Here is a 288,358-nt window from a genome sequence, read left to right as displayed (position 1 = left end):
TAGACCTGTGATTCCAGTGGAAGACATGCCAACCAGCCTGTTCTGCATTCAGTCAGTGCTCTGGTCATCTGTCCTCCATACACACCAAACAGCTCCTTGTGGAAAGCTTTACACTGTCACCATCAGCACCACATATTACCACACAAGCACTTAGTAACTATGGAGTGTGTGCCTGTATAATAGTTGGTAATGAAACAATCATCTTCCAGAAAATGAGAATACATATACTTAAAAAATTAAGAATTGCCTTTCAGTAGGAAACTTTTTATGATAGGGAAAAGGGGAGGCAATAGGAATGGGAGACATTGGGACAATGATGGAGGGAGGCAGATACTCTGGTGTAGGGTGTGATGCTGAAATATTTCATGTGTGAAACTTTACTATTGTGCTATAAATCATGGTGCCTACAATTTTTAAAAGTCCTCTTTTGAGAAGTGACACTGTAAAATGATTGCAATTGGACAATATAATTTGTAAGTTCCCACTCATCAAGAGCTAGCCTTCAGCCTGATAGAACTTCTTCAGAGGAGTTTTCCCTTGTTAGTTCTCAATAACCAGGTTTGCTTGTCTTCTATAGTCTTCCCACAGGTGCAGTGATGAAGCATCAGTAAGCTCACTGATGATGAACAGATCCTCTGAAGTCCAATTGCCAGGGTTCTTGTGCTGGCTCTGCCACTCATTACCTCTACAGAGGCAAATTACCTCCATTTCCTCAACCATCTTCTGGATTTGAATAATATGTGTCAAGTATTTAAAACAGAAGCTGATGTGTAGTAAATACTATGCATATTAAGGTATTCCTTCAAGTAAGAAATGATCTTTTTGTTGTTTTTGGTCATATCCAGCGATGCTCAGGGGTTACTCCTGGCTCTACACTCAGCAATTACTCCTGAAAGTGCTTGAGGGACCATATGGGATGCTGGGGATCAAACCTGGGTCTGCCATGTGCAAGGTAAGTGCCCTACCCAATGCACTATAGCTCCAGCACCCAAAATTATTTTCCCTCATTGAGAGGGCAACTCAGAGAAGGGATCACCAAGTATAATGCGGTCGGAGGCCATGCGGGGGAAGGGTGATGCGGGCTGAATGTAGACTAGAGACTGAACACAGTGGCCATTCAACACCTTTATTGCAAACCACAACACCTAATTAGAGAGAGAGAACAGAAGGGAATGCCCTGCCACAGTGGCGGGGTGGGGTGGGGGGAGATGGGATTGGGGAGGGTAGGAGAGATGCTGGGTTTACTGGTGGTGGAGAATGGGCACTGGTGAAGGAATGGGTTCTCGAACTTTGTATGAGGGAAACAAGAGCACAAAGATGAGTAAATCTATAACTGCACCCTCACGGTGATTCACTAATTTAAAATAAATAAAGAAAAAAATAATTTCCCCCATTGTTTGATATTTATTTATTTGTTTATTTAAAGAGACATGATTAAAAATTTACTGATAGTTGAGTTTTAGGCATACTCTCTCCATGTGTCAACTTCCCTCCACCAGTGTTCCCAGATTCTCTCCCCACCCCAACCCCACACCACATCTGCTTGTCAATTTGACCAGCAAATCACAAAGTTCCAGTGGTTACCACTTAGATCTAATGTTTTCAATTATGTTGAATCTGTGTTTTGGATACATGTCTATACTCTTCACTGGTATAACTGAAGCACTGATGCCTGTTAACCCATTACTTCTCATTCTTTTATTCCTCCCTCCCTTGATTTCTTTCCTTCTCTGTCTGTCTCCTCTCTAAATACTGGGGTGAAGGGTGATGTAAGCATCTCCCTTTTACTACAATACATTTTCTCATCCAGTACTGATCTTTTAATGAAAAATGGGTCCATAGATAGTCCACTGCAGTCAGAGAAGAAGAAAGTGGAAGTTAAATCTGCCAGATAAAACTTCTGAGTACTGTTTCTCTTTACTCTTCCCACTGTAGCTAGATTGTGGCCCACCCAAAGCCACATTCTGTGACCACCAAAACACAGAATTGCCCACCTCTGTATTCTAATATCTTTGCAGAGCTGACTCAGAATGTACTTTCTAATTCTCCCATGGTCTTCTACACTCGAGGCCAACCTGAACCACAACATTGGGTCACAAGGGTAGTATGTATTGAGTGGCTTCTCTCACCCTTTCTTTCAGCCTCTTCCTCCTCCTCCATTTCTTGTAGGTAAACAGTGCCCTTCTGGGCTGGAGTGATAGTGATAGTGCAGCAGGTAGGGCGTTCACCTTGCACTCAGCCGACCAAGGTTCGATTCCTCTGCCCCTCTCAGAGAGCCTGGCAAGCTACGGAGAGTTTCTCGCCCGCACGGCAGAGCCCGGCAAGCTACCCGTGGCGTATTCGATATGCTAAAAACAGTAACAACAAGTCTCACACTGGAGATGTTACTGGTGCTCACTAGAGCAAATTGATGAACAACGGGACGACAGTGACAGTGACAATGAATCAGTGCCCTTCTAATGATCTGAATTGAACTGGGTTCCTCAGGTTACTGGTCAAAGACTCTGGACCTTCCGCAAGTGGTGTTCTTCTCTCCTTCTTTACCTCCTCCTTTTCCTTTTCCTACTCCAACCCACGCCTTCTATTTCATTCCTCCTACTTACCCTTCACCCCGCAATGCTCTAGAGGTTCTGGGGGACCAAATGCTGTTCTGGGATTTGAACGGGGGTCACTGACACAGCTGTTTGCTAGACAAGTACCTTAAACTTTGTGCTATCTCTTTAGCCCCAGGTGGAGTTCTGACCCAACAAAACCTACAGACTCAACTAGAGAGGTGGAGTCAAACAGACTAGTTTGTCATTCGCAAAATAAAAGCACTTAGTCCCAAGGAGCATACTAATCTTTTGCTAGTGATCTGAAAGGACACGTCCAAGATAGTGTCTTTATAGCCAGGCTGACTTTTAAAGGCCCTACTCCACACCATAATGCTCTTCCTCCTCTTGACAGGCCACCCTTGATAGCTCTGCTTTCTAGTTTCTCAAGTCAGTCATAGCAAACCACATCTTAGGAGCATCTGAATGGGAGGTCTCTAATACCTCTATATGCCTGCTGATAAAAATGTCAAATGACTTTCTATCTTTTTAAGTATTTCTGACAAGATCTGTTACTATATCTCCCTTAAAGCTAAGCAATTTGGCAACTTTATATTTGAAAACTCCAAAAATTTTTTTAATGCATGACTGCCTTTTTAATTCAGAAAAGCATATTTAATTGGCAAAATATTAATGCACATGGAGAGTTTTTAAGGAAACATTCATTTATCTTTATGAGGTATTGGTTTTTATGCAAATAAGTATATCTAGTGTATGATTTTTAGTATTAAGTTGAATGGAGTTTTCTCCTGGCTGTATGAGTTTTCTTACTTAACAAGCACTTCCACACATCACTGAGTAGTCCTTGGCTTAGGTTTGCTTCCACTCTTCTACTCCTCTCTATTCCTCCCCTTGCTCTTCCTTCATCATTCATTGTTATCATTATTGCTCATCCCTATTTATTGTAGAAATAAGTGGACAGAACATGCTATGAATTGAATTATATTCCTCAAAATTTATGTTAAGAGGCCTAACACTCAGTACCTCATTTGGATTTGGAGACAATAACTCTAAAGATGTAGTAAAGTTTTGACCAAAGAGTTAGTACAAGGGTTAAGGTGCTTGCCTTGCATGCAGGCATCTCTGATTCGATTCCCAGCACCACGCATGGTCCTATGAGCACAGAGCCAAAAATAGTTTCTGAACATCACCAGGTGTAACGAAAAAAAGAAGAGATAAGGACACAGATGTACACAGAAGGAAGACTGTGTGAGATCTAGAGAGAAGCTGATCATCTACAAGCCAAGAAGAGAAGCCTCCAAAGAAACAACCTCGCAGTCACCTTGATTTTGTACTTCTAGCCTCCAGAACTGTTAGACGATGCATCTCAGTTTTTTAAGCCACCCAGTTTGTGGTATTTAGTTATAGAGAGCTCAGTAAATAGTTAAACTAAATCTAAGGTCAATTGATAGTATTCTTTTTTTCATCTGGGGCCACACCTGGTGGTGTTCATGGCTTACTCCTGGACCTGTGCTCAGGAGTCACTCCTGGTGTTGCTTGGGGACCATATGGAGTACCGGGGATCAGTCCCAGGTCAGCTGCATGTAAGGCAAGTGTCCCACCTGATGTGCTCCAGCCTTCTTCTTTTGGAGTAAGTAAGGTAATCAATTATCCAAGTTTTTAGTAACCTTTGTATGACAAGGGGTCAGGTATCCTAGGCATAACTTTCACAAGACTGAGATATTCCAGGCTGTGGGTACCAAATATGAAATAGTTCACCACCTTTACCAATGGTGTGTACACCCATCTCTGTCCTTATCCTTATAGCCTGCTGCTCTGGCCGCAAGAAATTCTGCATTGCAGTTCACTCAATTTACAGAGAACCATGAAGTTCAGTAGGTTGTCCATTTGTGGGTGCCCCTCCTCTACAACATAGCCTCCCCATTCTGAAACATGAAGGAAAGGGATAACAATGCATATCAAACAAACAACAGATCTGATTCCCTTGAAAATTGGCACAGACATAGCTGGAGCGCCCAGAAGAAGAAACAGTGAGATTGCTCTAGGACCATAGCCAAGAGGGAGAGACTGTGGATTTCTACTCTGTTTCTCAAGAACGAAGAGCAAATTACCTAACCTCTCAGGGGTTCTCTTTATTTTTCTGGGACCTGAACCCCTTTCCTCTTCCTGCAGGGTTTCTCCAGGAGGAGTCAGGTTGGACCACCTGCAGAATAATCACCTGGGATTCTTGTTACCAAAAGAATGCTGGGCTCTATCCCAGACTCGCTGAGCCAGTGTCTCCTTTATTGGGGACTTAGACTATGCATTTGATATGCACTATTGCTTCAAGTTCTCTGTCAGTTAAATGGTGCATATCACAGCTCACAAGCTTCGAACTGTTTTCCATGCTATCCTATTCCCACCATCTGTTTAGAAATAGGATCACTTGCTTCACTATGCCCCTTGCTACTCTTAGATCGTGGGTTTAACAGTAGTGCAACTAATAATGTCCTTCCATGCTTTCTAACTATAAAAGTCCTATTTCTGGGCCCAGAAAAACATAAATAGTACAGAAGGTTGGATGCTTGCCTTGCATGTAGATGACCTGCCAAGAATAATCTCTGAGCACAGAGCCGGGAGTAAACCTTGAGCATCGTCAGGTGTGGCCAAAAAAAGCCCATTTCAGTTTTCAACAAAGGATGCCCTATAGCAGGAGAGAAGCAAAAATAAATGTGCGGGGGCGAATAATTTTGAAACTACACAAATAATTTAAACTTCTGATATTGCTTGGCTTTTAATTTTCCAGACATTGTTTATCCCTCATGAACACAAATAATTACAGGTAGCCTAACTAAAAATTTCCTTGACCTGGTTCCTTTGACTGAAAGAAAAGAAAAGAAAAAGAAAAAAACAACAGAGAGAAAGGTAGGTTCACTAATCATTTGAGTCCTACCAAACATCGCCTAATTGTTTTGCATATCAGTCTTCTGGCCTTTCCTGATAAAGGTCTTTCCTTAGGTTTGCAAACAGGAGTTTGAGAAGAGTCCTAGTACTGACTGCACTTTCTGAGTAATGTCACAAAATTTCCAACCACAAAGTCAATCACCATTTGAGTCAGAGTAATTAGAGGAAGACTAATGGCTGTGGACAAAACTACTGAACTATTTCATTGAGGAAGCCAAATTGGTTGTTTTAAAGGGGGGAAACATCTGTTTTGTGTTGGTGAGCTATAACCTATCACTTTTCAGCAGGAAAATGTGTGGAGTTTCCTCCTAAAGAAGAAGAGGAAACATGAATGAGTCTTGAAGATTCTGTATTGGGCAGGAGAAGCAATACAGGGATTAACGTGCTTCTCTTGCATGTGACCAACCTGAATTCAAATTCCCCATACCGCATATTGTTCCTCAAGCATGGCCAGGGTTCACCCATGAACACAGAGCCAGGAATAACCTCTGAACACCACCAGTGTGGCCCAGAGAAGGAGGATTTTGCTAGAACCTTCAGTAGCATCTGTTTTTCACTCTTTCCATAATCAAAGTTGACTCTTCTGTTTTCTAATGATTTTCTTTCTTTCCTTCCTTCCTTTCTTGGGGGGAAGGCACATCCAGAGGTGCTCAGGGGTAATTTCTAGCTCGGCACTCAAGAATTACTCCTGGAACCATATGGGGTGCTGGGCATAGAACCCATGTCAGCACATGTAAGGCAAAATCCTAGTCTCCTATGCTATCTCTCCAGCCCTTGAAAGAGGCTTATTTAAAATCAATCAGGACAGTATTGCTCAAAGGCAATAAAAAAAGTTCACAAACAGTCATCATCTTGGTTTCTGTATAAAATCACATAGTAGAGCCAACTTGGTAAGTGTGGAAAAGTCCTTTTCCTTTTATTTATTTTGGGAGGATTTGGGCACCACATCCAGTGGTACTCAAGTGCTGTTCCTGGCTCTGTCCTCAAGGAAGACTCTTGGTGGGGCTCAGGGCACCATCTGTGGTGCTGAAAATTCAAAATGAGTTTGGTGGGATGCAAGACATGCACCATAACCTCTGTGCTATCTCCCCAGCTCCTTTAGTAAAGCTGGTTGTTGGCTAAAGGAGTGGGTTCCTACTTAAAGGGCAGAAGAACTAAAACCATTTATATGGCTCTTTTTGCTTGCTAGAACACTGGAGCAACTCCTCAGGAAGGAGACTCACAATGCAAATAGTTTGTATTGTTAATGCTTATGCAAGCAACAAGCCCAAATTAGCAACTGCAAAAGTTTCTAAACCTTTATTGGTTTCTAGTTTTCCTTTTGTTTTTGGGCCATTCTTGATTGTTCAGGGCTTACTTCAACATTGCATTTGGGGATCACTTCTGAAGGGACTCAGGGGACCATATAAGGTACCAGGGTTCGAACCCAGGTTGACTGTGCTGTACTATCGTTTCAGCACCACTTTTACTTGTCACAAATCAAACTTAGGCCTGGAGTGTTTTAGCAATGTGACCAAATGTAAGTAGCCTTCAAGAGCATCTGCCTAACCCTTTCGTCAGCAGAGCCACTTATTTGGTTTCTCACCTTAGGATTTAACTCGGTGCTGGCAAGATGCTAAAATCTTCTCATGTGATTATCCCAGGGATGGGGGTATACCAATCAGGAAAGCTTTCCAACAAAGCAACCCACCCTATTGAAGGAGTGTGGGAGAGCCCTTCACACATACTAGCCCCACATCAAGGCTCCTGAAACACCTTCTTGCTAGTAGATTCTACAGGATCTGAGAAAGAATGAGTTTAAAGGTGGTAGACTTGGGCCACTAAAGGTGACTCACCCAGTTTTACCCTGAGATATTCCATTGCTCATTGAGAGGCACTTGTTTCAACAGTCCTGAGACTGTTGTTGTTCATGCTTTGGGGCTCTAACTTGGGGATCTTCAAGGAAATGACTATCACCACTAGAAATAATTCAGGCTCTTCCAGGGAGCAGTCATGCTTTATTATATCTATTGACAATAGTAGAAGAAAAGCTAGAACCTCACAGTGATGAGCTGTTGCTAAAAATATTTTATTGTGTAACATATTAAAATGTGGAGCAAATTAAGTAAAGTCTGTGACTATTGCCTTTACTTTTTTTTAATTGAGAGATTTATTTAAAGATTACTCAAGAGGAAAATGTATAGATGGGTGTTGGAACATTGTATGACTAAAGCCCAATCATGAACAAATCTATAACTGTTTATCTCATGGCCATTCCATAAGAAAGGAAAAATATTACTTAAATACATGTGTGCTACTTAGAAAACTTGACTGTTGTCAATGAAATATGCTAGTATTTGTGAAATCATTAATCCTATTCTTAAATATTTTATATCTCCTTGATTTTATAGAATAATAAAACATATCCAAAGTGCTTTTTAATGTAGGCTGGAGAGATAGTACAGTGGGTAGGATGCTTGCCTTGCATGTAGCTGACCCAGGCTCAATCTCCAGTGTCCCTATATGGTCCTCCGAGCCCGCCAAGAGTGATTCCTGAGTGCAGAACTAGGGGTAACCCCTGAGCACAGCTGGGTGTAGCCCAAACCCAAAATAATCCAACAAAAGCCCAAGATAAAAAATGTGGCGTAACAGAACATTTTTTCTGTTCCCCTTTCCTTTATTGCTTGTAGACGTGATGATGGAGCTCAAGCACCCTTGGTTGTGGTACTTACTGTGAATCAACCAACTTGCTGACATGCTGTTATACTCGGCTGTAGTGCTTGCAAGAGATTTGCCCTTCAGTTCTGCTTGCACACATGCTCGGCGCAGTTTGCACTCATTGATCTGGGTGCTCTTGTGCATTCTGCTTGTAATGGTCACTGCACTGCTCACACATGTGATCCTAGTCACAGTATTCAATATGTGGAGCTGTGTGCATATAAATGGCATTGGGAATCAAATTCATGGTTTAAAGTTTTTTGGTGTTTGGTTTTTTTGCTTTTTGGGTCACACCTGGCGATGCATAGGGGACCATACGGGATGCTGGGAATTGAACTTGGGTCGGCTGCATGCAAGGCAAAGGTTCTACCCGTTGTGATATTGCTCCAGCCCCCAATGGTTTCTAGTTTTGAAGGTGGGTACTTTTAGGCACTAAACTGTTCCCTGGTCCCAACATAGAAAAACTGTTTTTTGAAAAGTCTAAGTGAATAAAGATACACAGCAAGATAGCAGCAAAGGGCCAAAGTCAACACAACAGGAAAATTGATACACACAGTTGAGTTGGTGGAGAAGGGGAAGTTGAAACGAAGTGGGGACACTCGATTCTTTCTGGGTTCTTTGGGACAGGGAGCTAGGTACACTGGTGATGGCTGTGGCATTGTAATTATGTGCATGAAACCAGATTATGTACATTAGAACTATTATAAATCACAGACTCTCAATCAATAAAAAATAAAATGCAATTTACCATGTGCCAAAAAAGTCTAAGTAAAGATCAATAAGTGAGGAGACAGATAAAGTAGTGAATTATGGAGTTAACTGATGGCCTGAGACACCAATAGGTTGGGGAGAACCTTTTCATAATGTGTATATAATATATATATGTGTGTGTGTGTGCGCATATAAATCAAGTCATCACGAAAGATATTTGGATTATTTCAGCTCTGTTTTATCCATTATTCTTCAAAAAACCTGAAAATAACAGGAACTGAAAGAATAGGAGACAAATGCCATGTAGGTTCTATAAGTACAACCATGAAAAACTTTATATGACTAGAAGGGACTATGACAACACACATGATGGCAACATGATAGAAAGGTAGATTTATGATGACTCTTCTTTTCTTTTCTTTTGGTAATGCTATTAAATTTATACTTCTTGAGAATTTTATTTAAGCAGGAAAATCTGCTCAATGATCATAAAAGTAAGTTCCCAGGATGAAGGCATGAGTTGATCCACCCGCCCCTCCCCCAAGCCCTCACCCCGCAGTTTACCCCATCTTCCAGTAACTGAGAAGCTCAATCGAGCGAGCAATCCTTCACTCTAATCGGGCTGCCTAGGAGAGGTGGCAAATGAGGAAGGTTTCCTTCTCTTAAGATTGTGCTTTCTTGGGCCGGAGCGATAGCACAGCGGGTAGGGTGTTTGCCTTGCATGCGGCCGACCCGGGTTCGATCCCCGGCATCCCATATGGTCCCCCAAGCACCGCCAGGGGTAATTCCTGAGTGCATGAGCCAGGAGTAACCCCTGAGCATCGCTAGGTGTGACCCAAAAAAAAGCAAAAAAAAAAAAGATTGTGCTTTCTTCCTGGCATCCACTAGATTAAAGAGGGTAGATGCATCGGAAAGAGACTCACAATGCATTGTTAAATGCTTAAGCAAATCAACAAATCCAAATGAGCGGTTGCAAAAGTTTCTAAACCTTTATTGGTCTCTGTTTTTCTTTTTAGTTTGGGCTCACACTTGACAGGGCTCAGGGCTTACTCTGGCCCTGCACTTAGGGATCACTCCTGGCAGGCGTTCGAGGGATGGAACCCAGGTCAGCTGTGCTGTACTATCTATCGCTTTAGCACCACTTTCGCTGGTCACAAATCAAACTTAGGAGATGGGCTTAGCTGGGCTCTTGCCTCTCACTGACTAGGCTGGAGAAACTGAGTCATTTCCTAACAACAGCCTCATTCCCATTTGCTCCTCTTCAACTGGTCAAGGGCCTTAGGAGCAGACATTTACGTGAGGCTGGCTATGCACTTTCAGAGAGATGAGTCTCAGGCAGGGATAAGAGACAATCAGAAACAACCCTTCCATTACAATACTTTCCATTTAGAGAGTTTTCCCTAGACCCCATAGATTATCAAATAAACAAAGTAAGTCACGTGTTCACTAAGGTATTGGGGTTGGGAGCAGGGGCTGCTTACTACATTAATTCACAATACCTTTATCATCAAGTCAGCAATGTTTGTTTGTTTTTTGTACCACACTCTGCGGTGCTCAGGGCTGAGCCCTGGCTCTGTGCTCAGGAATCACTGCTGGCAGCACTCAAGGGATCCTATGTGGTACTCAACATGGAACTGGGTTGGCCACGTGCGAGGCAAGTTTTTTACCTGCTGTCTCAGGCCTCAGCAATTGTTGATTGAAAAGGGGGAGTTCAGAAGGGGGTAGCATAGGAGGTGAATACCAAGAGGTTGTGGGGACGGAGTCAAAGAGTGGAAGGCCAACAATGTGCCAATGTCTGGCACTGCCTAAGTGGAGGAGAACTCTGAGGGCAGCAGAAGCCTCTTTGTGATTCACCCTGCCCTGGTCCCAAGACCTTTGATAAAGACTGGAGCGATAGCACAACGGGTAGAGCGTTTGCCTTGCATGCGGCCAACCCGGGTTTGATTCCTCCGCCCCTCTCAGAGAGCCCGGCAAGCTACCGAGAGTATCTCGCCCGCATGGCAGAGCCTGGCAAGCTACCTGTGGAGTATTCGATATGCCAAAAACAGTAACAAGTCTCACAATGGAGATGTTACTGGTGCCCGCTCGAGCAAATCCATGAACAACGGGACAACAGTGTGACAGAACAGTGCTTTGTTAATTTGGTTTGGGTGGTTTTGGTCGTTGATAGGACTCAGAGAACCAGAGCTAACATTAATGCTTTTGTTTATAGAAGAGGTTCCTAAATAGGGACACCTTTGGAAACAATTTAGTGGAAAAATGCTCACCCCCACAGAGAGATCAGGGGAAAAGCGGTGTAAAGTTAGAGACTCAGTATGAACCAGTCCCATGATGTCTAAAAGTACGTGTATTTATTTCTTCATGGAGAGAGCGTATGCAGGCCGGTGAGTCTTGAAGGAAATACTCCAACATGTTATCAGTGGTTATCTTTGGGTTGTGGGTGCTTTTTGTTTCCTTCTTTATATTTTTCTGCATTTTAAAGTTTCCCACAATGAGCACTTATCACTCTTCTCATCAGAAAACCAGAGCTCCCTCAGGCATTGGCGGGTGAGGCATTCAAAAATGGAGATCTCACTGTGAAAATGAGAAAATGAGAAAATGGGTTTAAGAACAATTTTAAAGAAATCCCTGGCTAATTGGAAAAAATTCATTTGGGGTTTTTAGTTTTTCATTTTAAAGTTTTGTTACCTATTGTATCTTTATTGAGGTAGCAATAATTTGCAGGAGTGTTCATGTTTAAATGCATCATATCAAACCATGCCCACGACCAATAGCACCAGTAACTCTCCCACACTGTTTATAGGACCCCCATCATCACTCCCCCATCTCTTGGTAACTTCCGTTCTGACCTCAGTATCATAGGGTTTGTTTTCACTGGACATCCCCGTTTTGTTTTGTTATATGCTACCTCTGAGTAAGATCATCATCTGTCATTTGTCTTTCTCCTTCTGACTTACTTAGCTTAATGTGATGCCTCCTAGTTCCATTCATGTTGTAGCAAAATGCAAAATTTTATGTTATCTTTAGTGTGTACAAATACCACATCGTTTAAAAAGGCGGGGATGGGTAGAGGATAGGTGGTAGAGGGGGTTAAAGCATTTGCCTTGTACATTGCTGACCCTGTTTGATCTCCAGCACCTCATGTGGTTTCCTGAGCACTGCCAGGAGTGGTTCTTTTTTTAAAAAATTTTATTGGTGAATCACCGTGGGGTACAGTTACAAACTTATGAACTTTCATGTTTGTATTTAGTTTACATCCCTCCACCAGTGCCCAATCTCCTCCACCAATGATCCCAGTATCCCTCCCACCACCCCCATCCCAACCCCGCCCACCCCATCCTGCCTCTGCAGCAGGGCATTCAGGAGTGGTTCTTGAGTAAAAAACCAGGAGTAAGCTTGAGCACCTAAAGGGGTGACCCATCTCACCCCAATAGGGGCTACCTGAAAGGAATATACACGATATCTTCTCGGTACCTATTTTGCAAACCATAATACCCAGAAGAAAAGAGAGAGAAAGAGAGAGAAGAAAGGTGTCTGCCTCTGGGGTGGGGATGGGTGACAGGTGGGGATGATGGTGGGAGGGGACATTTGTGGTGGGAAATATACACTGGTGAAGGGATGGGTATTAGAACACTCTATGACTGGAATCTGGTCATGAATAATCTTGCAACTGTGTCTCTCACAGTGATTCAATTAAGAGAGACAGAGACACAGAGAGAGAGAGAAGAAAAAATGTAGAATCTTGACTGCCCAAAATATTCCTATGCCATTCTGCTAGGGATATAACTTGAACAAGAATTTTTCAAAACAATAGGATTTTACCTTGCAAATTGAATGCAAATACTCTGAAACTCAGTAAATTCAGTGCAACCCTAAAAATTAAGGGTTACCAGGTGGTGCTGGGGGTCACCACCTGGAATATACCTCTAGTGCATGCCCATGCCAGGGATCAAACTTAGGACATCACATATGCAGGCATGTGTTCTTACTAGTTGAGCTGTCTTCCTGGTCCCTATCACAACCTTTTTCTCTTTTCTTGGTGTAGGGGCCACACACAGTGGTGCTCCTAGGACCGGGTAATGACACAGATAGAATCTGAGGGTCCCTCAAACAAAACATGTATTCCAGCCCTTTAAATTATCTCCTAGGCATTACCATAATTTTTTGCCAGGCTGAAACCTTGGCCTTATGGCTCTAAAACCCAGTGATGAGGCACAAGATTGGGAGACCTTACGGGCGGGGTTACTAACTAGGTCAAAACTGAAAGGGGAGGGGTAGAGGATGGGGGTGACTGTGAGAGGGGTGGCATTTCCTCTGGGGTGATGAAAATGTAGAATTAGTGGTGATGGTTGTATAACTGAGCTCTATACGTTCCATCCAGTGAACTCTGCACTATAAACGGGGGATTTCTATGAGACAGGGAGAGGAATGGAGCAGCACGATGGTCCAGATATAGCTACGACCATTTAGCAAATGCAAAAGTTGAGACACACCAAGCGCTCAAGGATGAGAATGTTTGAGGTGCGATATTGAATTTATTCTCTGAAGTGTTTGGGCTTGGCCTTAGATGCCAGTTCTCCCCCTCCTCTGTCACCCAGGATGCCCTTGATCTCTTCATAAACAGTTGAGATCAGATGGTGGCCTTGTGTTGTTAGTAGTGCCAGGTGTTAGGTTGTGGGTGCTGGCAGGGAGTTAGCTGGGTGTGTGGGGTCTTTGTGGTTTGGGAACTTCTCAGGCCAGCAAAGGCCCCAGAAAGCTTCCCCCATTGTCTCTGGTAATTTGGTATGCACCGAAAAGGGGTTCGGTCATACTGCTCTCCTGAGTTCTAGGCTTTCATGAGGTTTTCAGGCTATCTAAGCTTCCCTAACATAGTTAAGGCTTTTACTGAATCAAAAACACAGGAATCTGTCAGAGCCAGTTGAACCCGGCAAACTGGAGTATGATCCCCCAAGCCACCGGACTTACTCCCTAGAGGAGAGGGAGTGGGAAGGGGAGAAGCCTGTCCCCAGCCCCTCTGCGCTCCCCACCACCACCGAGAAAGAACCACACAGAGGGGGGAAAGCTGGAGGTCAAGCAGCTCTCATTTTATTAGCTCTCACACAGGATATTTATACATGAACTTCAAGGCAGCCTACATGCATATCGTGCACACCTGGTTATCACCTCGTTGAGCTCATTACAGATGTTAGCTAATGATTTATATCCCCCCCCCCCCCGCTCTCAAGGCCGGGTGTGTTAGCTCAGGCAAGTGATGACTGTCAGGTCCCTCATCTCATTATCTCCTCAACCAGAGTGCCTTTCTGGATGGAGTGCTGGCACAGAGCCCTGGGCCCCTGTGAACAGAGCCTGCTCCTGTTTCTCGGGGCAGGGCATTTGGCCAGGATCTCAGGCTGGCTGCTGAGACCCCAACAGGAATCCACCATTTTTCCTTTGTACCTCTGTGATTTATTTTCTCCTTCCTTCATTCCATAAAACAGACATGGCCCCTGCCGTTGTGGTCTTTATGATTTACGGTGGACAACAAATCAAGCCATTTCTGGAGTTAGCTGAATTCTTTCTTAGGTTGTTTCCAACATTTCAACTCACCATATATAACATCTCCCATATATAATCTTCTCCCCTGGCCCATGTGTAGCTCTCTGTTCTGATAGGTTCTCAATCCAATGATTAGGTAAGGTTAGACTATCTGCCTTTATCAACTGGGGGTCATATGGTACCCAGTAGAACCCCAAGGCATTCTAAGGTGGCCCACAAATGAAAATCATGTACATGAAGAGCCAGGTCACAAGACTCTACAGGAAGGAAACAAGGTTGGAAGGGGGCCACCCAAAGTCAGAAAAATGGTTGAGAAACACTGCATTTTAGGCAAAGATGAAATTTTGCAGATGTGATTAAGTTTGATTTTGAGTTTAGTCCAAAGGGAGATTATCCCAAGTGAGTCTCAATCACCAAAAGAAGAACTTGTAAGAGATCAGCTATGACAAAGGCTAAAGAAGGGGTGTGTGTGAGAGAGAGTGTGCGTGCGTGAGTGTGTGTGTGTGTGTGTGATGGGAATATTTGGAAATAACACTAGCTATTCACAAAATCCTTATTATTTTCCAGCTGTTGTTCTTTAGGTGTTTGGTTAAGTCTCACAATAGCTTAGTTACAGAGACTATAGGTAACCCCATTTCACAGGTGATGAGATGAAGTCATAGAGCATTTCCTAGCTTGTTCAGTGTATGCTTGAGAACAGTAGTGATGGGATTTGAAGTCAGGCAGTGTGGTTCCAGTTCAGAGGGGTAGGGTAGGCTGATTAGCTCCCCAAATGCTTTCCTAAGGTGGTGTGGGATGGGAGGTACTTGAGGGAAAACAGGATTAAACTTAACCAATTCTGCATCTTTGCCGCCACACTTAGATTTCCATCAAACACCATCTAACTTCCTACCTGGATACCTATTTTTAAAATTGCTTTAAACACTGTGATTTACAAAGTTATTACAGATGTTTTAGGCATTTGTGTTGCAACACCACCAGTGTGATATTCTCCTCACCAATGTCCCCTGTTTCCATACCAACCCCAGCTAGTCCTCTTAGGCACATAACAAATTTACTTCATATTGCTTGCTCCAACAAAACTTAAAGAAATGACAAATAAAATGATCAGAAAATAAATCAACAAAAGCCAATTTGTGATTGCTATGTGATTTTAATCAGTGTAAATAAGAAAATTAAAACCATTTAATGCAATATAATAAAATGCCTATTCTCATTTAGATAAGTAATTTTTCAACTCTGGAATCTAAAATTGCATTAGATTTCATTTTGTACTTGGATATCATTATGGTAATAATTATGTCTTACCTGTCTTTAAATAGAAAATGAGGGACTGGAGAGATAGCACAGCGGGTAGGGTGTTTGTTTGCCTTGCATTCGGCCGACCCGAGGTCAATGCCCAGCATTCCATATGGTCCCCCAACCACCGCCAGGAGTAATTCCTGAGTGCAGAACCAGGAGTAACCCCTGAGCATTGCTGGGTGTGACCCAAAACGCAAAAAATTAGCATGAAAAAGTAAACTGCTTCATTACTCAAAATTACCTGAATAACTCTAATACTTTTTCCTTAGAGTCAATGCCCTCTCAGAAAGAGAACTTAAGAGTGTGGACAGTGCTCAGTGTGACCACAAAAGCAAAATAAATAAATAAACAAATAAATAAAGTAAATTAGTGAATTGACTTTCTATCACTATCTCATCACTCTATGATTACTTCAATGTATCCCTCATGACTAAATTAATGTGCTGCTGAATTCTACTAACTTTTTACCTTAGCTTGCTCTCTATAAATATTAATGACTGAGAATGATAGACAGTTTACTTTTTCATGCTCATTGTCAGATTTTACATCATATTTTATTCCCATGAGAACACAAAACAGAGCTGCAGAATAGTACAGGAGTTTAGGCACTTGCCTGTAGCCAGTCCCAGTTTGATTCTAAGCACCCCAATGGTCCCTTCTGAGCACAGAGCCAGGAATAGCACTGAAGGATGTGGCCCACCTCCCAACTTCCCCTCAAAGAACACAATCAAAGGTTTACTCTCTCAAAATTTTAAGTTACCAATATATTATTGTAAATATCGGGACAATGTTGCATTTTTTTTTATCACCGTGAGCTACAGTTACAAAGCTTTTATGTTTGAGTTTTAGTCATACACTGATCCAACACCTATCCCTCCACCACTGCATTTTCCTCTAATCAATGTCTGCAGTATTTCCTCTCCCCAGTCCCAACCCTCCCCCTGCCTCTATGGCAGACAATTTCCCCCATACTCTCTTTCTAATTTTGGGCATTATGGTTTGCAATATAGATACTGAGAAGCTATCATGTTTGATCATTTATCTACTTTCAGCACATATCTCCCATCTCTAACGATCCCTCCAACCATCATTGATTTAGTCACTCCTTCCCCTATCCAGCTGCCTTCTCCCCCAGCTCATGAGGCAGGATTCCAACTATGGAGAAATATTCTTGGCCCTTGTCTCTTGGGTGTCAGTCCCATATTATTTTATATTCCACAAATGGAGTTCTGGGGAATGAAGAACTTCACATTGGGACCCATGGCCTAGAATGGAAGGAACAGGGTGAGAGACTGTCTGAGTTCATCATGTCAACCAAGACCACCCATGATAACTCACAGTTCCAGAAGTCCAAATCTAAACGTTGGACATGGTAGTCTCCTGGTGGAAAGTTCCACAATAAAACTGACCATATCATATTCACTCGACAGTTTTGCCTAACCAATGTCGCTGTTGTCCCAAAATTCCAAATGGGAATGGACCACCATCTCCTTCATGCAAAATTCTACTTCACAGAGCAGGGAGAAAGGACTGCAAAGTTTACATTTAAGACGAGAACTCCCAGAATGACCACCAACTGGCAACTGGGAGCTCTTTGGCACTATTGTGGCAATGTGGGAAGATACCATCGTTGACAACATTGATGAAGAATACGATTGACAGGTTAAGGACCTCCATGACTGCACTAGGAATGCAGAGAGCGGGAAAGCCACAAACAGACGCCTGTCTTCAGAAACTCTTAAGATCATTCGCCAACTTGGTTTGCCATGAGCCTCAGGCTCACAAGGTAACGTCCAAGCTCGCAAAGCTGTGCATAGAAGTGATAAAGGAAGACCTCAAAGAGAGAAGAGCAACGGTGTTGGCCAGTGTGGCAGAAGCCGGGAAAAATATTCGCAATGCTCGCCTGTCCTTCACCAACTACAAGACCAAGATGACTGCCCCCTCCAACGTCCTGATGATCTATCACATCTTCCAGAATGGCAATAGAGAGGACTTTTCATAACTTTGACTCGAATCTCCTCGATAGCCACGTCCACTTGCCTACATACCAAATTCCGCAGGATGGATATGCTGTTCCCAATGTTCTCCGTTCTGAAATATGACATGCCATTTTATCGGTAAAGACACATACAGCACCCGGTCCAGACAACTTCAGACCCAAACACCTGAAGAATATGCCACCAGTACTCGTCAATACACTGGCTCGGCTCTTCACATGCTACCTGTCTGAATGCAAGAATGCAAGGTTTCGTCCCAATGGAAAACCAGCAGGACTGTTCTGTTGTATAAGACGGAAGACATCCACGACATTGCAACTAACACCCAATCTGTCTGTTGTTCGTCATCCACAAGTTGTTCTCTCCAGTCATCCTGAATAGAATAGGCAGAACACTAGATGAAGAACAACCATGTGAACAAGCCAGGTTCCGAAAAGGATTCAGCACAATCGACCATATCCACACGGTGACCAAGCTCATTGAAGTTTTGCAAGAGTTTAAGATGCTGCTCTGTCTAACATTCATTGATTTAAAGAAGGCCTTTGATTCTGTTGAAACTGAAATGGTCACGAAGCCCTAGCCAAAGAGGGCACCCAAACTCAGTACATCAGGATCCTCCACAAGCTGTATTATGGATTCACCACCAGGATCTCACCATTCTACAAGGAAGTAATCAACCACATAAAGAGGTTCAGCAGGGTGATACCATTTCACCGAAACTCTTCAGTGCCACTCTTGAGAACATCATGAGATGATTGGAATGGGAAGGAATGGGAGTGAAGATAGACGGTTGGCAATTACACCACCTCCGCTTCGCTGATGACATCGTTCTAATAACACCAAATGTCAGCCAAGCTGCACAAATGCTGGCTGATTTCGACCATGAGTGTGGAAAGGTCGGACTGCAGCTGAATCTCACCAAGACAATGTTCATGAAAAATGAACTAGTCCCTGATGTTCCATTTGCTCTCAACGGAACAAATATCTCTGAATGCAGCAGCTATGTGTACCTGGGTAGAGAACTCTGATACGACTTGGCACCAGAACTGCGCAGGAGGAAGAGGGCAACATGGAAAGCCTACAAGAGCGTTGAAGAAGTGGTTAAGAGGACGAAGAACCTCCGGCTCCAGGCACATGTTTTTGACTCCACCGTTCATCCTGTACTAACATACATCTCAGAGACCTGGGCCCTACGCAAATAGGATGAGAACGCTATTCAGGTATCCCAAAGAGGAATCGAAAGTGCTATGCTTGAAATACCACATTTCATTCAAGTGAGAGAAGGAATCTGGAGTTCTGACCTCCATCAATGATCAAGAATCAGGGACGCTGTCTCATTTGCATCGAAAATCAGATGGATCAGACATGTAATGCTATTTAGAGACGACCACTAGACTAGAGTTGTTACTGATTGGATTCCATTGGACGTCAAAAGACCGCGTGGCCGCCCACCTACAAGATGATCAGACTTCTTTGTCAAAACCCTGAATGAATGGTTTGAGACTCTTCGTGTTCCTGGAGCAAGCAGATACCATTGGGCTACACTAGCACACAACAGAGATAAATGGAGATGTTACTGGAGCCTGCTCGAGCAAATCGAAGATCAACGGGATGACAAGTGACAAGTGATTCCAAAAATGAGTGCAGTCCTTCTATGTTTGTCCCTCTCTTTCTAATTTCACTTAGCATGATACTCTCCATGACCATCCACTTATAAGCAAATTTCATGACTTCATGTTTCAATAGAATACCATTGTGTAGATGTACCAAAGTTTCTTTAATCTGTCTTCTGTTCTTGGGCACTTGGGTTGTTTCCAGATTCTGGCTATTGTGAACAGTGCTCAATGAACATACAGCTGCAGATGTCATTTCTACTGTGATTTTATGCACCCTTGGAATATATTTATAGGGACAATGTTATAAGAGAAAATCTTTAGAGCTTTTATTAATTTTTTTGCTTTTTGGGTCACACCTGGCTATGCAAAGGGGTTACTCCTGGCTCATGCATTCAGGAGTCACTCCTGAGGGTGCTCAGGGGACCATATGTGATGCTGGGAATCGAACCCGGGACGACCGCGTGCAAGGCAAACGCCCTACCCGCTGTACTATCGCTCCAGCCCCCCCATTTAGAGCTTTTCATCTGGTCTAACTTTGTGACCATTGATAGTGAGTCCCCATTTTCCCATCCCCCATCTCTGGCAAACAACATTCGACTGTTTGATTCTATGTGTTTGACTATTTAAAATACCTCATAAAAGTGGAATCACGCAGTATGTTTCTGACTTTCAGGGACTTAGTTATTTCATTTAGCATAATGTACTCATGTTTTATCAATGCCATCTCATACTGCAAAATTTCCTTTCTTTCAAACACTAACAGTATCCCAGTAAAGAGCAGAAGCCCCTTACCTCCAGGTGATACATATTCTCAGACTCCCAGTGGATGACTGAGATAATGCAAAACTCTTTTAGGTTTATATTTATAACCATATCTGTGTTTCTGTTAGATATAGAAACTCTACATATTATGCATACATATTTGTTATCAAACACTGCTTATAAATTGGCCAAAGATAGAGACTAATAATTAAAAAAAAAACTTTTCCTTTTAAAAAGTTGAACCACAGGCAGACGGTTCTAACTGCTGGGGGCTGTGGTGGACTCAAACTGAGGAGGAATTGATCCTGGTTTCCTAAGGACTGGAGGAGGGCCGTTCCCAGCACCAGCCATCAGGCGAGCACGTTTTCCCACCGACAGAGAACTTGGCCACCCGCTTGAAAATAATTAAACATGGGCAAAGGAGATCCTAAGAAGCTGAGAGGCAAAATGTTATCATATGCATTCTTTGTGCAAACTTGCCGGGAGGAGCACAAGAAGAAGCACCCAGATGCTTCCGTCAACTTTTCAGAGTTTTCTAAGAAGTGTTCAGAGAGGTGGAACACTATGTCTGCTAAAGAGAAAGGAAAATTTGAAGGCATGGCAAAGGCTGAAAAGGCCCATTATGAAAGAGAAATGAAAACTTATATCCCTCCTAAAGGGGAAACAAAAAAATTCAAGGATCCCAATGCACCCAAGATGCCTCCTTCGGCCTTTTTCTTGTTTTGTTCTGAGTATGGCCCCAAAATCAAAGGAGAACATCCTGGCCTGTCTATTGGTGATGTTGAAAAGAAACTGGGAGAGATGTGGGACAACACTGCTGCAGATGATAAGCAGCCTTACGAAAAGAAGGCTGCCAAGCTGAAGGAGAAATATGAAAAGGATATTGCTGCATACTGAGCTAAAGGAAAGCCTGATGTGGCCAAGAAGGGAGTTGTTAAAGCTGAAAAGAGCAAGAAAAAGAAGGAAGAGGAGGAAGATGAAGAAGATGAAGAGGATGAGGAAGAAGAGGAGGATGAAGAAGACGAAGATGAAGAAGAAGATGATGAATAAGTCAGTTCTAGCGCAGTTTTTTTCTTGTCTGTAAAGCATTTAACCCCCCATACACAACTCACTCCTTTTAAAAAAAATTGAAATGTAAGGCTGTGTAAGGTTTGTTTTCAAACTGTACAGTGTCTTTTTTTATTGTATAGTTAACACACTACCCAATGTGTCTTTAGATAGCCCTGTCCTGGTGGTATTTTCAATAGCCACTAATCTTGCCTGGTACAGTATGGGGGTTGTAAATTGGCATGGAAATTTAAAGTAGGATCTTGTTGGTGCACAACACAAATTAGTTATATATGGAGATGGTGGTTTTTTTCATCTTCAGTTGTCTCTGATACAGCTTATATGAAATAATAGTTGTTCTGTTAACTGAATACCACTCTGTAATTGCAAAAGAAAAAGAAAAAAGTTGCAGTTCTTTTGTCGACATTCTGAATGCTTCTAAGTAAATACAATTTTTTTTATTAAAAAAGAAGTTGAGGGGCAGGTAGGGCGTTTGCCTTGCACGCAGCTGACCTGGGTTCAATTTCCAGCATCCCATATGGTCCCCTGAGCACTGCCAGGAGTAATTCCTGAGTGCAGAGTCAGGAATAACCCCTGTGCATCGCCAGGTGTGACCCAAAGAGCAAAAAAAAAAAGTTGAACCACAGTGAGATACACAGTTACAAAGTTGTTCTGTTTGGATTTCATTCATATAATTTTCTAACACCCATCCTTTCACCAGAGTACATTTCCTATCACCAATGGCCCTACTCCCACCCCAACCCCGCTGCCTCTGTGGCAGGTACATTTTTCTACTATGGCAGGTACTTTTCTTCTACTTTTTTCTTTCTTTGTGTCTCTCTGTGTCTCCCTGTGTCTATCTGTCTCTCTCTATCTTTCTCTCTGTCTCTCTTTTCTTTTGGGCATTATGGTTTGCAATACAGATAGTGAAAGATTATCACGTATATCACTTTACATACTTCCAACACTTAGTTTTTATCCAGAGTGATCATTTCTATATATGATAATAACAATTGATAAAAAAAACAGAAATAACACAGGGGTTAAGGCACTCACCTTGACTGTGGCAAACACTGGTTCGATCCCAACACCACATAAGGTCACCTGCTCATCTAGGTATGATCCCTGCGCATACAGGCAGGAATTAGCCCGAAGCAATGCTGAGTATGGCAACCCCCCCCCCAAAATGGCACAATAACAGAAATATGTGGGTAGTGAAAGTTATGTGAATATAGTCTCCCTCTATATTTCTCTTATTGTAGAGAATAGGGGGTCCCAAGCGATCACAGGTAATGGAAACAGTGGAACTCTAAACCATGGCTAAAGGGAGCTTCTCTAATCACCTGCTGGTAGATTCTTAAGCTGTTTCTGAATCTTGGCTATTGTAAATGCCGTTATAACAAACATGGGAGAGGTAATAGCTCTTTAATATCCTGATTTCAACGTTTCTTTTTGGTGTTTGGGACACACACTAAGGTGCTCAGGCTTACTCCTGGCTTTGTCCTCAGGAATCACTGTTGGCAGTGTCCAGGGGAGCACATACAATGCCGGTGCTTGGAACAGTGCCAGACAAACTCCTTAATCCCTGTACTGTATTTCAGGCTCCTGATTTTTTTTCTGTTTGAAACTTTATTTACAAAGTTGTCCATAATACAGCCATTTCAGGTATTCAATATTCCAACACCGATCCCACTACCAATGTGACCTTCCCTTCACCAGTGTCCTAAGTTTCCCACCCACTCACCCCCACGTGCCCTATTAGCAGGCACGCAAGTATAATTCACTTTATATTGCTCATTACCACATATATCTCATAATGCTAAAGTTATCTTCCAGGGTTTGTTGAGCTGTTAAGTGCTAGTTGAACCATCTGTGCTATTGTTTTTTATCCTGATTTTAATTTTTTTTGATAAAAATTCTTCCAGAATACTCAGAATTGTTAAATTGAAGGAAAGTTTGAAATTGAAATATAGGTTTATATTTCTGTACTTATGGCAAGATCATACTGTTGTGATCATTGTAGTTTTGTAATATATTTTGAAAGGGTGAGGCCTCCAGCTTTAGTTTTCTTTTTTATTTACATTTAAGAAATTCCTCTGGATGGCCATAAATATAATTTATGGATCATAGGGTATTTCTAATTTAAAAAAGATTGGGGGGCCACACCCAGTGATGCTCAGGGGTTACTCAGGGATCTACACTCCTGGCAGTGCTGGGGGACCATATGGAGTGCTGGGCATAGAGTCCAGGTCAGCTACGTGCCATGCAAGCGCTCTACCCAAAAGTACTGTTGTACAAGCCCCTCTGTTTTGAATTGTTTGAAGGCCCTCCACAGTATTATTCATTATGGCCACATCATGGCATTCCTTTCAGTATGTGCATAGAATGCAATTGCTCCACACCTCATCAACACTCATTACCTTCCTGTCTAGTTTGTTTTTCCCACCCTTGCTATCTTGATAGGTTAGTGATGATGTTGCATTATAGTTTGGGTTTTCTTTTTCTGGATGATTATTGATATTGAGTAGTTAAAAATATACCTGCTGGCCATTTGCATAGACACACCATCTTAGGAGAGAATCTATTCAAGATTTTAGCCCCTTCTCTACTTCTCTTCCCTTGTTTGATATTGTTATAATGAGCAGGGCTTGTACATTTGGTACTTACACATTCGGTTGTCAGAAGTCAGGGTTCAACCTTGCCAGGGATTACACACTTTGGTTGCGGTTGTCATACACATGCTTTCTGGCATTTACACTCTTTTAGTTGTAGTGCTTGTGTACATTCTGGTTCTAGTGCTTATTGGAGATTGCTATGGTGTTCACATTCATGCTTGCTCACATGCACGTTGAACATTTTAGTTGTGACTGATACACACACACACTTAACTCTGCTCCAAAGATTGCACACTGTTGTGATGCCAGGGGTCCCAGACAGCAGACCTGCTGGGACTGCGCTTGATGCACATGGGTAGTTCCAGGATTCAAACTCATAGCCTTGTCCTCCCGAGGCATGTGCTTTTGGCCATGGAGCCATTCCTCTTGTCTGCCATCTTAAAATTGGGTTCTAAGATTTTGTTTTTTTGACTGCCCAATTGCAGGTATTATAGATAGAGATAGATCAACACTCTCAGATATAGTATTTGCAAATATTTTACCACATTCTGTAGATTTTCTTTTCACCCTGCTGAAGTTTTGGTTTGTGTAGAAACTTTTTAATTTGAAATAGTCCCTCTTGGTTATTTTTGGTTCTGCTGCCTGTGTTTTGGTGTTTTATATAGCTGAAATCATTGCCAAGATCAGTGTCAGAAAACTTTCCCCTTATGTGTATTCCTTCTAGTAATTTTAGTTTCAGGTGTCCTGTTTAAATCTTGCATCCATTTTGAATTTATAGATGTATAAGGCCAATTCTATTATTATTATTATTATTATTATTATTATTATTATTATTATTATTATTATTATTATGGCTTGAGGGACACATGCAGTACTGCTCTGTGCTTACTCCTGACTCTGCACTCAGGAATCAATTCTATCAGGGCTCTGGGTGCCGTATGGAGTACCAGGACTAGAACCTGCATCAGCCGCATGCAAAGCAAGCACTATGCCCCCTGTATTATCTCTCCAGTTCCATTATTTTATGTTGGTATGCAGCTTTCCGAGAATTGTTTGTTGAAAAGATGATCCTTTTTTCATTTTCATATTTTTGGCACCCTTACTGAAGATCAGTTAACAGTATGTGCATGAATTTATTTGTGGGTTCACTGTTCTGTTCCATAGGTTTATATTTCTGTACTTATGGCAAGATCATACTGTTGTGATCATTGTAGTTTTATAATATATTTTGAAAGGGTGAGGCCTCCAGCTTTAGTTTTCTTTTTCAATATTTCTTTTGTGATTTAGTGTACCTTAGTATTCAAAATAAATTTTAGGACATTTCCTATTTCTATAAATGGTTTCATTGAAGAGATGTATTGAATATAAATATGTAAATAATTTTGAGGCGTGGGATATTTTAATTTTGGAGGGGTAGCAACTGACTTTGCTCAGGGCTCACTCCTGGCTCTGTGCTCAGGAATCACTTCTGGTGGGGGCTCAGAGGAGCTTATGGGTGCCAGCTCACCCATAGGGAATGCAAGTACCTTAAATGTTGTACTATGTACTATCTTTTACCCCAATTTTGATATTTCAATATTCATGAACATTAATGTATTTTTATTTGTGTCTAGTTTAATTTTTCATACATGTTTTATAGTTTTAAATATACTATACTGAGGATTGATTTGTTTGGATGACATATCCAGTCAGAATCAGGAGTTACTCCTGGCTCTACACTTTCAAAGACCACTGGTGGTACTCAGGGGACCACATTGGATGCCCAGGATAGAATTCAGGTTTTCTGCATGCAATGAAAGCACCCTACCTGCTTCACTATCACTCCATTCCCATGAAGAAGACTGACTTTAAAGAAAGAAGAAATTTTAGACATTCACGTCTTCATATATATATATATATATATTGATATTGTGTGTAAGTGTGTGTGTTGTTGTTGTTGTTGTTTGGGGGCCACAGTGGTGTTCAGAGCTTACTCGTGGCTCTGAGTTTTGGGGTCATTCCTGGTAGAGCTCAAGGAACCATAGGAATGTCAGGGATTTAACCTGGGTCAGCCGTCTGGAAGGCAAGAGTCCTACTCACTGTACTACCTCTCCAGCCCAAATTTATTCTGCAATTTAAAAGTTCTTTTTAAAAACTGTTTTATTTAGGCAGTATTGTTTATGAACTTCTTTTTAATTGAGTTTAGGGGGCTGGAGTGATAGCACAGCGGGTAGGGCATTTGCCTTGCATGCAGCCGACCTGGGTTAAATTCCTCTGCCCCTCTCGGAGAGCCCAGCAAGCTACCGAGAGTATCTCGCCCGCACGATATGTCAAAAACAGTAACAACAAGTCTCACAATGGAGACGCTACTGGTACACGCTCGAGCAAATCGATGAGCAACGGGATGACAGAGATACAGTGATAATTGAATTTTAGGCATACAACTTTCCAACACCAATCCCATCAACAGAGCTACTTTCCCTCCACCAATATCCCCAGTTTCATTGTCAACCCCTTCCAGCCTCCTTGACATACATGTTTTTTTAGTTTGGATATTTTTGGTTAGAATTCACGCATTAATGTTCTTGTTTCTGGGATTCAAAAATATAGGATAGCTCTACACCAACATTTTTTTTTGCTTTTTGGGTCACACCTGGGGATGCACAGGGCTCATTCCTGGCTCTACACTCAGGAATTACCCCTGGCGGTGCTCAGGGGACCATATGGGATGCTGAGAATCGAACCCTGATCAGCCGCATGCAAGGCAAACACCCTACCCGCTGTGCTATCGCTCCAGCCCATACACCAACATATTTTTTGGCTTTTTGGGTCACACCCAGCAATGCTCAGGGTTTACTCCTGGCTCTGCACTCAGAAATTTCTCCTGGCAGTGTTCGGGGGACCATATGGGATGCCGGAAATCGAATCTAATTATTCTGGCTAGATCTTCCAGTTCTATGTAGATAGACTATGAGTGATAAAAGTGTGCATTCTTACCTTGTACTTTATCTTACAGGAAATTTTCAGTTTTCCACCACTAAGTACGTCAGTTGTGGTTTTTTTTTTTTTTTATTAAATCACCGTGTGGAAGATTACAATGCTTTCGGGCTTAGGTCTCAGTTATACAATGCTGAAACAACCATCCCTTCACCAGTGCCCATATACCACCACCAAAAAAAAAAAAAACCCACACAGTACACCTCCCATCCCGCCCCCCCACCCCCTACCTTGTAACTGATAAGTTTCATTTTACATTCTGTTTACTTTGGTTACATTCAATATTTCAACACAAACCTCACTATTGTTGTTAGGAGTACCCCACTAGATTCAGACCTACTGTGAAGACAAATAAAGTCGCGCGGTTTTGAATTTCTGTACTTTAACAAGAAGTCCAGGGAGATTTCTTCCAGATATTAGATAATTGCAGGCTTGAAAACCCAATCTGTGGTCGTCTTAATATGGCGGCCACCGCTCCCTTCATCCCCGGAGAGAAAGAGGCGAGAGAGAGAAATACCTTTCCCCTCCTGGGCGGGCACGGGGCCGAGGCTTAGTTCTCAGGCTGGAGACATTCTGCGAGGAGTTGCCCACACCGAAAGAGGTTTTGCTGGGTCTGGATTCACGCTTGCGCAGCTAGTTGTGGGTTTTCTTATATGGCCTCATTATACTGAGGTACTTCATCTGTTCCTACTTTAGAATTTTTAGAATAAAGTATGATGATTTCATCAGATGATTTCTTGTTTTTATCTTGGGGCCATACCTGGAAGTGCTCAGGGCTTACTCCTGGCTCTGTGCTCAGGGATCATTCCTGGCAGTATTTGGAGAGCCATCTGTACTGTTAGAATCTAACAGGGCTTGACAGCATGCAAGACAAATGCCTAAAATCCTATACTATATTTCTGTCCCATTGGTCTTTGTGTATACTCATACAATATATGATTTTAACCTTCCTTTTGGTCAATATTATGTTACATTAATTGATTTGCATATGTTGAAACATCTTTGCATTCCAGAGATAAGTTCCACTTGATCGTAGTGTGTGTACTCTTTTAACGTGCTACTTTATTTAATTTGATAGCATATTATATATTTTTTGCACTTATATTCATGAAGGATATTAAAGTACAGATGTCTTGTAGTGTCTTTGCCTGAATTTCATATTAGGATTATAAAAGCCACATAATAATAGTTTGGAAATGTTCATTTGTTTCTATTTCTTGAAAAACTTCGACAAGTAATGATATTAAATCTTCTTAAATATCTTTTAGAATTTATATGTGAAGTCATCAGGTTCTGAACCTCCGTTTGATTGAAGGATTTTGATTATTGATTCAATCTCCTTACTTGATCCATTCATCTGTTCAGTTTTTCCATTTCTTGATAATTCAGTCTTGGTAGGTTCTATCTTTCTAATAATTTATTCATTTCTTCAGGCTATCCAGTTTACTACTATAAAATTGTCCATATCTTAGATGCCTTTTATTTCTGTTTACACCTATTGTAATCGCTCCTCTCTCATTTCTGATATTACCTTCTTCCTTAGTCGAGCTAAGGTTTCATCAACCTTTTTTTTTTTTTACTTTTTGAGTCACACCCAGAGATGCTCATGGGTTACTCCTGGCTTTGCGCTCAGGAATTACTCCTAGCGGTGCACAGGGGACCTTATGGGATGCTGGGAATTGAACCCAGGTCGGCCGCGTGCAAGACAAATGCCCAGCCTTGTCAATCTTTTAAAAAAAATAAATTCAATTTTGCTGATTCTTTCCTACTTGATGGATTTATACTCCAATCTTTGTTTTTTCTTTCTGCTATCTTGAGTTATATATTTGGTTGTCTCATTTTCATATTTTCAATATGTATATGTTAACCTTGGTTAAAAATGTGTAGCTTCTCTTATTTTCTTTATTATAAAACATTTTTACCAGTACCAAACATATCTGTTGATTGAAAGAATTTTTTCAAGAATCTGTCTGAATATGATACAGTTTAAGATATTTTTATATTTTGTTTTGTTTTGTTTGGGAGCCACACTAGACAGTGCTTAGGGCTTACTCCTGGCTCTCTGCTCAGGGATTACTCTTTGCAGTACTTGGGGGACCCTGTGGGATTCTGGGGATTAAATCTGGATTGGCCACGTGCAAGACAAATGCCCTGCACACTGTATAATCTCTCTGGCCCCTAGGATATTTTCAAATATTTACTTAAAAACATATTCCATTTGAGGGCTGGAGAGAGTACAGAGGGTAAGATACTAGGCTTGTATGTGGCTAACTGGGCATCACATATGTTCTCCAGAGCACTGCCAGAAGTGATTCCTGAACACGGAGCCGAGCCATGAGCAAACCTGGAGCACATCCAGGTGTGTTCCAAACCCTCCCTAATAAAATAAAATAAAACAAGTATCTAAAACTGGCATTTCTTTTGCTTTTTGGGTCACACATGGCAATGCTCAGGGATTAGTCCTGGCTCTGCACTCAGGAATTATTCCTGGTGATGTTCAGGGAACCATATGGGATGCCATGGATAGAATCTGGGTATGTCACATGCAAGGCTAATGCCCTAATCACTGTAGTGTTGCTCTGGCTCTATAAAACTGACAAAATTCATAAAAGTCAAGTGAATAAAGAATGCATGATGGGAGCTGGAGCAGTAGCACAGCGGGTAGGGTGTTTGCCTTGCACCCAGCCGTCCTGGATTCGTTTCCCAGCATCCCATATGGTCCCCTGAGTACTGCCAGGAGTAATTCCTGAGTGCAGAGCCAGGAGCAAACCTGTGCATTGCCAGGTGTGACCCAAAAAGCAAAAAAAAATGCATGATGTTAAAAATACAACTGCTCCCTCCGGCCATCATTTTCTTAGTGATCCCTTCTCTATTCCATCTCAGTGACTATGTTGCAAGCCATAATGCCCAAAAGTAGAGAGAGAGTATGGGGAATATTGTCTGCCATGGAGGCATGGGGAGGGTGTGAAAGGGGGGTTTACCAGGGATATTGGTGGTTGGGAATTTGCACTGGTGGAGGAATGGGTGTTTGATCATTGTGTGGTTATACCCCAAACATGAAAGCTTGTAACTGTCTCACAGTGATTCAATAAAATTTAAAAAATATAAAATAGAAAAAATACAACTGAGAATTCTGAATAAATACAGTTATTTCAAGACTTTTTAAAAAATCCTCATTTGGTCCAGAGAGCTATAAACCAGACTTAGTGCATGTTTTCTATGAGAACACCCTGGTTCAATCCTGGGTACCCTGAACCTGGGGCAATCACTGAGCACAGAGTTCTAGAGCTCCTAAGCACTACCAGATGTGGCCCCCAAGCCAACAATACAGAAATAGATTAATAAGCACTATAGCACTGTCATCCCATTGTTCATCAATTTGCTCAAGTGGGCACCTGTAATGTCTCCATTGTGAGACTTGTTACTGGTTTTGGCATATCGAATATGCCATGGGTAGCTTGCCAGGCTCTGCCATGCGGGCGGGATACTCTTGGTAGCTTTCCAGGCTTTCTGAGAGGAAAGGAGGAATCAGACCCGGTTCAGCCTGGTGCAAGGTAAACACCCTACCTGTTGTGCTATTGCTCCAGTCCAAATAGATTCATAAATAATATAAAAATATTAATTTGTCTTATAGGGACTTAAACAAGCCCAGAGAACCTCATAAGGGACAGAAACTATTTAGTCCATCACAGTGTTTCTTTACTCTTCCTGTTTACTTTCTTCCTCCTTAGAGACATCCTTCTCGTGCTGGAGCAATAGCACAGCGGGTAGGGCGTTTGCCTTGCACGCAGCCGACGTGAGTTTGATTCCCAGCTTCTCATATGGTCCCCTGAGCACCGTCAGGAGTAAATCCTGAGTGCATGAGCCAGGAAAACCCCCTGTGTATCGCCGGTGTGCCCCCCTAAAAAAAAGAAAAACAAAGACATCCTTCTGTTGACCTACTGAACCTGTCTGTTCTGATCCAATTCTAGATTAGTTCTAAAGTAACATTTACTGTGAAAAGTTTTCCTTGGACTACATCTAGGTGCACTTCTCATACAATAGTTATGTGGTATAAATTCATTCATCATGCAAACAACTTTTGAATTTAAAATGATTTAGACTTCCTGAGATTGGCATTAAATTTTCTTCTGTTTCCTCTACTACTTTCCCCCTACATGCCTAATCAGATACCTTTATTCAAGAATGTGGCAGAGAAGAGCCACAGAATTAGATGAGGGAATGGAAAGAGAGAGATAGTGGAAAACTACCAGAAACCTCATTGGGAATTAGATTTCCCCTCTTTTCCCCTCCCACCCCAAAGGCCTACAATTCTTCCTGTTCATGGTTTGAGCATGCCATACTTGAATGTTCCACAATGCAACTATGACTTTCCTGCAGAGGTCATGAAACATTAAACATAGATTTTTTTTTGCTTTCCGGTCTTGCTCAAAGATCTTCTACATTAGTGAAATACCGGTCCAGAAGCTACTTTGAAAAGTGTCATACACAGTCCCCGGGCTCAGTTTAGGAATAACGTGCAAAAGCCACAATTGCACTTCTTCACAAAACCTCTGCTGTGGTTTTCGCACATTGGTGCTACCTTGAGCACAGTCTTTCCTCTTTCTTACAGGAGTAAGAGAAAGTATTAGCACTAAGTCAGCTCTGTACTCATTTCCGGTTTCAGAGGAGCTAACTAAAAACGCAGTCATTTTCAGTGTTCACCAGCTATGAAAGGCACTTCCAAAACTCACCACACTGCTGGAAAATTTGTATGTGTACTAAGTAGTAAGAGTACAATCTTCTTCCAGTTGGGAGGAGATTTTAAGATAGGCCTTTATTAAGAAGTATTAGGTATCTTTGGTAATTGATATAATACATTAATCCTTAGGCTCATCCACTGAGTGATGTTCTGGAATGGGATTTTATACCTTGTGGTCACTAAAGTTTTGCACCAGAGAATAGTAGGGGGAAAGTATACGATGTTGGGATAAGAAGAAAAACAATTCCCCTGCTGTATAGCTCCAAGACCTGGCAGACATCTTTTTCCCCAGAATGCATGTAGTGTGGCTCTATCTGGGCACAAAAATGCATGCTCCCGGACATCTTTTCTTATTAAAACTTTACCATTTCCTTGTCTCAAAGATTTTCTAGGCGTGCTCATAATTAACAGAGAGGTGTGAACAATATTTTAAAAGACAACTAACTGGAACCACCTCCAATGCCATGTAAGCTCATCTACTAGTCTTTCTCCAGAGATTTATAAACAAATCTCAAAACAGATCAGCTAGCCACAAAATTTTTTTGTACACCTGTACCCATCTGAGCCATCTAGGGCACTCTTGGAGGTGGGGGCAGTGCACACTCCTCAAAAAAAGTCCTGACATTCTCTCACTCCCATACTCCAAAGTCTTTGCCATGCTTCTGGCAAACTCCACCATCTCAGGACTGAGCTTCACAAATAAATAAACCTGCTGAAAATTTGTAATAATATCTTAGTAATCCCACATACAAGGATTTAGTGTCTCCATGTTGAGATACAACAACATTAATTTTCTTCTAAGGAAATATTTTTATCATTCCATTAGCAATTTATTGGTAACAATCAGTATAAAATGAATTACTGTGGCCTGCTAAGGGGGCAGGCTTGAGGGGAAGTTGGGAAAATTGGAGACAATGGTGGAGGGAAGGTGACAGTAGTGGTGGAGTTGATGTTGCAATATTGAATACCTGTAACTTCATCATGAGCAACTTTATAAACAGTAGTGTTTATATAAAGTCTAGGGAACTAAAAAACTTACTTATGTAGGCATTTCCTATTTCATGTAAACTCCAAAATATTTTTTAATTTTTTTCAAATTTAATAAACTTTGGCAGAATGTCCTGACCCAGTTTTCCAGTAGCTTGGCAGTCACACTCATAAACTGCTCCCAGTACCATGTAATCTCATCAAAGGCCAAGATCCAGAGACTATAAACCAAAGTTCCTGGAAGAGAAGTGATGCAGAATGTCCTGACCCCATGCCAGGCTGTCTTCACCAGGGCACCTCGAAGAGAGTGGGTTGAGTTTCCCTCCCTGCTCCAAGCAGAACTCCGGCAACCAAAAACCTCCAGAACCCAACTGCCACTGCCATGCTCAAGGCCACCCTCGACACACTAAGACGAGCCTCACCCAAGTGGGAAAAGGCAGAAAAAAAAAGGTATATGGGACCCGTGACTGAGATCTCCAGTCTGATCGGGACTGCGCCTCCTCCCCCCAGCTCCCCAGTTTTCCAGTAGCTTGGCAGTAACATCCACAAACTGCCCCTGGCGCCATGTAATCTCATCAGTGGCCAAGATACAGAGACTATAAACCAAAGTTCCCGGAAGAGAGCAATGCAGAATCTCCTGGAGCGGACAGTCCCATTTGCAGCTGTGCGACCTCTTATACTCTAGCCCACTTACGTACCAAAAGTAATACACATTTGTCTGGTTTGAACATACTTGCTTTTATTCCCTTATATATGGGCTTACATGGCTCCAAAATGAAATATAGCAACCTTCACACACTTCCCTCTTGTTGTGGTGGGAAGGTACTCGGTGGTGGGATTGCTATTTGAATATTATCTGCAATGAACTATTGTGAACTGTAGCACTGTCACATCACTGTAGCACTGTTATCCCATTGTTCATGGATTTGCTCGAGTGGACACCAGTAACGTCTCCATTGTGAGACTTGTTGTTACTGTTTTTGGCATATCAAGTACACCACAGGTAGCTTGCCAGGCTCTGCCGTGCAGGTGGGATACTCTTGGTAGCTTCCCGGGCTCTCCAAGAAGGACAAAAAAATTGAACCCAGGTCGGCAGCATGCAAGAAAAATGCCCTACCTGCTGTGCTATAGCTTCAGTCCATTGTGAACTACTTTATGAAAATTTAAAAAATATATATTTTTGAAGTAAACAGATTTTATTTGGAGGGATTTTTGGAGGGAAGGAGGAAGAGAAAAGTGGGAGAGAGTGAGAGTAAGAGAGACAAAGTAATGTGCTCAAGAGATAACACGGGGAGGCGGGGGGTTGGGGGGATTTACTGTGGTTCTTGGTGGTGGAATATGTGCACTGGTGAAGGGATGGGTGTTCGAGCATTATGTAACTGAGACTTAAGCCTGAAAGCTTTGTAAGTTTCCACATGGTGATTCAATAAAAAGAGAGAGAGAGAGAGAACACGGGCTTCTCCAAGAGTGGAGAGAGCCCCTACACACATCCCAGCGTTAGATAGGAAAGCATAAACGTATATATATCAAAGGGGAGATGCGGGCGACAAAAGTGCTCAGGCACCGCATGTGCTTGGCCACGGGGGCACAAGCAGCACACGGACTTGGGCAGCATATGCGCCGAAAATAAAATATATTTTAATTTTTTTTAAATCTTTATTTAAATTTTTTTATTGGTGAATCAGCGTGAGGTACAGTTACAAGCTTATGAACTTTCATGTTTGCATTTCAGTCATACAGTGATTGTTTACCCATCCCTTCACCAGTGCCATTCTTCTCCAATGTTCTCAGTATCCCTTCCACTACCCCCCCATCCCCCACCACCCCACCCTGCCTCTGTGGCAGGGCATTCCCTCTTTCTCTCTCCTTTTGGGTGTTGTAGTTTGTAATAGAGGTATTGAGTGGCCACCATGCTCAGTTTATAGTCTACTTTTGGCACGCACCTTTCAACCCGAATGGGTCCTCCCTAGATCCTCCACTTGGTGTTCCCTTCTCTATTTCAGCTGCCTTTCCCCCCAGCATGTGAGTCCAGTTTCCAAGCTGTGGAGCAAACCTCCTGGTCCTTATCTACTACTTTTGGGTGTTAGTCTCCCATTCTGTTACTTTATATTACACAGAATGAGTGCAATATTTCTATGTCTGTCTCTCTCTTTCTGAATCATTTCATTAAACATGATACTTTCCATGTTGATCCACTTACATGCAAATTTCATGACTTTATCTTTTCTAACAGCTGCATAGTATTCCATTGTGTAGATATAACAAAGTTTCTTTAACCAGTCATCAGTTTTTGGGCACTCCAATTTTTTCCAGATTTTGGCTATTGTAAACAGTGCTGCAATGAACATACAAATGCAGATGTCATTTCTACTTATACCTTTTTGCCTCTCTGGGATATATTTCCACGAGTGGTATTGCTGGGTCAAAAGAAAACTACAGGCCTATATCCCTGATGAACACAGATGCAAAGATCCTCAACAAAATATTAGCAAATAGAATCCAACAACTCATCAAAAAGATCATACACCATGACCAAGTGGAATTCATCCTGAGATGCAAGGATGGTTTAACATTCTGAAATCAATCAACATAATCCATCATATCAACAAAAGAAAAGATAAAATCTATGTAATCATATCAATAGATGCAGAGAAAGCATTTGACAAGATCCAGCACCTGTTTATTATGAAAACTCTTGCCAAAATGGGTGTAGAAGGGACTTTTCTCAATATAGTTAAAGCCATCTACCACAAGCATATGGCAAGTATCATCCTCAATGGGGAAAAACTAAGAGCCTTCCCTCTAAGATTAGGGATGAGACAAGGATGCCCACTCTCACCACTTCTGTTCAATGTAATATTAGAAGTACTTGCAATAGCAATTAGGCAAGGAAAAGATATTAAGGGAATTCAGTTAGGAAAGGAAGAAAACAAGCTCTCACTATTGCAGATGATATGATACTATATTTAGAGAACCATAAAACCTCTACCAAGAAACTCCTAGAAATAATAGACTTGTATAGCAAAGTTGCAGGCTATAAAATCAATACCCAAAAGTCTTTGGCCTTCTTATACGCAAATAATCAGAGAGAAGAAAGAGACATGAATAAAGCAATCCCCTTCACAATTATGCCTCAGAAAATCAAATACCTCAGAATCAGCTTAACTAACGAGGTAAAGGACCTGTACAAAGAAAACTACAAAATGCTACTTCAAGAAATAAAAGAAGACACAAGGAAATGGAAAGATGTCCCCTGCTCATGGATTGGGAGAATTAACATTGTCAAAATGGCAATACTCCCCAAAGCATTATACAAATTCAATAAAAATCTTTAAAGCACAGAAGTTTTAAAAAGTTTTATCAATGACAGGTAAGACATGATTATTACCATAGTGAGATTCAAGTACAAAATAAAGTTTAATGTAATATATTATAGGTTCCAGCATTGAAAACTTTCTTACCTAAATGAAAATAGGCATTTTATTATATTGCATTAAATGATCTTAATTTCTTTATTACCAAGAGTTTAAATCATATAGTAATCACAAATTGGCTATTGGCTTTTACTGATTTGTTTTCTGATCACTCTATTTGCCATTTCTTTAAGCTTTGTTGGAGCAAGCAATATAAAGTAAATTTGTTATGTGACTAAGGGAGCAGGCTGAGGTTGGGAGATAAGCTGGTGGTGTTGGAACCCTAAATGCCTGAAGCAATTGTATTATGAACAACTGTGTAAACAATGGTGTTTTAATAATTATGAATTTTTAAAGGCAACTACCATCTTTGCCTACAAATAATTGGTCCCCTAATCCTCTTAATTTTGGGATTTCGGGACCACACCCATCTGTGCTCAGTGATTTCTCCTGGCCCTACATGCAGGGATTGAGGGGCCTGGAGGACTTGGGGGGCCATATCGAATGCTAAGGAATGAGCCCAGACTGGGCCATGACCAAGCCTCTAACGTGCTGTCCTACCTCTCTTATCCCCACAATTCTCTTTAAACTTTCTCTTCTAGTCCTAGCATTTGTGGAATAGAACAGAGGAAGGAAAACCAGTGAAATCGTTCAGGTCCACAAAGCTCTCCTGCTTCCTGACCCAAGTGCTCCCAACGGTTTTGAAGAGTAGTTTCTAACCTTAGCCTACAAGAAATCAATTTGCCCTTGAGCCCTTCCACTTGGAGGGATTTTGTAAATGTATGAGCACACTGCTACTTAAAAATAGGTAGATGAATGGATAGATATAATTTTGCACAAATAATACACTTTCATTATAGGAAATTTAGAACATAAAAATTAAAGCAGAAAGATAAGCCTTCTTGCACACTCAAGATTAATTTCTTTTTTTTTTTTTTTTTTTTTTTGCTTTTTGGGTCACACCTGGCGATGCACAGGGGTTACTCCTGGCTCTGCACTCAGGAATTACTCCTGGCGGTGCTCAGGGGACCATATGGGATGCTGGGAATTGAACCCGGGTCGGCCGCGTGCAAGGCAAACGCCTTACCCGCTGTGCTATTGCTCCAGCCCCTCAAGATTAATTTCTATGTGCACAAATAGACCAAGTGTAGAGCATAATCAGAAGGACCGCATAGTCCCTGTTCTTGAAACTGTGTCCTCTGTTGATGAGCATCATTCTCCTAGAGTTAGAACTGGAGCAACGTTTTAGCAGATAGAGCCATTTCTCCCATAGAAATTATTAGTTTCCAGTGACTGGCACAAACGGAATGACTCAAGGCAGCAGAAATATTTTGACAGCCAGGATTTAGAGATCAAGGCATCAATGGGACCATACTCTCTCCAAAGGTTCTAGGGAAGAATCTTCCAGCTTCTAGAGGTTGCAAACAGTTCTTGATATTCGTTACTTTGTCATTACATACCTCCAAAGTCTACCTTCATCTTGCCATGGCCAGTTTTCTCTTAGTGTGTGTTTATGTCCAAATTTTAATCTTACATAATAACACCAATCACTGGACTAGGGATCATCTCAATTTTGTATAGCCTCATTTTAATTTAACTAATATCTGCAATTATTTTATTTCTAAGTAATGTCACATTTAGTTTCCAGGTGGATAAGAAGTGGGGAAGGCCTATATTCTTCGACCCAGTCCAAGTGATTTCAAGGCATATTTGAACACCAGGTGTGATTTCAAGCCATATTTCACAGCATTGATAATCAAGGATCAATAGAGAGTGTCAGGGCTTCCTTTTATTTCCTAGAATACATATATATGTATATTAGAGCACACAAAAGCACATTTATTCTTCGAACCAAGAAGGCACATTGGGACACAGGAACCTAGTGCATATCTAGGTAGAGGTTGTTGCCTTATCTAGGAAAATATTTTGATGTCAAATTCGCTGAGTGGATCAGCTATTTAATTATATGTGGATATACCCCATCAGGAGCTGTTCTAAGTACACACTGTATAAGATGGTACTATTCACTGTGGAATACTGGGAATGAGATACATTTCTGACTCTACAGAACTGCAGTTAGACGTGTGTGTGACATCATTTCTCATAGCCAGTGGCAAATGTTTCTGCCTGTTAAAATTGTGGGCAAAAATGGGGCCAGAGTGATGGTACAGTGGACAGGGCGCTTGCCTTGCATGTGAATAACCTGGGTCTGATCCTTGGCACCCCATATGATTCCCCGAGCCCCATAAGGAGTGATCCCTGAGTGGGGAGAGCCAGGCATAAGCCATGAACATAGCCAGATGTGGCCCCAAACAAAACACAACATAAATTTAGGTGCAGAGAATAGAAGGGATAGACAGTTTCAATCTATCACTTGCAGGCACTTTGGGGATACTCTCAGCTTATTTTATCAAATGATTGGAACATTAGTTTCTTCTTTTGCCCTGACATTTACTCTAACAATAAATCAAAGGGGTCCTTCTGATTAGCAAATATGCTACTGTGCCAAAGTTTATCAAACAAATAAGTCCTGAATCTTTTGACATGACTCTCTACTCCTCACTCCACCCTTATGGTCCCTGACATTTTACTATATAATTGAATCTCTCCACCTCCCTTTGCACACTCCCCAGAAAAAAAATGTGTTTCCTGCCACTGCCCTTTCCTTAATCATATGCAGACATGGCTGGATGTTCTTTGCGAGGCTGCTGAGTCAGAATCCTGGACCGACCAGCTTCAGTTTTAATGAACTCACGCGGGAAGGAAGTGCTAAGAGAGATGGTGCAGACAGTGGGTGGGGGCTGATGATGGTTCACAGACTTGAGCTGAGCCTTCCTAGAGGGAACCTGATTGCTGGAAAGGGGTTGTGGTTGGAAGTCTGCAGGCCTGGAGTAGGCTCTCCTCTGCCATAACCTCCTGCCTCACTCCGGTAAGTCATTTCCTTTCTTGGAGCCTCAGTTTCTCCTTTATATGAAACCAGGAGGTTGACCCCAGGAGGCACTGCAGGAGAACTAGAGGTCTTCTGATGCAGGTGCCCCATTATGAGAAACCACTGATGGGGATACCTAGGACACGAGTGTCCTAGGTACAGAGGCATTCATTGCAGAAATAGCCCCCTGATATTGTCAGGATCAAAGGGTTGTCAGCAGACCACAGGAAGGATGAGAGAGTGGGATTGCTTGAACCTGGGGTCAGAATTTAAGAGGGCAACCTGGATAGTAGTAGTCAGAAGAGGGAAATTTCTTAAGGCTCTGGTGTGATCTTTTCCAGAAGCATCCCTGACTTTTTCAGGCTTGCATGTTCCTACAAGTCTCTACACTTATTCTTTGGAGGTACACCCAGTACCCTGTTGTTAACCTTTTTCCTAACTCCTTCCCTCACAGTCCATTTTTGTCTTGGCCCTCTGGGGCAAGCATCAAATCCTTGCTAAGTGCTGGGCAAATACTTGCAGAATAAATATTGACTCATGATGGTGGTCACAGCATGCCGCAGGAGACATCCGTGGAAGAAATTCTAGGAATTATACAGAAAGATGCCACCCAGGGATTGTGATTTTTCTGCTCAAAATGGTTTGAAACTCAGATTTGGGTATTTACTGCTTGAAGGTCAGTGACTCAAGAGATAGAGATTTGGGGCCAGAGCAAAAGTACAGCAGATAAGGCACTTTCCTTAGTACAGTGGGTAGGGCTTGCATGCAGCTGACCCTGGTTTGGTCTCCAGCATCTCATGGTCCCCTGAGCATGGCTAGAAGTCATTCCTCTGAGTGCAGAGCCAGGAGCAACCCCTATGCATTACCAGGTGTGTTGTCCACCCCACCAACACCAAAGAGATGAGGATTGATATGAAGAGTTTTATTTAGGTTCTGGTAATCTGAGAAAATGGTGGACTTCTTGTCCTCATATACCCATCTCTGTTTGAGGTTGGGGCTAAGGATTTATATGCTGCTGTTGGGGAAAGTAAATTAGAAGAAATTTATAGTCATGAGTATAAGGGAATCCTGTCTCAAGGCAGTCTGGACTGGCATAAACCATTAAGGATGATGGCCTGTTTTTTTATAAAACTTAGACTGACTATGGTTAAACCATCCATCTCTGGGGTCTGCATGATAATCTCCAAGAGTCTTTCCAGAGGGCCTGGGGATTGCTCTTTGGTGCTACCCTACCCCTACATCCATAGCTGGACCTGCTTTCACATTAAACATACCATGCAGGAAAACATCCTTTATGATTTAGAGGCAGGTAGGTAAAATCCAATGGGAAGTTAGAAGTTAGAAGAGTAAGAAGAATTATACATATGAAGAGCAAGATAGAGTCTTTAAGGCTTGTTTCACTTACACCCACACAGCAGTGACTGCGAAAGTCATACTAGGAGTGAAGTAGCTTCCAAGAACCCTGCTATGACTAGATAGTTCTTCTAGAATTTCTTCAAAGCAGGCTGCTCCTGCTGTATTTAATGTGGCATGGGAGTGGGGGCTGGGATGGAATTTTGCTTTCAGGACACAACCAGTTTCCTCTGGCACCAAAGAGAGAGGAATCACAAACTCATTAATCCTGAGATAGGAAGTTTCTGGCTGTTCCAAGAATCACCCTCTCTCCCTTGCCTTCTCTCCATGCATTGTCAGAAAGGCAGAGAGGACACTGGTAAACAACTACCCTGTCAGATTTGGACCAGGGATCCTTTCAAAATTTATTATCTTATTCTCATAACAACCCTAATAATGGAGCTGTGAGGATAGCACAGTGGTTAAGGTTCTTGCCTTGCATGTGGCCAAAAGCTACTCTACCCCCAACATCTCATATAGTCCAGAGCCCTGTCAAAAGTGACCCTTGAGCATAGAGTCAAAAATAATCCCTGAATGCCACTGGGTGTGTCCAAGGCCCTCACTTCCCACCCCCAACCCCTTAGGAATTCTATTATCTCTGCTTTACAGACAAAGCTACTGAGGCACAAAGGTGAACTAGTTTACCCAAGCTCCCATGGCAAGTCCAGTAGTCCAGAATATCAGCTACCAAATCCTGGATCTTTACACAACCCTATTCTGCTTCTTGGAAGGCTTTGCACTCAACATATTTTCTGGTATTATTGTTTCCAATCAACTAAAGATTATCGGTCTGTAATTGTGGGATGATTTTAGTGCCAAAGAAGATATATGGATGGGAAAAAAAGAAGATATATGGATGGTAAATTAGTTCACACTAAGATGTTCATATGTATTAGTTAAGGAAATGCATACCAAAGCCAAGAGTACATGGATTTACATGCTGCTGACCCTGGTTCCATACGCAGCACCACATGGTTCCCTGAATACTGCCAAGTGCAGCCCCGAAGGGCCTGAAGCACCATCAGGGTGGGCCAGGTAATCTGTTATTGCAGGACCAAAGCAGCACGACATCTTTGGTGAACTGAAGGTCTGATTGGCCAAGAACCACCTGTGGGGCCCTGGGTTTCCTGGGCACCTCTTAGGTAGCTCAACAAGGCATAATAAAGTCCCACAAACCCAAATAAAACAAGACAAAGCACCATGAGCTAATTCTACACCCATTGAAATAGCTAAAGGAGTAGTAGTACCGATGATACTAAGTGCCAGTGGGCATAAGTAGTAACTGAAGCACTCAATCAAATGTACAGAACTAGCTTACCAAGGGAGGGAGGGATGGGGTAGCTGGGAAGGACCTTGAGATATTGGTGGAGGGAAGTAAAACTCTGGTGGAACATTGTATGCATGAAACCCTGTCATTGTAAACCGTGTTGCTTCAAATAAAGGGAAATTTAAAAAATGTAAAAGCAATATTTGGTGGTAGAAGGACTTTTGTTTTCTCTGTGAGAAGTGGTGATTGGAAGGAAGGGGAAGATTCAGAGATTAAATAAGATCTACTTTATGGGTTAGGGATTAATGTTTATGTTTATGAAAATCCATCAGGCTTCTGACTTGCATACTCTATATAAATGTTTGCTTCATTAAAAGGGTTATTGAAAATAAATCATTCAAATAGCAAAACATGCCCATTGTCAAGATAATGAAATAATGCAAGGAGCACAAAGCTAAGGCAGCAAAAATGAAAACTTGCCTCCTTCTTCAGTTCTCCTTCTTTTGTAAAAATTTTTTATTAGTGAATCACCATGAGGTAAAGTTACAGACTAACAAACTTTCATGCTTGCATTTCAGTTATACAGTGGTCGAGTGCCCATCCTTCTCCCAGTATCCATTTGCCCAACATCCCTCCCACCATCCCCACTCCACCCCCCCCGCCCCACCCCACCTCTGTGGCAGGGCATTCCGTTTTGCTCTCCCTCTCCTTTTGGGTGTTGTGGTTTGCAATAGAGGTATTAAGTGGACATCGTGTTAGGTTCATAGTCTACTTTCCAGTTCTCCTTCTTCATGGGAACCATTGTCACCAGCACTTCTTATCTGGCTAAGCACATAAACCCAGATTTTAACTTTTAATTTTGGATTTTGTTTTGGTACAGCAAGACAGTTTTTATTGAAACTTACTGAGAAAGATTAAGGTGGGGAGCTAGAGAGAGAGAGGGAGAAGTACATGTTCAAGAGAAAACACAGGCTTCTGCAGAGTGGAAGTAAGCAAAAATAAACACAGAGACAAGCAAGCGAGCTATGTGTTGAAGAGAGAACATGGACTTGAAGAGCCAGCCTTAACTTTTGTTCTCTTTCTGTGGGAGTGGACTCTCTCACTGCCATTGGGAACCTGGAGTCATTCCCAGTGATAAGTTTTCCTGTTTGTGGATCCTGGAGCCATGTACCTTGTACCTAGGGGCTGCCAAAGCTAGACAGAGCAGTGCTGGGGATGGGTGGTAATAGAGTGCAAGTGTCAAATTTGGAGCCATATACACTCTCCTGAGCACCTCTAGGAATGACCTTGAGCACAGAGCCAGGAGCAGCCAGGAGCTCAGCCAGATGTGGCACAGGTGTCTTGCCTCCAAATTAAGTAAAATGCAATATGAGACTTTGAAGGTGTGTATAGCACAAATAGTGTACAATGCATTGATCTGACTGATGGGAAAAAAGAATCATTTTGAAATTATGTTCCTTTGAGTGTGATGTGTTCAGATTGGCATGCTGATTGGTCAATGTTAATATATATATAGTTAATATATATGATTTTAATTCTTCCAGATTCCATGGAAATGTGTGAAAATAAAATTTTAAAAATACGTGAGTATAGAGACTGGAGTGAGGGTACAGTGAGTAAGGCATTTGCCTTGCATGTGGCCAATGCAGCTTTAATTTCCAGCACCTCATATGGTCTCCTGAGCACCGCCAGAAATGAACCCTGAGCACAAGGTTAGGAGTAATTCTTTAGTACTGCTGGTATGTTCCAGAAACAAACCAACATTAAAGGAATAAGTATAGGCTTATTTATTGCAACATTATTTAATATCTTATGACCAAAAGCAACCTAAATGTTCATTGGTTAAAGACAGAAGAAATACAATATAGTATGTCATTCATACAATGGAACACTATGCAGTAGTGAAAAAGAAACAACAGATGAAGAAGTACTTTGCAGGTGCGGAATGATCACCAAGGTATATTACTAAATAAAAAAATAAAGATAGAGAACAGTGTATTGTACACCACTATGTGTATTAAAGGGTGAAATGCATTTGCTTTGATGAGCACAGAAAAACCTCTGGAAGATACATAAGCAACTGACAATCTGGTTGTCAGTGGAGGGATGGCAGGAAGAACTGGAAAGCTTTATTGCGAATACCCCTTTGTGTAATTTCCATTTATAACCATGTGAATGTATTCCCTGTCAAAAGAAAATGTAAAAAAAGCTCAAACCACAACTACCATGGGAAACAAGATAAGGCGACAAAAACATGAAGTTTTGAGGGATTCCAGAAATTGAGAAAGCCAGTGTATTAGAAATGGACAGAAATCAGAGCAGAAACCAATGCCACTGAAGAAATCAGACATTAGCATGGGTTTTTCCAAGAGAATACCAGTCTTAGAGTCACTCCATCCAAAGATCTGGGGAGGCTAAGGAACAGTCACCATAGCAACTCATTAAAGCGCTGCAGCAAAAATAGCTCCCTCTCTCTTCACCCATGGACTCTTTGTCCACAGCAGCATTTGGCCTTTGCCCTGTAGCTAATGCTTCAACACAAAGTCTCTCAAGAGGATGTTTGTGGGGCATTTTTGGTAGAAACATTAGGCTTTTCCCCACACACTAAGCACAGTTATGACTTTGTCCTAAAGGTCTCTGTGAACCAGAGCATGTCTTGGGAACAAGAATGAGTATTAGTTTAGGCCAAACACTGGGGTGGTGAATATATAAGGTATTAGCCTGACCTTGGCATGGAGTTGGCTTTGTCTAGTATTTCTATGAGATAATTCCGGGCCTGAAATGAAAGTACTTCGGGCAAGATGCTGGCCTTGCACACATCTGGGTTCAATCCCTGGCGCCAAATATGGTCCCCTCCAGCCCCGCCAGGAGTGAGCCGTGAGAGAAGAGCTCATAATACTCCTTGTGAAGAGTCAGGAGTTTGCCCTGAGCACTGCCGGATTTGGCCCCCAAACCCAAAAATCAATGAGCAAAGGAGAGTTTCCCAAGACTTAGGCAGGGAATGTTGAGAATAAGCAAGCTAGAGGGAGGAGGACTCTTTGAGTGAGCTCGTGGGGGCCAGTTAGCTAAGCAGTGCTATGATGCTCTGGTGGCCGCTATGCCTGACCGGAATCAGCATGAGGTTGGAGAGGCTGGGAGGAAGGAGTGAGGAGTGAGGGGGCCATGCAGAGTGGTGTGGCGGGGGAGGGGACGTGGAAGGGGGGTAGCAGGGAGAGAACAAAAGCAGAGACTGCAGCGCAGAGCAGAACAGCTGCAACTATTCACAGCTAGGAGGAGAAATGGGGAAAGCAGCTATAGTAGTAGCAGCGGGAAACGGCTGACGGCTCTACCATCCTGAGAGCCTCAGGACAGCGCTAAAGAATGAGCAGGAGCAGAGAGAGAGAGCCCTGAGGTGGTTAGAGAACACAAGGATGGCTGTCGGGACACAGCTGGAACGTAAGTGGTCCCAATCAAGAATACCAGATTCCTGTTTCATGGTCTACTGCTCTCCTTTTGGTTGCTTTGATTCAGGACCCAGAGACCCCCAGGAAGGACCCGCAGGTCCCCAGTGGGAAAGAAGGCAGAATATGAGCCCAATGCTGCAGCCCCACCACCTCTGTTATAGGCTAAACACCCCAGAGGATTTTTTTAAAGGACCATGCTACTTCTGGGAATTTCACTAAGCAAGCAAGCAAATTCACAGAAGCCAAAAAGCAGTTAACTAAACAATTCATTGATTAACACGAAAACCAAAAATAAAGCAGCCAAACAAGAACCAAAATATAAGTAGTTAAGCAAAGAGTCAAATGGTTGAGTGGTTAATAAACAAAGAGTTAAGTGGTTTGACAAAGAATAGGATAGCTAAGCAAAGAATAAAGTTGCTAACAAACGGTAAGATAATCAATTGATTGGCGCGAGACAAAATGGAAAAGAAGGGGCTGGAGTGATAGCACAGTGGGTAGGGCATTTGCTTTGCATGCGGCCGACCCAGGTTTGATTCCCAGCATTCCATATGGTCCCCTGAGCACTGACAGGAGTAACTCTTGAGTGCAGAGCGAGGAGTAACCCCTGAGCATCACCGGGTGTGACCCAAAAAGCAAAAAACAGAAAGAAAAAGAAAAAAATGGTTAGCTACATACTTTAACATGGTGCTACATTCTTTATTTATTTCCTTGAGAGTTTCTTGTTTTGTCTTTTTGTCAAGTGAGTGTATACACTCTGGATACCAAGGTCAAAAATAAGCCGTTTGTTATTTTTCTCAGGAAAGGGCTCAGTCTTCTACAGATTCTATCCCAGGGCCTTCATGAGGGCCTGGGACAAGAGATGGGCAGCTCAATGCTCTAGGGAGGGAGGTCTCTGAGAGAGAGAGAGAGAGAGAGAAGAAAACAAAAATGAAAGCCAGAATTAGTCAAGAGTGAAACTCTCTCAAAGGCTCCACCCATGGAAAAGCCCTACTGACTTTATCAGTTGTGGGGGTCCTGACCGCCCTGCCTTTGCATCCACATAACCTGAAGAGAAGCCTGCATATTGATAGCGCCCCCTATTTAAAGAGAACCCACACAAGTCAGCCCTCTCCTTTAGGAGGAAGTAAGTGCGGGAAGTAGACTGATGCAATTGCAGAAGAAACACAGGTCATCTACCCCTAAAACGAACAGTTTTCTATTCATAAACATGATCAGACAACTAAGAAAGACATTTTAGGAAAACTATCAACAAGACTGAGAAGGCACAAAAATAAATAAGTGGAACTGACTCTAGAGGAAGGAGAGGTAATACAGGGATAGAGGGAAACTTAAACTACATGCATCATGATCTGTATCGGCCAAGGTAACCAGTGGTAGAATCTTTTACAATTTCCCTTTTGATTCCCTTAAAAGAAATTTAGTAATTTGGCAATGATCAAGTAATTCCTTACCACATATTAGGAAGCATGGATTTTGAGAAAGTTTTTTTCTGATATTGTTTGAAAAAAAGTTCCCCTGCCCTTTCTATTGTTCCTGTGATAACCCAAGTTGGGTATTTCGTTATGGTGCCGCTGTGGTGCTGTGGATTGCATGCTTCAGTTGAGATGCTCACACATGCACTGATGGAGGAGGACACCTTGGTTGCATGCAACAGAGATTCTGATTGCAGTGCTAATTGGCACCCACTGTGATGCTTACTCACACACATGCTTTCTGTGTGTCAAACCTCGGTTGCATGCAACAGAGACTGCACACTTGGAGATCACAAGTGGCAGTGAAGCTGAGATCTGGAGCAGTCTTTGGGGATAGTGCCAGGGATTGAACTCATGGTATTACATCTGCAAGATAGGTTCTCCACCACTGAGCCAGGTCTCTGGGCCCCTGAAGTGTTTTCCAATAGTCTCTTTCTTATAGAGACTGATGGTAGGGAAATTAAACAAGTTAATTATGATATAATATGGCAAAGGCTATGAGGAATTAAGCACAGAAGAGAGAATCTGGTCAATTAAGATAGGATGTTTCTCAAAGGGGGTATTTCTTCAACATTAATGGTGAAGAGGGAGTGATTTAGCACTACATAGGGAGCAGCTTGAACAAGCACATCACATTTAGGGAACTAAAACAAGCTCAAAATGGTTGATGCTCACGATTGTGTAGAATTGAGTAATGAGAGACGAAGGCAGAAATACAGGCAGAGGTTGGTCCTGTGCAGCGGTCAGTCCTAGCACTCCTTTAGACTTGGATTTTCCAGTATTGTTTGCGGAGAAGAGTCTTTGTGAGAGCCTTTGTAGAACAAATTAAATGCTGACAAATGCTGATAAATTTAACTCTTTCTTGTGTACCGGAAACTGTTTTCCTAGTAGAAACTCAGATTAGGTTACCAATACAAAATCATAACCACGAGTGTATTCACAGCAAAACAAACTGTTGAAGTAGGATTCATTGTTTTCCTTTTAATAGATTTGTCAAATTGATGTAACATTGGTTTACAAGAGAGTAAATGTTTGTTATAGGGGTATCATGTTACTACACTGTGTCCACCTTCAAAGTGCCAATACCTTCTCCATCACTGTCCCTTGAGTACTTTCAACCCATATCCCCAACTTGGATGTCATAAATTCTGTGATCAGAGTACAAGGGACCCTTTATATTGAACATTGTTTATTTACCTCCCTCCCTCTCTCCCTCCTTCCCTTCCTCCCTCCCTCCCTTTCTTCTGTCCTTTCTTCTTCCTTCCTTCCTTCCTTCCTTCCTTCCTTCCTTCCTTCCTTCCTTCCTTCCTTCCTTCCTTCCTTCCTTCCTTCCTTCCTTCCTTCCTTCATTCCATCCTCCCTCCTTCCCTCTCCCTCCTTCCTTCCCTCCCTCCTTCCTTCCTTCCTTCCTTCCTTCCTTCCTTCCTTCCTTCCTTCCTTCCTTCCTTCCTTCCTTCCTTCCTTCCTTCCTATCTTTCTTCCTTCCTTCCTTCCTTCCTTCCTTCCTTCCTTCCTTCCTTCCTTCCTTCCTTCCTTCCTTCCTTCCTTCCTTATTTCCTTCCTTTCTTCCTTCCTGCCATCCTCCCTCCTTCCCTCTCCCTTTTTCCTTCCCTCCCTCCTTTCTTCCTTTCTTTCCTTCTTCCTTCCTTCCTTCCTTCCTTCCTTCCTTCCTTCCTTCCTTCCTTCCTTCCTTCCTTCCTTCCTTCCTTCCTTCCTATTTCCTTTCTTCCTTTCTTTCTTGTTCTCTTTATTTCCCTGTGTTGATATTGTTGTAATGGCTAAAGGTCACTCAGACTTAGTTTTGGTGCTTAAACAATGGTCTCCAAGGGTCACGTTCATTTCATTGTGGTGGTCGCACACATTCTAATTTCAGTGCTAATTGAGACTCACTGTGATGCTTACACACATACTTGCTTTGTATTACACCTCTGGCTGCAGTGTTCACACATCTTTAGTTGTGTTGCTCTTTGGGGATCACACACTTTCATTGATGGGGTCTCATGCACCTGGCTGTGTATGAGAGATGGCACACTCTTTTATATTGTTGAGGATCTCAGGAAGCAGGGTCACCAATGCTGTACGTGGTACATGTGAGCAGCACTGAGGATGAATTCATAGCTTCATATATCTAAGGTTGGTGCTTTTTGTCACTGAACATGGGTCAGGTTTGGGCTTTTTTATATATCATATAGGAGTGAGATCATATAGAATTTGTTTGTCTTTTAATTTATTTCACTTAGCATGGCCACTTCCAGGTCATCCATGTAGCACTTGCAAAATTTCATCTTTTCTTTTAACTGTCTAGTATACCATTGTGGTTACCAACCACATCATCTATATATACTCATCTATCTTTGGGCACTTGAGTTGTTTCCACATCTTGGCTACTGTGACTAGTGCATCAATGAACATACATGTGAGTATAACTTTTCTATTATTGTTTATTTTCTTGGGATAGATACCAAGAAGTGGAATAATGGAACATATGGTAGTCTTATTTTTTTCTCTTTTTTTTTGGAAAAATCTCCATACAATTTTCCATAGAGACTAAACCAGACAACATTCTCACTAACAGTGAACAAGGGTAACTTTCCACTGCAACCCACTGCATTGGTTGTTTCTTCCTGACCCATTACTTTTTGATTTTACTTGTGATAATTATTTGCTGCAGATCAGCTATGAGGTAGCGAATATGCAAGAGTTGAAAAAGGTGAAAGTTAATATTTTACATAAGAAAAACAGTAATAAAACAATTCTATTTTCTTAATTTATATGTAAACCAAGAAAAAGATGGTCCACATTTCACTTTGGTTGTAGGCAGTTTCATATAAGCACTTTTATGTATCTCTAAAGAGCTATAAATTTTATACCATCAGTTTGGGATATATTAGACTGCAGATGATTTTAAAGTGGAAACAGCACCAGGACTAGGAAGAGAGAGAGAGACAAAGAGAGATGGAAGATACTGGAAAAAAAAGAAGATATCCAGTATAGAATCAGAAAATGGAGGTATGACTTAGAAACTGGAAAAGTAGCCATTTGTTGCATTAAAGTAGAGAACAAAGAAGAAGGGTGGAAGAAAAAAAAAATATTCCCTATTAACATACGGTCAAGCTCTTCTGGAACAAATGCCATTTTTGTTGAACATAGCATCACTCTGTCAATCTGATTCCCTGGGTTTGGTGCAGATTCTTAGGGTATCAAGTGAGATTGGATAGGACAACCAGATCTGAGTTTTAGAATGAACATTCTAATGATATATGGAGGATGGATGGACACGAAATAAAGCAAGGAGATAAATTAGAATGCTAGAATCCTGTAGCATAGGAGAGAGGGTATGTAGGCCTGCAGTAGGATGCTGGCAGAGGTCATGGATAAACATGATGGCATTTAGAAAATTCTGGAAAGAAGGAAGCCCCTGGAGTTGGAATGTTACCTGGGCAAGAAAGGGAAGAATCATAGTAGATTCCTATGTCTCTGACCTGGGAAATTATGTGGGTAGTAGCACAATTCATTGAAATAGGGAGAAAAGACCTGGGCTTGAAGCAGAGTGCCATGATGATAAAATTTGGAGCATGTCCAAATATGAATTATCTTTGAACTATTCATCGTCACTGTCACTGTCATTGTTACTGTCATCCCGTTGCTCATCGATTTGCTCAAGCAGGCACCAGTAATGTCCCCATTGAGACTTGTTACTGTTTTTGGCAAATAGAATACGCCACGGCTAGCTTGCCTTGCTCTGTTGTGTGGGCAAGATACTCTTGGTAGATTACCTGGCTCTCCAAAAGGGACGTAGTAATTGAACCCAGGCCGGCCGCATGCAAGGCAAACGCCCAACCTGTTGTGCTGTTGCTCCAGCCCAGCCCTGGAAATATTTGAATATTGAATTTGGTATATTGAATTTGAATATTGAATATTGAAATATTTGAATACCGGTTTGAAATATTCAAGTGGAAATATTAAGAATTAGCTGTATTTATAAGTCTGAAGACTGCATATAGACAGGAGATTCATGGCAATGGAAGTGATAGTAAAATTGATAAAGCTGAGTATAACTCACTTGAGGAAAACATGGGGAATAAAAAGAGAAGTGGGGAGAGGAAAGGAGGAAAGTGGGAGGAAGAAAAGGAGAGGATGTGCACTGGTGAAGGGACGGGTGTTTGAGCATTGTATAATTGAGACTTAAACCTGAAAGCTTTGTAACTTTCCACATGGTGAATTAATAAAAGAAAAAAAAAGAAAAGGAGAGGAAAAAAGAAAGGAAGGATTGTGGTTAGGAAAAGAGAGGACAATGATGATCGCTACTACAAAGATTTTAAGGGTTTTAGAGAAAACGCAATCACATAAAATATTATAAGAGGTGAAGAGGGAGAAATTTTCAGGAGGATGACAACAGAATAATGATAAGTCATCAGAATAATATGACAATCACTAAAAAGGAACTAAACATTCATTCAAAACAATTATTGAACTCATAACTCAGGCAGATGTCAGGCTCTTGAAAGCTGGAGATCAGAAAGTTGATGTACATTAACTTGTCTTAAAGTTGGTGTTGTGAACAAATCTTGGACATTCTCTACAGCTCTGTGGTTCCCTCGGGGTCCTTTATCCAAGGGCTTGGTTGAACTGATCCTCACAGAGACCTTGAAACTCTGACATTCTGTTACTACAGGAAATTGGTCTTGGAGAAGTACTTGAGCTCATTTGTGGCTCTTATGATAGAATTTTCCTTCAATGGAACGAAGACTAATTGTCTAAGCACTGAAGCCTATGACGACTGATCAAAGTGTATCACATGCACTCAAGCTACCAACTTGGCAGATGTAGTGAAAAGCTACACAGATCTTGTGCCCAAGACAGGATGCTGGGGCGTGGGAGGGGAAGATAACAGGTGCTAACTATACAGCTAGTATGGCAATTCGAACACTTTGCTGCATTTCCTATTTGTCTCTCAAAATATTTTACCAGGGATCACCAAAGAAATCTTAGCTAGTTTCTACACTATGTTTGGATATGAGGTAGGGATTTCCACAGCTACATTTATGTCAAAGGCAATCTGATAAGGTGATGCAAAAGCCATTCAGAAAATTCATAATCCTACACATCTCAGTGATTCAATTCATTATCAAAATATGAGTGTCTTTTTATATTTTTGTCTGCTTTTTCAGTCATATAGTTTTGTCAATTTGGAAAATTCATATCTTAGCATAAACAAATTGCAAAAAAAATCAGAATGGGAATTGTTTGTAAAATGTTTTACACACTTCAGAGAGCACTCATTCACACTTTCATTTGAGTTTCACAGGAACCTATAGTATAGTATAGGATCAGCAAGACAGTTGCAACCCCCATTAAGCATAAAAAAGTGAGATCTAGAAAGGTCTCTGATTTGCTTGAGGTGCATAGAAATTTATTTGTCAAGAAAGCACTAAAATTAACTATTAATTTTCTCTATTCCAAACAGTTATATTGGTATCAGCAATTATCTAAATAACTAACAGTAAAGATAGGAAATTTTGCTGAATCAATCGAATATTCATAATTCAACCTCAACCCAAGAATTTTGGTTTTATGTCTCTCAAGAACCTACTCTCGGGCTGGAGCGATAGCCCAGTGGCTAGGTCATTTGCCTTGCATGCAGCCGAGCCGGATTCGATTCCCAGCATCCCATATGGTCCCCTGAGCACCACCATGAGTAATTCCTGAGTGCAGATCCAGGAGTTAATCCCGTGGGTTGCCAGGTATGACCCAAAAAGAAAAAAAATCCTACCTCTCTTGACCTTTGATAAATTAATAATTTTAAATTATCCTTTAAGATAACTTATATTTAGTACTGACCAGTCTTTTTCTTATTATGTTTTTGCTTTATGCCCTAAAGACTAAATTTGAAAAGCTACAGAGATTTCTTTGAGTTTAAAGATTAAAGAAATTGTGAACAGCAATTAGCTAGTGATACTCCAGTCATGAAATCAATCCAAATTTTGTTAACATCCGTTTCTTTCCCATACTGGTTCCCACTTTATATTAGTAAGACTGAAATTGAAATAAGTCTACTGCTGGTGGATTAATTTGTCATTTTCCTTGAAACTGGTGAACCCAAAAAGTTAGACAGTGATAGGAAAATACTGCCATTGTGTGTTAAGAAGTCTATGACATTTCAAGGCAAGAATGAATATATGGAAGAAGAAACTGTTTCTTCTTTACTAACAAAAGGGAAAGCCTGGAAGTGAATGATATGGGTGTAATTTTTTTTTTAAAAAAACCCTTTACGTAACATTTTTGCTGGGAGAGAAGACTACGAAGCATATTTTCCAGGAAGTGTGGGCTGCAACGATTGTGCGCTCTTAACTAATCCTGAGTAAGGTGGCCACTTTGACAATGTTCTCATGCTGTCTCTGCCACCTTCTTGGTCAGAAGATTTCATTTTAACTTTAACACAGCATGATCGAAACGTACAGTCAACCTTCTCCTCGATCTGTGGCTACTGGACCACCGGCAACTATGAAAATTTTCATGTATTTACTTACTGTTTTTCTTATCACCCAAATGATTGGGTCAGCACTTTTTGCTGTGTATCTGCACAGAAGATTGGACAAGGTAAGATGAACTACACATTTTTATGATCTAAATTGGGGGCCATTATTAATGTACCAGTAGGTTGGTTTTAGGTTTCTCCAAATTATGAGCAATGAATGGTGAGGAAGCCATAGAGATTAATGGTTGCATGGTATAATGTATGTTGTCTAGCTGGCGAGGTCTCCTACTCTTGTTTGCTGGTCAAAAGGTTGGATTCTGAAGGCAGACAGCCTGAGGTCTTGACACTGTCCCCTACTAGTTCTGCAATCTTGGGCAAGTTATATTATATTTCTATACCCCCATTTCCACCACTGGCAAGTGGGGATGGTCAAGATACCCTCTTCATAGATTAAATGAGTTCATTTAGTTTGTTAAAGTATCAGAGTCTGGTACAAAGTAAGCCCTCATAGACAACAGCTGTAATTATTTGCTAATGTTTTGTTTAAAAACCAACCAAGTATGTTCTTATAAAGAAAACTCATTTTTTCTCTTAAATTTCCAAATAGAAAATGAAAGTGTTACTTTAATCTGAAATTTCATAGTGCTTCAGATGAACATAGACAAGGACGAAACCTAAAATGTTCAGTCTTGTAGTAAGAGTGGCAGTATCTGTCTAATTCTGCAAACGCTGATTTAGTTGCAAGATGCTCAGTTTCTCTCTGAAATGTCCCACGTTCTTAAATGTTTGTACTTACAGTAACAAAAGATGAGAATAAATTAGGAGATCGCTTTTGCATTTGTAGGAAAAGACAAGCATTAGAATTTATGGTATTTCAATGTGTCTACTCATTTCCACTGAGGGGTTATTATTGTCTATGTTGACTAACAAATACGGTGAACTGGACAAATGTTATCAATTATCTGGTTGTTTGTAAAAGTCTGGACATGGGGGGCTGGAGCAATAGCACAGCAGTTAGAGCATTTGCCTTGCACGCGGCCGACGCGGGTTCGATTCCCAGCATCCCATATGGTCCCCTGAGCACCTCCAGGAGTAATTCCTAAGTGGAGAGCCAGGAGTAACCCCTGTGCATGGCCGGGTGTGACCCAAAAAGCAAAAAGAAAAAAGTCTGGACATGGAAAGTGTGGGTATGTAGTATATAGAGATTGCATTTTCTCTGGTAATTTGAAGTGTCTTGCCGTTGAAATATCAACCAAGATTTCAGACCATGAGGCTTTGTTATCACCATATAGTAAAGCAATGATGATTTAAGTCATTTACTCGGTTACTCAAATTTCAGGTTTCAAAGTTAAAAAAAAGAGGTGGAGTCTGGGTCTGATTGTTTGCTTGTTTGTGTTTGACCTTGTAAGATAATCAAGTGCTCCATATCAGTACAACCTCTAAAAAGCAAGAATTGACCCAAGAAGCTGCAATTAACACCACCACCCTTCACACACATTTAGGTGAACTCTTAATGATAATGAAAGCCACCAGCTTTCTGAATTTTGTTTTGAAAGTAAAAATTTAATCCTAAAACAAGAGAATGACACACCATTGGTTGGTTCTGCAAGTGATTCCATATATTTAATTATTCTAAGACATTGGAAAATAAAATACCTCGTTAACTTGGGAATGACTGATGAGTTCTTTAAAAGTGCAACAATTTTCTACCAATAGTAAAATTTTAAAAAGAGAGATGCAATCAGAACTTTTAGTTAATTGACACACATGGCAAATTAACTTCTTTTTGTAAATCACTCCATCACAAACACTAAAATGAACGTGGGCAAATGAGCTCAACTGAAAATCATTTTATAGGCTGTGTTAATAATGTCCAGTCATTACTGGAGCAATGGGAAATAGGAAAATTTTGGAACATAGCTGTTATAAGATGTTAAAAAAGTATGTTCTTCAATGAAATTTTATTAGAATAGCTGTGATTTCAACCCAGAGTTTCAGATAATAGGGTATTTTAAATGCTGCTGTCTTTTCTTGATATTTTAACTGCAAAGACCCATAGATTGTGGAAGGGAGTGTGGATGCAGATATCATTAGCTGTTTTCTGCCTGAGAATTGTATTTTTCATATCTATGTTATTCCACAAATAGATAGAAGATGAAAGGAAGCTTCATGAAGATTTTGTCTTTATGAAAACAATACAGAAATGCAGCAAAGGTGAAGATGCCTTATCCTTACTGAACTGTGAGGAAATTAGAGGCCAGTTTGAAGCCTTCGTTAAGGTAAGTAGCTCAGTTGTTGGTAAAAGTCTCCTGAAAAGTTTTACTGACTTAATGAGGCTGGGAAACTGAGACCAAATGATGCGAAGCTAGAAACGTTTGTCATATCCATATGCGTGCATATCTAACATTATACTCACAGACAAGCACACACACATACAGACACACACTCACACATGTGTGTCTTCAAAACAAAGGGAAAAATGAATCCCAACTGCTGTGTCAAAAAGGAAAGGAAAGTTGTAAATATATGCACTATGCACTCTTAAGAATAAATCCAGTTCTGTCAGGAAACTGTACAAACATGTGCATTCATACTGGTGGCTGGCTCCAAGTAAAATTCTGAAGTACACCAAGATTAGTATTAATTTTTGTTTGTCTTCCCATCTCAACCTTGTGGATCCATGATCTGGTTCGCATCTCCTTGGGAAACCATGATCGTTGGGTCACTGCCATATTGGCCCGTCTCAGGCAGCGACACTGCATTTGCTGGGAAAGTAGGGACTTAGGAAGATTGAAACTCTCCCATAGGAAAGAATGATTCTCTGAAGATGGCATTTCAGTCACTGTGAAAGTGAAATCTTTTCCTTTTAAAAATTTTATTTTTATTTCTTTTTTAAAAAACAAATTTTTGTTGAATCACCATGAGATACACAGTTACAGAGCTGCTGTTCATGACTGAATTTTAGTCATACAATGTTCCAACATCCATCCCTCCACAAGTGTACATTTCCCAGCACCAGAGTCCCCACTTTCCCTCCTACCACTCCCCACCCTACCCTGCCTCTATGGCAGGCACTTTTATCTTCTCTCTCTGTCCTATTGAGAATATGGTTTACAAAACAAATACTGAGAGATTATCATGTTTGTTTCTTTACTTACCTTCAGCACGCAGTTTCTACCCAGAGAGATAATTTTCAAGTATCATTGTTACAGTGGTCCCTTCTCTATCCCAACTGCCTTCTCTACCAGCACGTGAGGCAGGCTTCCAACTGTGGACCAATCCTCCTGGTCCTTGTTCCTTCTGTCCATGAATATTCGTCTCATACTATGATTTTTTTATATCCCACAAATGAGTGCAATCATTCTACGTCAGTCCCTCTTCCTCTGATTCACTTCACTAAGCATGATACTCTCCATGTCCATCTGTTTGTAAGTGAATTTCATGACTTCAATTTTCCTGGTGGCTGCATAGTTTATTTTTATTTCTAAAATTTTATTTCCCTCACTGTGATTTACAGTACTGTTAATGATAGCGTTCTATGCATACTGCGATGAGTGTTTGGGGCAACAGGTGGCAGACTTTCTCAGGAATGTTTCTCAGACAAACCAGACCCCACCTAATACCACTTAATTATGGTGCCAGTCCACTCTAGGGACAAGCAAATCCTGAAGCAGAAAGGGTTTAAATTTTTTAGGTGAACAGGCTGCTACCTAGCATGAAGGTACTGCAATGACTATGACCTATAGTACCTAAAATAAGAATTTTTAAGACGTTGGCAAGGGACACACCTACATCATTCATTCTATTATCATAGACCAGTAGACTTAAGGTCCTAGAAGCAGAATGTCAAGAAGTCTTTAGGGACTAGAAAGATAGTACAGTGGGTACGACACTTGCTTTGCATGCAGCCAACTGTTTTCAATCCGTAGCACACCATGTGGTCCAAGCCTGCCAGGAGAGATCCCTGAGTGCAGGACCTGGAGTAAGTCCTGAGCACTGCTGGTTGTGTCCCCCAAACAAAACAAAATGAAAAGAAAGTCTTTCTACCAGTTTCCATCTCAGAACACTGAGTGAAATACTCTTGGCCCAGATAACTTTAGGAAAATAAATAGTAGGTAGTTTTCCCTTACCAGTTAGTTCAGCTATGCCAGGTAGGTATGTATCTATATAAATAAACAGGAGTTATTCTCACATATGATGTTGTCAGGGGTTTAGGATCTTTTCTCTAAGCTTGTTCCTATCATCCTACATTTTTCCCGGTATGAATTGAATTTAGTAGTGAAGACTCTAAGAATGATTTCTAAGTTCCCTAGATGAATGAAAAACCTCACTTGAATATGCTTGTGGCTTTTAGGTTTTTGCACTAATCTGCTAATGTAAATTTTAGATGAAAACTCGTACCTTTATTTGAAAGGCTTTGGAATGATTGTATTTCTTGGGTTCTTTGATAATTCTGCCCAGAATTACAGGGTGTTGGGCGGTGTGGCAAATTTTAAGATGAGTAAAGACCAGGTAGCAAAATGAGTTGTGTGACCCTGGGCTTCACCTCTCTGGGCTTCAGTTTTCCTGTCTATAAAATGATCAGAGGGCTGGGACTTGAGCAGGTAGAGCATTTGCCTTGCATGCAGCTGACCCAGATTCAATCCCTGGCATCCCACAAAGGTCCCATGGAACCTTGCCAGGAGGGTCCTGAGTACTACTGTGTGTGATCCAAAACCCAGGAAGGAGAGAAGAGAGAAGAAAGAAAGAAAGAAAGAAAGAAAGAAAGAAAGAAAGAAAGAAAGAAAGAAAGAAAGAAAGAAAAGAAAGAAAGAAAGAAGAAAGAGAAGAAAGAAGAAAGAAAGAAAGAAAGAAAGAAGAAAGAGAGAGAGAGAGAAGGAAAGAAAGAAAGAAAGAAAGAAAGAAAGAAAGAAGAAAGAAAGAAAAGAAAAGAAAGAAAGAAAGAAAGAAAGAAAGAAAGAGAAAGAAGAGAGAAGAAAAGAAAGAAAGAGAGAGAAGAGAAGAAAGAAAGAAAGAAAGAAAGAAAGAAAGAAAGAAAGAAAGAAAGAAAGAAAGAAAGAAAGAAAAAAAGAAGAAAGAAAGAAAGAAAGAAAGAAGAAAGAGAAAGAAAGAAAGAAGAAGAAAGAAAGAAAGAAGGAAAGAAGAAAGAAGAGAAAGAAGAGAGAGAGAAGAGAAAGAAAGAGAAGAAAGAAAGAGAAAGAGAAAGAAAGAAAGAGAAAGAGAGAGAAAGAAGAGAGAGAAAGAAAGAAAGAAAGAAAGAAAGAAAAGAAAGAAAGAAAGAAAGAAAGAGAGAAAGAAAGAAAGAAGAAAAGAAAGAAGAAAGAAAGAAAGAAAGAAAGAAAGAAGGAGGAGGAGGGAGGAGGGAAGGAAGAAGGAAGGAAGGAAGGAAGGAAGGAAGGAAGGAAGGAAGAAGGAGAAGGAAGGAAGGAAGGATAGGAAGGAAGGAAGGAAGGAAGGAAGAAGTGAGGGATGGATGGATGGATGGATGGAGGGAGGAAGGGAGGGAAGGAGGGAGGAGGAGGAGGGAGGGAGGGAGGGAGGGAGGGAGGGAGGGAGGAGGAGGGAGGGAGAGAGAATGGAAGAAAGAGAGAGTTCCGAATATCTATGAGGGCATCTAGATTTGTGATCAGTCTTTAGTTTCCTGCAGTGGTGATGGGACCAATTGAGTTCCCCTCCCATTTATTACTGCAACTTTTATAATCTGACTGCCAATTCCTTGTAGCTCTGTTTTAGGTCAGATAGATAAAGCTATCAAAATCAACTACCCAGGATAAATGCTGCTTTGGCTCCTCTGCTTATGTTTGCATGGAAAATAAAATGATGAAAGCTCCAGAGATTCATGTTCTTAAAAGGTGGACCTTCTCACGCACCTTACATGTGTGAGCAAGGTGGCCCCCTTGCTCAACTCCTAGCCAATGTAACGTGTACCTGTGAGACTCAGGATGGTTATACAAAGTCTTGCAGCTATACAATCCCCTGTTAGTGACCAGAGGTCTTTTCAATGCCTGTTATCCCAAGTTTCATATTCTAAGACCGAATTTTGAAATTTTTCAATCCAAAAGGCCAACTCTATCATCCAAACTCTGATTGGAATTTTGTATTCTTAGCTAATGTTCCAGGTTCCCTTTCTATGTTATAACATGGCTGCCAAAGCAACTTAATGTTTGAATTGATGGGCACGGGTGGTTCCAAGTTATAAGACCTAAAGGGGTCTTAGAAATTATCAGGTTTACTTCTCAATCTAGAACTTTCACCTTCCCTCCACTGACCCTCCCTGTCTTGTCACCCAATATCTCACCTACTCATGGGATTGCGTGAGTGAGACATTAGCCTATTTCTATTTGAGCACCTTTAGTGATAAGGGACTGACTTGGCTGTTCTTTAGGCAGTTATCACCAAGCTATCACCTTGGATGGAAAATGAGATTTAGGTCTTTTGTTAGGGTAAGCAAGCCAGCATTTTGAAGAATGCAATTACATATTAAAATGAACTACCTTTCCACCCCCACTGGAATGATTCTTCCCATGACTGCCTGAGATGCTTTCGATAGGCAAAAGACAACCTGTCCATCCGACCGCACAGAGTTCTCAGTAAGAAAGAACTAGTCCCAAGTCTTTTGGAGATCAACTCTGGAAAGCCTTTTTAGTTGAGGTGGGGAGTGAAGCAGTAGCAAAAAGACACGCAGAAGCATGAGATTGGGAGGAAGTTCACAGTCAGGCAAGGCCAGACACAGGAAAGACCAACTTTGCTGACTTTACATTCTCATCCTGGCCAAGCCCTGACACCAATGCAATCACCGAGCTGAAGAGCGTCTCCACCTCCATCACCACACTCCCTCTCTTGCAAAGACACTACATACTCACTTGTTTACTTGTTATCTTCACAAACATTTTCCTGTGGGCCTGCACTTTCACAGTGCCACATTCGAGTTCAAATGGAAAATTGAATTTGGGCGGCCCCTGTGAGCCTTTCAAGATGCAGCTTCCCCTTGAGGTGCTGTGACTTTCAGCCTCATCGCTAGCTGCAAAGCTGAGCCTTCCTCAAGGCCCTCAAGAGCCCCGATGCTCAAGCTGACTCGCAGACGAATGAAAAGGAAAGGCCCTGTGAAAAATTGATTCCTGTAAAGGGACAGCAATTTTGATGATCAGAGGCGAAAATGCTTTTCATCTTCCTCCCTTTTGAACATAGAGTGAAGGTGAGAGCTGAGCCCGGTTGATGAATATGATCTCACGGTTTCTACTCTTGGATTCTGTCTCAGATTCCTTGGGTGACTTCATGCTAGTTAGTTAAGTCCTACGGGCCTTTTATCATGCAGCATTAAAAATGATTGCAGCAGCCTTGATTATATTCCAACATGGGTATGCGGTGGGTTCTGTTTGTTTCTTTTTAAGTTTCTCTACCTTTCTTTCTTTTTTTTTTTGCAATGCTGGAGGACAAACCCAAGGTCTCATGCATGCAAGGCAAGTGCTCTACCACTGGGTTCTGTCCGCATCCCTCTTTATTCTTCCTTTAGTGGCTAGGTGAGAAGAAAACCCTTAAGAAGAGCTGTGTTGGTATTTTGGGTATAGCAACATTACAAGATTAACTGTGCTCCCCAAATACTGAATATCTAAATAAATCTAGACCAGACAGAACAAATGGAAACAAGAAAATCTTCTCAGTTAATTGAAAGGGGCGATTCAGTTAAAAATGCATGAGATTCTTTTTTGGTGAGGGGGGCACACCCAGCAGTGCACAGAGCTTTCCTCTGACTCTGCACTCAGGGATCACTACCGGCTGGGGTAGGGGGCCATGAGATGTTGGGAGATTGAACCTGGGTAAGCTGCATGTGAAGCAAGTGTCCTACCCACTGTCCTATCACTCTGGCCCCTGAATGAGATTCTTTTCATGGTCTGAAATGTTCTCCCAAGGTAAATCTTTACTATAACTGCATCCTAAAATACTTTAGACCTCTTCAATTGATCAATAACAAGTGGTTTCAAATGTTCTTTTTACCAGTTCTGGGTAAAAATCATCTCCCCATCCAGCATTGTTTGTCAATATTCGCCAGAGCCAGGGAGGTTGGGGTCATAGGAAAAGTCAGTATCATAGCCTCTGGTCTGGAGAGAGTACTGAAATGGAGATAATAAAGCCCAGATTTTGCTTCCAGATTCACCATTGGACTCTCTGGGATGTCAGATTGATTATCTGTCAGGGACAAGGGTTTCCAATCTGTATGATGGAATTAATGCCAGGATCTCAGCCTTTCTGATAATCCTCACCAGAAACAAGCAACAGAGTAATGACACCTGCCAAGTGAATGGCACCCCTCGGAGCTCACAGCAGGCCTCCTACTAAAATGACCTTTTGTAACAATTCTTATTTTAGGAAATCATGCTGAACAATGACCAGGGGAAGATAAAGGAGACAAATTTTGAAATGCAAAAAGGTAGGCTGCTATGTATCAATTTCATGAATATTTGAGAATTGAAAGAAACTTCAGGCTAATTATATTGAATAACATAGTTGGGTCCGGAACTTTTAACCCTGGAAATAAAATAGAAACACCATAGCCCAAGAGATATGTTCTCTGGTGCCTGTGACTTTAAATGTTATAGATGTGTATATTTATGGGGAAGGCTGTGTTACTATTATTTTCAATACCTTCGTGAAAGCAACTATACAACCTGGTATTATCTGCGGAGCATGAGATGGCAAGAAAGTCATTTGTCGGTGCTGGGACATTCATCACTCAATAATAAGTTTTTCATTGTGAACCATGCCTGGAGGAACCTCTGAGATAAAGAAGCGACAGAGCGTGATAGTGTTCTTGCCTTTGCCCTTCTTGACGGCAGCACATCTTGAACATACATCTCCAGCTTGAGAGGAACCTAGATGGTCCTTAAGTTATCTCCAGAGTACAAACCTCCTTCACAATGACAGTGACCATCTGGCTTCTGATTGAACAGGTGTAGGCACCTTCTACGTGCTAAAGCAGCCCGACCCATCTTGGAGTGGCTGTAATTAAAATCATCAGAATATCACTATTCTCCTTTTCTTTATTGGCTTTTCTCCTCTGGAGTTGAAATTTGTTTTAGCAATTTCCTCCAACTCACCCAGTTCTGCTCTTTCGGGTCAGATGAAACAAAATATAATTCCTTTTCTATAGCTGTCCTGGTGTTGAAGCCACCAATCCTGGTTCCTGAGCTTTTCTTCTCCAAGCTAAATTGCCTTAAGATGTTTCCCTGTTTATTTCAGTTTGCTCCCCTTTTGGACACACCACACTAATTTGCCTGGTTTTTCTTAGAATGTAACTCTCCAAACCAAACCCAAAATGCTTGAAGTGACCTAAACAACTGAGTATGGGGGAAATGGCGTGTTGAAGTGGAGATCTTAGGAAGAATAATACCACAGAATTAGTGAAAAACAATACTGTGATTTGTGTAAATTTACCCAAAGGAATGAGAGATAGAGATAAAATGTCGTGTGATGTAGAGTACTTAGCCTGCTTTAATCATTGGAGTAGGTGGGTGCAGGGACTGAAATATTCTGGATTTCCATTAAGATTCTATCTCCTGGTTCACTGAAAGATAATTTAAATGATACCAAATGGTTCATTAAATTAAAGTTTCAGGAAAAAACTCATATGGATGTTGCTTCCCAGGTTTCAGAGAAGTGACAAAAAAATTAGAAAACCAGTAATTTAGCTCATCCAATTTTATTCAAAATCTGTAGAACACCACCAATGTGTATGTGTTCAGGCTCATAACTAAAAAGAAACTTCTATATACTTAAGAGCTTAGCCTATGTAATTAAAATGAGTTTAAAAGGAGCCCTTTTATGTGTGAAACAATGAAAGATAGCTAAAATAGCTCTGTTGCTTGGCCAGTTCAGACACCTTAAGTGTCTGAAAACATAACCTTGCTAGTTATGTTTGCAGAACTGGCCTTGGGGCTCACTAAGGAGCCCTCTCACCCTCACAGTGTATGAAAATTATTCCCAAGAGCATCATTTTAGAAATCATTAATGGAGACCATTATTTTTAGTCTATGTCACTATGTAAAGTGGATTCTAGGACTGAACAATGATGAAAAGGTTTGTGTTAGTGAGCATGGCCAATTAGATTGTTCCGATTTCAGAAATCAACTTTGCCCTTCATGAATGAGCATTTTTCATGCCTATTCTGGAAGCCGTTTAAGTACATCTCTATTACACAGCTGTATAACTAGACCAAATTGTTCTATGGGCACCTTTCTATTTCTTTGACCTAACACCCTGCTTCTCATTTATTTTAGGTGATCAGGATCCTCAAATTGCTGCTCATATCATAAGTGAGGCCAGTAGCAAAACAGCATCTGGTAAGTCCAAACACATCTGTGCATGAGTGGAGGCAGGGATGCTAAAGCAAGGTAGCTTAATGATTTGGCTCCACTCTTCCTCTGGGGTCCATTTTACAACCCTACCGACACATCTCCCATGGTCTCTCTCTTGTCAAAGTGAGCTCACGTGCACAGTGGGAACTTGGAAGGATAAAAGGAGATGGGAGCATTCCTGACATTATCATTAGTTCTTAGGCAGTGGCTGGTTCTAAATGATGAATTACTGGGTGAAGGAGCTATTAGTCTAACAATAGAGAAGACATGGCAGGGAGTGACCTGGCTGGCAGTATTTCTCATTCGAATCCCTCTTCCCTGTGTGTAAATGGGCCTCAGGGAGGGCCTTTCCTGCCATCTGTCAATCCCTGTATGATTAACCTCAGCTTCACTGGGGTTAACCGTAGGGGAATTAAAGGTAAAATCACTCTGCAAAGATCAATAGGTTTCAGCACATTAGATTTTCCTATGAAGTAACAGCAGATGACACATTGTAACCTTTCCAACTTACTCTGAATGTTTTTATGTCCATATACGTACTACCATCTTTCTAGTACTTAGATATCCCCCCACCAAAAAAATGTATACTTTGTGATAACTCATACTGGAGAATGTATTGTATCTGCTAAATGGATGGAAACATATATGTCAGCATGATATCCCCCTCTCCATAGAAGGACTTGGAGAGCATCTGAACTGAGAAATTCAGCAGTGTTCTGTAATAGATGAAATTATAAGTTCTCTCTGTGTGTGAGAGGGAGGAGGGTGGAAAGAGAGAGAAATATGAGTATGTGACAGTGGGAAATCTATTTAACCTGTACAACAGTTTCCCACGTTGCCTACTTCAGGGTGACTCTGAGCACAAAACCAGTTAATCAGCAGAAGAAAATGATATAGTCAAGAGTTGTACAAAGGTCAGGTGTCACCATTTACTTAATCTCTCCAATAGCTTTGATATCAGTAGAGAGACATTAAGTTCTTCATGAATATGAGATATTTCTACAATATCCAATTATTCTGCCAAATACCACCGTCTCAGAAAACACTTATCAGAGAACTTCACTGACTAGGGTGATTACCCACATGGCACCTTCCTCTAGATTGTATGACAGCAGCAGACACATGTCCCAGAATACCTTCTCACTGATCTTTGTCCACGTGTATATAAATCCTTGTTCTTGGTATGTGATTTCATGGTGTTCCGAGTTAACTAAAATGCCCTTGCTTGATACTGGGACTTGCCCATTTTAAATCTATATCACAATATGTTTGCAGGAGATCCAATGGGAAGATGATAGATAACATTTCACCCCAGCCCAGCTCCAAAATTCTCATTTAATCTGTTTAAATTTGACTATATCCTCTTCCCCTCTTTCATAGGTAAGGGTTTAGTGAACTAAATGATAGGGCATCTGTTCTTGCTTTCTCAATCCAAAATGAAAAGATCACATTAGCTGTCATTTTTTAATTTAAAAAAATTTACTAATAACTGTCATTTACAAATGTATTAATAGTTGAGTTTAAGACATATAATGTTTCTTTTTATTGAATCACCATGAGATACAGTTACAAAGCTTTCATGTTGAGTTTCAATCATACAATTATTGAACACCCATCCCTCCACCAGTGCACATTTTCCACCACTAATATCCCTAGTATCCCCCCTCCCCAATCCCAACCCTCTCCCTGGCTCTATGGCATACAATTTCTCCCAAACTCTCTCTCTAATTTGGGGCATTATGATTTGCAATCTAGATACTGAGAGACTATCGAGATTGGTCCTTTATTTACTTTCTTAGCTGTCATTCTTTAGTTTCTCAGGTGGACCATAACTTCATGTGGAGGCTCTGGAATGATCCAGAGAGGCAGTGCTAATCTTGGGTGTAATGAATGGAGGGCATTTTCTATTTGTTCCAAGAAGGCAGATTTCTGGAAGCGGCAGAGTTGGGGAGACTGAATGATTCCTTTTTCTGCAAGCCAAATTAATTTGGAAACCTCTGGTTAAGAGGACCCCCAAATTGCCAGACATTTTGGGATGACTTTCCATGACTAAAGAAGAGTCTTTTTTGGTTTGGGGGCCACATCTGGCTGTGTTCAGGGCTTTACTCCTGGCTCTGCATGCAGGGATCACTCCCAGTGGGCTTAAGAGACCATATGGGGTGGCAGGAATTGAACCTGGGTTGACTGTAAGCAAGGTGAGTGCCCCAACTGACGAACTATCTCTAGCCCCTAAAGGATGAGTCTGAACATGTTGTGTCTTGCAACTTGATAAGCTCAAACCCACCAGATAGAAATTTCAAAAAAGTTTAAGGAAGGTTTTAAAAAATACATCATCAATACATCAATACTTTCACTTCTTCCCCCCACCTCCACCCCACACCAGCAGTCTACCTTTCTGTGGGAGCTGAGATTTGAAATTGGGTGCACACACTACTTTGAACCCACTCAACATCTCAGCTGAGAAAATGGCATACACTGTTGGTGGGTATTCCGGTTTAGCCACAAAAATACGGGTACTTTCAAGTTGGTGGCACCCCACTACAATAGGAGATCAAAACACACAGTGAAATGACAGGTTTATTTTCATACTTCCTTGCCTAATTTTAGTCCTTGCTGTGGGAGGCACTTCAGATTTGCAACAGTGGGGTCTTTTTCCTTTCTCAGTCAGTACTGTGACTGAGCGAGGTAGACTGGCAGTTCTTTGCAGAAGTCAAGGAAAGCCACCCATCAGTGTTAATATTAGCAAAGATCTTGTCTGAATATTTTGGCACATGTCACTCAGGGTGTGGAATTCTAAAATCATTCACACTTTCGGAAGTTCAAGGGCAAATTGGCTGGAAGAATTCTAAAGGGAACTCACTGTGCTGTTACAGCGTCGAATGTTCACAACTTGTCTCTGAAACATGCTGCAGTATTGGCAGATGAGTTTGTTACAGATGAGGAGGGATTTGGCTGAACTTGACTAAAACTTGGATTGGAATTCAGCTTCTCCTGGCCATAAAACTCATGCGACTTTGTCAATGGCCACGGCAGTTTGTTAGTCTGTGCTTTTGTAGACTCTTGGGGGCGGGTAGGGGTCTTAAAAGAATCCCTGCGTGGTAGGGGGGAGCTGGAGCGATAGCACAGCGGGTAGGGCATTTGCCTTGCACGCGGCCAACCTGGGTTCGAATCCCAGCATCCCATAAGGTCCCCTGAGCACGGCCAGGAGTAATTCCTAAGTGCAGAGCCAGGAGGAACCCCTGTGCATCGCTGGGTGTGACCCAAAAAGCAAAAAAAAAAAAAAAAAAAAAAAAAGAATCCCTGCCTGGGCGTGGAGAGAATGTACCAGGGGTAAGGATTTTGCATGCAGTTATCCATCTGATTTGAATCACCATCACCACCAGGGGTCACTCCTGAGCAAAGGTCCAACATAACTGAGTGTGGCTCACCCTTACTCCGCCCCTGCACACCACACCAATAAATCTATTACCCCAAACTTCCCTTCATTTGTTAAGCCAGTATTCAGCATTCAGTTGGATTGTCTGTTAGAATATGAGATGTTTCGGTAGCTATGTGGCCACTCACCATGAATTTTTCCCATCTCTGTTCCAGTTCTACAGTGGGCCCAAAAAGGATACTACACCATGAGCAGCAACTTGGTAACCCTGGAAAACGGGAAACATCTGGCCATTAAAAGACAAGGACTCTATTACATCTATACCCAAGTCACTTTCTGTTCCAATCGACAAGCTTCGAGTCAAGCTCCATTTATAGTCAGCCTCTGCCTGAGGTCCGCCAGTGGATTGGAGAGAATCTTACTTAGAGCAGCGAACACCCACAGTTCATCCAAACCTTGCGGGCAACAATCCGTTCACTTGGGAGGAGTATTTGAATTGCAACCAGGTGCTTCGGTATTTGTCAATGTCACTGATCCAAGCCAAGTGAGCCACGGAACCGGCTTCACATCCTTTGGCTTGCTCAAGCTCTGAACAGTGTAACCTCGCAGGCTGTGCTGGGCTGGTGCTGGTAGGCTTCAAAATACAGCCAAGCAGTTAAAACCACCCCCTGTTGAACTGCCTATTTATAACCCTAGAATTCTCCTCATGGAGAACTATTTATTATACATCCCAAGGCATGTAGGGCTGCAGTAAGAGAATTACGGGCCATGTGAAACCACGATAGGTCCTGTTCCATCAGCATATGTACTCTGAGGCATCGAGCCCACTGAGGCATACACCCAGAGCATGCTCTGGACTGACAAGGTCATTATGCATAGAATAATCCTGAGTTGATGACACATACCTAACCCAGGTTAGTTTTATTTCTCTGCATACAATGTCTTTCAGTGGCTGGTGTATGCATTTTTTTTCAGTGAAGATGCAGAAGGGAGAAGAACCTTTAGCTCACATTCTAGAAATGGTTGACTCCAGGACTCTGTGGAGGGGGCAGGCTCTAGGATGTCTAATGCAGTGGAGAGCTGAGAAACCCTGCCCCAACGTTCCACGCTGACACTCATTCATTCATTCATTCTCTCTCGTCTCTCTCTCGCAAACACAGTAAAGCTGGTACCAATCCGTGATTTCATTTGACCCCTCTCTCCATCACTGAAGCCAGGAGGACCTGAGTCTGTCCACTCCTCCCCCTCCTGAAATGACTGTATTTAAAGGAAGTTTATTGTATCTACCTGCACTCGCTGTTGTTTTTAGAGCGAACTTGTGATTATCTTATTTATTTTTGGAATAATAAATATCCCTTATTCTTACTGTTGTTACTAAGCACCTAACGCCCTAGGCTGGGTTGGGAGAGGAGGAACCACTTGGAGGGAATTATTGCCAATCTTTGTGAAGTTTCCATAATCTTGCTTCTCAAGCTTGTTACCCCACAAAATATCCTGGTGACAGCACACTCCCTGGAAGTATGTGATAAGCTTTGATGGGCGATGTGGAGGCTTAATCGGCGAAAAGCAATCTAGGTCTATATTTCCAGTTTGCTCCGGAAAGGTTGCAGCGAACTGAAAAAGAGACGAGGTTTCTCTTGCTTAATCACAGCTCTGTGAAGTTGCAGGTAGAGTCTGAGATGAGAAGCAGGTGCTTAGCCAGTTATTAGCTGTCTAGGTGGTTCGGCCTCAGGCAAGAGGAAATGGAACTGGGACAACATGAGGGAGTGGACTTGCCCTTTCAATCTTTCACTGAAGTCAACGTTGCGAGCTTATTCCTTGTCATACTTGTAATATGAGGTTCAGACTCAACTGTTCACTCCTACTGTTAGGGACAAAGGGTTCACTTAACAACTCAAACTAATTGCAGATCATCCCGTGAGATTTCCTTGGGGGAAATCTACATTACAAGAGAGTAAGCATACAAATCAATTAGCCTAAAAGGGAGACCAGAGGGTTATGGTCCACTTAAGATGGGCACTTCAGAGATAGGCTAGCTGCAAAACAGCAGTTGAGCATTGATTGGCAGCTGTCTGCTCACAGGGATCCTCCTCAGTGAGGGTCCCCCTGTGTCCCTCACTAAATCCTTAAGAAGGCTTCAGGATCACAAGCGTGGGGTCTAGAAGGCACCTCAAATCTGGGTCCAATTTGATGTGGAAATGTATACCCTTTTGTAGAGAGATATGTTATGAGGATCAGCTGGTAATTTAAATCTCAGTGGGGCCACTCACACAGCCAGGTGTGTATCTGATCCTGCCTTTGGCATGTCTCATGAGTGCCTTCCTAAACTGGTGATGACTTTTGGTTAATAACAAGTCACTCTCTATTGCCCCCACCTTTCCATCAGTAGGGGTGTTGGACACACCACCTCAATCCACCCGAATCATTTTAATATCATACCTATAACAACCTCTAGTTGAGGAAGTTTTAAAGGTAGGAACCCCAGAGTGATTTCTTTATCTTCACTAGTAGAATGCATTGTTTTAAGACAAACACCACAACTTATGCCAAAATATATTACCAGATAAATTAAAAAGAGAAGTAAGGGTGAGGCCAGCTTTTGGTCACTAGCCTGGATCTGCAGTCCCTTGGATGGCACTCGAAGCTGAGGAACTCCAAAGACCTTACAATTCATCTGTAACTCAATGTTAAAATCATGATTGACAAACTTGCTAGGCCATGGAATCTCTTCAAAAGAGATTTTTTTTATGAGCAGGGTGAGGATAGCTGACTCAGGAACTCCAAGGAATATGTCTTAATTGTATCTTGTGTTCTGTGGTCGAAATTCTATTATAATGTTGACTTCCATAAAGGAGACTTTAAGGACGAGAGGAGACATTGGTATTCGATATGCCAAAAACAGTAACAACCAGTCTCACAATGGAGACCTTACTGGCGCCCGCTCCAGCAAATACATGAGCAACGGGATGACAGTGACAGTGACAGTTTGCACAGGTAAGGACCAGGACTCTAGGTCTAGGTGAGGATTGGTTTTTATCCCAGTGCAAAAGATGGAGACAATACAAAGGCCATGACTCTCCTTCCCTAACAGTAGCAAAGCCTTATTTACCTAACTTGCTTGGGTGCAGGACAGGGTTTATACAAAAGGTATTGGCCCTTCTGTAGGATTCATCAGAATGGAATCCAGCCACAAGTCCTTTACAGTCGTCATATATACACACATTCTCTTTTGATTGACATATTGTTTTGCACTTTATCACCCTGTTCTTCAACTTTGAGACTCATTTTCTTATTTTTCCGTTTAAAATTTTATTTAGGTTTTTACTTCTCCACAAGAATATGCAAAATCTTTTTTAAGCTTTTTTATTTTCATTTTTTAAATTTTTTTATCATAATATATCTTTTTTTATTCTTTTCATAATTACTTTATTTTTTATCATTTTTATTAGTGAGTCATCGTGAGGTACAGTTACAAACATATGAACTTTCATGTTTGCGTTTCGTTTACATCCCTTCAGCCAGTGCCCATTCTCCTCCACGCATGTTCCCAGTATCCCTCCCACCACCCCAACCCAACCCCTACCACCCCACCCTGCCTCTGCGGCAGGGCATTCCCTCTTGTTCTCTTCCAGAATAGCTCTATCTCTAGTAAACAAATTTCTAACCATATTTGTTATTATAAATCATGTCACAGGTACAAAACAAATCTTCATGTTCTAGGTGACATCCTTTCTCGCTATTCTTTCTACCGCTATGTCACCTCCCACTGCTGCAGCCCACAATGTGCAGACATTCACCCTTCGCCTGTTAGAATGTCTTCCTCACGAAATCACCTTGTCCTCCCTAACAGCTCCCAACCCCATCCTCCACCCTTTTTTCTTCTGTGTGTTAACGGTGGGCTGGCTTCCAAGCTCATGGGTTTAACCATGACCTTCCTGCTACTGGCTTTAGTTCTAACCTGCTCCCTGGATTATGTCCCTGATTGCCTGACTTTTTAAATGGTAGGCCTAGGCCCTCAAACCCTAAGCACCCAAATGGAACTCTTGACCTTATCTCGCTTTCATCAGGATTCACTTTCAGTGCTCCCATTCCAGTGAATGGTTGCCCAGCACTATCTTACATGCTGGGTGTGACCCTGGCAACACTGTTGTTTGAGATCTCTGGCACCACAACAAAACGTGTGATTCATCTAGCCCTGAATGGTTGCCCATCACCTCCCCTGCCTTCTTGCTCTTCTTCCTTCTGTGTCCAGTTCCAATAGTCTATGACTATTTCTTAAATGATTTTTTAAAAAATCAATCTACTTTTTTCTATCTCTAGTGAAAACTACTGTTATCTTTCTTCCACAACAAAATTCTCCCACCACCCCCTTGCCCCACTGCCTCCACTTTCAGACCCTGTAACCCATTCACAGCACAGTGAATTCTTAAATATGATTCTGATGCTTCCCAATGCTTCTTGCTGACCTTAAAGATCGATATCATGAACTCATTTCTTCTGTTGATGCCTTTCTCAGTCTCTTCCTTCAGTTCTAACCCTCACTTTTTCTAAGTAAGGCTGCCTCAAATGCTGTCCTGCTTCTGCACCCTGACAAGCTGTTTTCTTTTCTTGCAACACTCATTTCCCTTCCTCCCCTGGAACTTGCACTTTAGCTGCGTATCGTGGTTGAGGTTTTTCCTACTACATTGTTGATCTTCTTGAGGCCCAAAACCATGTCCTGTTTCACGGTAAGCTCAGTGTCTGCTGCAGGATTGACATCGGCTCAGCCCTTTGTTTACTGCATGAAAGCTTAGATGATTGAGTCAACACAGCTGCACATGACTCAATAGTCCCTGAAATAATATTGCATTGGTTTAAACAAATGTTTACAGTGCCGTACAGATCTTCGTGGCAGGGGGGGCCTTGAGATAGCTCAGTGGTGGAGCACCTGCCTTGCAGAATGAGGCCTCAAGTTAGATTACTGGCACTATCCTACATGCTGGGTGTGATCCTGGCAGCACTGTTGTATGGGATGTCTGGTACCACCAAAAATAAGTGATCATGGTTGTAGTTCAATTCAGTATACAAGCTCTGCAACCTTGCCTACAACCAAATGTGCGACCTCCAGTGAGTACTACAACCCAAGTGCAAGTGAGCACTACAACCAAGTGTGTGAGTACTTCGGCAGATCTGTGGAACTCCCACTCACCACAACCAGTAACACAGTGGAAAGGGAAGGTTAAATAATTTTACATGATCTTTTCTGTGTCAAAAAATCTCTATGATAGAACTCATTCCTGTGGTGAATAACTGAGAATTATACAACTGATAAAATATGTAACATGGGGGGCTGGAGTGATAGCACAGAGGGTAGGGCTTTTGCCTTGCATGTGGCAGACCCAGGTTCGATTCCCAGCATCCCATATGGTCCCCTGAGCACCGCCAGGAGTAATTCCTGAGTGCAGAGACATGAGTAAACCCTGTGCATTACCAAGTGTGAACCAAAAGGCAAAAAAAAGGTAACATGGGGCTGGAGCGATAGTACAGTGGATAGGGCATTTGTTTGCCTTGCATGCAGCTGAACTGAGTTCGATTCCCAGCATCCCATAAGGTCACCTGAGCACCGTCAGGAGTAATTCCTGAGTACAGAGCCAGGAGCATCACTGGGTGTTACTCAAAAAGCAAAAACAAAAAGAAACATGTTTATTATATTTTCACAGTACTTTGCAAAAGTAGTACTTATTTGCTCCAAACTTCACTTGAACATTTTCAAAGTTCTCCAATGAATGATAAGAACTGGAGTATGTTTCTGATCTCCCTATAATGTTGTGATCACAAATGATCTAATCTAATTCTATTTTTATAATCATGTCACTTCTTTGGTTTTGTCTTGGGACTACACCCGGTGGTATTCAGGGCTTACTTCTTTTTTTAATTTAATTTTAGTTGTATAAAGTAGTTCAAAATATTTGATTATATTTGATCAATATTTGATAAATATTTGATCAAATAAATATTTGATTATATTTAATATTTGAACACTAATCCCAACAATTACAGCTTACCACCACCATATTTTGGATTTTCCCATCCTGAACCTCAACTCCTACCCCAAAGCAGAACCAAAATAATTTATTTTGTATTGTTTATTATGAATAAACCACTGAAAATTCTCCAAAAAATTTCTTTAGAGGAGAGTGCATGAAGATTGTTGTATTTCACCCAGAGGCCATAAGCCCTATAATAAAATAATACTAATATGTTGTTAAGGGTTGAGCCTTGTTGCTTTTACATATATTTATATGTATGTATATACATATATATGAATAGAAATATATTTCCCTCTAAGATTGGTTGCCTTCTACTTTAAACCCCATCAAATGTGATGTGCTACTCTTGGAATATGAGTGGTGTGAGGTATGAGATGTCGTGCAGATGCAAACGCATCCTTTCGGTCCAGGAATGAGTTTATGGTGGGTAAGGCTAGGCCTGAGCATGTGGAGAACAGCCATGAGCATGGTGGTGGTTGAGTTCTGGAGGTTTTGGCTGCTAGGGCTGGGTCTCTTGGAGCAGGGAGGGACCTCACCCACCTCTCTTCGTGGTACCCTGAATGGAACAGCCTGGCGCAGGGTCCGGCTGCATGACTATGGCAGTGTTGTTTTATGCTGTCTTCGGAGAGAGAAGGACAATGAGTCTCTAGATCATGCCCATTGATGAGATTATCTGGTTCCAGCCAGAGGTGGCTTATGGGTGACTGTCGAGTTGCTGGAAACATGGGGGACATGAGTGGAGGTCATTCCTGGTTCCGTTGAGTCAGGGTTTACTTCTGGCTCTGCACTCAGGGATCACTCGTAGTGAACTCCGGGGACCTATGTGGCACCATTGATTAAACGAGGGTTGACCATGTGCAAAGCTAAGTGTATTACGGATCTGAGAGGCATTTAGACCAGGGATTCAAATCCCAGCTCCACAACTGTCAGCATATTGTTCAACCTCCGTGTCCCTGTTTATCTATAAGATGGGCACAATAGCAGTATGTACTTAAGATTACTGTGAAGGTTACATGAGTTTTACCAAGAACCAATTATCTTGGCAGTGATCGAGGGGGTACCATAAGGGATGCTGGGGATCAAACCCAGGTTGAACGCATGCAAGGCAAGCACCCTACTCACTGAACTCTTATCTTCAACCCCGAAAAGCAAATATTTTCATCCAGACTATTGACACCAGCATTAAAACTGTGATCAAATATAAAATCCCAACAATTGACCACAATCCTGCAAAATATAAAGAGAAATAAGGGCACAACTGAAGATCAAGTGTTAAGACTGACCAGGAAATATGGCTACAACTGGAAGGAAAATGGTGAGAAGAGCTACCAACAATGTATAAGTGGGGTCAAACAGAAAGAGTTGAAGACAACATGAAGGAAGATTCTATCTAAAGGCATGTGTTATCTCCTACAGTAGAAACCAAATGTTATCGCGCCCCGAGTGGGAAAGGTCAGAAGCTGGCTAGGGGGCCTGATGAAGGGCACAGTGAATTCACCAAGGAGACGGTGAGTGAGGAAAGTGGCAGAGGATGCAGACGCAGCTCAGGATCTCATTGGGCACACTCACTGGCTAGGAAAGAAACACAGGACACGTTTTATAAAGCATTTATTTTTTTATTTATTGAAAATGTCCATTTTAAAAGTCTTCAAAATAAAAACAAGTTAGAAAATTTGAGCTCGTGTTAAGAAGGGACATGACAGAAGAAGAACTCACGGTCCGCTAAGGGCAGAGGAACCCACTGACAGAGGATTGTAAACAACACAACTATGGAGACGCTGCTCTTAGGTTAACATGGCTTCGTTTCCTTAATATTATTGTTTAGTGTGTGAGCGTGAATGCCACTTTGCACAAGCTTGTTTACCCAGAGAATCAGGGGGCCTCTCATCTGGTGGGTCAAGTTCCCAAAACATGCATATGTACACGCCATTTGAAAAGAAAAAGGCCTTTCAATATTATAAGCAATCCTATACCTTATCAACTAAAGTATTTTATCATCATAAAAATGATGTCTAGGAATATAGTCTGCACAGATAGCAAGCTACTGACTAACCACAGATAGGGCAGAGGCTACAATCTGTGTAGTTTATAAATTTGTAAGTGAAGGATGGCATATCTGAGGCTGTGCTTCTAAACAGCACAGCAGCCAATCCTCAACTCTTCACTCCCCAGCTTCCACACACCGCCGAAGGGGGTTGGGCTGCTGGTGAACTGCTCGAATAGTCCATTTCATGTGGATGGTGTCACTTCTGCCATGCATGAAGCAGTCAACAGCCCCGTACCATGTATCTACAGGAACTTAAGAACCCCAGAACTAGAAAGAAAAAAAGGGCTTCTCAGCAAGCTGGGAGTTTCAAACTCTAAGTTTGGTTTCTAAAACACCTGCAAAAAAATCTGTATTTACAGGCACTCAGCAAACGTATCTGAAGACAACTTCATGAAGTCCATTGGCCCTTTTCCTCTCTTTTGAGGGAAATGATCTGCCGGCCAAATCTTATCTGTTCTTCAGAAAGGGATGGCTTGCAATGCTTTGGGCTAACTTTCAACTTGCCAAATTTAGGTGTGTTACGCCCTTCAGGAACTCTCCTAAACCTACATTTTCACAGTTGTAATTTCTGAAATACAAAGGTGAGGGTTTGATTGGATGAGTGACTCGAGTAAGATCCATTCTGGTAGTCACCCTTAACTAGTAAAGGGCACACCGCTATCAGGGCACTCTTTCTATCTGGGTATACAAATTGGACAGCTCACTTCTGCATGGAATGCAGAAAGGCTGCTTACCACACGCAAGGGAGAGTGGCCAGGAGAATCAGGAGGCTGTGGACAGCCGTGCCTTCCCAATGCAGAGTGCTCTGAAGGAATAGTCACAATTTGAATAATCGGTATAAATAAAGTAACTGCTCAGTCTATATTTTTAAGAGTCAGCCAAGCACACGCTTACTAGTTTACACACTGCTTGGTATGGTTGGCTTAAAGCACTGGGGAAGCAGAACACTTACACGTGAGGGAGAAGGTGAGGGAAAGAGCTCATCATGCACTGAGAACATGTGGTCATCTCTGCTGCCCAAGACGGAGGTGTCAGTGCAATTTGCTCGTGGGTTTGGTGTCCATATGGAATGCCAGAGCTTCTGCCCCACGGAGTAAAATGGAAATTGACACAAAAGGAATGAGGGTGCTACTGCTTTCTTGGTCTTAAAGACAACACAAGGCAGTGATTTTGTAAAAGGTGTCACTGAGGGATGGCATGTGGTGGTCTAGGGAAGGGCAGCAGGAATATCGGGCAAAAGAATTTGCCTTTCATGCTACTCTAGTCATAGCTCAAAAAAAGATCGCCTTCAGTACATTAGGTACTGAGGGACTTCTAGGTACAGAAAAAGGTCGGGGAAAAGTCAAATTCACATTTAATCAGCCATGGCCAGCTGCTTTGGAAGAGCAGCCAGTCTAACAAGAGTGACCAGAGGAATGGCTGTGGCAAAGGCACTGTGAATTAAAGGCCCGTGGGAAGACCATCAAAGCCATTTGCCTGCATTCACTTTCCTTTCCTCATTGGACGAAATAGTCTGTTGGACAACTTCTACCAACACTGCTTGCTTTTACCCCTGGGGAAAACCAACCAATAACTAATCAACAATACTCAAGCAAACTGTGTGTGAGAGAGAGAGCACGCGCAAGAAGAGAAGAACCAAAGAAGTGAGCAAACTGAGTCAAATCAATCAGCTGGACATTTCATTATGACCTGAAGACACTCCGTCTCGGAGCACAGTGATGGTTATGGAATAATGGAGGTCTTGCCACCAGATTCAGAACGACCACACTCATCAGTTTGCTTCAACAGCCTCCGAACCAGTTTCTCTAGGTCCTTTCTTGATTTCAGTTCTTCTTCCAGGCACTGCTTCATTCTCTTATTCTCCTATGATGAGGAAATATACTGGATATTACAAAATGAGGAAAAATACTGGGGTACTATCATCTGATTGGCCTCACTGTGATTAGGGCTTACTCCTGGCTCTGCGCTCAGGTAGGTTTTGCCCATCCTCTTGCCACTATTATACATATATATATATATATATATATATATATATATATAAATTTGTTGTGTTTTGTTTTATTTTATTGGCTTTTGGGGTCACACCTGGTGATGCTCATTGATTACTCCTGGCTCTGCACTCAGAAATTAATCCTGGTGGTGCTCAGGGGACCATATGGAATGCTGCAGATCAAACCCGGGTCATACGCATGCAAGGTAAATGCCCTACCCTCTGTGCTATCTCTCAGGTTCCTTGACTATATTTTCTTTCCCCAAGTCTTTTCTCTCAGTTTCTAAGACTATGTCCAAACAAGATTCTTAGTTCTTCCTATAATCCTCTCTCTAGTCAACCCTTTGCTGCAAGCTTCTTCCCTTTTTTAAGTGTTTTTTAAGAAATTACTTTAATTGGTTAATGTGATGTACACAGTTATAAAATTGTTCATGACTGGGTTTCAGTCATACAATATACCAACACCTGTCCCTTCACCAGTGCATACTTCCCAGATGCTGAAAGGTTATCATGCATAGTCCTTTACCTACTTTTAGCACTCAGTTCTTGTCTATAGTGATAATTTCCAACTATTATTGTCATAGTGGTCCCTTCTCTACCCTAACTACCTTCTGCTCACTACATACTTGTGGCAAGCTTCTAACTGTAAGCCAGTCCTTCTCACCCCTGTTTTTTCTGTCCTTGGCTATTAGTCACATACTATGTTTTTATACATCTACACAATAGGACACTATACAGCCACCAGGAGAAATAAAGTCATAAAATGTGCTTATAAATGGATGGACATGGAGAGTATTATGCTGAGTGAAATGAGTCAGAAAGAGAGGGAGACATAGAATGACCACGCTCATTTGTGAAAAGTAAAAAAAAAATTGTATGACTGAAACATAAGCACAAGAGTTTGTAAGTCTGTAACTGAACCTCACAGTGACTAATGTAAGAATAAAAAAAATAAAAAAAACAAACAACAACAACAAAAAAATATAATATAGGTTTGGTTTTGTGCCACTCCTGCTTATGCTCAGGTAAAAGTCCTGACTCTGCGCACAGGGATCACTCCCGGTGTTTTCTGGGGGCCATTTGTGATGTCCAAGATCAAACCCAGGTCAACTATGTGTAAGACAACCACCCTACCCACTGTACTATCGCTCTGCTCCCAAGATTCATTCCTATAATTTTTCTCCAAGGTTCTTGCCATTTATAATTCAACACCCTTTTTCGTTAGTGTCTCTTCTCTTTCAACCCTAGGATATATCATGGATCACTTTATATTTTGATATTATGCCCATATTATGCTCATACCATAAAAATAGAATATTTGGATCAGGTCCTGACACTGCTTTATATTCTGAGGTTGCTCTGGCAGTTCTCAAGGGATCACACCATGTTGGAGGTTAAACCCGAGCCTCACACACACATATGCACATCCCATTGAACTACCTCTCTGACCACTTAAAAATATTTTTTGGAGAGAGGGCAGGGTCAGGATGGCCAAAAAGAGACTTCCCATGGCAGCAACACAAAGAATGTTAAAAAAAACTCAATTAAACACAGATGTCGTGAGGACCTCGCTGAGAAACCAGTTACTGCCTCTGGGGTTTGCCTCTGTGGAAAACAGGACTGTAGCTGATTTCAGAGCTAAGGATGCATCCCCAGGGATCAGGTATGAAAAAAGCACAAACAGAGCTTGGGACTATGCTTCAAGAAAAGTGACAGGTGAGCCAAAATTTGACAACAGTTGGAGACCACACAGCATGTTGGGCTGGAGTGCATTATTTGAGTGAGCATTATTTGAGTGAGCACCTGCTTTGGGGTTGACTAGCAGCACAATGTGATTCCCTGAACACCCCTCAGAGAAGCCTAAGCACTGAGAAAAGAGTAGTACTTGACCATTACTGGGTAATGTCCCCAACTTCCCATACTTAAAACTCTGCTCTAACCAAATCTGAGACAAGATGTAAAGCTGGCAAGACATTTATAGACCTCAGCAGTCTCCTACAAATTGGCACCAAACCCATTTGGAGCAGGAAGCAGGCCAAGGACAACTTCTACCCTTTTATGCTAAATGTAAAGGAAGCATCAGTAGGCAGAACAAGGAGAGGAAAGGAGAGGAAAGTAGAGGAAGGGAGGGAGGAGAGGGGAGGGATATGGAGGAGAGGAGAGGAGAAAAAAGGAAAGAAAGGAGAAGAGAGGAAAGGAAAGGAAAGGAAAGGAAAGGAAAGGAGAGGAGAGGAGAGGAGAGGAGAGGAGAGGAGAGGAGAGGAGAGGAGAGGAGAGGAGAGGAGAGGAGAGGAGAGGAGAGGAGAGGAGAGGAGAGGAGAGGAGAGGAGAGGAGAGGAGAGGAGAGGAGAGGAGAGGAGAGGAGAGGAGAGGAGAGGAGAGGAGGGGAGAGGAGGGGAGGGGAGAGGAGGGGAGGGGAGAGGAGGGGAGGGGAGGGGAGGGGAGAGGAGAGGAGGGGAGAGGAGGGGAGGGGAGGGGAGGGGAGGGGAGGGGAGGGGAGGGGAGAATAAGCAGCAGCTTCTGCATCTCAAAGAAAATGATAAACAGAACACAAAGACAACACACAGACTGGGAAAAATTATTTGCTCACCACTCATCCAATAAAGGGTATTCAAGATGCATAAAGCAATGGCAGAACTCTTAAAAAAACATCCAGGGGCCAGGGAGATAGTACAGCAAACAGGGTGTTTGCCATGTATGCAGCTGATCTGGGTTCAATCCCCAGCACCCCAGAGCACTACCTGGAGTGACCCCTGAGCACAGAGCCAGGAGTAAGTTCTGAGTACCACTGGATGTAACCCACACAAAGCAAAAGATAAAAAGGAAAAAATTCAACACAATAAAAAATGGGGAGAAGAGATGAACAGGAACTCCCTCAAGAAGAAATGAAAAAGGCATATGAAAGTATGCTCTATATCACCAATGATCAGGGAAATGCAAATCAAAACAACAGTGAGATATCACCTCATATTACAGAGACCAGCACTCATCAAAAGGACCAATAACAACCAGTGTTGGTGAGGATGTGGGGCAAAGGGGTCTCTCATTCACAGCTGGTGGGAAAGTTGTGCTCACTAGTCCAGCTTTTTGGGAAGATAATATGATTATCTCTCAAAGGGAATTGAGCTTCTATATGACCCAGTAATTCCACTCCTTGGAATATACTACAAGGGCCCAAAAAAATAATGCAGAGAAAAACCTCTGTACTCCTGTGTTTATTGCGCTGCACACACTAATCACAATGGTCAAAATCTGGAAACAACCCAAGTACCCAAGAACAGATGGCCAAGAACGAGTGTAGTTTAAAGAAACTATGGTAGATATACACAATGGAATCTAATTAGAGATAAGAAAGATGCAATTTGCTGCTACATGGATGAATCGAGAGCATGTCATGCTGAGTGACGTTAGAGGGAGAAAAAAAAGACATAGAATGATCTCTCTCATCTGTGTGATATAAAGTAACTCCATGGAGCAATAATAAATGCCCAAAGGCAATAGAAATGAAGAGCAGAAGAACTGGCCTTCAGTTGGAAACTTGCCATTGGTGTAGGGGGTAGGAGGGATAAACTAGGGAAGGGAACACTAGGGCAATGGTGGAGGAGGAAAGTGTCTGCCATACAGGCAGGCAAAGGGGCAGGGAATCTGGGGACATTGGTGGAGAAAAGTGGTGAAGGAATGGTGATGAAACACTGTATGCTTCAAACTTAATAATGAATAACTTTGTAACTATAATTCATGTTGATTACATTTAAAAAGAGAAAAAACTATGAAAATAAAGACAACACAAAATATTATGGGGTAGTATGTAGTATTAAGAGAATCAACATTCAGATCATAGGGGTTCCAGGATGAGAGTAAAAAGAGACAGGGAATGGAAAAAAATATTTACCCAATATGTATCTGACAAGGGGGTAAAATCCAAGATCTATGACACTGTTAGCACTTTACAAGAAAAAATTCAACCCCATAAGAAAATGGGGACAAGAGATGAACAGGAACCTCCTTAAAGAAGAAATACAAATGGCCAAAAGGCACATGAAAAGGTACTGTACGTCACTAATTATCAGGGAGATGCAAATCAAATCAACAATAAAATATCATCTCATGTCACAAAGACTGGCACACATCAAAAAGAACAGCCAGTGCTGGTGTGGATGTGGAGAGAAAGGAATTCTCATTCATGGCTGATGGGAATGCTATTTGGTCCAGCCTTTCTGGAAAACAAAATGGAAATTTCTCAAAAAACTAGAAATTGAATTTCTATATTACCCAGCAACATTGCTCCTGGGAATATACCTTACTGACCCAAATATACAATCCAGGAAAAACCATCTGCACTCCTATGTTCATTGTAGCACTATTCACAATAGCCAGAATCTGGAAACAACCCAAGTGCCCAAAAACAGATGAGTTAATAAAGGAACTATGATACATCTACACAATGGAATACTATGCAGCTGTTAGAAAAAAATGAGGTCATGAAATTTGATTATACATGGATGGACATGGAGAGTATGAAATGAGTCAGAGGGAAAGGGACAAAGAGAATGATTGCACTCATTTCTGAGATACAAACCCAGCCCCCAAAGTATGTGAATAATGCCCAAAGAAACTTAGAAACAAGGATCAGGAGGACTGGTCCATGGTAGGAACTTCACCACAAAAGGGAAGGGGTGGTGCAGTTAGGACAGAGAAGGGAGCACTATGATAATAATGGTTGGAAATGATCACTCTACAAAATCCCAGTGCTGAAAGAAGGTAAAGTGCTATGCGTGATACCCTTTCAGTAACAGTATTGCAAACCATGGAGCCTAAAAGGTAATTAAGAGAGAGAGAGAGAAAGACAGACAGACAGAGACAGAGAGAGAAGGAAAAGTGTCTGCCATAGAGGCAGGCTGCAGGGGTGGTGTGGGGGGTGTGAGTGGGAGGAAAACTGGAGACATTGGTGACGGGAAATGTGCACTGGTGTAGGAATGGGAGTTGGAACATTGTATGACTGAAAGTTGGTCATGAAAAACTATAACCGTATATCTCATGGTATTTAAATAAAAACAATTTAAATGAGAAAGGGGAAAAATCTGGTAAAAGAGGCTGGAGCAATCGTACAGCAAGGCAGCTTGCTTGTCTTGCATGCAGCTATCCCAGGTTTGATCCCCGGCATCCCATATGTTCCCCTAAGCACTGCCAGGCATAATTTCGGAGTGCACAGCTGGGAGTATCCCTTGAGTATCGCTGTGTGTGGCCCCCAAACAAAACAAACCAAAAACTAGCAGAAGAAATAATAGTTAAGGACTTTATTAATCTGAGGGAGAAATGTACCTTAACCAGGAATCCCACAGAGTCCCAAACAAAATAAACCCCAAAAGAAGACAAAACTTACTCTAATCAAAATGGCAGGAACCAAAGAGAGACAGATTTCTAAAAGCAGCATGAGAGAAGCAGATCTACACATATAAAACAACCCTCTTGTGACTCATATCGAATTTCTCAAATGAAACTGTAGGAAGGGATTGGTCTAATATATTCAAAATCTTAAATGAGTAAAACTTCAAACCAACAAATCCTTTCTCTTACCATGTAGTCACTCAGATTTGAAAGACCAAGTGAAATATTTTCAAGGGCTGAAGCAACTGTACAGTGTGTAGTATGTTTGCCTTGCAGCAATACCTTGCATATAGGTAACACTAGAGTATTCTTTGTTTCCCCACTAGTCTGAGTTTCCCGACAGTCTCTGTATTATTTGTTGCTATCTGTTTGGTAACCAACAATGATTAAAAAGTGGATATACAAGGACAGTAGAAACAAACACCAGGAGGATTGGTCCATTGTTGGAAGCCTGCCTCAAGTAAGGAAAGGCTGCTAATATCTCAGGGCTGAGTGTAATAGAGATGTTACTAGTGACTGCTTGAGTAAATCGATGAACAATGGATGACAGTGCTACAGTGGTACAATATGAGAATAATGCCTAAGGACAATAGAAATGAGGACAAGGAGGACTGGTCCATGGCAAGAAGATTGCCACAAAGGGAGAGGGGAAGGCAGTTAGGAGAGAGAAGGGAACACTATGCCAATGATAGTTGGAAATGATCACTATGGAAAAGAATTGATTGCTGAATGTAGGTAAAGGGATATGCATGATACCCTTTCAGTAACAGTACTGCAAACCACAGGTCTAAAAGGGAAAATAGGAAAGGGAGGGAGAGTGGAGGGAGGGATGGAGGGAGGGAGGGAGGGAGGGAGGGAAGGAGAGGGAGAGAGAAAGAGAGAGAGAGAGAGAAGTGTCTTCCATATAGGCAGGCTGGGGGATGGGGGTGGAGGGAAAATGGGGACATTGGTGGCAGAAAGCATACACTGGTGAAGGGACGGGTGTTAGAACATTGTGTGACAAAAACTCAATCATGATCAATTTGATAACTGTGTATCTCACAATGATTCAATAATTTTTTTAAAAAAATTGAATTCTGTTTATGTAAATAATTTATCTAAATGTCGATGGATTGAATTCAGATGTTGTAAGGCAAAGAGTGATTGGATGGATAGATAAGTAAACAAAAGCAACCTTTACTGCTTACAAGAGGCACATCTGAACTTTTTGTTCAGCACTTCACTCCTGGAAGTGCTTAGGAGACCATATGATTTGCTGGGGATTGGACCCTGGTCAGCTCTGCACAAGACAAACACCCTATCTGCTGTACTATTAATATGATCCCACAATTGAACTTTTATTATAAACTCATACAAAAAGTAAAGGGCTAAAAAGGCCATCATAAGGGCAAATAGTAACATAAAAACACAGAAACAGTCATACCTGATTCCGATAAAATAGAGCTTGAATAAAGTTATGAGAGATGAAGTTGGAAAGCATGCATTGGTGCTAAGAGGTGTATTAATAAATATCTTATCACTGTCATTGTATCACTGTCATCCTATTGCTCATCGATTTGCTCAAGTGGGCACCAGTAACAACTCCATTGTGAGACTTGTTTTTACTGTTTTTGGCATATAGAATACATCACAGGTAGCTTGCCAGGCTCTGCCATGCGGGCGAGATACACTTGGTAGCTTGCCAGGCTCTCCGAGAGGGGTGGAGGAATAGAACCTGGGTTGGCTGCCGAGAGTATCCAGCCCGTATGGCAGAGTCTGGCAAGCTCCCCGTGGTGTATTCGATATGCCAAAAACAGTAACAATAAGTCTCACCATGGAGACATTACTGGTGCCCGCTCGAGCAAATTGATGAGTGAATTTTCCAGTGAAAGCCACATGGCTTTAATGTTTAGAATTTAAATAATATGAATGGAGAGACACCACCAAAGCAACGCTCATTATTTATTAATGTATAATACACAGGAAGAGAGAGGAGAGATCACTGAGGTTACCAAGAATGAGGAAGGGAGCAAGGGTTGGAGTAGAGCAAGAAGGGCTGACAATATGGGCATTCTAAAAAATTAAAGAAGTAAATAAGCAATAAAAATGTGATCTCTGAAGCTGGAGCAATAGCACAGCATGTAGGGCATTTGCCTTGCATGCGGCTGACCCGGGTTCAATTCCCAGCACCCCATATGGTAACCCGAGCACTGCCAGGAGTAATTCCTGAGTGCAGAGCCAGGAGGAACCCCTGTGCATCGCCGGGTGTGACCCAAAAAGCAAAAAAAAAATAAAATGTGATCTCTTTGGGGCCAGAGAGATATTACAGTGGGTAGGGCCTTGTGAGTAGCTGACCTGGGTTTGATCCCTATCTGGTCCCCCTGAGACTGCCAGGAGTGATTCCTGAGTATAGCACCAGGAGTAACTCTTCACCATCAAGAGGTGTGGTCCAAAAACAACAAAAAACAGTTATTTTTGCAATTTGATGTAACAATACACTGTATTTTTTAAACTGATCCATCTCTAAAATGTCACAGTTGTTCTCAGAGAATACTTTCAAAAGTTAAAAACAATGCCTGTAGTCAAGGTGAAACTGTTTTTTTAAGGACACATTAAATGGCCATCCAATTCTCTCTGCTACTGACCTCACCTTCTCTCCTGACACTAGCATCACAGTCTCAAATGCCAACCTGCTATTTCTACCTAGACGTGCTGCTAGCACCTCAAACTCATTATGGCTTAAACTAACCCCAGTATACTTCAAGACACTCCCAAATCTCTCCCATGTCCTGATTTCCGCGAGGGACACCGTCATATCAAACTACAGCCATGTGCCACTTCATTTCAGTTGTGAAAATCATAGTGCCTGCATGGACCTAGACGTGAGAGTCTCCTACACATTACGGCTCTGTGATCTGTATTCAGTGTGTCACTAAGTGACGCAAGACTGTAGATACCCAGTTAAGAGCCTTTATCTTTCCCCCCGGCCTCCAATCGCAACGTCACATTATTTTCCATAGACTGTAAGTCTTCAGCGTGCCCCACTGGCATTTACTTTCCTCCTCTGAGGTTTCAGTGGCATGACCTCCATTCAGAACTTTAACACCTCTCACCCTAGGATGTGTAACAACATTCTAAGCAGTGTCCTGCTCTCTGTCCTCTCCCCTCTCCAACCCATCCCTTACCCCTCACCAGGTACAGTTTGACTCTTAAGTACAAGGATGGGAGGGCAAGATAAGCCCAGATGGGATCAGCAGGGGAGCCCACAAAGCCTGGCTTAGAGTTCTAGTTACAATTAGACTCAAAAATGAGTTATTATGTTGCTTCAGTTCCCTTGAGGATCTCCAGGCAAATCGAAACTAGCTTTGGGACCCTGTTCCAAACCTTTAGGTGGTACCTAAGATGACTTATGGCGAAGTCAACAAAAACCCACCTTAATGACAAGGAAACAAAAAATTCCCACTTCACTCCCTTGCTTCTGAAGATTTTCTGAGAACATCAATGAGTGTGTGACCAGAAAGGGATCACGGTGCTATTATGAACTAAGAAAATGACATATCATCACCTGTTTCAGTTCTTTGACCTCATCCTTCAAGGCGTAAACAGTATCAACAAGGCTCCTAGAACATAAAAAAGTCAGGTATTAATGGTAAACACAGAGGTATACGTTAGGTGAAACATCACCATAAGAGCATCTTTATAGAAATAGATCCTGAACAGTACAGGGCTTCCAAGCTAATTGGGAGAGATGCTGCTTAAAGTGGTTCTCATGCCTCTCTTGTTTACAGACTGCCACCACACAGGTTTGTTGAGATGCCCATTTACCCCAATTTGCCTTTGCCGCTTGCTTTCTGGCTTGGGTAAAGTCCAAAGTCTGAGACAAAGTCTTCTGCCCTCCGGGTTGGAGTGATAATACAGCGAAGAGGACATTTGCCTTGCATGCAACAGACCCGAATTCAATTCTTGGCATCCCATATGGTCCCCCAAGCAACACCAGGAGTGATTCCTGAGTGCAGAGCCAGAAGTAACTCCTGAGCATCACCGGGTATGACCCAAAAGGCCAAAACAAATAAACAAAAACCCAAAGTCTTCCGTACATATTTTTAATTGAGGAATTGTTGAATTGTATGGATGAGTTCTTTATGGATTTTGGAGGCTGACCCTTGTTGGATTAACATTTGCAAATGCATTTGACCATTCTCCCTTTCGATTCTCTGCCTTAACATTTTACTGATAGTTTCTTTCACTGCATAAACTTTTGCTTATTGCTGTCCTAATTGTTTACTTTTGCCTTTGTTTCTCTTACATTGGTGTTTCTCTTACATTGGTCTCTTACACCAAGACATCATCAAGGCCGATGTCAAGTTGATGAATGCCAGAAAGGAATGGTTTTGGGTTGGGATGATGATATGGGTAAAGAGGGTGAAATGTACAGTGGTGGAAGAAAACTAGACTTTTGTTAGGGATCATGATGTTGAATTAGAATGCTATAGATGTGAAACAGAACATTATAAACCAATGCTACCTCAATAAAAATACTGTCACCTCAATAAAAAACACTGAAGTTTTTTTTTTAATGTTTTGAAGCTTTCTCTGTCTTTGGGAGGGGGAATGAGCATCTAGTATATGATAAGTGGTGTCACAAAGTGTGCCTCTTCTATAAAACCTGTGTCTTGCAACTTTCATTTTCATCTATCTGACCCTACACAACCTACAGGACAGAAAATCAGGGACATTGTTCCTGGGAGATCCTCTACATTCTTCTTCCACCCCACCAAAGATTGACACACCAGCTAGCTTGTGGAAGCTCATTTTGTTCTGGTGTCACCCTTGAACAAAAAAATTGGAGATCAGGGTTCCATTTTTGTTCCCACCACTCACCCCCTCTAACCCTGAATATCCAGTTTCCTTCTCTTGATATTATTTTGTTTTGGGACCATACCCATCAATATTCAGGAGTTAGTCTTGGCTCTATATTCAAGGAATTCTTCCCGGCAGTGCTTTAGGGACCAGGTAGAATGTCAGGAATCGAACACAGCTCAGCCACTTGCCAGACAAATTGCCCCACCTGCTGTCCTTAGCCCTCTTGGCCCTCTCTCTCAGTATTACTGATTTCATACACCAAGTCGGGCTAAAATCACATTCCATAGGAACCTCACAGTCATGTTGGGATTCATGTAGCTAGAGAAATCATAAGGAGGTTCATCATCTTCAGGATGACCACCTGCTCCTCTTTGCACTCATTATGTCATTTAACCTCACCACAACCTTGAAAGTACTACCAGCATGCCCATTTTACAGAGAAGGAAACTGAGGCACAGAGAAGTGAAGGAATTTGTCAGGTGATCCACAGCTGAAGCCCACACTTATGAAACAGTGTGAACCGTGGCTATGCATCTCTTAAGCCCAAGCACTTAACCATGTGGCTGCATCGCTTCAGTTGCCAGATGGAAAAACACACAGAGGATGCCAAGTGCTTTGAAATGTGCTGCCCTGTGCACATTTAGACCTGACTTCGGAAATGACTCAAGTTTAGACAAATGAGCTAGTTGGCTGCTTTGTGATTATTTTAGAATCCATACGGTAATAAAGATGACTTTACTGCCGCTGCCCCTCTTCAATTTCCCTGTGCAAAAGGATCCCAGAAACATCACTTCCCTGGACCTCAGTTTCCACTTCAAGGAAAGTGGGGAGAATAACACTGATTTCACTGGACTGCTGGCTGAATGAAAATGAGGTCAAGGACGTAAAAGGCAAATGCCTATTTTTATTTGCACGAAAGGACTCTCTCTGGGCAGAGAAATTGGCGCCCAGAAGTTGGTCTTCCCATGGGCCCCCTAAAACCATCAAAAGCATGATTCTCACTTCCTGAAGCACCTTGTGGTATGAGGAAGGGGCAGGCACCGCACAGAGAGCTGGGCTCTGTGTGTCTCCTTCTCCCTTCTCTTGGTTGGGGAAGAGGGGAGACTCCCAAGACCCCAACTGCATCATCAGCAAACAGTTCCACATTCCTTCACGGCAGCTTTCTCAGCGTCCACTGCCTTGCCAGAATCTTCTTCCCAGACTGCAGGCAAATCAGAAAACGTTCAGCCCCCCCTCTACTCACTTTTCCTCAATGATGGTCTGGCCATTGCTTCTGGTTTCTTCGATGATGATTTTTTCTTCCTCAGGGAGTAAGACTTGTGGAATTGAATCTTTGCGGGTCGCTGCTGCAAAGGTGGCAAGAGAGAGGAGAGATGAAGGGTTACCTGTGCAAGTTGCTTATAGGTGTTAGTTCCTTTCGATGAATATGATTGAACAGTCTTTGTTGATAGTGCATGGTGTTACCCAGCTGTTGCTGATAAATGGTTTCTGATACAAGGAGTTCTAAATGGCCAAATCCATGGATTCAAACTTGGGGAGGTGGGGGATGGGTAGTAGCATTTTATATTCAGAGAACTAGTGTGAAAGACTACAATGAGATTCCTACTTATCCTTAACCATAAACCCATTTTTTTTCTGTTTTGCGCACCCCCCCAGTAAAGAACTGATGAGGGAATCTCACATGCCCACCCTAGGCTCAGTGTGAGGTAAAATCCCGCAAGCAGCAGCAATGCACTGGTTTCACCATTTCCTCCCATCTGTTCCCTATGGGAGTTTGCTGAAGCAGTTAGGTTCATTTGGGACACTGGCACAGTGAGGGGTTGAAGATGATCCCATTAGCAGCAGAGAACCAGGATCTCTCCTGCTCTCTGTTCAGATTATCTCCAGCCTCTCAGATAAAAGAGGCAACCAGACATGAAATGGCAATGACAGCCAAAAAAAAAAACCCCTCAAAACCAAAAAATCAGCTTTCCCAGGCCAGAGAGATAATACAGAGGGTATGGTGACCCTTGAACCTGGCCAACCCTGGTTGGATCCCCGGCACCCTACATGGTACCTGAGCCCACCAGGATTGATCCCTGAGTATAGAGCCAGGACTAAACCCTCAGCAATGCTGGGTATGACCAAACATCCTTCAACCCCCGCCAACATACACATAAAACAGTTTTCCTGCTCCAACTCTGCTTCCTCAAACTCTTCCACTACTGAATCTTTCCTTTCAGAGCCCAAATCCTTTATCTTCAGCCCCCTTGAGCCATTAGTTTCCTGTTTGGGGGTTTGGGTTTGGCAGTTCTCAGGAGCTACTCCTTGTTCTGTGCTCAGGGATAACTCTTAGTGTTGCTTGAGGTGACAGATCTAGTGCCAGAAATCAAACTAGAGTTGACCTCATGCAAAGCAAATGCCTTAACCCCTATTCAATCTCTCCAGCCCCTGGAATAATAATTTACTTTTCTTGGTAGTGCTAGGGATGGAACCCAGTACCTACCACTGAGCTACATCCCGGTGGAACGTAGCTTTTTAAAATGCACAGAGGCCGGAGCGATAGTACAGTGGGTAGGGCGTTTGCCTTGCACTCGGCCAACCTGGGTTCGATTTTCGACGTCCCATGTGGCCCCCCAAGCACCGCCAGGGGTAATTCCTGAGTACAGAACCAGGAGTAACCCCTGAGCATCACTAAGTGTGACCTCCCCCCAAAAATTTTTATAAAAACCACAAAGGCCAGAGAGAGTTCAACTTCCTGAGCGCATGTTTTGCATGCAGGAGGCCCAGATTTCATTCGTGACATGACATAGCCTCCCTTGAAGGCTAACAGGAGTAAGCCCCAAACACAGAGTGGAAGTTTTCCAGAAGCATCATTTACTGAGGCCCTAAAACAAAACAAAAAAGCAAAACAAAGAACAAGGATAGGGCTGGAGAGATATTATAGGGGGGTAGGGCACTTGCCTGGCATGCCATGGACACCACTTCCAGTGCCCAGCACTACATACGATTCTCCAAGTACCCCGGGGCTTACACCTCAGAACAGAGCTGGGAATTAATCCCTGAGCCCTGTTGGACATGTCTCCCCCTCAACAAATTTTTAATTACATTTAAAAATAAAAAGGGGGGCTGGAGCGATAGCACAGCGGGTAGGGCATTTTCCTTGCATGTGGTCAACCCGGGTTCGATTCCCAGCATCCCATATGGTCCCCTGAGCACCGCCAGAAGTAATTTCTGAGTGCATAGCCAGGAGTGACCCCTAAGCATCTCGGGGTGTGACCCAAAAAAGGGGGAAAAAGGGCAAGGATGAAGCAGAAAAGAAGCATTCAGTTTCTGTTTGGACCCTGAAAATTGTTGGGAAAATACCTGTACCTAAGAACTCCCCATTCCAGCTGCTACATTTCACACAGTCCCCTGCTTCAGCTGCTACATTTCCAGCTTTTCAAAGCCATTTTGAGACTTGGGCTGTGTGAAGACCTGTTTGCTTAAATATGCAGCTGATCAAAGATAGTATTGTGACTTCCTTTTCAGATCTGCCTATAAGAAGAGATTAGCATCAGCTCACAACACAGGAACTCTCCGCGCTCTTTAATTCCTAACTAGAGTTGCTGAAGGTATCTGTATACTTCAAAGCAGAGCTGAAAAAAATTTTTTTTTCATTTCTATCACATCTACTTAAAAAAAAATCTTGCATCTGTTTTTTTTCTCCCCTCACTGGACAAAAAGACACAGCTGGTAAACAAACCACCACGGGGTAGCTGAAAATACGTTATCTCAAGATGCAGCCCTGCATAAAGGCTCCGCTGCCCTGGCCACCTGCTTTTGTACACCCTGCGAGGCATCGGGGCTACTGGCAGTGAGCAGAGAGAGATACAGAGAGACAGAGACCTCTAGAGAGACAGAGACAGTCAGCTAGAGAGAGAAGTCATGTAGGAAAGAACAACCAAAATGTCATTCATTCAAGAAAACAGTTCCAGGCAACCTACTTGCGCCGTGGCCTGGCTGCAAATTTGTGCTGGTACAATAGGCTTCGATGACTTTCAGAATCTGAGCATCCTCCTCCAGAGCAGCAGTACCTGTCACATGGAAAGAATAATGACTGTGCATGCGCCAAGAGGCCTCTGGACCCACAAGCAAACCGAGTGCGCTCCAGTGTTGAAACTGCTCTATGACCAGAGGAGTTTCTGAAACTCAGGGCGAGCAGTCCCATACTTGGAAAAGCACAAGAGGGGCAAAGAAGATCCCTAAGGAGTTGGGGCGCAGGATGGGTGTCAGTATCAGTGAGTTCAGCACTGGAGGGCAGTTGCTCTGAGCTCGCCACTGAGAAGTCTTGTCAGTCTTTAGATCATGATCCATTAACGTCAGTTTTCTTCTGACACCACATCCTTCCTCTCCTGCAAAGTTTTTGGGCTCACTTCTCTAGGAAGCTTTCCCCCATGAGCCCTACCCATCTTTCCAACCAGCCAGCAGTCTCTGACTCTTGAAATGACTGGCCGGCAGCACCTCATGAATATGCTGATGTGCACAGCCAGTAGGGTTGCTAGAGAGAAGGTCAAGTGAAGATCTATCCAGACTAGATTTGGGAGGTGGATGGGGACATGCCCAGCAGTGCTCAGGGGGCTATTCCTGGCTCTGTGCTCAAGAAAGTCTGGGGGTCCCATACGATGCCAGGGATAGAACTGGGGGCAGCCACATGCACGGCAAGTGCCTTAACCCCCGTACTCTGTCTCTGGCACCAAAATAGATGATCAACGGAGATCCACAGTTCTGTACCCCTCTGTGAGATACAGCTTAGCCTTTTCTGTCAAGATCCTCCTCCCAACGAATCTTGTTCCCAGCCCTAGGAGACTAATAGGTACCCAACGATTGGCTGGCTTTGCTGTCTCTCTCAATGAGACTGTGTTTCTACGTGTTTCTCCAAGGCTGAGTCCTTCACTAGGTGAGATCACTGAGCACTGGATTTCCAGAAGACTCCTTAAGTCTATCTCAAGTAGAGGCAACTATCTCACACCTCAGAACCAAAGAGGTAAAAATATATAAGTATAGCAAATGGGTCCCTTTAGTGGCTGTAAGTTGGGCAGGGCAAACAGTCAACATGAAAATTCTACAGATCTTATCTGCTTACTATGACATGCATGCATTGCAACAGGAGGTGTCTTATTTGAAAATCTCAGGGTGACCAAACCTTTCCATGCATTTTTTTCCTATGCAACTATCAAAGTTAAGAACAAATTGCTCGAATCGTCTGCTTCATAGAAATATTTTTTCCTGTTAGTGCATTCTTAACCAATGTTCAGATGTACAAAGCTATACATACTTTTCCGAATCACATATTCCTCTTCGGATGGCTTTCTTTCGGTCTTTCTCTTGTGGAGAAACTTCTTCATTGTTTTGGGGCTTTTACTCGACTCCTGTAAAGATAGAGGATTCTTTATGAATTGAAATTCCTTCCTTACCCCCCCACCAAGCAAATCAAAGAGAGCAAACAATCAAACAGAATGCCTCTCTTTTATTTGGATAGTCTCAAAAGTGCATTAACGTTTAATTCTATACACAATAAAAATGGCTCCTGGAAGCTCGAATACGTAAAATAAAAGAGGCATAGCATTCTGCTGTCAATTGCCTTGGGAATGGGAATAAGAACATGCCTGCTAAAGGCACATTAGATTCTCCAAGAGGCCAAATGCCATTAGGGAACCATCTGCAGACATACCCATTGATACCAAAGACTGGACAGTAGCCCAAATTTGGATTCTAGTCCCCATGGACACCTTACCTTAGGGAATTAAATAACATGTCCCCAGATATATTTGCCTATTGCCCCCTTTCCAGAAAAAAAATTCACCAACTCCTCCATCCCCCATCAATCAAACTTCTTCAAGTGAACAAATAGAAAGTGTCCCACTGCTCCCAAATCACATATCCAAGTCATCAAATCATATCCAAAGCTACAATGGCTTCTCCCTGGATCAGTCCAGTGTCCCCAAGGTAACCTGCATTAGCCACTTTGGAAAACACTATCTAGTATAGACTGCTTTACAAAGAACTTCAAAATGACTTAAATAAATTTCTTTGGCCTCAATCCCACAAAGTGGAATATAGATTCCCAGTTCATGGGGAAAATGAAGGCAGAGAGCCTAAGACATTTTTCCACAGTTAGAGAGAAGGGCCAAATGAAGGTTGAGTTAGAAGTAACATGCCTACAGCCAAGCTTAAATCTATATCTGTGTGTACATAAAACTGTTTTTAATTAGTTGAGAAAAAGAGGTATAAATGACTGAGTTTGGCTTTGCCATATGTATAAGCAGCAGGTCTAAACAAGTGCTCATTATCAACATCCCAGTAAATGAAATTTGAATCTTAGATTTAGTCAAAATCCCTAATGATTAATTATCCCGGTTGCCCAAGCAATGCATAACGAGATGAATGGATAATAATTAGTGCCTTAAAATTATATGAAACAAAGAACTTAATTTCTTCCCATTTAGTCACAGCGATCCACTTAGATTTGAAAGCAGGCAGGACATGAAAAACTCACATGTGACACAAATAATAGGATAAAAGAGCATCAGTTGTCCAAAGCAGAAAGAAGGAGATTTCAAGCATTACAAGATGACATTTTTACGTGTACACCCACAAAAGCCTGCTTTTTGAAGAAAGTACTTACATGTCAGAATTGCAGCTTCATATTTTAGCCACCAATTATAATAAGGAACAAAATAAGCATAAAGGAAAGCTTCATTCATCAAAGGTTACAGCACAGCATCATGTCACTGTAAGCCAAAGATCTTGTTCTACCCTTACCTTTAAGATATAAGACATCCTCTAAAGTGAATATGTAAAGAAAGAGAGATGAGCGTGAGAGGTTGATGGTTATAATGACCAAATCCATTATCAATCATTCTAAAACAACATTTGAAATGTGAGTGTTATCATCAATTACACAGAGAGAATATCATCATGTTTCCCACATTAGTTTCAGATGCAATATCATCATGCAAAGCCCAAGAAATACAGTCCTGTGCAGAATAACAAATGCTGAAAATAACTGATATATACACTGCATAGTAAGGATATATTAATAACTCTCTTATCCCAGCAGGAATAAAGTGCTCATGCCTTAGTTTTAATGGATTAGTTCTGTGAAAGATTAAGTCAACGTCAGGTACCAAAGCTCACCTTAATTTAAATCTAATAACTGACAAATTCAAAATAGCCATCTTTAAAAGGGGGCCCCTAGAGTACTATGATGTGGTAACCCTGGTTTAGGAATTCAAAGAAGAAAATGGGATGATTATGAGTGTCAGAGGTCAATTTCCATAACAAATCTGTGGGACTCTTTTTGGACCAAAGTCTGAATAGAGGCACATAATAAAGACTCAGCTCAAGGATTATTTCTCCTATTATATCAGGTTGAAATGGTGCCCCCTCCAAAAAAAATACTCCAGTGTCCAAACAATGTTCATTTTTTACTGTCGTAAGTGGTGGAGGCAACAATTAACGGAAATGTTAGCACGTTTTAGATCAAAACAAACTTGAAATGATATAGGTCTACCTCATCCCTCATCAAAACACACACTTGACTTCAAAATGTCTGTTGCTTATGCAGAATTAAGATGCATCTCATAATTGTCACAAACATACCTTTCACTCGAGACCTATTTAAAGAACTGTTACTAATAAATGCATATGACTCTTTTCAGAAAGCTGAAGTAAGTACTGAGAAAGAAGTTAGGGACCAGAAAAAAAAATACCGGGCTGGGAAAGGTAACACTCCACATAGTTACCAAAGCCAGTGACTGACATTTACTGATTGCAAATGAGAGGGGGGAAAAGCCACTTAAAATCCCCACATAACCCAAGTGGCTAGTCTTCTAAGGCTGTCACTTAGAAACCTTTTAAAAATACATTGCTCTCATTAAAATATCTTCTAACTGTAGAGAATAATTCAGATATACATAATCCACACTCAAGCTTAGGTCCTACAAGATTTTAGTTATTTGCTGTAAAATATCAAACTGACCCCACCCAAGATGCAAAATTGGCTCTACTTAGTTGGAAATTTAGCTCTCATCAAACAGCTCCTGCTTAATCTTGGCTAATGATATGTGTACATTGTTATCAATTTATTAGAATTATCATATCATCATCAAGGGGAACCGGAGGTGCTCCCGGAAGAGACAGGGGAAACTCAGGTAGGGTACACCTACAAATTCGCAATAAATATTTGTAGATGACAATGTGGAAATGGAAAACTAAGCAATAAAAAATTACTAAGTCTAGCAAATCAAGATTGGCAAGTCTCCCCTACCACAGATTCTAGCATATTCTCACAGAACTATTTGTATTAAGCCACGACATTTGCCTGTCAGAAGCATTTTATACCATATGTAGCAAAATTACCTCTTTATAACCTAGTGCTGCTGATGGTCTAAGTGGTGGAGCAGGTCGCAGACAACTTAAACTCCATGGTTTTATAATTTGAGGAGGCTCCAAGGGTCCTCGGGGCTGTCCAGTGGAGCTAAAAGACTGGGAAAATGTCTGATGAGACATTGGCAAGTGGCCATCACAACCCAACCTGGTGCCACACAGTGAGAGAGCAACCATAGCTACATTGGAGCAGCAAAGCCAGCCACAGAAAAGGAAAAGATGGGAGAACAAATGCTTCCAGTTTGAGAACTGGCACTTTCCAGTCAAGATTGTGGGGTCTCGAAGGAACAGCACAAAACTGATTCAACATCCCATCACACTGTCCTCCCCCTCCTTTCTCTTCTGGTGTTTCACTTGGAGACACTGGCTTTTGATTTCCTCTACAAGGGAGCAAAGAGGAATAACAGTCAGCATGGAAGGAATTCAGCCATGTGTTGGTCACTGCATGAGGTGCTTACATAGGTTATTTCATCCAAATCACCTACATCAGAGACTCAGCAAAGTGCAGAACCAGCCAGCAGTTGCCAAAGCTAAGATCAGAAACCAGACCTGATGCCAAAGTCCATGTTATTCTCACCACGACATACCATGCGCAAAATTCGAACTTTGGCATCACATGTTTGAACGTTGATAGACAACAGAGCATATCTTTGATTTCACACAGCAAGTACAGTAAAATCTCTTCAATTCAAATTCCACAAAGATTCGGTTTGTGATAACTTGGAAGAAAGCAATGCTTAAAGTTTCCCCTTGAAGGTTACTGAGCAAATGTGATTACATGAGCATGAATGAGATTACATGAAGATGTTTAAGTACACATGAAGGTAAACTATTGCTTTTGACTTAGCATGTTAATAGGGAAATAATGGATACTAATTACTATAAATCATGCTTACCATTCAAACATCTTAGCAAGAACTTCTAGTTAAAAACACTTGGCTAGAAGGTAGTTAAAGAACCTGAATATTGTCAAACAAAACGACACACTTCTAAGTAGAATATAAACAAATTTGGAGGGGTCTCCCTTCACCGTAAGAAATCAGAATTAGTGAGGTTTAACTGTACTTGAACCTTACAAATCTATACTACCCAAAGACTAATGGCATGCTCAATGCTGTCTGTAAGTCTGCTGCAAGACGAATTTGATGTGGGCCCTAAGAATCCCTGGACGTTAACATGTGGACTACTTACGGAGTGGGTACTACAAGATGATGATGATGACTTAGTTAATGAAGTGTTAGAGGGTGGTCCTCTGATGAGTCTTTGGAGTTGCTCCAACCACTCCTGAAAATCCTGGTTGTTGTTGCAATGGACCACAATCCTCTCCACTACGTTACCTGTATAATCAATGACGGGCATTTGAAAACAGAAGACAAAAAGAATCATGAGCTTGACTTCCTCGTAAGCCTACTTTGTACAGCCAAGACATAACTATCTGTTTGGGGGAGTTTTCATCCCTATGGGATAGCCCTGTTGAAACTTCCACTTCAATGATCACAGATAAGGTAAGATAATGAAGAAAAGAAAGAGTCACCTCTGATTAATAAAACCATTGCAGCTGTTTGTGACTTTTGGAATCTTAGAGTTTATAACTGCACTTGAAACAAACTCACCATCCAAAAATGTATAAAGAGCATCCCTCTCATTTAAACTCAGTATATTGGGCTGGAGAGGTTATAGGGAGCAAAGTACTTACACCAGTTTAATTCCCCAGCACTCTGGAGGGTCCCCAAGCAGTGCCAGAAGGACCCTTGAGTACAACGTGGTGTGGCACCCAAACAAGCAAGCAAATAAATAAAGTGAGACTATTATACTGGTAGTGGTGCTTCAGGAACCACGTGCAACACCAAGAACTGAACCGCCAGCTACATACAAAGCAAGCACTTTAACCCCAGTACTATCTCTCCTGGACACTGGTTACAGTCTTTTAGGCCAGCACCAAATCTGGGGCTCTTTCTTGGGAAAAGTAAAGGCTTAAGGCTGTTATCCCAGTATTGGTGATTGTGCCATATCCATGCAAACAGGGAAACCATTACACGTTAATCACACATTGGGGTCTGACATCCAAAATGCCAGGGTCCACATGGAGGCTTGGCATTTAGCTCAGTTTATGAAGAAAGCTTCATAGCTTTTCGGTACTTTTTAGAAACACAACCAAATCTTGTTGATTCATGGGCTGATGATAAAATTGCTGATAAAAGTCCACATCTTTGGCTCCTATGCCACTACAAAATAGATGACAGAGGGAAGAGAAAATTGCATTTACATCAGTCCATTTTGTTATTAGTGAGCACTAGTAGCTCTTATGTAAGAGAAGATGAAAAATAATGGCAAAGTGGAGGCTTTTGAATGACTATGTGTCTTCTCTGTTCTATCGCCACTATACCCTAATTATCCCAGGAAATGGAATATAGTTTGCTGTGCCCATGTAAAACTTGTGCATGGACTCTACAACAGAAAATAAGAGCATTTATTTATTTAAAGTCCACTTCATTCCCAAAAAAGATTTGAAGTAGATTCATGAAAAAAGAGAAAATGACTGACCTGTGATTTCAAATGTGCAGTCATTCCCTTCAATTTCATCTAATCTGGTCACCGTCATTCCTGTGATTGGCATTTTTCCCTACAAGAAAAAAGAAGATTCCCATTAATTCTGTGATTGTACATATCTGTGCTTATTTCCATTTGCCATTCTGACCTTCTTATTGTAGAATTATGTCCAGATGTATTTCTCAGGTGTGTCAACAAATAATCTGTGTCCCTGATATAATTTTAATCAGACAAGAAATAGAGAGAGAAATGTATTTGTGTTGCTAAAGATCCTAAGTTCTCAGGTCAGGATTTACAAACAGCTTACTTTTCTAACACAATCTCATGAGCATTGGTGAACAAATCAAAGACTAATATTTTATGAAAATTGGTCATGGCAGGGCCAAGATACAATATTTCAATAAGCTATGTTATTATTACAATGAAGGGAAAGAATGTCCAGCTTTTTCATGGCTGGAGCTCTTTATGCTACAGTGGAATTATTTCATCTGAAAGGAAACCTCTCTTTCATTATAGGGCACACTATTTTTTTGTAGGAGGTTTACTAACCTGGTAGATAAAGCCGCTCATCCGAGGACTTGCAGATAACATTACCAAGAGAGTTGGAAATAACATAAGGTAGCGTTCCTCTTTCTCCTAAAGTGGAATGAAAAGTATTAAATGGAGAATAGAAATTGGACGTTTGGCTTCTTAAGGATTTTTGCCCACTCCTTTTTTTTGTGGGGGAGGGTGTTTGGGTCACACTGAGTGTTGCTCAGGGCTTACTTACTGACTCCTGGCTCTGCATGCAAGGAATCACTCTTGGGGTGACAGGATCGAACCCAGGTTGCTATGTGCAAGGCAAAGGCCCTACTCACTGTACTACTGCCCTTACCCCACCTTAAGGATTTGAGGACTTGTAAAAAACAAAGGCACGCAGAAGGGCGTGTGCACTCGCAGGCTCTCACGGCGGCTCTGTCTCAGCGCCCGCGTCAGTGCTCTGGAACCGCTGTGTATGGGCTGGATCGGGATGGCCGTTGGCCAAGGACAGGCGAAGGAAGAACGAGGACCAAGCTGGTTGCTGATTAGTTACCGTTTATTCAATCTTCCATCTTTCTCATCTCCCGCACTCCCAGCTCTGGCCTCTCTCTGCATCAACTGCCGCCCTCTCTCTAGTCTCTCCTCCTACTTGTCTCTCCCACATTGTCCCCTAGGCTACATCCAGCCAGGTAGCAAAATCAACATAAGAAAGCCCTTCCTGAGGGCAGGGCATTCCAAAGCCCTTCCTGACTGTTAAGGTTTGTTTTCCTTTCCTTAGTCCAAACACTTATTAACATCTTAATACTAGTTATTTTTGTATGGACATAGCAAGAGATACATTGAGGCTTGCAAGGCAGCTCTCCTGGCAACATCTTGCCACAGACTCAGACCACAACACTCAGGCCAGATTAATCATTCCTCACCCTAGCAGGGTCCGAATCTAGTTATCACTGTTTGGATAGTGACAGCATTTGTCCATGATCAAGCTCTTAATTTATAGTTAAGCATTAGGCACTTTGGCCAGGCCCATCTCGATGCCAGGGTAGCACACAACTCACCACTTGCCCTGGGTCCGTCTCCTCCCTCATCGGGACCCTGATTTTGGGGGTGCTAGGAAGTAAGAGCAGCTGAGGCTTAGGTTTACAGAACTGATGCCCAGGAGGAAAATATCATGTAGAGTCAAATGTTTCCCAAGTTATAAAAGCATAGCATTTGTAAGTCTTCCTGTGTCCATACAAAAAGGACATTGCTCTGAATAAACTATGCAAAGGACTCAAGGAGAAGAGAAAAACAATATTTGCAAGTCAACAGAACACTAAGAAAGAAGTTACATATAAACACAGAGGAGTGGGAGCACTGTAACGGGAGTAACCCAATAAACCTAAACTATCTGAAGCTATGTTATCCTACAAGGACCCACCCGTTTTTGTTTTGTTTTGTTTTAATTATTGAATCACCTAGAGAGTTACAAGCTTTCATGTTTGGGTTACAATCACACAATGATCAAACACCAATCCCTCCACCAGTGCACATTCCTCACCATCAATATCCCGGGTATACCCCCACTTTCCCACTCTCCCCCTGCCTCCATGGCAGACAATATTCCCCATACTCTGTCTCTACTTTTGGGCATTATGGCTTGCAACACAGACACTGAGAAAACCCACCAGTTTTATAAACAATCTTGCATAAGGCAATAAGGCAGGATAGCAATTTCTTAAAAAATAAAGAGGCCCAACTTCACAAGTACAAAGCTAGATGAATTTTCCTCTGAAATGGACACAAACGTATAGTTGATAGCTCTCCTGTATATATAACACCTAAATACAAATTCCCATGCTGTTTCAAAGTGTGTAATACTGAGAGGTTGCAGAGTTGATGCTTTTCTGTCCAAGCTGCAGTCCAAGCACAAAATAAATGTTTAGGTCCACAAACTAGAAATGACTTGACATTGAAAATTACCAAAATGAAGGTGGCTCCAGCGGGTGAGAAACTTAATATACACTGTAGTGCAATATGCTAAAATATTATTCATGTCTTTGATAAATATCAAAATGGTTTAGAATGAATTGAATACTAAACTAAATTTTTAACAACTAAAATATACTTTTTTAAAAAATTGAAACACTGTGAGATACAGTTACAAAGCTTTCATGATGGAGTTTCAGTCATACAATGATCGAACACCCATCCCTCCATCAGCGTACATTTTCCACCACCAATGTCCCCAGTATCCCTCTTTGCGATCCCACCCTTCCCACTGTTTCTATGGCAGACAATTTCCCTCTTACTCTCTCTACTTAAAAATACTTTAAATCAGCAGAATGTCCTGACCCCACGTCAGGCTGTCTTCACCAGGGCACCTCAAAGGGGGACAGATTGAGTTTCCATCCCTGCCCCAAGCAGAGCCCCGGAAGCTGAAAACCTCCAGAACCCAACCACCGCCATTCTCAAGGCCACCCTCCACACACTTGGTCGAGCTTCACTCAAGTGGGAACCGGCAGAAAAACCCAGGTATACGGGACTCAGAACTGGGCCTCCTCTCCCCAGCTCCCCAGTTTTTCAGTTGCTTGGCAGTCACACCCATAAACTGCCCCTGTCGATATGTAATCTCATCAATGGCCAAGATCCAGAGAATATAAACCAAAACTCCCGGAAGAGAGCAACACAGAATTTCCTGGAGCACTCGGCCACATTTGTGGCCATGTGACCTCTTATACTCTAGCCCACTTACATACCAAAAATAGCGCACATTTGTCTGGTTTTAATATAATTGCTTGCATTGTCTTATATACGGGCTTAAATGGCTCCAGAATGAAATACAGCAACCTTCACACACTTCACTCTTATTGTGGTGGGAAGGTGCTTGGTGGTGAGATTCGTGTTTGAATATATCTGCAATGAACTATTGTGAACTACTTTATGAAAATAAGATACATAAAAATTGTAAAAATATACCTTTAATCAGTAAAAAGAAGAGAACTACTTCCATGTAGAACAAAGAGAAAAAGCCACTTAAAATAACATTATTGTGAACATGTGATACAAACTACAATAATAATAAAATATTAAAAATTAAATAAAATACCACTAGAGCTAGAGAGAGTTCAACAGGCTGTTGTGCATGTTTTGCATATAGTAAGATTCTAGCCCCAGCAATGCATTATTTCATAGAGCTAGAAATAATCCCTGAGCAACACTGGATATGGCCTAAAACCAATTAATAAAAATTAAAAGGGGGCTGGAGAGATAGTACAATGGGTAGAGTGCGTGCCTTGTGAGTTGCAGAGCCGGGTTCAATCCCCAGACACCCCAAGACCGTCAAGAGTAATTCCTGAGCACAGAGTCAGAAGTAACCCCTGAGCATCACCATATCTGGCTCAACAAACAACCTCCCCAAACTTGCATTAAGGAACAGTCAAACATAAGGGTTTCCCTGATCCCATAAAATAAATATATAACTAGTAGATGCTCTCCAAAAGACATGTTCCACTTCTTCCTGTGGCTCCTTAAATGCAAAACCCAGTTTCTTGAAATTTTCTTGCCAGATACACTTGCTGCCTGCAATTTCTCCCCAGTGGTTCTTCCCAAAGCTTTTCAAAGTCCTCAGTAACCACGTTCAGGAGAAATTCTGCCTCGTGGCCTCCCTAGTCTTTGAATCTGTCCCTTCTGCAGCACTCAGCAGGCTGACTGCTTTCCAAGTACTCCCCCTGGAATGGCCATGTTCCACACTCCCCCAATTTTCCTGAATCAATTCCATGATTCTATATGGGATTTATTGTGGAGGCTGTGCAATTTGGGAATTGTTTCCTAGGGGCAGCTTATGTGTGAAACTGCTTTAAATGAGTTCTTAGAGAGCAAAGCTCGGCCCGGAGATATAGTACAGTGGGTAGGGTGCTTGCCTTACATGTAGCAGACCAGGTTTCAATCCCCAGCATCCCATATGGTCACCTGAGCACCACCAAGAGTGACTCCTGAATACAGAGCCAGAAGTAAGCCCTGGGCACAGCCGGGTGTGGCTCAAAATCAAGAAAGCAAAGCTCACTGTTTGCTCTTCTTTCCATCTCCCAGCAGAGTGCTGGACCCAGAATAGGAACTTGGTTTCTGATTCAAATGGTAGAGCATCTGACCCCAATGAAAGAGCAAATCAAGGATGGAAAACATGGTAGATGAAAGAGATGTCATCGAAATATGCAAACAACTTACCTCATTTGTTCCGAACTGCACCAATACTTGTGACATAAAGATGACATTTCCCAGGGTTTTAATATCCTCCCCTTCCCATGCCTGAATTGGTTCCGAAAGTATCTGCAACTCCAGCTGCTTTCTTTTTCTTAGATCTTGGCACTCTCCCTAAAAAAATCAAAGCAGACTATAATTGAACAGGAATTCTTATTAAAATAAACCTAAGGGGCTGGAGTGATAGCACAGCAGGTAGGGCGTTTGCCTTGCACGTGGCAGACCCGGGTTCGATTCCCAGCATCCCATATGGTCCCCTGAGCACCGCCAGGGGTAATTCCTGAGTACAGAGCCAGGAGTGACCCCTGTGCATCACCAGGTGTGACCCCAAAAAAAGAAAAAAAAACCTAAAACATGACCAAATAAGAAATGACATTTGACTTCTAGGTTTTTTATTGAGTCCCTCTTATTCACTATGAACCTCATCATCAGATTCATTCCTGACAAACAGAAAGTTCCACTAACCTACATCTCTAGATCCATTACATTCACGAACCTCAATGGTGAAAGAATGTATGTAATCCTGCGAAATAAGTATGTGTGGAGTCCCTTCTAGCACTGTCTGTAGCACTGTCTTCCTGTTGTTCATCGATTTGCTGGAGCGGGCACCAGTAACGTCTCCATTGTGAGACTTGTTGTTACTGCTTTTGGCATATCGAGCATGCCATGGGTAGCTTGCCAGGCTCTACCATGTGGGCAGAATACTCTGGGTAGCTTTCCGGGGTCTCCAAGAGGATGGAGGAATGGAACCCAGGCCGGCTGCGTGCAAGGAAAACGTCCTACTTGTGGTGCTCTGGCTCCAGTCAATAGAAGGAGTCCCTGCTAAAGGGACAGAAATGCATAGATTGAGATTTTTCAGATTCTAGTTTGGTGCTAGAGAGTATGCATCATGTATATGAGGTCCCAGGCTCAATCCCTGACTCCGGACAAACACATTCTGCTAGATGGTTCTGCTCTAGATACAAGTTAGCTTATATCTCTCTGCATAAATCCTGCTTCAGTTACAAGGCAATGTATTCTTCTAATATAAGATAAATTTGTAATCAAGTAACATCTTAATTCCAAAAAAACTGGGCCAGAAGATGACACAAAGAGCTGGAGCACATGCTTCTCATGCAGAAGTCCCGGGTTCGATTTCTGACACCACATGGCTCCCCAAGAACTGCTAGAAGTACTGTTAGGTATGATCCCAAAACTTATATGTGTGTGTCTACTAGTAGTTATAGGAAAAGAAGAAATTTTACTTCTTCATGCCACAGTGATCTTATAATGAGAGGAAACAACCTCAATTTTACTTGCAGACTAGTAGATTGCTATAAAAATATTTTATTATTATAGTAATTGGGAAGGGGCTGGAGCAATAGTATAACCAGTAGGGCACTTGCCTTGCATGCAGCCGACCTGTATTTGAACCCCGGAATTCCATATGGTCTCCTGTGCACAGCCAGGAGTAATTCCTGAGTGCAGAGCCAGGAGTAACCTCTAGCATCACCGGGTACGACTCCAAAAGCCAAAAAATAAACTCAAAAAGTAAAGTAATGAGAAAAAAGAGATATAACTACGTTTCATGCATACAATCAATAAACAATATGTGGAGTAGGAGAGACACACAACTAGCTAGATAACATATTTATAGATAGATTAGGCAACAAATAGCTAGATAAATGGTAAGGAGACAGATATAGAAACATAGATCAAATCATAGATTTGGAAAGTATTAGAGTAGTTTAACAGTACTCATTCCAAATCAAACATGAAAATACTCATATGGTTATTTGTTCTTCCTTCCAAATGAACATCAGTGTTTGGCAGGGTATAATCCCTATAAAATTCTCTCCTGTCGTGTTGGAACACTGTATGATTGAAACCCCATCATGAACAGCTATGTAACTGTGTATCTCGTGGTAATTCAATTAAGACAAAACAAAATAGAAACCTGTCCTCTCTCTTTACGAAACTAACTGGAAACTTACAAAAATCAATTTATTGTACACATATTTGAGGCATCTATAGCCTGACTAAATATACTATAATTTTATTCATAATTATATATTATAAAGCTTAAAATAAGTTTTAAAACATAGAAAACATCAGATAGAAATAAGGTTTGTCAAAAGGGGGATTGCCCAGAGTGATAGTACAGCATGATAGTACAGCTTTGCAAAAGGCCACCTTGGATTTGATTCCCAGTATCACATATGGTCTCCCAAGTACCTCCAGGAGTAATCCCTGAGCAGTGTTTAGTATGCTCCCAAGTCAAAAATAAATGCAAAAAAAATTAAAGGGCAATTTAAATTCAATTTACATGGGAAAAAATAAAAGGAGCACAAATGATATTCAACACCCTGGATTTCAGTGGGCTGTTAATTAGGTCAAACCATGTAAAACAGTTAATTTAACAGTCCACTTTTTAAAAAAATTATTTATTTATTTATTTATTATTGAATCACCATGTGGGGAGTTACAAAGTTTTCAGGCTTAAGTCTCAGTTACATAATGCTCGAACACCCATCCCTTCACCAGTGCACATATTCCACCACCAAGAACCTTAGTAAACCTCCCCCCATCCCCCAGCCCCCCACCCCACCTGTGTAGCTGATAAATTTCACTTTACTTTCTCTTTACTTTGATTATATACAAACAAAAAACTCACAATTTTGACTACAAAAACAACTATTTTAATATAACACATTAATCTCATCTTTGCTATGAACACAGTAGAGCTTCTATAGTATTCTATTGTGTTTTAAATTAGATGTTACATCTGAAACTTAGAGCAAGAATCAAAAACTAAACATCGATGCCTATAAGCTGGAATGCTATTGAAATGTCAAAAAAAAGTTGCACTTCGTCATTCCAAATAATCTTTATTCCCTCCCTAAATGCCACCACAAACTTCAACACCAAAGGGGTAAAGAAATCACATTAACCATCATACTTAAGCCAACGGGCACCTTTGGTAGCAATCTACATAAAGTAACTGTATTTTAGTCACTTATTTTTCTTTTAGATTTGATGGATTTCTCCATCATATATAAAGTATAAATTCACACCTTTGGAATTAAGTAGGTGATGAATCCAGTATTGATGCCAATCAGCCAACAATAAGTTGTATAGACATCAGGTGAGCAACATGGAGGGAAAGACAAAGACAAAAGGAAACCCCCCACCTACACAGCAATGCTTAATGTGGTAAAGACTTCAAATGCGAGTGCTTTATTCCCTCCGCCTGGCAACATTTCATAGGCGAGCATGATTTTGGGAAGACAAATTAAGTAACGCTATCACTTTTGATATCATCACCAAAGCTTATTGTTTCCATTCGAAAGACCTTTACATAAAGAAATGTTTCCCACAAAGCTCTTTTAAAAGGAACAAAGTGTACAAAGTGAAGAAAAGATTTAGAATATCACCTACCATGAGATTTTTGAATGCTACGATTGCTTTCAGAATATCTTGATGGTCTGGATGCATTTCCTATTAAGGGAATACATGTTGAAACAATATTAAAAACAGAGAAAGGATCAGTGCTTGTCAGGAAATAGGGATGGGAGGAGAGTGTGGCTGCCACAAGCTCTACTGAATGAGGCATTGGGAAAGGTGTCGTAGAACTGGGGATATTGATGATAGTGGTGGTACCAGAAATTTATGTACGTGTTGAAATTCATAGGCTGAAACAACAGTCATTTTTACTTCATGCTAATGTCAGGTTTTGAAAACCCTTGATTAAGATATGAAAAGTTCTGGTAACACATCCTAAGTTTCATAACAACATACTAGGCATGAGTCTTGATTCCTGGGTTCACATTTCCTGTTTGGATGTTAAACTTGAGATCACATTAACTACTGCTTGAGAGAGGGCAACCTTGGGTGATTTTACCTACTTACAAGAGGTAGCAAATCATGGAATCTAATGGTGATTAAAGGACAATCAACCTAATACCATTTTCTAAAATGCCTGCATTTCAAGCAAACTCAACGTAGCAGATGGGGAAGTAATGCCAAGTTTTCTACCACACATGCCTTCTTCAGCAAGGTTGTTACTGTACAAATAATGGAATTCCATGGTACTCAACTCTTGTAAGGGATCATGTCCCCAAAAGGCTTCACAACTGTTAATGAATGGAAAGTAGAAATTTGGAGGGGGGGTAGAACTGGAGAGTTATATAGGAGATAAGACACTTGCTTTGCATGGGTTTGATCCCCAGGACTGCATATGATCCCCTGAGCCCTGCCAGGATCACTCCTGAGCACAGAGACAGAAATAGATCATAAATTGGGGCAGGCTTGGGTGGTCGTTGGGAAAATTCGATAGAAAGGTGGTGGGTAAGGTATAATGGTGGTTGGATTGGTGTTGTAATATTGAATGCAATAAATTGTTTTGAACGGCATTATAAAAACAAAATAAAATTTAAAAAAACAAATAGCCCATGAGCACTGCTGGGTTTTGCCCATCCTTTCCTGGCCAAAAAAAAGAAAATGAAGTCAGCGGGAGGTTGTACACCTAATTTTGGGGTCCATGTGGTGTAGATATCTACCAATCTGAGGGGTGCATGTCTATATCTTTGGAATTCAATCTGAGTGATGGGCAAATAAAATCTGCTGCTCAACCAGCCAGTATAAATACAGAGCTGAACGGCTTAGGGTCTGACCCCAGCCAAGAATTTCTTAGGAAAAGCGAGAGGCTGGAGCGATAGCACAGCAGATAGGGCGTTTGCCTTGCACATGGCCGACCCGGGTTAATTCCTCTGCCCCTCTTGGAGAGCCCCCGGCAAGCTACCGAGAGTATCTCGCCCACACAGCAAAGCCTGGCAAGCTACCCGTGGCATATTCGATATGCAAAAAACAGAAACAAGTCTCACAATGCAGACATTACTCGTGCCCACTCAAGAAAATTGATGAGCAACGGGATGACAGTGATACAGTGATACAGGAAAAGCGAGCTTCTTTTCCTTAAGGGTTAAATGGATCCTTATGGAAATAAGCAAGAAGTACAGGGGCGACTCTCCCATTAGCCCACAGCCGTGCACAGGGGATCGGAAAGCTAGATAATGCGGCTTGAGCAGCTGGAAGCGTGTATCCACAAAGCTCAGGGCATGGATTCTATGATGGTGGCAAAGAGGAGGCCGACTATCTGCAGCACGAGACAGCAGGGAGCAGGGGCAGATGTAGGCTGGGACACAGGGAAAGCCACACTTGGGGTTCGAGGCAGGGCAAATGTGTGGGGATTTCCCTTCCCACCTTGTCTACCTGTTGCTCAGCACAGAGCAGGCAGAAAAGAGAAACTTGAGGCCATAAGCTGCTGCCGTTTTATTCTAAGCAAGGAGCGGCCACCTCCAGCCGTAGAGCAAATCACTAGGGTTGGGGGGAAAAGGCATCCAGAGGTCAATACCTTTCTGAACCCAGAATTGATCTCGCACGTGGGTTTGCTTTCTGCCAGGTCAAATGACCTGAGAATGTGCTTTCGCTCAGAGTCCAGGCTCTCAGTCCTGACAAACTCTGACCACACCGGGAGGCCGTGTGCAACCCAACTCTTTTTTTTTTTTACTGAATCACCGTGAGATGCAGTTACACAGCTTTCATATTTGAGTTTCAGTCGTATAATAATCGAACACCCATTCCTCCACCAGTGTACATTTCCCACCATCAATGTCCAGAGTATCCCCCACATCCCAACCCTCCCCATACTTCTACGGCAGACAGTTTTCTCCATAATTTCTCTCTCCTTTGGGGCATTATGGTTTGCAATACAGACACTGAGAAGCCATCAGGTTTGGTCCTTTATCTACTTTCAGTACACATCTCCCATCCTAAGCAATTCCTCCAACCATCATTGACTTCTCTATCCCAGCTGCCTTCTCCCCCAACTCATGAGGCAGGCTTCCAACCTGGCCCTTGTCTCTATTGTCCTTGGGTGTCAGTCTCATATTATGCAACCCGACTCTTTAAGGCGCACCAAACCCTCTCAAACCTCAAAAACCTCTCCGCCAGACACAGGAAGAGCATGTAGGGTAAAGGCAGCGTCCCCCAGCAGGCCCACTTCTCCACCTACACGGCAGTATCCTGGGTGTGATGGTGTGAGGGTACCTCAACTATCGCTGGGTCGGGAAGGCTTAATAGGCAGCCCACGTTCCTTCCTTGGCTCTACATGGTGAGCTGTGAGTACTGTTAGTTGCAGTCCTGCATGCAGAGCTGCAAGTAGACCTTGAGACTCACCCGTGTGGGGGCAAACTCTCCTCTCCTCCTCAACAACTTCCTCCTCACTGTTGCTTGGTTTTCAGTAACAGGATATGGACTCTTGCTAAAAAAACACTCAATTGTCAGGACTCCTTGCAAATCTTAATATTTAGGAAAAACTAAAGCTAGGCTGCCAATTTAGAGAAAAAATGTAAGGAGACTTTGATGTAACTGTATTTAGAGGCCTTGAGAGGTAATTGGTATGGGACCCATTCATTCATCTTGAAGGCAATACTAGAATCTGCCAGGATTATAGTCCAGAATCAAAAAGCTGAATGATGGCAGCCTAATTCTAAGGATGAATATTCATTCCTGCCTCTAGTGAAAATGTTCTTTATATTTGCTGCTGCTTTCTCTAGCTTTGTACACATCCCACAATAAGTTGGCTAATGTACTAAAGTAACAGAAGATTTCACTGTTATGTTTGACTGAACCACCACCTACAGACCAGAGAGCAGAAGAAAACCTAAGTCAACAAGGCAGCACAGACAGGAGGGAATCTAATGGCCTTAGGCTAGAAAAATGAAGAGGAAGAGTGATCAGGAGTAAAGGCTTGGATCTCCCACTCCTAAGATGAGTCAGTTCTGGGGATGTAACATGCAACTCTGAGATTACAATTCATCACATTGCTTGGAATACTTGAAACTTGTTTCGGAAAGTAGACTTTCTCACCATAAAAATATCATAATGAGATGAGGTGGTGGAGGTGCTGATTAATATGCAGTAACCATTTCACAATGCATGAGTGCATGACACCACCATGTTACACACCTTTTGAAAAGAATCACAGTTGTGCAACCTAATTTATGGCAGTTTTATTTGTCAATGAGGCTTCCAAAGTACTGGAAAATAAGAAACAAAAAAAATATCTTCCTGGAGTGTGGATAAAAATGTTCCCTTCATGGTTGGGTGTTGGAACATTGTATGACTGACACCCCATCATGAACAACTTGTAATGAACAACAATCAAGTAACTGTGTATCTCATGGTGATTCAACAAAAATTGAGGGGATAAATAAAAAATTCTTGGACAATGGTGGAGGGAAGAGGTCACTCTGGAGGATCCAGTGTTGGGGGGGAGGAGGTGCTGAAAAAAGTAAAATGATATGCATGATATCCTATCAGCAGCAGATTTGCAAACCACAGAGCCTAAAAGAAAAAGAAAGAAAAACACCTGCCACAGAGGCAAGAATGGAGGTGGGAAGGGAAACTGGGGACACTGGTATAGGGAAGTGGGCAGTAGTACAGGGACTGGTACTGTAATATTGTATGCCTTCATTTCCTCCAGAAATAAAATCAGGATAACTTTGCGATTCATGTTGACTCAATAAAAATTAAGGGCCAGCCATTCAGGTTGGAAGATGTGAACTAAAAGTAGACTATAGACCAAACATGAAGGCCACTCAATACCTCTATTGCAAACTACAACACCCAAAAGGAGAGAGAACAAAAGGGAATGCCCTGAAGCAGAGGCAGGGTGGGGTGGTGAGGGATGGGGTGGGGGTGGTGAGTGGGATACTGGGATCATTGGTGGAGGTGAATGGGCACTGGTGGAGGGATGGGTAAATGATCACTGTATGAGTGAAATGCAAACACAGAAGTTCATAAGTTTGTAACTGTACATCACAGTGATTCTCTAATATTTTTTTAATTAAGGGCCGGAGAGATAGTACAGTGGGTAGGGCACTTGCCTTTCACACGGCCAATCCAGGTTCCATCCCCAGCATTCCATTTCACCCCCTGAGCCCTGCCAGGAGTAATTCCTGAGAGCAGAACCAGGAATAACCCCTGAACATCGTAAAGTGTGGTCCCCCCAAATAAAAATAATTAAATTAAATTTTTTAAATCCCCTTCTTATTTGCAGTAGGAAAAAGGAAAACTAGGGAGAGGGGAGATTGGTTAAAAGAACTTTCTCAGCCCCAGCTTTCCGTGAATTCTGCAGCACGGTCACTTCGGGAGGAGGAGTGCATCTTCCTGAGTAAAGGCCCACAATTTGTAAGGAAGCTTTTACAGGTTCCCCTTCCCTTACCTCCATGTGTCTTTCCAACTCCTGTAAGAGTGTAACGTACTTTTCCAGTCGCATGAAAGGTTTGCTGAGGCTGGTGGTTAAGAGAAGAATGCTTGGACTGGCCGCACCTTGACCTTCCATAAACCGTTCCAGTTCGTCACTAGCAAAACACAGAATATGGTTTTGTTACTGCTTCTTCTTTCAGCCACAAATGATCAACCAAATTTATTTGGCTCAGTGTCACACAATACAAAGCAAATAAAAGGGCCGAAGAGCTGGCAGAGTTATATGTGTGTATGTGTGTGTGGGGGGGGGGTAATTAAGGCGCCTGCCTCGCACATGGCTGAACAGTTCAAATCCTTGGCATCATGTATGGTCTCCCAGGCACTGGCAGAGGTCACTCCTGAGTGCAGAGCCAGGAGTAGCTAGCCCTTGAGCACTGTCAGGTGTGATCCCCAACCCCTTGAAATAGGTAAAAGTACACCAAGTAAATGGTTTTCTTCATCCCAATGTTGTCCGATGCATTCCAACTTTACTTAGTAGCATTTACTTGAGCCCTCCAATGCAGTCAGTGGTCCATACATCCCTGGGACAACCATGGGGAGGGAGCCAGACATTCCAGATCCCTGGTTTTTATTTGTGTCCAACAGGGGCCGGAGCAATAGCACATCAGGGAGGGTGTTTGCTTTGCATGAGGCTGACCCAGATTCAATCCTCGGCATCCCATATGGTCCCCTGAGCACCGCCAGAAGTGATTCCTGAGTGCAAAGCCAGGAGTAACCCCTAAGCATAACTGGGTGTGGCCCCCAAACAACATTTTTATCCAACAGTTATCTGTTCACTTATTTTGGTTTGGAGGCCATAGCTAGCTGTGCTCAGCGCTTACTCCTGGATTTGTGCCCAGAGATCACTCCTAGCAGGGCTCAAGGGATAGTATGTGGTGCCAGAGTCCAAACCCAGGTTGCTTGTGCACAAAGGCAAATGCTTTACATGTGGCACTCTTTCTTTCCACTCAACAGTTTTTTTTTTATCGATCATATACTAAGTAAATGGGGATATAGCAGTGAAGAAAACCCGATCACTACCCTTAAGGAGTCTATCCCTGAAGGCATGGGGCCCACAGAGCCTAGGAGACGACTAAATGTAAGAGTTAAAAACAAGGCTTTCTTAAGTCAATCAAAACATTCGAGTTTTGGGCTGGTGTGACATGACAGGTGCCCTCTGTCACTGTGGCACCGCTTGCAATGTTCGCAATCAAGTCGTAAATTCAGAAAGCAGTATGTGTGTCACTAACCACAAAGTCACTTAGCCTAGGAAGGAAAACCAGCACGGCACTAAACAATTCTCCCTTACAGCAACAGTTTGGTTTAAGAAACAAGTAATTGGAGCTGGAGAGATAGGACAGCGGGTAGGGTGTTTACCTGGCACGTGGCCAACCCGGGTTTGATCCCCAGCATTCCTGAGCACTGCCAGGAGTAATTCCTGAGTGAAAAGTCAGGAGTAAGCCCTGAGCATCGCCCCACAAAGAAAAAAAAAGAAAAGAAATAAAAAATTGGGGTGGTGGTGGAGCTGGAGCAACAGAACAGTGGTAGGGCGTTTGCTTTGCACGTGGCTGACCTGGGTTCGATTCCCAGCATCCCATATGGTCCCCTGAGCACCGCCGGTGGTAATTCCTGAGTATAGAGCCAGGAGTAACCCTTGAGCATTGCCAGGAGTGACCCAAATAGCAAAAATAAAAATTGGGGTAGGGGAGATGGTTCAAAGGGCTGAATGCATGCTACATAGCCAGCAGGCCTGGTTTCATCCTTCGCAGTGCATGGTCCCCGAGTACTAAGCTGGGAATAACCCCTGAGAACCACCAAGTGTGCCCACCTGAAAAAAAAGAACAAAGAAAGCTGGGGGCTGGAGAGATAGTCCAGAAAGTAATGGCTCTTGTCTTGCATGTGGCTCACCTGGGTTTGATCCCTGGGATCCAATAAGGTCCCTCAGGCACTGCTAGAAACAATAGGGCCATTGTGTGGCCCCCCAAAAAACTTGGAAAAAAATAAAGGGGAAAAAAATCAAAATCACATCAAACCTTGTAGACTTCATGCCTGGTGTGTGCCAGGCCCTGGGTTCGATCTCTACCACCATTTAGTTGCCAAGTACCACCAGGAGTGGCCTCTAATAATAACATAAAGGAGTGTAACAACATCTTTTTTTAAAGCAGTGCTGGGGGAAACTCAGGTCTCCAGCATGCAAGGGCAGAATCTGCCTCTAGAGAGCCCCACCCCTGCCCTTGCATTAATAGTGCACAAACTCCACCCTGTAAATGTCTAATTCTAAACTGACATGGCCATTGTCCTTGAAAGAATGTTCTGGATTCTCTCCTTTTGCACAAGAGAATCCTGGACTGCAATATGAGCTGCCCCACTGTCTCTATCAGCATAATTAAAGACAGAAATCTACCACCTATCTAACGACATCTTTGATTTGTTTGATTTTTTTTCTTTTTGGGGTGTCACACCAAAAAGGAGTTACTCAGGGGTTACTCCTGGCTCTGCACTCGGGAATTACTCCTGGTCTTGCACAGAGGGACCCTATGGGATGCCGGGAATCAAATCTGTGTCAACCGTAGGCCAACGTCCTCCCGACTATATTATCTATCGCTCCAGCCCTAACAGCATCTTTTGAAAGTTTTGCTTGTCACACCCTTTTTCTGCCCATTTTCTTCCCTTTCTTGCTGCCACTGTGATGACGAAGTGGGTTGAACATGCACTTGCCGGCGATGGTTGCTCGTTTGGTTGTGGTGTCCGACAGCAGTTGTGCACATGAGGTAGTTGTGATGTTCGCACATGTGCTCACTGGGGTCACAACACCTGGCTGTGGTGCATGACAGACCACACACTCTACTCTGTCGCAGGGGTTCCAAGAATGAAATATGCGTGTAGGTGGAACCTGGCATCAAACTCATAGCCTCAAGCTTGGCACATCTAGCACTGCGCCATTCCCTCAGCCCCTTGCCTGCCTGTGTATCTCCAGTCATAAGCCTTTTTTCTTGTGTTTGTTCATTCCCATTCACCCCGCCTTTAATTCAGCACCTCATCACGACCCCATTGGATTCATTTCACTAACCCAACTTGTCTGGTTTCTAGATATTTTCTCCTCTGAGCCATTTTCCTCAAGAGTTTTTTTGTCCTGTTGTTTTCCTACTCAAGAATCTCTATTTGCCCGGGGGCTGGAGTGAGAGTACAGTGGGTAGGATGCTTGCTTAGCACACGGCCAATCTGGATTGGATCCCTGGCATCCCATATGGTCCCCCAAATACCACCAGAAGTGATCCTTGAGCGCAGAACTAGGAGTAAGTGGTGAGCAGTGCCGGGTGTGGCCCTCAAACAAAACAAAATAAACCCTCAGCCTACAAGCTTAAGTCTTTTTCTTTTTTTTCCTATTTTTGGTTTTGGGGCCACACCCAGCAATACTCAGAGGTTACACCTGGCTCTGTACTCAGAAATCACTCTTGACAGTGCTTGGGGGACCGTTTGGGACACCACAGATTGAATCCAGATTGGCCACATGAAAGGCAAATAAATGCCTTACCTGTTGTCCCATCTCTTGGGCCCCACGCAAGTCTTTTTCTAAGAGAAAGTCACATTTGGCAGTGCTCAAGACTCTCCCTGATTCTGTACTCAGATGTGACATTTGACAGTGTTTGGGGGAACCCTATGTGGTGCTGGGGTTGGAACGGTAGCTGCTATGTGCAAGACAAGCACCTCTTCTCCAGGACTATCTTCCTCTCGGTCCCACCAACTTCAACTGTTAGCTGTTTAGGCTCCAATAGGTCCCACCAATCTTCCATACCATTGTGGTGTGTTGCACAGTATGGAGTCAAAATGTGCTCCCAGGGCCGGAGTGACAGTACAGCAGGTAGAGTGTTTGCCTTGCATGGGGCCAACCTGGGTTCGATTCCCGGCATCCCATATAATCCTCCAAGCACAGCCAGGAGTAATTCCTGAGTGCAGAGTCAGTAGTAGCCCTTGAGCATCACTGGGTGTGCCCCCCCCAAAAAAAAAAAACAACAGAAGCCTTGAATGGCTCATCTGCCAGAGATAAAATCTGCTTACTAAAATGGTGACAATTTAATATTGGGGTTTGTAAGATCATGCTAAGATTCTTCTTAAGATTCACAATATTTGAATCAGAGCGATAGCTAGAAACAAGAAAGGTGGCTTGACTCCCAGCACCACATCCAGGAAGCCCCACCAAAGGTGATTCTTGAGCACAGAGCCAAAAATAAGCCCCGAACACTGCCAGGTGTGGCCCCCACCCGGAAAAGTAAATTAAAAGATTCCCAGGACAAGAAAGGCCTTTGTGAACTTGAATGTAGTCACTAGATGCATTCTTGTTGTTGTTGTAAGGCAAATGCCTTGCTAAAATCCCATCTTGAAAACTGAGCATTAAGCTGTGATTTTCAGTTTAATGAAAAATGTATTGATGTTTAATTTCCAATCAAGACCATGAAGTCCACAAAGGGGCTTAGAAAATTCATCACATTATCAGTGGGAAAATAACTCGATTTTGGAAAGCACATTTAAGTAGAAATAGAATTTATAGAAAATTGCCTCTAATTTTTTTCTAATTTATTTTTTCCATGACTAAATAACCCCTGGCATTTATAATATTCTAGACTAATTGATAGAAGGGTTACAATAGTGAAAAGCAAATGTTAATGTGCTGTTAGTTTCCATGCGCTATTCTAATTCATAGGCTTATCAAATATTATGAAAGAATTTAAATGTTAAAATATGTGACATGAATGTCTTAGAATAAAATTCCGCCTCCTGGGAAGGAAAGAAAAGACTGACTAGTGAAACAAGGGAATAAAAGCTTATAGAGTTATGGACCAGAGAGATAGTATAGCGGGTAGGGCCCTTGCCTTGCTTATGGCCGAGTTGGGTTCGATCCCCAGCATTCCATATGGTCCCCTGAGCACCATCAGGAGTTATCCCTAAGTGCAGAGCCAACAGTAAGCCCTGAGCATGACTGGGTGTGGCCCCCAAACAAACAAAACAAAAAATTCAGAATTCTGTCCATGTCTTTTGGCCAAATAAATTCAATGCAGAAATAAATATCATTCACAAATATAATACACTTGTACATATATAATTTTTTTTAATTGCGTTTAAAAGTCAGTTTTGGGAGCTGGAGCAATAGTACAGTGGGTAGGGTGTGTGTCTTGAACTACACCAACCCAAATTTGATTCCCGGTATCCTATGTAGTCCACCATTGACACCAGGAGTAATGCCTGAGCATTGCTGGGTATGACACAAAAACAAACAAACAAACAAAACCCCTCAGTTTTAAGTTTTATACAATCATTTGAAAAGTCAGCAGATTGGACCAGCTGATGTGATATAGTCAAAATAATTTTCACAGTATGAATATTATTTGATACCATGTGCACCTATTTCATAGCCTCTGACTCAGATATGTCTCATATTAGGCACAAAAGCTGAAGAAAAAAACTACGAGAGGGGTTGGAGCTATAGTATAGGAGGTAGGGCACTTCCCTTGCATGAGGCCAACATGGGTTTGATCCCCAGCATTCCACAGGGTCCCCCCAGTAATGCCTGTATTAATTCCTGAGTGCAGAGCCAGGAGTAACCCCTGAGTGTCTCCAGTGTGTGCCTCCCTCCAAAAAAGAACACTACTAGAATGTGACAATATTGCTTAACCGTCTCTGTATCTGTGCCAGTGGAATCTGGGCATTACTCTCTCCTTTGAATGGCAGTTCTAGAAAAAGAACAGCCTCGCACAGGAATTACCAGGTCTCCGGAAGGAGAAGTAAGTTGTGAGTTGCTCCCAGTCCTGAGACTCTGGGCAAGTGGAAAATCCCCCCAAGGAAGCATTTGAACAGAGTGGGGTGGATCCATCCTTTCTTCGTGATCCAGTCCCTGAGCAGGGGCTGTCTGCCTGGATTTCGATTTTGTCCTCACGACTTTTGGTTTGTGATGTGTCTCACAAGCTCCCTCCCCTGGGTCCCCGCAGACAGAGACACAGCAGCTGCGGCTCAAAATCGTCCCTGAAGCAAGCAGGCCGCTCTGGATTTTCTCTCCACTGCTGGCAACACGGGGAAACAACACGGGCAAACGGGGAGTGAACAGGCACCTAGCTCGTGGTTACAACAGGGGATGCTATCCCAATCCGTGTTAGCGCCCTCTCCTCTCCTCTGATGACTGATTCCTTCTCCCCGTGAAAAGCGGGAGGAAGCGTGGGGCAAAAGTGGGTATTTTTGTGAGGGAGAGGTTATTCCCAGGAAGGAACAAGAGCTAGAGAAACAAATCAGAAGGCGAGACAGGGGAGACAGAGGGGAAAACCCAAAGGACCTCACCCCTGGGCAGCCATTCAAATATATGTAAGTAGGGGGGGGAAATCACCAAGGTTACAGGCTGCTTAAGTACCCAACTAAGAGAAGACCTCTCCCCTCCCCCACCTCTCTATGGGTTTGGGGGCCACATCCTGGCTGTGCTCAGGGCTTACTCCTGGCTTTGCACTCCCGGATCACTCTTGGCCGTCAGGACACTCATCTGGGATGCCAAGGATGAAACTCGAGTCAGCCGCGTGCAAGGCAAGCACCTTACCCCCTGGATTACCTCTCCAGGCTCCCCCTTACTAAATTTTCCCCTTTCCACACCCCCATTTTTTCCCTTTGGTTTGTTTCAGTGTTTGGGCCACACCCAACAGTGCTCAGGCCTTACCCCTGGCTCTGCGCTCAGGGTTCGATCCTGGCAGTCTCAGAGGGCCCACATGGGGTACCGGGGATCAATCCTGGGGTGTCCGCAAGCAAAGACAAACACCCTACCCGCTGGACTATCTCTCCGCACCTGCTCCCGCCCCCGCCCGGCATTTTTAACCAGGCACCTGATGCAATCACTTTTCAGGCTGCACGCTAGATGCTGGGTCATTGGTAACCGTCAGCAGCTTTTTCGGTATCGTAGCGCCATCTGCAGGCTAGAAGCAAGAACTTCACCTGACTGGCCCTGCCCCTTGGGATAAAGGTTCTGTTCCTGCTGAAGCTAGAGGTGTGGGAAAAAACAGGTTCAGGTTCCACTAAAGGCCCCGTTTTAGTGGAGACCCTGTGCAGCCTGATTTCATCTGCATTGCGTGACATTCAGCTGTGCTTTGCCTCTAGTGTGCCAGCAGAAATGTACTACACGGTGCGGGTGCATGTAATATAGCCGATATACTCTTAGAAACGCATCGCAAGTATTATAATTTAATTCGCATCTTTAACATTTTAAAGGGCTGGAGCGATAGCACAGCGGGCAGGGTATTTGCCTTGCACAACCCGGGTTGGATTCCTCCCTCACTCTCGGAGAGCCCGGCAAGCTACTGAGAGTATTCCCCCCACCCCCATGGCAGAGCCTGGCAAGCTACCCGAGGCGTATTCGAAATGCCAAAAACAGTAACAGTAAGTCTCACAATGGAGACGTTACTGGTGCCCGCTCGAGCAAATTGATGAAAAACGGGACTACAGTGCTACAGTGCAACATTTAAAAAAAAAAAAACAGGAAGAAAAAAATTCAAGTCCATGGGATTTCAGTGAATGCTCCATGAATTTAAGGCAGAGGCAGAGGCAGAGGGAGAGTGAGGGAGCTAAAAATCTCGCTAGTGCCACACATTGAATCCCTGCTCCTGCACCACATGCACGGAGGTGGTACTATTGTTGGAAACTCACTACGAAGGGTGCAGCCTCCAACACAGTGGAGTCAAGTGTGTATGAGCACTACAACAAAAATATGCTACACCTAAAATATCCCTTTCAGCGAGCAGGGCCACCAAAAGGCAAGCAAACACCCCAGCTACCAAATGTGCAAAAACACCACAGCTGGTGTGCAAACACTGCAACTAAGTGTGTGGCAACAACCAAAGGAAAGGGGGAATCCAAAATGAAATAATCTGTATAAAAAATTTAAACCCTGATGTTCTTTAAAAGGTCTTTTGTTAAAAAATTCTGCATAAAACTTTCTTTGGGGGGGGGGAGTTCTCACCCAGCGATGCACAGAGGTTACTCCTGGCTCATGCACTCAGGAATTACTCCTGGTGGTGCTCAGGGAACCATATGGGGTGCTGGGAATCGAACCCGAGTCAGTCGCATGCAAGGCAAATGCCTTACCCGCTGTGCTATTGCTCTAGCCCCGTGTATAAAACTTATTGAGCTTTAAATTTTAAGTCATGATGTTCCTTAAAGTGAATATCTATTGTTATTAATTAAGTTAAATTCCGAATATGTGCAAGTGCTGGTAGCAACCTTCCAGTTCACAGCATTACAACAGAAACATTCCTGGGGGGCACTGTCTTTCTGGCCAGAGTGCTGTTCTCAGAACAAACTGAAGTGACCGAGCAAACAGCAACCCAACAGAAGGTGGGGATGCCTTTTCATTGCTAAGAAATTCCCCCCAAAGCATGCAGGATGCCTACTTAGTATCCATCACAGGCAAGAAATCTCAACCACGTTCTTTTTTTACTAATGATAGTTTCAAATGTATTAAAAGGTTGGGGCCTGAGCAAAAATACAGCGGGTATGGTGCTTGCCTTGCAAGTGGTTGACCTGGGTTCGACCACCAGCATCCCATATGGTCTCCCAAGCACCGCCAGGAGTAATTCCTGAGATGCAGAGCCAGGAGTAACCCCTGAGCATCGCCGGGTGTGACCCAAAAAGCCAAAAATATAGAAAAAAAGAGAAAAAAGGTATGGAGACTAAGGCTTAGACATTGTTTCTAAGTAAATTGCTTCGGATCAGATAGCAACTTACAGAGGGGCAGAGTTACAAATTGGAATAATACACAGGTGGCATAAATTTTAAATCAATACCAAGATGGAGGAAAGATATGCTCCATGGATCAATATTCCCCAGGAGATCAAACAGAGCTGGTGGAAGTGATACAACTCGCCATTGATTGACTCTGGGACTTGTCCTCATGGCATAAGGGAAATATAAAAATGTTTATTCAAGATGCCAGGGATGTAGGTCAAAGGGACAGCACTGACTTTACATATGTGACCCCTGTACCCAGTCAATGCCCTGGCACCACACAAAATTCAACAAATAAAATGTGTATTTAAGAAAGTAATAGCAAGGGGGTATGGTGTCCCCATCAGGTCACCCTGGACCCATGGAGCGAGTGCATCAACAGCCTGATGAGGCTTCTTGATACCTGAAAATTGCCACTTTGCCTCTTGCCATACCCTAACAACTTTGGGACCAGATTTCCAGAGAAATTATGTGGCCCTTGTAAGGTAGCATCACATGAGGCTGACACCCAAGCACAGTAGATACAAGGGCCAGGGGGATTGCCCCATAGCTGAAAGACTGCTTCATGAGCGGAGGGGAGAAGGCAGATGGAATAGAGAAGGGATCAGTAAGAAAATGATGCCTGGAGGAACCAGTCGGGATGGGAGATGCGTGCTGAAAGTAGATAATGGACCAAACATGATGACCTCTCAGTGTCTGTGTTGCAAGCCATAATGCCCCCAAGTAGAGAGAGAGTATGGGGAATATTGTCTGCCATGGAGGCAGGGGGAGGGTGGGAAAGGGAGGGTGTATCCGGGATATTGGTGGTGGGGAACGTGCACTGGTGGAGGGATGGGTGTTTGATCATTGTGAGATTGTAACCCAAACATGAAAGCTTATAACTATCTCACGGTGATTTAATAAAATTAAAAATAAATAAATAAATAAAAAATTTTAAAAATAAAAGTTTAAAAAAAGAAATTAGTGGCCCAAAGTTAGGTATGGGGAGCCATACCCACAAACTACCTGAAGCTCAGCTATACAAGCGCATTTATTAGCCTTGCTTCAGAGACCCATAAATAAATCTCGAAAGAGATCAAAAGCCGCAGTTATTCTCGGACCCGTTCAAAGCTGAATAGATCAGAGTAATTCAAAAGGGGCAGGTTAACCTTGTGCCTGCCCAAGCAGAGCCCCTGTCATTTGCTTGCTCTTACAATCCAAAATTGCCACCATGGCCCCACCAGACTCCATCATCTCAGGACGAACCTCACTGAGACATTAACCTATTGAAAATTGACATGCACATTTTGTGACTGAAATCTCCCGGCTTTCTCAGGGTCGCAATGAGCTCCTTCCCACTACCTCCCTGTACTTCCGGAAGCCTCAGCTGTCACATCCATATCCTAAAGCTGTCCCAGTTAAATAAACTACTCCTGCCTCACCCTGATAAAAATATTGAATGCCCTGAACACAAACAATGATCTCTTAGTACCTTTATCACAAATCATAATGTACAAAAGGAGAGAGAGAAAGAAGAAAAGTGCCTGCCAGAGATGCAGGCTGAGTGGGGTGGGGGGGGGATATGGGGTTTGGGGGATGGTGGGAGGGAAATGAAAAACATTGGTGGTGGGAAATGTACCCTGGTGGAGGGATGGGTGTTGGATCATTGTATGACTGAAATCTAATCATAAACAGCTTTGTAATGCTCTGTGTCACGATATTCAATAAAAGTTTTAATAATAAATAAATAAAAGATGGTCTCAAATCCAAGGATGGAGAGAGACAGTTCATGGAGTCGAAGCCAATACCTATCCTGCTCCCTCTTTCCCTCTCCACTCAGATCAGCTTGAGCGCTCTTGTCAAGTGTGGTGAATAAGACAGGCCTTCCTCTCCCAGCTCCCAATCAGAGGACACACTTTCTCACTAACATAGATCATCAGCTAAATTCATAATGACTGTGATGGAGTAAATGAATGCTCCTTTCTCTATATAGTTCCCCAAGAGTCTCAGGCTGATAATAATGGGACCATCTCATCTCCCATTATGCCTCATTTGTAGGGTGTAGATTGTGCACTAGAAAGAGAACTAATTACAAAACACCAGAGGCTTCTGCTCTACCCAGTTCCCAGAGTAGTGGACCAAAGATTTAGTCCAAAGGGAGATGTCAAAACAGCCATGAAGGGGCTGGAGCGATAGCACAGCGGGTAGTGCGTTTGCCTTGCACACGGCCGACTGGGGTTTGACCCCCAGCATCCCATATGGTCCCCCAGCACCGCCAGGAGTAATTCCTGAGTGCAGAGCCAGGAGTAAACCTGTGCACTGCTGGGTGTGATCCAAAAAAGCAAAAAAAAATAGCCATAAAGTTCTCACCAAAGGAACAGATTTCTGTTGAAATAAAAGGGGTGGGGTTGGAGCAATAGTACAGCGAGTGGGGCCCTTGCCTTTACTCAGTGGCCCTGGATTTGATCCCCAGCATTCCACATGGTCCCCCTGCCCCGCCAAGCACTTCCAGGAGTGACTCCTGAGTGTAGAGCCAGGTCCCCAGACAACAACAAAAAATGTGGGAAAATTCAGGCCGAAAGGGTCTGGCAAAAAATGATGAAGATTTGGGTGTTCAGCAAACTAAGAGAAGGCTGTGAAGACTTCTTCTTCTTCTTCTTCTTTTTTTGCTTTTCAGGTCACACCCAGTGATGCACAGGGGTTATTCCTGGCTCTACACTCAGGAATTACTCCTGGCAGTGCTGGGGGACCCTATGGGATGCTGGGAATCGAACCCGGGTCAGCCGCGTGCAAGGCAAACGCCCTACCCGCTGTGCTATTACTTCAGCCCCTGTGAAAACTTCTTAATTAAGAAGTGGCTGAACTTTCAACCAGCTAGGTCACTAGAGAGAACCAAAGAGACAACCAGGAATTTGCTCAGAAGTGTCAGAACAAACTTCAAAGACGGGTTTCCAAAATTACCCTTACATGAACTTAACTGGATTAGATGGTAGATCAATTTATGCCCCAGGGACCTGTCAGAAAGATTAGCACAATCAGCTGAAAATCAAACCAGTCTAACAACTGGGTGTGATACCAAATTGAGGGAGACAACTTACTAGAGAGATTAGGGTCTGATGTTTCAGAGAGAACTGTCGGAGAGAGCTCTGCTCAAACCACTGTCATTTCAGAGTGACTGTGTGCATGACTGACACCAGGCCCTCAGGAATGACAGCACAAGTAACACACAGGGGGAAATAGGCTCCAGAACAATACTCTAGTCAACTACCAAAAAAGCAAGTAAACCTCCCCCCTGCCACTTCCCTATAATTCCAGAAGTCCCGGTAGTTACGTCCACACCCCAAAACTGCCACTCAGTTAAAAAATTACTACAGTTGTATCTTCCCGATAAAAATACTGAACTTCCTAACATCTCAAATGCTACAACACTGATAAACTAGTAGTCACACACCAAATGGGAGAAGGCAACCAATCTCGATGAACAAAACATAAGCAGAAGGCTTAATCTGTAACATTTTAGTAATCTGACATACGAGGATTTAATTATTCCATCATGAGATGTAACAATTTATTAGTCCCTGGTTGGAAGCCCGCCTAAAGTTTTGGGGGGAAGGCAGCAGGGATAGAGAAGGGGCCACTAGAACAATGATAGTTAGAATGATATTTCTGGATAAGATCTGTCTGCTGAAAGTAGGTAAAGGAACAAATACTATGACCTCTCAGTACCTGTATTTCAAACCATAATGCTGAGAGAGAGAAAGAAAGAGAGAGAAGAAAAGTGTCTGCCATAGAGGTAGGCTGGGGGGAAGGTGGTGGGAAGGAAACTGGTAACATTAGTGGTGGTAAATGTGCCCTGGTAGAGAAATGGACTTTGTAATGTTGTATGCCTGAAATCCAATCATGAACAGCTTTATAATGGTGTATCTCATGGTGATTCAGTAAATTAAAAAAATAGCAAGCAATAAACAAGGAATAATCCTTGAGGGCCGAAAAGAATTATTCGGTTAGCCAGAGCTGGCAAACCTAAACATGTGTAAGGTGTATAGTTTTCAACAAAATAACTAATGTGGCACAAAGGAATGTGTATGTGTGACCTAAAAAGCAAGAGGAGATATAAAGGAAGTTATGATGATAATGTTTCATCAAGGAGACACTATTGGTAAAGAAAAGAAAACAAATGGAAATTCTGGAATTAAAAACATACAATCTCCCATTTTCAGGTGGATAAAGAAACTATGGTACAACCAGGAAATAAGAAGTAATGAAATTTGTATATAAATGGATGGACATAGAGTATCATGCTGAGTGAAATGAGTCCAAAGGGGAGAGATGGACATAGAATGATTGTGCTCATCTTTGGGACATAAAAAACCATAATATGAGACTAATACCCATAGACAGTAGAAATAAGGGCCAGAAAGACTGGTCCATGGATAGAAGTTTGTCATAAGTAGAAGAGTGGTGGGAGGGCAGTTAGGATAGAGAAGGGACCAGTAAGACAATGGTAGTTGGAAATGATCACTCTGGACAAGAACTGAGTGCTGAAAGTAGGTAAAGGGATATACATGATAACCACTTGGTATCTATATTGCAAACCACAATACCAAGAAGAAAAGAGAGAGAGGAAAAAAAGTGTCTGCCATAGAGGCAGGGTGAGGCATGCAAGCGGAGGGAGAGAAACTGGGGGCATTGGTGGTAAGAAATGTACATTGGTGAAGGGATGGTTATTGGAGCACTGTATAACTGAAACCCAATCATGAACAACCTTGTAACTGTGTATCTCACGGTGATTCAATTAAAAACACACAAACAAAAAAGAAACTATGATACATCTACACAATGGAACACTACACAGCTACTAGGAAACATGAAGTCATGAAATTTTCTTATACATGAGTGGACATGGAGAGTATCCTGCTGGATGAAATCTTAAAGAGTGGAAAAGATGGGATAAGAAAGAGCAGAATGTGCTGGTGAAAGTTGGAAACTGGCCTCACATGCTGGGGGAAAAGGCAGCAGAGACAGAGAAGGGAACACGTAGTAGAGAATGTTGGGAAGATCCACTCAGGTTGAAAGCTGCGTGCAGAAAGTAGACTATAGACCGAACATGATAGCCACTCAGTACCTCTATTGTAAACTACAACACCCAACAGGAGAGAGAACAAAAGGGAATGCCCTGCTGCAGAGGCAGGATGTGGTGGTAGGGGTTGGGATGGAGGTGGTGGGAGGGATACTGGGATCATTGGTGGAGAAGAATGGGCACTGGTGGAGGGATGTAAACTAAATACAAACATGAAAGTTCCTAAGTGTGTAACTGTACCCCACGGTGATTCACTAATAAAAATTTTTTAAAAATTAAAAAATAAAAGCACTATAAAAAAAAAGAGGCCAAGAGGCCCAGGTTCAACTTCTGGCACCACATAGTCCCCGGAGCACCACTAAGAGTGACCCCTGCATATACAGGCAAGACTAGCCCCTAGCAAAACCGGGTGTGCCCCCCCTCAAAAAAAAAGAGGAATAGGAAAAGGAACCTAAATTCCTTAAAAAGGAATAGGAAAAGGGAACCTGAATAAAATTACAAGCCAACTTATCATAGGAGCTAGTAGAGGCCAAAGGCAGAAAGATAAGATAAAGTAATAATAGAAATAAAGCTGCCAATTAAAACTTAAATTATCTAGGACCCTCAAGATAGTTCAAGTAGAGGATCACATGCCATGCTTGACCTTGAAATGAGGCCCTGCATTCATTTGCTGGTCTCAGAGCACTGCTGAGGGTGCCTTTTTAAGAAAGAAAAATGAATTATATTATCTATGCAAACTTCTAGCTAAAATGAAAATGTAATAAAAGGATTTTCAGATAAAGAGAATTCTTACTTTCAACATTCAGTTCTTGTCCAGAGTGATCATTTCCAACTATTATTGTCATTTCTGACTATTATTGTCATACTGGTTCCTTTTCTATCCTACTGCCCTCCACCACACACACACGTGTCAAGCTTCCAGCCCTTCTTCCCCTTGTTTTTACTGTCCATGAAAATTAGTCTCATATTACAAGCTACAAGTAGGTAAAGGGATATTGCCTGATAACCTTTCAGTATCTGTATTGCAAAACATAATTCCAAAAGGAGAAAGAACAAAAGTACCTGTCATAGAGCCATAGACGCATTGGGTGGAAGGGAAACTGGGGACATTGGTGGTGGGAAATGTACACTGGTGAAGTGTTAGGTGTTGGGACATTGTATGACTGAAATCCAATCATGAACAACTTTGTAACTGTATCTCACAGTGATTCAATAAAAAATGAGTAAATAAATTTTAAATAAATGAAAGTAAATTTATTTTAACAAGAGAGAATTCTTTGTTATAAGACTCGTCTTCGGGGCTGGAGCGATAGCACAGCAGGTAGGGGGTAGAGCATTTGCCTTGCACGCGGCCAACCTGGGTTCAATTTCCAGTATCCATTTTGGTTCCCCGAGCACAGCCAGGAGTAATTCCTGAGTGCATGAGCCAGGAGTAACCAGTGTGCTTCGCATCGCTAGGTGTGACCCAAAAAGCCAAAAAAAAAAAAAAAACAACAAAAAACAAACCCACTCGCCTTAGAAAAACCATTAACTATAGAACAGAATGAAGTGAATCAGATGGAAATTTATGAGCACATATAAAACCAGGCGAAAGCCCAACCACTGTGCTATCAGCCGTTGAGCGTTCGCCTTTCACGCAGCTGACCCAAGTTCGATTCCTCTGCCCCTCTCGGAGAGCCCGGCAAGCTACCAAGAGTATTGAGCCCGCACGGCAGAGCCTGGCAAGGTACCCATGCGTATTGGATATGCCAAAAACAGTAACAATAAGTCTCTCAATGAGAGACGTTACTGGTGCCCGCTCGAACAAATCAATGAGCAACGGGATGACAGTGATATTAAACCAGATCACACTGGGACAGAAGAAATAGCTGAGTAAGCAGAGCACATGCTTTACAAGTTGGGGGCTCACATTCAATTCCTGTAGCAAGTTTCCCTGAGCACCCTGGGAACAACCCCGAAAGTGGTCCTCAAACACCACCAGGTGTGGCCTCCCAAAACAAAACATCAAAGAAATAAAAATAGGACCAGATCACTGGAAAAGGTAATTGTGCAACTATGAAAAACAATATAAATGTATTTTATTCTCTTAACAGACATAAAAGTTTTGCATAAAGCAATACTATAAAATTCTATCGTTGGGCATCTAACAAAGAAATGTACTCTATTTTACAACAACGGTACAATGGATGGGAAGAAACAATGCTTTATTGGAATAAGAATATACTAGAGAGTAACTCAAAAAGAAAAGAAAGAAAATGGATAACCGGAAAATATGATGTTTATTTGGGAGTTGGGGAATTGTATAGGGATTAGGGTGTGTGCAATGTACCCCTATGACCCCCTGAGAATTGCTGGGGTAACGCCCAGAAAGTCCCCAGGCCCTAGTGTCCTCCAAGCACTATGAGTGTAATCCTGATGATCCCTGGTATCACCTCTGTGTGCCCTTGTATAGAACAGCAAGTTTGGTTTGCTAAGAATCACGGGCACTCCCAGTGACGCTCAGGCCCCCGGCTCCTCTGAGCAACCCATGAAGGACCCCTGAAATGTTAATTTTATTAAATACTATAAACATATTGTTATCTTCAGTCATTTGAAAGTTTTATTGACATATGTAAAATAGTGTCCGCACGGAAGAGCCTGGCAAGCTCCCCATGGCATATTCAATATGCTAAATGCAGTAACAATAACAGGTTTCATTCCCTGATCCTGAAAAGGGCCTCCAATCATTGAGAAAAACGAGTAAGGGGAGGCTGCTAAAATCGCAGGGCTGGGACAAATGGAGACGTTACTGGCACCTGCTCGCATAAATCAATGAACGGGATGACAGTGATACAGTGATGTAAAATTGTACTAAATATTAATTATCACAACATATGATTAGGTTTGCAACCTATACATGTAAAATATAACAGAAGTACAGGGCTGGAGAGAGAGTACAGCGGGAAGGGCATGTGTCTTCCACAAAACTGGCCTAGATTTGATCCCCAGCATCCCATATTGCTCCCCAAGCACCACCTGAAGTGATTCCTGAGCACAAAGCCAAGAGTAATCCCTAAACATCGCCAGGTATGTCTCCAAAATAAAACAAACAAAAAATAGCATTAAAAGAAAGACATACGAAAATAGAACTATTCATAGAATAACATTTTTATATCTCCCTAGAATTAAGTCAGTGCAGATATGAACTAGTTTAACAGTGAAAAATGTGCAAGAACTTAATCTTATAATTAATTCTAATGCTTTCGTGGGTTTTCTATCTAGAAACCAAAGATGTTCTCATGCTGAAAATCAGAAAAAAAATTCTTTGTGCTTTAGAAAGTGGGAGAGAAAAGTTCCTATTCTGGGCATGTTCCCATAATATTCTTTATAACAAAGACTTCATGGGAACCGCTAAATATTGAGAGAATCAAAGGGGGAAATAAACAGCAACCCAATACTATGAGGGATTTCAATAGCACACTATCAATAATGGGTATAACACCAAGAGAGAAAATCATTAAATAGAGAATTTGAAAAACATTAGAGGAGCCAGAAAGAGAACACAATAGGTAAGGCATTTGCCTGGTTTCTTCTTGACCTGGGTTTGGTTTCTAGTACCACGTATGGTCCCCGGTGTAAGTCCCTCAGTAAGGAGCCAGGAGTAAGTCCTCTGCATAGCCAGGGGTAACCCAAATCTCCAAGAAAGAAAGAAAGGAAGAAAGAAAGAAAGGAAGACAGAAAGAAAGGAAGACAGAAAGGAAGACAGAAAGAAAGACAGAAAGAAAGAAAGAAAGAAAGAAAGAAAGAAAGAAAGAAAGAAAGAAAGAAAGAAAGAAAGAAAGAAAGAAAGAAAGAAAGAAAGAAAGAAAGAAAGAAAGAAAGAAAGAAAGAAAGAAAGAAAGAGGAGGGGGAGGGAGGGAAGGAAGGAAGGAAGGAAGGAAGGAAGGAAGGAAGGAAGGAAGGAAGGAAGGAAGGAAGGAAGGAAGGAAGGAAGGAAGGAAGGAAGGAAGGAAGGAAGGAAGGGAGGGAGGAAGGAAGGGAGGAAGGAAGGGAGGGAGGGAGGGAGGGAGGGAGGGAGGGAGGGAGGGAGGGAGGGAGGGAGGGAAGGGGAGAAGGAGAGAGAGAGCAATTAGTAAATCAAATGGAGTTAACAAATCAAATGCATTTCAATCCACCCCACAAAGAGCATGTACATTCTTCTCAAGTGCACATAGGACATTCTCCAGGATTGGTTATATGTTACTAAACTTAACAAATTTTAAAATATTACAATTCTGCCAAATATGTTTTTGAACTATAATGGAATGAAAATAGCAGAAACAAAATTAAAAAATCAACAACTATACGTAAAAGAAACAACACAGTCTTGAACAACCTGTAAGATCAAATGGTAAACTAGGAAATACTTCAAGACAAATTATAATGAAAATACAACATATCAAAATGTATGGAATGTTAGTTTTTTATTTCACTCTGGAGAAGTCCTTGCTCTCTCTTAAGATTATGAGGAAAAAGGAATCAAATATAAATCAGAGAAGGAAGCTCAATTTCTAGGTTATTAAGAAGTTTGCTCCATGGTTGGAAGCCTGCATTATGAGCTGGGGGAGAAAGCAGCTGGGATAGAGAAGGGATCACTAAGTCAATGATGGTTGGAGGGATCAGTCAGGATGGGAGATGTGTGTTGAAAGTAGATAAAGGACCAAACATGATGGCCTCTCAGTATCTGTACTGCAAACTATAATACCCATAACAAGAGAGAGAGTAAGAGGGAAATTGTCTGCCATAGAGGCAGGGGGAGGGGTGAAATGGGGTGGGGAAGGATACTGGGGACATTTATGGTGAAAATGTACACTGTTGGAAGGATGGGTGTTCAATCTTTGTATGACTGAAATTTAAACATGAAATTTTGTAACTATCTCATGATGATTCAATTAAAAAATTGAATAAAAAATTGAGAAGAAAGAACAAACATTATTCTAATGCCACAAAAATAAAAAGGATCATAAAAGACTATTATGGTGGCTGGAGAGACAGAGCCATGGACAGGGCACTTCGCTTGCACACAGCAGACCTGGGTTTAATCTCGGGCATCCCATATGGTCCCCTGAACCCTCCAGCAATAAGCGCTTAGCACAGAGCCAGGAGTAAGCCCTAAGCATTACAGGATATAGCCTCTCCCAAATCAAACAAAGACTACTATGAAAAACAGGATAACCTAGAAGAAATTAGTAAATTCTAAAACAAAACCTACCAAAACTAAATATAAAAATAGACAATATGAAAGACCTAACGCAAGTAAAACTATTGGATACAAATTTTAAAATTCTGAACAAAGGGAAAAAAAACTGAACTAGGTGCCTTGACTTGTGAATTTGATTGAAAACTTAAAACTGAATTAATACCTATACAGCCTCAAACTCTTCCAAAAGCTAAAGAAAGGAAACACTCCTAAACTCATTTTATGATACCAGCATTACCGAGATAGTAGCACCAGACAAACATACCACAAAAAAGATAACAGGCAATACCCCTGACAAATACTGATGCAGAAATCTTCACTAAAGTGCTAGCAAACCAACAGCATAATAAAAGAACCATCCACCAGGACAAATTGGAATCCATAGAATATAAGGATGGTTCAAAATATTCACATCAATCTAGTAGACCATGAAAAAGGATGAAGGATTAAAACCATCACACATCTCAATTTATGCAGAAAAAGCAATTGTTAAAATTCAGCATTTTTTTTCTTTTTGGGTCACACCCGGCGATGCACAGGGGTCACTCCTGGCTCTGTATTCAGGAATTACCCCTGGCGGTGCTCAGGGGACCATATGGGTTGCTGGAAATTGAACCCGGGTCGGCCGCATGCAAGGCAAACTTCCTACCCACTGTGCTATCACTCCAGCCCCAAAATTCAGTAATTTTGCATGATGAATAAAAAAACAAGTGGTATTGGAATGTTGTATGCATTAAACCTTATTAACGTTATTATAAGTCATGGTTCTTCAAAAAATAAAAGAAAGGAAAACTACTAATTAGAAATAGAAGTAAATTGACCGCCGAAATGTGATCCCGGGGGCCGCACGCATGTGCGGCCTCTCCGCAGCTGCATGAGTGTGAATCCAGACCCAGCAAAACCTCTTTCGGCATGGGCAACTCCTCACAGAATGTCTCCAGCCTGAGAACTAAGCCTTGGCCCCGTGCCCGCCCAGGAGGGGAAAGGTATTTCTCTCTCTCGCCTCTTTCTCTCCGGGGATGAAGGGCGAGGTGTCCACCATATTATGACGACCACAGATTGGATTTTCAAGCCTGCAATGATCCAATATCTGGAAGAAATCTCCCTGGACTTAGTTGTTAAAGTATGGAAATTCAAAACTGTGCGGCCGCTAGTGCGGCCGTGCAACCTCATTTGTCTTCACAGTAGGTCTGAATCTAGTGGGGTACTCCTAACAACAATAGTTAGGTTTGTGTTGAAATATTGAATGTAACCAAAGTAAACAGAAAGTAAAATGAAACTTATCAGTTACAAGGCGGGGGTGGGGGGGCGGGATGGGAGGTGTACTGTGTGTTTTTTTTTTTGGTGGTGGTATATGGGTGCTGGTGAAGGGATGGTTGTTTCAGCATTGTATAACTGAGACCTAAACCTGAAAGCATTGTAATCTTCCACATGGTGATTTAATAAAATAAAATTTTTATTGAAAAAAAAAGAAATAGAAGTAAATTGCTTCAGTGTAAAAAGATCAGACATGGGGATGCCATAGAGATAGTACAGTGGATAGGGCACGTGTCTAACCCAGGTTCGTTTCCTGGCATCCCGTATAGTCCCCCCACATCCTCCCTCCAGCACCACTAGCAGTAATTCCTGAATGCAGAGCCAGAAATAACCTCTGAGCATCGCTGGGTGTGGTCCAGAAACTTTTAAAAAAATCAGACATGGAAAGCTCATCACTAACATTATATTCAGTGACGAAAATGTTGATTTTGCTTTTCAAGAAGATGGTGCTTAAAGCATAGAAGAAAGCCCTGCCCTATCCCAGAGCTAAAACAAACGCAAAAGCTTTGAAGACTGAGAAAGCACTACTGAAAGGTGTACAGGCACACACACACAATCTTCTGAAACTCTGAAGGCAGCCCAAATTTTCTCCCAAGAGTGCCCCCAGAAGAAACAAATTTAACCACTATCCATAATCAAGTTCCTTCTGACCAGTCAGCCCTGAGGAAGAGAGAACACAACACACTTTGTGTTCGAGGTGCATGTTAAGTCAACAAGCACCAAATGAAACAGACTGTGAAGAAGCTCCTGACACTGACTGGGCCCTGGTCAACACTCAGACTACACCTGGAGAGAAGAAGGCATATGTCGGCTGGCTCCTGACTAGGATGCCTTGAGTGCGGCCAGCAAAACTGAAATCATCTCAACTGAGTCCAGCTGGTTATATACAAATATACTTTCCATTTGTCCACCATAAAGCCCCGAAAAGTGGGGCCGGAGCGATAGTACAGCAGGTAGGACATTTGCCTCGCATGCAGCTGATCTGAGTTCAATCCCCGGCATCCCATATGGTCCCCAAAGCACCTCCAGGAGTAATTCCTGACTACAGAACCAAGAGTAACCCCTGAGCATCGCTGGGTGATACCCAAAAAGCAAAAACAATAACAACAACGACGATGATGATGACGACGACGACAAAATCCCAAAAGTGAGAAATAAGGCTTTTATTCCATTTTTCTCTTTGTTCCTTCCGTTGTCGATGTTGACGCTGTTGCAGGGTGCGGGGTCATACACATGCCTGACCATGGTGTTTACTCACATAGTTGTGGTGTTCACTTGGAGCCAGACATCACGTTGTGCCGCTTGCACATTGAGCCATCATGATTGCTGAGGGCTGTGTGGCCGAGCACATGTGGTACCTGAGCATATATGGCACCCGCATCGCTCCTCTTGAGATGTGGACTTTTATGTGTAATGCTGGGGTGTGTACAGGGACTCTCTTCGCCCTTGGAGAAGCCCGGGTTCTCTCTTGAGCACGTTACTCTCCACTCTCTCCCACTTTCTCTTCCTCCTTCCCTTCAAAACCTCCAAATGAAATCTGTTTCACTTCACTGCTTGTCTACTCCTGAAATTCTTTTCTGCAAGGCGAGACAAGAACCCAGTAACCCTGGGTCCTGGGTTCCAGAGGTGGATCTGGAGAAAGTGACCATCTTTCTCCTCCCTACTCCACGTAAGTCACCCATGGGGCCCACCAACATCAGTTGGCGAACACAAAGGGACTCGAACCCTCAATCTTCTGATGTCTCTAGTGGGAGTACTCACACACAATCTGGTGGTGATACTTTCTGGGAACCTATAGCACACACAGAGGACCAGCAGGGCTTGCACTTCCTAAGCTGTGTTCACACATATTTTAGTCACAGTGTTTGCTGGGGGTTGCCTTCTTTTCTTTCTAAAAAAAAAAACAATTTGTGTTTTTTCACGTCTTAATTCTATCTGCTAGGAAAATTCAATATGTATAGACAGCACTGTTTATTTTTTTAAAACTGAATCACCGTAAGATACACAGTTATAAAGCTGTTCGTGATCAGGTTTCAGTCATACAATATTCCAACACCTAGTACACCCTCCACCAGTGCACATTTTCCACTACCAGCATCCTTTCTCTTTTTTTTTTTGCTTTTTGGGTCACACCCAGCAATGCTCAGGGGTTACTCCTGGATTTGCACTCAGGAATTACTCCTGGCAGTGCTTGGGGGACCATATGGGATGCCGGGGATCGAACCCGGGTCCGCTGCATGCAAGGCAAACGCCCTAACTGCTGTGCTATCGCTCTGGCCCCAGCATCCCTTTCTTGTGGTCACACACACCTGGTTGTGGTGCAGCTGGGGATTTCTTGTGGTGCCAGGATTGTGCTCAATGTCACAGCAACACAAGAGGTTGTGCCTGCAACCTTATGCTGACAGTCTGGTGTTGCGAGCTACTTGTCCTGTTCCTCTGGGCCCCATTTCGCCACTTCCTTCGACATACGACTGAAAGTTCTAATGAGAGCAATTAATATAGGGAAGAATGACAACATGTAAATGGTGAAGGGAAAAGTAAAATTATCTCAGTTTATAGATGACATGAGAGTTTTTCCTTTTGGTTATTGCACCACCCTGGCAATGCTCTGGGCTTCCTCCTGGTTCTGTGCTCGGGAACCACTTCTGCTTGGGGACCACGTGCCATACCAGGGATTAAACTAAGGTCAGCCACAGGCAAAGCAAGCACCTCCATGCTACACTACTTAGATCACAGGATTTTTAGTATGCTAAAAACTCTAATACTTAAAAAGATCTGACAGAATAAATGAATTCAATATTATTGTGGAATAAAAAAATTAGCATACAAAAGGAAGTTGTGTTTCTAAAAAATAGATGAACTAGATAAAAGAAAAGAAAACTTTAAGACCAACAAATGGTTAAAAGATGGGGAAGTGGGAAGAAGGAAAAAGGGTATTAAATTGGGACAAAGAGAGAAACTGTATGGTGAAGGATTGAAATGGTCTTTTAATGACAAAACTACAGTAGTATACACACTTTTTTGGGTGGCTTTTAATGACTGATGCACACCACACCAGAAACTTACATAATTGAGCCAGGATTGTGCTCAATGTCACTGTATCATTGTCATCCCGTTGTTCATCAATTTACTCAAGTGGGCACCAGTAATGTCTCCATTTGTCCCAACCCTGAGATTTTGGCAGCCTCTCCTTACTCATTTTTCCCATTGATTGGAGGCTCTTTTAGGGTCAGGCTAATGAGACCTATTATTGTTACTGTATTTGGCACATTGAATACGCCACGGGAAGTTTGCCAGGCTCTTCCGTATGGGCGGGATAATCTCGATAGTTTGCAGGGCTCTCCGAGAGCCTTTATGATGATGTGTTAAGGCCGAGGACACACACCTAGGAATATGTTCACTCATGTTGTGAGGCTTAGCCCGAGCATGTGGAAAGTGGCCTGGAGCATGGTGGTGATGAGGTAGTGGAGGTCGGCTGCCGGGTCTGGGTCCCTTTGGGTGGAGAGGGCTCTCACCCGCCCCCCTCTGGGGCACCCCAGATTATAATCTAAAATTACCTCAGTAAAAATAAAATTAAAAACAGTAAATAGTGTTTTTATACATTAATGATAGATACTCTGAAAAAGAAATTAAAGGACTGGTGAAGTAGCTCAAATAGAGCACATACTTTGCATGCTGGCACTCCAGGTTCCAATCCTGGCACCACAGGGTCCTTAGCACTGCCAGAATCGAGCACTGAGTCAGCAGTATCCCCCAAAACAACCAAGATTATTCAGAGAATTACATTAATACTCTTCTTGCCATATTATGTTGATAATAATTTTTTAAAGAAATTAAGGGGGAACGCCCTCGGCCCAGATAAATCCAGAGCTGCTGAGAGCGAAACGGACCCTCTGCGCCTAAAGACTTTGATTCCAGAGGCCTAACCCATTTTGGCATCCAGAGCAGCTTCTTACAGCAATGCACTGGGACTGTAAACTGGGCTATGCAATTTCTGGCAGAATTTTCCCTGGACTTTATACAGAAATCCAAAACCGACTTAACATCTCTCAATTGTCAGCAGTGTGAAATGGTTCCTTTTTAGCAGGTCTGACTTTGGGTGGAAACTCCAAATAATAACTGAGTTTTTTTTTGTTGAAATATTGAAGGTAATCAAAGTAGCAGCTATTTCCCTAGACTGTGAACTAAGCAATAGCCCCACGCCGGCCAAGAAAGAGAAAATATTCCTCTTTCCTGGTTGTTTCCTATTTTCGAGGAGAAACGTGGCGTGGCGTCCACTATACTATGAGGCGCGGGAAGGGGGAGGAGGAGGGGAAAAAAAAGGAAAAGGGAAAAGGAAAAAAAGAGTTATGTACTTGGAGCAGTGGGGCTACATATCTCTTCATTCTAAGCAATGGAAAAATAATTATAAAATGCTTCCTTGGTAGTAGGGCTGTCTTTCTTGGGGGGAAACTCCAACAACAATAGTGAGTTTTGTGCTGAAATATGGAATGTAATAAAGGTAAAGAGAAAATGAAGTGAAATTCATCAGTTATGCAGTTGGGGGTGGGGGGCGGGGGCGGGAGGTATACTGGGGTTTTTGGTGGTGGAATATGGGCACCGGTGAAGGGATGGGTGTTTGAATAGTGTATAACTGAAACATAAGCCTGAGAACTTTGTAACTTTCCACATGGTGATTCAATTAAAAATAAAATTAAAAAAAGAAATTAAGGGGGAAATATAATTATAACACCATCAAAAAGTAGAAAATTCTTAAGACTAAACAATGGAGGTAAAAAATTTACATAGTGAAAATTGCGACACACAGAAAATAAATTAAAGATTAAAAACACAGGGCCATGGCAGTCTCAGTAGCAGAATGCAGGCCATGAAGGTATGAGGTATTGGGCTCAATCCTTGACAACATACCTACACAACAAAGAAGAAATCACTGGGGGGAAAGGCTAGAATGATAGTGCAGTGGGTAGGGCGTTTACCTTGCACACAGACAACCCAGGCTTGATCCCCAGCATCCCACATGATTCCCCGAGCACCACCATGAATAATTTCTGAGTGCAAGAGCAAGGAGTAACCCCTGAGCATTGCCAGGTGTGACCCCAAAAGCCAAAAATAAATAAGAATTTAAAATAAAAAAGAAGAAACCCATGAAAAGATATTTCATGTCCGTGGGTGGGAGGATTTCATACAGCTAAAATGTTTTTATACATTTCCTAAACTTGTGCACCTAAACTCATCTTTAGGTTCAATGAAATTCCTACCAATCACTTCCTACCACGAGCAGGGTGTAAATGAAACATTCACATAATAACCAACACTCTTGCGCATGTGGAGTAAATCCATTGCAAGCAGCAGTAGAAATTGCTGGTGTCACTTTGCAAAACAGTCTGACAGTTCCTCTAATGGTCAAAGAGCGTGATGGCTTGTCCAGAATTCCAATCCTAGACATTGATCCAGGAGAAAGAGAAACAGCCACACAAAGAAGGTTCATAGCAGATTATTCACAATCCACATGGCACCATGAACTGATGAACAGGAAAAAAGCATGTGACATGAATGCAGTGGAATCTAGAGATTTAAAATATGAAGTACTAAAATATGAAGTACTGGAGCAATAGCACAGCGGGTAGGGCGTTTGCTTTCCATGCGATCAACCCAGGTTCGATTCCTCCACCCCTCTCGGAGAGCCCGGCAAGCTACCGAGAATATTCTGCCTGCATAGCAGAGCCTGCCAAGCTATCCATGGTGTATTCAATATGCCCAAAACAGTAACAAGTCTCACAATGGAGACATTACTGGTGCCCGTTCAAGCAAATCGATGAGCAACGGGATGACAGTGATGACAGTGATACTATATAAAAGGGGATGCTTAGATCCTCCCTGACCCTAGGGTTTAGAGAGGAGACAAGTGGAGAAGGAAAGAAGTCAAGGTGGAAGCAAAAAGGAAAGAACAAGAAGTAAAGGGTGAATAGACATCAAGGTTTCCATTATATCAGTGATGTGCACGAGGGTTAGAGCCATATACCTAAAACACTGACTCAAGAGAGCTGAAAATGTAAGACCTAAGCGGCAACCACTAAAACTTTGTAATGTGACTGTAAAGTAGGCAGGCAGGGGTGGGGGGGTGAGTGGGGATTGGAGTGGGGAGGGAATCTGGGAACACTGGTGAAAGGAAGGTGACACTGGTGGAGGGATTGGTGTTGAGTTATGTTATGCCTAAAATGCAACTATCAGTAACTTTGTAAATCATAGCTCTAAAATAAAAATCACTCTTATATAACAATTTTTTAAAAAACTAAAAAAAAATGAAGAATGGGGCTGGAGTGATAATACAGTGGGTAGGGTGTTTGCCTTGCAGGAGCCAACCCGGGTTTGATTCCCAGCATCCCATATGGTCCCCTGAGCACCACCAGGGGTAATTCCTGAGTGCAGATCCAGGACTGACCCCTGTGCATCGCCAGGTGTGACCAAAAAATTTTTTTAAATGAAGAACTACAGGACCACAGTGATAGTACGGTGGGCAGGGCATTCACCTTGCATTTGATCAACCCGGGTTCAATTCCCAGTTCCCCATATGGTCCCCCAAGCACTGCCAGAAGTGATCCCTGAATGCAGAGCAAGGGGTAAGGCCCTCTGGGTGTAGCCCGAAAATAAAACAAACTAAAAATGAAGAACTTGGTCGGGAATATGCCTCAGTGCTAGAGCTCAGACTTGATATGCAAGTGCTGATATCACAAATAAGCAGATAGATGGATGATGACTTATTATCACATTATAATGTGGATAAAATTTGAAGACAATATGTTAAATGAGTGTGATTGCTCTTTAAAAAGATGTCTGTGGGGCTGGAGAGAGAGGAAGGAGATGAAGCACTTGCATGGATTGTAGTCATATCGTTAAAACGCCATTTCAAATCTCCATCACCCATGAACTGAAGTCAGATCAAAAAGGATTAAAGACCTCAACATCAGACCCAAATCCATAAAGTACATGGAGGAAACTGTAAGAAAAACCCTCCGTGACACTGAAGCTAAAGGTATCTTCAAAGATGAAACACCACTTACCAAGCAAGTGGAAGCAAAGATTTAAAAAATGGGACTACATTAAACTAAAAAGCTTCTGCACCTCAAAAGAAATGGTGACCAATATACAAAGACAGCACACGGAATGGGAAAATTATTTACGCAATACCCACCTGAAAAAGGGTTAATATCCAAGATATATAAGGCACTGGTAGAACTTTAAAAGATAAAGCCTCCAACCCCATCAAAAAATGGGGAGAAAAATATGAACAGAAACTTACTCAAAGAATAAATAAATACAAATGGCCAAAAGAAATGTGAAAAATGCTCTACATTGCTAATCATCAGAGAGATACAAATCAAAACAACAATGGGATGTCATCTCACACCACAGAGACTGACACACATCCAAAAGAACAAGAGTAACCAATGCTGGCGCAAGTGGGGAGAAACAAACTCTCCTTCATTGTTGGTGGGAATGCCAACTGGTCCAGTCCTTTTGGAAAACAATATGGACATTCCTCAAAAAGCTAGAAAGCAGCTTCCACATGATCCAGCAATGTCACTTCTGGCAATATACTCTGGAGTCCCCCCCCCCAAAAAAAAAGAGCAGAAACGCCATCTGCACTCCTGTGTTCATTGCAGCACTATTCACAATAGCCAGCATCTGGACACAACATGACTGTTCTGGAAACATCTAGCATGTCTGAGAACAGATGACTGGATAAAGAAAGTATCTACATAATGGAATACTATACAGTTGTTAGGAAAAATAAAGTCATGAAACCTGTTACAAATGGATGGATGTGAAGTGTGTCATGCTGCGAGAAATGAGTCAGAAAAAGATATAGAATGACTGCACTCATTTGTGGGATATAAAAAAAAATGGTATGAGACTAATATCCAGGGACAGGAAAAATAGAAGCCAGAAGGACTGGTTGTGGGGGCAAAGGGAAGTTAGGATAGGGAAGGAACCAGTATGGAAATAATAGAAATTATCACCCTGGACAAGAACTGAGTGTTGAAAGTTAGTAAAGGGATATACATGAAAACCTTTCAGTATCTGTATTTGTAAGCCACAGTGACCAAAAGGAGAGAGGGAGGGGGTGGGGGAGAGAGAAAGAGAGAGGGGGAGGGAGAGGAAGAGAAGTTTCTGCCACAAAGGCTGTGGGGGGGAGTACAGGAGGGAAACTGGGGATATTGGTGGTGGGAAATGTACACTGGTGAAGAGATGGGTGTTGGAACATTGTATGACTGAACCCCGATCACATAACTATGTATCTTACAATCTTGTAACTATGCATCTCACTGTGATTCAGTTAAAATATTAGAAAATAAATAAACAAAATTAACAATAAGTCTAAAAAAAGAAGGAAGTAGGTAAAGGGATATACATGATAACCTTTCAGTATCTGTATTGCAAACCATAATGCCTAAAAGAAGAGAAAGTTAGAGAGAAAAAGATAAAGAGAAAAAGAAAGAGAGCGAGAAAGAAAGAGAAGTTTGTGCCACAGAGGCAGACAAGTGGGGGAATGTGTAGAGGAAAACTGGGGACACTGATGTTGGGAAATGTACACTGGTGAAGGGATGGGTGTTTGGAACATTATATAACTGAAACCCAACCACAAACAACCTTTTATCTGTGTATCTTACTGTGACTCAATTAAAAATTAAAAAATAAATAAATAAAATTAACAATAAACCTAAAATAAAGGAAAAAAAAGAAAGTAGGTAGAGGAATATACACGATAACCTTTCAGTATCTGTATTGCAAACCATAGTGTCGAGAAAGAGAGAGAGAGAGAGAGAGAGAGAGAGAAAGTACCTGCCACAGAGGGTTGAGTGCAGGAGGGAAACTGGACATTGGTGGTGGCAAATATACACTGGTGAAGAGACAGGTGTTGAAACATTATATAACTGAAATCCAATCATGAACAACCTTGTAATTGTGTATCCCACTGTGATTCAATAAAAAATTAAAACAGGAACCGAGAGCCGCGGCACGAGAAGCAGAGCCTCCGCGCCTATTGACCGTGATCCTGAGGTCTCCTAACCCATTTTGGCACCAGAGCGGATGCTTGAGCCATGCATTTTGACTGTGAACTGAGCTACAACCTCGTGCAGCCCAGGGGAGGATTTTTCTCCCTCTCCACCCCATTTTTCTGAGCGAAAATGGCGGCAGCGGCAGCAGCCACGCGGTGAGAGCCACCCTCTAAGACCCCTCCACCAGGAGGTAGGACTTTCTTTAGTGACGTAGCCTGTAGGTGGTCCTGGGAGGGGGGGCGTTCCCGGCGCGCCTTCCGCCCAGAGATGAACCGAGAGCTGCGGCACGAGAAGCAGAGCCTCCGCGCCTATTGACTGTGATCCTGAGGTCTCCTAACCCATTTTGGCACCAGAGCGGATGCTTGCAGCCATCCATTTTGACTGTGAACTGAGCTAAAATATTAGAAACCCAAAACCGGACTCAAAGTCTTCACTCTTACCAATGAAGAGAAATTATTAGATGATGCCTATTCAGCAGGCCTGATTGTTGGGGAAAATTTCCAATCAATAATAGTGAGTTCTGTATGGAAATATGAAATGTACTCAATATATATAGAGAATAATGGGAATATCATTAGGTACTTAGATGGGGGGTGGGGTGGGAGGGGGGGTGTATTGGGGTTCTTGGTGGTGGAACGGGTGCACTGGTGAAGGGATGGTGGTTTAATCAGTATTTGACTGTGACTCAAACCTGAAAGCTTTGTATTTTTTTTTCTTGTTTTCACGGTGGTTCAATAAAATATTTCTTTAAGAAAAAAAATTAAAACAAAACAAAACAAAAAAATCCCCAGCCCGGATATGGTTCCTTGAATATTGCCAAAGGTCAGTTCTGAGCACAGAACCAGGAATATTCTCTGTGCACTGCCAGATGTGATGCCACCCCCCACCCAAATCAATTTAAAAATTTTTTCAATTGTAGTGAGTTGTCAGAATAAGTAATTCTAGTATTTTACTGGTGGCCTTGGGCTGGCAAGGGGGAGGAACTGTGACTGAGTACAGGCTTATTTGTGGAGTGATGACAAGGCTCTAAAATTGAATGTGGTAATGATTGCACAATCCTAATGATATGAAAATGAATTTACCCATCCACCTTAAGTAGCTGAAACGTATAGTAGATTTATTACATCTCAATAAAGCTGTTACACCAGACAGGATATGGTTTTACTTATTTTCTTACGCCAGGTGGCTGACACATGGGTGCCTGTTTTTTAACTCTTTAAATGTTGGCTCAGAGGAGTCTATCTGTAATTTTTAAAATATCTTATAAAAATATATTTTAGAAGTATGATAGACCTGGATTCTAATTCTGACTCAACCACTTAACAGCTAGGAGTTCTTAGGGAGATTATTTACTTCCCAAGTCTTATCTGCAAAGCGGAGCTGGTAAGAATAGTAACTCCCTCATAGAGTTTTCCATCATGTGCCTGGAACACTGTCAGAGTTATTATTAGCTAACGTGAGCTCCAAGCATGCAAGCCACTTGCCTCAATAATCCAGACTCTTGGCTTCTCTCTCTCTTTCTCTCTTTCTCTCTTTCTTTCTTTCTTTCTTTCTTTCTTTCTTTCTTTCTTTCTTTCTTTCTTTCTTTCTTTCTTTCTTTCTTTCTTTCTTTCTTTCTTTCTTTCTTTCTTTCTTTCTTTCTTTCTCTCTCTCTTTCTCTCTCTTTCTTTCTTTCTTTCTTTCTTTCTTTCTTTCTTTCTTTCTTTCTTTCTTTCTTTCTTTCTTTCTTTCTTTCTTTCTTTCTTTCTTTCTTTCTTTCTTCCTTTCTTTTTGGGATTTGGGGCCATAACTGGTAATGCTCAGGCCTTACCTCTGGCTCTGTGCTCTTTCCCCTGAAGAGCTCAGAAGACCATATGCAGTGCTAGGAATCGAACCTGGGTCAGCCACATTCAAGACAAATGCCCTACTCACTGTACTATCACTCTGGCCCCAGCTCTTTTTTTTCAAATTCCAACTGCCATTTTGGCTATAACACAAGAGTTTAGAACATGAATCAGGGCAACAAAGTTGACCCTCATGTGGGGACTCCACAATCTTAACATGAAAATGTCCTGAGAAATAGAGAAAGGATCAGTAGGACAATAATAGTTGGAAATGATCACTCTGGACAAGAACTGAGTGTTAAAAAGTAGGTAAAGGGATATTCATGATAACGTTTCAGTATCTGTATTACAAACCACAATATCAAAATGAGAGAGATGGGGGGAGAGTAAGGAGCGAGAGAGAGAGAGAGAAAGAGAGAGAGAGAGAGACTGCCATATGCCATAGATGCAGGGGTGGGATGGGAGTGTCAGGAGGGAAACTGGGGACACTGATGGTGGGAAATGTACACGATGAAAGTATGGGTGTTGGAACACTACATGCATGAGCAACTTTGTAACTATATATTTCACAGTAATTTAATTAAAATAAATGAAAAATTTAAAAGTAAAAATAAATAAAATGTCCTGAGAGCTGAAGACATAGTCCAGGAGATAAGGTGTTTGCTGTGCATGCAGCCAACTTGGCCCTAGCCCTGGTTCTCTCCCGAACACTTCCTATGGTCTCCAGAACATTGCCAGGGGTTACTACTCGGTGCAGAGCCAGGAAGAGCCCCTGAGCCCGTCTGGGTAAGACTCATCCCCACCCTTTGTCCCTAATGTCCTTATAAGGCCAAAGAGAGTCCAACAGGTTGAGCAAATGCTTTGCATGTGGAAGACCCTGGAAACAACCCTGGTACCATATATGTTCTCATGAGCACCACTAGGAGTGAGTCCCAGGCAAAACTGAGAGTATCCCTAAGCACTGCAGGGGTGACCCCAACATAAGTGCAATTAATTAATTAAACGTCTTTAATAGGCCTATAATATTCCCAGAAGCTATGACCAAAACCCCCAAATTGACACCACATCTGAGGGTGAGTGTCAATTGTTATTCTGGTCTGGTTCTGGAAATTCAGTCCTGGGTGGGGTTGAGAGAATATTTTGGTCATTTGTGAGCAGCCAGCCTCCAGGACTGAGATCCATTCTTAATCAAGTCTCCAGAGTATGGGCTTCTGTATGTCGCTTTTGTAACATGGAGATTTCTTGCACATGAATTCAAAGTGAAGGGGCTGGGGATTAGAGCAATAGTGCAGTGGGTAGGGCTTGCACATGGCCAACCCAGGTTCGATTCCCAGCATCCCATATGGTCTCCTGAGCACTACCAGGAGTAATTCTTGAGTGCAAAGCCAGGAGTAACCCCTGAGAATTGCCAGGTGTGACCCGAAAAGAAAATAATAGTTAAGGGGCTGGAGACATAGCATAGCGGGTTGGGCACTTGCATGCAGATAACCCAGGTTTAATCACTTGCACCGCATATGGGCCCCTGAGCACCGGCAGGAATAATTTTTAGTAATAATTAATAGTAATGAATACTAACTGATGATTGATTATTATTAGTTCCTGAGAGCAGAGTCAAGAGTGACCCTTGAGCATTACCACATGTGACCCCCAAACAGAAACAAATCAAACCAAATGAAAACCACATCTTGGGAGGGCTTGAGAGATGATACATAGTACAGGTTCTGGCCTTGCATGCATAAGGTTCTGGCCTTGCATGCAGCCAACCCTGGTTTGAGCCCTGGCACTGTATCTGGTCTCCAAAGCACTGCCAGGGGAGATTTCTGAATAAAGATCCTGGAATAGCCCCCTGAAAACCAAACCACCAGGTATGACCCCCAACTTCCGCAAAAAAAACCCAAAAAATTGGAGAGAGAAAAAAAAACATCTTCAAATATTTCGTGCAATGTTCTGGCCCAGAAAAACATGTCTACCTATGTGTCAGGTTCAGGAAGTCAGAGGCGGAGAAAAAGGAGATGTGAACTGGCAAGGAGCCTTACAGGAAATACAATTCTCTTGCCTTCCGTGTTTCTGAAACAACATGCATTTATGTAACGTTATTATCAGACCCCATAGTTCGGCGTCAGTTGCCACCGGCCTTTCTCTATTAATAGTTGCCGTTAACCATCATCACACTTGAGACTTTCTGTACCAGACAAAGGGAAAGTGAAAAAATAACACGTGTAGACAAAGCAGTTCAGCCACAAAGCACTCACCAGGGACAGACAAGGCTAAGCCCACTGCATGGAAAAGACAAGTTTACTTTTGGAACAGCATCTGTTTAGTTACCCTATTGGTTACAAGATTTACATTATCTATAATGTTTACAACCTGCTATCTATCTATATTTTCCTCAAGATTATATGATCTGTGAAGGGAGGAACCTTCTATTCCTTGTTTAGTACCATATCTGCAACCAGCCAGTGTAGAATGTTGTACATAATAAGTACTCGATAAATTATGAGTTGCACCCTGGATTACTCAGCTTTGCATGGGGTCCGCAAGAATGTCTGCATCTTGTTGATCTCTCTCAATATTTATTTATCCATATTGATTTTTATGATCACTGTTTCAGTTCCTTTCTTTTAACGACAAGCTTACATATTGAAAAATACTACATCAGTCAGGGCTGGAGCAATAGCACAGTGGGTAGGGCATTTGTCTTGCATGCAGCCAACCCGGGTTTGAATCCCAGAATCCCATATGGTCCCCTGTAGGATGACATTACTTTGTCCTCTCCCCACTTGCCACGAGTAGCTTGTCCCGGTTTTTCCCGGAGTATAGGCTTACCCCAGTCTCACCCATCAAGGTGTTCCCGAATCACTCCCAACCCTTTGTTTAGCTTGTAATCACTTCTCTATGCTCTCTTCCCCAAAACAGTTGATCCGCTTTCCCTTAATCTGACTCTGCTAATTTGTAAGGTCAGACCTTCCTAGGACACTGAATATTATAACATAGCCTTTCTCCCCTCTTTATGCCTTTTGAATAATTTACTTTAAAGCTATGTCTTTTTTGCATAGACACAAGAAGACAATATTATGTTTTTGTAACTTGGGATTTAATTGGCTTTGAATATTATTCCCCCCCGGGCATCTGCTTTCTCTACTTAAGCCTCAGTTGCCCTCAGTTCCTAGCACCCCAAAAGCAGGGTCCCGACGAGGGACGGGATGGATACAGAGCAAGCGGTGAGTTATGTGCTACCCTGACATCGAGATGGGCCTGGCCAAAGTGCCTAATTCTTAACTATAAGTTAATAGCTTGATCATAGACAAATGCTGTCATGATCCAAAAGTAATGATGAGACTAGGACCCTGCTAGGGATAGGAAAGACTGATCTGGCCTGAGCACTGTAGTCTGAGATCGAGATGGCCCCTGGAGAGCAATTCTATAAGCTTTAATCCATTTCTTATTGTGTCCATACAAAATGATTAATATTATGAATTATTATATGTTTGCTGGCTGAGGAGAGGTGAAACACACTCATGGGACTCCACCCTTGGGTGGATCCTCCTGCTGAAAGAGAATCAGTCCTAGGAAAAGCATCCCCTGAGGGAAAGGAACCTCAACCCTGTTGATGGTGACCACACCTATGTGTACGCCCCAACCCCCTCATGTTGGGGGATTCAACTAGGCTGTAAGAGTGGGTTGGAGGGCCAGATCCAGAGATCCAGAGAGAGATCCAGAGCCGGGAGAGAAGCAGAGAGAGAGAATGAAATAAACTGATCGAGCAACCAGTTTGGCCTTCTTCCTTCTGTCGCCTGCCCTTGACCGACAGCACACACAGCGTTTCCAGAGCACCGAACGTGGGCGGTGAGACAGAGCCACCCGGAGAGCCCGAGAGTGCGCGAGCCCGATGGCGTGCCTTAGTTTTTTAAAGTCCCCCAAGCACCGCCAGGAGTAATTCCTGAGTGCAGAGTCAGGAGTAACCCCTGTGCATTGCCAGGTGTGACCCCCCCCAAAAAAAGTATTACATCAAATTAATAGTGATTTTTTAATGTTTTTTTTGGGGGGCCACACCTGGCTGCATTCAGGACTTGCTCCTGGATCTGTGCTCAGGGATTTCTTGTAGCAGGACTTGGGACCATATGTGCCAGTGATCAAACCGAGGTTGGCCTTGCACAAGGCAAATGTTCTATGTGCTGTACTATTTATTGCTCCTGCCCTCTCTAGTGATTTTGATGGCAATTTCATTTCATTTTTTGTGGAGATTATTGTTCCACACCTGACTAACTCCTGGCTCAGTGCTTAGGTTTCACTCCTAGAAATGCTCAGGAGCCTGGAAATCTAACCGAGGTCAGGCGAACACCAGGTAAGAACCTTATCCCCCTGACTATCCCCAGCCCCAGTAGTGATATTTAAAAGACAAAATCTTCATATGGAATGGAATCAGCAGAATGAGTTAAAACTTATTTTCCAGGAGTGATAGCACAGAGTGTAGGGTGTTCGCCTTCTACGCGGCTGACCCGGGTTCGACTCCTCCGCCCCTCTCGGAGAGCCCAGCAAGCTACCAAGAGTATCTCGCCCACATGGCAGAGCCTGTCAAGCTGCCCGTGGTGTATTCAATATGCCAAAAACAGTAACAACAAGTCTCACAATGGAGAAGTTACGGTGCCTGCTCAAGCAAATTGATGAGCAACGGGATGACCGTGATACAGTGATTCATGAATCACCAATCCATGTCCAAAGAAATCAATTACTCCCCAGCAACACTTGGGTAAGCCTGGGTAAACCCCAGCATTACAGGACTCAAGTACCACCACACCTTGGGGTCTCGTGCTGAACTTCTGGGTTGGCTAAAAATCACTACAAGATGTTCCCAGGAATTCTTATCACCAAATGAGAGACCCCGTTGCACACCCATCAAAATCAAGTTCTGGCAGGCTGTACGGAGATAATCAAGAGGTCAGCTGGACATCCAGAATTTCCAAGGGGAGAAATTCCTTGCAAATCAACCATTTGGAAGAAATGGTCAGGATTTACCTGTGCTGGGTGAGTACATTTACAGCTGCAGGGTGGTTGGCACAGTAAGCCAGATACATTGACTTAAAATGAGGCATGAGGTTCAGCAGACAGCCTCCAACTTTGTGTTGGTTTTCTGGAAACCTATAAGCAAATGAGATAAAACACAAAAAGTAAAATAGGAATCAAGAGATAAAGGAAGCAGCTTTAAATTAAACCCGGCAATGTGGGAACTTTTTACTTTCTTCTGCAAAGTTACAAGGGAAGCTATAATTTGTTATGTGCCAAAGGGGACTGGTTGAGATTGGGAGGGAAACTGGGGATATTGGTGAAAGGAAGGTCATACTGGTGGTGTTGGAATACTCCATGCTTGAAATGACTCTATATGGAACAACATTGCAAATCACAGTGTTTTTAATAAAAATTGAGAAAAAAATTAATTAAAATATATTCCCCCCAAAAGGGAAGCTACATTTATGACCATATTCCCCATGAAATGCAAGTTCTTTAAATGCTAGCCACCAAATACAGGCAACACACAAAGTCAGATACTTGAAATTAGTAGGTAGGGTGTTTTATTAGATGCATCTATTAGTTCGAATATTCTGTTTCAGCTTAGTACCTAAAAATGCTCTTGGCTGGGGCCAGAGCAGTAGTTAAACAGTTAAGGTGCTTGCATTGCATGTATCCAACCAGGTTTTGATTCCAGGCACCCTAGTGGGCCCCCATGCCTGGCCAGGAGTGAGCGCAGAGCGGGAGTAAGCCCTAGGTTCAGTTGAGGGTGACCAAAAATCACTCTGGGTTCTTTTATATGAAGTTCAAAGTACAGACAAAACAACCAACTTAACTGAAAGATGATACATTGCAGAGTATTATGCAGTCTCGGTGGCCTGATGGATTTTGAGGCAGGGTAGCCTAAGGGGGTTTTAAATAGTTTTCCTTTCTAAGTTCTTTTTTAAAATCTTTTCTTTTTTTCAGTTTTATTCCTTAAATTTGTTTTTAAATTTTTAACTCCCCTGTTTCCATTAATAGAAAAAGAGAAGAAGAAATTATTCAGATGTATCCTTTAGAATAGTTTTGGCCTATTTCAATTTTCTTCTAGATGTTTCTCCGTAAATTGGAAAACAAAGTTGACAAGTCTAGCTTCTAATCTGCTCTTGCCACTTAGTGAATATTTTTCCATGTAGACAATCTGGGTATTTATTGGCACCCAGCCTCACTCATCAGGTCTTCCTCCATCCCTCTGAGCAACAACCTGAAGCTTGAGAAGCGAGCAATCACCCCAAATGTTCTATAAACAATGACGGTTTCAACCTTCTCCAAGATACCAAACTGGGGAAATTAGTCTTGCTACAGAAATATATCTCCTGATGGTCATTATAGTTGATTCTAAAGCATTCTGTAGCACCTCCACACTCTAACCATTAAACAGTGGTGATTGACCATAAGACTTCTAATTTTTCCATGTTTTCTGTCAGTTACAACTGCTTTTATAAGAAATATGATGCCACAAGAGAGTAAAGTAAAGTTTGTGAACTCGGTAAATAATCCGTGTAACTCTTCCAAGTAATCTTCATTGTACCAAAGAAAATATTCAATAGATGTTAAAAGCATCATCTATGAAAAACCCGAGTGCCCTAGAACAGATGACTGGTTGAAGAAACTTTGGTACATCTATACAATGGAATACTATGCAGCTGTTTGAAAAAATAAGGTCATGAACTTTGCATATAAGTGGATCAGCATGGAAAGAATCATGCTAAGTGAAATGAGTCAGAAAGAGAAAGACAGACATAGAAAGATTGCACTCATCTGTGGAATATAGAATAACAGAGTAGGAGACTAACACCCAAGAATAGTAGAAATAACTACCAGGAGGTTGACTCCATGGCTTGGAAGCTGGCCTCACATTCTGTGGAGAGAGCAACTCAGATAGAGAAGGGAACACCAAGTAAAATGTGGTTGGAGGCCATGCGGGGGAAGGGTGATGTATGCTGAATGTAGACCAGAGACTGAACACTATGGCCACTCAACATCTTTATTGCAAACCACAACACCTAATTAGAGAGAGAGAGAACAAGAGGGAATACCCTGCCAAAGTGGCAGGGTGGGGTGGGGGGAGATGGGATTGGGGAGGGTGGGAGGGATGCTGGGTTTATTTGTAGTGGAGAATGGGCACTGGTGAAGGGATGGGTTCTCGAACTTCGTATGAGGGAAACATGAGCACAAAAATGTATAAATCTGTAACTGTACCCTCAAAAATAAATAAATTTTTCAAAAAAGCATCATCCATGGTCAATTAAGGCCGCATTTGTCTTATACTGAGCAGAAGCAGTAAACAATTGGACATTATAGAAAGCAAGAAATAATATGCTAGACATAAAGTTATGATATACAACTAGTGATTTGAAGCTTGAAAGCCTAGTACGTTTCCCTGCACCAAAACAAGCTGCATCAAACACATATAAAATGACCCTTATATAAGATATCAGTTCAAATAAACACACATACACACACTCACAAATAACCTAGCTAGGTAACAGCAGTGTTAGACACTTACTTTGCACATTCTTCCAAGGTTTGGCAGAGAGTCTGTTGAAAGGAACATACTTCCTCAAAGTTTCCCAGTAAAGCTGTATATTCCACAGAATTCAAACTGGAAAACAGAATGGGTTATTTCAGTGAGTAGGACATGAATATGACTCTAGTTATTTGATCTCCAGTCTCATTAGTAGATATATATATAATTAAATACATATAACTGACAAAAGGTACAAGGAAAGAAATTTCTGTGATTTTACTCTTGCTTCTTAATTTGTATCAACTCTATGGTCTTGAGCAATGTTTTAAAGTTTCTTTCTCTGGTTCCACTTTCTTTCACTATATGATCCTAAAGAAAATGAGTGTTGGGCTGGGGTGATAGCACAGTGGGTGGGGCACTTGCCTTGCATGTGACTGACCTGGGTTTTATCCCCAGCACCCCATATGGTTGCCCTGAGTCCCACCAGGAGTAATCCCTGAGTGCAGAGTTGGGAGTTAGTCTTGAGCACCACTAGGTGTTACCCAGAAACCAAAAAGAAAAAGAAAATGAGAGTTAAGGAACCTGTAGGTATTTCACAAAGCAACGAGGAAGTGACTCACAAGCATTTAATATCTAAGTGTGTAAATTGCTGAAATAGGCTGGGGATAGCTTAGTGGTTGAGCACAGCCCCCAACTGTGTGTGCCCGTGGGTTCAAACCTCATTGTCAATAAATTAGTGATTTTATTCATAAAAGAAATAGGTGAAATACATCACATCTGGAAATAAGTGCAAAAACATCTGAGTATTGTCTTCTGGAGGAGCTGGGAAAGGAACTGAAAGGTCTTATGTATGTTCATGTAACGTACAGGGAAAATTTAGCAACTTCCGTTTAGAAGCTATGTGAGCATTTTAACTTAAACTTCAGTTAAAATGCTCAAATAGCAACTAAAAGTAATCTTTATGAGAGGAAGTAGAAGGGTATAAAAATGGTCTGATGGGGGCTGGAGCGATAGTACAGTAGGTAGGGTGTTTGCCTTGCATGCAGTCAACTTGGGTTCAATCCCCGGCATCCCATATGTTACCCTGAGCACCACCAGGAGTGCAAAACCAGGGATAGCCCCTGAGTATGGCCAGGTGTGGTTCAAACTCTAAAATAAATAACTGAATAAGTAAAAATGGTATGATTTGTTTGCTCTAAAACAGAGTGGTATCAAAGAAAGACTAAACCATTTTGTTTGGTTTTGGGGTCACACCTAGTGGTGCTAAAGAGTTATTCCTGGCTATTTACTCACAGAGCACTTCTGGCAAGGCTTGGGGACCTATATGGGGTGCTAGGGATCAAACCCACATCAGCTGCATGCAAAACAAACACCTTATCCTCTGACTATAGTTTCTGTCCTTAAAGACTAAACAATTTGGGGGGAGAGGGTTGGGACACAGCCAGCAATGCTCAGGGGTTACTCCAGGCTCTTCACTCAGGAATTACTCCTGGCAGTGCTTTGGGGACTATATGGGACTCAGGAGATTGAACCCAGTTGGGCCATGTGCAGGGCAGGTGTTCTACTCTGTACTATCACTCCAGTCCCAAAGACTAAATTATTTTATCTAGGGCCTCAACTAAAAAATATCTTATCCACCCATCCCCTTCAAAATAAAACAACATGGGGCTGGAGCGATAGCACAGCGGGTAGGGCGTTTGCCTTGCACGCGGCCGACCCGGGTTCGAATCCCAGCATCCCATATGGTCCCCTGAGCACCGCCAGGGGTAATTCCTGAGTGCATGAGCCAGGAGTAACCCCTGTGCATCGCCGGGTGTGACCCAAAAAGCAAAAACAAAAAAAAAAAAAAAACAAAATAAAACAACAACTGTGACAACAAGGACCAACAAGGACCAATATAGGGCCAATGCCTAACCCTAATGCAACCCGTTAACAAAACTGATTCATTCCTCTGAAGCTTGCCATAAGTTTATGAGGAAGGGACTCGTGCTGCGTCCATTTAATATAGGAGCAAACCCTGACCCAAACTCACCAAGCCAGTGAATGGGGGTGAACTTGAACATGAACATTTACGTGACTTCCAGACCTCACACTCCTACTCACTTGAGGGGCAAAAAAATAATGTTCTTGAATGTTGACTGAAAAGGCCAGTGCCTGCCACATGCCCTTTTCTCCTTCACTTAGTCATACTAAGGAAGCATTTCCAAGACAGCAACTTGCTGACCAATAAAAAGATGACCCACACCATCGTTCCCCCTGACCCAGAGGGGATGAGAAACTGTTGCTTCCTCTGCGAGCCTGCACTCCTCAACCACAAGCTGGAAACCCCCGACAAAGGAGATCAAAAGTGAAACCGCTAGCTTTTCCTAGCGATGTTTTCTCTCAAAGCAGCAAGAAGCTGACTTGGGGAGGAGACTTCTCTAGCTCCTTCTGGATCAGACAATACACTGTCACTGGCATCCCGTTGCTCATCGGTTTACTCGAGCGGGCACCAGTAACATCTCCAAGTGAGACTTTTTGTTACTGTTTTTGGCATATCGAACACGTCCCTGGTAGCTTGCCAGGCTCTACTGTGCGGGTGGGATACTCTCGGTAGCTTGCTGGGCTCTCCAAGATGGACAGAGGAATCGAACCCGGATTGGCCACATGCAAAGCAAACGCCCTACCCGCTGTGCTATCACTCCAGCCTAGACAATACACAGTAGGCTTTTATCAAATCTTTTGGGGAGCCCTAACACAGAAGTAACGCTACTTATTGAATATCCCTGGGAGCTCTGTCCTCTTGCTTTGGCTCCCTCACCTCCTCTCTCTTCTTTCCTTTCCTCTTATGGTGTCCACACGGCCAACCCAACCCATCACCTCTTCATTTGAAATCTTACCACCCCTCCTCCCTGGCTTGACACCTCAGCGTCCCTCTCGTCTGTCACCAGCACAACGTTGCACTTGGCGGGCAGAAGACACAGCACACAGACTATTACTGACTGTGCAAGGCACATTTCTGAGTCTCTTTGCCTGGGAGTATCCTTCCTTCAGAATGGAGACAGCCATCTGCTCCAGGACACTATACAAAAAACTCACTGACATTCCATTCAGCTCTAAGGACGGTGGTTAACAGGACACTTCATTTTTCACATAATAATAACAAAAGACACTCTGTTGATATTTATGTTTAAACTCACAAATCTCAGGAATTCAAAATGCTTTCATACTCAAGTCAGATTCCCAGCGTGCCAGGAAAATAACCAATTGGGGAATTTAGCAAGACATTAATGCCTCAGCAAGCACCATCTGGAGACGGGAAGCAAAGAATGAACTAGCTCTACTTATTTCAGCCTGGAGTCAATGGTTTAGGCCCCCGTCCAGCAAAAGTCCTATCTTACTCAAGCAAAAGGGGAAAATTTGGTTGAGTCTACAGCAAAGTTTTCCGTTTTCCTTATAGAGCACACTCTCTAGTAAGTTTAAGCAATTAAAAGAAAAACACAAATGAGTTATCCCGGTTAGTCACTAGTCTTTAAATATGTCCTGCCCACAAGCACAATAAAGTGAACAGTCGCTATTTCCCTTTTGTGAAAATTAAATTTTCAATTCAGGTCACTTGAGATTTCTCAGACTAGAATAACGTTTAAACATTTTATTAAAAAATAAGTGGGAGCTAGGGATGTGGTTCAGTGGTAAAGCACAGGCCTCGCATACAAGCTTAATCACAGGCACTGCAAACAGAAGCATTACAAAATATCTGAATATCTTTTCATCATTTACGTTTGGCTGGGTGAAATACAGATTTGAATTGTTCTTATGAGCATTCATAAAATGTCACTCTCTTTCCCCTTTCAGAGCCTGGGAAAGAGCTTTTGCCCAGACAAGCAAAGGTCAGAGCAAGCACAAGAATTTCCAGTGAATGTGCTTTCTTCATAAGTGTGCCAGCGAGTCTTATTTTTCTGTCAGGAAATATCAGATAGATCACTTTCAAAATGTACAAGGTAAAAATTGTGGCAGACAGAAAATGCAAATCTTCTTATCCCTTCCATTGCCCCAAGGAGATAAAAAAGCCAAGCTCTCCAAATTTAAGCTGCTTGCATAATTTCTAATGCCTTAACCGACCAATGTTCTTGGCAACCTGTGATCTTGGCAAATTCTTCTAAGGGGCAAAATCAATTATTTAGTGACATAAGACTAATGACTTCATGTGCTAACATTATCTCAGTTTATTTGCCAAGGGGTTGAAAATAGACATCTTACTTGTTATTGGCTTGCAGGGGTCTTAAGTAAGTAGCAAGAAGTGTCTGAAGTTCCTTAGCATAATCTTTTTCAGTGTCCAAGATGTTCTGTAACACCTACAGAGAAACAAAGATCAAGGCACTTTTTATCCAGTTCAAGGTATTAGATCTTTTGCCCAAATTATTAGGGGAAAATCCTATTTATTCAGGCATATGCCAAGAGCACTAAATCTGAATGCACTTTGTTTCATTCTAGGAAAGTAAATTGCATGGATATTGATTACATTGCATAGCATATGAACAAAAATTTCGAGTTACCCATAACTGGAAGGCATTGCCATTTACACAATACTGTACAAAGTGCTTTCTTGTACTTGGAATTGGTTTAACCTCAGAAAAGTTTCAAGTTAGCTAACAAAGAATCATTATTCCCATTTTAAGGATAATAACGTGGAAAGCTGCTACCTTTAGACACCGAGACTCAGAATCAAGCTAAATTAAGGACTACTGTGATGTCAACATTACAAAGATTTTTTTAAAAGAAATCTATTATGATTTATATGATTGGCATGTAATGGAACACATTGTTACACACACTTTTCTGCTTGTGTTTCTGATAAGACCTTTAGGGGACAGAAATCTGCGTGAAAATTTAACTGGGGTTATAACTGGTCTCTTTTAAAAGATGAATAGTGCTAATATAAGTTCTGAAAGAGAAAAGGATAGTAACATGGCAAGAAACAGACAAGGGAAAGAAAGCTCCACATTCTGGTTAAGCAAATGAAAATCCTGTAGACAGTCACCAATGCTCAGGGTCTCACTCTCCTCTCCTATACCTCCTCTGGTCACAGTCTATCCTGGAAGCAACCACCACCTTCAGCTTAAGATCCTTTCAGATAACCAACTTCACACATTTTCTCCCCTAGCTCTTAATTCATTCAACAAAAAAATTACCGATGGACTTCTCTTTGCCAAATCCCAGGATTCCTGCAGGAAGTTTCCACTCTATTTGCAGAGGGAGAGAGTAAAGAGGGAATCACACACATGTCAGACACTTTTCTCTAGAAAAAAAAAAGCTTCTAGCCTACAAAAACTACTAGACATGTACTCACAAGATGATACATGATGGTCTGCTTTGGAAGTGTGGGTTGGAGGCCTTAGAGGAGGAGGTGGGTAATAACCAGGCAGTGGTTGTTCAGGCCCAGCTACACATTACCAGCTGGCTCCAGTTTGAAGACTTTGCTCGCCTCATCCTAATTGTGACATCTCGCCTACCTCAGAGAGCATTGTGATGTGGTATACGAGTATATGCCATTGTGAAGACACTGCCCAGGCAGGTGCTGGGTACATGGAATACTCCCATTAATTAAAGGAGTTAGAGAAAAGGGTTTTTATTTATAGCAGACACTATTAGAATACACGGAATAAGGCACTGAGAGATGAGAGCCATATCACAGCTAGGGAGAATTAGTAGAATCAAGAAGTCCATTTTACCAAAGCCAAGATACAGAGTTGAGGTGACTTCAATGCAAAAAGGCAATAGCTTTTTTAGGAAATAAAAAAAAGGTTCTAAGGCTTATATGAAATCACAAGACTTTGAATCGCTACCTAACTATGTTACCTAGTGACAGTAATTAAAACTACATGGTATTAAAAAAAAAACTACATGGTATTTAAATAAATATACATGACATATGTCAACAGAATAAAATCAAAGTCCCAGAAATAAACTCACATATTTACCAACAATTTGTGACAAATGAACAAAACATATACAACAAAGGAAAGAAAGTTTTTTAAAGAATGGTGTTGTCTAAACTGGACAGCTGTAAGCAAAATAGTGAAACAGGACTTCTGTCTAACCCCAAAAGATACAGATTAAAGGCAACCTCGGGGCTGGAGAGATAGCACAGCGGGTAGGGCATTTGCCTTGCACGTGGCCGACCCGGGTTCAAATCCCAGCATCCCATATGGTCCCCTGAGCACAGCCAGGGGTAGTTCCTGAGTGCAGAGCCAGGAGTGACCCCTGTGCATCGCCAGGTGTGACCCAAAAAGCAAAAAAAAAAAAAAAAAAAAAGGCAACCTCAATAAAAAATGGGTGGGATGGGTAGGATGCTAGCCTTACATAAACACAGCTGACCCAGGTTCAATCCTGGGACCCCATATAATCCCCAAAGAAATGTTAAGATAATTCCAGAGTACAAAACCAAGAAAAAAATACTTCAAAATTGATTAAAGGTCTGGATATAATACCTGAAAGCATAAAGTATACAGAAGAAAATATAGGTGAATTGTTCTCTGACATGACATCAGTCTTAGCGATGTCTTAGAGAACCCAATCCCAACAGCAAGTTAGAAAGGAAAGGAAAGTTACGCAAATGGGACTATATTGAATTGTAAAAGACTTTTTAGAACAAAAGAAAATTGAAATAGAAATTTTAAATGCCTTCCAAATGGGAATACAAATTTCCTTTTTTTTTTCTTTTCTTACTCCTGGCTCTGTGCAGAGGGATCATTTCTGGCGTTGCTTGGGGCACCAAACAGAGCGCTAGGTATAGAACTTGGGTTGTCTGCGTGCAAGGCAGGTTTGTGCCTTACCTGCTGACCCACGGGAGAACCCATTTCATGCTGTAAATCAATATGGGAGTTAATGTTCAAAGTATAAAAATATGGTAAGCAACTCAGCAACAATAAACAAACAATCCAATTTAAAGATGAGCAGAATGGGGTTGGAGCAATAGTACAGCAGGTAAGGCGTTCACCTTGCACACGGCCAACCAGGTTCAATTTCCAGCATCCCATATGGTCCCCTGAGCACTGCCAGGAGTAATTCCTGAGTGAAAATCCAGGAGTAACCCCTGTGCATCACCAAGTGTGACCGAAAAAGCAAAAATAAACAAATAGATAGATAAATAAAGATGGGCAGAAGATACGAAAACACTTCTCCAAATGGTCATATAAATAAATGGTCAACAAGCACACGGAGAGATGCTCATCACTAATTTTCCAAAAAGTGCAAGTCAAAATCATGTGGAGCTAGCATCTCATAGCCATGAGAAAGCCTGAATTAAAACAATAGTGTTGTGAGCAGTGTGATTGTACAGCGTGTAGAGTGGTTAGGGCACTTGCCTTGCACCAAGCTGACCGGGTTTGATTCTGGCACCCCACATGGTCTCCTGAGAAGTGTTAAGAGTAATTCCATAGTGCAGAGCCAAGAATAAGCCCTAAGTACTGCTGCTGCGTGTAGCCCCAAAACAAACAAAAAGGAGAAGGGTGTTGGTCAGGGTGTTGAGTAAAAGGAACCCTATCTGCATGATTGTTGGTGGGACTATAAATTGGTCTAGCTATTATGAAAAGCAGTATGGAGTTCCTCCAGAAACTGAAAATAGACCTACCATCTGAGCCTACAGTAGGACTTCTGTTTAACTGTCTGAAGAATCAGAAAATATTAACAAAAAGCTCTAGCCACCCCAATGTTTATCACAGCAAGCATTATTTACAGTAGAGAAGCGAACAACCACCCCCCCCCCGTTAGATGATTAGATTAAAATATATGATATGAGACTGGAAAAAATAGTATAGCAGGTAGGGCATTTGACTTGCATGTGGCCAACCTGGGTTTAATACCCAGCACTCCATATGGTCCCCAAGCACTGCCAGGAGTAATTCCTGAATGCAGAATCAGGAGTAACAAAGTGCATCTCAAGGTGTGGCCAAAAATAACCAAATCAAATCAAAATATGTGATACATAAGGTGTTGGAGAGATAGTTCAGTGTTTAAGGTGCTTGCTTTGCACATGGGCAACCTGGGTTTGATCCCCAGCAACCCATCACTGTGTCACTGTCATCCCGTTGTTCATCAATTTGCTTGAGCAGGCACCAGTCTCCATTGTGAGACTTGTTGTTACTGTTTTTGGCATATCAAATACGCCCCAGGTAGCTTGCCAGGCTCTGCTGTGCGGGTTGGATAGTCTCAGTAGCTTGCCGGGCTCTCCAAGAGAGACAGAGGAATCGAACCTAGGTCGGCCGTGTGCAAGGCAAATGCCCTACCTGCTGTGCTATCACTCCAATCCAACCCATATGTTCCCCCAAACACCACCAAGAGTAATTCCTAAGTGCAGAGTCACGTGTACCCTTGAAGATCGCTAAGTGTGTGGCCCATAAATAACAACAAAACATATGTGATTTATCAACTATAATAATAATATTAAACTATTCAAAATGATGAAATTTTACCCTTTGCAGCAAAATAAAAAGGACTTGATGGGACTAGGTGAATCAAAATAAATCAGACACAGAAAGACACATATTAAATAATTTCAGTCACATGTGAATTATAGAGACAAAGTTGAAGGGAAAAAACAAATACAAATAAACCTATAGGGGGCCAGACAGACAGTACAGGGGTATGGCTCTTGCCTTGCCTATAGTCAACCCAGCTTAGATCCCCAGCATAATACGTGGTCCCCAGAAGTGATTCTGACACGGAGCCAGGAGTAAGCCCTGAACAATGCTGGGTGTGGCTCCCAAACCCAAATAAATAAATGAACAAACAAACCAGGCCCATAGCAATAATATGGGGTAGGACATTTACCTTGCATGACAGACCCAGGTTCAATCCCTGGCACCCCATATAGTCCCCAGAGACCGCCAGGAGTGATCCCTGAGCACAAAGTCAAGAGTAAACCCTAAGCACAACTGGGTGTTAACCCCACCAAAATAAATAAACGAACCAATGGACATTGACACAGAACTAAGGTTATCTGAGGTAAGGAGCGTGGGGTGGAAAAAAAGGACAGGAAGGTATAGAATGGAGGGTGGGCTTTATTTATAATAAAAATTTGTAGAGGAGGCCCAGAACAATAGGATAGCGTAAAGGGCATTTGCCTTGCACATTGCTGACCAGGTTTGATTCTCAGCATCCCATGTGGTCGCCTGAGGACCGCCAGGAGTAATTCCTGAGCATAGAGCCAGGAATAACCACGGAGCATTGCCTGGAGTGACCCAAAAAAACAAAAAAAAAATTTGTACAGATCCTTTAGGGAGAAGGTTAATAGCTCAATGGCAGAACGCAAGCCTCCCATGTATAAGACGCTAAGTTCAAATTCCAACACCCCTCCCCCAAACGGTCTCAGTAGTAACACTATTGACATTTCATCACTCTCTGTTGTAAGGGCAATGACCCGAGCTTTGTAGGATGCCTACTAGCATCCTTTTGTTCACCAAATATCACTCGCATACTGTGAGGCACCCCTGCCCCAGTTACAACATTGTGAAATGTGACCTGAAGGGCAATCTCATTCATAGATGAGAGTCACTAGCTTATAATAGCATAAGGGAAAGGCTTCTAAAGCTAGGAGTAAAGCTGTAACACCTCCTCCATAACCATTTGTGTCTACTCGGAGTTCTATTCCCTAGGAATACGCAGAAGTGCAGAAGTGTAAATTCAGGGGACTGAAGTGAATGATGCTCTATGAAATTAATCCAGTGATGAACTCGAAACGTTACCCCCTATAGAAAGTCTAAACTCTACCCAAAAATCTATTTTGAGAGAAGTAAAAAAGATTAAAACATGGGTCTGGAGCAATAGTACAGCAGAAAGGGTGCTTGCCTTAGATGTGGCTGACCAGGTTCGATCTCCAACATCCCATATGGTCCCCCAAGCCCTACAAGGAGTGATCCCATATCACTCAGGCCCTGCCAGAAGGTGAAGACAGAGCCAGAGCAGTATGACAGTGGGTAAGGCCTTTGTGCTGCATGCGGCTGACCTGGATTCGATCCCTGACTCCACATCTAGTCCTTTGCACCCCACTGTTAGGGAATGATACCAAGTGATCCCTAAGCACAATGTCCGAAGAAAACCCTGAGCACAGCAGGGCATGCCACCCCCCTTTAAAAAATCCCAAAACCGACTTAATTCATTTAATAAAAATTTTTAAAGAATGTGAAGATAGTCCACAGAAAGAGTGAAATATTTATAAACCTCATGATAAGGGTATAGTATTCAAAACAAAGAAATAATTCTCAAAATTCGACAGAAAAGAAGGCAAGAGAGTACAGTGGGTCAGGCACTTTCCTTTCTTATGACTAACTCTGAATCAATAATGGGCACTGCATATGGCCCCTAACCACCAGCAGGAGTCATCTCTGATCCCTGAGCACAGAGGCAGGAATAAGTCCTGAGCACAGTCAGGTGTACTGCTCCCTAGGCTCCCCCAAACAAAAACTCAACAATTAATGACAATCCGTTCAAAATTGGCAAAGAACAGACATTTCTACCAAGGAGTGATACAAACAGCCAATAAACACATGAAAATGTAGAAGACAACATAAACCCTTAAGGAAAAACACGAATCAATCAAAGCTGCAGGATGGGGCCAAAGAGTCAGATAGCTTATGAGGTGAACTTTGTAGGTAGGAGATCCTGGGTTAAGCCCCAACACTGCATGATCTCCTAAGCCCCAGTAGGAGTAATCCCCAAGTACTGAGCACTGAGCACCATGCACCACCAGGTGTGACCATCAAAACCAACCAAACAACAACAACCAAAAAAAAACCAAAAGACCTCCACAATAAAATACTAGGTTACACACTTTAGGGTGGATGTAATATAATAAAAGGAAAATACAGTGTGGGAGAGATACAGAGGTTAAGGGACCTGGTGGCAGAAAGCTCAACCCAGCTGGCTGGAATCCCTTGCCTACATATGATCTCCCAAATGATCCCCTGCCAGAATCACTCCTGACTACAGAGCTGGAAGTACTCCCTAGGCACCACTGGGTGTGTGACCCCCCCAATCAAGTAAAATAAAATAAAATAAAACAATGGTGACTGTTATTTAAGTATGTTAATTCTGTAAAAAAAAGTCAGTGAATCGTAGCCTTTCATTGGTAAATTTTTGCAGTATGTGAGCTATGCCAAAACTTATTTTTGAAAGTCAAATCATAAATTTCTCATCTTTTAATAGAAACTGCCATTTTTATCTCAAACTCTAAGTCCACACTTAATATAGTGCCTGTCTCATAACTCAAATTGTCCATTATTATAGCTCCCTGCCCAGCTGGGCTATTGCCCACTGCAGTACCTCATGACTCTCTCTCTATCAGACTTATGCTCAGCACCAGGATTCAGTTTTATGGGTTTATTTTTTAGTTTGGGGGGGGGCTGCACACAGTGGTTTTCAAGGCTTATTCCCTGGATCTATGCTCAGAAATCACTCCTGGCAGTGCTTGAGGAACTATATTTGGTGCTGGAGATTTGAGACCAGGGTTAGTCACATGCTAGGCAAGCAGTTTACCTCCAGCGCTGTCTCTCCAGTCCAAGGATTCATTTTTCATTCTTAGAAGTGGAGAGAACTGCGGAAGAGCCCAAGGGTTAAGGTGCTTGCCTTGCATCCCATTTCTACACCCAGCTTGTGGTCGGTCCTCTGAGGACAGTGTCAGGAATAGCTCCTGAGCAGCGCTGGGTGTGGTTCCCAAACCCTTCCAAAAAGAAATGGGGAGAACTGTACTAGATTTCAACAATGCTGTGTTCCACTGAGATATACAATGTTGTTTTAGTGACAATGTATGTTCTGTCTTTAGCTTTTATTGTAGGGGGTGATGGTGATATTTTCCCACTTATACTCGGGAAGGAATAAAGTCATGTAATTGTGTTCTTCACAATTTTCTAAAAAGCCGGTGTCTGGTAACAGCTATGTCACTTCTTTACCCTCCTTTCCAGCACTGTTGTCACTAAATGCCTCTCTAACAAAATTTTGTCTGCCTACAAAAAGAAAAACCAAACCAAGGGCTTAGAGCAATAGTACAGGGGTTAAGGCACGTTTATTGCATCCCACTGATCTACTTTAATCCCCAATGACACAGAGTCCCACTAAAGCCACCAGGAGTGACCCCTGTGCAGAGAGTCAGAAGAAAACCATGAGCAGGGCCAGGTGTGGCCCCCAAACAAACAAACAAACGAAACGAAATATTCATGACTTGAAAGGATTGTTTTTCTAATTAGAAATGTCATAGGTGGGGGGCAAGCGGCCAACAACAGTATAGCAGGTAAGGTGTTTGCCTTGCACACAGCAGACATGGGTTAGACCTGGCATTCCCTATGGTCCCCTGAGCACCGCTAGGAGTAACTACTAGGTGCAATGCCAGAAATAATTCCTGAACATCTCTGGGTAAGGCCCAAATAATCCCCACTCACAGAAAAAAAGCAGAAATTCCATGGGTATTATAAACAACATGAAATGCAAGTTGGAAAAACAATCAACATGGCTTGAATTCCTTGGTTGCTATCATTCACCCTCCATCCCATTTGGAATGCACTGTAGCACTGTCCTCCTGTTGTTCATCGATTTGCTTAAGCGGGCACCAGTAAAGTCTCCACTGTGAGTATTGTTACTGTTTCTGGCATATCGAATATGCCACGGGGAACTTGCCAGGCTCTGCCATGCGGGCGGGATACTCTCGGCAGCTTGCCGGACTCTCCAAGAGGGATGAAGGAATCAAACCCGGGTTGGCTGTATGCAAGGCAAACCACCCTACTTTCAGTGCTATTTCAACTTCCTTTAGAATTTTATAATCTGGGCCTCCCTTAACAGAAATCACTTAAATTTGGGGAGAAAGATTCCAACAGTCATAATAAGCTTATTTGATTTCTGGTTTGTTTTTTGTTTGGTTGGTTGGTTTTTGGCTTTTGGGACCACACCCAGAGATGCTCAGGGGTTACTCCTGGCTCTAAACTCAGGAATTACTCTTGACAGTGCTCGGGGGACCATATGGGATGCTGAGGAATGAAGTCAGGTCAGCCGCATGCAAGGCAAATGCCCTACCGCTGTGCTATCCTGTGGCCTCTATTGATGCAAATCTTGAGGGTGGCTGATGGATGACTTTACAAAATGAAACAGGGCAAAGTGATTAATGAGTCCCTTATTAAATGAATGCTCAGCAGTGGCTACGTGCCACCCAGCAGGTCAATCTGTACCCAGGGGGTGAGTGCATCAGCAGCCTGATGGTGCCTTAAGGTTTCCTGATACCCCCAAATTGCCGCTGTGCCTCTGGCCAGACCCCAACAACTTGGGACCAAGTTTTCCAGGAAATTTAAGAGCCAAAACTTAGGTATGTGGGAGTCATGCCCACAAGCCACCTCCAGCTCAGCTATACAAGCTCATTTATTGGACTTGCTTCAGAGACCCATAAATAAATCTCTAAAGAGTTCAAAAGCAGGCCATTTAAGCACATTAATGACCATGATTCAGAGACTCACAAATTAATCTTGGAAGAGAGCAGCACGCCACAGATATATCTCCTACCTCATGCCAGGCTGATTTCACTGGGACACCTGTGGGGGTAGGGGCAGGTGTTTCTCTCCACCTGCTGCAAATTAATCCAGGCAGCCACAAACCTCCATAACCCAATTGCCACCATGTTCACGGCCAATCTTCACAGACTCAAACCAAGCCCCTGCCCCAGGCCCCCCCACAAGAGAATGAATCAGCTAAAAATCCCAAGGTATGCAGGACTAGTGACTGAAACTCCAGGCTTCATGGAATTGGGGTGGGAGAGTTCAGTGATCTCCTCCCATCTCCCCACCCTTCCAGTTCCCTGGCAGTCACACCCACAAACTGCCTCTGAGCACCACTTAAGTGCTAATGGTCATGATACAGAAGAGAGCAGTGAGCCACAGAATGCCTCTGGACTCCAAATACTCCTTTTTTTGGACTCCAAATATATTTTAAAAGTTTAGAATTCCAGGAGCACGCAGCCGCTTTTGTGGTCACCTGACATTTCATATTCTTCATAACAAGCAATACAAAGTAAATTATTTAGCATCTGCCTCTGGGGCATTCTTGGATGGTGATGGGAAAATCCAAAATAATAGTGGTGGGATTGGTGTTGAAATAATGTGATCAATAATTGTGAGCAACTTTATGAAAATAAAATTAAAAATTAAAAAAAGGATTGTGAAGTCCATGCCTGTTTCAGTCAGCTTTATCAGTGATTTAATAAATAGCAGTACTCCTACACTGAAAAAGAAGAATGCTCAGTATTGGGACGGTCATGCATGAAAGAGTGCTGCTCTCGAGGTGGCCTGCAGAGTAGAACCGTCATCAGAGCAGATACTTGGCAGGCTTTCGAAACTTCACTCAGACCCTGATTGCTTTCCTCCCTCTCAAAAGACCAACTGACGAACTTCTGAGACTGGTTCTTTCTTTTTCAAGCCACAGGGCAGCTACTGTAAAAAGATAAAAAGGAGATCAGACAGAGAAGGCTATGTGCTCTCAAACAGAAGGCCTCAGTAGCCAGGCAGAAGGCAAGAAGCTGACCAGGCCGACCAACGGCAAAGCAGGCCAATTTGACGGCAGTGAAATTCATTTCAACTTGCTCAAATAGATTGCCACCAGGCACTGCCTATGCCTCCCGGCCTCAGCCTCCACTCGGACAACCAAGGATCCTTGAGCTCAATGAACCTTTGACAAGATCCAAATTTAAGCAACTGCGGAGAATGGCCAATCTGTAGAAAAAATGGTAGAAGTCTTCTGCAACTTTGTAACTTCATCTGGCCTATGGACTTTCCACTAAATCATATTCCCATAGAAAATACATTTTTTCTCAACTTGGTCCTGGACTGCTAGATTTTCCCCAGCTGGATTTTCTTTGCCTTTTTCTTCTACTTTCTAACCAACCTTTCTGTTTCCCATCCCCACCCCCCTGCCAAAACACCCCCTACATTTTTCTGAAAGGTTTGAATAGCTCACTTGATTTGGGGGTGGGGGTAATTGGGAGTTTGGGGCTACATCTAACAGTGCTCAGGGACTATTGTCCTCAGGCATGATCCATGGCAGTGTTTGGGGAATTATTTGTGATACTGGGGATATGAATGACAATCCGTTGCAAGCAAGATAAGTGCCCGTTCTTTCTGGCCCCAGAGAGAATTTTATGGTTTTTATGTTTTTAAATATTATGTCTTTAAATATTATGTTTTTAAATTTTATGTTTTTAAATCTCTTATAGATTTCTGCTGTCATTAGAAATTATGCTTACTGGGGCTGGACCAATAGCGTAGTGGGTAGGGCGTTTGCCTTGCACGCAGCCGACCTGGGTTCGATTCCCAGCATCCCATATGGTCCCCTGAGCACCGCCAGGAGTAATTCCTGAGTGCAGAGCCAGGAATAACCCCTGTGCATCGCCGGGTGTGACCCAAAAAGAAAAAAAAAGTAAAGAAATTATGCTTACTGCCTGAGAGAGGTAGTAGTTCTCTTTCTCTTTTGCTTTTTTTTTTTGGGGGGGGGAGGAAAACACACTCAGCAGTACTCAGGGGTTATTCCTGATTCTACACTCAGGAATCACTCCTAGTGGGCGTGGAGGACTATATTGGATGCCAGGGATGGAATCCATGTCAGCTGCATGCAAGGCAAGCGCCCTTTCCACGTACTATCTCTCTGGCCACTGGCCCCATTTCTATAACTACTTTTCAAGAGAACATGTTGCCTAAGCATTAAGAAATTAGAGAGAGTAAGATGCATAAATAAAAGGTAGACTGAGAATTATGGCTAATGATAAAGAAAAAATAAAATGAACTATTTTGTTTTTCCTGTTGTTTGATGTTTGGTTTGGGGACCACACCTGGCAGTGCTCAGGACTCTCCTGGCTCTGTGTTCAAGGATCACTCCTAGCAGACTCAGGCCACCATATGGGCTACCATGGACCAAACTTGGGTTGCCCCTGTGCAAGACAAGCAATCTACCTGTTGTACTAACATTCAGGATCCAAGGGCTCATGATCCTTTAAATCCAAACAAAATTTTATTAGAAGAACAGTAGGTGCAATAGTACAGGGGGGAGGGTGTTTGCCTTTCATGCAGCTGAACCAGGCTTGATCCCCAGCATCCCGTATGGTCCACCAGCAATGCCAGGAGTAATTTCTGAGTGAAGAACCAGGAATAACCCCTGAGTATCACCAGTTGTGACCAAAAAAGCCAAAATACTAAATAAAAAAAAGAACACTAAGATCACTATGATGCTCATAAAAACACATTAATGGATGGCCAAAGTGATAATATAGTTGGGTAGGGTGCTTGCTTTGAACACAGTGGACCCGAGTTCAATCCCTGGTACCCCACATGGTTCCCTTGAGCTCTGCCGAGAGTGATCCCTGACACAGATCCAAGAGTACCCCGTTGGTGTGGGGTAAGCACCCGTGGGTGTGGGGTAAAAATAAAGCTTAAAACCTTAAACTAGAGGCTACAGCGATAGCACAGCATGTAGGGCATTTGACTTGCATGCGGCCGACCCAGGTCCGATTCCCAACATACATTATGGTCCACTGAGTACCACCAGGAGTGATTTCTGAGTGCAGAGCCAGGAATGACCCCTGTGCATCACCGGTGTGACCCAAAAAGGGAAAAAAACCTTAAACTATTCATAAGTTTATGTCAGTAAAAGTCTGTGAAAATGAGAAGGGTAACATATAACTGCACTAATAGCATAGTTGACTTCCACGTTGGAAAAGCTGTTTAAGTTCAAGAGCAGTGATTGATTTCATACCTCCAGAACTTTGGCTTTCACAAACAAGCAGCTCTAGTCCTGACCATCAATAGATACTCGCCAACTCCACAAAACTCTGCCACCTTGCCTTCCTGCAGCCCCCAAATAGAAAGCTGTATAAGTGAGTCAGATTGGAAATCCGAAGGTACAGGAGAACAGATACATGGAACATGAATAAATGGATAGATGTGTGAAGTAGTTCAGGATGGTAGATTTGCAGGGGTGGATTTTGGGAAACACTTGGTGGTGCCCAGGGTTTATTCATGGCTCTGCACTCAGATGCCTCCTGGTGGTGTTCAAGGGACCATTTGGGGTGGTGAGGACTGAACCCAGATCAGGCATGTACAAAGCAAGAACCCTACCTGCTGTGCAAACTCTCCAGCCCCAAGGCTGATAAATTCAAAAAAATGAAAAAGTGCAAAATATTTTGAGGCTGGTGAAAGTGTGATTTATAAGAAATATCTATTTGGAAGCCAGAGCGATAGTATAGTAGCTAGGGTGTTTGCCTGGCATGTGGCCAACCCGGTTCAATCCCTCACATTTCATATGGTTCCCCAAGCTCGCCAGGGTCATCACTGAGTGCAGAGCCAGGAGTAAGTCCTGAGGACTGCCAGGTGTGGCCCAAAAAATAAGAAGAAAAAAAGAAATATCTACTTAGCCATTCAGATGGTCAAAATGCTTCTCATCCTAGATTTGATCTGTGTACACCTTTTGTAGTTCACAGTTCCCGAAACACTTGGAATTTCCTAAGTGTTAAAATGTCTTTTGTGATGTGAGTGAAGTGACTTTTGAAAGCGTCTAAGTAAGACTGAAAGTTGTTTGCTGGAAGTCCCATTCTTGTGATTATGCCAGGGTTCGAGTTCTCAGAGGCTGGAGAGATAGATCAATAGGTTGAGTACATATTTGGCATGCAGGAGGCCCCAGCTACCTCGCTGCCTACCTCGGCAGTTCCCCAAACATCACCAGGAGCAACTTCTGAGCACTGAGTTAAAGTAGTCCCTGAGCACTGTATGTGTGCCCTCCATAAAAAAAAATTTACTACCAAGAGTATGTGTGGGACGGAGGCTAGGTAAGATAGAGAAGGGACCAGTATGATAATAATAGTTGAAAATGATCATACTGGACAAGAGATGAATGTTAAAAGTAAGTAAAGGAAATACACGACAACATTTCAGTATCTGTATTGCAAACCACAATGCGCAAAAGGAGAGAGAGAGAGAGAGAGAGAGAGAGAGAGAGAGAGAGGAGAGAGAGAGGGGAGAGAGAGAGAAAGAGAGGAGAGAGAAGTACTTGCCAAAAAGGCAGGCTTGGGTGGGGAAGGGGGTGATGGGAGGGAAATTGGGGACACTGAAGCTGGAAAATGTGCTAGTGGAGGGATGGGTGTTGAAACATTGTATGACTGAAAATCATAAACAACCTTGGAAGGGTGTATCCAATGGTGATTCAGAAAAAAAGAAAAACAAACAAACAAAAAGGATTCAAATTCTCGGTACCCACCGACCTTCTGGAAGTTGAATCAGTCATGGAAGGTCAATGATGTTCTCAACCATGGCTACATAACAAGGCCTCCATAAAAATCAAAAGGAGGGTTTTCAAAGAGCTTACATGTTGGTGAACATGTGGGGGGACCTGGAATGCCAGCCCCTGCCTCATATCTTCCCTATGCATCTCTCTCCTTTGTTTGTGGTTTTTTGTGGGTTTTTTTTTTTTTTTTTTTTGCTTTTTGGGTCACACTCAGCGATGCACAGGGGTCACTCCTGACTCTGCACTCAGGAATTACCCCTGGCGGTGCTCAGGGGTTACTCCTGGCTCTGCACTCAGGAATTACCCCTGGCGGTGCTCAGGGCACCATATGGGATGCTGAAAATCGAACCCGGATCGGCCACATGCAATGCAAATGCCCTACCCGCTGTGTTATCACTCCAGCCCCGCATCTCTCTCCTTTGTCTGTTGAGCCTTACCTTGACATTCCTCTGCACTATAACCTGTAATCCAGCAAGTCAACTGGTTTCCTGAGCCCTGTAAGCCCTTCCAGCAGAACTCCAGAACTCCCGAAGGATGTGGTGGGAGCCTCCGATGCGTGGTTGGTTGGCCAAGAGCAGAAGGCGCAGCCGGGCTTTACAACTGGCCTCTGCGACGGAGGCTGGTCTGTGGAGCCAGATTGCTCTGCTGTGAAATGCATCACTATATCTGGGCGGATAGTGTCAGAATTGAGTTTCTATTTCCTGACACCCTACTTGGTGTGTGAAAATTGCTGGCTGGTGTGGGGGAGCCTCCACACATACCCACTTTGGAACTGAGTCCAGGAATCCATTTACATGTCATTAGGGACGTTTCCAAACCCCTCAGATATACAACACCAAGAGCAAATTCAAATGTAAACTATGGAGTTTGGGTGCACTCTGCACAGCTCAGAGAGGTACTAAGGATGGAGGTTCTTCAACAGATAACAATATACTGCTGGGGGTTGGGCATGTGGGGAGCAGGGGAGGAGTGCACGGGGGGGGGGGTGGATTCTATAGGAAATCTCCACCTGTCACTCATTTTTGCTGTGAACCTACATAGCTCTAAAAATCAGTCTTTAAAGAGTGGAGGTAGGGGATGGAATAAGCACTAGAAAAGCAGAAAATATTCATGGTGGGAGTCAAGTGGGTAGATAGATGAGCAAGAGAGAAAATAGGGGTAAGCTGAAGGTGGGAATCAAGAAGAATTACAGTTCCTGAGAGTTGCATATGATTTAGCATGCCATAGACTTCATCTCTTCTGCTGCATCACTGTATCACTGTATCACTGTCATCCCGTTGTTCGTCGATTTACTTGAGCGGGCAGCAGTAACGTTTCCATTCCTCTCTGCCCTGAGATTTTAGCAGCCTCTCCTTACTCGTATTTCCCAACAATTGGAGGCTTTTTCAGGGTCAGTTACTATCGTTACTGTTTTGGGCATATCGAATACGCCATGGGTAGCTAGCCAGGCTCTGCCCATGCGGGCAGGATACTCTCGGTAACTTGCTGAGCTTTCTGAGAGGTATGTATATATCTGTTATTGTATTTGAGATATAAATACACTGCTGCATATAGGTTCTAAAAGACATAGTCATTAGAGACCCAAGATATATTACAAAGGCTAAGGAACTTGCCTGACAGGCACTGAACCCCAATTTGAACCCCAGTACTGCATATGGTCTCTCAAGCAAGTGATCCCTGAGCACAGAACCAGGAGCAGCCCCAGAGTACCCCAAAGTGTGGCACAAAACATAAAAATGGAAAAGAGATACCATAGCCTGGAGAGCACAGGAATAAGGTGATGGTTTGCATGCAGCCTATGCCAGCTAGATTCCCAGCATCTTATATGGCCCCCTGAGCCCTGCCAGAGTAAGCCCACAGCACAGTCCAGTGACCCAAAAGCCAAGAAAAACATTAAAATTCTACAACTAGACAAGATTTTTTTCCCTGAACCAGCTCCCTGTGACGTATTCTATATGCCAAAAACAGTAACAAGAAGTCTCACAATGGAGATGTTACTGGTGCCCGCTCGAGCAAATTGATGAACAATGGGATGACAGTAATACAGATGGTGCTCAGGGCTTACATCTGGCTCTGTGCTCAAGGATCACTCCTGCCAGGGCTCAGGGGACCATTTGGGGTACTGGATATTGAATCCAGGTTAACAGTGTACAAGGAAAGCACCTTACTTGCTATACTATCCACTCACCACTCAGGCCCCAGCTGACAAGATTTCCAATTTTTTTTTCTGAGGTATATAGTATAAAATGGGAGGATGATCAAAACACATGAAAGACATTTTGAGTTGTGGCAAAAAAGTGTGCAATTTTTAAAATAATTTTTTGGCTTTTGGGTCACACCCAGTGATGCTCAGGGATTACTCCTAGCTTGTAGCTCAGGAATTACTCCTGTTGGAGCTCGGAGGACTATATGGGATGCTAGGAATCAAACCTGGGTTGGCCGCATCCAAGACAAACGCTCTACCCACTGTACTATCACTTTAGACCAAAAAGTGTATAAACATTCAGGGGCTGGAGAGATAGCACAGCAACTTGGGCACTTGTCTTGCACTTAGGTCAACCAGGGTTCAATCCCCAGCATCCCATGTGGTCCCTTGAGCACTGCAAGGACTGATTCCTGAGCGCAGAGCCAGGAGTAACCCCTGAGCATCACCAGGTATGGCAAAAAAAGTTTAAATATTCAAATAGGAAAGATGGACTAAAAACACCACCAATAACTCACGCAAATTACTTCACATCTCTATCTATTACAACTATGTTTCTGCCAATAAAACACCAATATGTCCACCTGATCTCAAAATAATTCAGTGATATTCCCATTATTGCTCTGTAGATTCCTTACATGCCATCATGGAATTCCTGACACCTATTTTCTTTATAAAATTTGAGGCAAATCTATCACAATATATACATAGTTGGCCACAGATCTAGTACAGGGGTTACAGCATCCTGCTAATCCTGGTTCAAATCCCAGGCACCACATAGAGTTCCCTGAGCATCGTCAAGGTTCACTCCTGAGTACTTGGGAATATAGCCCTTGGGCACTATGGAATAGGGTGCTTGTATTGCAAGCCAACACCCAGACTCCATCTCCAGCACAGCTGTGTTCCTCTTGAGCCCTGCTAGGAAAGATCCCTGATTGCAGAGACAGGAGTAAGCCCTGAGAATTAAGCATGACCCAAAACCAGCCAGCGCAGCGGGTAGGGCATTTGCCATGTATGCGGTCGACCCAGGTTCTATTCCTCCTCCCCTCTCGGAGAGTCCAGCAAGCTACTGAGAGTATCTCTCCCGCATGGTAGAGCCTGGAAAGCTACCCGTGACGTATTCGATATGCCAAAAACAGTAACAAGTCTCACAATGTAGACAATACTGGTGCCCGCTCGAGCAAATCGATGAACAACAGGAGGACAGTGACAGTGACATTGACCCAAAACCAACAAAAAAGGAACAGTTCCTGAGCACTGTTTGGTGTGGTTCAAGTCCCCCACAAGACTTATACATGAATGAATGTCTCAGAGGAAGAATGAATAGTATAGATAGGTATGTAAATAATCTTTTGACCCAACAATAAAACCTGTAGGAATCCATCCTATAAATTTTCATAAGCTTTGCCAAAGTGATGTATCAGAACTGTCTCTGACAGCAAGAAACTGAAACGATGCATATGAACTTCAATAAGAGATGGGTGATGTAAACTTCAGGAACATCCAACATTTGTATGTATATATATATATATATATATATATATATATATATATATATATATGGGTTTCACATAAGACCCATAAGAATCACAGAGGCCGGAGTGATAGTGCGGCCAGTAGGGCTCTTGTCTGCTTGCCTTGCACAGCCTGTGTTCAGTCCCTGGCCTCCCATACAGTTCCCAGACACCACCAAGAGTACTTCTTGAATACAGAACCAAGAGTCATCCCTGAACATTGCTGGGTGTGGCACAAAACCAAAAAAAAGACCCAAAGGGATTACAGAGATGAATCTACCTTGGAGGATCCCAACAACACTTTAAATTCATAGAATCATGAGGCCCAGAAGATGGCTCAAAGGACTGAAGTACATGCATCGCATGGGCCCCTGAACATTGCAAGGTGTGTCTTCCACAGTCAATCCATCAATTTTCTAGAATCACCAGAGTAGGAGAATGACCCACAAGGGAGAAGATAGGAAGAAGTTAGAGTAACATGTTTCTTTTGTTTGGTGGGGTGGGGAGGTGTGAGGTCCCGTCCTGACCAGCAGGGAGGACCCTTTGTGGGGCTGAGAAGGGGACAGCAGCCAATGAACAGACACAGAGCCAGAAAGCAAGGAGGAAGAGAGAGTTTATTCTACTAGCAGCTACTACTTATACCTTTTCTGCTGGGAGGAAATGGTGTCTGGGCCCACATACAAATGCAGATTGACATGTCCTTTGTTACAGGCATAGGCTATTGAGAAACAAATGGCGACCATAGTGGCAACCTTGCTACAAGCCTCTGTTAGAATCAGAGAGCCAGACTATCTGACTAGGAGATAAGCCAGGCTTGTAAAGTGGCTCCCTACAGGGAGGGGCAATGGGAGTACTGGGGCTACTCCTGGCTCTGTGCTTTGGGTCACTCATGGTGGTGCTCAGAGGAGCAGGTGTTGACCGAACCAGTGTAAGCTGAATTCAAGGTAAGCACTGTAACTATCTCTCTGGCGCCAGGCTGAACATTTTCATCCATCATTTGATTGTGGCCTCTATTTTAAAAATAAATAAATCATTGGGTCTTTTATCTGGAAGCTGAAAGAAGTGATCAAGGAGGAAGCAGGCAAAAGCCTAGACCTGTTAGCTAATAAAGTTTAAACTCAGAAATATAAGAGGAGGAGGGGCAGAGTGTTAGTACAGGGGAGAGGGCGTTTGCCTTGCATATGACCAACACGGGTTTGATCCCCAGCATCCTTATGCCCCCCTGAGCACTGCCAGGTGTAATTCCTGAGTTTATCGCTTGGTGTGACCAAAAAAATAAAAAAGGAAGAAATAAATATAACTGGACAAACATGACAAAAAACAATATCCCATTCATGTCCACGTTACCTATGAAATTCCTTCCTGATTTCTCATACCAACCACTGCTCATGGTACAATTCTAGAGAAAATTCACAGAAAAAGTGAAATTGAGGTTTTTGAAAGCCGAGATGTAGAGAGGGTTAAAAACCTGATCCATGCATGAAATGCAAGACACATGCAGGACAAACCACACAGAACACTGGGGGGGGGGAACCAATGGTTTCTGCAGAGGTGGGGGCTATCAGACAGGGAAACTCAGCAGTATGATGACTTGGCCTTTTCATTAGTGACTGAACCAGGTCTCAGAGGGAGAAGTGAAGAAAAGCAAAGAGTAGATTAAGAAGAGCGATTCCATTTCTGCTTCAAATGGGAACTTGTTTCAAGCATCACAAGGCTCTATTTATAGGTAATATATTTTGACATATCTGAGTTCATGCCAAAGCCGTTTCTTTCCTTCCTCTTTGCCAAAGGGCAGTCTTCCCTTTGGGTTCCCTCAAGAATGAAGTTTATAATATTTCAGAGGTAATCATAATGGATTGAGTGATTCAAAAATAAAATCATAGTATATAATCATTTAAAACTTATTCCATTAGAGGAACTTGGGAATTCACCTTTATGTCTGTGTCCTCCTATGCCTGTATTTGCTCTGAATCTTTCTGGTACCCTCGGATGCTACAGTACATGAAGGCAAAAACTTCATTGTAATGCAGCTGACTACATACTGTTGCAAGGCAACTCTATCCAGGCTTTTATTTGGGTCACCTTAACACATCAGTGGCTGGACAAGTGGAAAAAGTTCCACTTGGGGGAGTCTGGAAAACTTTTGTGCATTCATCTGATTACTCACCACAGTATAATAATTCTTGGTAAGTGGAGTAGTTTCAAATCCCTTGACAGCCTTGGGGGAGAGTGGTCTCTCTGTGAAAAAAAAAACACAAAATGGTGTTAAAGTCTAAGATGAGGACTTTAAAAGCCAATGAACATAGTATAAATAATATCAATCAGAGTGATCAAGGGAAATATATATTTCAAAACAAGTGAAACTCAATGGCCAGAATCTGGAAACATCCCGAGTGCCCAGGGATAGACGACTGGTTAAAAAAACTTTGGTACATCTACACAATGGAATACTATGCAGCTGTTAGGAAAGCTGAAGTTATGAAATTTGCTTATAAGTGGATGGACATGGAGAGTATCATGCTAAGTGAAATGACTTAGAAAGAGAGGGACAGACATAGAATGACTGCACTCAGTTGTGGAGTATAAAATAAAATAATATGAGACTGACACCCAAGGACAGTACACACAGGGCCAGGAATACTGCTCCATAGTTGGAAGTCTGTCTCATCAGGTGGGTGAGATGGCAGCTGGAATATAGAGGGAATCACTAAAATAATGATGGTTGGAGGAATCGTTTGGGATGGGAAATGTGTGCTGAAAGTAGATAAAGGACCAAATGCGGTAGCCTATCAGTATCTATATTGCAAACCATAATGCCCAAAAGCAGAGAGAGTGTGTGGGGGAAATTGTCTGCCATAGAGGCAGGGGGAGGTTTGGAAATGGAGAGGGGTATACTGGGGACATTGGCGATGGAGAATGTGCACTGGTAGACGGATGGGTGTCCAATCGTTATATGACTGAAACTCAAACATGCAAGTTTTGTAACTGTATCTCATGGTGGTTCAATAAAAGAAGTGAAACTATAGGGGCTGGAGTGATAGCACAGTGGGGAGGGCATTTGTCTTGCACGCAGCCGACCCAGGTTAGAATCCCAGCATCCCATATGGTCCCCTGAGCACCGCCAGGAGTAATTCCTGAGTGCAGAGCCAGGAATAACCCCTGTGCATCGCTGGGTGTGACTCAAAAAGAGAAAAAAAAACTTTAAAAGAAGTGAACTCTAACTTTACAAAGCTATCGTCAAAACTTCTCGGGGCTGGAGTTATAGTGCACCATATAGGGCATTTGCCCTATATGTGGCCAATCCAAGTTCGATTCCTGGCACCACATATGGTCCCTCAAACACTACCAGGAGTAATTCCTGAGTGCAGAGCCAGGAGTAACCCCTGAGCATTGCTGGGTGTGGCCCAAAAAGCCAAAACATAAAATTTATGTTGAATTTTAATTTATTTTACTTTTAGGCACTGTGATTTACAATACTGTTAATGGTAGGGGTTTCGTGCATAAAACGTTCCAGCACCACACCCTTCACCAGAGTGTCTGCTTCCCCCACACACACTGTCCCAGTGCTCCATCATATTCCAGCCCCACCACCACTCCCATATGGTAAATTTCTTACTGAAGACCAATTATCAGCTTCGTTAGGCATTTGCTATTTCTTTACTATGTATAGTTATATCACAGATATGAGATGATTCGGTGTCTGTCCCTCTCTTTCTAACTTCACTCAGCAGGATACTCTCCCGATCCATTCAAGTAGCAGCAAATTACATGATTTCATCTTTTTTTAATAGAGGAGGTATATTCCACTGTGTACATGTATCATAGTTTCTTTATTCAGTCATCTGATCTTAGATACTTAGGTTGCTTCCATATTTTTAGCCCTTGAGTTTTATGCTAAGAGCAGCCTCATTGGGCAGATAGGAGCCACTCATTTTGCAGGAGAGTTCACTGGCATGGGCGTGGTTCCACGTGGAGCCCAGAATAAGCAGCTGTTTGTTGTACAGAAAAGACTTTACTTGATCTGGGGTCAGAGCTATAGATAGTACAGCGGGTAGGGCGTTTGCCTTGCATGCGGCAAACCTGGGTTTGATCCCCAGCATCCCATATGGTCCCCGGAGCACCTCCAAGAGTAATTCCTGAGTGCAGAGCCAGAAGTAACACTTGAACACCACCTAGTGTGATCTTAAAAGCAAAAAAAAAAAAAACCAACTCAGACTTGATCTGAACCTGGGAGTGCTGGGAAAGAATGGATGGCCAGAATTCAGACAGGCAAAAAAGACAGCAAAGACTTCTAGGCAGGAAGATTCCAGAAGCCCATCTATAGACATGGCATGGCTCAGTGCAGGGCTGTGCTTGTGAAAATGAATCTTCTAGCTGGGCCAGGCTAAGTAGAGTGTAAATAGACAAAAAAAGGCAGCCACGAGGGCTTATTTTTGTCACTTCCCAGTGATAACAACTGGGATACAGCCAGTTTCTGGGAGCATTATGCTACTTCATGATCCACCTGGTGGAAGCAGGGTGGGGAGATACACATGGATTAATCTAGTGAATTCACAAGTCTTTGCTGGACAAACAGTGCAGTGACGCCTTTGAGATAAGTGACAGAGCCAGGACTTGAACCCACGGTATTGTATTTGCCAAACCTGCTCCTGAGCACAGAGCCCTTGGGCAAAAGAACTCATGATGGTTTTATTCAATTATGATTTTAAGCAGCCCGGGTTCAAGTGAAACTTGCTAGAAAATCAAGCGTAAACCATCACTGAGCTTTGCAAGATATAGAAGAGTAAAAACAAGGCCGCGGGAATGGGTAATTACAACGTGACAATGAAAATAAAAATTTACTATGTAAAGTAAAGCAGACAAATAAGAATCAAAAAGGAAGTAGCTGTTTTGGGATCCCTGGGTGGCTGAACTTTGTTTTGGGGCCACATCAGGTGGCTCAGAAGAAATTCCTAAATGCTGGTGGTGCTCAGGGTATTTAACCTTCGTCAGCCATGTGCAAGGCAAATGCCCTACCCGCTGTACTATCACTCCACTTTCCCCACCCTCCCCATGAATTACTTTTGATAAAAATAGTTTACTTTTTGATGAAATTAATAAAATTGTCAAATCTGAGCAAGAGAGAGAAAACTGTTTACTGATAACAGCAGTGAATTGGGGTATCTCTAAAGATCCTGGAGATAGCAAAAAAGATAATAAAGAGATAAATTTGAGCAACTCTGTGCATAAACAACTGATAATTACATAGAAAAGGAACTAATTTCAAAAAAAACTACTACATCTCAACGAATGTGAAATAAACCATTTGAATAGCTTTATAACCATTAAGGAAATTGAATTCATAAATTTAAAACTCTAGAAAAAGAAATTCCCCAGCCAGAAGAAGACAAATACCAGATGATCTTAGTCATATGTGAAATATAGAGACAAAGTAAGTAAATACACACTGGATGATGAAAACAAACCCTTAGGTTTTTGCCAGCTGGCCAGAGGTGACCAAGGGTGTGGGGAGAGGTGACCGAGGAGGAGAGAGACAAATAGTGACCCAGGTTCAATAGTGGAGGGATGTTGGCTCCTAGATAGGAGGTGTGGTACAGTAACGTTGTGTGTCTAAAGCATAGATATTAACATTATTGTTAATCATGTTACTTCAAAAGTTGTTTTGGGGGGTCACACACAACAGTATTCGTGGAGCTAGTCTCATCCTCATTCAACAGGGATCACTGCCTATCATGCTTGGGGGCCCTTGTAATGCCAGGAATGGAACTGGAGTCAATCACACACGGGGCAGTGTGCCTTAATCTCTGTACCCTCAAAAATTTTTAAAAATTTTAATGTGCAATTATTTATTTATTTACTTATTTATTTTATTTTTGAGACAGTATGATTTACAAGGGCTGGAGCGATAGCACAGCAGGTATGGCATTTGCTTTGCACGCGGCCGACCTGGGTTCAATTCCTCTGTCCCTCTCAGAGAGCCTGGCAAGCTACCGAGAGTATCATTCCCAGAGCCTGGGAAGCTACCTGTGGAATATTTGATATGCCAAAAACAGTAGCAACAACTCTCATGATGGAGATATTACTGGTGCCCACTTAAGCAAATCAATGAACAAGGGGACGACAATGATACAGTGCTACATGATTTACAAAGTTGTTCATAATAGAGTTGTTTTAGGCACACAATATTTCAATACTAATCCCACCACCAGTGTTCCCTTCCCTCCACCAGTGTCACTAGGTTCCCTGTCACTCATCTCCAGCCTGCCTTCTTGTCAGGCGGCATATAACATATTTATTTCATATTGCTTGTTCCCACAAAACTTAAAGAAATGGCAAATGGAATTATCAGAAAAAAATCAACAAAATTCAGTCTGTAGAGAATGGTTGTTATATGATTTTAACCTATGTATATAAAGAATTTCAAATCATTTAACAAAATACAATAGAGAAATTAAAATCATTTAATATAATACATACGATAATAATACAAATTATTTAAAACTGCCTATTCTCATTTACATAACTAATTTTTCAACTTTGGCATCTAAAATATATGGCATTCAATTTTATTTTGTGCTTGGATATTATTGCAGTAATCATCATATTATCCCTGTCGCCAATAGCTAAAGCAATCCTTGGGAAAAAAGAAGATGGGAAGCATCACCTTTCACAATTTCAAACTGTACTACAAAGCAGTAGTAATTAAAACAGCATGGTATTGAAATAATCCTGCAGACTAATGGAATAGAGTTGAATATACTGACAGAGACCCTCAAATATATGAACACTTAATCTTTGACAAAGGAGCAAAAAATATTTTCTGAAGCAAGGAAATCCTCTTCAACAAGTGGTGCTGGGAAAACTGGACAGCCATATGCAAAAATAAATGAAATCAGACCTCTGTCTAAGGCCAGGCACAAAAGTCAGATCAAAATAGATTAAAGAGCTCAATATCAGACCTGAATCTATAATGTACATGGAAGAAAACGTAGGCAGAACCCCCCATGACATTGATGCTAAAGGTATCTTTAAAGATGAAACACCACTGACCAAGTAAGTGGAAGCAAAGTTAAACAATTGGGATTGCATTCAACTAAAAAGCTTCTGTACCGTAAATGAAATGGTGAGCAAGATACAAAGACAGCCCACGAAATGGGAAAAAACTATGTACCCAATACCCATCAGATAATGGGTTAGTATCCAAGATATTTAAGGCTCTGGTAGAACTTTGTTTTCATTTTAAAGAAAAACTATAATGTTAAAAGATGTGGGGAAAGCACTTACCAAAATTCTACACAGGTTTAGGAAAGAACGATTCCCATAAAGACGGGGGGGGGGGGAAGAAATAAAAAGGAACTTCTTCAATTCAATTAAGAGTCATCTACAAAAAAGCTACAGTGAGCGTCTTACATAATGGTGACTAACAGAATGCTGAGTGTCTTCCCTTGTCACCATTAATATTCGGAACCCTCTTTCAATGAGGTCAGGAGGCTAGAGTTGCACACGCAGATCAAAAACTACAGAACCCATAAGACACTGTGCTCTCATGCGGTTTTCTTTTTCTGTAGAACTAACAGGGAGGCTGTCTTTCCAAGGTCTTGAATGAGAGTGGTCCAAGGCGAGCCCCTAAAAGTGCAGATGACTACTACCATAAAGGTATTCTGCCAGCTTCCTCTGTTGCTTTGTCCCCGAATATGCCCCGTCTGTGTTTTACCTAGCTGACAGCCTTTCTCCCAACATCACTGATGCTGCAATTTTTACAGGCAGTAATGGGGTGGGGTAGGGTGGAGTGGGGTGGGGCTGATATATGCGTAAGGGAAAACTGTGTCTGAAACTGAAACTAGGGGGCAGAGCAATAATACAGCAGGTAGGACATTTGTCTTACATGCGGCTGACCCGGGTTCAGTTCCCTAAGCACCGCCAGGAGTGATTCCTGATTGCAGAGCCAGGAGTACCCCCTGAGCATTTCTAGGTGTGACCCAAAAAGCCGAAAAAATAAATAGAAAGAAACTGAAACCAGACCAAAGGCATGGAGGCCTTTGAGAAAAAAGACCCATCTCAGGCACCTAGGGAGGACACTCAGATGCAAAATTCCAGGCTCAAGCACTGATGGATCTAAGAAAGGAAGGCACAAGGAATGCAAGGACAAGGCTACAATAGCAACTCAAGAATGGACCACCAACATGTTGAGTGAAATGAGTCAGAAAGAGAGGGACAGACATAGAAGATTGCATTCATTTGTGGAATATAAAGTAACAGAATGCTAGACTAAAACCCAAGAATAGTATAGATAAGTACCAGGAGGATTACTCCACAGCTTAGAAGTCGCTCTCTCATGCTGGGGGAGAAGGCAGCTCAGAGAGAGAAGGGACGGCCAAGTAAATGGTGCTAGGAGGCCCCGCTCGAATGGGAGATGCGGGATGAAAGTAGATTATAGACTGAACATGATGGCCACTCAATACCTCTATTGCAAACCACAACACCCAAAAGGAGAGAGAGAGCAAAAGGGAATGCCCTGCCACAGAGGCGGGGTGGGGTGGGGGTGCCAAGGGTGAAAGCACCTACACCAGCCTCTGGTACAGGTTCTGTTTTCAAAATCTTTTCTTTAGTTGAGTCACCATGAGATACACAGTTGCAAAATTGTTCATGATTGGATTTCAGTCATACAATATTTTAACACCCATACCTTCATCAATGCACATTTCCTACCACCAATGTCCCTAGTTTCCCTCCCGCCACCCCACCAATCTGCCTCTTCTCTCTCTCTCTCTCAGCATTATGGTTTGCAATATAGGTACTGAGAAGATATCCCTTTATCACATAATTGGTTCTTGCCTCAAACTCGTCTTTGTCCCGCATTCACATCCAGTCTCTGCTGACTATATTAAGTTCTCTCTGAAACCCACAATCCACCACATGCATAGAAAGAATGTGTCAGATTAATGCAGGACAAAATATACGAGACAAGTTCTGTTCCAAAGATTGGTTCACAGTGACCTCACCAGAATGAACATGAATACATAAGCCTTTATTTTGGTGGTTAAACTTAGACAATAAGACGGGGCTGGAGCGATAGCACAGCGGGTAGGGCATTTGCCTTGCACGCGGCCGACCCGGGTTCGAATCCCAGCATCCCATATGGTCCCCTGAGCACCGCCAGGGGTAATTCCTGAGTGCATGAGCCAGGAATGATCCCTGTGCATTGCCGGGTGTGACCCAAAAAGCAAAAAAAAAAAAAAAAAAACCTTAGACAATAAGAACATCAGCCAATCCTATCTGATAAGTACCCCAAAAAAACAGTGTAATGAAGAATCCAAGTGGGTTATTTGGCATAATGACAGCAATGTCACCCAAACATATCCCTAAGAGCTCTTTTTTTTTGGGGGGGGGGCTGCTGGAGAGATGGTACAGAAATTAAGGCGCTTGCCTTGCATGGATCTGATGCCGGTTCGATGTCTGGCACCACAGGGTCCCCCAGAAATACTGGGAGCAACCCTCAAGCACAGGAGCACCAAGCTGGGGATAGCATCTGAGTACCCCCAGATGTGGCCCAACCCACCCCCCCATCAAAAAAAACCCTGCTTTGCAATACAGGTATTGATTTGCCATCCTGTTTGGTCTATATTGCAAACTACAACACCCAAAAGGAGAGAGAACAAAAGGGAGTGCCCTGTCTCAGAAGCAGGGTAGGGTGGTAGGGGATGGGGTGAGGGTGGTAGGAGGGATATTGGGAACATTGGTGGAGGAGAATGGGCACTGGTGGAGAGATGGGTAAACGATCATTGTATGACTGAAATGTTTATTGAAATACCTTTCGGTAATTAGAAATCTTTCAAAATAAATCTTCCATGTTAAAAAAAAAACCCTTCTTGATCCTGAAGTAAAGACTGCTTTTCAGTTCACTTCTGACCATCCCCCATTCTTGACAAAATATTCCTGCGGCTTGCTGAGGGTGAAAGGACAAAGAGAAATCTAGGAACAGCTAGTTTCTCAAGATTCAAAATATGTATGTGATGGACCCAGGGGATTAAAACAGGAAATCTAAATATAAAGCGCAATCCTAGTTCGGGTTTATAATGAGGTGGAAGAGTCCTTTCTTAATTTGCCTTAATATAAATTTAATTAGCTATGTACCTAATCCTCCTCATTTGATATCCACACCTAGTAAGAAGTTAAAGATGTAATGACCTGTAATGGAATGAGCTGCAAAAAAAAATTAAAAAACAAGAATTGTTTAAAATAGCTGCTCTAAGGGCCAGAATGATAGCACAGTGGGTAGGGCGTTTGCCTTGCACTCGGCTGACCCAGGTTCGATCCCCGGCATCCCATATGGTCCCCCAAGCACCGCCAGGAGTAATTCCTGTGTGCAAAGCCAGGAGTAACCCCTGAGCATCGCTGGGTGTGACCCAAAAAGAAAAATAAAATATCTGTTCTAGAGGTGGGGAGATAGTATGGCAGGAAGACTTGAACATGGCTTGAATGTGGCTAATCTAGGTTTGATTCCCGGCACCACATATGGTCTCCTGAGCATGACCAGGGTGATCCCTGAGCTAAAAGCCAGGAGTAAGCCCTTAGCACCGCCAGCTTTGACTCAACAACAAACAAAATATCTGTCTGATCATACTTGCCTCGGTGCTGGAGAGAGTACAGCCAGCAGGGTGCTTGCCTTGCAGGCAGCCAACATAGGTTTGACCCCCAGCACCCCATGTGGTTCCTCAACCCCCATTAAGAGTGATCCTTGAACATTTGAGACTATCATGCTAAGTGAAATGAGTCAGAGAGAGGGACAGACATAGAATAACTGCACTCATTTGTGGAATATCACTGTTACTGTCATCCCATTGCTCATCGATTTGCTCGAGCAGGCACCAGTAACATCTCCATTGTGAGACTTGTTGTTACTGTTTTTGGCATATTGAATATGCAATGGGTAGCTTTCCAGGCTCTGCCGTGCGGGCAAGATACTCTTGGTAGCTTGCCGGGATCTCCGAAAGGGACGGAGGAATCAAACCCAGGTCAGCCTCGTGCAAGGCAAACGCACTACCCACTGCGCCATCACTACAGCACTTGTGGAATATAAAGTAACAGAATGGGAGACTAACACCCAAGGATAATAGAGATAAGGGCCAGAAGAATCATGGAGCCGGACTCACATACTGGAGGAAAGGCAGCTGGGATACAGAAAGTGCCACTAAGTAAATGATGCCTGGAGGTCTCACTCAGGATGGGAGATGCATCTGAAAGTAGACTATAGACCAAACATGATGGCCACTCTCTACCTATATTGCAAACCATAACACCCAAAAGGAGAGAGAGTGTAAAAGGAAAAGTGCCTGCCACAGAGGCAGAGAGGGGGTGGGGGGCAAAGGGAGGGATACTGGGAACACTGCTGGTGGAGAATGGGCACTGGTGGAGGGATGGGTACTCGATCACTGTATGATTGAAATGTAATCACAAAAGTTTGTAAGTCTGTAATTGTATGTCACGGTGATTCATTAATATATATATGAGTGATCCTTGGGCACAGAGCTAGGAGTAAGCACTGAGTACTGCCTGGTGTGACCCCCCAAAAAAAAACCACCAACAACAACCAAAAAACCCATCCTGATCATACATGCCTCAATGTATTCTTCAGTTCTTTTTTGTGGAAGGGGGCTCACAAGCAGTGCTCAGGGGGTATGGGGGCCATTAATGGTGACGCTCGGCCTGGCTCTTCAGGCTGGACAGTTCAATGATCCAGCCTGCTCAGGCCCAGCAGTGCCGTGGACCTGCCAATGGTAGTCCAGGAGTCATGCAATGCCAGGTTCATTCTTGGGCCTCCACATGTGAGACTTGTGCTCCAGCCCTTTGTATTATCTGCCAAGGTCCGCAATATTTTCTCCCATGGAAATTTTGCCCGGAAAATTTTAAAATAAAGTCCTAAGAGAAATTCCTTAACCACTCTTGGTAACAAATATAAAACTGAAAGAGGTGGGGGGTGCTGGAGAGTTTGTCTCACACGTGACCAACCCAGGTTCGATTCCCAGCATCCCATATGGTCACCCGAGCACCGCCAGGAGTTAATTCCTGAGTGCAGAGCCAAGAGTAACCCCTGTGCATCTCCGGGTGTGACCCAAAAAGAAAAAAAAATCCACATGAAGAGCACAGGAGCCGTGCCCTGGGTTTGCCCATGATTATCTCAGCAGCGAAAGTGATTCTCTCAAAATATCACTTGGGTAAAGGTTCATGTCTTGTCATAGGTTTCTTAGCCTCAGCAGTGCCTAGAACAGGGCCCAGGAGCCTAGCTATGGCAGAGAACCTTGGCTAGCAGGCTAGGTGGGTAAGACTGGGTATCCTTTAGGAGCTTGCCAGCCCATTAGAGCTGGAGAGCTGGCCCACTAGGTAAAGCGCTTGAATTTGCCTTGAATTTGACCCACTCCAGTTCAATCTCTGGCACAATCCTTAGCACAGAGGCCTTAGCAATAGTACAGTGGGCAGGGCATTTGCCTTGCATGCAACTGACCCAGGTTCGATCCTCAGCATCCCATATGGTCCCCTGAGCACCACCAGGAGTAACCCCTGAACATCACCGGGTGTGACCCCCCAAAAAAAACACAGAACAGTCCTTAGCATCACACTATCATCCACCAAGAACCACTAAGGGTTACTATTGAGCACAGAGACAGGAATCACCCCGAACATGGCTGAATGTGACCCCAAGTCTCAAAATAAATAAACCACTTTCTAAAAGATGGTCTTCTAAACTTGGGACTTATTCTCACCTTTACCCCTTTCTGCAGAATTAATCAGCAGCAAGTATTCTCGATACAAGTCCAGCAGTATCTACTGCATCCGTCCACTTTCCCTTCCTCTCTACTGCTGCAAAGGGCCATGTGGATCGCCTGTTATTCAGATGACTGCCTTGGCACTAGTCTCTACTGCTTCCCCCACATCCTCATTGGTTACCCACACCACTTCCCTGCAATCTGGCTCCCACATGGACACTAGAAATATCTTTCTAAGCCACAGACTGTCTTTGACTTAAACCCTTTTCATTGATGCCCTTCTTAATGCAGCTCTCGTCCGTTATAGGTATTGGTTTATAATGAACACAACTGAGGGAAAAGGGGTAGGCAATCAAAATAGAGACATCCTTTCAATCACTTGGTTCCAAAGACATACAAAAGGTGAGAAAAGATAAAAGCTGGGGAACCTGAGTGATAGTAGAGCGGGTAGGCATTCACCTTGCATAAAGCCGACCTGGGTTTGATCCCCAGCACTCCATACAGTCCCCTGAGCACAGAGCCAGGAGTAAACCCAGAGCACTGGCAGGTGTGACCCCTCCCCCACCAAAAAAAGAGGTTTGCCAGCCTGCATCTAAATAAAATGGATAGGGAGTCCTAATTGCACACCTGAGAAAACAGTGTAACTATAGGCACTGAAGTAAATCCATCTGAGATGCCTTCCAGACTCAGCTGGCCTCAGCTTTCCAGATGCATCCTTGAAATTTGTGTGGGATACTTTAAGGGCTACCTGGTGTTACATATGCCGATACTACAGTGATCCCAATGAATCTACTGTAATGGCAGCTGTGGTAGAGTGCCTTAAGTTCTCAGTAACAGAAGCCACTGATTTATAAAAACACTGGTAGACAGAAAAAAGGTAAGAACCAATTAAATCCTGGGGTTGAAATGATAGTATAGCAGGTAGGGCATTTGCCTTACACACAGCTGACCCGGGTTCAAGCTCCATCACCCCAAGCACCACAAGTGATTCCTGGCTGCGTAAACCCTGAGCATTACAAAGTGTGCCCCAACCCCGCCCCAAAACTAACTGTGCCAAGACTACTTGTGTCAAGAGGCCACACAAAATTATAATTAACTGGTGTCCTGGTGAAATATCTCTGAATGATTGTATGGCAATGGGTCCTGAATTGGGCTAATTTGAAAAATCCTCTAGACTCCACATCTGTAGGTCTGAAGCCTTCTCCCATTTTTATTGAAACAAAATCGTTTTAGACAATTATTAGGAGAACATGTGCGCATACACAGGAGAAACATGATCAGGGCTGGAGCAATAGTCCAGTGCATAGGATGCTTGCCTTCCATACTGCCAACCCGAATTCCATCCCTGACACCCCATATGGTTCCCTGAGCATGGCCATCAATAATTCGTGAGAGCAGAGCCAGGAGTAATTCCTGAGCATGAGTGACCCAAAAAATAAAAAAAGAGAGAATAAGAGAGAGAGGAAGAGAGAAAGAGAGAAACAATGGGACTCCTGGAGACTGATAGAAGCCAAGGGTACACATCTCAGGTTGAGATGTAGGTGGAGCTCCCAAGATAGACAGAATGCACGAGAAAGAGACCAAAATGGAGAGTATGAGAGAGAGACAGAGATAGATGTGTTCAAGAGAGAACATGGACTTCTGGGAGCAGGGAGACAAGAGAAAATATCTCAGGTAGATATATGGGTGCATCTCCAAAAGAGAGAATGAGAAAGACACAGAGTGAGAGAGAGGCAGAGAGAGTGAGCCATGGAGCTGAAAGACAAGGATATGAGAGCACACACCTCAGATTGAGATATGGGTACATCTCCAAAATAGAGAAAGAGAGAGAGAGAGAAAGACAGACACACACACTGAGAGAGAGAGTGAGCTGAAAGACAAAGTTATGAGAGTACACACCTCAGGTTTAAGTGTTGGTGAATCTTCAAATTAATGGGTCCTTCTCCAGACATTAACACAGTTGCCAGTGACTTTCTGTCTGAGAATCGAACCGTTTGTGACTACGTCACTGCCTACCAGCATGCCAGACTCCTGAGCCTCCTCCTAACTGTTTGAACCCCTCCCCCAAGTTTACCGACAGTTAAATTGTATGATTATATTGTTGTGGTATGGATCCCCCCTACCAATAAATCACTTTGGCATAGTATGTAAATGCCTTGTACTTTAAGTGAAATCTCTCCATTGAGAAGGCAGACAGCTCTCTGGAGGTCTGACTCTCATGTTAGACATAGTTGGTCAATGGCAGTTGCCATGTGAGTCCTTAAATTAGAGAGAATACAGTCAGGACTGGCTTCCCACAGGAGACAAATTTTAAGAAAGGCTACTTCATTGTGGTGCAAATATCATGTGACAAGAGCCCAGACCTAGATGGCAGAGCTTATGACCCACCAAGACTAAATGGTATAACCTGTTCGAACCACTGTAGCCAGTGTAGCTCATCAGTGAACAAAAGAGATGTATATAGAATGCATATAGGAGAGAGCCTGGCAAGCTACCATGACATATTCAATATGCCAAAAACAGTAGCAACAAGTCTCACAATGGAGACATTACTGGTGCCGCTTGAGCCAATCGATGAACAATGGGACAACAGTGCTACAGTGCTATATATTTATGGAATGCTTTGATTTATCTTTAGTGAGTCTATACTTTTATTAATAGCATTAATTTTAAAAATAATGATCCTTTGGAAGCACTGTAAAGGCAATAATGAAAATTAGAAAAGAAAAAATATACTGAGGAACCAATCACTTCAAGGACTTCTTAGGTAAAGAAATTTGAGAAGTGAAGAGATGTAAATAACTGAGCAAGATTTTATCTTTATGGTGACATGTTTTTGTGTATCAGAGATGGTCTGGCACTCTAAGTGGGGCCTACTTACTGAAAGAACATAAAGCAAATTAGCCAAGAAAGCTCTAGAGAGACTAGTAGAGGCTGGTTAGATTTGATTCTCTGGGTGTATGTTCATTGCAGCACTGTTTACAATAGCCAGAATCTGGAAAAGACCCATGTGCCTGAGAATAGATGACTGGTTAAAGAAACTTTTGGTACATCTACACAATGGAATACTATGCAGCTGTTAGAAAGGATGAAGTCATGAAATTTGCATGTAAGTGGATCAGCATGGAGAGTATCATGCTAAGTGAAATAAGTCAGAAAGAGCGGGATAGACATAGAAAGATTGCACTCATTTGTGCAATATAAAGTAACAGAATGAGAGACTTACACCCAAGAATATTTCAGATATGTACCAGGAGGATTGCTCCATGGCTTGGAAGCCGGCCTCACATGCTGGGGGAAAAGGCAGCTCAGATAGAGAAAGGACCACCAAGTAAAGGGTGCTTGGAGGGCCCGCTTGGGATGGGAGATGCGAGCTGAAAGTAGACCATAGACCAAACCTTGATGGCTATTCAATACCTGTAATGCAAACCACAACACCCAAAAGGAGAGAGAGATCAAAAGGGAATACCCTGCCACACAGGCGGGGCGCGGAGGATGGGGTGCAGGTGGTGGTGGGGATACTGGGATCATTGGTGGTGGAGAATGGGCACTGGTGGGGGATGGGTACTCAATCATTGTATGACTGAAATGTAAACACGAAGGTTTGTGAATCTGTAACTGTATCTCACGGTGATTCATTTAAAAAAATTTTTAATTAAAAAAAATAAAATAAGGAGCTGAAGTACACTGAGTAAAGGGCAATTTTATTCATAATCCAAGTGGCCAAATAGCTTCCAGAAGCCCTTTGCTTGTTTGATCGTGAACATATCTCTGAGGCATTTACTCTCAAGTCACTTAAAAACTTTAGAGCTTAAAAAATAGGTAGGGAAGAAGCCAGACATATAGTTCAGTGCGTAAGACATATATGTAGTACACAGTCAACCCAGATTCAATCCCCAGCACCCCATATGACCCCCTGAGCACTGCCTGGAGTGATTCCTGAGTGGAGAGCCAGGACCAAACCCTGAGCATCACTGGTTGTGGTCCCAAAACAAATTTGTTAAAAAGCAGGGAAGCTAGACTAAGGCCTCTCTTATTCTTATATTCTGCTTCGGTGTTTCTTAGAGTAGCAGGAAGAATGATGTTCTCTATCTCATGTGCTAGATTTAGTAAGCAGAAAGAGGAACATAGTTAAGGTTGAACAGTTGTCTGAGCTCTGCATTCCTTTGCTTTTTTAGCTTTTGGCTGCCTTGATATAATTCAAATACAACTTCATTTCAAAATATCTTGTCACAGATTTTTCCCAGTTCTGTTCTAGTCATATTTTTGACACACACATACAAGTATAAACAATTTCTGTTAACCAATTACAATGACAAGATTTTCAAGTAGAAATACCAAGAAACAACCAAACAACATTCAAAGAGACGTTGAAAAGATTCACTTACCACTGGATTTAATTTCCCTAACATAATTACTCGGGAACCAGCCTGTTCGCCCATTCAATGTGCCTTCCCACCAGCCTCCTTCTTCAACTCTAGTGACATAAATGATGTCCCCTTTACAGACTGACAGCTCATCTTCATTAGTCTGCTTGAAGTTGAATCTTGCCTTGACTATCAACTGATGACTTCCGTTTTCCGTCATCTCCTAGAGAAACAAAAGCCATGCCTGATTAAGCACTCTTCTAACAAGGAAACAAAACCAAGTGATAAACCTCTTCTACTGAGCACACAGCATCTTACATGATTATATGACCAAAATTAGATACTAAGCTTCTGGAAAATTGTATCCTGCCTCCAAATTACTAAGAAAATCTCGATCTGGCTAGGACTTAGTCACATCAGAGATCATATAACCCCAGATTGACCAACGTTGGCAGTTCTTAACATGGGCCGGGGTGTTTCAGAGAAGCTGATCTGCTCACTCGGTCTTTACCAAAGACACACCCTGAAAGTTTAAACGCAGAAGATTTTAGGTTCAATATGAGAAAACTGAGAAGGCGTGGAAGCTTAATGATGATCAGATTCTCCAAGGGATCTAAGATCTCCAAAGCACTTTAGAAGGAATTTCAGTGCTTCAGAAGTAATAACTCATGACTGCTTTGAGCAAGTGGGTGGTTTTCGATGGGAATAAGGATCTCAAAAGAGCAGAAGATGGTAGATGCCTCCCAAATGAAACTCCTACTGTAGGAGTCAGAAAGAAAGCACAGCCGGTAAGGCACTTGCCTTGTATGTGGTCAATGCAGGTTTGATTCCTAGTATCCCTTATGGTTCCCTGAGCAACGCCAGGAGTGATTCCTGAGTTCAAAGCCAGGAGTATCCCCTGAGCATTTCAGGTGTGGCCCCAAAATAAAACAAACTAAATAAATATTATTAATTAGATAAACTGTTGCAGGGGGCAGAGCAATAAATAGTACAGCAAGTAGGGCATTTACCTTGCCTATAGCTGACCCGGTAACCCCTGAGCATCGACAGGAGTGACCCCAGAAGCAAAAATAAATAAACTATTGCAGGGATGATGGTTCAAAGGGGAGGAATGCATGTTTTGTATGGAGAAGCCCTGAGTTGGATCTCCAGTATCACATAGTCCCCCCATGCTGAGCCACAAGTAGCCTGGAACATTGTCAGATGTGGTCAAAAAGTGACAAAACCAAACACAGAACACACACACCAACACCAAAAAAAAAAACAGGTGTGGTCAGGAAGTAAAAAAACAAAGCACAGAACATGAACACAAAACACAACATAGTAACTGGAGTGATAGTAAAATAGGTAGGGTGTTTCCCTGGCATCCAGCCGACCTGGGTTCAATCCCTGGCACCCCTGTCGGGAGAACCCCCTCAGGAATGACCCGAAGCACAGAGCAGGAATAAGCCCTGAGCACAGCAAGATATGCCCCCACCAAAAAAAAAACAGCAAAAACAACAACACAGGGCTGGGGATATAGTACAAGGTGTAAGGTGCTTGCTTCGCATGCTACTGACCCGGGTTCCACCCCCAGCACCACGGATGATCATTAGAGCAGGACAAAGAGTGATCCCTGAACACAGAGCCAGGAGTAGGCCCTAAATCCTGCCAGGTGTGACCCTAAAACCAAAATATAATTATAATCACTGTATCACTGTCATCCCATTGCTCATCGATTTGTTCAAGCAGGCACTAGTAACATCTCCATTTAAGACTCGTTGTTACTGCTTTTGGCATATTGGATATGCCATGAGGAGCTTGCCAGGCTCTGCCGTGCGGGCAGGATACTCTCAGTAGCTTGTCAGGCTCTCCAAGAGGGACGGAGGAATTGAACCCGGGTTGGCCGCGTGCAAGGCAAATGCCCTACCGCTGTGCTATAGCTCCAGCCCATAATTAAAATAATAATCATCATCATAGTAATAGTAATAATAGCTGCAATGAAGACCAAATGCAAAGACTACTGGATAGCTTAGACATAGGAAGTCAATAAAGGCTCAGTAGAAATACAAAAAGGAAAAGAATGACAATAGCAATGCTGACAGCAACTAAGATCTCAGACAGCAACTGCCCACTATGTGCCCTGGGTAGTACTTTAGTTCCCCTAAGTAAACAGTGGTGGGGAAAGGAACAGCAAACCAGCATCAAGAAGTAGTCATAGGACATATTTGCATAACATCTTAAAGAATTTGCTTTAGAGACAGAACTTTGGGATTCCCACCCCAATTTTCACTCCCTCTGCCCCACTCGGTTTTGATTTATTCTGGGGGTGAGCCTGATTGGAGGGTCTAAGTTTAAAATTCATAGGACATAATACAAACAGTAAAGCACTGCAACTGTCCTTGCACAGAGCCAACTCAGGTTATTTCCTGGCACCTCATGTCCCCCCTCCAGCGCCACTAGAAATGGATTCCTGAATGCAGAGCCCAGGGTGAGCCCTGAGCACAGCCAGATATGACCCCAAAGCATATATATATACATATATATATATATAGAGAGAGAGAGAGATAGACACACATATTTATGTATATATGCATATATTTTAAAAATTCATTTGCTGGGACTGCAGAGATATTTCAGTGGGCACATGCTTTACAGACAGAAAATTTTGGTTTGATCCCTGGCACCGAATGATCTCGGGAGTACAGAGCCAGAAGTTGTTCTGAGCACCCTGGGTATGGTTCCCCCACATCATTAAATAAATAAATAAACAAATAACTAACTAAATAAAAATAACAGTAATAATTCATTTGCTCAGTGTTGCCCCAAGCCAAGAGGATGTCTTTATCCTACAGAGGGAGAGGCAGTCAGGAGCATTTAGACCTTTGGTGAGGCAGGGAATTCAGGGATCATACTTACCGCTGCCTTGGAGTGTCCGGGTGGCCCGGGAGGTGTGCTGGAAACGGCTCCCTGGGGGGTAGTCTGAGCCGGAGTAGCGGCACTAAGAGAAGAGGAGCGCGCACATGGCCTCTCTGTGAGCTGATCTGCGAAAAGAGGAAAAGGCTTGATAAAGGGAACCAAGTGTTCATGTCAGGAAAACACACACACTCTCTCACGGGACCTGAGCAAACGCGACCTGGTCACAATTCTCACTGTTGCCAGCAGGAACAGGCCAATGAGTCTTCACCCCCTGCCCCCAACTCCCCCTTCTTGGCCACCAACTTTTTCTTAGCCTTACTGGCCATTGCTCTCCAGTAGAATGAAAAACAGCGACAGAACCACATTTTCTCTTAACCCATCGCCCTACAACTCTTCCCGCCTGAACCCGTCGCAGTATATGTCCTGTTCTCTAAGACAGAACTATATTGGGTACCAAACAGCTGTTTGTGGCTCTTATTACTTTTGAAATGTTTCAAATTTCTGTCTTTGTTTTTGGGTACATAACTCCAGAGTCTTTTCTTACTCACACGCACTCAGCTATATGGTACATATAAGGAATATCTTGCCTTGGACTCGGGGACAGGGGCAAGGGGAAAGAGAAGCAGGGAATCAGAGAAATCAGACATCAGAGAAAGAAGCAATCCCAACAGGAGACTCCTTTCTAAAAGTTCAGCTCCAAAATCTCTTATGCCTGGAAACCTTCTGAAACTTGATCAGACCAGCATTGGAGTTGGAACTTTTCAGTCAGCTGAGTAGCTGAGAGAAGCTGGCTTCTTGACAAATTCAAATGAGGCTTCCCTTTCCTCTCCATTTATTTTTAAAAAATATAAACTGCAAAAGTCTCAAGCCCAAACATTCCCTAGGCGACAAGCCCAGTATCCAAGTAATTTGCTTGATGCTGCGGGTTTTAACTTTCACCTTCTCTTATTTTATAAATATCTATGGAAAGGGAAAAGACTGTAAAAGTTGCTAGGAGAGTTTGGCAAAGGAACATATAATTTGTATGGCATAATGTTAGAATTACATGATCATCCCTGCCTAGAACTGGAGAGTTGTGTGTTTAAATATAGTTACTTGAATTAGCTGTGCTCTCTGCTATACGCCTTCCAATAGCTCAAATGGATTCTTTTTCTTAAATAGCAAAAGAACAACTTTGGGGAATTATTTTTACATGTATTGCTATTATATACAGCTATTTTGATGAAAACTATAATTAGTTGATGGCTTCCTAGAGGCTCCAGCCTATCTGGCACTGGGTTATATTGTCTACTCCTGTTCTCTAATTGTCTCGGGTGGCTATGTTGAGTGTCCCTAAATAGACGGACATTTTCTCAAGGGTGGAGCCCATGTTCTGCACTCACTTGGTGACACTTGGCAATGCCGGGATGCAGCCTGTTGTCTCTCCAACACTTGGAACACAAGATCTATGTCTGGGCAGAGGGGCTTTGGGATCAGATACAGGATTGAACCCCAGCTTTGCCATTTATGTTCCAGATGGGCAATGGTGGGTCTGAACTTGAATCTATAATATGGACAGAGAGAGAGAAGAAAAGTGCCTGCCATAGAGACAGGCTGGCAGGGAAGTGATGGGAGGGAAACTGGGGACACTGGTGCTAGGAAATATACGTTGGCAGAGGGATGGTGTTGGAACACTGTATGACTGAAACCTAATCATGAAGACCTTTGTAAGGGTCTATATCACAGTGATTCAATAATAAAATATATGTATATAGAAACATATTTTATATAGTAAATATATTTACATATATATGTATATATTATATGGGCCCAATAATAATGGCTAAGGTTTGTATCAGAATTAAAATCAGGGCATAAATAGAACATATTTCTGTTACATATCTGTGTTACATATTCTTCAGGTTTGTTTCCTAGATCGATGAGACCGCCTATGACTCAGCAAAACAGAGACTCTCGAAGAGTTTTATAGGTTTATGATGATTACTATAAGCTGCGCAGAAAATACTGTATCTGAGAGATAGACAGAGGTTAAGGCATTTGCCTTGCGTGTGACTAGCCCAGGGTCAATCCCCAGCACCCCATATGGTCCACCAAGCACCACCAGGAGCCACTCCTAAGCACAGAACTGGAAATGGCCCCTGAGCCTTTCAGGTGTGGTCCCAAGACACCCCCTGCCCCCCGGAAGATGATATATAATAAGACTAGGGATATAATTCAGTGGTATAGCACATTGCCTTCACATGATGAGGTCCTGGGTTCAATCCCTAGCACTGCACCATCAAAACTGGACCAGAGCAATAGTAGAGCGGGGATGTGAAATCAGGAATGAGCCCCCTCCCCCATCATCTCCCTGTGCTTCCCGGTCCCTGGCAGTCACGCCCACAAACTGCCTCTGGCCACCATATAAGTGCTTTAACTGCCATGATCCAGAAACTCACAAATGAATCTCGGAAGAGAGCAACACACTGCAGAGATACCTCCAGACCTAAAAATCACCATCCAGTTAAAAATTTAACTCCAGCTCTAGCACCCTAATTAAAATTTTAGAATTCCTGCAGCACAAAGCCACGAAATCGGCTGCATGACATCTCATACTTTACGCCACTGGCACACCAAGAGTAGCACGCCACTTTTGATGGGGTGTAAGGTAGAAGGCAACCAATCTTGATCAAAATATGCATATAGATTAGCACACAAGACTTAACCTGTAATAACATGTTAGTGATGGGGACTTAATGGCTCAAAGGTGAGATACACCAATTTCACAGACTTTCCTCTAAGGAAATCTTTTTGGATCATTTTTAGTTGATTATGATTATTCACAACAAGCAATGAAAAATGAATTATTTAGCATCTGCCTTTGGGGCAGGCTTGGGTAGTGATAAGAAAATTCAGAATAATGGTGGTGGGAAGTAATGATGGTGGGATTGGTGCTGAAATATTGAATGTAATAAATTATTGTGAACAACTCTATAAAAATATTTTTAAAAATAGTAGAGAGAGAGGTGTTTGCCTTGCATGTTACTGACCTGGGTTCAATCCCTGGCATCCCATATGGTCCCCCAAGGACCATCAGGAGTGATTCCTGAGTACAGAGCCAAGAGTATTCCCTAAGCATCACTGGGTGTGACCCAAAAAAAGCAAAAAAAAAAATGTAACAGAAATATGCTATATTTATGCCCTGATTTTGCTTCTCATACAAGGAGCAAAATTGTGTCCTGTTTACCACCTGCACTCTCCTTGCATAGCTATGATTTATATTACATATTTCCAAGTGAAATATCTCCAAGCCTTAGATATAAGCTGTTTTGGGGAGCTGAAGCGATAGTGCGGCAGGTAGGGCATTTGCCTTGCATGCAGCCAACCTGGGTTTGATCCTATATGGTCCTCCAAGCTCCACCAGGAGTGCAAAGCCAGGAGTACCCCCTGAGCATTACCGGGTGTGACCCAAAAAAGCCAAATAAAAGGTAGCTTCTGCAACTTATAAGAAAATGTGAGTGTGTGTGTGTGTGTGTGTATATATATATATATATATATATATATATATATATATCTTTTCTTCCACTATGAACCTGAGATTGCATTTCTAGTGCCAAATTACTCAGGTGAGGAGGTATTCTTCACACAGACATAAAATAATAAGAAAAAATAGTTCCTAGCTGAGAAACGGAAGCAACGGCTATATTTTGTAAACTCTATGAAAAGGGGAACTGGTCTTTTCCTTTTCTGCACTGTTAGACTTACTTGTCTCTTCTATAGTCTCTGTGCTCTCACCCTGATGATAAAGGCATTGGAAGAACATCTGTGATAGGCATCATCAATTTATAAGCCCTAGCAACTGAAGGCATCAACATCCATGGGGGTTTCCTTTGAAGAGAAGGGGAAAATTTGCACTAATCCAACCACCCTGGCCATAGTTGGCTCCTGAGCTAATCAGAAACACAAGGAAGCAAGCGTGTCGTTCAGAATGCAAAAAGCACAAGCCTACTTACCTTCTGTGGCTTTGTTGACAGCCAAGAGAGTGCTCAGAACCTTGGAGAAATGGACCCCGGAATAGAGGTCATCGGGATCAAATACCTAGGAGAAAGGAAAATTGAAAGTGTAAGATGCTGCCAGGACTCAACTCAATAAACCCAACTATCAACTATCAAATGGCCACTTACTCCTCTCTCCTCTCTCCTCTCTCTCTCTCTTTCTTTCTCTCTCTTTCTCTCTCTCTTTTTCTCTCTCCCCCTCCCTCCCTCCCTCTCTCCCTCTTTCTCTCTCAAAAATGCAAAACCCAGGGCCTTAATCCCTATATGCATTCTGGGAGAAATAAAAACAGCTGAGCTGCCTAATGACATGTGGCAGGCCATCAGTGAGTCAGAGCAAAGCACTCATAGGAAATGAGAGGCACACAGCCCAGCAGGAACGCAAAGACACTCAGACCATTTCCTACCCTGAACGTTTCAATAGTCTCAGCCCAGTGACCGGAAATACACACACATGCGTTAAGAGACAGAGCAATGCCTATCACCTCCAGAATATTCTGGACAGTCCCCAAAGGAGATGGCACCTTCCCACACGTTTTCATGCAGTTTATCATCTGGGCCAAGCAGGGACACTGTCAGTGATGTCCCTCCTGCTGCCATCCACTGGGTCCCCGCTGTCTGGGATCCCAATTCCACACTGGCAAGCTTTTTGTCCAGGTCTGCCTTTTGCTCCCAGCCTCAGTCCCCAGTTTCTGATGCTTTGCTTTGTGCATCTCAACTCATCTTTATGGATTGGAACCTTTATCTGCCAGAGCGGCAGGATTCCTCCAGGCCCAGATGACTGGCTTCCTGATACTACTCAGCTCTCTGCAACAGCACCGTAAGCAAGGAGCCGGAGTGTGGCCCGGAGCAATAGTACAGCATGAAGGGCATTTGCCCTGCATGCAGCTGACCTGACTTCAGTCCCTGGCACCCCCCTATGGTCCCTGGAGCCCGCCAGGAGTGATTCCTGAGCGCAGAGCCAGGACTAAGCCCTGAGCATTGCTGAGTGTGTCCCCCTCCCAAAATACCCCCATGTGTTTCCTTTTGCCATCTTGACCATCATTCTGCAATGCTACAGTCATCAGTGAAGGTACCCATCGCTATTGCTACAAATAATATTGAATTGTTCGTTTTTAAGAGATGTATTCGTGTATTAAAGTAAATTGAGACTGTCTCGCAGATGCCTATTTGAAGCTAGAAGGATTCTCAAATCTACTCATCTGACAGACAATATGTATATCCCTATCCATATTTATAGGGAACCAGATGCCCACCTTCTGGAGAGAGATGCCTCTCTTAAAAACATTTTATTCTAGGATGTCAAGAAATGTGCATCTTTTTCCTCAAAATGAGGTGATCAGAATAAAATATACCTTTCCCTTTGGGCAGGGCTAGTTATGAATCTAAGGTTTCAAAAGTCCTGCCTATTAGCTAGGACCATTTGTTCCAATGTTTTCATTGTTGGGGGATCCACACACTGCAGTACTGTGGGTGCAAATATGTGTTGGGGTGAGGGAAAAATACAGTGCTGGACATCAAACCCAGAGCCTTGGACATGCAAGTCAAATACTCCACTTGAGTCTCACTCCCAGCTCCCATTTATTTCCTTTATAACCCACATGTTTCCTGGTGTCCACATTTTTCACTTTGTGTATACATTCTTGTAAACCCAAATCTCCCTCTGGAAAAGAAATATGCAATATCCTTTTTTTTCACAAATGGGGGAGGTCAATGCAGATAACACATGCAAATGTGAGCCTACACCAGTCTTCCTATTCCGGGATTCACAACTCTACTCTTCACTCACTCAATGAATATTTTGCACTCAAACAAAAGCCCAATCATATCTAAAAATGAGACACTAACATACTTTTAATGAGGGATAATTACTAGAGAGTTAAATGGTACTGCAGTAAAAATATGTTTCTGAATGCTACAATTTAAAAATCACAGTTTTACAGGAATAAACGAAAAGGTGTTTTTTGTTGTTGTTCTTGTTCAGTAAAAGCCAGGGGAATAAGATGCAGCAGAACTTAGAGGTGGGGGCGGGGAGGGGGGCTGAGAGGGAGAGAGGGAGAAAGAGAGGGAGGGGAGGGAAACAGAAGAGAGAGAGAAAGAGAAAGGGAAAGAGAGAAGGTAGAGGGAGAGAGGATGGAGGGAGAGGGAGGTAGGGGGAGGGAGAGGGAGGTAGGGGGAGGGAGAGGGAGAGAGAAGTAGAAAGAGGGAGACAGAGATGGGGAGAGGGAGAAGGAAAGGGGTGAAAGAGGTGGAGAGAAAGAAAGGGGGAGGAAGAGGGAGGGAGGGAGGGAGGGAGGGAGGGAGGGAGGGAGGGAGGGAGGGAGGGAGGGAGGGAGGGAGGGACTGAAACAGGGAGGGAGAGAGGCAGAATGAAGGAGGGAGGCAGAGGGAGAGGGAGAGAGGGAGAGAGAGAGGGAGAAGGAGAGGAAGAGAGGGAGGGAGGATGGAAGGGGAGAGGAAGGGAGGGAAGGAGGGAGGGAGGGAGGGAAACAGAGGAAGGGAGGGAGGAAGGCAGAGTGAGGGAGGGATGGCGGGAAACAGGGAGCGAGTGAGCGAGAGAGAGAGAGAGAGAGAGAGAGAGAGAGAGAGAAAGAGAGAGAGAGAGGCTCTAGCCCCAGGAAGTCAAGAGATACTGATTCCCTCTTAAACCTGATCAATGGGAAATTGATCACAACCTGGATGTCCAAATAGTAACAAGGTCAGAATTCTCTTGTTTTCAACCTGAAATTCCTAATGGGACCATGACCATGAGTGTAAGTGTGTATTTGTGTTGGGTATGTGTGGTAGAGATAGAGATAGGCAGAAGTTATTATCAGAGGGCAAAGCCCGAGAGCACGGCTGTGATAAAAATAAATCTCTCCCTTTCTTTTCACATTTGCTCCTTCTCCAGGTGAATGAATCTCTTATAAGAGGCAACACTGACACTACTCCCTGCACTGGTCCTTGACTGATTTTGAGAATGAATCAATGAGGCCCACAGCAGATCACCCCAAGCTGTGTCACTCTGGTATGTGGCTTATTTCTAAATAATCTTGATTGATTTTTGAGATCGACCGAGGCTTAAAAGACCCAAAAAGAGTCCATGACTTTCCCTTTTACTGCCTAAAGAAATTAAATGACGTGGGATCCTTTTTATCTTCCCATCAACTGCCCCTCTTTCCTTTGAAAGAAGAAGACCCTTGAACCTTTTCCTCAGGTACAGAACGACATATAGGGACAGATGGGTACTGATGAGGTAAGGCCTTGCATATGGCTGTTGTCAGAACCCTGGTTTGAATCCCTTGCAGCAAAGTTGGTCCCCTGAGCATTGTCAGGGGTCACATCCGAACCAAGAGTCAGAAATAGCCCCTGAATATTGCTGGGCCTGGCCCAAAACACGCCCCCACCTACCCACACACACACAAGAAACCAGAATAACATATATACTGTCATTTTTTCCAAAACATCTCTCAATTGTGAGTACAGTTGAATTAGGTTTTCTTTTTAGCAATCATTTTTTCTTTCTCCGTTTTATTTGTTTCAGGGTCACATCCAACAGTGCTTGGGAGTCTCTCCCAACTCCGTTTTTGGGGTTCATATGGTTCTAGGAATCAAACCAAGGTTAACTGCATGAAAAACATACGCTCCAGGGACCAGAAAGATAGTATGGAGATTAAGACATTTGCCTTGCATGTGGCTGACCCAGGTTCTATCCCAGGCACCTTATATGGTCAGTCCCCTGAGCACTGCCATGAGCGATCCCTGAGCATATAGTCAAAAGTAAGCCCTGATTCCAGTTGAGCAGGACCAAGACCTTTCCCCCACCAAAATACATTCTATTCCAGGCCTTGGAACTATCCCCCCATTCCTGTTGCTATTTTTCTTCAATTGAGGCACCAGTGGTTTTCTCAACTGTACAAGTTTCAGGGGTCTAGTTTCACAGCTCTTCAACATAGCTGAGGTGTATGTTATCACGCCACCCCACCCAAGTGTTACACCGGCATGTTTTTCTTCCTCTTTTAAAGTTATCTGATGTTAATCTGATGATTTGCCAGCCTCAGAGAATCAAGAGGTAAAGAGGGGAGGTGGGGGTCAAAGAGGTAATCCAACCAGTAGGGTGTTTGCCTTGCACGTGGCGGACCAGGGCTGGATCCCCAGCACACCACATGGTCCCCAGCGTCAACAAGGAGTGATCCCTAAATTCTAATCTAGTAGAAATCCCTGGGCAGTGCCAGGTGTAACCCTCTCAAAACAAAACAAACATAGAAAAGTGAATGCGCTTCAATGAGAATAGGGTGTGCGGGGGGTCGGGGGGCAGTCAGGGATGGAGTGCATGCTTTGCACATGGAGAACCTGTATCCCATCTCTAGTACTGCCAAAAAAGGGGGTGGGGGACAAAGAACAAAAGGAAGTATAGATTGCATCAGTTTAAGGGGCATCGCCTACACCGTGCACAGTTCCCTTTTCAGAAAACCCAACACATTAGCGCTTCCACCATGAGCACTAGAAACTACACAAGAAGGAGTCGGAAGTGGCCTCCGGGGACAAGTGGAGAAGGCGGTGCGTAAAGGATACGACTGCAGAGCAGTGGGAAGAACAGATAACCAGGAACACCCTTCCTCGCACCACATCCTCCCCAGCCCCCAAATTCCACCCTAGACTTTTCTTCCTGGCACCTGAGCTTGGTTGTGGCAAAAAATGGAAATATTATTTGCAAGGAGTGCAACACTTTCGGCTCCTAGCAAGTCATTTTATGCCTTAGTGAAATGGGAGGTGTGAGAGCAAGTTTTGCATGGAGAAGAAATAAGGGCGCTGGTGCCCCACCTGGGAAAATGCGAGGGAGAAATCAGCCAGAGGATGGAGGTTTGTCCATAAGGCCAGCAGGGAAAGAGTAGTCAGCACAGGACAGCTGCTGTGGACTGCTCTCGACTACTCATTTATTCAAATAAATGCTCTCTCTGCAAATGCTCTTTCTGCAAATGCTCTCTCTGCAAATTACTGGGACTCATTAAACTTAATACAGGCTCTGTCATACAAGCTTGAGGCCATGAGTGTGATGCCCAGCCCTGCCCCATATGTGACTGATCATCATTCAGGCATGTGATCTCAGTGCATTGCAAACAAACGTGTGCAACTAAGCTGTGTGACCACCCCGCTGCATAGCCAGGTCATAACAACAGGAAAAAGAGAAGATAATGGGGGAATTTCTTTTTTTAAAAAAAATAATGCATGGGGGCCACAGTGATAGTACAACAGGTAGGGCATTTGCCTAGCATGTGGCTGACCCGATCCCCAGCATCCCATATGGTTCCCTGGGTACCACCAGGAGTAATTCCTGAGTGCAGAGTCAGGAATAACCCCTGAGCACAGTCAGGTGTGGTCCAAAAACAAACAAAAAATAGGAGCTGGAGCAATTGTACAATGGGGAGAGGGTTTGTTTAGCCTACGATCTCCAACACTCTTTATGGTCCCCTTAGCACTTCCAGAAGTAATTCCTGACCTGAGTGCAGAGCCAGGAGAAACCCCTGATCACCACCAAGTGTGATCTAAAAGGCCAAAATAAAGTATTACCATCATCCATCCTTCTATGTTTGCTGCTCTAAAAGATAATAAAATAAAATAAAACAAAACATAATTAAAAAGTAACACAAGGCCAGATAGAACTCACTATTAAAGCACTTGCCTTGCATGTGCAAGATTTTGGGTTTGATCCCCAGAACCACAAGGCAGAAAAGGGGTAATACAAATTTATGTCTTTATGCCGCATTTGATTTTCCAATACAATACAGTGATGGTGTCCATTTTCTTATATTCTGTGCAAGATACAGTGGCCTGATTAGGATAGGATGAAACAGTCCCAAATGAGCAGAATTTTCTCTATAATGTATTCTGGGCCAGAAACAAGCTGGGTAATTCCAATGAAATCTATGAAGGTTAGATGAACAACAGTTTTCTCTCTTTACCACTACTTTGACACAGTTGAGAAAGACATGCTAGCAGGCTGAGTGACAGTACAGCAGGTACAGTAAGATGCTGGCCTGTCCCATGGCCAACCCAGGTTCAATCCCCGGCACCACATATGGTCTCCCAAGCTCCTCCAGGAGTGGGCCCTGAGCACAGGGCCAGGAGTAAAGCCTGAGCAACACTGAGGATGGCCCCCAAAATCAAAACTAAGACAGCTTTGTTTCTTATACTACTGCTAGGTGATTTCAATGTCTCACTACTCCAGTGGGCTGAAGCAAGACTCAAGTTCAACAGCAAGAACCCACAACGGGGCTGGAGAGATAGGCTGATGGGTTGAGTGTACCCTGAGTGTATAGGAGCCACGGGTTTGAGCCCTGAGACCACATGGTCCCTGAACACCACTTGGAGTGACCAGCCCATGCACAGAGCTAAGAATAGCCTCCAACACTGCTGGATGTGGTCCCCAAACTGGAGGTGCGGTGGAGGAGGGGAGAGAAGTACCAAAAACCATAACAAAATGTTTATTCTGGGTAAGCCATAGGAGGACAGGGATTAAAATTCATTTCAGATTTTTTGAAAGTATTTACTTAAAGCCATTGTGAAGTCCAATCCTACAACAGCAGCCAAAATCAGACAAAGCATTTAATTTCTCAGTGTTTTCCCACATTTTTCCATTTTGGACCACCACAATGACAGCAAAACCTATTTTCCATCCACTAAACACCAGGTGTTAACACAGACCTACTGGGGATCTTCCAGTACACATTTCTCAGAAGTTAATATTTTGGTACCTTTGAAAATACATTCTTGGGGGTAGTTTTCATTTGCAACATGCAAGCTATTTTGACATTTTCCCCAAACTGACAAAAACAAAGAAGCACAGGAAAAACCCCTTCCACCAAACCTAGTTTCAGAAACACTGAGTTAGTCTTTTTTATGGGGAAGACACCCAGCAATGCTCAAGAGTTACTTCTGGCTCTACACTCAGGAATTACTTCTGGTGGTGCTTGGGGGACCATATGGGATGCCAGGGATCAAACCCGGGTTGGCTGTATGCAAGGCAAGTGCCCTACCAGCTGAAATATCCTGCCGTTAGTTAGTCTTACTACTCTTCCAGCTACCATCTACTGATTCCACAGCACTGTGCTGTGCCTCAGACCATCACTGCACTCAATTCTCCCACTGAGCCTGTGACATGGGCCCAACTGCCCCCATTTTGCAGATGAGTAAACTGGGATTCTGACTAGTTAAATCACAGAGAAAGAAAATGTTATAACCTAGAGGCCAGGAGACAGATGCATCCAACCCTCCATTCCCCTGCTCCACATAGTTCCTAAGCATCTCTAGATGCAACCCGGGAGGCCACTAAGTTCCATGGTGTGAGGACCCCAGCATTTCTGGGGTGACCCACATGCCTCCAGCATCACAGGACCCAAGAAACATTGCGTCCATGGGCCCTTGATTTGAGTTATGAGCCCAGTTGCCCCCAAATCACCAACTGGTACCCAAGGTCCTCTGAGCACCACTTGGGAGGTCCCCCCAACACAAAATAAAAGAAAAGAAGGGCTAGAGAGATAGTACAGCAGATAGGATGCTTGCCAACCTGAGTTTAAGACCAGGATCCCATACGGTCCTGGAGCCCCAGAATTATTTCTGAGCCCAGAGCCAGGAATTGTTTTTGAGGTGTGGCCCAAAAGAATGAAAATAGCAGCACCAAGAAAAAAAACAGTGTAACCAAAAAAAAAAAAAAAAAGCCCAAGAAAGCACTGGATAAGGCATTCTAGTCCTGTACACGTACTTTGTTTCCAAGAAACTTTTGTTTTTGCATCACACCTGGTAATGCTCAGGGGTTACTCCTAACTCTGCACTCAGGAATCACTCCTGGCAGTGCTCGGGGGACCATATAGAATGCTGGGAATCAAACCTGGGTTGGCCGCATGCAAGGCAAACACTCTACACACTGTGCTACATCACTCCAGCCCCAAGAAACTTTTTTTAAGTGAAAAAGAAATCCGTGGGTTTGTACTCAAAAAGAACTGCCTCTAAGTCACAAGTGTGGAGACTGTAGTTTGGACCAAGAGCTTAAGATGGCTAATATCCAAGGAGTGGCACAATGCTGATAGGAAAAGATTGTCTCTGCACGTGTCTTGCCTAATTCGGAAGCAGCCATTCTCATTTGAGCCGACACAGCAGGTGGTTTTGACTAGAATCAGGGAAGAGAGGCCCTGAGCTACTAGCACCAATTCTTCTGGTTCCACCTTGCAAGCCACCATCCATTTGCATGGGGGGGTTGGGTGAGTGTAAATCCAACACAGAATTTCAGGAACATTCTTACCCATTCATGCGGTAGCCATATAACTTCACTTGTCACAGTCCCCACTTCATCCCAGTTAGGCAAAGAAGTCATGCCACCTACTAACTAAGAAAGGGTTAATGCCTGTCACACCATGTGACTTTCAGACCCATTCAATCAACTGCCATTTAAATGCTCATTTAGGTTCATTGAGGTGATTCCTTAACATTCAACATACAAATCAGCTGAAAAGCAAATGACTTCCTTGGGATAACAAAGACATAGCTTTCAGGTCATTAAAAAAAAGATTCCAAATATTTTAGGAACATTCTCTCTCTCCCTTGTTCTCATGGAATAAGCTCTTAAATTAACAGACTATCTTGAATCACGGTCTCTATTTCTCGCAGCTGAGCACTCAGCCTCCGTTAACCCCTGAACTTTGAAGGAAATGTCATTACATAGTGCGGCGGAGCAAGCAAATCTGAGCTGCTTAGTCATATTTCACTGGCTGGGCACTGGTCCTCGCTCTATGAAAGCAAATGGGATGCTTTCACAGAGCCCTGACTAAAAGCAGGCACAAAGTCAGCAGCAAATAATGCTCTTAGCTCAGAAATTGAACTAATTAGCTCCTGGTATTCTGTCTACTAGATTCCAGTGGAGAGCATTTGGGCCCTACCTGGTTTTACATACTAACTGGTCCTATTTGGTATGGAGTAAAAGCCGCTCGCTTCTACTCTCTCATTTGCTTCCTTTCTCTCCATCTCAGCAACTTTGGGAGCAAGATAAGACTTGTGCCTGTCGCTGCAGTAGCACTGTGATATTGAAAGGCAGATTTGGACTCTGATCCCAGGTTTGCTCCCGCTGAAGAGTGAGGAGAAACCTCAGGAAAACAGCTCCGCTGTTCTGGGGCTGCTTTCTCCATGTGGAAAGGGAGAGGTGTGTTTGAGCAAAGAAAACATTGACAAGCCTGCTAGCCCATCAACTGAGTGTGGGGTGAGAGGCGGGGATCTCCAAGGCAGCATCTTGGGTTGGCTTACTCCCCCAAGTCCAGAATCTGAACTTCAGTTCTCAAGTCTCTTTTTATTTTTTTGCTTTTTGGGTCACACCCAGCTCAGGAATTACTCTTGTTGGTTCTCAGGAGACCATATGGGATGCTGGGAATTGAACTTGGGTCGGCCACGTGCAAGGCAAATGCCCTACCCGCTGTACTATCGCTCTGGCCCCTCTCAAGACTCTTCAGAATGGCCACACACTGACCAAATTTGCAAAAGGCTAATGCATGAGCCAAAACTTCAGCGAACTGACATTTTTTTTTCTTAACAGTCAACCATAAAAAGGACCAGACGCTTTCCTTTTGTGGCTGAGTGGCTCTCTCCCCTTAGGGAAATCTACATAGCAAGTCAAGTTATAACTAGGTTATTTGTGGAATAGTACGGAGTCCAATACCAGGATCCAGGTTCCCTCAACCTAACTACTACCAGTCTATAAGTGGATATATTTTCCAAATCTCAATTTTAAAATGATCTGCTGAGGCCAGAGAGAGAGAGTGCAGCATAAACGGCATGCAGCCAACCCAGGTTCTATCTCCCCAGCATCCCCAAGGGTCCCCCGAGCAGTGCCAGGAGTGTTTCTGAGTGCAGAGCCGAGAGTCACTCCTGTGTGCTCCCCACCAAACAATAACAACAAAATGATAAAATGACCTGCTGGAACTAGAGCAATAGCAGGTACGACACTTACCTTGCACACAGCCAACTTGGGTTCAATCCCCCAAGCCCCACCAGGAGTGATCCCTGAGTGCAGAACTAGGAACAAGTCCTGAATGACGCTAGGTGTGACCTCTAAGAAACAACAACAGGCAGAATCTCCCGACCCTGCGCCAGGCTGTCTTCACCAGAGCACCTAGGAGAGGGGCGGGTTGAGTTTCTCTCCCTGCCCCAAGCAGAACCCCAGCAGCCAAAAACCTCCAGAACCTAGCCGTAGCCATGCTCAAGGCCACTCTCCACATGCCTAAATGAGCCTCACCCAGGAAGGAACCGACAGAGGAACCCAGGTATGCAGGACCTGTGACTGAGATCGCCAAGCTTGCTCATATCAGGACTGGGCCTCTGCCACCCAGCCCCCCAGTTTTCCAGTAGCTTGGAAGTCATACCCACAACCCACCCACCCACCACCACCCCTGCGCCATGTAATCTCATCAACGGCCAAGATCCAGAGACTATAAAATAAAGCTCCCAGAAGAGAACGATGCAGTATTTCCTGAAGCCTGTGGCCACATTTGCGGCCATGTGACCTCTTATACTCTAGCCCATTGATGCACCTAAAGTAGCACACGTGCGTTTGGTTTTAACATACTTGTTGGTATTCTTGTATATACAGGCTTAAATGGCCCCAGAATGAAATACAACAACCTTCACACACTTCTCTCTTATTGTGGTGGGAAGATGCTCGCTGGTTGGATGGGCGTTTTAATATTATCTGTAATGAACTACTGTCAACTACTTTATGAAAATAAAATGTATAAAAATCATTAAAAAACAAAAAAAATAAAGGAACAACAACAACAAAATGACCTGCTATGAAGTTTGGCACACATGGGACTAGGAATATCATGGTAGACAGCTTCAAGCCCATCTTTGTCTGCCATCACTATGGATTTATAGCTGCTTTCTTTCCATCAACACAGGCTTCCCAATTATTTCTACATCACAGAATCCAAACCTAGAATATCAGCTCCACAGAACTCTTTATTAGGAGGTGGGGAAAGAGGGTGGGGCTTGGAACACATTCAGCAGTGCTCAGGGCTACTCCTGACTCTGTTCAAGATTAAACCTGGGTGATGCTCAGAGAACCATGCGTGATCCTGTGCATGGAACCAAGGTTGGCTGCATGGAAGACAGGTACCTTAACTCCTGGACTATCTCTCTGGCCCAATGGAGCTCTTGATGGGAAGAGAGTTCAGACGGTCAATTCTCACTGCTCACCTCATTTCAAAATGTTCATATCTCCTTTCTCTGCCCCTGGTATCACCAGCATCATGGTATGGCCTCCATTCTTCCTTCCCAGATTTCCTGAGCACAGTGGAATGTAACTTCTTCCCAAAGGGGTCTCACTTCCATTGAGTATTAAGTGTTTAGGAAAGTGGGGAATGAATGAAGAATGAAATGGTCATCTTGCAAGGGGATGGCTTGCACGGGGGCAGTCACAGATTAAATGGAGAAACTAAGACAACAGCTGGCTTTGGATGAGCTCACCAAAAAAACAGGCGTGAAGGAAAGGGAAGAATAAAATCTCTCTTGTCTGTGGTGCTTGCCAAATCAAGGACAGGAAATGGGAGGGCTAGAACCAGCCAATTGTGTGACCTACTCCCCCCCCCCCCACACACAGCCCAAACCCTTCCCCGGGGCTCCCTTCCCTGGAGCCTCTGCCCAAATATTCTGGCTGCCAGTTTTGTGAAGTGGGGGTGGACGGCTGATGTCTCAGCTGCTCGAACATCTGTGCGCCAGACCTCAAGGCTGTTCTCCCCAAGTCCCCCCAGCTCCGCCCCTGCAGAGTAGGGCACTTATGCCCCAAGTGTTCCCAATTGGAATGCAGAACGCATTTTCCCAGAGACACAGCATCCCACCTGCCACTTAGACTCTCTGTGAGTTTGGCAATTCAGCCACATTCGTTAGTAAACAGGCAGCTGCAGGCAGGCCAGAAAACAGAATCACCACAGAGAACCTGGCTTCCCTGGGAAAACGTTTTTCTGCTCCTGGAATGACTTCCACATGAACTTGGGGGAAAAATTCATCCTGTTTTACTTTATTTATTTGTTTGTTTTTTTGGATCACAGCCTGAAGGGCACAGGTCTTACTCCTGGCTCTGCAGTTAGGGATCACTTCTGGTGGGGCCGAGAAGACCAAATGGGATACCAAGGATCGAACCCAGGCAGTGTGTGAGGCAAGCACCCTACCCACTGAACTATCATTCTGGCCTCCAAATCATCCTGTTCTGATTCAGCCTCTTTTACATTTTACCCGTATCCTTTCCTGTAAAGGAGGAGCACATACTGTAGGCACACCGAACACATATTTGTTTTTATGTATTAATTAGGGGGCCCTCCCAACTGATGCTCACTGGGCCTGTGAAGCGCTCCCAGGGATTCTTGGTCAAATTGGTCAGCAATTCAATGCCAGGACCCAAAGTCATGGTGCTGTTGGGTCCTATAGTGCCAAGGATTGCCAATGCAACCCTCTGGTGGTGTTCGAAGACCATCTTCGGTGTCACAAGTGGAAATGGAGGTGGCCACGTGCAAGACAAGTGTCTGATCACCTGTACCATCTCTCTAGCCCTCCAAGCATTATTTATTTTGTGGTGTTGGGGATTAAACCCAGGTCCTCACATGTATGAACCATGTATGTGCTCTATTACTCAACCATACATATCTGTGTATGCAGCACTATTTGTTTTCTTTCTTTTTTCATTTGTGGCTTTTGGGACAAACCGGCAATGCTCAGGGCTTACTTGAGCTCAGGAATTACTCCTGGTGGTGCTCGGGAGATCATATGGGATGTAGGAGATCGAACCCAGGTCAGCCACCTGCAAGGCAAACACCCTCCCCACTGTACTATTGCTTCGGCCCCACAATTTCTTTTCTAATATCCATGATGAATCGAGCCATGTGCCTGAAGTCTGAAAGATAATTGAGCTGAGGGCATGCCTCAGTGATATAGTGCATGCCGAGGCCATGGATTCAATTCTTTGGTTTTTTTGGGGGGTGGCAGTTCATACACCTGGCACTGCTCGAGGGGTTACTCCTGTCTCTTTACTTAGGAATTACTCCTGATGGTGCTCAGGGGAGTCATATGAGATACCAAGGAATGACAGAGGGTCAGTTAATTGCTAGTCAAGTGCCCTAACTACTGTGCGGTCTCTCCAGCTTAGGGTTTAATTCTTGGCAAACCCTGCTTCCTGCACCCCGAAATAAATTATAATAGTCACCACCTCCTATCTGTTTCGTAGTGCCAGCCATTAGGGACTCAAACTGGAGAGATAGCACAGAAAATAAGGTGCTTGCCTTGTATGCAGCCAACCCTAATTGGATTCCTAGCACCGCATATGGTTCCCTGAGTACAAAGCCAATGTTCAAATCCCTCTCTCCCCAAAAAAAGGAATTTCTCCTGTGCAGAGAGGACCCCCTATCTCCCAGGAGCTTCCCCAAGAACAACTGAGCTTCAGGGTTTGAGTTTGAAAATCTAGGAAAAGTAATTGACTCAATACAAACTCCAGGCCTGGTGTTAAATGTGCCAGAGATGATGGAAAGTGCAGAGCAAGCAGGAGCCAGGGCAAGGGAGTTTGAAGCAGCAGCTTCTAGGGAAGTTTCTGGGGCCAGGGGATAGTACAGCAGATAGGGTGCTTGCCTTGCATGCAACCAACCCGGGTTCAATACCCGGCATCCCATATGGTTCCCCCATGCACCACCAGGAGTGATCCCCAAGTGCAGAGCCAGGAGTAAGCCCTGAGCTCCACCAGGTGTGGTCTAAAAATAGTGTGCCTAGAATGTGTGCCAGTTTTAAACACACACACAGAGACATCTGAGCCTAGAAGAGTACTTGTCATATAGTAGGTGCTCGATAAATATTTGATAAATGAATGAAATGTGGCCCCCAAATGCAAAAAATAAATTAACAAAGCTTCTAGGGAAACTTCATCCAGTCCTCTACCGACTGACTCTCATGTTTCTTTACTCAGAGCAGTTACAGTGGAATGGTCTGTAGAGTCACTTAAGCCCTCAGTCAGCTCTCACTGTAATATTATCTCGAACTTTGTACTTTCGATTAGAAGGCAGGATCCTTGAAATCCAAATTTCCCCAAAGACTTGGCGCAGTGCTTCAGATACATGAAACATCCCATAAAGCATCTTTCATTGGTTGGTCGGCAGCAAGTACCATCATGAGAAACCATTAAGTATGCCTAGAGTGGCCGATGTCATAGTACAGCGGATAGGGCACTTGCCTTACCTTGCACATGGCCAACTAAAGTTCAATCCATGGTACCCCATATGGTCCCCTGAGTCTGGCAGGAGTAACTCCTGAACACAGAGTCAGGAGTAATCCCTAAACACCACCAGATGTGGCCCAAAAATAGTGTGTCTAGAATGTGTGCCAGTTTTAAACACACACACAAATACACACACATACACACACACGCAGGACATCTGTATTCTCAGAGCCTAGAAGAAATCTTGTCATATAGTAGATGCTCAATGAATATTTGATGAACAAATGAAAGGTTAAAAGCTCACACCATTAGTTTATTGATCATAATTGAAGAAAAAGCATTGGCCAAATTAAGTCAAGTCAAAAAGAAATATCACTGTGGTAGAAAGAAATCAATTTCCTGGGGCCATAGTCATAGTCCAGAAGGGAAGGTGCTTGCCTTCTTGCACACAGCAAGATCCAGGTTTGATCCTCAGCATCCCAAAAAGTCCCCTGACCACCACCAGGAGTAATTCCTGACTGTAGATCCAGGAATAACCCATGAGCATCGCTGGTCTAGCCCCCCACCCCCCCCAAAAAAAAAAGAAATCAATTTCCAGGCCAGAGCAATAATACAGCAGGTAGGGTGCTTTTCTTGCATGTGGTCAACCCAGGTTCAATTCCTGGCATCTCATATAATCCCCCCAACCCTCAGCACTACCAGGCGTCATTTCTGAGTGCATAGTCAGGAGTAACCCCTAAGCATCACTGGGTGTGGCTCAAAAAGAAAGACTGAAAAATCCATTTCCGTGTGACTTTCTAAGAAATATTTATTATCTAAAATAAGATATACCTGTACTCAACTGCAAAATAAATCCCTGTGAACATAAGGCGCTGAAAATTCCACAGTTGTGAGCTTCAATGAGTTGTATGCAAAGTCTAGGCAAAGTTCATAATTGCTGTTGTGCCAGGGAGTTTCTTGAAGTGTGGGATTCTCTTTCTCTGCAGGAATTGGTGATATTTTTGGAACTGTTGTATTGTGAAATAGCTGATGACAAGTACTACAAGCACCCTTTCCTGTTCTCAAACAGGATTCCAGGCTGAGAGGTAGTGTAGAGGTTAAGGCATTTTGCCTTGCACACAGTTAATCCCCTGTACATAATCCCCTGAGCTTTCCTGGGAGCTCTCTCGGAGCACAGAGTCCGGAGCAGTCCTTGAGCAGTTCTGGATGTGGCCCCCAAAGAAACCAACAAATATAGTTATTTCTAGGACCGGAAGTAATCTTTTGGACCAGAGATATAGCCCAATGGGCCAAGCACATGCTTTACACACAAGAGGCTGGATTCAATCTCTGGTACTGCTGACAACACCGCCTGAAACAGCCTGATGCTCTCTGAGCACTGACGGTTGTGGCCCCCAAACAACACACACAACAGCACTTGATGAACCACGCGTAGGCTAGTAGATAAAAAGCTATCACGAACCTGGTTTAGAATTCAACCATTTATTATCCACTTAATGAACATTCACTGAACACTTTCTATATACCGCACACTAATGCAATGTTTTTGAAAATGAGAAACAAAGGGCCCAGGGAGAGTGCTCAGTGGTGCCCCATTATGTTTCCCAAACTCACCAGGGGTGATTCCTGAACACAGAGCCAGGGATTAGCCCTGAGCATGGCCAGGTGTGGCCCAAACACCAAAAATTTTAAAAGTTAAAGATAAAATTAAAATCAGGTTAATCTCAATGACCCCACATTCCCAAACACTGACAGTTCTTTAAAGAATGTAAACTGGTTAAACTTGTAACATTACAGTCCAAATGCTTATTTATGCTACCCAAACATACACTTCCCTAAAGATGGTTTTTGGTTGCTTTTGTTAGTAATATGCTACCGTTTCTTGGACTACATACATTTCTCAGAAATTATTGGTAAATAGTCCAGTTAGCCCAAGACATCACAATGAACAATGGGCAAATTACAAGATGGAATATTCCTATTAAAAAGAAGTCAACAGGCCCAAAGTAAAGTCACTGTCTTCATGGTCACAACGGAGCCCCGATATCATCAAACCAGGACTAAATACTTAACTGCCGATTCAATTTCTCCCAGGAGTGGAATTTTCATCCAGCCTGGAATTTCCTGGTCAACATTAGTGCCAGTACAGAACAGCCAATAAAGAATTCCCCCACCTCTTGCCTTCCCTTATGGAAAGGCAACCTAGCCTGAAATACTTCTTTCTTTTCTTTTGCTAATAACCTCCTTGTCCCATCTCTTTCTTGGCTATAAAAACCTGTTTTGTTCAGTCCTTGGCACGCCTAATGAGATACTGCCTAATCCCCGGACCACTTAATGAAGCCAGTTAGATCTTCACATTTATTGGGACGAATTTAGTTTACCATTCCTTAGTGATCAAGCTTGCTTCCAGGGCCCAGATCTCCGCCAAAAAAAAATGGGGCCGGAGAGGTCGTACAGTGGGTAAGTTGTTTACCTTGCATGTGGTCAAACTAGGTTTGATCCCCAGCATTCCGTAAGGGGATAATTACCCTGGAGCCCCGGCCAGAAGTAATTCAGGAGTGCAGAGCCAGAAGTAACCCCCAAATACCACTGGGTATTATTGTCCAAAATTGAACAGCAGAAATGAGGTCTTTTAAAATAATGATCACACATATCCAAAAGGGATTGTTTGAAGTGAGACAAAGTCCTTAATAATGAATGGTTCTACTCATGAAGGCATTTCTTCTCCTCTCATTTGGTTTCTTCATTTCCCTAATTCCCTAGTCAATCCCCTCACTGGCATCTCTGTAATAATATGCAAGTCTCCTAGAAAGTCTAAAGCTGGGATTTTTACTCTATTTGTTGAAGCAGAACTTAATTGGGAAGGTAAATCTTCTGCCAGAAATCAAGTAGAAATGATATGACTAAATGCCACTTTAGATGCTCCGGCTTGCTGAAGCTCTTATGTGCGAGAGCTCGCCCACTTTGCTGGACTATGACAAGGCCCAGAGTTAATCAGACGGATGACGCTGTCAGAAATCATCCGCAGAGGCAGCCATAGCAGTGCTGACTTGGGGCACCTTGTGGACTGAAGGTACAGAAATGTCCTCCTCTAAGAAGCCGGTAAGGGGGAACGGAGCCATATACAGCAGGTAGGATACTTGCCTTGCATAAGGCACAGCCCGGGTTCAATCACCCGGCACCCCACATGGTACTCCGAACCTGCCAGGAGTGATCCCTGAGCACAGAGTCAGGAGTCAGCCCTGAGCACTATCGGGTGTGGCCCAAAAAGAAAAATAATAAATTCAATTAATTTTTAAAAGCTGGTAAGCAGGGTTAGAAAGTTCACCAGGTGAGGTGCTTGCCTTGCACATGGTCGAGCCCAAGTTAATCCCAGGCACTGTACAAGGTCCACTGAGTACCGCCAGGAGGCACTCCCGTGAATAGAGTGAGAAACCAACCCTGACCACCACCCGGGTGTTTCCCCCACCAGAATAAAAAATGTTAGTGAGCAAAGCCCCTTCACGCTTCTTCCTTTTAATGCCAACCTAGACTTAGCATTTCCCAAGAGAAACAATAGGGCTCCCTCTAATGGAGTGGGCAATGCCTTCACTCTCAGACCGAAGCTTGAGGATAACGGCCGTGATAAGAAGGGCCAAACGACCACAAGGTTAAGTGTGTGTGGTTTTAATAAAGAATTATATTGTGCCGGGGGCTGGAGACATAGCACAGCGGGTAGGGCGTTTGCCTTGCACGCGGCCAACCCGGGTTCAAATCCCAGCATCCCATATGGTCCCCTGAGCACGGCCAGGGGTAATTCCTGAGTGCAGAGCCAGGAGTAACCCCTGTGCATCGCCAGGTGTGACCCAAAAAGCAAAAGAAAAAGGAATTATATTGTGCCTGTTGCCCCCAGAAATGACCTGGATTAGAACCAGCTTGGGGAGGGGAGGGGCTTGAGTCACAACCAGAAGTGCTCAGGGTTTGCTCCTAGCTCTGTGCTCAGGGATCACTCACAGTGGGGCTGGGTGGGTGGGACGATGCCAGATCAAACCTGAGTCAGCCTCGTGCAAACAAAGCACTTTGCCTGCCATACTCTATCTCTCCAGCCCCTAGCGTTTGCCTTAAAACCAAATGAGAGAGAGTTTGATTTCAAACAAGGTCATTTTTCCATCTCCAGTTAGGAAGATTCTATTGGTCAAATTTCAACCCAATTCCAAAACAGTGCAGCTCCTCTTAAAGATATATACCATGTGTTTTTTATAAAGAGATTTTTATTGCCCCCTCAACTATGCCCAACTCAGGAAGTTTCTTTATTAAGTCCATGAGGCAAGCGGAAATGGGAAAATGTTTTGGGTCAGACATCACACACATACACACACATACACCACACACACACACGCACACACACATGCACATGCATGCACGCACACACAAAATTATTGCTTTGTTAAATCATTCCATTGGACTAAAACAAGGAGCATTTCACTTTGGGATGCACTTGTTAGGGTGAAGCTACTGCTGTTATGATGTAGATAATGTTTGCTGTTAAAGATACGGCCATGAGATGATTTCATCCAGATCAACACGAGAAACTGCAACTATTCTTGTTTCCCACCCTTCCCCCCCACACCCCCATTCTTCTACTTCATGCATGGACAGGAAAAAAAAATCCTGAAGAAACCTTCCTGATTTTTCAATTCCAAAAGGAATCTGTCCAAACTGTTCCTATTATTAGAACACAAAATGGTAGTAGCTAAAGAAGTTACTGTGGTTAACAACTGAATAATTCATAGATAGTCTCGGAAGAATTCAGTTGCTTTGTCTTCTCCAGTTCCTCTTTAGAACTCGATCCCAACACTGCCAGTCCTTGGCGGCTAGAAAGGAACCATATACAAACTGTTTTCAACAGTTAAAAATTGGCCAGGCTAAGCACTGAGAACAACAGCAAATACCAAAACTCCACTAGAGACTTGATATGAAATTTTATAAACAGTTCATAAAACCCTTCATCGTCTAAATTATAGTTTTAAATCCCCATCTTTGTCCCAGGGATAACCCTGGACTGCAGATACCACTGAAATTTAAACTGCCTTTAATATAACCTCCCAAAGAAAATAGGTAAACCTATAGATGCCAAGATAAATCTACGCACAAACATCTATTATATAAACATATAAATGTCTCCACAAATACGGGAATAAATAATTACAAACGCATTTCAACACGCTCTAATCTAAATTCAAATGGTTTTTCCAGAAGAGGCACCGAGAATTTCAAGTCCAGGAAAAAAATCACTTTAATTAGTGGGGGAAAGATGTTCGTAATGTTGAAAGGATTAATTTTTGCAGTTAAGCATGAACACAGAGGCCAAGGTTGGCATCACTATTAATCGAAAACTCGCAGCCAAGTTCAATTTTGCTTTGCCTTCAGAAGAAGGGTGTTAAGTTACAGAAAATAAGTGAAGATTTTTACCTTGGATTTGGGGTTAAAATCATTTTTCCGAAAAATAAAAAAGTGGTCTCTCCTACAGAAAGCCTGGCATAAACAAAATGGCTGCAAGGGCTCCCCTAGCCTCCTCTATGTTCCGTTTCATCCCTGCCTTAATTCTTCATGTGACTTAGTCTCCAGACCTCAGAACCCTTAGAGATGCCATCATTCCACAGAGCCCGCAGTTTATAACCCCTTCCTGGAGTTGCTGTTCTTTTTAAAGTTAGATTTCCAAAGTAAATCTTTCTATAAACCATGACTCATTTCTTAAATGGAGTTTGCTTAACATAACAGAGCTGAGTGAACTCCTTTTTTCTGAAAATGCAACGTTATCATTTGTGAACATTAGTCTACTGGGATAAATTAAAATTCCAATTAGGAACTAGCTGACAAGGGGACTGGGGATGGAGCGCCATGGAAGAGTGTATGCCTGGTGTGGAGGAGGTGTTCAATCCCCAAGATTCTACACCCCAAAAGGAATCAGGAGTTTTTGAGTGTTAACTAGGTGCCAGGTACTGGGCTCAGTATTTCACTAGCATTCAATGCAAGGAGGTAAAATGAGCAGCTCACTCGAGTCCAGCCATCCGAAGCTCAAGCTCAAAGACCCTGCACTCATTCTCAACCAAAAAAACAACAAAACAAGATTCAAACCCATAGACCACATAGCATGTGTTGAGAGGCCTGACCCCACACCTAAATGTGTGTTGATGAGGCTGAGGCTATAGTCCAGCGGGTAGGGCGTTTGCCTTGAATGTCACCAAGCCGGGTTCGATCCCTGGCATCCCATATGGTGCCCCAGCACCACCAGGAGTAATTTCTGAGTGCAGAGCCAGGAGTAACCCCTGAGAACTGCCTGGTGTGACGTCCCACCCCCCAAAAAGAAAACAAAAAACATGTTTATGTGTAGGGGAAACTCTACTTTTTTAAACTGTCTTGTTTTGTTTTATGTTTTGGGCCAGACCTGGCAGTACTAAGGGTTTACTCCTGGCTCTACACTCCTGGTGGTCTTTGGGGGCCATATAGCATGCCAGGGATTGAAAGCTGGTTAGCCACATGCAAGGCAAAAGCCCTACCTGCTGTGCTGTTACTCCAGCAACTATAGTTTTTTTTTTTCTATGTCCATTACTGACATGCTATTGATTTCATTTCTTCTAGGTTAGACATTGATTATAGAGTTGCCATAGAAGAATGCAGGAATCGGGGGTGCTGACCCACACCGTGGAAAATCCACAAATAACTGCTCATGCCCTATCCCTCAGTGGACTCCGTGATCCCTCTCTTCCCCTCTTCCCTCTTCTTCCCTCCGCTCTCTCCTCTCCCCTCTCTCCTCTCCTCCTCTCCCCTTCCTTCCTCTCTTCTCCTCCTCTCCCCTTCCCTCCTCTCCTCTTCTCTTCTCCCCTCTTCCCTCCCCTCCACCCCCTCTATCCTATCCTCTCTTCTCCCCTTCCCTCTCCTTCCTTCCCCTCTCCTCTCCCTCTCCTCCGCTCCCTGCCTCTCTCCCGTCCCCTCCACTCCTCTTTGCTCCTCTCCCTCTCCTCCCCCCTCTTCTTCTCCCCTCTTCCATTCCCTCCTCTTCCCTTACCTTCCCTTGGCATCCCCAGGCTCATTCCAGACCTCATCTCCACCCCCTCCATTCCGAAGGACTCGTTCTCAAGGCTCATAACAATCCTCCATACCCAAAGTACCACATCTCCGAGGGTTCAACCAACCGTGGATGTGAGTTGGCTGAATAGATGAATGCAGAACAGGGGATAGAGAAAAATATGGTGGGTGCATCTCACAGTCCAAGGGTCACTGTGTAAATGGTCTGCCACTGCCACTATGGCAAAAATGATAATAGATATCTTCACTGCAGTACAGGGACTCAAAGTCAAAGCTTCATCCATGCAAGGCGTGCACTTGACCACTGTACCACACCTGGGCCCCCAGGGTGGCTAGAACAGCGCTGACCCCATCCCGATCACAAGTGGCTGCTTAGATGCCTTTTACCTTTTACAGAGAGTTTGCACATCCCACATCCTGTACATTCGCTACCCAATTTGCAATTTCTAATCAGCTTGGGGCATAGAAATCAGATTACCCATCATCCCAGTGTGCTTGATAAATAAAAAAGCTCTAAGCGCAACACGAGGCAGTCGTGTAGGAACCCAGCCTGAGGGTATAATTCGGGCCACAGCCTTGGTGCTGGGAGTTACTCCTGGCTCTGAGCTCCGAAATGATATGTATTGGGGTGTGGGGGACCATTAGTGGTGCTGGGGATCAAACCAGGGTAACATGCAAACCTTCATGCAAAGATACAATGAGGGGGCTGGAGCAATAGCACAGTGGGTAGGGCATTTGCCTTGCATGAGGCCAACCCGGGTTCTATTCCCAGCATCCCATATGGTCCCCTGTGCACCGCCAGGAGTAATTCCTGAGTGCAGAGCCAGAATTAACCCCTGTGCATCGCCGGGTGTGAACCAAAAAGAAAAAAAAAAAAGATACAATTCGGCTCATTCACTCTTCAGGTATCCCACTGATAATTTATTTAATAAACATTGACTGGGCACATGATAGGCGACCTGCTAGGGTTTCAGGGCTAATCAAGCTCCGATTCCTACCCTTGAGCCGTGCCAACACCAGCAGAGAGGCTGGTGACCGTTTCCATAGAGAGCCATAGTCTGGATAGACCTGCAGCCAAAATCCTGGCACAAAGCATTATGGGAAAGCGGAACCTAGCTGCCCAACAGCAGAGGTTTTTCTAGAAGATCTGGGGCTAATTAAGGCTGGAGCCATAGGATAGTGAGTACGACATTTGCCTTGCACTCCGCTGACCCGGATTCAATTCCCGGCATCACATAGGGTCCCCCGAGCACTACCAGGAGTAATTCCTGAGTGCAGAGCCAGAAATAACCCCTGTACATCGTGGAGTATGACCCCAAAAGCCAAAAGAAAAAAAAGATCTGGGGCTAAGCAGGAGACTAGTATCTTGCCAGCCCGGTTGCTGATCTCTAGATTAACCGGGGTGATGAGTTAATCCTCCCTGGGCCTGGGCACTTGAGCAGTTCCCATGAGGATTTTTTTTTTTGCTTTTTGGGTCACACACAGGGGTTACTCCTGGCGGTGCTTGGGGGATCATATGAGATGCTGGGAAACGAATCCAGGTCTGCCACGTGCAAGGCAAACGCCCTACCCACTGTACTATCGCTCCAGCCCCCCCATGATGTCCATCAACAGGTGGATGAATAAAGACATACAGTTCGTGGGCCGCAGAGAGATGTCGGTGGGTTGAGCGTGTGCTCTGCATGCAGGAGGCCTGGGTTCAGGGTCTCCCGGTCGCCAAACCAAACCAGTTGTTTCCCCTGAGCCCAAAATCAAAAAATTGAAAGGATGGGAGAGAATAGAAGAGGAGAAGAGAGGAGAGAAGAGAAGGAAGGAGATAAGGGGAAAGGGAACAGGGAGGGGTGGGGTGGGGACAGAGAAGAGAGGAGACGGGAGGGAAGGTAAGGAGAGGGGCATGAAGAAGGGAGGAAGGAGGGAAGGGGAGGGGAGGAGAGGGGAGAGGGTAGGAGGGGAAAAGAGGGGAGGGGAGAGGAGGGAAGAGGGGATGGGAGGGGAGGTAAGAGGGGATGGAAGGGGAGTGAGAAAAGAAGAGGAGAGGGGAGGGGAGTGGGAAAAGGGAGGGGAGAGAAAGGAGGGAAAAGTGGAGAGAAAAGGAGGGGAGAGGGAAGGGGAGGGGAGAGAAGAGGAGAGGGGAAGAGGAGAGGAGAGGGAAGAGGAAAGAACAGAGGAAAGAGCAGAGGGTAGAGGAGGTAAGGGAAGAGGTGGGGATGGAAGAGGGAAGGGCAGAAGGGAGGGAAGGAGGCCCACAAGTGTTTGATGCCCGGCATCCCATATGGTCCCCTGACCCCTCCAGGAGTGAGCCCTGAGCACAGATCCAGGAGTAATTCCTGAGCACCACTGGGTGTGGCCCCAAACCACCCCCCCACCACCAACAACAAAAATAAGTTGTATCTTTTTCCACGGGTATATACATCTTAAAGAATTAGTAGTCTGAATAATTCTATGCTGATACGTTTTTATATTCACATGAAATAGATAAACCCTACAGATATGCATTTTAGTAAGATTAAGGAGAATTAAGAAAATTTTAAAGGGGGCCAGAGCAATAATACAACGGGTAAGACATTTGCCTTGCATGAAGCCAACCCAGGTTCAATCCCAGCATCCCATAGGGTCCCCCAAGAAGCACAGCCAGGAGTAATTCCTGAGTGCAGAGCTAGGAGTCATCCCTGAGCATTGCTGGGTATCACCCAAAAATGTAAGGAAAAAAAGAAAAAGTTAAGGGCATATGTATAGGACTACAAAAGTATTTTAAAAGTGTGTTTTGTCCTAAAAGGGGGTTATTGGGTTTATGTCTTAAAATATTACATTATACATAATGCTGAAGCATCTGCATTAATAAATGAAATGCTAAAGTGTCTACATTAATAAATGAAAGGTTTTAATCTGAGGGGGCCAGAGCAATAGCACAGTGGAGGATAATACCAAATGATAGTACAGTGGGTACAGCCTTGCATGTGGCCGACCCCGGTTCGATACCCACCATCCCATATGGTCCCCTGAGCACTGCCAGGAGTGATTCCTGAGTGCAGAGCCAAGAGTAACCCCTGAACTTTGTCAGGTAGAGCCCCAAAGCAAGCAAGCAAACAAAAAAGATTGTAATCATAAAGCTTACTTAGAGACAAATATTTCAAAGAAGAACCTCTTGGACTTGGGATAGACTCGTGGTAGGGGCAAAACTCAACATTTGCGCTTTTGAAAAGCACCCTGGGTGACACTGCGGTCATGTCAGAGAACTGAGAGGCGAGGTGTGTCTGTGTCTATCAATAGCTCTTTGGGAAGCCAGCTTGGCACCTGGTGAGGAAATGGGTCCTCACCTCAAATAAGGGATATCAAGAATTATATTCTCTAGCTGTTTTGCGAGGCTGGAGCGATTGCACAGTGGTAGGGCATTTGCCTTCCACGCGGCCAACCCGGGTTCGATTCCTCCACCCCTCTCGGAGAGCCCGGCAATCTACCAAGAGTATCTCGCCCCCACGGCAGAGCCTGGCAAGCTCCCCGTGGCGTATTCGATATGCCAAACACAGTAACAACAAGTCTCACAATGGAGACATTACTGGTGCCTGCTCGAGCAAATCGATGAGCAACAGGATGACAGTGACAGTGACAGCTGTTTTGCAATGGCAGCTTGAGACATTTCTCTGGCTCTTTCCCCAGACCTCAGTTTTCACCTCTGTGGAATGGGCACCAAACCATCTCCCTGCAGGGATCGTTGTGAGGTTAAGCCTGACAGTGTCTAGCACAGTGCCTAGAACATAGAAAGTACTTGCGTAGCGATAGGTACTCAATCCCTTCTCTCCTTTGTGCCCACATTTATATCTAAGTCCACCGGCCAGCAGGTTATTGTGTGAACAAAACGCCTGCGCTCCAGTTTCTCCTCCTGAATGAGTTCCTTTGTAAAGACCCAAGTAATATTATACTTGGACTGGATGATGTCAAACAAACATCAGACATTTCTGAGTCCTTAGCCGCTCCTTCTCCTCAGGACCTGTTCTCCTGAAAATGAACAGAGAGGGGAAAAGGCAAACCGCCCCCCCAGCCCTCCTCTGGGACGCTTTGTTCGCTGGCCCCACCCAAAGACAGAGCCGGCCCCCGTGCAAGTAAAACCACAGCCAAGCTGGGAGTTGGCAGAAAGGATAGGATAGAAAGGAGGAAGATACGCAGAGCCACCACACAACGTGCCAAATGATACACTCTTGTATAACATGCCGTCTTTTAGGGCCAGAGATAAGACCCAGGGGCTGAGAGCACATGGTTTGTCCATGGGAGTTCCAAGTTCAATCCCTGGCACCCACACGGTCCTCCAGCCCTGGCCCTAAACAAGCCACGCTAAAGGCCACCTTTCACTAAAAATCAGCCATGAAACAAAAGCAGGGGCCGGAGCCATAGTACAGCGTGAAGGTGGTTTGCCTTGTATACGGCCAGTCGGGGTTCGAACCCTGGCACCCCATATGGTACCCAGAGCACCTCCACGAGTAGTTCTTTTTATTTTATTTTATTTTGCTTTTTGGGTCACACCAGGCGATGCACAGGGGTTGCTCCTGGCTGTGCACTCAGGAATTACTCCTGGCGGTGCTCAAGGGACCATATGGGATACTGGGAATTGAACCCAGGTCATAAGTATGCAAGGCAAACACCCTCCCCACTGTGCTATCGCTCCAGCCCCACCACGAGTAATTCTTGAGTGCAGAGCCAGGACTAACCCCTGCGTGAGGCCGGGTGAGACCCAAAAAGGGAAAAAAACAAACAAAAAAAAGAAACAAACAAAAGCAAACAACCAAGCCCAACCCTGAGCAGAGATAGGGATCCCAATCCGGACCATCCACTGGACTGGTAAACTGCAGGAAGTGATGTGACTTCACTTTCCTTATTTCTCCGTCTTCCCAACGAAAAGTAATGCCATTTCTCTTCTATCTTTTACAAGGGCACAGTGAGTTTTCAGATAAGCCAAGGCCATTCAGAAAGAAATGAAGCCAGAAGGAAACGCCAAGATGATAGCACTCGCTAGAATTTTACTTGGTTCCAAAACTCCCGTCATTGTCAACCCTTCCCCAGCCCCCAAGACCAAGAACTCTGATAAGAGCAGCTGAAAAGCACATTGGCCACCACACTGGCTCACTTATGTAAGCAGGAACTGCAGCGCTGCCTGGCATGTAGCAGAATACTTGGCTTAAAAGAAATCCTTGGAAATGCCTCCCAGCTCCGGTGCAAGGGCAGTTACAGGCCTTAGGTTTAGGAGAGGTGCTGTCTCTCTGTCACAAACACCAGGACTGGAGCTGGAGTGAATGATGTCATCCAAGCTCCTCTTCCCCTGGTCAATGTCAAAATTAAGATAGGAAGTTCAAGGGCAAATCGAGGTGTGTGTGTGTGTTTTTTTGCCAAGGGAAATATAAGTTAGTAAAGCAATTTGGACCTTCGAATATGGCTTTTGGAAAAGGTTAGGACTTTGCTGAACAACCCGCTGAAATGTATTCTGTTGCATACTGCTTGGTTGGATGATGTGAAGCTCGGACAAAAAAAAATATACCTAGCGGCATAGAAAAAAAAATGCACCCCACCACCCCGGAGTGTAGTTCGATTCCCACTACACATGAAGAAAATCGTGTGAGTCGCCCCTGTAGCCCCAACCGGTAACAAAGCCCGAAATGAAAATAGAACCTTTTGGAGGCGAGAGATAAACTTAAGGGCTCGCCACTCGCCGGCTAAGAAACAAAATAGCTCGAATACCTGTTGGGTTCCTAAATGACTGGAAACGCAAACTCGAAATGGAGTAGAGGCGCGGTGGAACCCCCTTGCAGAAGTACAGCTCTCCGCTTCCCTCCCCTCCAACATTCCCGACACAGACCTTTGTACTCCAACGCCGAAAATATTCCCAAGTGTTGGGATGCTGGGGATGGGGGGCGGGGGGGGAAGGTTGGTGGGGGGGCGCGGAGAGGCATCAAATTGAATAGCAAAAAATAGTATTGCTGACTCTTGTTCTGATTCCGGCGGGGGGAAGAAGGAATCCGGGCGGATGCAAACCTGGCGGCCGGAGACCAGCAACTCACCCCTAAGTTTGGCGCGTCCCCGCTCTGCGCCCTGGGCGCCCCCCCCTCCTCCCGCTCCGGGCCACCCGGGATCGCTGTTCCCAGCGAGGCCCTAGCAAAGAAGGGACGCCGCAGCCGGGGCTGGCAGCCACCGCAGGGGACGGGCAGGACGCTCCTCTCTAACTGGCTTCCTTCGATACCCCCCCAGACCCTCTGGATGTCCCCTTCCCCTGACCCATCGTCCCCGGGCAAGTCACCTGGCTCTGCCGCCGCCCGTGCGTCCTCCGGCTACTCGCTCCGTCGGTGGCGCCGCCGCCGCCGCCTCCCGGCCGAGGCTCGCCCTCCCGAGTCACGGGGCCCACGAACCCGCGGGCGAGCCGGTGCCAAGGCTGCGGGAAGCGTGGCCCCGGCGGGAGCTGGGACCCTGCCCTGAGCGCCGCCGCCACCAGGGCGAAACTGGAGAGCTGGGCTCGGCTTCGCCCGGGCGGGGAGGGGTGGCTGCAACTTTGCTGCTGGACGCGGGCGAGGAGGGGGCGCCCGTCTCCAAAAACTCTGTGCAGCGTCCGCAACCTCTCCAGTCCGGGTTTTTTTTTTTTTCAAATGCCTTCAAAAACCAACCAAACAAACAAAAAGCCCTATGGCGCGCCCAGATTCTTGCTTCAAGTTATTGCTCGGCACGCCGGGAGCTGGGGAGGAGGGGGGCGGTAGTGGAAAGCGGGGTGCTGCAAGCGCGCCCCGCTCGGTGCATTGGCGGCAAGCCGGGCGAGGGCAACGCGGAGCGTGGGGGAAACGGCTGCGGGTGGAGGGGGGGGGGTGAGGGGGGACCCGCGTTCGTAGCACCTCGGGACACCCCCGCCCGGAAAGCGGCTCCGCACCCCCTCTCTGCGGGAGCCAGAAAGCTGGCCGGGCAGGGCGGGAGCGCGGCCTGGAGGGACCCGGCCGGCGGCGGCGGGGAAGCAGTGACCCGGACCTGGATCGCCCAAAGTAGGAACTGGAAGTGACAGTGCGCAGGGCCGAGCAGCGGCGGGCCGGGGCCGGGGTGGCGGTGGCCGCCGCCAGGGCCGCGGGGGAGCGGCGGGGGCCGCACTGCGCATGCTGCCGCCGCCGGCTTCGGCCCCCAGCCCCGCACTGCTGGCGCCCGGCCGCGGCCGCGGGCATCCCGACCACCCAGACGCGCCCTTCCCCGGTGGTCCCGCTCCTCCCCCCATCCCCGCAGCCGCTGCGGCCACCCGGTCCCCTGAGCTCTGGGGCGCGGCGGGGAGATGCCCAGACAGCGCCCCCCCACCTCGCCCGCGCTTCCCCCAACTCTCCAGGGATGCCCCTTTCCAGGACTCTCCAATCCCAGGCCCAGAAACCAGTCTCCTGCCGGGAGAACCGAAAGCCCAAGTGGGGGAGCGATGTAGAGTGTCGCGTTTGGGTGTTTGTTTTTGGTGCAGGAACATCCTGAAGTCTGTCAAAGATCGGAATGGCCCGAAGCCAGGGGTGACATTTCAGGTAACTCTGGGAAACTGCATTAGGAGCGTCAGCTTTGCTCACCAGGAAAGTCACAGGCAAATCCCTTTTTTTGGGGGGAGGGGGACTGGGGGGCTACACCCGGTGATAATCGGGAGTTTATTCCTGCCTCGGCACTCAGGAATTAATCCCGGGGTGGGGGCCTCAGAGGACCAAACCGGTAGCCAAGGATCGAACCCTGGTCGAACCCACCGCACTACAGGAGAGGGAACCCACTAGCCGGATTGGAGTAGTGAGATTTACAAAGCCTTGCCCGGGAAGGGGGGAAGGACGGAATGTGCCCAGTTACAGGAACGTTGGGCCCTTAAGCCATTACCCAGGCCCCAAGCTGGTCTATGCCTACAGATGGGGGAGGGGTCTCTTTTATTATCTTTTTTATTGATGAGGTAGCCCATCACAAAGCTGTTCAGGATTGGGTTTCAATCATACGGTGTTCCAACACCCATCCCTCCACCAGTGCACATTTCCCACCACCAAGGTCCTACCCAGTTTCCCTCCCACCTACCCCAAACTCCACCCCCCATGGCTCACACCTTCTCTCTCTCCCCCTCCCTCCCTCCCTCTCTCTCTCTCTCCCTCCCTCCTTCCCTCCCCCTCTCTCTCCCTCCCTCTCCCTCTTCCTCTCTCTCTCCCCACCTCTCCCTCCCTCTCCCTCTCTCATTCTCTCACTCTCCCGAGGAGGGGACTCATAACTTCAAGAGGGGGGCTGGCTGGGAGCTTGATGGAAGGTGGACTGAGTCCCCATTACAGCTGGGAGTTGCCTGGCCTTAAGCTTCTCAGGGAGGGTTAGGTCCCCTAGACTGGGGCTCTCAGTGGAAATCGAGTCTTGACTCATAATCTTTCTAGGACCTGCCGCCCCCCTTCCAGAACCGCTTCCTTCCAGAGTAGCCCTTGGGAAAGAGCAAATTGTCCATCCCCCAGGTCCTACTTTGGGGAGGGCTTCAGCGACAAGGCAGATGGAGTGAGTCAGGAAGACAGGAGGCAGTGAGGAGGTGGGGGCAGAGAAAAAGCCATGCAGCTACCAGCTGGTATTGGGGGGAGAGAAGAAGGGAGGGAGGAAGGGAGAGCGGGAAAGAGGAAGAAGTACTAACTGAGCCTCATGCACATTCATGAGAAAACACCTCTCTACTGACATAAGCAATAGTACAACAGGTAGGGCGTTTGCCTTGCATGGGGACAACCCCAGATCTATCCTGGGAAACCCATATGGTTCCCTGAGCCTGCCAGGAGTGATCCCTGAGTTCAGAGCCAGGAGGAACCCCAAGCACAGCCGGATGTGGCCCCCCAAAACAAAAAATGAAAACAAAACATAACGAAAAGAAACCACTTCTCTACAAAGAAAGTCTGGGCCGGGAGCACCAGAAGAGGTGGCAGATGTTCCTAGCAGTGCATTGGCAACTCAGGTGGCAAAGGTCAAAACAGAAAGACCTGCTAGGAATGAAAGAAAGGGAAAGGCCGAGGAGGGTTGCTCCACGGTTGGAAGCCTGCTTCCTGTGCTGGGGGAGAAGGCAGTTGGGATGGAGAAGGGACGAGTAAGTCAAAGATGCTTGGAGGGACCGCTCAGGATGGGAGATGTGTGCTGAACGTAGATAAAGGACCAAACGTGATGGTCTCTCAGTATGTGCATTGTAAACAAGATGCCCCAAAGTAGAGAAAGTAAGAAGGAAGGTGCCTGCCACAGAGGCAGGGGGTGGGGTGGCGGGAGGGATACTGGAGGCATTGATGGTGGAAAATGCACCCTGGCAGAGGGATAAGTGTTCGATCATTGTCTGACTGAAACTCAATCATGAAAGCTGTGTTACTGCATCCACGATGATTTAATTAAAAAAGGGAAAGGCCAGGCTGAAAGTAAAATCACAGGGCCAGATAGATATTACAGCGGGTTATACTTGCTTGCATCGCACTCAGCCCACCCAGGTCCGATCCCCATCATCCCATATAGTCCTCCAAGTTCTGCCAGGACTGATCTCGGGGTGTAGAGCCAGGGGTAATCCCTGAACAGCACTAGGTATACCCTGAAAACAACTAGAAAAGAAAAACACACGACTAGACTTTTCACAAGGGACTGTCGTCAAGACTATACTGTCAGAAAGGTTTTTCAAACTCCCGAGAATGTGCAAAGGGGGTTCCAAGTGATGCAGAATGGGTAGGGCAATTGCCTTGCATGCGACCAACCCCATTTCTATCCTGGGCACCCCACGTGGCTCCCTGAGCCTACCAGGAGTGATCCCCAAGTGCAGAGCCAGAAGTAAGCTCTAAGCACAGCTGGATGTGCCGCCAAAAGGAAACGAAAAAAGTGCAAAGGGGGCCAGAGAGAGAGAGAGAGAGAGAGAGAGAGAGAGAGAGAGAGAGAGAGAGAGAGAATTTGATGTTCTGGAGAGCCTGTTTTGTAGGCCAAAGCACTGGACCTGAACACTAACACTACACACTTCCCAGGGCACTAAGCTAAGAACTGCCCTGGGCACTGCCAAGTACGGCCCAAAACAACAAAAAGAAGGCTCAGAAGAATGACTTCTGTGGGACCCAAGAGATAGTTAAGCTGGGAGGGCCCTTACCTTGCTCGAAGCCAACCAGGCGCCACATATCATGCCCCCCCCCAGCTGAGACAGGAGCTCTCCCTGAGCTTGGAGCCTGAGCACTATGTGGGGGGGGGGAGACCCAAAATCCAAACCCAAACAGAAAGAGAATAATTCATGCCCCGGACTCCCACCAAGTTCAAAGGCAGAACCAAAACAAAACTACCATGGCCAGAATGTTAGCAAGAGACTTCCTGTCATTATAATAACATAGAAGAGAGGTGTTTTCCTTATACTAATGCTAAGGAAAATTTTTCTCTTGAGGCATGAGAGTAACCCCCCCTACCACCTTCTCCACTGTGTAAACAAAAAAGAAAAGTTCATCAGAAAGGAAACAAGGGGGGCCGGAGTGATAGTACAGGGGGTAGGGCGTTTGCCTTGCATGCGACTGGCCTGGGTTCAATCCCCAGCATGTCATATGGTTCTCCAAGCACCACCAGGAGTAATTCCTGAGTGCAGAGCCAGGAGTAACCCCTGAGCATCGCTGGGTATGACCCAAAAGAAAAAATAAATAAAGGAAACAAAATGGACTATAAATGATGACAAGATGTCCAAACTCATTAGCGATCAGGAAATGCAAACGATAGCAGCCAATGAAACACTGTTCTCATGCAACACTACAGCAAGTAGCAGGGAAAAGTCATCTCCATCCTTGCCAAGGATGAAGGGAAGAAAACACTTTCTTTTGGCCACTCCGGACTCTGAGCTCAGACTTCACTTTTGGAGCTTCTGAGGATTGTACCCCAGCCTGCTACATGCAAAGCATGAGATCCAGGGCTGGAGCAGTAGTATGGCAGGTAGGTTGTTTGCCTTGCAAGTGGCCAACTGGGGTTCGATCCCCAGCACCCCATATGATCCCCTAAGCTCCTTTTTCGAAGAGTGATCCCTGAGCACAGAATAAGCTCAAGTACTGGTGAGCATGGCCCAAAATTATTTACTTATTTTGCTTTTGGGGGTCACACTGGGAGATGCTCAAGGGTTCCACCGCCCAACCTTCATTTTGTTTAACACATGAGCTCAGGCTCATTGAGTGATCTTTCTTGTCCAGGGAAGAAAGTGATTTCTACACTATCCCCAGAATAAAACTTGGCATAGATCTTTTATGGTGAAATTTGAATGTAACTACTCCATTTTAATTCCATTACTTCATTCCTGCAAAGAAAGTTGCTTCAAGAATAATCATAGCCATGCACAAATTTTTATATGCTTCTACAATATGACCCACTAGGATTTATCCTGAAAAACAAAATTGACTTAACATATAATAATGGGGGCCATGGGGCAAGAGAGATAATACTGCGGGAGGGGCATTTGCCTTGCATACAGTCAGTCTGGGTTCAATCTCTGGCATCCCATATGGACCCCTGAGCACCACCAGGAGTAAGTCTTGAATACAAAGCCAGGAGTAACCCTGGGCATTGCCAGGAATGGGCCATAAAACAAACAAATAAAAACATGTAAAATTAAATGAATGTAGCAGAACATATCAAGGTAGTAAAGGGGAAAAATGAATGCTGATCTTTATATTATATTTATATTAAGATATATTTATATCTTAATATTAATTAAATAAATATTAAGATACGGAAAGGCATCTGACAAAATTTAGCACATTTTCAGAATAAAAATGCTCAAAGGAGTCTGGAGCAATAGCTCAATAGGCTGAGCACCTGCTTTTCATGTGGGGGTGCTGGGTTCAAGCCCCAACACCGCATGGTCCCAGGAATGGTCCCTGAGCACCTCTAGGTATGATCCAAAACCCCCCCAGATAATTTTAATATATAAAACACTCATAAAACTTGGATAAGAAGGGAACACTCTCAATCTGGAAAAGGGCATTAAAAACAACATTTAACAGAAAAACAACAGTTAATATCACAGCTCATGGGGGGCAAAGACTTAAGCTTCCCCCTACGATCAGGAGCAAGACCAAGAGACCCAGAGGCCAGAGTGATGGCGCAGACGGTAGGGTGCTTGCCTTACACCATGGTCGACCTGGGTTCGATCCCTGGCATTTCATATGACCCCTGAGCTTGCCAAGAGTGATCGCTGAGCCCAGAGCCAGGAATTAGCCCTTGAGCACTGCCAGGTATACCCCAAACAAACAAAACAAACAAACAAACAAACAAACAAAAAAGACCAGCTCTCATCACTTATATTCAGGATTTGTACTACAAATGGGGTAGTAGACCATGGCCCACATGGTCCCCCGAGCACCACCAGGAGTTATTCCTGAGTGCGGAGCCAGGAGTAACCCCCTTCGCCAGGTGTGACCCAAAAAGGAAACAAAAAAGAGAAACTGATAACTGCTGAACAAGTGAACTGAACAAGTGAGCAAAGTTTAAGGCCACAAGATCAGAATTACCAAAATACTCAGTTGTAGGACTAAAGACATATTACAGCACTTAAGGAGCTTGCCTTGCACACGCTCGACCTGGTTTTGATTTTCAATACTGCATATGATCTCATGAGCACAGAGCCAGGAGAAAAACCTGACTACAGCTGGGGGTAGCAGCACCCAAAATATTTTAAATATTAAATTAATAAAAATTTTAATGAAATCAATATTAAGTTAATTAATTTAGATTTAAATGAAATTACTATTAAGCTAATTAATCTAGATTAATATGAAATACATTCGACTTGATTTACAAATGAAATATTTAAATTAATTTAAGTGTGAAATTAAGAAAACAGGATCCCCAGGATGGCTCAGTGGTAGAGTGCCTACCTGGCAAGCTCAGAACCAAGAGTTCAATCCCTAGCAGCACCCCACATGCCCAGTGTGACCCGGAAGCACTGCCCTTTGTGATTACAGGCACCACAACTAAAGTATAAGACCTCTACTCCCCACAAAAGACACAAGGGCTGGAGCAATAGACAAGTGGACACCCAACCTGAGTTCAATGCCTAGCACCTCACATGGTCCCCAAAGCACTGATTCCTGAGTACGCAAAGCCAGGAGTAAGCCCCAAACACTGCTGGGTACTGGGTATGGTCAAAACCCAAAATAATAATAATAAAACATTGATAATAATAATAATAGCCACAAAAGAAAGGAAAGAGTAAAATTATTTTTTACCCTCCGCATGTTTTTTTTTTTGCTTTTTGTGTCACACCTGGCAGTGCTCAGGGGCTGCTTCTGGCTCTGCACTCAGGAATTACTCCTAGCGGTTCTCGGGGAGCCCTATGGAATGTCAGGAATCGAACCTAGGTCTGCTGCATGCAAAGCAAACACCCTACCTGCTGTACTATAGCTCCAGCCCCCAAAACTTTTTTAAAATAAAAATTATGTCCCTGATTTCGTGGTAGAGGAAATGTCTTTAATGTGTGTGGCTTTCAGCTCAGTCCCTAACACAGCAGGACAACATAAATAATAAGGACTGGAGTGAGGGGACACTGCATGCATGGAGTGCTTGCTTTGCGTGTAACAGGTTGAGGTTGGATCCCTGGCAGAGCAAGAGACTAGGGTCTGAACCCTCCCCAACCCGTGCATCCCCGAGCACAGAACCAGGAGTAACCACTGAGCACTGTTGGCTCTGGCCCCCAAACAAAAAAAAACTAAATATGTTTGCACATAATTTGGGCTGGAGCAATAGCACAGTGGGTAGGGCGTTTGCCTTGCATGCGGCTGATCCGGGTTCGATTCTTCCGTAACTGTAGGAGAGCCTGGCAAGCTACCAAGAGTATCTCACCCACACAGCAGAGCCTGGCAAGCTCCCCGTGGCATATTCGATATGCCAAAAACAGTAACAAGTCTCACTTGGAGACATTACTGGTGCCCGCTTGAGCAAATGGATGAGCAATGGGATGACAGTGATACAGATAATTAATTTGAAATGTCAAAAGGAAATTAAGAAACAATTATAATAGCACCAAAGGGAATACAATACTTTGGAATAAATTGAGCCAAGGATGTACATGTAAGACCTGTACAGTGAAAACTAGCAAGCATTGTTCAAAGAAAGTTAAAGACCTAAATAAAGCAAAAGCCATGCTGTGTTCATGGACCAGTAGATTTACTGTTGGCAACATAGCCATACTTTCCCAGGGAGCCACGGGGGAGGCAACGAGGGGGGGATATACATATGCTGTATACCCAGATTCCAGCTGATTCTTTTGCAGAAATGGATAAGCTGATCCTAAAATCGATATGGGTGTTTATGGGATCCAGAAGTGTCCAAAGGATTTGGAAAATAATGAGATTGGAGGATTTGTGCTTTTTGGTCTGAAAACTTGCTACATGAGTGAATTCAGTGAAAGAAAGTATCATCCTTTTTGGTTAGGTTTTATTTGGGGCCGTTTACTTCTGACCCTGAGCTCAGGAGTTATTCCTGGTGGGCTCACAGGACCCTATGGGATGCTGGGGATGGAACCCTAGCGCACCGCCAGTTGTCCAATCACTCCAGCCCAAGCTCTGAGAAGAACAGAGAAAGTCAGTCATCATGTCCTAGATTAGGGACACTTTCTTAGATATGATATCGAAAACACGAGCCCTTCCGGCCACATGCTGCCCCAGGAGGGGAAAGGTTTTTCTCTCTCGGCTTTTCCTTTCCCTGGCGGCGGCGTGGCGACCACCATCTTATAAGGCCCACTAAAGAGAGGTACGAGCTTGCAATTATGTGATTTCTGGCAGAAATTTCTCTGGACTTAATTAATAAAATACCAGAAATCCAAAACCTCGTGTGCTCTTCATTCTCAGCAATGGAAACCAAATTATCAAATGATGCCTTTTCAGCAGGTATGATTGTTGGGGGGAAATTCCAAATAATAATATTGAGTTTTCTGTTGAAATATTGAATGTGATCAAAGTAAAGAGAAAGTAAAGTGAAAATCATCAGCCACACAGGCAGGGGTGGGGATGGGATGGAAGGTATACTGTGGTTCTTGATGGTGGAACATGTGCACTGGTGAAGGGATGAGTGTTTGATCATTGTATGACTGAGACTTAAGCCTGATAGCTTTGTAACTTTTCACATGGTGATTCAATAAAAAATTTAAAATAAAATAAAACACGAGCCCCAAAGGGACTAGATAATATAACTTTATATAAAATGTTTTAAATCTTTTGTTTCAAAGGACATTATCAGAGTTTAGGAGGAGCCTTGGGGTGTTTTGTTTGTGGGGCTGAATTTCAGCAGCTGCCCAGACAACATATTAGTTGTGACATGCTTTGGAGATCCTCATACACTGAAGTCCTAAGAGAATATAGGCAGAGCCTCAGAGATAGCCCAGGGCTGAAGGCAGTTGCCTTGCAGGCAGACGGCCCAGGTTTGAATCCCTGATACCATATATGGTAACCTGAGCACCTGGAAGTGGGGACCTCTCCTGAGCACAAAGCCAGGAATACTCTCTGCACACTGCAAGGTGTGGCTCCAAAACAATAACCAAACACACACACACACACACATACACACACACACACACACACACACACATGAACCCAAACCTCTTCCGGGTGAGGCTGTAGCTCATGGATGCCCCATATCTGTGAAGCCCTGGTTCGATCCCTGGTACCACCAGCACAAACCAAAACCAGAGCTGTCTCCCAGAGATCTCTCCGGACCCCATACAGAGCCAATTCCACCCGGGCACCTCAGATGGAGCAGGTGTGCCCTCTCCGCCCCCTCCAGATGAAACTTCGACGGCCACAAGCTTCCAGAAGGAAAACCCCAGTATCCAGGTTCAGGGACTAAGAATCCAAGACACGTGGGGGCAGTGAAGACAGGCTAGTTTGGGGTCCTGCCTGTCACACCCACGATCTGCCTCGGGCACCATCTCAGTGCATCAACAGCCTTGATCCAGAGACTCCAAAATGAATCTCAAAAATGGATTAGCTCCCTACAGAGATACTCTGGACCCCAACCATTTACAATTTGAGAATTCCAGAAGCACGCGCCCTCTCTGATATTTATAATAAGCAATAGAAAATAAATTACCTAGCATCCTCCCCCTGGCAGGCAGGCAGTGGGAAAATTTGAAATAATGGCTGTGGGAAGGTGTAATGGTGGTGGGATTGGTGTTGAAATAGTGAATGTAATCAATGAATGTGAACAACCTTATGAAAACAAAATTTAAAAAGTCATTACAAAAAAACACAGCTGTCGGGAACAGCCAGAGAGGCCTCAGAAGGATCAAAGGAAGCAGCTCAGACGCCCAGGATTCAAACAACCCCCAGCACCACAAACAGAACAAGATACGATGTTTTTGTATCCCAGTGTTAACTGCCCGTGCCTCCCAGCTCTTCCTCTACTGTGCAATGTCCGGCAGCCTGGCCCCACCGTCCTGCATTTCCAAACTGACCATTCTGAGCTGGCACTCTTTCTTTTGATAAATGAATACTGCGCTCTGCGCAAGAGGTAAGTCCTGCTTCTCTCACTCTGGGGACACTTAAACAGCATCAACACAAGTCGCTTAAGCTTATCCTATACCAGCAGGCACCTTCCTGCTATATAGCACTCCAGTTCTGAAAGAGACGCTTTATCTAAAGTGACATTTGCAAATATTTATGTTTAGCTCCGTCTCCTAGTTACCTGGGAGCTAGACAGTTGAGGGTCAGTATTCTGGGCCGCTGTCGCCTGACCAGCTCAGCTTTCACTCTCATTCCGTGCATATCAATGCGATTAGACTTAGACAGTACCTCAGGGTGGCCCCTGAGAACCTTCGGGACATAATTTGATGGTGCTTGGGGAATCCTGCCAGCTATGTTTTCGGGGGTCACTTCTGGCAGATTTTCGGAGACCATGCGGCTCTGGGAATGGAACTCAGGTCTTTTGCATGCCAAATATTCACTCAACCCACTGGGCTATCGTCCTGGGCCCTGTAGACCTAATTTGGCATGCACTGCTTCTTCCCACTAAGAACGGTGGCTGCGGACAACTGCTATGTTCACAACTCCCATCACAGGGACATTTGAGTGCTGTAGAGGCATGATCTCATTTGCTCCCTGAAAACAATCCAGTGCTGTAGATAATATTCCCGTCTCTGCTAGCCAGATGAGGACACTGGAGCTTCGAAAGCCAAGGAGATTTTCCCAGAGTCACACAAGCTATAAGTGCCCAAGCCAATATGCTGACCGAAGTCAAATGAGAGCAAGCATGGACCAGGATGCCAGATTTTGCTTCTGACATATTAAAACACTGTTCCGGTCAGCTTGAATGACAAAAGAAGAGATCAAAATATGTTCAGGGCCCTAGAGAAGACAGGCATTTGTGATATACTTTGAGGAAGATTCCTCTCCAGAGTGGATAAAGACAGCTCTGGTGCTAAAGGAGAGTTAGCACTCAGGAAAATTGACTTTAGTGCCACGACTTATTCTTTAACATGCCAGAACCAGAAGGTGCTTCTGCATCATCTAGTATTCTTAGGACTGCAGAGACAAGCAGGTAGGGCCTTTGCCGTCATGCGGCTGACCCAGGTTCGATCCCCAGCATCCCATATGGTCCCCCAAGCCCACCAGGAGTGATTACTGAGTGAAGAGCCAGGAGTTTTCCCTGAGCACTGCTGGGTGTGCCACCCCCACCCCAAAATAAAATAAAATTCTTTTTTAAAAGAAGTGCAAATCAAAAGTGGAGAGAGAGTATGTGGGAAATTGTCTGCCATGGAGGCAGGGGGAGGTAGGAAAGGGGGGGTACACTGAGGAGATTGGTGGTGGGGGATGTGCACTGGTGGAGGGATGGGTATTTGAACGTTGTATGCTTGTAACTCAAACATGAAAGCTTGTAACTGTATCTCATGGTGCTTTAATAAAATAAAATGTTTTAAAAAAACTGCAAAGGGGGCACTAATGTGATACCACATCAGGTAGGGCATTTGCCTTGCACACAGCCGACCCGGGTTCAATTCCCAGCATCCCATATAATCCCCCTAGCACAACCAGGGGTAATTCCTGAAGGAGAGCCAGGAGTGACCTCTGTGCATGACCAGATGTGACCCAAAAAGCAAAAAAAAAAAAAAAAACTGCAAAGGGGCCGGAGAGATAGTATGGTAAGGTTTATGCCTTACAAGTCGCCAACTCAGGTTCGATTCCCAGCACTCCATATGGTTTCCTAAGCCCATCAGGAGTGATCCCTGAGTGCAGAGATAGACGAAAACCCTGAGCATAGTCAGGTATGCTCCTCCCTCAAAAAATAAAAACCTTGGTGCTGAAGCGATAGCACAGCTGGTAGGGCGTTTGCCTTGCACGCAGCCGACCCGGGTTCAATCACCAGCATCCCATATGGTCCCCTGAGCATCGCAGGAGTAATTCCTGAGTGCAAACCAAGGAGTAACCCCTATGCATCGCCGGGTGTGACCCAAAAAGCAAAAAAGTTAAATAAATAAAAATTCAAAAAATAAGAACCTTTCCATAGAAGTTCCTTCTGGCAGCTTCAAAGTGCAGGAATCATTGATAGCCTTGTCAGGGTCTGTTTGTTTTCACACATTGAAAAGAAAATGTAGCGATCTGTTTTAAGATCTCCTATGAGGGATATAGAATGGTCTCAAGCCAAATCTAACTCAAAAAACGTATGTACATGCACACATACAGGGGCAGAGAGAGAGAGAATTGAGTAATAGAAAATATGGATTAGGATTTCTCAGATACCAGATACTCTCGTAGGGATAACTCAGCAGGTTGAAGTTCATGTTATGCATGCAGGAAGCCTGGGCTTGATCCCCAGCACTGCATGCTACCACCCCATGCAGTGCTGGAGTGACCCTGGAGCACTGTGCAAGGAGTAATCCCTGAGCACCACCAGATGTGGCCCAAAAATCAAAAGAAGGAGGAGGAAAAGGAAAATATGAAGAAATTTTGTGTTGACCATAGTCTAATGCTATGGGTAGAGGCTGGAGTGATAGCACAGCGGGTAGGGCATTTGCCCTCCACACAGCTGACCCGGGTTCGATTCCCAGCATCCCATATGGTCTCCCAAACACTTCCAGGAGTGATTCCTGAGTGCATGAGCCAGGAGTAAACCCTGAGCATTGCCAGGTGTGACCCAAAAAGAGAAAAAAAAAGGGTAATGCTATGGGTAACTTCTGGGAATAGTCTGAAGGAGGCAAAGTTACTTCGACAATGGCTAATAGTTAACATAGAGAACATTTACAAAGTGCTAGACAGGCTTGTGGGAGTATGGATTCATTGAAATCTCCCACCAATTCTATGAGCCAGTGTTCCTATTATTATTCCCATATCACAGATGAGAAGACTGAGACCTAAAAACATCATTAAGTAAGTTTTCCCAAGGTAAAAAAAATAAAACTGCAGGGAGAAAAAACTGAAATTTGAATCCAAGAATTCTAGCATCAAGATTCATGCTTAAACCAAAACTGACATTTCTCTACCCAAAAAATGACGACTATATGTCTATACCTTTTGCCTCCTGAGTGTCTGCTATGCATGCTTCATATATTAGTTCATAGATTTTTGAGGTTAGAGCTTGTGTATGTGTGTGTGTATGTTACCAGGGATACAAGCCAGGGCCTCACACATGCAGAACAAGTACCCTACCACTGAGCCACTTGCCCAGCCATTCATTTGATCCTTAAACATTCCCCCCCCCAAAGAAAAACAATCTCATGAGGCACCTCTCATGCCCTTCCTATAGGTCAAAACACAGAGGCACGAGATGTAACTTAACAGGCAGGTCAAATGATAGCACCGTTAAGCACACGGTAAGGAGACAGATAGCAGAGAATAATGCCATGCCATCGTACAGCCATTTCTGCCTTAGTTCATGGTTCCTTGGTAATTTAAGGTGTCAGGGGAGGTCCAGAGCAATAGTACAGCGGGTATGGCCTTTGCCTTGCACGTGGCTGACCTGGGTTTGATTCCCGGCATTCCCAGTACTGCCAGTAATTCCAGATTGCAGTGCCAGGAGTAACTCCTGAGCATTGCCGGGTGTGATCCAAAGGGCAACATAATAAATACATTGTACTGTGAATTAATAAAATTAATAAAGTGTCCAGGGAAAAAATATGGCTTTTCTCTCTTCCCATATTAGAGGGCTACCTGTCCCCCTCCCAAGAAAAGCCCACCGCACAAACTGTTCAGGCCTGCGTTCGGGTGGGGGCGGAGCATCAGAAGGCTGGAGCCATAGTACAGTGGGGGGAGCACTTGCCTTGCAAGCAGCTGACCCAGGTTCTATCCCTGGCAACCCCTAGGGTCCCTGAACACCACGAGGAGCGACCCCTGAGTGCTGAACCAGGAAGAAGGAACTAAACCTGGGGCTCCCATAACTGCTGCAGCCCTGTGAAGACACTCTGGATAAATTTTTGTGGTTGGGCTTTTTTTTGCTTGAGAACTGGCCTCTGACATGCATGAACTAAGCAGCTTCTTCTGGAGACCAACAATCTCTTCCCTGGTTGCCATCAAAGGTGACCTCTGTTGCCCGGGGAAATCATCGAGCCAGTTGGTGGACAAGAAGCAGGTCACCTGAGTCAACTTACCTCCACTTGCAGGCTACTGCATCCTTTCAGGAAGTCACTGATGTTGGCGACGCAGTCGGCTTCACACTGGGGCTCCAGGCAGTACTAGAGAAATATGGTCAAATGTCACCAGGAGCGTGTGCCACCGCAGGTCAAGCTGACCAGATTCATCGTTGGCTTAAAAAATGAAATCATCAAAGGTTTTCCTGCAGGGGCAGGGCGGGTGAGGGTGTGGGGGGAGGGGGGCATCTCTGTCAATCCAGGAAGAGAAATAACCCCTGAAGGAAGTGATGCAAATAGCTAAACGGTTGGTAGGGCTTTGTTTCAAAAGTCACTGAAAGTTTCTGCTCCCCCCACCCCCCCTCCCCCCCAGCCACAGCTCCTAGCAAAACCCTTTCCCCCCCACAGAGGCAAGCAAACTGGAGAAACGCAGTTTTTTCTTTGCTTCTGGCTTTAAGGTATTAACTGGACTTCCCCTCCCTTCAATGTTTATTTCCAGAGATCTCTCCATTTGACCCCTCTCCCCGACCCCGTTTTGCCTCGGCCTTGCACGATGAAGCCATGATAGCTAAACCTGGCGCTCAGTGAAAATGCAGCCCAGTTCCAAAAAGCAAGCACACACCCGCACATTCCTGCCTGACCTTACGGAAATAATTCTCGAGGCTGAAGAGGAGAGCTACGCCAAGGGTTAAGGCACTCGCCTTGTATATAGCTGACCCTAGTACAATTTCTTCGGGCCACAGCATGGCCTGGAGTGAACCCTGAACACGCCTGGGCGTGGCACAAGAACAAAAAGAACAAAAAGGGGAAAAAAAGAATTCCCAAGTCCTACTTTGAAATATGTTCAACATGCCTAGTGGAGAAGTACCCTGTCCTGGAGATCAGGGGTGGGCAAACATGAACCATTTTGAATTTTTAGAGAAAACTCAGGTCAGTTTCACTTTGAAAGCATGTTGCCTTCGAAACAACTTGGGGTCCCTTGGAAAAAAGTTCTATGACATTTGGAATTGTGTCTCTGAGTTCCCAAAGAGCCTCTCTTGCTATGACTCTTGCATTTTTTTTTGTTTGTTTGGGTTGGGGGGGTCACATCTGGCTGTGCTCAGGCCTCACTCCTTGGCTCTGGGCTCAGGAATCATTCCTGGCAAGTTCAGGGCACCATCTGAGGTGCAGGGGATCGAACCTGGGGAGCCACAGTGTACCATCTCTCCAGCCAACGGTTGCATTGCTCTTCTTCGATTTGGGGGCCACACCTAGCGATTCTCAGAGTTTACTCCTGTCTCTGTACTCAGGAATTATTCCTGATGATGCACAGGGGATCATATGGGATGCCAAGGATTGAACCCCGGTCGGTGTACAAGGCCAGTGTCCTAACCACTGTACTCTCCAGCCCCACACTCTTGGATTTCTTTGAAAAGCAAATCAACCCTGGGTTTCCCGAAACAGCCCATAAACACCGTGCATGTCTGTGCGAGACTAACCCTCTAGTCTACCGGCTCCTGTGGACCAAGGGCGAGTTCCAGACCCGGCCAGGCTGCTCAGGGCGATGTCACCCGAATCTCCACGATCTCCACGGCAGAGAGCTTGTGATAGTGGTGCACTTCTGGTCCCCCCAACCCCCCCCCCCACACACACACAGCCACTTGTAACCAGTTTCTCTGCATTCATATTGGAGACTCATGAGTAACGGACACCCTTTCACTTTCGGACTTTGGCAAAGAACAAAAACCCCCACAAGGAAGGGCTGAGAGGGGAAAATAAGCGAAAAGGCCTGGGGCCCTACATCAAGTTCCCAAGAGGCACCTTCCTGGCTGGTCTCTCTGGCCCCGAGCCCCCCTTACCTTTTCCACAGAACCAGGCCGAAGTCTGTTGATCAGTTTGCACAGCACTACCCCATTTTTCAGCGAGGACTTCAAGAACTCCTCCGGATCACAGATGGTCTTTTTGGGGGAATCTAGAACTCCCAAGGATATAAGCCATGTCACGATTCGCTCTTCTGGATTCATTACCGGGGACGGCACGCTCTGAACAGCTCTCTGGGGCGGCTGGAAGGGCTCAGCCACATCCGTGATTGCATCTGCGCTTGGCTTCCTTTTTATGACTTCTCTTCTGGGGCTCGCAGAACAAAGCTTTAAAACAAGTTTTCTGAAGCAACGGTGGAAGGAACCCACTTAACTGACAGCACTGAGACGACAGCTAAGTTCAGGCTCAGAGAGGTGGGGAGAGAAGAAATGGGAAGGAAAAAAATCCCAGGTCACCCAGGTTCTTTCAGACCCTGCAAGACAAAGTCATAAGGAGAAAAGCAGAAGCTGCACACGAGATGCACAAACCAGCCCCCACCCCTGCCAAATACACACACACACACACACACACACACACACCAGTGCAAGACTCTACGGGAAGGAAGTGAGGAGGGAGGAGAGTGAAGGAAGCCAGTGCTCTTGGAAAACAGAGGTGAGCTAGCACTTCAGGGGACCTTGGAAATAAGACACTCGTAGGCCAGTCTGGGAAAATGCTGTCAATAAATAGTCTCGCCCCAGTGAAAATCTGGCTTCTGTCAGGAGGAAGGTGCCAACTGGCTCGGAGGTCAGACAGTTCTGGAGCTCCTGGGAAGCCGTGCTGGCACCAAAGGCTCAAAGGAGGTAGTAGGCCGAGAAAATTCTTCCCAGAAATGGCCCGGTGGTGGCCTCCTGCTCTCTCCCCAAGGCAGTGTGTCACGACCATTCCTCTCAAAACACGTTGAGTCGCACGGTGACAATGTGCCAAGTAAATGAAGATTGTGCCTGCTGTCACCATCACTGTGTACAAGCAGAAGTTAGGAGAATGGCATTTTACTTTGCAGCCAAAAAGCTATGTTTAGGGAAATAGGCTAAGGATAACATCTGACATCCTGTTTACTTGCATTCTTTAGCAATTCTTTTTCTGGACCGGGTTCCACTCCACAATCCAGCTGCGGTACCCTCAGCACAGGCTCAGAAACAATCTCCTAAGCAGGTGAAAAACATTTGAAAACAGACTGCTTGTGAACAAAAGAACACTTGTCCTCTGTCTGCCCTACAGGACAGAAGGCTGTTTCTCCAACAACAACCAAAAAAAAGCACACTCGTCATTAAACGCTGCTGCTTTTTAGAACATACATGCATCCATGTGCACACACAGGCACAACTAGTCCATCACAAGAGGTCTTCACTGTTCTCAAACATTCTCCAAGCCAGTGGAAAGAGTCATATTAGTGGGAAGTCTTTGAGAAGAGCACCTTCCGTAGCTTCAGAATGAAAAATGCCTGATACTGCCCAGTGTGGGCTGCAGCGATAGCACAGTGGTAGGACGTTTGCCTTGCACGCGGCCGACCACAGTTTGATTCCTCTGCCCCTCTCAGAGAGCCTGGCAAGCTACTGAGTGTATCTCGCCCTCACGGCAGAGCCTGGCAGGCTCCCCGTGGCGTATTCGATATGCCAAAAACAGTAACAAGTCTCAAAATGGATATGTTACTGGTGCCCGCTCAAGCAAATCAATGAGCAATGGGATGACAGTGACAGTGACAGTGACTGCCCAGTGTTACCCTCCTGCATGCAGGGAAGTCGGCTAAGCTTCTGAATCCGTTTCAGCACAACCAAATCACCAGCTTAGATGATGCTACTCAATATTTTCAAAGCTCCTTCTACTTGCCCTGTGACAACACTCCTCCACCAGTACGTAACCTCACTGGAGGAGTCTTTTCTGATTTTGTGTGACACTGCTCCTTTGGGCCAGAGAAAAAGTTCAATGACTTAGCCGTGACCAGAACCGCTTATGGGCCCCTGAACGCTGCTGGGTATAGCTCAAGAACCAACAACAACCAAAGGGACCGGAGAACTAGTAGAGCGGGTAGGGCACTAGCATCAAATGATCCCTTGTACCTTGTACAGTCCCCTGAGCCACACTTAGAGTCAACCTGGCACAGAGCCAGGAGTAAGCCCTGAGCACAGCTGGATGCGCCCCTCACCCCCGCCAAAAAACCCAAACAGCAAGAATGATATTGTTCCCAACAGAGTTCCTGATAGCCTGGTACACAGTAGATGTTCAAAAATGCTGAATGACAGCGCAGGGATGTAGCTCAGTGGTTGAGTGCATGCTTCTTATACCTAAGGTTCTGGGTTCAATCCCAAGCACCCAAAACTAACTTAATGAATGAGTGAACTCATATGGTATACTGGAAGTTGATCTGATTATAAAAAGAATTTTTGTTTGTTTTGAATGGCTTTAAGCAAATATCTTTTCTAGCTAAATTTTATTTCAGGGCGTTATTTGTTTGGGGATCGTGCCTCATGATTCTCAGACTTACTCCTGGATTTGTGCTCAGGGATTATTCTTGGGGGTGCTCAGGTGACCATATCTGATGCCAGAGATCAAGTCTGGTATGGTTACATACAAGGCAAGTATCCTGCCTGTTGTACTATCATTCCAGCCCCTATTGTGTACACTTTTTTTGTCTGTTTTTGTTTTAAGGGCCACACCTGGCTGTGCTTAGGACTTATTCCTTGTTTTGTGCTCAGGGATCACTCTGAGCAGTGCTTAGGGGACCATATGCGATGCTGGGATCAAATCCAGGTGGGTTGCATGCAAGGCAAGCAAGCACCATACTTGCTGTACTCCAGCCCTCTGTTGATAATTCTCTAACAAGGATTTGGCCTCTGAATGTTCATGAATTTCACTTAAAAGCAAACTAAGTATAGTCAATCAAAAGATATTTTTGAGGGGCCTGTTGTTTTTTGTTAGTGGTTAGTTTTTGGCTAACATCCAGCTGTGCTCAGGAGCTCAATCAAAAATTTTAATTGACTTTTGCTCCATGGCCAACCCTACGTAATGAGAAAAAATCCATCAAAATTCCATCTGTTGCTAAGTGACTTATATGTCATTCTCAAATCCAGTCAACTTAAGCACAATTCTATATGTCATTTGGATAGTTTTCACAATTACTCACCCAAATTGTACTGTACAGACAAAGCAGACATATTAATAAAATATTATATACATTCTCTTATGAAGAACAAATCCTGAGGAATTTTGAACACTCAGACATAGATTTGAGCCCACTAAGGTCTCCTAGATAAAAATCTGTCACATTTAAAAAGTCATTAGCTAAAGAATATCACTCTAAATAATTAAGTAAAATCAGAATGACAAGGCCACTTCTTCCAAGCAGAGAAGACAGTTTTATTAATATAATTAAAAGTTAAGTTTGTGGAGTCAGAGCGATATCATAAGGGTAGGGTGTTTGCCTTGCATATGGTCAACCTGAGTTCAAACCCCAGCATCCCATTATGGTCCCCCGAGAATCACCAGGAATAATTCCTGAGTGTAGACCATTACAGAATGTGATCCAAAATGCCAAATAAGAAAGGAGAAAAAACAAAAAGTTAACTTTTATATGATCAAATGTCAAGAAAGCAAGGAATGCTGGGACAATAGGACAATGGTTTATGGCTAGCATCGCAGACCAGAGGAACCAGACTGGGTAGGGAAGCAGGTAGAGATAGAAAGGAGCAAATAAGGAGCCAGAATGATAGTACAGTGAGGAGAGTTTTTGCTCGTGGTTTACTCAGTTTCAATCCCCGGAATCCCATATGGTCCTCCAAGGACCGACAAGAGTCATTTCTGAGTGCAGAGCCAGGAGTAACACTTGAGCATCATTGGATGTGACCCAAAAAGAAGAAAGTAAAAAAAAAAAAGAAAGGAGCTAATGAGCTGGGGAATAGAATGTGGTGGGGTTGAGCGGTAGGGGGGTGGGATAGGATGTGGAGGAGTAAAGGGGGTGAAAAACTCTGAACCTAATACTATAGTAAAGGGGGAGAGGGGGAGAGGGAGGACTTCAAGAAATCAGACATTTTCAACTGGTCACTTGAATTCTCACCTACATGAGGGGAAGCTATATAATAAATTGCATTTTACAGTTGACTGCCAAAGAAAATGGAAATGACTAAGGAGAATGAATGCAACCCTGAAAGGGTATACCCCTTTCTCTTTTATTTTTTTTGGGGGGGGCGCTTGGGGTCACATCCAGTGAAGCTCAGGGGTTACTCCTGGCTCTGCACTCAGGAATTACTCCTGGCAGTGTTCCTCAGGGGACCATATGGGATGCCGGGGATCAAACGTAGGGTAGCCAGAAGCAAGGTAAACAACACCTTACCAGCTGTACTATAACTCCGGCCCCACCCCTTCACCTGTGCCCAGGCGGATGACAGGAAAGCAGTTTGGGGGGAAACATGCCTTGAAGCAGCCCACAGAGCATCAGCGACAGACTACAAAGCAGTAGATCTCAGACCAGAAGTCAGCAAAAGACACAGGGCCTCTCAGAGTACCAAGGAGCTGGACAAGTGGCATCGTTCATCGGAAAGGTCAGTGAGGGGACAAGATGGGTGACGTCATACACAGGAAGCAAGGAGAGAAAGCCTGGACATCAGGGAAACATCTCAAAATGCCTATTTCATTTGTACAGTAAAGAAATTTCACTTTTCCAAGCAATGTTGTTTCCCATTTTAAAATGTGAGACCAAGGACCGGAGTGACAGTACAACAGGGAAGGCATTTACTTTGCATATGGCTGAGCCAGGTTCAACCCCCGGAATCCCAGAAACTTGAGTGCTGACAGAAGACAACACATCAGGTACAAACCCTGAAAACTGCCTCATGTGACCCAAAAAACAAAAAATAAAATATGTGACCAGGGGTCAGGGAGATAGTACAAAGTACAGGGCCTTGCATGCAGTCCACCTGGGTTCAATCCACAGCATCTCCTATGGAACCCTGAGCATTGCTAGGACTGATTCTGAGTTCAGAGGCAGGAGTAACCCCTGAGCATTGCCAGGTGTGACCCAAAAAGACAAAAAAGAGGAGTAAGCTCTGATCATCGCCTGGTATGGCCCAAAACATAAAAATAAAATAAAATGTGAGACCACTACTTTGAGTTTGAAATCAACTTATTAGTGCTTACATTTTGTTTTCTAAAATATTTCTTACATATAAAATCTTAACACACTTAATACCTTCATGGCCATGGTCCATTAAAAGCTATCTTTTAGAATAGAGTCCAGCTTGATGATGATTGCTCTAATATTGACACATAAAACTTCTCAGCACAATAATTAAAAAAAAACTTTGACATTTAAACATTGGGACTTGTGTATGCTAATAATACATACAGAAATCAGGGACTCACAGTCAGGTGAGTTACAGTTTTATGGTTTTATGGTTACTAACACTAGCAACACATGAACACAGGAGCCAGAGTGGAAAGGGCAAGGGCCCCAATCTATTTTTTAAAAATTTTGGGGCCTGCGCTCTCCACATCTCAGGCCAAGCCTCACCCACGAATGAACCTTACCCTGGACCGCATGATTGCAAACACAGACACAAGACACGTCATAGGACACACCCTACCCATACTCCAGGAATGCCGCACCATATTTAATGGGATTCAAAGTAGGAAGCAAAAAACCTTAGAGGGAAATATATTATTTTGTTTCTGCTTTGGTGCAGGAAATGGGGTTCAGGATGGAAACATGCGAAATATGGTGGTGGGAAGGTGTAATGGTGATGGGATTGGTGTTTGAATATTAAATGTAATCAAATATTGTCAACTACTTTATAAAATTTTAAATAAATAAGGAGTGCTACAGCTGTAAAAAAAAAAAAAAAAAAAAATTTTGGGGCCTGGAGTGATAGCACAGCGGGTAGGGCGTTTGCCTTGCACGGGGCCGACCCAGGTTCGATTCCCAGCATCCCATATGGTCCCCTGAGCACCGCCAGGGGTAATTCCTGAATGCAAAGCCAGGAGTAACCCCTGTGCATCACCAGGTATGGCCCCAAAAGCAAAAAAAAATTAATAAAGTTGTTCACAATCATTTATTATACTCAATATTCCAGCATCAATCCCATCACCATTACACCTACCCACCACCATCATTTCTAATTTTCTTGACCACCACCCAATCCCGCCCTAATAATAGGTCCTAAATAATTTATTTTGTATTGTTCATTATGAAAAATTCACTAAAATAATCAAAAAAACGTTGTTCAATCTCACCCTGGAGCCATTAAGCCATTAAGAGATTACTAATATGTTGTTACAAGTTGAGTCTGAGCGCTAATATTTTTTTAATCAAGATTGGTTTCCTTATACTTTACATCCCACCCAATGTAGTGTTCTATTCCTGGTATATCAGTGGTATAGAGAATGAGATGTCATGTTCCAGGAATTCTAAAATTTTAAATAAGGAGATATGGCTGGAGTTAAATTTGTTTTTGAATCTTTATTTATTTTGCTTTTGGGGACACACCCAGCGATGCTCGGAGGTTAGTCCTGTCTCTGCACTCAGGAATCACTCCTGGTGGTGCTTGGGGAACCATATGGGATGCCGGGGATCAAACCCCGGCTGCATGCAAGGCAAACGTTTTACCCGCTGTACTATCTCTCCGGCTCCCTGGAGTTAAATTTTTAACAGGATGGTGACTTTGGGGTCTGGAGGCATCTCTGCAGCTTGTTGATCTCTTCTGAGATTTATTTTTGAGTTGCTGAATAATGGCCAGTTTGTTTTGGCGCCAGAGGCAGTTCATGAGCATGACTGCCAGGCTCCCGGAAGAACAGGGGGATGGGGAGAGGTCACCTATCCCTGACCTCATTAGAGCCTGGAGATTTTGCATACCTGAGTTTTTCAATAGATTCATTCATGGACGAGCCTGTGGAGATTGGCTGTGAGCATGGCAGCTATTGGGTTCTGGAGGTTTTCAGCTCTTTGGGTGGGTGAGTCCTCCACCACTCCCCCTCCGGGGTGCCCCAGAAATTAGATTCAGCCTGGTTAAGGATCTGGAGGCAACTCTGCTGCTTGTTGATCTCTTCCAAGATTTATTTGTGAGTCCTCAGTCTATTTCTGATCCTGGGTGTCATGTTCCAGGGCCATGAATTGGCTTCCTCCTGGGCCTTTCCATCTTCATCCTCTGCTCTTAATGAACTCTGACCCAGAATTTCAGTTCGTTTTCCAAAACCACTTATTTAATAGGGTAACACCCTTGCTCCAAAAATCCTCAAAGGCTGTCCACAACCTGAAGCAGTAATTACAACCATCCACAATAAAAATCACTCTTGTGAGGGAGAAGAAAGAAAGAAGAATGCTATGTGAGCCAAAATAGGCAAGATTTTACCAAAACACACTCTGCAGGAATCAATGTCAATTGCTGATTAAGTTGCATGCTAGGGGTTGGAGAAAGAGGAGGTAAGGTATTTGCTTTGCATGCGGCAGACCTCAGTTAAATCCCTGGCACTTCTTATGATCCCCAGAAAACTACCAGAAGTGACCCCTGAGTACAGAACCAGGAATAAGTCCTGAACACCATTGGGTGTGGCCCCCAAGCCCCAAATAAGTAAAGGCTTAAAGGCTTAAAGCCTTAATCAGTGAAGGAGAGAACAATGAAGCATCACTGTCACTGTCACTGTTACCCCGTTTGCTCATCGATTTGCTTGAGCAGGCACCAGTAATTTCTCCGTTGTGAGACATGTTGTTACTATTTTTGGCATATCGAATACACCATGGGTAGTTTGCCAAACTCTACCGTGCAGGCGAGATACTCTCAGTAGCTTGCAGGGCTCTCCGAAAGGGGCGGAGAAATCAAACCTGGGTCGGCCGAATGCAAGGCAAACACCCTGCCCGGGGCACTATCGCTCCAACCCAAATAAGTAAATATAAGTGAAATATAATTAGGTGCCTCCTGTCCAATCTAATCTACTGTGCTCTTTTAGGATTTTTCTCCTGGAGAAATAGCATCATTTTACCACTGTCAAAGTCAATGACCATTTCTCAAACTCAACTCCCATTGAGTGTTAGCTCTTTTCTTTTTTTTTTCACACTTGACTTTAAAAAATTTTAAGATGGAGTGATAGTACAGCAGGTACAGCAGCATTTGCCTTGCCTGCAAGCAAAGCTGGTTTTGATTCCCAGAATCCTGTATAGTCCTCTGAGCCCTAGCAGGAATGATTCCTCAGCACAGAGCCAGAAGCAATAATCCCTAGGCACTGCTGGGTGTGGCCCCAAAAGCGAAACAAAACAAAATCATGAGTATGCCTCCTCCTACCATTCTTGACTTCCTTCCTCAAGGGACTCATTATCTTGGCTGAAGACAGAGTATCTGGGTTAAGACACTTGCCTTGCTTTTAGCTGACCCCGGTCCTCTGAGAACTGCCAGGACTGAGCTCCAAGCACAGATCTGAGAATAGCCCCCAGCACTGCTGGGTGTGGCCCCAAACCCCACCTCTAAATTATCTCCCAGCCTTATTATTTCTTGTGTCTTGGGGTTTGGTTTGAGTTTTGGCCCATACCTGGTGGTACTCAGGGGTTACTCCTGACTGAGCACTCAAGAATCCCTACTGTCAGTGCTCATGGGACCATATGGGATGTGGGGGATCGAACAGGGCTAGCCTTGTGCAAGGCAAGCTCCTTACCCGCTGTACTATTGGCCCCAGTCTCTTGTTATTTATTTATTTATTTATTTATTTGGATTGAATGGCCAAATCTAGCAGTATTCAGGAAATATTCCTGGCTCTGTGGTCAGGGGTCAGTCTTGGAGGTGCTCAGGACATGATGCGGTACTGGGGATCGAACCCAAGTCTCCTTCACACAAAGCATGTGCTCAACCTATTGAGCCCTCCCTTGGGCCCCCTTGGGCCCTCTTCTTGCCTAGGCTGTGGCAATGGACTTTGGACCTTGAAATAGTGGTCCCTTCGCTAAATGGTGTGATAGGAAGTTTTATCAGTAATTGGTGGTGGAGTGACATGGCAGGAAGAAGGGGGTTGACTTCCTGTTTCCTGTGTGCTCTCTCCGCAGACTTTGGGGACCTCCCCACTTTCCGAGTGCTCCCCTACTACAGCAGTGGCTTCCTCAATGCACGGTGGGGAACAGCTTCCCCCAACACCAGCTTTCAGCGATTCTGTGCCAAGTGTCTCTAGTGAGACACCGCCCCTGTGACTCAAGAGAAGGGCACATCAGGAACGAGTGCCTGCAGGCATAGCCAGCAAGCTCCACTGACTCAGCAGCAAGCCACTTCTCCACTGCTGCCTGCTCTTAGCACAGGGTGGAGAGGAGGCTTAGCAGAGTGCTGTGGGCTGAGATTATTCTAGATTATTCTTATTTCTGATGCTATATATTTTTAATCTACATAGCGATGTCTATATAGGATATATCTATATAGGATTGGAGCAATAGCACAGCGGGTAGGGCATTTGCCTTGCACACGACCGACCCGGGTTAGATTCCTCTGTCCCTCTCGTAGAGCCCGGCAAGCCACCAGAGAGAGTATCCCGCACGCACGGCAGAGCCTGGCAAGCTACCCATGGCATATTCAATATGCCAAAAACAGTAACAACAAGTCTCACAGTGGAGACATTACTGGTGCCCACTCGAGCAAATCGATGAACAATAGGACAACAGTGCTACAGTGCTATATATTTTTTATCTATGGTTCTGATTATAGTTCTCCTCCCTCTCCCACAATTTTTACTAGCCAGTCCCACATTAGTCCAGTACTCTTCATTAGAAAGAATTCTACTTTGGGAGCTGGAGAGATAGTACAGGGTGTAGGGTGCTTGCTTTGCACACAGCTGACTCGGGTTTGATCCCCGACATCCCATCTTGTCCCCCAAACTCTGCTAGTAGTGACACTTGAGCACAGAGCCAGAAGTAAGCCTTGAGCATTGCAGGGTGTGGCCCTAACACCCCCCCCCAAAAAAAAAGAACCTGCAAAAACCTTTGCCAGTATAAAATTCAGCTATTTAAAGTGGAAAATTAGAAAATGGAGTTATAGTACAGCAGGCAGGACATTTGCCTCGCATGTGACGACGCAGGTTCAATCCTGTCATCCCATATGATCCCCTGAGCATTTCCAGAAGTAATTGCCAAGTACAGAGCCAGAAGTAACCCCTGAGCATCTCGAGGTATGATCCAAAAACTTTTTTAAAAGTGTAAAATTGGGGCCAGAGTGATTATACAGCGGGGAGGACATTTGCTTTGCATGTGGCCAACCTGGGTTCGATCCTTAGCATCCCATATGGTCCTCCGAGCACTGCCAGTAGTAATTCCTCAGTGCAGTCTGAAGTAGTCCTTGAGCATCGCCAGACATGATCCAAAAAGCCAAAAAAAATAGACAAAAGTGGAAAGTTAAATGGCATTAAGTATATTCAGAGTGTGGTAAACAACCCACTTGTTTATAGATGGGTTTTCACTTTTTTCAGGGGTGAGGTTTTGCACCACATTTGAACAGGCATTAGAGTTACTACCAGCAATGTATTTGGGGTTGCTCCCAGCACTGGGCAGGGGACCATGAGGTGCTGGGGATTGAACCTGGGTTGGCCACATGCAATGCAAGCTTCTTCACCCCTGTGCTATCTCTCTAGCCCTGGCTTCTCTCTTTATGATAGATATTCTACATGTCCATGATAATCTCTAGTCAGATGTTTGTTGAGACCCATAGTCTTGGCTATCAGGAGATTGAAGTCATCTCATTGCCCGTACTGCAAATGACTCCCAATAGGGGAGGTTTTAAAGTTGAAGGTGCCTGTCACCTTATCATCAACTTTGGTCTCAATGGGTCAGAACAATAGTACAGTGGGTAGGGTGCTCATCATACACATGGCCGACCTGGTATTGGTCCCTGACACCGGATATGGTCCCCTGAGCACGGCTAGGAGTTATCCACAGAACCAGGAGTAAACCCTGAACACTACCAGATGTGCACCCCCCAACAAAGTAAAACCTCAACACCTTGGCCTTCAGTCAGACCACCATGTACTCTTTCTTTTTTTCTCTCAAACCATCGACAATCATTTTCCATTTTACCGCAACCCCCAGCCCAATCCTAGGGAACCACTGCTCCACCACGTATCTCTACAGGATGTCTTTTCTGACCAATTCAGTAAGTGGAATACTAGAAGATATTTTGGGGGGCTCTTTTTTGGGGTCACACCCGGCGATGCACAGGGGTTACTCCTGGTTCTACACTCAGAAATTACTCCTGGCGGTGCTCAGGGGACCATATGGGGTGCTGGGATTTGAACCCGTGTCGGCCGTGTGCAAGGCAAACGCCCTACCCGCTGTGCTATCTCTCCAGCCCCTATTTTGGGGGGCTTTTTGGGTCACATCTGGAGATATTCAAGGGTTACTCCTGGCTTCATATTCAGGAATTACTTCTGGAGGTGCTCGGGGAACCATATGGATGCGGGGATTGAACCCAGGTTGGCTGAGAACAAAGTAAACACTCTACTTACTGTGCTATTTCTTTGGCCCTATAAGATCTTTTGTTTCACACTTCCTCTTAGCCTTATGGAAGTCTGAGATACTATTGCTTAATTCAAATTCAAACAGATTATCACTTTCAGTTATAAGGTGAGCCACAAGAGTGGCAAAGTAGTGAGAGAGAGAGAGAGAGAGAGAGAGAGAGAGAGAGAGAGTCAGAGGGGGGAGAGAGACAGAGTAGAATCCTGGAAAGCTGAAGATTCCAATTGCATGCTAAGCTTGGACTTCCAGATTCTTGACTGATTTTATAAGTGAGTCAAATGATTTTGCTGGTGTTGGTGTTTTTAGTATTGAGGATTTGGGTGTGGTACACCCAGTTGTGCTCAAGTCTTATTCCTGGCTCTGTGCTCAAGGTGGTGATGGAGAAGCATGTGTGGTGCTAGGGATATAACCAGCATCGGTCACATGCAAGGCAAGAGTCTTAACCCCTAGGGGGCTGGACCAATAGCACAGTGGGTAAGACATTTACCTTGAACGCAGACAACCCGGGTTCGATTCCCCGCATCCCATATGGTCCCCTGAGCACCTCCAGGAGTAATTCCTGAGTGCAGAGCCAGGAGTAGCCCTGTGCATTGCCGGGTGTGACCAAAAAAGAAAAAAAAAAAAAAGAGTCTTAACCCCTAAAGTATCTAGCACCTGCAGCAAATAGTATTCTTTTTTTTTTCTTTTTGGGTCACACCCAGCTATGCACAGGGGTTACTCCTGGATCTGCACTCAGGAATTACTCCTGGCGGTGCTCAGGGGACCATATGGGATGCTGGGATTTGAACCTGGGTCGGCCGCGTGCAAGGCAAATGCCCTACCCACTATGCTATAACTCCAGTCCCGCAAATAGTATTCTTTAGAAAATATGAGAATGGGTAAGCAGCCTATGCAAGCAGCCTACCCAGGTTTGATCCCTGGCAATTCCTATTGTCCCCTGAGCCCACCAGGAATGAGCCCTGAGAACAGAGCCAGGAGTAAGCCTGATCATTGCCAGAGTGGCCACAAATCAATAACAAAATAGAAACTATGATGTGGGGACTGGAGTGATAATACAGCGGGGAAAGCATCTGCTTTGCACGAGTTCAACCCAATTTCAACCCCGGGATCCCTTATGGTTCCCTGAGCACTGCCAGGGGTCATTTCTGAGTACAGAGTCAGAAGTAACCCCTGAGCATCACTGGGTAAGATCCTCCCCCCGAAAAAAAGGCAAAAAAAAGAAAGAATATATGAAAGCAGGCAAAATAAAAGAAAGAATATATGAGAGCAAACCCATAGGCAAAAGCAAGAAATGTGCACATCCAGACTGGAGGTGTGGGTGCATCCAGAATGGGGAGACCCACGGAGTGAAGGACACACCCTGGCTTGGGATGTGGGTGAGTCCAATATGGCATCCACCCAGCTGCCTTGAGAAGCTGATTTTACAGGCCTCTTCCAAACTGCCTCGATGTGGTGGCTCTCTGGGCAGATATGGGTCCATGCTTAGGGCAAATGCTAGAGCATTCTGAATTCTTTGAGAATTCTGGCCCTTCTTCATTCAAAGTCTCATCTGGCCTCTGTTCTGCAGAATCCTCTTCTGAGAAGATCTGAGTCTTTACAATTGCATCTGACTGGCCACAGAAACTACTTTTCCAATCAGGTGTTGGTTTTTATGCTTTCCTGAAATTTATCGTCAAGGGCTCCCCTTCCTGACTACCTATTTCAAGGAGAAGTTAGGTCTTTGCTCATCGTTTTCCCCTGCATGTCATAAAGTTGCAGTTGCTTGATGTTTGTACCCAGGGAACTCAGGCCCGGGAAAGGAAGTCAATTCCAGTCTCCACCCAGCTTCAGGCTCTTGTCTGCACATCTTAGAAACAAATTTCCGGAGAAGTTGAAAGGAAAAACAAGAAAATATTCTTCAAAGGGGAAAGAAAGGGCTGGAAGGGACCTCAGTGAGTTGGAGCACATGTTTTGCATGCAGGAGGCCCAGCAATGCTGACCAGGAGCTACCCCGAAACACTGAGCCAGGAGGAGGCCCCAGGGAGGGGACTGCTGGGTGTGCCTCAAAAACAGAAGAAAAGCAGCAGACATTTACAGAGAGAGGAGGAAAGGGCCATTAAATCAAGAACATGTAACTCCCCGTGAGGGGGCACAGGTGATGCCAGAGAAAAAGGAGTAAGGGGGCCAAAGCAAGAGCGCAGAAGGTAGGGCTTGTATGTGGCCAATCTCGTTCTCGCTCTGGTACTCTCTATTGTCTCCTGAGTCAACCAGGAGTAATCTTAGACTGCAGAGCCAGGAGTAAGTCCTAATCATGGCCAGGTGTGGCAAAAAACAAAACAGGGGCAAGAGCAATAGCACAGTGGGTAGGTATTTGCCTTGCATGCGGCAGATCTGGATTCCATCCCCGGCATCCCTTCTAGTCCCCCATGCACTGCCAGGAGTAATTCCTGAGTGCAGAGCCAGGAGTAAGCCCCATGCATCACCAGGTGTGACCCAAAAAGCCAAAAACAAAACAAATGGGGCTGGAGTGATAGCACAGCGGGTAGGGCGTTTGCCTTGCACGCGGCCGACCCGGGTTCAAATCCCAGCATCCCATATGGTCCCCTGAGCACCGCCAGGAGTAATTCCTGAGTGCAGAGCCAGGAGTAACCCCTGTGCATCGCCGGTGTGACCCAAAAAGCAAAAAACAAACAAACAAACAAACAAATAAACAATTTTAAAAAGAGAGCCCGGCAAGCTACCAAGAGTATGGAGCCCGCATGGCAGAGCCTGGCAAGCTACCCGTGTGTATTGGATATGCCAAAAATAGTAACAAGTCTCTCAATGAGAGACGTTACTGATGCCCGCTCATGATGAGCGGGATGAGCAACGGGATGACAGTGACAGTGACAGCAAAAGAAAATCAATAGATTGGTGGAGAATATTGCTAGAGCTCTTGCCTGCATGTCTATGCTCCAGTGAGCCGGAAGGAAGAATTTCAAAAGTGAGCCTGGGTTCAATTGGCAGCACCTCACAAGGTCCCCTGAGCACAGAACCAGGAGTAAGCCCTGAGAACCATCAGGTGTGACCCAAGAACCAAAAATCAATGGTGCTCTCTCTCTCCCGTAATAATGAGCAATTAAGGGAATGACATGGTCGTCTCTTGATGGCCACTGTCCACATTCAATAATTAGTAATAGCCTACCATCGTTTTCAATTGCTTATCTGTCTAGGTGAAGTGGCTATGTATTTTATATTTTTCAATAAGCCACATAGATTTCAATAAATCACATAGTAGACAACATGTTACTATGCTGTAGAAAAATAACTGGGGTGGGCCTGAAGTAGAAAAATAACTTGGGGTGGGCCTGAAATAATAAGAAAATATGTGATTTATTTAATTTATGTTATTACTTGGTTTTGGGGTCACACCTGGCAATGCTCAAGGGTTAATCCTGGCTTGGCACTCAGGAACTACTCCTAGCTGTGCTGGGGGCCCATGGGGGATGCCAGGGATCAAACCTGGGCCAGCCGTGTGCAAGGCAAACACCCTACCCACTGTACAGCTACTCTGCCCCCTTGCCCAAGATGTGATTTAAAGAAGTGATTCTTATCGTAGCCTTAAAATAGTGGAGTCAATTTGTGGTCACAAGACTGAGGTCCAATAACACTCTAACCGGTGCCAGAGTCAGCCCAGAGAAGACAGAAATCCCTCCAAAGATATGCTCCAGCGGGAACTGAAGGAGACCACCAAAAGTTCAAAGCAATTCCTCTTGATGACGCCCTAACAACCGGCTCTTATTAACATAGAAATTTCCCTAAGGGAACAGTTTCAGAGAATGCCTATAAAACCCTTTCTACAAAGGCAAGCAGGGGCTACTCTATTCTGGGCTCTGGACTCTCATGGGTGCCCACATCTCATCTTTGTCTCTGTCTCTATCTCTGTTCCTGTCTCTCTGTTATCTCTCTGACTCTCTATCTCTCTGTCTCCCTATCTCTGTCTCTATCTCTCTCTCTCTGTCTCTCTCTCTCCCTCTCTTCCCCTCTCCTTCTTTGCATTTTTTTGCTTCTTTTTTCGTTTGAAACATGCCCATCAGAGCTCAGGGCCAACTTCTGGGCTGACTCCTGGTTCAGTGCTTAGAAGTAACTCCTAGAAGTACTTGAGGAACTATATGTGTATCAGGGATCAAACCCAGGGTCAGCCATGAGCAAGGCAAGTCCCTTTACTTACCCCTGTACTATCTCTTTTGCCCCCATCTCTCTTGCATTCCTCATAATCTCTATAGAAAACTTATTTCACTCTTTGCCTCCTGAAATTCTTTTCTGCAATGTTCCTAGAACACCTGGGTAGGAATTGGGGCAGGTTTTTGTTTCCTGCAAAGAGCCATTCCTTTCTCCAGCCAGAGTTCCATTGCTCCCGGAGAAAATGGATGGCAGAAATAATATCCCACATAGGTTTGATAGGCATGACATAAGGTCCCCTGAGCATTACCAGGAATGGTCTCTGAGCACAGAGTCAGGAGCAAATTCTGAGCACAACAGGTACAGCCTCAACCCCCACCCCACCCTCTATGCTGGGCAGAATAAGCTAAGACTCGGGTAACAGTTTGATAACTGCCCCATGGAGCTGGTGAGTGCAGGTACTTAAAGCAGATTCCCAGAATTATTTTTGTTTGGTTTTCATTTTGGTTTGGGATGTACTCCTGGCTCTTTTCTTTAATTGAATCACCCTGAGATACAGTTACAAACCTTTCATGTTTGAGTTTCACTTATAGAATGATCGAACACCCATCCCTCCACCAGTGCACATATTCCACCACCCATTTCCCCAGTATCCTCCCCACTTCCCAACTCTCCTTCTGCCTCCATGGCAGATAATTTCCCCCATACTTTCTACTTTGGAGCATTATGGTTTGCAATATAGATACTGAGAAGCTATTATGTTTGGTCCTTTATCTATTTTCAGCACACATCTCCCATTCCTCCAACCATCATTGACTTAGTGATCCCTTCTCTATTCTGCTGCCTTCTCCCCCAGCTCAAGAGACAGGCTTCCAACTGTGGAGCAATATTCTTGGCCCTTGTGTCTACTGTCCTCCCGGCTCTTTTGGCTCAGGGATCATCCCTGGCAGGGCTCGGGGGACCATATGGAGTGCCAGGGATTGAACCTCAGGTCAGTCACATGTAAGGCAAGTGCCCTCCCTGCTGTCTGATGGTTCCGACCCAGAATCCTCACACATCCTCAGACACTTGCGGGGTGACTGAGGTGGGTGAAGAGAAAAACAGTAGTTTCTCCTCGGAAGGGATCACAGTTCTTCTCCCCACTTCTCACTTGGCCTTAAGTTACCTGCAACAACTTCCTAAATATTTCAACATGCCTCTGGTAGGGGCCGGAGTGACAGTACAGTGGGTAGGGCATTCGCCTTGCATGTGGCCAACCCTGGGTCCATCCCCGGCATCCCATAGGGTTGCCTAAGAACCACCAGGAATAATTCCTGAGTGCAGAGCCAGGAATAAGCCCTGAGCATTGCCAGGTGTGACCCAAGAAGCCCCAAAGTAAAAAATAAATAAAATTTAGGGTGTATTTGAAGCCATAGAAAGGGAAGCTCAATGGGCGGAGCACGTGCCTTGAATTAAGGAGGCCACAGCTTCAATGATCAGACATGCTCTAGTGCTTTCTTGTTACAGTATGAAAAGAACTCAGAATATTAAGGATATCCATCTTTGTTTTTAAGCCACACCTGGGAATGCTCAGGGCTTATTCCTGGCTCTGCACTCAGGGATCACTCCTGGTGGGGCTCAGGGGACCATATGTGATGCTGGAGATCAAACCCAGGTCAGACACTTATTTACAAGGCAAGAACCCCATCCACTGCAACCCAGGATGCAAATTTTTGGTGTCTATTTTCAATTTTTCCCTGGCAAGTGTTTGTTTATTTCATTGTATTTATTTCTTAATAATAATTAGTTTTTGAAAGCTTGCATATAATTCAGGGCCATCTTTCCAATTCTGCTGTTTTATGGCTACCAACAAGATATATATATATATATATATACATATATATATATGTGTGTGTGTGTGTGTATACATATATATATGCGCCTTATTGAGTTTGCTTAAAGTCCTTGTGAAAGATTCTGTGAGCAATTTTCCTGGGAGAATAATGACATGTTCAGAAGATATACGTGGACGGCAAGTAAAATCACAATCCACAGAACAAAAGGCACTTCATGAATTAGGGCTCATCAAAATTAAGAATGTTTCCTTGGCAATACCCCTTTGAAGAGGATTTCAAAGCCAAGCTACAAATGGAGAAAAAGCATCCAACACACATGTCTTATAAAGACCTTCTCTATAAAATCCGTTTTAAAGTCTCTGAGCATTAGTACAGTGGGTAGGGAGCTTGCCAGGATTGATCCCTGAGCACTGCTGAATGTGGCCCAAAAAACAAAACAACACAAAATGGTAAAAACATGACCAGAGAAGCTATGAAACAGGATAAAATAAACACAGGAAAAGAAGTTCAATATCACTAGCCACTAGGGAAACATAAATTAAAACCACAACAAGATGTCAATACGCACGTATTGAAGTAAAGTTAAAAAACAGGACAGCAAGCTGATACAGGAATGAAGCTGACGCCTGGCCTGCATTCCCATGCATGGCTGACCCTGGCTGATCCCAGGTCCCAGTGATGCCCCTGCAGGCCCCAAGAACTGCCCGGATGACCTTCGAAATCCTTTGTACTGCAAGGGCCCTGTGGCAGGCACACAGCAGGGCAGTGGGAAGGAATTTTCAGAAACAATTAAAAAAGAAGGAAATGCCTAGCGCCAAAGTAACTTAACGGCATCAAGCACACATTCTTAGAGAAGCAAACTCTGGGCTCTGTGCAAATGCAGAAACAGAGGCGCCCCTACCCGGAGAAGGGTGGACACCTGCAGGAAACAAGAAGGACTGGAGAATGTAAAGGTTCTGATAAGAATGTGAAAGGAGGATCTGGAGTTCAAGGCTTTTCCTGAGACAACAGCCAAATTAATTTTTCTGCATGCAGAGAACTGCAGGCCAAGACAATTTGGAGAAATTGCATTAGAACCTTGTCTCAAAGTGCTTTTTTCCACTCTGGAGAAGCAAGTGTACTCTGTCTCTAATTCTCTCTTACTCACTCTCTCTGCCTTTTCCCTCTCCCTCTCCGTCCTCTCTCTCTCTCTCTCTCTGCTCCCTTTTCCTCGCCTCATCACTTCCACACCCTCTCCAGTAAATTACTCTACAGAATTTCTTTTTCACTTTGGGCCACGCCCGGTGGTGCTCAGGGCTTATTCTTGACTCTGAATTCGGGGACCGTAATGTGGTACCGGGCATTTAACCCAGCTTGGCCACGAGAGAGGCAAGTACCACACCATCTGTTCTATCTCTCCAGCCCTGTAGAATATTCTTTTTTTTTTCACTGAATCACTGTGAGATAAATACACAGCTACAAAGTTGCTCATAATTGGATTTCAGTCATACAGTTTTTTGTTTGGTTGGCTGATTTGGTTCGGTTTTGGGTCACAACCAGCAACGCTCAGGGTTTACTCCTGGCTCTGTGCCAGGGATCAGTCCGGGAGAACTCAGTGGACTAGTTTGGTTATCAGGGATAGGATCTGGGTTGGTTACAAGGCAATTTTCCTCCTGGGCCCACTCAGTAGAACAATTTTTATTTTGGCTTTTTATCACACCCAGAGATGCTCAGAGGTTGCTTCTGGCTCTGCACTCAGGAATTATTCCTGGCAATACTCAGGGGACTGAGTTGAAGACTCAGTTGAAGACCTCTGGAACCCAGCCACAGCCATGCTCAAGGCCACTCTCCACACGTTCAGATAAGCCTCATGCATGAAAAGACCAGCAGATGAACCCAGGTGTGTGGGACCCGGGGCTGAGATCTCCAAGCCTGCTCGAATTGGGACTGAGCCTTCTCCATCCAAAACCCCCATTTTCCAGTAGCTTGGTAACCACACTCACAAACTTCCCCTGGTGCTGTGTATTCCCACCAACAGACAACATCCAGAGACTATAAGACCAAGCTCCCGGAAGCACGCGGCCACAAAGCGACATATAATGGCCTTGTTCTCCTTCTTGGAGAATCTGACAAGCTACCAAGAGTCTATTGCCCGCACGGGAGAGCTTGCAAGCTCCCCATGGCATATTCATATCCCAAATACAGTAAAAGATATATATATATATATATATATATATATATATATATATATATACACCTCTCAGAGAGCCCGGCAAGCTACCAAGAGTATCCCACCCACACAGCAGAGCCTGGCAAGCTACCCATGGTGTATTTTATATGCCAGAGCAGTAATGATAGGTCTCATTCCCTTGACCCTGAAAGAGCCTCCAATCGTTGGGAAAGACGAGTAAGGAGAGGCTGCTAAAATCTCAGGGCTGAGTGTAATAGAGACGTTACTGGTGCCCGCTTGAGTAAATCGACGGACAACGGGATGACAGTGGTACAGTGATACTCAGGGGATCATATAGGATGACAGGGATCAAACTCTGGTTGGCAACATGCAAGGTAAATGCCCTGCTCATTGTACTATTGCTCTGGCTCCCTTTAGAACATTCTCTTTTTTTCAATTTTATTTTTATAAAGCTGCTCACAGTAATTTGTTACATTTAATATTCCAACACCTATCCCATAACAATTACACCTTCACCACCATATTTCAAATGTTTCCACCCCAACCCCCAAACTCTGCCCCCAAAGCTGGATCTAAATAATTTGCATTACCTGTTATGAATAATCTACTAAAAATGATGCCAAAAAGTTTCCTCAGAGGAGAGTGTGTGAAGAATGTTGTATCTCACCCTGGAGCCAGTCAGCCCTTGTAAAGGAGATTACCAACATATAAAATGCTTCAGGAATCTTTAGAACAACTGTGGGTTTTTTTTGTTTGTTTTGAGGTCACACCCAGCGATGCTTAGGGGTAACTCCTGGATCTCTACTCAGGAATTACTCCTGGGGACCACTGGGGATGCTGGGCATTGAACCAGGTCAGCTGCATGAAAGGCAGATGAAGTGACAGCTGTCTCACAGTGCAAGAGATACAACATAGATGTAAAAGTTTTGCTGGTGACAATACAAAGTAATTGGCTTGAGTCTTGTCTTGAGTCATTTGATCCCTGAGCACAGAGCCAGAAATAACCCTCTAGCACCACTGGGATGCTCCTGCCACAAAATCCCAAATTAAATTAAAATTAAATTTGTGGGGGGTAAACCAGAGTAATAGTAGAGTGTGTAGAGGCTTTGTTATGCACAATGACATAGGTTCAGTCCCTGGCACCACCCCTGGTCCCCCAAGCCTGCTAGGAGTCATCCCTGAACACAGAGCCTGTAGTAAGTCCTGACCACAGCTAGGCATAGCCCCCAAATGCTTTGCATGCCAAAGGCTGGGATTCAAGCCCTAGCACTGCATTGTCCCCTAAGCATAAAGACAAGAGTATCTCTTAAGCATCACCAGGGGTGACCCCCAAACTAAAATTAAATAAGTAAATAAAGTCTTGGGCTGGGGACATGACTCAGTGACAGAGCACTTGCCTTGTCTTTGTGAGAGCCTGGATACAGCCCCCAGCATTGTGAAAAAAATTATTTGGGGCCATACTGAAAAGAGTCTCTTGCCTGAATGACTGGCTGTCTTCCCCGGGGCCCCTTGGAGGGGATGGGCTCCAGCTACCCTCCCTGCCCCGAACAGAGCTCCCAGAGACTAAAGACTTCCGGAGCCTAGCCACAGCCATGCTCAAGGCCCCTCTCCACACGTATGGATGAGCTTCACGCATGAAGGTACCAATAGAGGAACGCAGGTGTGTGGGACCCGGGGCTGAGACCTCCAAGGCTGCTCGGATCAGGACTGGGCCTCTTCCACCCAGATTTCCCATTTTCCAGTAGCTAGGCGGTCACACCCAGGGACTGCCCCTGGCGCCATGTAATCCCATCAACGCCAACATCCAGACTTAAAAGCAAGCTCCCGGAAGCCCATGATATTTTATAGCCTACTTCTCCCTCTGGGAGAAACTGGTCTCAAGCTACCCAGAGTTTCCTGCCCACATGAGAGAGCCTCGCAAATTCCCCACGGTGTACTCATATGCCAAAACCAGTAACAAGCTGGGTCTCATTCCCTGATCCTGAAAGAGACTCCAATGCGGCATCATTGGGAAGGACAGATAGAGAGAGCTTCTAAAATCTTAGGGCTAGGATGAATGGATACATTACTGAGATCGCTCGAGAAATTCGATGATCAACGGGATGATCATTGGGGCCACACCCAGTGATCCTCAGGGATTACTACAGGCTCTATACTCAGGAATAACCCCTGGTGATGCTAGGGGTCCATATGGAATGGCAGGAATTGAACCTGGGTTGGCTGTATGTGAGGCAAACACCCTACCGGCTGTCCTATCTCTCTGCCTGACCCCCCTTCCCCAATTCTTAAATATGCATTAAAGACTAGGGCCAGAGAGATAGATCAGTTGACTGGAGCATACAGGAGGCCCAGGTTTAAGCCCTGGTACCTTCTGGTCCCACCCTCAACAATGCTGGGAGTAGTTCCTGAGCATCATCAAGTGTGGCCCAAAAAAACCAAACCAAAAAACTAAAGCCTACACTAAAAATAGCACTAATTATTACTGAATACTCACAAACAAACTATTTCTTCAAATTCAAATGCTGAATTGATTATACTCCCAGATTACTATACAAGTAGTTTCTTTAAAATTTGTACGTATTTATTTTCACTGAATGGAGTAGGGAAGGGGGGACACCTGGCAGTTGTGGGAAGGCTACTCCCTATTCTGTACGTGGTGGTCACTCCAGCAGTGCTCAGGGGACTACTTGGTGCCATGGCATGAACCGGGGTCAGCTGCATGCAAGGAGAATGCCTTAATGTGAGTTTCCAAGGAATAGTGGAAAGGGACTTAAGGGACTGGAGTGTTCAGTGGCCGAGACCTGTTCCCCTGGCCGGCCCATGGTGACAGAATGATGAAGGACTGGGAAACGGAGAAACCAGGCTGGTTGGTAGACGGTTTATTTCTCTCTCCTCCCCAACATACTTCAATCTTTCCCTTATAGCACAATTGTAGATGTAGTTTTGGTCATAGTCCCAGTCATCATAGTTCCAGCATCCTAGTCCTCATCATAGTCCTAAACATAGTTCTGGTCTAGTCTTCCTACCCCTTAAAACATAGTTATATAGAAATCATGAAGGGTGGAGGTACACATAGGTGGGGTTGAACACTGTCAGAACAACAAACAGAGATAAAGCCCCTCCTTCAGGGGAAGTTCTAGGAGATTAACTCAAAAACAAAATCTCATCTGAGGCTTCAGCACTCTAGATTACTAGGAGGTCCGCTCAAGGATGAGATTCCATCTAGGGTGTATTGCTTTCGCATTTGTTAGTTTTTCCTAACCCAAACAGGGTTCTTATTCGGTCACTTTTCTTTGGGTCATGACAGTCTGTCCATGAACATGCTCTTTACTTATTTTATTATACTTCTTATGGTGCTTAGCTTGTCCCTTTTGAATGGCAGGGTAGCTTACAGCTATCTGGATCCAGCTTGCCCTGGATCCATCCAGTCCCTTCATAGGGACCCTACTTTTGGGAGTGTTAGAAAGTAAAGGCAACTTAGTCTTAAGACAAGTAAATATGATGGATGCCCAGGAATAAATATTATTTGGGGTCAATTCACTCCCATGTTACAAAAGTATAGCATCAACTGTCTTCCTGTGTCTATACAAAAAGGACATTGCTAAACCATGCAAATGACATAAAGGAAAGAGAAAAGCAATATAGGATTACCAGTGCTTGATGGAATTGGGTGTCCCTCTGGAACACTGTTGTAGGAGTAATTCAATAAACCTAAAGCTCCCTTCGGGAGGAGCAAAGACAACCCAATGTTATCCAAAACCTTAACTCCTGTACTATCTCTCTGGGCCCATATAAAAGTAGTTCCATGCTCATTGTTCTATTCATATTTTGCCTTCAATCCTAAATACCACGTCCCTCCGAGCAAGAGCAATAGGAGAGTGGATAGGGTGTTTGTCTTGAATGTGACTGACCAGAGTTTGATCCCCGGCATCCCATATGGTCTCATACTGGCAGAAGTGATTTCTGAGTGCAGTCAGGAGGAACCCCTGAGCATCGCCAGGTATGACCCCAAAACACAAAAATAAAATAAATTTAAAATACCACTTCCTTCACAGGCAACCATTCCGAAGGTGCAGGACAGATATTAAATGTATGTGTTCTTTTATAAAAGAAAGTTTTCTGGGCCGGAGTAATAGCACAGCAGGTGGGGCGTTTGCCTTGCATGTGGCCGACCCGGGTTCGGTTCCCAGCATCCTATATAGTCCCCTGAGCACCGCCAGGAGTAATTCCGGAGTGCAGAGCCAGGAGTGACCCCTGTGCATCCCCGGGTGTGACCCAAAAAGAGAAGAAAAAAAAGAAGGTTTTCTATGGATCATTAGCTTGGATAAATGATGCCGTTGTAGGCAGATAGGTAAGGAGACGTCCTGGGATATAAAACTTAAAGAGATTTCCTAGCACTGAAGTAGCCTCAAAGTATGAAGAGCAACATTCCTTTGCCACGTACAAATCCTGAGCTCTTTGGAGATGAGAAACTGAGGCACCGCCCAGATGCAGAAATCCAAGGCTCCACCTAGAAAATGGGGATGCCCTCAGAAAAGGGAAGAAGCTACAGAAGAATCTGCGAGATTATGAAAAGAGAGTGAGACCTTCCCAGCCCAATGCCCAAATGAATTTCTATGTAGCAAAATTTCAGAAAAAAAAAAACCATTTGGAAGAACTGGATTAAAAGGTGCTCCTGAAAGCCAGTCGGGGCCCACCCTTCAAGCACATATCTTGCTGGCTTGCCTCTATGTTTCTTTGTTTGCCTATTTCCACCTGTGTTCTCTCTCAAACACGTACTTCTCGGCACATATGCAGCTCGAGCCCATGTGCCGCTTGCACCCATGTAAACCAGCATATGTGGTACTGGAAGAACATGGATTGCCTGCATCCTTGAGATGTGGACTTTCATGCTTTCATATCTAATGTTGCGGTGTGTGCAGGGGCTGTTGCCTCAGTCTCTGGAGAAGCCCCCGCTCTTTCTTGAGCATGTCACTCTCTCTCACTTTCTCTCTCTCCTTTCCCTTCCTAAAAACCTTCAAATAGTCTGCTTTACTTCAAAACAAACAAACAAAAAACGTATACTTCCTTTTTCTGTCCCCTCACATCTTTCTTTCTTTCTCTCTTTCTTTCTCTTTCTCTCTCTTTCTCTCTCTTTCTTTTCTTTCTTTCTTTCTTTCTTTTCTTTCTTTCCTTCTTTCTTTCTTTCTTTCTTTCTTTCTTTCTTTCTTTCTTTCTTTCTTTCTTTCTTTCTTTCTTTCTTTCTTTCTTTCTTTCTTTCTTTCTTTCTTTCTTTCTTTCTTTCTTTCTTTCTTTCTTTGTTTCGATCATTGTTGGTGTTTGGGCCACACCTGGTGGTGCTTAGGTATTACTCCTAACTCTGTGCTCTGGGATCATTTCTTGCATATTTGGGAGACCATATAGGATCCCGGGGATCAAACCCGGGTCTGCCGCATTCAAGGCAAGCACCCTACCACTGTTCTATTGCTTTAGTCCCTCCCCTCACATTTAAAAAAAATAAGTTTTAATTAAAAACTTTCTTGTATCACCATGTTGCCTCCTTCTGATTTTTTTTCTTTTTGGATCACACCCAGCGATGCTCATGGGTTATTTCTGCCTCTGCATATAGGAGTTACTCCTGGCAGTGGTCGGGGGACCATATGGGATGACGGGGATCAAACCCCAGTCGGACGTTTGCAAGGCAAACACACTACTGCTGTGCTATTGCTCCATCCACTGAAACTTTTTTCGGTGAGGGAAAGGAGACAGACCCACTTTCAGTGAGAGAAAGGAGACAGGGCCAACTTCTGTGCTGACTCCTGGCTCGGTGCTCAGAAGTCACTCCTAGCAGTACTTGAGGAACCATATGTGTATCAGGGATCAAACCCAGGGTCAGCCATGAGCAAAGCAAGTCCTTTTACTTACCCCTGTATTATCTCTTTTGCCCCCCCATCTCTCTTGCCTTCCTCATAATCTTTATAGTAGCACTGTAGCACTGTCGTCCCATTGTTCATTGATTTGCTTTGGCGGGCACCAGTAACATCTCCATTGTTAGACTTGTTGTTACTGTTTTTGTCATATTGGATACGCCACAGGTAGCTTGCCAACTCTGCCGTGCAGGCAGGATACTCTTGGCAGCTTGCCAGACTCTCCCAGAGAGGCAGAGAAATTGAACCCAGGTCAGCCACGTTCAAGGCAAACACCTACCCACTGTGCTATCGCTTCAGTCCTAATCTCTATAGAAAAATTTTATTTCACTCTGCCTCCTTCTGAAATTCTTTTCTGTGACATTCCTAGAACACCTGGATAGGAATTGGGGATCTCCTGCAAAGAGCCATTCTTTTCTCCATCCTGAGTTCCATTGCTCCAGAGAAAATGGACGGCAGAAATAATATCCCACATACTTTTGATCTCTGGCAACATAGGGTCCCCTGAGCACTACCAGGAATGATCCCTGTGCTGAGGGAAGGGCTGACTAGATCCACACCAGGCATTTCCCTGAGTACTGGAGGATGAATTGGTTCAAAAGAGAGAAGAAAGAAGCACTCTTCTCTTGCATATACTGCCCTTACTCCCCACTTCACTACTGACATTGTACCATAAATATTTCTTATTCTTGTTCATGTCACAAAATCCGTAGCATGTGGCTTGCTGTTTGCTTTTCACTGCCACTTCTGCTTAGTCTTTCTGAGTAACGTCCACATCCACATCAGCCCAACACCCTCACCCCTCACTGCCTCGACTTATTCACTTCCCATTCTCTTGGCTTTCCTTCCATCCACCCAATCTCAGAGACATACCCAAAGTATCTTTTCACAAATGTATTCTCCAGGGGCCAGAGTGAGACTATAGTGGGTAGGGCATTTGCCTTGCACGTGACCAATCGAGGCTCCATTCCCCAGCATCCCATATGGTTCCCCCAGCATCACCAGGAGTAATTCCTGAATGCAGAGCCAGGAGTAACACCTGAGCATCACTGGTGTGACACAAAAAAAACAATACGTAAATAAATAAATAAAATCCTAATCCTGAAAAAGAATGATAGAAAATAAAACCCCAATCCTAGATAAACTCAACACTCCATTAGCTGAATGTAGCAATGGAGCACTGTCATCCCATTGTTCATCAATTTGCTTGAGCGGGCACCAGTAATGTCTCCATTGTGAAACTTGTTATTGTTTTTGGCATATTGAATATGTAGGTAGCCTACATAGGTAGCCTGCCAGGCTCTGCCATGTGGGCAGGATACTCTCGGTAGCTTTTGGGGCTCTCCAAGAGGGATGGAGGAATCGAACCCAGGTCGGCCATGTGCAAGGCAAACACCCTACCCATTGTGCTATCACTCCAGTCCATTATCCAGTCAATTAGCTGAATGTAGCCAGAGAAAATCTTAGAATGGTAATGACTGTCCCCACTGTTACCTTCCCTCTGAAATTAGATTTTTAGCCCAACCCAACAATCTTGCCATATTTCTTTAGTTTCTTTTTTTCCCCACTTCACCAGTGTGTGTGTGTGTGTGTGTGTGTGTGTGTGTGTATGTGTGTGTGTGGTGCTGGGTACTGAACTCAGGACCTCAAACACTAGAGGAATGGTCTTCAGTTATATAAAAGGGTTCATTATCCACTTGACCCTGAACACCCTACAAAATCATGCAAATTAAGAGCTTCAAATCTTTTGTTTGGGGCCAGATAGATAGTACAGCCATAGGGCACTTGCCTTTCAAGCGGCAGACCTGTGTTCAATCCCCAGCACCCCAGATTGACCCCCTCCTCCCAGCATTGCCAAGGACTGATCCCTGAGCACATAGCCTGGAGTAAGCCCTAAGCAGCACCGAGTGTGGCACCAAAATATCCTTTGTGTTTACTTTGAGAATGCTCATGGAACTGCCCAGGCCAGAACACCAGTGGCATGAATATCCAGAAGTCACAGAGTAACTGAAGAATGTGCCTCTCCAGAAATAATGTTTGCCATTCCATCATTACAATGGTGACACTGATAAGTGTGCCTAGGCCAAACAGTGACACTGAACACAGAGTTGGTGGTCCAAGGAGATTGCTGAACTTTTACTGCACAAATTTCAAACGCAGAGTCACGATGAACTGAAGGGTTTTGATGTGGATTCTATGGTCATTGAACAATCCAGGTGAAGAACAACAACAAACCCCCAAGATGCACCACAGAAGTTACAGGCTCATAGTTGGACCAAGCCCTATGTGAATTCTCCCCAGCGCAAGGAGAGGATTTTTACTGAAAAAGAGCAAACTGTTCCTTGTTCCTGAAGAGGAGCCTGCATGGAAGAAATAAACAGAAGTAGAGAAAACCTATGACCTGGGAATAAACCAGGCATAACACGAATAGACATATAAATGAAATAAATAAGTAAATGAGACACTAGAACCATCTTCCCCCTTTCCCTAGATCAGGCAATCTACTGCCTCCCTCTCCTCGGCTCTTCCTCCTGTTACAGCTGATGAACTGTCTGTGCTTCTGCAAATGTCAACCTCACGTACTGTTTGCTCCTGCAAAATCTCCCATATTTTCGGCAACACTTCTCTGTTAGTTTGTTAGGGCTGTCAAAGAAAATAGGACAGATTGGGTGGCTGAAATAACGAAATGTATTTTCTCACAAATCAGAAGGCTGAAAGTGCAGGGCCAAAGGGTTGGTAAGATTGGATTCTTCTATAAGCTCTCACTTTGACTCTCAGATGGCAGCTTTCTCACACCTCTTCACAGGGTCATCTCTCTTCATGTGCCTTTACCTTTCCGTGTCTAAATTTCCTGTTCTTTTAAGGACACCAGCCGCATTGAATTAGGGTCCACTCTAAAGATAGCATGTTAGGGACCCAAGAGATATCACTGTGAGTAGGGCACTTGCCTTGCATGCGGCAAACCCCAGTTCAATCCCCAGCACCCCATATGGTGCCCCAAGCACCACCCCACTGAGTACAGAGCCAGTAGTAAGCCAGGAGTAATTCCTGAGCATCGCCAGGTGTGGGCCCTCAAAATAAAAGACTGCATTATTTTAATTTAATCGCCTCTTTATTTTTTAGTCACATTTTATGATGCTCAGGGGTTACTCCTGGCTCTGCACTTATAAATTAGTCCTGGAAGTGCTCAGGGGACCATATGGGATGCCGGGAATCAAACCTGTGTCTGCCATGTACAAGGCAAATGCCTAACCTGAGTGCCATTCCTCCAGCCCCTAATTGCTTCTTTAAAAACCTCATATCCTGATGCATTTGGAAACAGAAGACATAAACATTAATAACCCTACTGTAAAAAAAAGTTGTGGGTTCTAGAGAGACAGTACAGGCTATAAATCTTCTTTATCTTTTTTAAAAAATATTTTTTGAATCATCGTGAGAACAATTACAGAAGTCTCGGTCATACAATGATCAAACACCCATCCCTTCACCAGTGCACATTTTCCACCCATCCCTTCACCAGTGCACATTTTCCACCACCAAGAATCCCAGTATACCCCCATCCCACCCCTCCCCTGGCTACGTGGCAGATGACTTTCACTTTACTCTCTCTCCACTTTGATCACATTCAAAATTTCGACAAAAGCCTTTCCGGCCCCTCGCGAGATCGACCCCGGAGGCAACTGAACCACTTTGGACACGAGCGGCGCCCCCAAAATGCCTCCACACTGTGTGCTCGGAGCTACTGGCCCAGGCGCTGCCAGCGAGTGATGCAACTACCAAAAGAATGTTCCCTGGACTTCATATAGAAATCCAAAACCGCGCGGCTGCAATAGCAGCGTGGTGATTACTAAACAGGCGTGAACTCGGTGGTGCAGGACGAGGGGGGAATCCAAAACCGATAGCAGCCGCACAACCTAATATCTCTTGATTGTCAGCAACGTGTAAATGTTCCTTTATGGCAGGGCTTACCGTTGGGGGGAAACTCCAAACAATAGTACTGAGTTTTTTGTTGAAGGGTAAAAGATTGTAGCAATAGAATTTTAGGCAGAATTTTCCCTGGACTTTATACAGAAACCTAAAACTGCGCAGCCGCGGCAGCCTAATGTCATCTAATCATCAGCAATATGAAATGGTTCCTTTGTAATGGGTTGGACTTTGGGGGGACCATAATAGGGTTAAAGTTTGTAGCGACGTGTAATTTCTGGCTGTACTTTCCCTGGACTTTATACAGAAATTCAAAGCCCCGAGGCCGCTGCCATGGCCGCGCAACCTATTGTCATTTAATCATCACCAATATGAAATGGTTCCTTTTTAACAGGTCGGACTTTGGTGGGAAATCCTAACAAGAATAGTAAGTCTTTTGCTGAAATATTGAAGGCTACCAAAGTGGTAGCCATCTCTGTAGACTGAACTAAGCCATATCCCCACGCCGGCTGAGAAGAAATATCCTTCTTTCTCGGGAAGAAACACGGCGTGGCGTTAACCATAGTATGATGTCCATTAAGCTGACACGGACCTGGTGGAGTGGGAATGAGATACAAGGGAATAAATTATTATGTACTTGGAACAGCGGGACGCTGGTGGAATATCGAGCTGGGGCCGATACCAGCGTATTACTTTTGGTTCGAGAAACTGCTTGCAGACATTCTACCAGACTATCAACTAAGCCAGAGCCCCACGCCGGCTGATGACGGGAAATAACCATCTTTTTTGGTTTGTTTTCCCTTTGTCAGGCAGCGTGGTGATTACTAAACAGGCGTGATCTCGGTGGCGCGGGACGAGGGGGGAAAAAATAGAAAAGTTATGTAACAAACAGCGGGACTTAACATCTCTACATTCTCAGCAATGGAGAGCCATCAAATGCTTCCTTGACAGTGGGACTGTCTTCTCTTTTTTGGGGGGAAACCCTAGCAACAATAGTGAGTTATGTGTTGAAACATGGACTGTAACCAAGATAAAGCGTAAACGAAGTGAAACTTATCACGTACAAGGGCGGGGACGGGGGGGGGCGGGAGGGGGCGGGAGGTATAATGGGGTGGTTGGTGATGGAATATGGGCACGGGTAAAGGGAAGGGTGTTTGAGTATTGTATAACTGACATAATCCTGAGAACTATGTAACCCTCCACAAGGTGACTCAATAAAATTTAAATTAAAAAAAAACAGTAACAAATAAGTCTCACAATCAAGAGACGTTACTGGAGCCCGTTAGAACAAATCGATGAGCAATGGGATGACAGTAACAGTGACCTTCTTAAGGCTGTGAAATACTGTAACTTCCTAAGCACCCAGAGTTTTTTATGCTCATTTTACATACAAAGTTCAAGGCCTCACTCGGGAACTAATCCAGATTCACAGTGATACTGTTAGGATGTGCTCAGGCTCTTGTCTTCTAGCAGTCAAGACTGGAATCAGAGACAATGAACAATGGCCAGTTCAAAAAGAGTTTATTTCAGTGACAAGAAAGAAAGGAGACAGAGATACTAGAGGGGTTAAAGTGCTTGCCTTGCACACGGCCCCCTGTTTCAATCCCTGGCACTTCTTATGGTCCCCAAACACAGCCAGGAGTGATCCCTGAGCACAGAACAAGGAATAAATCCTGAGCACACCTCGGTGAGCCCTCACCCTCAAAAAATAAGTGAATAAATGGACAATTAATTAAAAGAAAGGGAATAAAGCTTGTTACAGTGACGGAAGAGGGGTTTTCAAAGTGGGATCATCCCAGAGAAAGGCAGCAATCCACCTCCTTTTATATTTCCTTAACGCTGGGTTTAGGAAGGAGACATATGAGGTTTCCATGGCTTTAAAGTTAAGAAAGGGGCAGGGAAGAGTGCTAGGGTGTTGTCAAGGGAAAGAGCCTTGACTCTTTGATGGTATTTTGTCTTTTTGTCATCACCTTTAGCTTTTCTGGAAACTTTTCCTTTTTCTAACCCAAGTTATAGATTTTTTGTTTCTAAAGACTATATGTATATATTTATAATACATATTATAAATGCTATATAGTACTTGGAAATACAATATATTTCTTGGTCAACAGATTCAAAAACAGTGCTTCCAAATTATATGTTTCTTTCTCCTAGTTTGATAGTTTCAATGACTTGCTAAAAAAGGTAATTACTTCGGCACTTTTTTCTTTTTTTTTTGCTTTTCGGGTCACACCCGGCGATGCATAGGGGTTACTCCTGGCTCTACACTCAGGAATTACCTCTGGCGGTGCTCAGGGGACCATATGGGGTGCTGGGAATCGAACCTGGGTCGGCCGCATGCAAGGCAAGTACCCTACCCGCTGTGCTATTGCTCCAGCTCTGAACTTCTGCACTTTTCCATTGATTACTTATGTAATCATTACATTACTCATATGTCTGACCTCCATCAGACATATGAGATAGCTTGCCTTGATTTTCCACAAATGTCAAGGACATTCCTTGGATAATTTCGGGGATCATACTTTTCTATCTCAGTCCTAACATCTGGTCCCCAAGGGATCTCTCTCAAATATCTATGTTCACATAATGCCAAATGAAAACCATGATGGAAGGGTCAATGACTTTATAGTATACTCAGTAAATAGCATGTTACAGGCTTCTTTTTAATGAATTCATAAGATTGAACTTTTCACAGACTATTTTCCCTTCTGAAGGGCTTTCCCCCTCCCCCCATGAAGGTGGTGCCTCAGTTTCTCCATATCCCAAGAGCTCAGTGATTATATCTCAAAAGGATGTGGTTTCGGGGTGATTCCAGGGTTGGTGACTAGGCGACATCTTTGAATCATTTCTTAGTTTTATTACTCCAGGGTAAACTCATTTCCAGCGAGCTCCCCCACCACCTCTACAACCCAGCCTGCCTGATCTACAACGAGATTGTTGTCTACAGCAATCCCAGGCAGGGAAAATATCTCCTTTACAACATGCCTTCCTTGAGTTGCTCAGGTTCTCCATTGGCCTCTGTTACTGTACGAATTTCCCATGCTTTTTATTTTTTGGGTGGGGGGAGTGTAGTCTCTTCTATCTCTTTTCTTATGTTTCCTAAATAAAACTCAGGAAATTCTTTGCTGTGACGTATAGACAGGAGTCTGAACTGGGTGGAGAGCAGGACTAATTTCTTTTATGAGAATACCATTCCCTGCCAACAGCATCACAGAAGAAAGAAGGCAGCCTAGACTGAAGCCTGTGAGTATTCTAATATTTAACACAGTGACTCCCAAAGTAGTGGATACCACTAGAGGTTCTGGGATGATTCAGAGGGGGTGGTGGTAGCATCCTGGGCCTAACTGAAGGGGCCACTTTATGTTTTGGGGCCACATAAACTCATTGGCCCATTTTTACAGTCCTGGAACTTTTGGAGTGCTCCACTGTAAGAGGCCACACAACACCTCCAAGTTCAACAATTCTGTCATCCCAGTAGGAGCATACCAAGTTCAATGGGAAAGGAATGGAAGCCACTAAGCTCAACAAACAAAAATGATCACATAGATAGCAAATCAATCAACCAATCAATCAGACTGTTTTGGGATAGTGATAGACCAGTCAGTAAAGCACAAAGAAATAAGAAAAGAAATAAAATAAGGAATAGGATCAAATCCAGGTCAGACAGATGCAAGGCAAGCACTATCTGCAATTATCTCTCTGCCCAGGCCACGCCTAGACTCCCAAAACCCTTTAGTGAGGGAGCACAAGCGAGTACAGCAGGGTTGGCAGTGTGCAACAGTGAGTTTCAGCTCTGACACTGCATACAAATCCTGAGTACAGAGCTGAGAATAAGCCTTGAGCACCTCCGGGTGTGGTTCAATCCCTGCCCCTCCCCCCCAATTAAAAACTTGATTTTAGTCACTTTTCCCATCTCTTCCTGAAATTCCTTTTCTGTGAGGGAAGTTGATATTCTTGGAAAACCTGGGCCGAGATTAGGATTAACTTTCCTTTTCCTGTCAAAAGATAAATTCCTCTTTCCAACCCCAGTCCACATCTCCCAGTGAATTTGGGTGGTGGGTATCAATTTTTGCACTGTGCAGGCCAAGTGGGCTTGACAACTGCTTCGTGGGGCTAGTGGGATGATAGCTGTGTGGGTGCTTGGAGTGGCCTTTTATTTGTTTGTTTGAGTGAAGAATCGCAAATTTATTGGGAAATAAAGGGGGAGAAGGGGAGGTAAGTTAAGATACATGCTTGAGCCCTCTCGAGAGGACTGGAGCAATAGTATAGTGGAGAGGGTGCTTGCCTTGCATGCACCTGACCCTGATTGGATCCCCAGCATCTCATATGGCCCCCTGAGCACTGCCAGGAGTCTTTCCTGAGTGCAGAGCCAGGAGTTACATCTCTCCGCCCCCAACAAATAAAAAATATGTGCTCAAGAGAGAACACAGGCTTCTCCAGAGTGGAGAAAGACGAGAGCACATATCCACACATCTCAGAGGAGGAGATGAAAGGGGCATATGCCCAGACAGCATATCCACCTCATAGCCAACTTTATCTGACGCATGCCAGGCACTTCCCCATGTGACTGAGGTAAAGCAAGCACAGAGGAAGGAAACAATTTCTTTTTTTGTTTATTGGGTCACACCTGGCGATGCACAGGGGTTACTCCTGCCTCATGCACTCAGGAATTACTTCTGGCAGTGCTCAGGGAACCAAATGGGATGCCGGGAATCGAACCCAGGTCTGCAGTGTGCAAGGTAGACGCCCTACATGCTGTGCTATCGCTCTAGTCCCAAGGAAATGATTTTTAGTGCCATGCTCATGATCCAGAGTGAAAGGAATCAGATCCAAAGCCTTCAAATTTTACAGGTGAATTCCAGGCCCAAACACACTTTTGAATTAACCTGGGGTATATGAAATAATTATAGTGGTTGCACCCTTGAAGAAATTCTGGGATAGGTTATGACAAATGCAGATGAACCCCAGACCCCAGACTCTGATAACTAAATTGTGAGTTCAATAGTCATTCCCGTAACAGTCCTAGAATGGGAATTTCAAAGTAGAGGAGGCAGGAAAAATGAGGCATCACATGATTAATTGCTTAATAGCAGAAATGAAGACATGCCATATTAAGGATGTTAATTAGGACAAGTTGAAGGAAGTCACTCAGGAAAAGAATGAAAATCTTTATCATTGTCAGAAAGAATGATAGGAGCAATGAAGAAATATACAAAAAAGAATCTTAATCTGAGTGGTAGAAAAAGCTTTTTGGTGGAAGAGAATACAGCTGGCAGTATTCAGAACTTACTCCTGGCTCTGTGCTCAGAAAACACCTGCATATGCACATGTGGTGCTGGGAATCCAACCAAGATCAGCCATGTGTAAGACAAGTGCTTTAACTCTGTAATATCTCTTCAGTTCCAGGGAAAGTATTTTATGGCTTCCTTTGATTTTGTCTATTTTTATTTGTTTTGGGCCATTTCCCGTTGGGGTCAGTGGTCATTCCTCGCTCTGTGCTCAGGAGTGGCTCTGTGGTACCTAGAGGACCATATATACGTTGAGCCCAGGATCAAACTAGGTGTGACTGCATGCAAGGCAAGAGTTTTACCTCTGTAGGTAAAATGCATCTGGACTGAGCATTAAACTATGGCGCCGTGCCACCCTGGATGGGGAAAGGTGTTTGTCCCTTCCACCTTTTTTCCCCGGTGGAGCGGTGGCTGCCAGCTTTTCAGCGCCTATTGGACAACCAGGTATGAGACTGTGGTGACGTGACACACGGGGCCTCACAGGATGGGGGGGGGTGGAACCGGCCCCTCTCCCTGCCCCAACGAGTCCCGGAGGTGCAGTCCGTGAATGGCTCCTGACTCCTGGACGGCCATGATCCCCAAAGGCACACAAACCAATCTCAGAACCTGGAGTCTTTTGACAGAGATCCCTCCAGACTTATTACTAAAATATCATCATCATCATCGTCGTCATCATCATCATCATCCCATTGATCGTCAAATTTCTTGGGTGGTCTCAATAATGTCTCCATTCGTCCTAGCCCTGAGATTTTTTTTTTCCTTTTTGGGTCATACCCGGCGATGCACAGTGGTTACTACTGGCTCATGCACTCAGGAATTACTACTGGCGGTGCTCAGGGGACCATATGGGATGCTGGGAATTGAAGCCAGGTCGGCTGCGTGCAAGGCAAACGCCCTACCCACTGTGCTGTTGCTCCAGCCCCAGTAGCCCTGAGATTTTAGAAGCCTCTTTTTATACGTCCTTTCCAATGGTGCCACATTGGAGGCTCTTTCAGGGTCAGGGGAATGAGACCCATTATTGTTACTGGTTTTGGCATATAAATACGACTTGGGGAGTTTGTGAGGCTGTCCCACAAGGGCGGGAAACTTTTGGTAGCTTGCCAAATTCTCCCAGAGGGAGAGCTAAGCTGTAAGCTATAAGGCTTTGCGGCCGTGCACTTCCACGAGCTTGGTTTTATAGTCTTTGGATTTTGGCCATTGGTGGGATTACATAGCACCAGGGGCAGCCCTTGGGTATGACCGCCTAGCTACTGGAAAATGGGGGATCTAGGCGGAAGAGGCCCAGTCCAGTTCCGAGCAGCCTTGGAGATCTCAGCCCTGGGTCCCACACTCCTGGGTTCCTCTGCCGGTTCCTTCATGCGTGAGGCTCGTCCAAACGTGTGAAGAGGGGCCTTGACCTAAAATATAAGAAATCCAAAATCACATGGCCACATGATATCATATACTTTTCATAATCAGCAATAGAAAACAAATTATCTAATTATGCCTTTTCAGCAGGTCTGATTGTTGGGGAAAATTCCAAACAATGGTGGGTTTTTTGTCGAAATTTTGTTTTTTTTTTAATTTAAATTTTATTGAATCACCATGTGGAGGGTTACATAGTTCTCAGGATTATGTCAGTTATACAATACTCAAACACCCTTCCCTTTACCCGTGCCCATATTCCATCACCAACCACCCCATTATACCTCCCGCCCCCTCCCGCCCCCCCCCGTCCCCGCCCTTGTACGTGATAAGTTTCACTTCGTTTACGCTTTATCTTGGTTACAGTCCATGTTTCAACACATAACTCACTATTGTTGCTAGGGTTTCCCCCCAAAAAAGAGAAGACAGTCCCACTGTCAAGGAAGCATTTGATGGCTCTCCATTGCTGAGAATGTAGAGATGTTAAGTCCCGCTGTTTGTTACATAACTTTTCTATTTTTTTCCCCCCTCGTCCCGCGCCACCGAGATCACGCCTGTTTAGTAATCACCACGCTGCCTGACAAAGGGAAAACAAACCAAAAAAGATGGTTATTTCCCGTCATCAGCCGGCGTGGGGCTCTGGCTTAGTTGATAGTCTGGTAGAATGTCTGCAAGCAGTTTCTCGAACCAAAAGTAATACACTGGTATCGGCCCCAGCTCGATATTCCACCAGCGTCCCGCTGTTCCAAGTACATAATAATTTATTCCCTTGTATCCCATTCCCACTCCACCAGGTCCGTGTCAGCTTAATGGACATCATACTATGGTTAATGCCACGCCGTGTTTCTTCCCGAGAAAGAAGGATATTTCTTCTCAGCCGGCGTGGGGATATGGCTTAGTTCAGTCTACAGAGATGGCTACCACTTTGGTAGCCTTCAATATTTCAGCAAAAGACTTACTATTCTTGTTAGGATTTCCCACCAAAGTCCGACCTGTTAAAAAGGAACCATTTCATATTGGTGATGATTAAATGACAATAGGTTGCGCGGCCATGGCAGCGGCCTCGGGGCTTTGAATTTCTGTATAAAGTCCAGGGAAAGTACAGCCAGAAATTACACGTCGCTACAAACTTTAACCCTATTATGGTCCCCCCAAAGTCCAACCCATTACAAAGGAACCATTTCATATTGCTGATGATTAGATGACATTAGGCTGCCGCAGCCACATGGTTTTGGGTTTCTATATAAAGTCCAGGGAAAATTCTGCCTAAAATTCTATTGCTACAATCTTTTACCCTTCAACAAAAAACTCAGTACTATTATTTGGAGTTTCCCCCCACGGTAAGCCCTGCCAAAAAGGAACATTTACACGTTGCTGACAATCAAGAGATATTAGCCGATAGCAGCCGCGCGGTTTTGGATTTCTATATGAAGTCTAGGGAAAATTCTTTTGGTAATTGCATCACTCGCTGGCGGTGCCTTGGCCAGAAGCTCCGAGCACACAGTTTGGAGTCATTTTGGGGCACCGCTCGTGTCCAAAGTGGTTCAGTTGCCTCCGGGGTCGATCTCGCGCGGGGCCGGAAAGGAGCGTCCCCACATGGCTCTCTGCTTAAATGTCGGCCGTCACAGGGCAGATCCGGGAGTCCCGCCCCATCGGCTTTCCCGGGCTTCCTGTAGAGTCTAAAAACCAGCTATTGCCTCGCTGCGTTCAAAAAGAAAGAGTTGAGAGAGAAAAGACCATACCCTGCCGGCAGCGCCTGGGCCAGAAGCTCCGAGCACACAGTTTGGAGGCATTTTGGGGGCGCCGCTCGTGTCCAAAGTGGTTCAGTTGCCTCCGGGGTCGATCTCGCTAGGGGCCGGAAAAAGCTATTTGTTACTGTTTTTGTCACATCCAATACACCACGGGGAGCTTGCCAGGCTCTGCAGTGCGGGCATGATACTCTCAGTAGCTTGCCAGGCTCTCCGAGAGGGGCGAAGGAATCGAATACGGGTCCTGAGTGAAAGGCGAACGCCCTACCACTGTGCTATCGCTCCAGCCCACCTTAAGAAGGCAGTTTTGTATAATGTGAGACTAACATACAAGGACAGTAGAAACAAGGGCCAGGAGGATTGGTCCATGGTTGGAAGACTACCTCAAGGTCTGGGGGAGAAGGCAGTTGGGATAGAGAAAGGATCACTGTGACAAAGATACAAAGATAGTTGGAAATGATCAATCTGCTAAGAACTGCATGCTGAAAGTAGGTAAAGTTACAAGCATGATAACCTCTCAGTACATGTATTTCAAACCATAACGCCCAAGTGGAGAGAGAGAGAGAGAAAGACAGGGAGAGAGAGAGGGAAAGGGATAGTGCCCGCCACAGAGACACACTGAAGGGAGGGAGGTGGGAGGAAAAGAAACTGGGGACATTGGTGGTGGGAAATGTACACTGGTGGAGGCATAGGCGTTGGAACATTGTATGACTGAAACCAGACTGTGAACAGTTTAATAACTCTGTACCTCACAGTGATTCAAGCACTGCACTGCACTGTTGTCCTGTTGTTCATTGATTTGCTCAAGCGGGCAGCAGTAACGTATTCACTGTGAGACTTGTTGTTACTGTTTTGGGCATAACGAATATGCCATGGGTAGCTTGCCAGGCTCTGCCCTGTGGGTGGGATACTCTTGGTATCTTGCCGGGCTCTCTGGGAGGGATGGAGAAATCGAACCCAGGTCAGCTGCGTGCAAGGCAAATGCCCTGCCCGCTGTGCTATCACTCCAGTCCACAGTGATTCAATAAAAAGTAAAGATAAAAACAAATTAAAAGCAGGTAATTTTGGATCTCCCAGTTTTTGGGCCACACACAGCTGTGCTCAGGGCATCCTCCTGGTTTTGAACTCAGGGATCTCTCCTGGTGGGGCTCAGGGAACAGGATCTACCACTTGCAAGGCTAGTGCCTTACCTGCTGTACTATCTCTGTACCTGTACATCCCCTGATGTTCTATATCAAGACTTCATGTTGATTCTTTGCTGGTTCTTCATTGGCTCCTTGCTGGTTCCTATGAATGTTGTCCTTGGTCCATGCTGTTCTCGCAGGTTCTGTCTCTCAGAGTCCAATGCTGTCCTCCTTGTCTGAGGTCTGCTGCAATGTAGCCTGAATCTGGGGCTCTGCTATCTGCCTGTAAAGGCCCCAAGTAGCCCATTGACTCTCTGACCCTTTGACTTTTCTTAGTTTTTAGGTGATGTGGTTGAGAACTGCTGTTTTCCTGCTACCTAGGTGCTGGTAAGGGCCCAAGAAGAAAATTGACTCTCCAGTGAAACCTTTTATTTTATTTTTTATTTTCTTGGTCTAGGGGCCTCACCCGGCGAAGTTCAGAGGTTACTCCTGGCTCTGAACTCAGGAATCATTCCTGGCGGTACACAGGGGGACATATAGGATACCTGGATTGAACCACGGGTCAGCTGCATACAAGGCAAGAGCCCTACCCATTGTACTATCCCTCAAGCACCCCCTTTTATATGTTTTTTTTGTTTTCTTAGCCATTAAAAATGACCAATTAGGGCCTGGAGCGATAGCACAGCGGGTAGAGCATTTGCCTTGCACGCGGCCAAACTGGGTTCGATTCCCAGCATCCCATATGGTTTCCTGAGCACCGCCAGGAGTAATTCCTGAGTGCAAAGCCAGAAGTAATCCCTGTACATCGCCGGGTGTGACCCAAAAAGCAAAAAAAAAAAAAAAAAAAAGAAGAAAAGAAAAGAAAGAAAAAAATGACCAATTAAATGGACTAAATCACCTGGTGCCCCCAGCCCCTAAAACTGGGGTGTGGGCAACCATGGGATGGAGTACTGTAAGATCAGGAGATTCTGTGCATGCCAAATGTGGATGTGAATGACTCCAAGGGTGGAGAGCCCAGCTGCTTTAGTCAGCTGAATTTATAGACTTGAGTCTAGGGAATTGTCAAGTGTAGCACTGTAGCACTGTTGTCCCATTGTTCATCGATTTGCTCTACCAGGCACCAGTAACGTCTACATTGTGAGACTTGTTACTGTTTTTGGCATATGAATACGCCACGGGGAGCTTGCCAGGCTCTGCCGTGCGGGCGGGATACTCTCGGTAGCTTGCCAGGTTTTCCGAGAGGAACAGAGGAATCGAACCCAGGTTGCCATGTGCAAGGCAAACGCCCTACCTGCTGTGCTATCACTCCAGTCCAGAGTTGTCAAGAAGGAATATTTTTTTTTGGTTTGGAGGCCATCCCCATTGTTGGTTGGTTTGATGTTTGGTTGCCTTGATGTTTGGGGGGCACTCCCAATAACACTCGGGAATCAAGCAGTATCAGGATCTGAACCCATGGTCCCAGCATGCAAGGCAGAAGCTCTGTACCTTTAAAGTATCTATCCAGCTTGAAGAGAAAGATTTTTAATCTGGGGGTTTCTTTATTTTATATTTTATTTCTTGGAGAGGTCACACACAGCAGTGCTCAGGGTTACTCCTGGCTCTGGTCAGCCACATGCAAAGCATATACTCTACCCTCTGGACCAAATGGGATTTCTTTATGCCCCCCAGTGCTATCGTGGTATAAAGAAATCATCATTTATTGTCCCTGACCTTCAGACAGGGTTTGTGTTTCTCTGAGGAAGATATATTCTCAAAGGAATCTATCTTGCTGGGGCTGGGGATGTGCTGAGTGATAAAACGCTTGCCTTGTATGTATGAGGCTCTTGGCACCAAAAATGAAAATCCAGAATATAGGGGCTGGAGCAATAGCACAGCGGGTAGGGTGTTTGCCTTGCACGCGGCCGACCCAGGTTCAATTCCCAGCATCCCATATGGTCCCCTAAAGCACCGCCAGGAGTAATTCCTGAGTGTAAAGCCATGAGCAACCCCTGTGTATTGCCAGCTGTGACCCAAAAAGCAAAAAAAAAAAGGAAATCCAGAATATAGAGAGAGAAAGAGAGAGAGTCTCTCCCAAATATTTCTTTGTTATTTTATGACTTTTTATCTCTTCCAGAAATTTACTTCTGAGGTGTCCCGACTAGAAACCACCAGTAGTGATCTCTCCTTCATACTCCAGACTCATACGTTCAGCTACTACCTGGTGAGCTCCATTTGAACTCACCTCAAGCTCGCCATATCCCCAAAACTTTACTCATTCTTCCCCCCACCTCTGCCTACACAAATCACATTAGTTCTTTTATTCGTTTTTTTTATTTTGTTTGGGGGCCACACTCAGTGGTGCTTAGGGCTTACTCCTGGCTGGCTGCAGGGGACAAATGAGATCCTGGAGAAAGAACCAGGGTCCACCACACACAACGTAAGCACTCTGGGGCTGGAGTGATAGCACAGCGGGTAGGGTGTTTGTCTTGCACGCGGCTGACCCGGGTTCAATTCCCAACATTCCATATGGTCCCCCGAGCACCGCCAGGAGTAATTCCTGAGTGCATGAATCAGGAGTAACCCCTGTGCATTTCCGGGTGTGACACCCCCCCGCAAAAAAGTAAACACTCTACCCATTGTACTATCACTCCAGCTTCTCCATTTTTTCTTTAGATTTGGTTTTTTTTTGGGGGGGGGGCACATGCAGTGGTGCTCAGGGCTTACTCCTGGCTTTGTGCTCAGAGATAACTCCCGGTGGGCTCAGGAGATCATATGAAGTACCAGGGATCAAACCAAGGTCAGTCATGTGCAAGGCGAATGTCCTACCCACTGTACTATCACTCTAACTCCATGATTTTGAATTTTTTAATTCAATCATAACTTCTTTGTCTTCGGAGGGGATACATCATACCTGGCTGTGCACAGGATCTACTCCTGGCTCTGTGCTTATGTATCACTCTTGGTGAGGCTCAGGAGACCATATGTGGTGACAGGGATGAAAGTCAGGTGCGCTGTGTAAAAGGCAATCATTTTAGCTGCTGTTCTACCCCTCTGAGCCCTCTTAATTTCTTTTCACAAGCACAAGTAAAGGAGTGGGACTGCAGCTGAGCAGCATGGTTCAAGCACCATAACCCGACGTGCAACTTCCGGCAACCCCCACAACCAAGACTACCATGTGAGCCCTGGTTTATTGTAACAACTATATTAAGGGAAGGAAGGGAATTTTTTTTTAATTTTAGACCACTCCCATCCAGTGCTCAGGGACCACCCCGGTAATGCTCAGGGAACTATATGTGAGGCTGCGGAATCAAACTGGAGTCATCTGCATGAAAGACAAGAGTTTTACCCCTTCCTACCTCTCCGGCCTGGGAAAACATTTGGGAAGCATATAAAACAGCCCCTTAATTGACAATAAGTTTTCACCTTTTACTAGCATCCTGGGGGGGACCCACGCTGCCAAAATGCCATTCACTACTTCTAGGGAAGAAGAAAAAGGCATTTGTGAAGCATCGAAGTGGAGAGGTCTGGACAAAAGCGCTGCTGTAGGTGAGCCCGGAATTCAGGACAGACACCATGTAAGCACTCCAAAACCGTTATCTCACGTAGTCTTGCTAAGGGGAAGACCTCTGCATCTTTAGCAAGCAGCTCTGGAGAAACTGCTGGAATGGTCATCTACTACACTGTCAGCAATGTTGGTGTTTTCACATGAAAGACGACAAAAGCTGAGATTTTGGTAAACATCAACACTCAACGGGAAGCTTGAGGAATATGAGCCAGGAGAGGGGAAGGAGATTCAAGTAGAAGAAAAGGAGAACAAATTCATGGGGCATACATTTCTCCAGGTAAGGGACTTTCTGTTTTACAAGGGAGTTGGACCAGACCTGGTAGTGCTCAAAGACTACTCCCAGCTCTCAACTCAGTCTGAAGTGACCACTCCTGGCAGTGCTTGGAATGACATTGTGCCAAGGATCAAGCCTAGATCTGCACACAAAGCACATGCTAAGCCATCTTTCCGGACCTTAAGAAATTTTCCTTAGCCCATTGTGTTTCTCTTCGTCCTTTACCCAAGAACTCATTGCTGGGAACTTGTGGTTTATCCAGAGTAGCTATTCATTTTCATCTTTAAAAAATAGATACAGCTTTTCTTTTCTTTTAAAAATTCTATTATCATTGCAGGGGCCACACACAGTGGTGTTCAGGGCTTACTCCTGCTTCAGCTCTCAGAGATCACTCATGCAGGGCTCAGGGGACCATATGGGATAATGGGGGAAAGAAACCGGGTAGGCAGTTGAAAGTCAAATGACTAGCCCACTGTACTATCTCTCGCCCCCTCCCATAGAGTTTTATCTCTTAGTCATGTTTCTCCTTACAATTTCCACTGTGTGTTACTATAAAATATCACCATTAAAATTTTCATTGCCTTCATTGTTGTTTGTTGTTTTCTGGGGAAGTTGTAGCTATCTAAAACTAACAAACTAGGGGCTGGAATGATAGTACAATGGGTAGGACATTTGCCTTGCACGCGGCCGACCCGGGTTCGATTCCAAGCATCCCGAGCAACGCCAGGAGTAAATCCTGAGTGCAAAGCCAGGAATAACCCCTGTGCATCGCCGGGTGTGACCCAAATAGCAAAATTAAATAAATAAATTAAATAATTTAAGTGAACAAACTAGTGGCCAGGGATGTAGCTCAGTCATAGAACATTTGCCTTTCAAGTGTGAGGCCCTGGGTTCGATCCTCAACATCAGAACACATAAACTGAATTAGCAAACAGATCAGGGAGAAAGGCCAATAGGCTGGAGCACATACTTTGCATGTGGCCGACCTGCGTTTGACTTGCAACACCCCATGGTTCGGTTCCCCGAGCACAGTCGGAAGCAACACCCCCTACTCTCAGCACATAACTGGGAGTAGCCTCTGAGCACCATGGGATATAGCCCCCAAACCAAAAATATTAGCAGTAACAAATTGTAATCAAGTGCATAGCAGTGTAATAGTGAGTCTTTTGAGAGATGAATGAAATTACCGAATTGTTAGAAAGTCACTGTATCATCTGTCTTGAGAAATAGTTTCTGTATGTACCATACCTATGGTGAATAGCTAAATAAGATTTTAATTTTAAACAATTTTGTCTTTTGTTTTTTGGGCCACACCCAGCAGTGCTCAGGGATTTATCCTGACTTTACTCAGAGATCACTTCTAGCGAGCTTGGGAGACCATATAGGGTTCCAGGGATTGAACCCAGGGTTGCTGCATACAAGGTAAATGCCCTACTCATTGTACAATGGCTCCTGCCCCCTTTAACCATTATTTTATTGAAGTTTCATAGTTTACAGTAGCATTATATTTTTACTTTATGCTACATGGGCTGGAACGATAGCACAGTGGCAGGGCGTTTGCCTTGCACGCAGCCAACCCAGGTTCGATTCCTCCGCCCTTCTCGGAGAGCCCGGAAAACTACCAAGAGTATCTCACCCGCATGGCAGAGCCTGGCAAGCTACCCATGGTGTATTCAATATGCCAAAAACAGTAACAACAAGTCTCAAAATGGAGACATTACTGGTGCCCGCTCGAGCAAATCCATGAGCAACGGGATGACAGTGACAGTGACAGTGATGCTACTGCACCATACCCACCACCAGAGTGACAACACCCTTCACCATAGTCCCGGGGTCCCTTTCTCCTCTCCCATTTGGCAGTCACCTTTCAGTTCTGTTGACCTTATCTCAGGTTTGTTTCCACCTTGCATTATCTAGTCCTTTGGTTTGTTTCTTTATATTCCACATGTGAGCAAGATCATCAGGCATAAGATTGTCTCTAAGCCTGATCTTAGAGGAAAGACATTAAGTTTATTACCAGTAAGTCTTCTGTATAGCTTTTTCTATATTGAGGTAAATTCCTTCAATCTCCCTTGTAAAAAGAGTGTTTACCCTGAATGGATGTTGAATGCTGGCCAACACTTTCTTCACATCTACTGACATGCTCATACGGGTTTTATCTGGTATTTGTCTTTTGCCTTCTAATTTACTTCACTTAGCATGACCCCCTCCAATTCCATCAAAGTTGAAGTGAAATGCAAGGTTTTATCTTTTCTCATAGTTTAGTAGTATTCCATTGTGTATATACACGATGATTGTATTGTCCACTCATCTGTCATTAGACACTTGGACTTTTTCCATATCCTGACAATTGTACACAGTGCTGCAATAAACATAGATTTGCATTGATGTTTCTGAATTAATTTTTTTTAATTCTTGGGATTAGTATGCAAGAGTGTAATTGCTGGATCAAATGGAAATTCTATTCTTATTTTTTTTCAAAAAATCTCCATATCCTCTTTCATCAAGACTGATTCAGATAATGAATAATGAAAGCTTTTTCTTTGTCACCACACTCGGCAGTACCTGGGAGCTACTCCTGGTCCAGGGCTTGAGGATGGTTCCTGGTAGTGCTTGGGTGATGGTACAATGCTTGGGGGAACAGGTCGTGCTTGGGGGAATAAAACGTATGTGCAAAGCATGAACTGCAGACCTTTGTGCTCTCTCCTCATCCCCACTCGGACATCTTAGAGAAAATGTTCTTTTTAAGTACAGTTGTTGATTAGAAATACAAACTTCTTAAATTCTCTTTGTTGCTGTTGTTGATTCTTGGGCTGTTCAAGGCTCAGTGCTCGGGGACCTCTCCTGGTGGTGAAATGGGGCCAACTTTGCAGTGTTGGGGTTTAATTCCACACTTCCCACAGGTAAAACATGCACTCCAGCCTTTGAACTATCTTGCCTTCACATCAAGAAACTCAGTTTTATTCATACATTAATTTACAAGTTATTATGATATCTTTATTATTCATTATTTTAAGCAATTCACGATTCAATAGTACTTTATAGTTCTTTCGAAGTCCTTCCCTAAGCAACCTCAGCAGTCACTTAACCCAGGAGCCTGATAATTTAAATTTTAATTGAGTTTTTCTTTTAAGACCAATAAATTTCTCCTGAGGTTCCATTGATTAAATAAGGAACATCACATTTACATGATAGGCCCTTTCAGTAACTGTTCCATCTCCCCAAATAAGGCTCTATCTCAAAAAATATTTCTCAGATGTGAAATAAAAGATAACCATCATCTAAAACGGTGTCAAAATCTGGGCCAGGGAGATAATATAGGAGATAAAGCACTTCATTGGCATGTAGCCAGTCAGAGTTCAGTCCTTAGCACCACATATGGCCCACTAAGTACAAGCAGGGGTCAGTCCTGGGCACAGAGCCAGGAACAGCATTTGAGCTCTACTGGGTGTGGCCCAATGTCCTCCCCATCCATCTTATTATGAGAAACCATCAGTTCACATGTAACGTGCAATGTTAATAATAGAACCTGCCTAAAATGTTAATCTAGTAAGAACAGATTAGGGTCTTCTGTGGATTCTATATGTGAACGCCAGATTTCTGTTTATTAACAAAATGCCTTTCTTCATCAGTGTTTGTTGTATTCGGGTTTTGTTGGTTTGCTGATCTTGACTGTTGTTACATATCTTTAGCAAATTTGGGGGAGTTTTTGGCAACGCTAGGGATTACAGCAGGTGGCCTTGCACTCTACTGCTGAGCCCAGCACTGACATCAATGTTTTTATTAAATCAGTTAACAAAACCCTTCTGTGAATTTAGTTTGAGCTACTAAATGCATACTACCTAATTTGATTATTATAAAAGTACAGGTAATGTGGGCTGGAGCGATAGCACAGAGGTGGGGTGTTAGCCTTGCATACGGCTGACCCGGGTTCGATTCCTCTGTCCCTCTCGTAGAGACTGGCAAGCTACCAAGAGTATCCCACCCGCACGGCAGAGACTGGCAAGCTACCAGTGGCATATTTGATATGCCAAAAACAGTAACAAGTCTCACAATGGAGACGTTACTGGTGCCCATTTGAGCAAATCAATGATCAACGGGATGACAGTGACAGTGACAGTGACCAGTAACGTGCCAGGGAAATATTATAGGCATCAAGGCAATAGACTGCAACACTGCTGTCACTAGTTCAATCCCTGACACTCCAGATGATCCCCTGATTACTGCTGGGATCACTCTTGAGCAGAGGGTCAGAAATAGCCCCTCATCACCTCAGAGTGTGTCCCAAGTCCTGCCCATGCTCCAAATGTATATATTATGAATGAAGATGGTAGAATTCTTTCTCTGATCATAATTGGATGATTGAGTTCATTTACACAGACCTTATCCATATTAAGAATACAATTTAGAGATGATCAGAAACATATGGTTATTTTATACCAGGATGACTGCTCAATAGTTAGAAGCTGCCACAAGTGTGTGGGGGAGGGCAAAGGGCAGTTAGGATAGAGGAGTGACCAGTATCACAATAATAGTTAGAAATGGTCGTTCTGGACAAGAAATGAGTGTTGAAAGTAGGTAAAGGGATATGCATCATAACCTTTCAGTATCTGTATGGCAAAACATAATGCCCAAAAAGAAAGAGAGAAAGACAGACAGAGACAGAAAGACAGGAAGGAAGGAAGGAAGGAAGGAAGGAAGGAAGGAAGGAAGGAAGGAAGGAAGGAAGGAAGGAAGGAAGGAAGGAAGGAAGGAAGGAAGGAAGGAAAGGAAGGAAGGGAGAAAGGAAGGGAGAAAGGAAGAGAGAAAAAAGAAATAGAGAAGAAAGAAAGGAAGGGAGAAAGGAAGAGAGAAAAAAGAAATAGAGAAGAAAGAAAGGAAGGGAGAAAGGAAGAGAGAAAAAAGAAATAGAGAAGAAAGAAAGAAAGAAAGAAAGAAAGAAAGAAAGAAAGAAAGAAAGAAAGAAAGAAAGAAAGAAAGAAAGAAAGAAAGAAAGAAAGAAAGAAAGAAAGAAAGAAAGAAGGAAAGAAAGAAAGAAGGAAAGAAAGAAAGAAAGAAAGAAAGAAAGAAAGAAAGAAAGAAAGAAAGAAAGAAAGAAAGAAAGAAAGAAAGAAAGAAAGAAGAAAGAAAGAAAGAGAAAGAAAGAGAGAGAGAAAGAAAGAAAGAAAGAAAGAGAGAAAGAAAGAAAGAAAGAAAGAAAGAAAGAAAGAAAGAAAGAAAGAGAGAGAGAGAGAGAAGAAAGAAAGAAAGAAAGAAAGAAAGAAAGAAAGAAAGAAAGAAAGAAAGAAAGAAAGAAAGAAAGAAAGAAAGAAAGAAAGAAAGAAAGAAAGAAAGAAAGAAAGAGAGAGAGAGAGGAAGGAAGGAAGGAAGGAAGGAAGGAAGGAAGGAAGGAAGGAAGGAAGGAAGGAAGGAAGGAAGGAAGGAAGGAAGGAAGGAAGGAAGGAAGGAAGGAAGGAAGGAAGAAGAAAGTGGCCATTCAGTTGGGATGGAGAAGTGACCACTAAGTCACTGATGGTTAGAGGGATCGCTTGGGATGGGAGATGTGTGCTAAAAGTAGACTAAGGACCAAACATGATGGCCTCTCAGTATCTATATATCTATGTTGCAAACCATATTGCCCAAAAGTAGAGAGAGAGTAAGAAAGATTGTGCCTGAACAGAGAAAGGGGGTGGGATGGGGTGGGGCTGGTGGGAGGGATGCTGGGAATATTGGTGGTGGAAAATGCTCACTGGTGGAGGGACGGGTGTTCTACCATTGTATGATTGAAACTCAATTATGAAAGCTTTGTAACTGTATCTCATGGTGATTCAATTATATATATGTATATATGTGTATATATATACATATATATATATATATAATTGCCTGCCACAGAGGCAGGCTGGTGGGGAAAAGCAGGAGTCAGGAGGGAAATTGGGGACATTGATGGTGGAGAAATATATATTGCTGAAGGTATGGATTTTAGAACATTACATAATTGAAACCCAATCTTGAACAACCTTGTAACTGCATCTAACTGTGATTTAGCAAAAAAAAAAATTAAAGGGAATACAGGTTTATGGAAATCATTACTGGGTGTTACATTTATTATACTTGTAACAAGTGTTACATTTTTTCTTTCCTTTTTTCTTTATTTATGTTCTAGAGCCACACTTGACTGTGTTTACTCCTGGCTCTGCTGCACTCAAGAATC

General features: G+C 43.8%; 2 protein-coding genes and 2 pseudogenes across 3 annotated transcripts; 2 read left to right on the top strand and 2 right to left on the bottom strand.

Moving 5' to 3' along the window:
• Positions 1-20,522: 20,522 nt before the first annotated feature.
• Positions 20,523-21,182, top strand: LOC101552354 (high mobility group protein B1-like; annotated as a pseudogene).
• Positions 21,183-52,841: 31,659 nt separating this feature from the next.
• Positions 52,842-67,195, top strand: CD40LG (CD40 ligand). The gene is made up of 5 exons (XM_004606547.1): positions 52,842-52,997; positions 55,023-55,154; positions 61,243-61,303; positions 63,150-63,212; positions 66,819-67,195. Exons 1-5 carry the CDS (start codon positions 52,842-52,844, stop codon positions 67,193-67,195), a joined length of 789 nt encoding a protein of 262 aa, XP_004606604.1.
• A 7,038-nt stretch (positions 67,196-74,233) lies between these two features.
• On the bottom strand, positions 74,234-223,607 carry LOC101551817 (rho guanine nucleotide exchange factor 6). 2 transcript variants are annotated; one of them, XM_055122345.1, is made up of 21 exons: positions 223,274-223,607; positions 195,669-195,753; positions 191,677-191,801; positions 188,800-189,001; positions 173,815-173,885; positions 153,891-153,985; positions 149,691-149,786; positions 147,152-147,274; positions 110,883-111,021; positions 106,034-106,093; positions 102,584-102,730; positions 98,408-98,494; positions 97,853-97,931; positions 96,500-96,645; positions 95,282-95,407; positions 93,683-93,703; positions 92,196-92,289; positions 90,865-90,954; positions 88,143-88,245; positions 85,602-85,656; positions 74,234-76,542 (listed from the first exon to the last, which is right to left on the bottom strand). In XM_055122345.1, exons 4-21 carry the CDS (start codon positions 188,996-188,998, stop codon positions 76,402-76,404), a joined length of 1,872 nt encoding a protein of 623 aa, XP_054978320.1. In that variant the 5' UTR covers positions 188,999-189,001; positions 191,677-191,801; positions 195,669-195,753; positions 223,274-223,607; the 3' UTR covers positions 74,234-76,401. The 2 variants fall into 2 exon arrangements, with proteins under 2 accessions (XP_054978320.1, XP_054978321.1); XM_055122346.1 differs by lacking the exons at positions 93,683-93,703; positions 95,282-95,407; positions 195,669-195,753; positions 223,274-223,607 and having other exon boundaries at positions 191,677-191,797.
• Positions 223,608-233,960: 10,353 nt separating this feature from the next.
• On the bottom strand, positions 233,961-239,585 carry LOC129399743 (rho guanine nucleotide exchange factor 6-like; annotated as a pseudogene).
• Between the last annotated feature and the right edge of the window lie 48,773 nt (positions 239,586-288,358).

Source organism: Sorex araneus, chromosome X (assembly GCF_027595985.1).
Source record: "Sorex araneus isolate mSorAra2 chromosome X, mSorAra2.pri, whole genome shotgun sequence".
In the NCBI taxonomy this organism is placed as follows: Eukaryota; Metazoa; Chordata; class Mammalia; order Eulipotyphla; family Soricidae; genus Sorex; species Sorex araneus.
Note: the sequence above shows the minus strand (reverse complement) of the source record. Positions and strands in the feature narration are given on the sequence as shown.

Coding starts and splice junctions, on each gene's coding strand:
- CD40LG (XM_004606547.1), top strand. CDS start 52,842: ATGATCGAAACGTACAGTCAACCTTCTCCTCGATCTGTGGCTACTGGA. Junction 52,998..55,022: donor TGCACAGAAGATTGGACAAG/GTAAGATGAACT, acceptor TTCCACAAATAG/ATAGAAGATGAAAGGAAGCT. Junction 63,213..66,818: donor CAGTAGCAAAACAGCATCTG/GTAAGTCCAAAC, acceptor TCTCTGTTCCAG/TTCTACAGTGGGCCCAAAAA.
- LOC101551817 (XM_055122345.1), bottom strand. CDS start 188,998: ATGACGGAAAACGGAAGTCATCAGTTGATAGTCAAGGCAAGATTCAAC. Junction 149,787..153,890: donor CCCCTGCAAGCCAATAACAA/GTAAGATGTCTA, acceptor TCTGTTTTCCAG/TTTGAATTCTGTGGAATATA. Junction 111,022..147,151: donor AATGTACTCACCCAGCACAG/GTAAATCCTGAC, acceptor GTGTTTTGCTAG/TGACGAACTGGAACGGTTTA.